This window comes from Brachycentrus maculatus, unplaced genomic scaffold, assembly GCF_059751285.1.
Source record: "Brachycentrus maculatus isolate JH-2025_06_01 unplaced genomic scaffold, ASM5975128v1 h1tg000272l, whole genome shotgun sequence".
Lineage (NCBI taxonomy): Eukaryota > Metazoa > Arthropoda > Insecta > Trichoptera > Brachycentridae > Brachycentrus > Brachycentrus maculatus.
Window position 1 is genome coordinate 934,542 of NW_028281023.1, and position 261,119 is coordinate 1,195,660.

A 261,119-nucleotide genomic window follows, 5' to 3' on the forward strand; every position below is an offset into this window, starting at 1 on the left:
GTTACTTTTACTTTTATATTTATTTCTATTTTAAATATATTTTCATTAAATTTCTCTTAATATCCTAAACTAATAACCTAAGAATCCTAAACTTTTAATGTTATTTCCTATACTTTCACATTGCTGATATATTATTAATGGTATTTTGTTTTAAATATCATTTATACCTCTTATTATATCTTTCCTTATACATGACTTTAATTGTACTTTTAACCTATTCGAGTTTCGTTCGTGTGCTATATGTATGGTAGGTATATATTAAAATTATTATTTAAATTATTTTAAATTTAATATTAAATCATTCCTGATAATGATGCTTAATCGAAACACGTGTTGCAATAGAAATATAAAGTGGTATTTTGCAAGATAAATTTTAATAAATATGTAGGTATATATGTATATTACTACAAAGTGACTGACGAATCCATTGGAGGTTTTTATGAAATATTTTTGTAACTTGTTATGTCTGTGCCTTACGTAACACTGTCCTAAAATGAGTAATTAAAATTACTTATTTTTATTATATTGTTTGTACATTAAATTTATTATTTATGGATGTTATATGTTCATCAAACTTTAATAATGACCGTGCCATTACTGGGAATGCCGGACCGCTTTTGAATCTTTAACATAAAAGATTTCTTTGAAGTATCGATTTCGCAGATAGGACAGGATTTGTGGGGGTATCCAAATACGGATTTCGTATGACTAATATGTTATTGGGAATATCTGGAACGATGTGAAGAGCTCGTTATTCAGTCGTTAAATTCTCCCAACATGGCACTTAACTTGATCGTGTACAGCAATACGAAGGGTGTTCGCTGAACGCTCGCGAGCTGAGCAAACATCGTGAAACATATCCCTCCCCTAAACCTAATAAACACCTTCGTTGGTTCACGTCATACACAAAGTCCTAAAGCCAATAAGAATTTATATGGTGATATAAGCGATTTTTTCAGAATAATTTTGATTGAATATATTTGCATTATGTTGTAACGTAATATAAATAGGTACTAATACAAAAAATATTTAAAAAATATAAATACAAAAAAAGATCCCACAAAGGCATGGCCTGTGTGTGGGTATGTAATATAATTCAGGTCATAGTAAAGGACACTAGCAAGAATACAATAGATATTATGACAAGTAGAACTAGAATAAAAGTGTAAATATAAAATACAAAATACTTGACTAACAAAAAACAAAAATAAAATAAAAATTAAAAAGTAAAAAGTTAAGTTAAAAGTAGAAATAACAAGTATTATTTTTCATTAATTTTAGAAATTTCCAAGTAATTTTAGAAATTTCTTAATTGTTTTCAAAACAAACGATCGGCTTCGCTTTATTACTAAAATATAATTAACCAGGAGCGAGGATCTTGTCTGTGCAGCACTTACCACCGCCCTCTACCTAAAGTCAGAATATTCATATTTGTGCTACCGTTCTGGAGATCCCGGGCTCGATTCCCGGGGCGGGTTAAAAAAATTAACACAAATATTTAATCAATATTACCCTGAACTGGTACCTGAAGCGGAGGGCTGATCACCTTTCCTTCATGTGTTAACGATCAAGATAACACTGCGTTTATATGATGCAGTGCCCTATGAACCATTGGGGTGCGGATAAGGATTTGAAGAAGAAGAATACTTAAAATTAAATAACCTAATAATAATAATAATATTATTAAATAATAATATTCGTTATAATCGTCGGGTATGAGGACATGAATGAATGTGGAAGAGGCTTAGATTGTTTGCAAAGACAGATTGGTGTGGCGATACATTCTCTCTGCCTACCCCAGCGGAAAGCGGTATGATGGTAGGTTAGTTATTTAGTTAATTACATAAACATGAAAAACAATATAATTTAATTTACGTAGGCAAATAAATAAATTTTATTGAAGAAAAAATTATTCACACAAAAATTAAACCTCTAAAAATTCTTCAAAAAAATAATAAAAAAAAACTTTTTTCTAAAACCGAGAAATTCTAAACGTAAGACCAGAATAACGCGAGTTGTTTAATTTTCCTTGTTTAGCTAAGCAGGATATCTTATTGCAGATTTCCATCCTACGTCGTTTACAGTAAGCTAAACCAGGTAATTTACGTTAGCTAAAGTGAATTAAACCGTCATTATGTTTAGTTAAACGTAATGCAATTTATATCCGACTGCTGAAATCCAACTGCAAACTGAGTAGTGTACGGCGAGGCGTGATGGACTAGTTTGGTGTCAAATATTTAATTTAAAATTATAAATACCATAGTGGTATTACCAAGTGAAATTTTAATTTAAAATAGATAGATATTCATTTTTAATTTAAGTTTCACACGGTAAATACCACTGTTTCGTAAGTAAAACGTAAAATAAAAATGGTTAAATAGCAAATAACTTCCGAATCAATTAATGAAAACATATTAATTACCATAAAGTGACTTTCAAACCAATTAATGAAAATAACTTTTCGTTATAATGTTTAAAAAAAACAAAGATTTCAAATTTATGTAGATAGATAGATTATAAAATTGTTAAAATAAGCTAGTATTTTTATTTTATAATCTCCGATCGAAATTCAACGTTCTTCTCTATTCACTCGTAGGTAGGAAGAGCTCGGTTAAGTATGTAGGGGAAGCGGCGTTATGAATGACATTTCCCAAAAGCTGCTAGTTCGCACTGTGCGGCTTTTCATATTCGTGGCCTGCATAAAACATACCGGATTTACTTGACTGAGAAAGGGTTTGGATACGATTCTTTGTGTCGCATTCTTTAATCTGTTTTTATTTTCTCCGCCTTTATTTCCACATACATGAGTGTTTGTTCCTTATCCTCTAAATATATAATATTTTGGAGCAACACTTTTATACGTATTATTATTTAATGTTTATGTATTTTACATAAAAAGTATTGCTTTTTAAAATCAAAATATAACACAAAAATACAAACTGTTTCGAAAGGTCAGAATACAAACATATTCATCTGTTGATTAGAATATCTGCAAATTTCGAAACTAGTTGTGTTTGTATTAATAAACTGAAAAAATGTTCTCATACAAGTGTTTTGTTTTATATTTTTATTATTAATAACAAAAAGGCACACAATTAGCATCGAAAAGTGTAAAAAATGCAGTAATTGTGATTGACAATAAACAGAGTATTTTGGAAAAAAATAATTAAGGATAAATTTTGGGCAAAAATATACATAAAGTGGAAAATTATAATAAAACATAATTTATATGACTGTCAAAAAGTTATTTTTTATTGATTGATTTGGCATAACATTATAGAATATGATAATTTAAATATAAAAATTAAATGATATATTTGAAATCTACTCATCTCCGTTATCCAATTATTAACAGCTCTTTTACACATAGTTTCGTTGTTTGATGATAAAGTCATAAAGATGAACAATGGAAGCAGGTTATGCAACTTTTTTTTTAATTTTAAAAATCAATTAGACGAATCATTATTTGCGCTTACAATCTTTTTTTATATAATTCATCATTATGATAAAATACGGTATTGTAATAAACTATTTCTTTTAGTAAAAAGCTTGACATGAGTGAGTTAAAAGCTTGAAGTGAGTTCCGGGACCTTTTTTGTTTAAAAAAAGCCCTGCGTAAATGTAATATTAACTAATTTAAGTATTCAATATAACATACATACAATATTCTTCCTCTAATCCTTATCTGCACCCAATGGTGCAAAATGACACTGCAGCGTATTGACGCAGTGTCATCTTGATCGTTACTTATACGAAGGCAAGGTGATCACCCCTGCGCTTCGGGGACGAGTCCAGGGGAATATTAAATAAACATTAGAGTGTAAAATCACTAATATTTGTTATCAACCCCGCCTTGGAATCGAACCCGGGACCTCCAGCACGGTAGCTAAACACCTTCCATAACATACCATAACAATATATAGTTCAGATTTTTTCTATGGCATCTGTCTTATACAGCATAATATCTTGCAGGGATTTAAACAAAATATAAGAAATTAAAAACGGCTGATGTAATGTTTCAAATTTCTCATTTTATTTTAAATTTTAAATTTACATGACAGTCATGCTAGTTTATAACTCAATTTGCGTGAATTCCACCGGCTAGAAAATATAGTAATGAAAAACTGATTAATGGAGTCTCAGATAATCTTATAAGCGTTTAAATTCTAAAACGTTTTTTTTTTTAATAATTCAATTTATATACTCTTTTTAGAATTTGGAGTAAGAGCTTTTAGGTTACAGAAAATTGTATTTAAAGTATTTCGAAATTAAACATTTACGGGACGTTTTAATGGAGAAATAAAGAATATATACCTATAATTTTGCGTGCGAATCAAAATTAATGGAAACAAAACTTTTTTGTTGTATTTTCGTGAAAATATTTTGTTTATGACCTCATTTGGGCTCAATCAAAGATTTTACTATTCTTGGCATCTATTATGTAAGGTTTTGGTCTCGAAACCATACCTGAATTATGGCCAAGTGAGCTTTTACACCGTAGTGCAATCAATTTTGGAGAGCCGATTATAACAGATTGCCGATAGAATTTCAATTAGGTTTATATTTTGCGAAATTCTTGACCAGTCTAACACAGTTCATTGTTTTTGTGTGAAAAATTTCAAATATTTTTTTGGATTTGTGGCAGGGGGTTAAATCCTGCTGAAATACTCCATTACCTTTTGACCTTCGTTTTTGAATTTCTGGTAGCATCTTTTCCATTAAAATTGGGTGATACTTCTCGCTATTTATCATCTCAGTCACTGAAAGAAGCAGCCCTGGTCCATAATACGAGGAACACCCCCAAAACATTTTTTTAGATGGTGTTGAAAATACAAAAAAAAGTTTTGTTTCAATTAATCTGTTCGGTACTGTACATCTCGTTTCTCATCTTCATAATGAACTCCCACTTTTTCTAAATTTGTGGAAAATGTCAAATGTATTTTTTTTGTCTCAGGAAATTTAAAAATAGAAAATCAGCCTTTTTTCCGCTTGAAAAATTTCAGCGAATGGAGAAATACTCATATGACATTTGTGAGGTAACTCGAGTTTAATATAGATTTTAAAATGATACAGGATGATTGAAAAGATTCACCTGGTTTCATACAGTCATATTTTATACAAAAACAACCAAAAAATATCCAAAATATTTGGATTTTTAAAAATATTTACGTTGTACATTAGAGTATGAAGATTCGAGACGAATCATATGTGCGAATAAATAAAAAAAAATATGCATTAGCATTTCAATGCTTTGTCAATAACGATAAGTATATATATTCTGTAAAATAAATACAGGGACTGAGTAAAAAAATAACAAGGAATCAATTATTCTTCCAATTTTTTTGAATATCCCTCAAAATAGGCTCTTTCTAAGGCGATACATTTTTTCAATGAATAATCCACAATTTTCGCTGTTATTTACGCTATTCTTTTTCTTGTTATTTTTATTATAACATATACATGATACTATATATATATATATATATATATATATATATATATATATATATATATATATATATATATATATATATACATATATATATATATATATATATATATATATATATATATATATATATATATATATATATATATATATATATATTATATATATATATATATATATATATGTATATATATATATATATATATATATATATATATATATATATATATATATATATATATATATTTATATATATGTATATATATATCATGTATATGTATATATATATGTATATATATATCACCATATATATGTATATATATATCACCGTCAAACTGGATTAAAAATATCATTATTTTTATGATAATAATAGATGATTCATCTCAGGTTGAGACACCTAAATAAAATATTAATTTTATGTTACTTAGCGATTGCCTTAACACACAATTTTCAATATAAATTATTTTAATACTAACAAAAATCTACCTCCTTCCCTAAACTCCCTTTTTCCTTTGCCTTCCTTATTATCAACAATTTGTAATTTGTTTTTTTTTTTATGTTCAAGTACTATCTATCCTCAGTATTGCAAACAGCTATATATATATATGGTATCAAACGTTTTAATCAATATCACTAGTCTGTTTTTGGTTGGTTGTAAGATATTGCTTTTTAGCAATAGCCCTCCAATGTACTTATTTCTTTTCTGTACATGAGGTTTAAATAAACAAATAAAAAATTGAAACAAAAAAGGGTTGTAGTCAGAATAGAAAATTCCATCTCCGGTAAATTTAATTTGCGAGACCCGTAATTTTTCCGTAACGGAAACCAAAGAGGATTGAGCAAAACACAAATTACTTTATCCTCTCCTGTTTTGCAATTAGCTCAGTGGACCAGGATGCAAGTAACAGGTACACTAATGTGGGGAACTGTTCCCATAACTATAAAGTACGTAGATGTAACACAAGTGAGAAGTTGAACAGATAATTGGTTGAGCCATGTTTGCTCTAATATCCCGTACGCCTCCGTCCCCATTAATTTGCTCGCGTTGTTTTAGGGAAGTCTAATTTAGTTTTATAACCATAAAAACACAAAGCCATATTTTAATTGGTTTTCTTTCAAAGCTCAACATTACTTTGTCAAATTTCGATTACAAAAAAAATATAACAAAATTTAGTTACTGTTTTCATTTAAATATCAAAATAATAAGCGAAATTCAAGTTCAAGATTTTTTTTATACATAGATGAAGATAAAATTTTGAATTTAGAAAAATATACGAAGTCTAAGCATTTATAGGGTTTTCCGCTTATCATTGGCTGGTTTGAGTGATTACTTTATATTCTGTGTTATATTCACTACTCTACCCATGATTTAAAATCACTGAAATTTCGGAAGTTATATTTAGGCTTCAATTGATTATTATCTACTACATATTACTTCATCGGTGACATCAATGTTTTCTTTTTTTTGTTAGCAATAATATTTTATTGATATCTCAACAGAGATAAAGGAGATGATGGAAGTCTGGGAATTTTTACAGGGCTTACAACCTGTCATAGACTGATTATAGTGATCACTTTATACACGTGTAGCATTGACCATTTTACACATGATTGACTACCACACTTATCAAATTTCTATTTATGTTTTTCAATTTATACTTTTTTGCACACACTATGTCTTTGACAACATTTTTGGTTAAAATACTCCTACAAATGACTGCAATACTCGTTTTATGTAACCAGTGTAATTGTCACAGATGTAATTATCGTTTTTTCTTTTTTTTACATAATGTATATGGCATACGAACCTTAGAAGCTTGCAAACTCTACCTAAAAGTTTAGATTAAAAATAAATAATAAATATTAACTAAGTTGAAAATAAAAGTTAATTTGGATTATGCATTATTAAAAATATATGTACGAGTACGTCTTTCAAATATCGTATTTATATATCACATTATCATATATATTTTTTAAATTATGACATTACTATTACAGTCAGGAAGTAAAAAGAGGAGGAAGGTATATTCAGATATACAGGTGGGTTTGAATACACATCCATAGGCGAATTTATGTATCTTGTATTTGTGTTACCGGATTTTCAATTCATTCACCTTTCTAGCCCCTATTGACACCACATTACGTGTATATAAATATCACAAAGTTGCATATATGCTTCAATTTAAAATATCCAAATTCTAGAGTAAAGATTCGTCTGAGACATCTATGGGAGAAATTAGAAAGTAAGAATAAATACCTTATACAAAAATTACAAATTTAATAATATTTTTGACGATACTGGAAGCAAGTTGACATTTCTTAGTGGAACTGAATACGGAAACTGAAATACTTATAAAATTATAAGTATTCAGTTTTTTCTGCATACATATTTTTTGTTTAGTTACCGGGTAACAATGAAAACCGATCACTGGTCAAATAAAATACATGTATATGTAGAAAAAACTAAATACTTAGTTCTTATTTTTTATGCGTAATGATGTGTTTGTAACCTTTTTATTGTGGTGTGAAAAATTAATCGTTTAACACATTTGTAGAATGTACTCAATAGCACTACAGTAAAATATCCATTTTCTGACGACGTATCTCTCTCTATTTTCCAATCCAAATATAACCTCGCACTGATTTGTTTACTATTGGGGATTTTATTAAAAGACAGAAAGGGAAGCCGACCTTTGTTCTTAAAAAAAGTACGAAGCTATGTAAGTTTGCTTTGAAAAAAGTCTCTTTGATATTGGTTTCAGGTTTCCCATGTTTATGTATCGATTTTCGAAAACAGCACAAAAATACTTTAAGCCCTTAAAAGGTTTTCCTTTCCAAATAATATAATATTCACGGCATCTTTAAGACTATATTGTATTAGAAGATAAAATAGTATGGTTACAATTTAATATTTCTATTATCAAAATTAAACACATAAGACCACTTTTTGAATCTGTATTTCTCGAAATTAGTCCTTTTTAGTATTTAATAAACTCAAAAAGTGGACGTTTATTTAAAAATCATCATATTAATCCACAAAGTTTATGCCAAACCAATAAAAAATTATAAAATCTGTATTTTTTCAGCACTTTTTAAAAAAATCAGTAAAATTTATTACAAATTGTGCCGTTGTTTAATTATGTCTATACTGCAGTACAGGTACATAAGCTCAGTAAAAGCATGCTAAAGGTATGAAGTGGAACGCAAAAAGGCCTAAAAGCAAATATTTGGGAACTTGCTTTTTGATGATACTTGAGTTTTTGGGAATTTTGATTATAAGGTAGGATGCAAATGAAAATGTTTGCTGACAGTTTTGTTGCAAAACAAAAGTGTTGTTTTGGAATTCAAAAATTTTTTGACTTTTTTATACATACAAATTACGGAATTGTGATTGTAATAATTCTAGTATAATTATATTTGAACGCCCTCATAAATAAACTATCGAACTCAGATACTTAAATTAATTAATTATTTCAATATATTTCTCGATTGTAGCAATATGCGGAGGGTCATTAAATTAATATTGGACAAGTTTTCCAACAAACAAACACAATGTTTATTTAATACATATATTGAGTACCTACATAAATAAACACATTACTACGAAAGAATGGTTGATTTCATCACATGCGTTTTTTCCTCACTACTTCCAGATGTGGATTATTAATTATTATTAAAATTATTTTTATATATTAAGATTGTAGGGGAGAACCACCATGAAGAGAACATTTTTTTATCAAATCGCTGTAAATACAAAATCAATACACTGTTTCAAAAACAAAGTATAAAGTTTTGTAGAGTATTGATTCCTTCTGTAATTCCTAAAGTGAATTTTGAATTCTCCTGTTAGATTTTAGGTTATGGACAATTTTACAAAAAATGGAAAACGTTCACTTCAAGTGATAGTGTACTATGAAGAGAACACTGGTTCCCATGAAGAGAACAAGCACAAACGTTAATCGTAATGTGGAATTATATTTGTCTATCTTTACTTAATATGACAGGTTCCGGAATTGAAATACAATTTAATTAAAATACGACTATATATCAGGAAAATTGAAATATGGAAATTAATAAAAACATGTTACATTGATAAACAAGAATATAAAAATATGCATATGGTTTTAGAAACATGGTTAACACTAATTTTTTTACGATTACCTATATTTCGTTTATATTCGAAATTTTCCCGGCTTTTTGTGCCTGCTTTGATCGTTTAATAACTTTCCAGAATAATGTTGTTGCTATACCTGTCGCGTTAGCTACACTGCGATTGCTTTTCTTTTGTACGATGACGGAATCTATTGCATCTTTGAATTCGTCGTCTGTCTTGCGATTTATTTTCGGCAATGTACGATTGGTTACATTTTATGTGATGGACGTAAGGAACCTGAACATATTGTAAACCAGGCAATCACCATTTATCTCCCTCGAAAGACATCTAGAGGAAGACCAAAAAAATTCAAGGATGCTAACTAACTAACTAACCATCACGCCGCTTCTCCGCAGGGGTAGGCAGAGAGAATAGAGCGCCACACCACTCTGTCCTTGCAAACATTCTTCGCCTCTTCCACGTTCATGCATCTCCTCATACATACCCGCCGATTGTTACGACTCCTAACCTGACCACTTTCAAGTATTTGGCATACCTGATTGTGCCATGTTTTTCTCGGTCTTCCTCTGCTTCTTTTCCCACTAACATTCGCCTCATAAATTTGTTTTACCGTTCTTTCCTCACTCATTCGTTCTACATGTCCAAACCATCACATGTCAACACACCTTTCTTAATTTTATCGATAATGCTTATCTCAGCTTTGCATTCCTTCCCTATTTCACTATTCGCACATCTATCATACATCGTTTTGTCGCACATTCTTCTGAGAGATCACATTTCGACTGCATTCAGTCTACTTTCATCCTTCGTTCTTCTTTCATTCTTCGAAGGATGCTACAGAAAGATAACATGATAAAAGCATGAACTAGGTAACGTTGTATATTATAGAAGAACCTAGAACCTGAGGACGAGGTGAGCTGACCCTAATATATATATATATATATATATATATATATATATATATATATATATATATATATATATATATATATATATATATATATATATATATATATATATATATATATATATATATATATATATATATATATATACATATATATATATATATACATATATATAATAATAATAATAATAACCATATCCGCTCCCTAGGTGGAGCATATGGAGTCCACAAACTGTCTCCAGGCTTTTCTGTCGGCTGCCAGCTCCCTTGCATCCTCCCAAGTCAGATCCGCGTCGTGAAGTTCTGACGAGAACTGCCGACGAATTGTCAGCAGTGGTCGTCCTGGGTGGCGCGAACCTGATGCCTTGTAAAAGAGGCAAGCTTGATTAAGGCTCTCAGGAGGCATGCGGAGTACATGGCCAAGCCAACTGAATCGCCTTTTTTTGACGACAGTTGTGACCAAGATTTGCTGCGTCCTACGCCTTATCTCTTCATTCCTCACAAAGTCAAACCACCGCACGCCTAAGATTCTCCGCAAACACCTGTTCTCAAAGCTTAGTACACGGCTGCTCTGGGCCCTTGTAAGGTGCCATGTTTCACAGCCGTATAAGAGAACAGGAGCAATGCAGGCATTGTATAGGCGGCATTTGGTTTTCACCGAGTATAAATCCGATCTCCAGACAGCCTTCATACTGTTGAGTGCGGACCCAGCGAGTCCTAATCGCACTCCCAGTTCCTTTTGAAGGCTGCCATTTTCAGTCGCGTACACTCCCAAGTACTTGAAACTCTCGACCCTTTGGATGCGCTGGTTACTCAACGTCAAGGGTTGTTGGGCATCTAGGCATGAGCTGTTGCACAACACATGGGTTTTTGCAACATTTATTGTGAGCCCCATGTGCGTAGAGTACCTATTTACCCTGTCGACGATCAATTGAAGACCCTCGACGGAGTCATCAATTAAAACAGCATCATCTGCGTACTCTAGGTCGCAGAGTTTCCGGGAGGGGGAGATGGATATACCTCGGTCAGATGGTAATGACTTTCGAAGAATGAAATCCATGAGGATGATGAAGAGAAACGGTGCAAGGACGCAGCCTTGTCTGACTCCGGTAGAGACCCCAAACCAATCCGTGACAACATCGTCAACTCTCATTCGGCATTCACTATTGAGGTGAAGGGACTTAATTAGCTCCACTAATTTCGCAGGCACCCCGTAAGCTTCCAGTACTTTCCAGAGTGTGGGCCTGTGCGGACTATCAAACGCTTTCTCATAGTCTACAAAACACATCGCCAGAGAACTGTTAAATTCCTGGCTCTGCTGTAGAATGTGGCGAATATTATGGATTTGATCCGCACAGGACCTGCCAGGCAGAAACCCTGCCTGGTTTTCTCTGAGCACCTGCATAATGGGGGCTCGGATTCTCTGCAAGATTACGTGGGCAAGCACCTTCCCAGGTACGCTGAGTAGCGTAATGCCGCGGTAGTTGTCACAGTTGAGTGGATCACCCTTCTTATGTAACACGGTAATCTCCCCATTTACCCAGTCTCTAGGGCATCGCTCTTCTTCCCACACACTGGACATTAATTGGTGTAAAGGGCCAATAATGCCAGTAACGCTGCATTTCAAGAATTCCGGGTGGATACCATCAACACCAGGGGCAGTCCCATTTTTCAATTTCGACACGGCAGCTATAATTTCTGCCTGTGTCGGTGGACCATCAGGTATGGCGACCGCCCGCGGAATGCTTGACGCAGCCTCCGTGGGAATATCGAGGATGATTGGAGGAGGAGGGCGATTCAAGACCCTGTGGAAATGATCACGCCATATTTCCTTTATACGATCCGCGTCAGATTCGGTAACCCCATTTGTGTTTTTCACAGCTCCAGGGGTTACCGAATATATATATATATACATATATATATATATATATATATATATATATATATATATATATATATATATATATATATATATATATATATATATATATATATATATATTTATATATATGTATATATATATATATATATATATATATATATATATATATATATATATATATATATATATATATATATATATATATTTATATATAAATATACATATTTATATATATATATATATATATATATATATATATATATATATATATATATATATATATATATATATATAATATATACATATAGGATGTTCTGTCTTTAGGTTTTTCTATAAAGAAGAAACATATAAAAAGTTTTAGAATTATAATTTGTACTGATTATGCAAACCTTGTATGTATTTTTAGACATGGCTTCATGATCTGAGTTCACACGTTCTCCCTCTATCTCGTGCTTTCACATAAATTGCAATAAGCTTGAGACTTCTGCACGTTCTGAAGGAACTCTTCAATTGTATTACGTCACAAGGTGTACTGTGTACACTACACTACACCAAATGGCTGCCCTCACTCTTCGGATGAAATCTCACGAGATTACCATTGCGCGCCAATCGGCAACGACTTGAAGAGAGATTCAAATGGAATTTACTGCTGCATCTTAGCTTGTTTCTCAAAGATTGGACAAACATAGTTAGCTTGTGAAGGACTTATCCTTTTATCTTTTAAATAGTGGAACCTCTGTGTAACGAATCTCAATATAATTGATATGTATTCATGTATACATTTGGGACGTCCGCTTACCATGACTGAGGTCTACAGTTTGATGAAATATGTAGAAAAACTTTTTTTCATAGGATCTGAAAACGATGTCCACCTCCGTAGTGTAATTATTAGAACGCTCAGCTACCGATCTGATGGTCCTGGGTTCGATTCTCAGGGGGGGGTCTAATAAATATAAGTAATGTTTTCACTCTAATATTAATTCTATATTACCCTGGTACCTGAAGCGGAGGGCTGATCACCTTTCCTTCATGTGTTTAAGATCAAGATAACACTGCGTTTAAATGATGCAGTGCCCTATGCACCATTGGGGTACGGATAAGGGTTTGAAGAAGAAGAAAAACGATCAATTAAAATATTTTTTTCATTTGTTTCAGATTATCGGCACGGCCTAGTATAAGTCAAAAATCTAATTTTTTTGTGAAAATTTCAAATATTTTGGCATATTTTCTCCGCTTTTATTAACCGCAAAGCTGTCTAAGCGATGCGCTCGGAGCCATGCGAAGAAAGCAGGGGGCGCGTGACCATGGAGACGGATCTGCCAGGAAATAGGGACGAAGTGTGGCCGGAAGGAGGAAGTGAAGACGTCCTGGGAAGACTTAGATCGCGGTCAAGAAGAACCGCTTCGAGATTGCCCAGGGTAAGTTTTAAAGCATGGGTGGCCAACCTTTTCAGCTGCCGGGATAAATTTTAGAAATGAGTTTACGTAAAATTTATTTTATTATTCAAAACAAATATGAAATACATTGTTGTTTGTGAAGATATAACAAAAATGAGAATGAAACATATTTATCAGATAAGAGTTAGGCAATAAAAAAAATAATCATAAAAAATAAACAAAATAAAATTAATTTTCGTGGGATGTCTGATTTTGTTTGTCAGAACTAAGTGCATCAATGTTGATAAGGATAGATCTTTTTGCTTCACGCAAACAATTTTTCAAATGCTCATCAATAATTTTTATGTAATAAGTTGGTTATAGCAGCTTGTATTCTTATCAATGTGTATTTAAAAGTCGATCACAAAATTTTGTGATTGTTTTAACACGAATATACCATCGAAGAAATTGTCACGATAGTGAGATACTTCCATATACAAGATACGATACGAGCTACGTACGATGGAAAGTTCTTTTGGTGCTTTTATGTACATTTATAAAAAAATGTGTGCGGGCCACAAGAAGACACTCGGCGGGCCGCAGGCGGCCCGCGGGCCGCGGGTTGGCCTTTGTTTTAAAGCGACATATTTTTCATGAAAAACCTGAAATAAATTTTAAGTTCATTATTTCGTTTACACTTTTGACGTGGTAACATCTTACACCTCAGTACATCATGTGGGTCGTTCGAGTAGTTTAAGCCTGCCTAGTGTTCCTCCTTAGGACTTTGGATTTGGAGTTGGATACGGGGAGAGGGCGTTGGCCTGTCGGTACGGGAGGTCTTCTGTCGGGTTTAGGATCCCCTAGTGGGGGGTGGTACAATCCACAATACATGTGTACACAATATATTTATCTTATATGCCCCACTGACACTGATAAGGACTTTGAAATTATTTGCGTCTTCGCTTGAAAAATACTTGGCTATTAGATTTCAATAAAACCAGTTATTGCATGCGTGTGTCCGATTAAAACCCGGAATGTGGTGGGAGTTATCAGATCTTAGCATATCCATGAGAAGTTTTACTTTTACAGAGTCCGTGTGGCAATAACTCTTCAAATATAAGCAGTTGACAGTTTAAAGCACTCTACAGCTTTGTGGTGTGTTCTTCTTGATAAATTAGGGGCTATTTTTACTTAAGAATTCATTGAAGTTTTGTTCGTAAATTTTAAAGTTAATAAAATTTATAAGCCGTTGTTTTAATTACTTAATCCTTTTGACCCGAAATAGGATTTTTTTCAATCAAATTTCACCCAATTGCGAAAAAGGTTTGCCATCCTTGACCAAGCACAATGTCCTATGGACGACACAGGAGGACAACAACACAATGCAATACCTTGTAAAAAAGACACCTATAATGCAGCACCTTTGATTAAACATTATCATTTAGAAATAATCGTTTCTTTATTTTCAATTCTTTTGCATTTCACAATATAATATAAATACAAGTACAAAAAAATATTATGTATATATACAAAAAAAAGATCCCACAAAGGCATGGCATTTGGGTGGGTAAATTTTATATTTTAGGTTATATTAAAGAGCACTGGCAATAATGCAATAGATATTATCAGAAATAAAATTAGATTTAAAGTAAAAAATAAGTAAGTGTTTTCATATAAACTACAAATATTTCAATAACCGAAAACAAAAAATCAACAAGATGAAAATGAAAAAAGTTAGCATATATGTAATATATGAGTTATACGTTTAAATGGTGATTTTGCAGGCACAGGCGTTCGCCCACGACCCGCTGACCGACTGGTCGTCCCAGAGCGACGAGGCAGCCGGCAGTCAGAGGAAGTACCGCGGCCAGCCGCCCACCGGCGCCGACCGGTGCCGGAAGAGGAAGCAGGTGCTGTCCGCCCGCGAGAGGAACCTGCGCCGGCTCGAGAGCAACGAGAGAGAGAGGATGAGGATGCACAGTCTCAACGACGCGTTCCAGGTAAAGCTTACAGCCAACAGTTCACCTTCTCCTGATGAGTTCTATGTGGTTTCCTCCCAGCAATGAGCAAATGCTGGCAAGTTCCTGATTGACCCACACTAGATTATCCCTCCTGTTCCCAACACAGATTCAAATAAAAACATATTGAATTAGCTAGAAGAAACAAAAATCCACTAAATCATCTATAAAACTTGTACATAATAAGCAAGGTAATATTAAATGCAATTTACATCTTTAAAAAAAAGGTTAAGCCTTGAAATTGCTCATAAGCTCTCAATAAACGTGTTGTTCTTAGGTTGAAGTAATATGACAACTCATACCGGAAGACCATAATATTGATAAATCAACGGGCATAGAAAATTTACATGAATATATTCTTGGTATACTTGATCGACTAATAAAAAAGTTTTGGTTTCTTGTTTTATATAACCTCATAATTTGGCATTTTTGAGAGTTTAGATGGAGTTCATTTTTATTGCACCAATCTGGAAGTCTTTCCAGATTTCTTTCTAATACATTTGTAACTGTCGTTTATGTGACGAATTGTTTTGAAAATCTATTGTTTTGTATTAATTATATTATTTGATAGTGATGATCATTGTGAGCGATGATTTTTTGTGTATTTTTGATTGTACATATTTTTGTTAATATTGTTGAAAGCATTAACCGTAAATAAAATAAAATAAAATATGACATAACGGATGATATTTGAAAAAATGCATTACTGTGGTAAAAAATTATTTGAATGTCATTAAGATGATTTCTAATTTTTGTTCTTCTCAAAATTACTTATTTTTAAGTCCAATCTATTGAGAAATAAAATCGTGTTATTTATTTTTAATGTTACAGTCGCTGCGAGAAGTTATTCCTCACGTAAAAAAGGAGAGGAGGCTTTCCAAAATTGAAACCTTGACCCTCGCAAAGAACTACATCACGGCTCTGACTGACGTCATCCTGGAGATGAGGGTGGACTCGACCAATTGCAAGCAGGCCAAGTGCGAAGTCGAGGACGACCGAGACGGAGGGAAGGTTCCGCCCGACCAGTCCACTCTCGTAACACCAGAGTTCGAGATCGACGAAGGCAGCTTCTACGAAGAGCAAGAATTCAAAATGGCTTTGGACCCATCCAAAATTGTATAAAGAAACCGAGTAAAATCAAATATATATTTTGGTATTATGATTATTGATCACTTTTTAGTATTCAATAATAAAATAGAAGAATGCAATCTTTTTTGTTGTCGGTAAGATTAAAGTCATTTCAATCAATGCGGTGCCTGAGATTAATAATAATTTAATTAAAAACGATCGACTTTAGTTTTGGCAGAAATGACAAAAACGTCATAAATGTATCATATGGTAAGTGTCAGTAAATAAAAATACCAAACGTTAGGTAATTGCGCCCCTGTTTTCTCATTAAAATCATTTATTGTAAATATAAAATTAAGGTAAATTTGTTACGTTAATGATTAAAATCAATTCGGAGAATATGGCCTGCTGACAGTTCTGAACCTGGTACCTTGAACCTTGAAAATTAACAAATTTTAAAGTGCCATTGGGGAAAATCCGTCGGGATTCGTCTCCTTTTTCCATGCAATGTAAACAACTCTAACATCGGCTGTATCACTGTGTCTTTAATAGACTACACATCCTCGGAAAAGATGCGCAGGTGACTGCTTGTATAAGCCTTGACTCTTGCAATCAATCCTTATTCGATATTTTCTGAACTTAGTAAATGTTTATGCCTAACATTATTTTAACCTATATAATAAAAGTTTAATCTATATAATTTATGAAATGTTGTATATTGTCTATACAATTTGTACTTAAGCCTATTCTGTTTTTTGTTGTTATCTCTACATTTTGTAGTAAAATGTTATTTATTTAGACAAATTAAATAAAACCTTCTATAGTTTTGTGAAGGTAATTTGACACATTTTTACGTAGTTCTTATGTAGAGGTAATGTGGCCTTTCATTGTCATCTTGCTATGTTTTATTACCTTACTTTTATTCCTCGTTTACCATCGAATGTTTGAAAAATAAACAATATTTGTTATTCTGAGTTACATTGTAAATACTTAAGTTATTTATGTACGTATTTATTCGTTAAGTTGAATGGTTTTCAAAATATATATATTTTTTTAGTGAAACAAATTTCATATACTTATTTTTTAACAAGTTTTATTATATTATATTTTATTATATTTAAGAATATTATTAATATGATATTTTACACATATGTTTTTAATATTTTGTCACGCAAATATAAGAAACAGTTTTCATTCTAAAAATCTCGATAATAATATTGAAGTATAGAAATGTATATCTCAATTATGTATACTTACAAAATGAAAACCTATTTTATTTTACTTTGTAGTGGAGGAGGTGCAGCAATACCTCGCCTAACAAATTAAATTAATTTCTCAGAGAAACTTTTGATTTGGATTTTCGATTCGCTATACAAATAATAATTTTCGTGCAATATCTTTACCTATGTGGGCGGAGTAAGTAAGCCAAATATTAATGAAATAAGAGTGATTAACATCGAAGTGAAGAATAATTTCATGGAAAAAGAGAAAAATATCGCAATAAAGTTAAATTATATCAAATCGAAGATTAATAATATCAAAATTATGATAATTAACACATAGGTATGCATGGCGAAATAACACAATAATTCATTACCTATTTTATTTTGCGTCTGTTTGCAAGGTTGATCGTTAACTAAGATAGTACTACATTTTTATATTAATTTTGTATATAACCATATAATTTTTTTGAACGATATTTCCAACATTTTTTAGTGTGTCCAAATCATCGTTTTTCTTTCCTCGTAGGAGTTCTTATTACTAGGCGTCTTCCAGTATGTTAAATAATCTGGTTCGGATCTTGCATAAAATAGATGGATCTCTGCTAAATAAAAGCTTTTTCACACCAACTATAGATGGCTCTACTAAACGAAAATTTATAAATAAATATACTTAAATTGGATTCCTACATAATTATATTCTCAAAGAAAACATATTTTATTTACTGACAATAATAAACATTTATAATATTTATTTATGTAAGAATAATCTGTTAAACCTTTTTAGTAGCTTAAAGAAAGGTAAAAAATGAAAGAAGAACTTCACTCAAATATTTTTTTCAATATTACCCTGGACTGGTACCTGAAGCGGAGGGTTGATCACCTTTCGTTCGTGTGTTAACGATCATGATAATACTGCGTTTATATGATGCAATGCCCTATACACCATCGGGTATGGGTGAGGGTTTGAAGAAGATGAAGAAGATAATGAAAGGAGAAGAAAGTTACGAAATGAGCAACACAAAACCATGTGCAACTAAAAAAACTTTTGCACTGACGAGATTCAAAGCAGATATCTTTAGAAGGATCTATATAACTATCACGGTAAAATTCAATTTGACAATGATCAATTACTATCCATGAAAAGTATAATTTTATATAATAGTAGAAATATAAAAGTTAACAAAGATATTTGACATGTGGCTTTTGTTCCAGCTATACAATATTATGTATAATATTAAAATAATCTTTTTCGGTCATAATAATATTTTTACTAGCGTGTGAAACAATTATTTGAATTAGAGAGTTAATATATAAGATAGTATATTAAATAAATATTTATAAAAAATATAATCAAGGCATGTCCATTAGGTAATTAAATTATGTGCGCTTGTATATAAAATATAAAATTAAATTAGATTGCGTGTGATTAAATGTCAATAGAAAGTAGATTTAGTAGATCATAATATAGAAGAAAATCATGATATGCCAAAAAAATATAGATACACAAAAACTAAAAAGTCAACAATTAAAAAACGTGACAAAAACGATTTGATATCGATCGCTTTAGAATTCAAAAATTATGATAGTTATGCTATGTAAAGTATGTAGTTTATAAATAAATGCCAAAGAAGCAGTATTATTCTATTTAATAAGTACAAAATATTTTTCAAATTATTTTGTTTGTGTCAGATTAAGATTGAGTATACATATAAATACATATATATATATATATATATTTTTTTATATATATATATATATATATATATATATATATATATATATATATATATATATATATATATATATATATATATATATATATATATATTATATATATATATATATATATATATATATATATATATATATAAATATATATATATGTATCTATATATATATATATATATATATATATATATATATATATATATATATATATATATATATATATATGTGTATATATATATATATATATATATATATATATATATATATATATATATATATATATATATATATATATATATATATATATATATATATATATACATATATATATATATATATATATATATATATATATATATATATATATATATATATATATTATATATATATTTATATACATATTATATTTGCTGCACAAAAGTAGTATTTTAAAAGTTGTATTTTGTATTTGTATTTTTAATTATTATTTCGCATTACATATATAAAAGTATTTCAAAAGCGTCTTTCTATAAAATGATTCTGATATTTTTTGCTAAAGCAAATGTACATATGTTCATTAATTAATTCGGCAGTCACTTATCCATCAATATCTATCCATTTCTGATTTAAATTTTAGTTAAAAAATACCACTTTAAAAAAAAAATCCATTGTGACCCGGGATGAATTCTGTGTGTTTCGGTATCGATAATGGCGCGGAATGCATCGAAACTCGTGTCGCAATCGATTTAAAGACAAATTACCTAGTAAAGTTAAAATTAAAAAATATATAAATACACTATTAAGTTGGTATTAATAATGTATCAATTAATAACTAAATAAAATTCAATTGTTAAAAAATAGTATACGTAACTGAACTGTGAAATTCATTGTCCATGTGTGTACTTAGAAAATTATAGGAAAAATAAGACGCTTAATAATTCAGAAATTTTAAAGAGGCAGTAAAAATTATTTGATTTTCTGATCTTTTTCAGGAATTAAGAAACTGACGTTCTGTTCATTACTTAGGCTATTTTCACTTAGGAATTTAGGATTTAACATACTCTTCGTATAAAAAATTAAGATTCTACGTAATTGAAAAAAAAAATATTTCTCTTATTTTTTCTCAAATTTAATTAAGTGAAACTATTTTAAACTTTACGCATTTGTATAGTTTCGAAAGTTGGTGATGTTAAAACCAGTGCGTAAAAATTCTCGCAGATTTCCCTGGTTTCAATGAAAATGCGTCAACAGGGTACAAATTTTACGATTCTCTCTCGTGATTACACACATTTGACGACGTCCCAATTACTTCGTTTTTATTGCGATTAAACTATAGATAGTTGAATTCTTTACATGGGAAAAGCACCAGGTCTTTTGATTTTTTTATAACAGTTAATTTGTCAATAATAAGTCAAATAAAAACAGAAATTTGCCTATTCTTTCTCAGGAGACAGAGTGAAATGTATTATACATCAACTAAATTAAACAAGCAGGAAAACTCCCGGATGGTGGTGTGTCGAAAGTCGGATTATATTGTTTTAAAACAACTTACGAAAAGTGTTACTGGTGTATTTAATAAAAATGTGTATTTGCATTGTTTGTATAATGGATATTGACAAATTATTTTTATTGTTATTACTGACAAAAATCAATTATTGTAATTTTTGAATGGCATAACTGTAATGAAAATGTGTATATATTATAAGTAATTTAAACATATACGCAGGGCTCGATTTACGAACGAATTCTATTAGAGGTTGATCATTGTGTGTTTTTGTTGCTTGTGCATCAAATTTCCTAAATTTTAGGTAATTTGATGCACTTTTACCTACATCAAACAAAATTTAATATATTTTTACGTTTTTGACTTAAGTAATAATATTACACGGTATGACCTAGAAAATTTATGTTAATATTTAAAATTATCCTTCAGCGCCAAGTACAATACTGAACATATTGATTGGGTATGAATTTGGTCAAACTGTACTATGTTCCACCTAAGTAAAAAATTGTAATTTTTTCTATCCTTTACAATATTTAGAAAACCAAACGAATAATATTCATGTAATTATATGTGTATAAATATCTTACTATTTATCCTATACAGTACCTGATATAGGATAGGTAGTAAAATATGTGTACGTACAACTTTTATTTTTCCGTATTTTCTTCAAAAAACCATATAATTGTGATAATCGTTTAAGAAAATATTCATATATCGAGAATTGCATGTATATTATTGTAAATCTGGTGGACTGTTAATATATGTATGTCTATTTATTATAGTATTAGGTGTCAATGTGTAGCTATATGTATATTTTTTTTATGAATATTAAAATCTCACAATGAATCGGCCAGAAGTGTAGAATTATGTACATATTGAAACACGAACTGATTGTCTATTAATACCATTTTTAGAACATAAGGTACAAATTTATTTTACTCAAACTAAATGTGTTTTGAGAAATATCATAAAAATCTTATCAATGGTTGCTTTTGTGCCAAATTTAAGTCTTTCTTATAAGAAATTATAACGCTTATCAGTGTTGTACACGTATAATATAAGGAAGAAGGATGGAGAAAATAAAATATTGTCTATGGAGTTTATTTAGTAATAATGATAAATAAAAATAAACCCTCACATTATTATTTGTGTATTTTTTAGATAAACAATCAATTCGAGTAACTTTAAACAATAACAAAGTACATATTTTCTTTGGCAATTTTTGTTTTCCTTATAACTAGTATAAAGGTCTACTCCATAAAAGCTGTAAAGGATTATTTTTATAAAACAAACAGTAAAAAAAGCAACTCTGTTATATCACTTGTCTTCGATCTATCATCGAAACTGAAATTTTCTTAACTGGCATTTCTTGAACGAATAAAAGCATCAAAAAAGTGAAATAAATACTTATTGTTGTAGGAAATTTCACTAAACATAACAAAACTGGGCTGCATTAACATTGATTAGTACATGGGATACAGAGAGACGATAATTAACCGGATAAATGATAGTTTTACTTGGATGACAGTGGGATTCGGGGTAAGGATCGGCTTAACTCTTTTTATAGGTACTTTCGTTATAATATATTAACGCAATTTCTGAATGCGGGTAAAAATATACCTGAAAAAACTCTTTTAGTTACTTTGATGGAAAAACATATAATGGGTGACTGAAGAAATCACTTACATTTGTTTGACACCCTGGGAATCGAACCCGGAACCTCATATGCACGCTGGCCAAATACAATAATCAATAAAGTCATTAATTTTTATTTTTAATGTGGAAATAGCACAGATAAACTTAATTGACATTTCTCACCATGGTTTACAAACTTTCAATGTCATATTTTTTTACACTGCATCAAGAATATAACAACACAGTTCATAGCATATCTGAGATACAAAAAAGTAAAAAAGCTGACATGTCTCGATTATGGTAGTAATTATTTTTAAGGATTATCCATCTCTTTCACCATCAGTCAGCGGTAGAGTTTACATAGTGAATAGTGCAAACTAACTGATCTCGTTTGAGATTACTCTTTGAGAACTCTCCTATGAAAAGATGCCAGATTAATACTCGGTTATATTCTTGAATAAACTCCACAAACTTAGCATAATACTATGTGAATTCAGTGCTGTTATCCCATAGATCCTGATTTCTAGGAAGGATTGTTAATTTTCCATAATTTCTTTATCAAAGTGCCGATTTCGAAAGATAAATTCCATAAAAAATGCAAATGAGATCACAGTATGTATTTAATGCAGAAGGCACAGCTTCTTATAAAAAAAAATAATAATGATTTTAAATCCTCAAACATTCTAACCAGTCTTTAAAAATATGTAGTCATTTGTTACGAATCCTGAAAAAAAATACCAAACAATTTTTATGGCAAATATTTTTGAAAGCATGTATTTAAAAATACACAAATCAAGAAATAGTAAAAGAAAATAATATATTTAACTGATAAGATATATACAAATCAACGGTCCAAGGAAAAACATATTTTTGAGGGAACTGAAACCTTAGTGTAGTCGATTATTAAAATTCGTAAATGAAAATATTGAACTATTCATATTAATAGTGTAAACAAAAATACAATATACAGGGTGTGGCATAAAGATCTACCATATTTCAATGACTAATATTTAAAAATAAAATATCATCACTAATTGATATCAGATCCTAATTATGTATTAAACTTCATCATAACACACATGTTATTTCTGGTAGTGTAGCACCAATGTACAAGCAACTAAGATTCTTAAGGCGTCAAGAGATCTTGGTCCGTTGTGATACACTTGGAATTTCAAAATTGTATTCATGAGAAAACATTCCAGAATGTGAGAATAAGTACCTAAATCTGATGTATACTAGACATCAGCCACTCCGAGATAGTTTTTCTTAAAATCTGTAGCGATTTGCGAGCTATGTGAGCCGTAGTTCCGATCTTTTGCAACCATCTATCAATGCAAATAGTTTCATTCAAGCTTTGGCCCCTACTGCTACCTTCCGAGTAAAGACCACAATAATGACATTGGCAGTATGAATCCCTTTTGTATGGCAATCATAGAATCTTCATTTTTGCTGCACAAACCTTATTGACCGAGAGATTTTAAAAAATGAAAATTGCATGAGATAAGGTCATTAGAGACCACCTCCCGCCCCTACAGTCCATAGAAAGACCAGCTGTAGATCTTTATGCTGCACCTGTATAATTAATTCCACTACTGTTTCATCATTGAAAATATTCTCACAAGGTAAAACAGCTACCACTGAAGTACAAATCACTAGCTAAATAGTATATTTTGTTTTTATATTAATTATTCATTGCATAATATAGAATTGTATAGTGTAAATGTCATTTAAATAAATAAAAAATCTATATTCTTAATCAGAACATGGTACAAGAATTTTGTTAAACTTTTATCTAATTTACTTTACTTGGATTTCAATTGACTGGTGATATTTTGTATAAATGAAAATACAAACTTTTATCAGGAATACAGAAATGTGCAGCGTGCTCGAGATATTTCCAATTAAAAAGAAAATTAGCCAATTATTACTTTGTATGTATTATTAAACATTATATTTCAAATAGGAGAATCCGTACTTGCTTTTCAGTTTTTTTTATTATTTAAAAATGTGTAAATACTACAAGCCAACACATATTTTATGTAACAATTTTACAAACTTTTGCCATTGACGAATAAGTTTCGGAAAAAAAAATATAATGTAGAAAGTAAATAAGATTAAGGAAATATAATAACTATGATATACTCTATTTAAGCTATGAAATATATATTTATGTAATGTAATGTGTGCTTTTGATTTTAAAAAATGTATTATGTAATTAAGTTGATAAAAAATAAAGCATGTTAAGAATAAATTGTTAAATTTTTTATATGCATAATAATTCCCTGGTCCTGACTATGATTCCTAATTATTTTCTTAGTCCTTTATGACTGAATATGAATACCATGAGGGCATTTTTAAGAGGGCACTCTTCCATTTGTTTCATCACCCGTATCTCTCAGTGCTGTCCGATAGCGGAGCTTTTTTTGCAAATTTTATCGGGAGCTACTGGTACGTAAAAAATCTCCCACATCCGTTTTTTCTATCCCAGCTGCTGACAACAACAAACTTCTCCAGATAATCTGCTTCTCTCTTTGCACAGTGACAGAACTATCAGATTATTGATAGCGATCAGAGAATCATCACTTATTTCTTCATCTCCCCGATCTCACTCAAAAATTAAAGCACAATAATTGGTTATAAACGTGTATCTTTAATAGTTTAAAAAAAGATAATAACAGATTTGTACATGTGATACTACTTGAAATCGAATTGTAATAATAAATATTAAATTAATTATTGATCATTTGCAAGGAATGACAAAGGATAGCAGTCTAAGTTCTTCAGGTTCACAACCGCAACAGTATTGGTAGCTGCAAAGGATGGTACGCAGACCAAGCGGACAGTTTGTTCTTCAGAACCTTTAACAAACAAAAAAAAATGTTTTTTATCGTTATTTTTTTAAATATATTGTAGGAAGTGCTCAAATACAATAAAGAAATATTTTGAATAATGGATCATCATATATCGCTCACTCCTTTCAAGAACGTCATAAATCAAAAATCGTCAATTTTCAGTAGTGCATATTTTCGGAATGCCCAAAAAATGTACTATATCCCAGAAAAAGTGGCATATTTTTAACTTAATATTTACCCGCTACAGGGCTGAAAGTGTTGTTTTGCATTTTGAAGAAAAGGTACTGTTTAATTATTTTTTTCAATATACTAAGTATTTTTCAAATGGAGAAAAAACCTTCAGGTTTTACCTAAAGAGATCTGTTGCATTGTAAAAAGTTCAATCAGTGGCTTGATATTTATTTTTAATACATTGTATTATATTTTTAAACTTTAAAAACGATCTCCTGAAAAATCAAGTTTTTTGATTTATGACGTTCTTGAAAGGAGTGAGCGATATGTTTAGATATTATTATACGTGAGCTGTTCAATTAATGTTAAGTTACATGTCTGTATCCCCTTCAAAGTATTCACCTACCCAACACACACACTTATCCCAACGGTGTTGCCACTTTTGGAAACAGTCCTAGAATGCTCTTCTTTAGTGATATCCTTTATCCTCTATCCAGATCTTTCGTCGCATTCGCCTTGTCTCCAATTGTCTCAAATCTTCTTTCTTTCAAAGGCATTTTGAGTTTGGGGAACAAGAAGTCAGAAGGAGTCAGGTGAGTAGAGTGGGTGGAGAAGAACAGTGATCGAGTGTTTGGCCAAAAACTCACGACATCAGTGAGTTTTTCATCAATAAGTCCAGAAACGCACTCTTTTATGTGCCAGTACAGCAAAGTTGAATAAAAGTAAAGAATAATAGTACATAATAAACAGTGAAGAACATAATAAATAGTAAAGTTTGTCCGCCTCAGTAGTGTGTAATGGTCAACATGTTCGGCTACCATACTGGAGGTCCCGGGTTCGATCCCAAGGGGGGTGAAAATAAATATTAGTGATTTTACACCCTAATATTTATTTAATACTGCCCTGGACTGGCCTTGAAGCGCAAGAGCGCCTTCTTTTTCTCACCTTGCCTTCATGTAAGTAACGATCAAGATAACACTGGGTTAATACAATGTAGTGCCCTATGCACCATTGGGTGTTGATAAGGTTTGAAAGAAGAAGATACCTTTGAATAGTTGCGTAGAAAAGCTGTCTGTATTGGCGGAGAAGAACACATGGGGGCAGTTCTCCATGATGAAGGGGTCGGCCCCGTCGGAGGGGGTGCAGGGCAGGGTGTCAGGCGCCGTGGGGGCGAGGTGGCCCCACGTCAGACAGGACTCCAACGCCTCCATGGGGGCGCTCAGAGCGCTGTAGCGGAGAATGTCGGCTGTTGGCTGGCCCGAACTGCCACAGACTATGCGACCTACATCGAAAAAATACATTTATCGTGAACAGTTTACATCGAAAGCTGTCCCACTGCATTCCCAGATCTGATACAGAAGCAGCTAGGCTTCCAGGGAGACCTTATCTTGCGAAGCAATTTTTTTGTAAAAGTTTATATTGAAAGCAGTTTAGGCAAACATTTATCATGAACAGTTTACATTAAAAACATAGAAACACCAGTTTACATTGTGGGACACACAGCATTCCCAGATCTGATACAGAAGCATCTAGGCTTCCTGAGAGACCTTCTCTTGCAAAGCAATTTTTTTGTTTCATGGACTAAGTTATTTATAGAAAATGTGAAACAAACCGTGAACAGTGTACAGTATTTAATTTTATAAAAAAATAAAAATAAATAGATTATTGCCAGAAAATATTAAAAATTTTGCACAACCTCACAATATGTAGTTGCAATATGGGAGCCATTTTTCTTCATGTCAAAATGAACAAATAATATGTAACATATCCATCCTTAAAGAAGATAAGGTGCTTGTCGAAACCAGTTGGAATAATACAATATGTAGTACCAAAAATAAAAGCGGTCAAAAACAAAGTTTGTGTTTTATTCATTTTATTAACTTATTAAAATGTGCCTGTAGGCATCAGGAAAAAAAGAATACTAAACTTTCAGTAATTGTAAAAATACTCACCTCCAATATCACACTCATATGGGTTGGGAACTCCATTAAAAGATTTAAATTCTACAGCCTTAGGAAACATACCTAAAAAAAATACAAAAGATCAATGGAATTAATGATAAAGGGGTCCCAGTACCATTAATAAAAATCATCAATATGTTATCAAAACTGTAATTCATTAACGGCACCAGATATTCATTTAGAGAAGTTTTTGTTTTCTTAACTGCTTTTTCGCTATATACAAAATATGAAGAACACAAGAGCCTACAAATTAGTCAATTCATAAAAGTGCTACTTGAACATTTTTTTGTTAATGATAGGGTTGATCTGGATATGGCCTGGATTTTTTAAAAAATATGCAATGATTTTTAGTATCCGTGTGTCTTAACGCATTGTTGGCGGACGGTTTTTTCATCAAACCTGACCATAATTAGTATACTAATTAGGGTCGTATACTAATCACAAGTAACCAAAAACTCAACTTCAATCTGTATGATATTTTTTAGCATCTTGCGCAGTACCTAAAGTAAACAAATAGAACGCTTATAAGCATCTCCCGCTCTCTACCAACAGTATATTACATATTAAAGACGCTTTGAACCTTTCCTGCAAACAATGTATTAACCCATCCACATAAGATTTTTTTTTTATAAATACGTATACTAATAGCCGTTAATAAATTTGGTTAAAAATAAAAAGAAATAATGCATTACTACAAGTTTTCTATACTGATTTGTGGATATCACACGAAAGAATCTTTATAATATGAACTACCCACAGACGGAAGTGTGGCTTTAAACCGCGGCTGATATGTGATTGTACTATTTTCTTAGCCGCCAAGAAATGATGGCTGGTATGCCGATGGGTTAGTAAGAGAATAATAGTATTTGAAAGCTCACAGTAATGCATTGGATTCTGAGGCAGCATTATGTTTGTGGGGTCAAACTCTCCCGGCATCAAATCCACGTCAATACTGTTGCAAAGTTCACTTAGTATGGTGTCCAATTTCTGTAGGGACTGCAAGGAATCAAACCCTGGACCGCTTATCCCGGTGCTCACGGTATTTATCAATGTGTTCTGATTGGTGGAGTCGGATGGCTGCCCACTTATCGAGTTCCCTGTAGAAAAATAAATAAATTTATTAATAGCAGACAGAAATTCTGAGGTATGGCGTCATAAAGGAATCTACATAACAGTTTTGAAACTCACAAACCAAATATGGCAAATAGGATTATTTATTGATTTAGTATTAATTTTAGAGTCTCAGATATTTTAATCAGACAAAAATAAAGAGTTGTCAAAACATAAGATAAAAAGAGACAAATATATTTGGAGTTCGCTATAAATCCGCCTCCGTAGTGTAGTGGTCAGCAAGCTCGGCTACTGTACTGGAGGGCCCGGGTTTGATTTCCAGGAGGGGGTCAAATAAATAGAAGTGATTTTTCACACTAATATTTATTTAATACATACTACCCTGGACTGGTACCTGAAGCAGAGGGCTGGTCACCCTTCCTTCATATGTTAACAATCAAGAAAACACAGAAACTGATTTGATGATAGTTTAAGTGGCTAGAAATCTTAATTATTCTCATCCGTAAACGAACTTACCAGCAATGATGAGTCTAACAACCTTGGACACTCCCTGACGCTGCTGACAGCCTCCAACCATCCCGGTGATCCAGTCCACAAACAGCTGTATAGGGAGACAATTGTCTTTTATGGAGGAGAGGTTTAACCCCGAAGCAATCACTATAAACCTGCAAAGTATATTTTACATCATTCGGTAATTTTCTTTCTATCAGCCATTACCATTCTATCTTTTGCCTTATTCGTAATACATATCGCTCACTCCTTTCAAGAACGTCATAAATAAAAAAAGCTTGATTTTTCGGGAGAACGTTTTTAAAGTTTAAAAATATAATACAATGTATTAAAAATAAATATCAAGCCACTTATTGAACTTTTTACTATGCAACAGATCTTTTTAGATGTAACTTGAATGTTTCTTCTCCATTTGAAAAATATTTAGGATACATTAAATATTAAGTTAAAAATATGCCACTTTTGCTGGGATAAAGTACATTTTCTGCGCATTCCAACATGCAAAACTGAAAATTGACAATTTTTGATTTATGACGTTCTTGAAAGGAGTGAGCTATATGTCAGTTCAATTCAACAAAACAGTCTTTATTTTCATTAGACGGCTTAATATAAAGAATATAAATCCCTATTAAGTCTGGTGATTTTTCAGGGGATAAACAATTGAATTGATATTTTTTAAAGTTTAAATAACAATAAAAACGATGGAAGGACACATATATAAGACACAGATATGTCTCGAAAGTGGTAGCCTAAAATCTCAATGATTAGTTATTTACTAATAAAACTTAAATTTGATTACTGCATCTTTTTATTAACACACTTAGGCAGCTTGTGCACTATACTTTTACCATCCGGCACTCCGGTTTTGAAAAATAAAAGCGACTATGACAGTTTAGCGTGATCGAATTTACGCGCACTGTGATCACGCACCGATCAAGCACACCGATCCGAAGAAAGATGAACAAAAGCACAAGCCAATCATCCGTTTTATATGCTAACTGAAGTGCCAGACAGTAAAATTCCGTGTAGTGCACAAACGCCCTTAGGACGGGAAAGGTAATTTTACCCATTCGGTCGGTTGTTGCTTAAGAACAGGAAAGGTATTTTTCCCTCTGCACCGGCTTCATTTCAATATCAGAAAAGAACGGATTATTTAATGTTTTTATGAATATTATGTACCAATATCTTTGTTAATGTCTTAACTTTACATATAAACAATAATCGAATCCCATCGCCAGCGTCCCACAGGCGTATAAAACACCCGTTCTTAATGTGTAAATAATCAACCATATCTACTGCAGCTTATTATGAACTCTTACCGGTCATCTGAAAATGGAGTTATAGTTTTTTGTGGAGCGCAGCTCGCCCAACAGACGTCTTTAATTTTAAAAATACCATCCCCTTCCTCGTAACCTACACAGATAATCAAATATCAATAAAATCAATGATAATCAAGAGGCATATACATAATACAGGTTTTTCACTTTGAATTGGACGTTTACAAGTCAAATTGGACATTTAACAAATCAAATTGAACAATTAACAATCAAATAGGAAGTTTGACAAATGGTATGTTTTACAAAATAAATTGGATGTTTAACAAAACAAATTGAATGTTTTACAAAATAAATTGCATCTTCAAAAAAAACAAATATGACACCTTACAAATCAAATGTCGGGTTGTGGTCCCGTGGTTAGTATCGCGGACTCTTGAGTTTTTTCGGTTCGAACCCACTCTACCGCAATTTGATACCTATTTCTAAAAATGAGCCGCTTCGGCTCACAGAGATAGTATGAAATTGAAGTGTTTTTGTAAATAATAAAAACACAAATATTTCCCTTTTTAAAAAAAAAAAGAAAAATAATGGACGTTTAACAAATGAAATTGGATGTTTTATTTTATTTAAAAAAAAAAAATTAATATATTAAATATACTCATGATTCAAAGTAGTATTAAAAATCTTGTCTGAAAATTAAATACACATTGCGCGCACAGTCTATGATAGCGCGCACTGCATTTTGCATTTTGCTTTGCATTCTTTCCTCACCAATACTTTTAGTCTACTCTAATCTTTCTTTTGCCAACTCCATGCTTCACTTCCATGCATTAGGGTTGGTAGTAGGATTCCATAGTGTACTGCGAGTTAAGCTTTTATACAATTTTGTATTTCTTTACAATAGAATAAGGTACATATACATGTATGCATGGACACAGCAACCATGCAGAACAAATAAATTCCATGTTCCAGGATAACATCAGGCAAAAAAAATTCAAATATATATTGCATCAAAACCGTATTAAAAACCACAAAGTGTACATTATGTTATACAAATGTTAAAACTTACTAGTAGTTCCTGGGAGTAGTAGAAAATTATTGATTCAAGCGTTGGCATGAAACATTTAAAAAGTTATATTGTAATTTATAATATATAAATTTTATTATAAATTACATATATTGGTAGATGGTAAATAAATTTATTTGATATTCTTCTTCCAACCCTCATCCGCACCCGATGATGCATAGGGCACTGCATCATATAAACACAGTTTTATCTTGATCGTTTACACATGAAGGAAAGGTGATCAGCCTTCCACTTCAGATACCAGTCCAGGGTAATATTGATGTACTAATTAAAACCTTTGATTGTATCAAATATATGATTGCCAGTAAAACTATTATAAATTCCCAGTTGTACCCATCAGTACAGGATTAGATGTAAACGGAAAGGTATACCAATATACATATCTAGGCTGTTGGTTTAATAACCAGTGGGACTTTTCCCAAGGGATGAAAGGCGGAATAGAAATGGGGAGAAACTGCATGTTCAAAATGCGTGATCTAAGAAATAGAAACTCCAACTCAATGTTTAATTCATAAATCTTACATTTTTGACATCTCAACATAGGTGAAGAAGAATATGGAAGTCTGGGCATTTACAGGGCTTATGACCATCATAGGCTCCGTTAAGTGATCACTTTACACACGTGTAACATTCACCAATTTTACTCATGATTGACAACCCCACTAGTCTGTTCACAGTTATTTTACCTGTTTTTTTTTTTAATTTTTTATACTGCCAAATAAATAATTAAAAAATAATAAAAAAACTAGAGGTAAAATAACTGAACTCGATTGTCAAAAATGTAAAAAATAATTTCCAAGCGGAGAAAATCCAGATATTTGAATAAGTATTTGGACACATTCAAAATGTTGTCACATGTTTTAGTTTTCAAAAATAGACTAAAAGTTCTTACCTAAGACACCACAAACAATACCAGTAACCATTTTATGTACATCAATAATATCCCCCTCCAATCTAATTCTTTGTAATTCATCTTCAAGAATAAGTTTATCTGTATCGTCTACAAAGTTTTTCCTAAAAAAAAATATTAGAAATATTGTATTAATGCTCTTGTCTTGTCTCAACATATGCAGCAAGAGACAAGAGAATGTATTAAAACTGAAAGAAGTCAGTTTTTCCGAATAGCACAGAATACTTTTTTAATTGGGCAAATGTTGTTGACTTTACATAATAGTATTCCATAAAAACTATGGTAAGTAAATAATCATTTACCTTTGAGGCTCTGGAACGATCTGTAACTCTTCCGAAAGCTCTCTCAATATGCTGGGCTTCAAATCCTGGTGTTTGAAAAGAGTACCTATAATAATACACGTATCTTCTTTTTCCTCTTTGAGTTCGAAAATTTTCTTGATAGGATATTTATCACCCCATTTTAACTTCGCTTTTCTCAGCAAACTTTGGCGCATTGTGCCTAACCTTGCCGCGTATATGTGGGCATACTGTTTGGAGAAATCTTTAGATACATTTGAGAAACGGATAGCAAGATTTTTATAGTCGCATACCTCCCTTTCGGGGTCGTTTTCCGTAGAAAATTCATCGAAAGATTCCATATTATTTTCGCCCGATAGTATCATTTTCGTATTCAAATTTTAGACAAATTTAAACCAATACAAATTTATTCAAACCCTGAAGAGAATTACAACTGATAAACATATAAATGAGTGTACATTGAACATGAAATTGAAAAAATCAACAGGCAAAAGTCACAAACTGAAATACTGCTCGCAAATCACAAACGTCAAACGTCAAACGGACAAATGGTGGCGCCAAAATAAAAATTAGTATTGCCATTTTGTAAAGTTATTTAGTAATGTGATTCGGAATGGTACTTGGGTGCAAATAGCTTTTGTGGACCATATGATATTTACAGTCTGTGATATTTACCAATTGTCATGTCTGTGACAATTGGTAATTTTCCGCTCCTTATGTGGACCATACGCAATTTACTAATTGTCATGTCTGTCCCATAGTTCAGACGAGGACTACCGAAGAATTATCAGCAATAGGCCTCCTGGGCACGAGGAGCCTGATGATAGCTTGTAAAAGAGACAAGCTTGATTAAGGCTCTTGGGGAGCAGAGGAGTACATGGCCCAGCCCTAGCCAACAGAATGGCCTTTTCATAGCAACATTCGTTGGTTTATTTCCATGCTCCTCACAAAGTCAAACTACCAAACACCTAAATTTCGTCTTAAATTGCTATTTTCCTAAATGTTTGTCTGTTTTATCTCCTCATCTACCCAGTCCTTTATCAATTTTTTTATTTCCACACATTAGTTACGAAAAAATAAAACAGGCACCACCAAAAATGGATTGATGAAACAAAAAGGGGTTTTACTTTTATTTATTTAAAAGAAATCAATAATATTTTATTATTCCTGAGATTATTAAAAAATATTTTAGGTGAATTATAATTATTGTTAAGTTATTAAGAAACATAAATTAAAATAAGCAATGGATTTTTAAAAAATTAATAATGAAAAGTTGTTTTATCAATAAATAGGCAGTTTGCTAACAATTTCATTAGGGTCGCCTCGGGAACAGGAAAGTATAGAAATCATGGCTCCCTTCACGACAACAATTTTAACAGCGCATCGTTCCAAAAGTAGTTTCCATTTTAGTTGACCTTTTTCGTTGATGTCCATGTTTATAAATTTATTTACCTAGAACAATAAACAAGATAGTGTACAACCATTTTATTTCGCGTTGACATATTCAAATTTGCAGCACTATTTATTAAAAGCAGCTAGAGATCAAATTAGGTAATGGTACTTACATCACATTCCAGAATACTTTCAGCATGTTTTCCGTTCAATCGGCAATTTGTAAGGGTACCGGTGTGATCAGTCAAGTTTACTCTTATATCATAACTCGCTACTACTTTAGGAAATTGGGTACCAACAGCCATTGGGCAATTAATATTTCCACAAATCTTATTCATTCCTTTAATAACTGAAGAGCATTTTTCACTAAAAATAAGTCAAATGGATGGTTTATTTTTTTTCTTTATATGTATTTTTTTGTCTCTAATATTGCATAATCCAATAAGAGAAATAAATATTATTATTACAAATTCTTTTTTGTAAGAACAACATGTAAAATTATATTCAGCGTATCTCAATTTATTATGTATCAGCTTTTTTAGACAGCTTTAGAGTCACAGGATTTCTAATAATACATTAACAACTTCTTGAAATCATATTTTTGGTATTCATATTGTGTTTTAATCAAAAACGTTATTTTTAAATGATACCTACCTTGAAACTAAAAACAGGAAAAATATTCCCAATAAACACACAGTATTGGTTGTATGTGATTTTTGTATACCTATATATCGCTCACTCCTTTGAAGAACGTCATAAATAAAAAATCGACAATTTTCAGTTGTGCATGTTTTCGGAATGCCCAGAAAATATACTATATCCCACCAAAAGAGGTATATTTTTAACTTAATATTTACTCGCTACAGGGCAGAAAATATTGATTAGCATTTTGAAGAAAAGGTATTGTTTAATTATTTTTTTAAATATACTAAATATTTTTCAAATGGAGAAAAAACCTTCAGGTTTTACCTTAAAAGATCTGTTGCACAATAAAAAGTGGCTTGATATTTATTTTTAATACATTGTGTTATATTTTTAAACTTTAAAAACGTTCTCCTGAAAATACAAGTTTTTTTATTTATGACATTCTTGAAAGGAGTGAGCGATATATCAAACGTCTAATATTTAATAAACATTATTACCATTGGTACATAACGGTTTTGCAGCTTCCATCCAAGTCTAGTTGTGTTACCATTGCATAAAGTACAGCAGTAAATTGTTGATGGTCTTCACCAGTTGATCTATCCAATACTTGTTGCACGGTCATTACTGTTCGAATACTTTTCACTGGAAAACAAACAGCGAACTTATAATTTTAAATTGTTGGCTCATGTGGAATTTCCCAATATGTATTCGCAAAATGAATAGTCTGTCTCTGTCTTAAACCATATACAAAAACAACAATTAACTTGAAATAATGTAAGCAAAGTGTGTGTAGTTTTTTTTTTAAAATTATTATTTTGATGTAAAATTTTATTTTACGTTTAAGGGTGTCATACATAACAATGTATAATTTACACAAGCTGGTATGATTACGGTTATGCAATCTTGAGCTCTTTAGCCATTGCTGCCATTCTCTTTTTCCTCTCCCATATTACATTATATTTCTCTTCAATTTCCTTCCCTATGTAGCAATAATCTCTTTTTAATGCCAATAAAACATATTCTACTTGTACGAGTATATCCAAAAGTCTGGAATACAGGACTGATCACTCTGTCATCATGTAATCAAAAATTGATTTTACACTGCATTGATCCTATACGGTTCCCTACACATAACTTGTGTCTGGATAGGGGCAGCTGATAAAATGATAAATAAGTAACATTCAAATTCATTATTCGGATATTTAGTTTATTGCTAGATATTTGCATAATGAATAAAAATAAATCACTTCTAAGAAAAAAATATTTTATGCATATAAATAATAAACTGGTTTTTTCTTGGTGCACAGTGGAAGATTATCTACCAATCAAATGAAGTTGGTTTTTTACTGTATAAGGAAGTGATTTTCTACCATATACCAGTTTTGGAGAAATAAATCAATATTTAAAATGTACCTCGTTAAAAATTCAATAAAAATCATTACAGAGAATGATTAAAACAAAGTATGAGAAAAAATTAAGTAATTTTTAACGTTAACGTTTTTAACCATTAAATAAGTATGATTTTAAAATTCTTACGATCTGGAATGCTAAACGAAAATTGTTCACACATTGTGGGAGGTGGTAAGGGGGCATTTTGAGCAAATTCCCTCAGAGTATCTGCCTCTGGTGTATGAGGGTCTTCCGTGATCACTGTTCGACTGGTAATCTTCCCCACCTGACAGCGGTGAAAATCACTCCATTCCAACTTCACATCAGAGATGAATAATATAGTGTCTCGGGGTTGCCAAGTTGCAGACCTGAAAGTAACTAATTATACTACTTATTTTTTTTAACAAAAATGTTAGTAATACATGTTAATATATCACTCACTCCTTTCGAGAACGTCATAAATCAAAAGTTGTCAATTTTCAGTTGTGCATATTTTCGGAATGCCCAGAAAATGTAGTATATCCCAGCAAAAGAGGCATATTTTTAACTTAATATTTACCCGCTACAGGGCAGAAAGTGTTGTTTCGGCAATTTGAAGAAAAGGCATTGTTTAATTTTTTTTTTTAAATACTAAGTATTTTTCAAATGGAGAAAAAACCTTCAAGTTTTACCTAAAAAGATCTGTTGCACAGTAAAAAGTTCAATAAGTGGCTTGATATTTATTTTTGATACATTGTATTATATTTTTAAACTTTAAAAACGTTCTCCTGAAAAATCAAGTTTTTTGATTTATAACTTTCTTGAAAGGAGTGAGTGATATAACCACTCACCGAGATTTTTATGTCCATCGGTTTCGAGACGTTCCCTTCTCTTCGTCAGTCGTCAGTGCATGTTTGACCTCGGCTCTTAACGCATGTTTGTGCTGCAACCCTTAGTGCATGTTGGTCTTCGGGTCGACCAAAAATCGCATGTGTTAAGCATTTTGTGTAGTTTTAAGTGTGTAAATAGCGCTATGGTAGTGAAGGGCAGAATTGTTTGCATGCTGTAGTAGTGACTGTCCTAACGAAGAGACGGGCACGTCTCGAAACCGGTAGACATAAAAATCTATACTAATATAACTAACATTTTTGTAAAAAAAATAAATAAGTAAAAATGACCAACCACAAAGTAAATGCTTTAAATATTAAAAATATTGAAAATATAATTATATTAGTTCATCTAGGAATAAACCAAATATAACCCAAAAAATTGTATTTTTTTTACATACATGTAAATTTGGAGAAACAAGTCATTACACCAATATTGTTGAATAATCAAATAATTGCCGTATTTAAAATATTCTTTTCCATCAATACTTGAAAGTGGTCAGGTTAGGAGTCGAAACAATCGGCGGCTATGTATGAGGAGATGCATGAACGTGGAAGAGGCTTAGAATGTTTGCAAGGACAGAGTGGTGTGGGCGCTCTATTCTCTCTGCCTACCCCTGCGGAGAAGCGGCGTGATGGTTAGTTAGTTAGTTAGCTATCAATCCTTTTTGATGTCCTATAAGATGCTATACTCTTCTTTTCATTGACCCTATCCACTTTCAAATGGTGCATAAGGCACTGAATTGGATCAACGATACTAATCTTGTATGCACAACTCGTGCAGAGGACACACTGTTGAATTTATTTATTATACCTTTTCATATTTTCAACTTATAAAAGAATGAAGATGAAAGTAACCTTTTAATTGTATCAATATCCCATATCATCAGTCGCAGTGGTTTGGTCGTTGAATGGTCCATAACAGTAACCTCACGGTGTTGGATTTCATCACCTTGAAAATAAATTTATTGCTAAAGGGGAGTATTGGAGTCTGAGTATTTACATAGTTTACGATTTGTTATCGATTAATTCAAGTGATCATTTTGTGTATTATGCAACTTTCACCATTTACCCTAGGTTGATAAGCACATTATTTTAATTTTAAAAAAGATATATATGGAGCAAAAATCAAAACATAATGTCATTCTCAGACTTAACTTCAAAAGCGACATTGATGGCTGAAATTTGTACTTTTTTAGTAAGTAAGCAGAATCTTCATGAATGCATGAGATTTTCACAGAACTATTTCACACACTATGAAACTTCTTTTAATAAATGATCCAGTTAACACTGTGCCAGTCAGGTACGGTGCCCTATGCACCATTGATTAGCCTATAAAGTCAGAAGAAGAAAAAAATACACATACCAACTTTGGTTTTGATTGTTCTTGGAGGTAGTGTAGAACTTACTACAACTAAAAGATCCACTGCGTCTTCTCTAGTGTCTTGAGCTTTTGAAGAAGAAAACATTTTGAATTACAAAACCGGAATATATTTTTTTAAGATTGGCAAACATGCAGATAAAAAAATATGTTACAATTTGTTTCAATATCTTGGAGAGTGAAATATCCTGAAGAAGACTTTGTCGGAACATGTAAAAGATGAAGATATTTGAAGAAATCATCTCCTTCGTGGATATTGATTTCTGACTGTCCTTCATACAAAGTAAGTTGAAATGGTGACGTAACCTGTAACAAATTAAAAAAGGCATTAAAATTTTAGCGCAATTTCTTAAAATTATTTATTAAAATAATAATTCACTTACTTGGGGTTGAAACTGTTCGCTACGCTCTCCTATTTGCCTAATTTTTATTGCAGGGCTCAATACATCTACTAAAAAAGGAAGAAAAAAAATCAAGTAAAATTTCATATAAAACTAAACATCTTAGAAATATTTATTTATTTAGTTGATTGTACACTGGATGTAACCCCTGAGCACTGTATATAAAGATATATTAGATGTGTCAACAGAAACGAAGTATTGTTTTATTTATTATCTAATAAAGCTTGATATGATAAATCCAGAATTTGAGTACAATCAATAAAATAAATATATAATCAACAAGTTAAATATGTTAATTAAAATCATATTTAAACATTACTAGTTTACTAGTAGGTAAAATATGTAAAGTCGAAATAATATTCATCTATGAAAGGAAGAAAAAAGCAATTTTCTTCACAAAGGTCCCAATAGATGGCACTAATATAAGTCAGTTATAATCAAGTTATGAAAATATTTATTAGGATACTTTGTATATACAACATCCAATCATTTTAGAGGAAATCATAGAACATTAACACATAAAAAGTGTTTTTTCTACATTTTGGTTAAGCTGGTACTTTATTTAAAAGTTTAATCATATTATTTCAGAAAGTGGCTATTTTTAAAAAGCTTGTATTCAAATAGTGTTTTTTCTGCTCACCAACATCTCCGACATGAAACATTTCATCGAAAGATATTACAAACTGGGCTGAACCCCAAACTGAAGCATTAATGAAATCAATTTCTGAATCTCTCATAGTAAACGACCATACACCTCTTATTTCATTTTCCTTTTTCTTAGATTTAAACATTCGAGGGCTTGTCTTGGCTATTATTATGCCAATTATAAATGAATTAGTTATATCTATATTAAGAGAATTTAAAGTTAACCGTCGGAGGCCCGCCATTTTAAAATTTGAAAACTTTTAACATTTTCCACCAGATTAGTAAGTTGCCACAGTAAAAAAGTAAATATTTAGAATTCAGAACATATTTATAAAAAAAGTTGTGTAGGTAGGTACTTACTACTGCAGGTGGATAGGGTAAGATCGCCATAGTGAAAATAAATATTAAGAATCAAATATATTCATCGAAAATTGTAGGTACCAATAATATTAAAATCCGTATAAAAATAAATAGGTACCTTACTTACATAATCAATTTCGGTCATGAGAATTTTTCATTCAATTTTAAAATAATGATTAAAAAAAACATAAATTTTTCGCAGAAGCGGAGGGGGAGGGGGAGTTTTACAACATTTGATCTGCTACAATACACAATAACAATAAAAAATAATTATAGACTACATCAATACAGTAATATTCCCCATACACCCATGTAGATATACATGGAGGAACATAGTTACCCACTGTTAATCCATGTTTTCATTTTTATTGATCCAATAATACGTAACTACGGAAACATAATGAATGAAATTAATTTGATGTTATTGGTTTCTGAATAGTTTAAGATACAGCAGGCATTTTTTTTCCAATCACATTTGAATTATGGATTTAACTTTTTCTTACACAAAACGAAGATCAGAATTTGGCAGACAATGTCTGTTTTCTGACAGTGGTACAAGACTAGGCGAATGCATTCTCCCAGATAAGAACATATCAAAGAATTTTGTGTTGAGAAATCCAGTCCATCAGAGTACTCAATACGGAAAATTTTATTCTGATCATGAAGTTAATACTTATCGGTGAGTACAAAGACAAAAAATATCATCAGGCGGAAATGATTTAGAAACTAATATGAAATGAATTTTCAGAGCTGAGTATACGACCAGTGGTATCAATCATGTTGAAGGAGGATGGCCAAAAGATATTAATACGGCAGATCCTGAAGCTACTACAAGATACAAAAGAAAAATTGAAAAAGATGAAAATTACAATCAATGCATTATGCATTTATCACAGGTAATAATTATATATTATATAATAAGGTTAATAATTTGAAAGAAAGTTAATCGGTCCCGCGCTTCAGATATCAGACAAGAATGATATGAAGTGTATATTCAGATGAAAGTAAATATAAAACAAATAAATATTTAATACTAAAATTTTATTTCGGAAGCTCAATTGTACACTATGCAGGTTGATAAAAGAAGACAGGTTTTGTTTATAAAAAATTGCCTTTATACATACCTAGATTACAATGAACTAGAATAAATATAAAAAATCGAATAAAAAAATAATTTTGGATATGGTTGATATGTATAGGAAAAGGATGATTGAAATGATTTCTTTCAGGACATGGAGCATTATATTCTTCAAAACAATGCCATCAATGTTTACCAGACATATTTTACTGAATTAGACCCAGCGCCACCCGTGGAAAGGAGCTCATGCAGAACTATAAATGTGTATCGAGACATGAATGAGAATAAACGTCCCGTCACCTTTTTGAGTTGGTCGGCAGATGGCGGGTCGAGATTGGCAGCTACCCATTGTGATTTGGAATTCCAAAGATCAACCTTTGATCAATGTACACACAGCTACATTTGGGATATAGGTTCAGTTTCAATATTTTTATTAATTTAATTATTGCTTTTACTTTGAAGGACTTTCTGTTCAAGGCTAGAACGAGTAAGGACATTCAACCCCGAGTGTCCTAATCATTGCTGCTATTATTATTTTCTTCTTGTTAATGTTTCTACATCAACTTTGACATATAGCAATAATAATCCTTTGCTCTAATCTATTTCACTTACGTCATCTGTTTCCCTCAAAATATATTTCACTCCTCCCAGATCTGGAGTGCAGTGCTAATCATCACAATCAAGTCAATTTTGGTGCAAATAAGAAGTCTCCCAAATGAAGAATGCAGGAAGAAAACGGAAAATAATATGTGTAGCATTTCAATATATACATATATAATAGTATAATAAAGTATAATTGATCATTTGGTATTATTATTAAAATATTATTCCGACATTTTCAGAGCACTTAATTTAGCTATATTTGCACTTCATTGATTTTTAAAAATGTGTATTATATTTAACAGAGAATCCCAATAAACCGCAGTTAGTCATAAAACCACATGTTCCTTTATGCTGTCTGGAATTTAACCCCAGAGATCCTAATACATTAGTGGGTGGCTTGCTAAGTGGCCAGGTATGATCAAATATTGCAGCTTTGAAAACATAAAATACCCATGTAACATTTTTGGTCATGGTGGAGGCTGATATGGTCACAAAACACATTTTCAAGGCTGTGCCACTGTATTAACCGCCACCACGACTAGTAGAAAACAAAATCAGGTGTTATATGAATTCATTTAATTTTTTGTTAGGTGGCAGCCTTTGATTCCCGTAAAGGATCAAATCCATGTGAAATGAGTCCGATGCACCAGGCTCACAGAGATCCTGTACGAAATGTACTTTATATCAACTCAAAAACTGGAACGGAATTCTTTTCTTCCTCTACAGATGGTCAATGTAAATGGTAAGATTTATTATCATCCCTTTTTTATTTCCTCCCATGCGAAACCAAATGGTGCATAAGACACCACATTAAATTGATGTGGTATTATATATATTTAAAACACTACTTTTAACTGTAGTTTTGTAATTAAAAAAATATATATTTAACAAAATGTTTGTATCTTCAATGTGTTCTCAAATTGTTGGGGACCTGTTAATGTAACTCAAGCTAGTACAAATACAGGTATGCAACCCTGATTTATCGAGCCAATCCTGTTATTCCCCTTTTCCTACCTACTATTTGCCTTCTATTTCTTTTTCCATAAAGGTGTTACGTCCTTCACCTAGAGCTCCTTCACTTAGGTCACCTGTATCCAATCAAATAGTTCCTTCAAAGCTATTAAGCGTCAAAGAATAAACTTTTGTATTAAGTACATAAGTATTTCTTTTAGGTGGGATACAAGAAAACTATCTGAGCCCACTGATACAATGATTATTGATCCCGTGAAAGTTGTCGGGGAAGAACAATCAGTAACTAAAGCCTTGGGAGTTAGTTGTTTAGAATATGAAACTACGATTCCCACAAGGTAATTTTTACACAACATGTGCCACATGTTACACAACATATTATGTAAACATGGTATGCCTTATGTAAATTTACTAATTAGTAGTTATTATGTGAAATGTTGAAAAATAATATTTATCCCTCTTACTCATTCTAAAGCAGAACTAATAATTATGTCTTTTAACTCACCATGTATAATTGACTAAAAAATTTGAAAACTGATTTGTTTGTAGAGAATTAACTATTTTGTCTTGATTGAGTTAAGTGTTTCAAGATAAGTGGCATAATAATTCATTTAATTTGTAGATTTATGTGTGGAACAGAACAAGGTCTGGTCATTGGGGGTAATAGAAAAGGAAAATCACCCATTGAGCGATTACCTGGAAGGGTAAGTAAGACTTTATATACAGTTGTTTGCTTGATGAACAATTTTGAATCTTTCAGAATAAAGAAAAGTGATTACAAAAGAAACAGTGGTGATTTATGTGTTTCATATTTGTTTTACAACCTAAGAGCGCTTGTGCAATATATGGAATTTTACAGCCCGGCAGTCCGGTTTTTAAAAATAAAAGCGACTACGACAGTTTAGCATGATCGAATTTATGCGCATGCGATCACGCACCTACCAAGAGCACCGACCCGAAGAAAGATGAACAAAAGCACAAGCCAATCATCCGTTTTATCACGCTAACTGATGTGCCGGACCGTAAAATTCCATGTAATGTACAAACGCCCTTAGGGTCTCAGCCCCCCCAGAAAGTATATGGTACAAGGATGGTTGTTATTTTGTATTAGTTGCAAGTATAAAAACATTCTTTGTTACACTAGAAATGAAAAAAAAGTTGGATTTTAAAATGTAACAAGGAGATTTAATTTTTATTTTTAGGAGATTGTGATAGTAAAAATTATGAGGAATTTTGCATTATGTGATTGTAATATAAAGTTTTTTTTAAAATTATGTAATCCATACAATCGCTTAAGTTTGATATTAAAATTATTAAAATAAATTTTTAGTACGCAGCACATTTAGGTCCAGTATATGCGCTACAAAGAAACCCCGGCTTTGTCAAGAATTTCCTTACTGTTGGAGACTGGACTGCGCGAATCTGGTCTGAAGATTGCAAAGAGAGTCCTATTGTTTGGACTCACTTTCATCGATCCAAACTCACAGATGGGGCGTGGAGTCCATCTAGGTACAATATCTTAATTTGTTTTTAAATAAATAATGTTTGTTAAAAAAAATCATCTATGGGAAATTATATAATTGTTTTGTTGTCGTTAGATTCTCAATGTTTATGACGACTCGATGGGATGGCTGTTTATGTTGCTGGGATATTTTGAGGAAACAAAATGCACCTGTCATTACGGCACAACTTTGTGATGAACCTCTCACTAAAATAAGGCCACAAGATCAAGTAATATACAATATTTATCTGAGAGTACAATAATTATTTTTTGAAAAATAGAATATGTGTACAACAGTAAGATCAAAAATATTTCAATACTTTCATGATTAATGAGTATAACATAATGATATAAAAAACATTGTTTTTTTCTCCTCATGAGTAGACGAGGGTGTGTAAGGACAAAAACTTGACCTATACAGAACACTTTGGTGAAATAAATATTGACTATATTTAAAAACATACTCATTTATATGTTTAAAAATATTTGTTTACTTTATTTAGACAAAATTCAATATTTTACACAATTAAGAACCAATTTTATTTTGTATATTTTTTAGGGAAGACTGGTTCCATGTGGCAGTCGAAAAGGAGCTGTCTATTTAGTAGAGTTATCTGAGAACTTGGGAATATCTGCTAAGAATGACAAACTTCTCATGACTAATGTAAGCATTTAATTTCGGGTATTCAAAGTTTTAGAGTACATTAAATCACCAATCTTTTAGGCTGATGATGAACAATGTACATAGTGTGATCCGAAGATGTTAATTACAAACATCAACAACCCATATACCTTTACAAAAAAAGGGTTTTTTATGAAAGTGTCTCTAATTTATTATATTAATATAATAATATCTATCTGACTCTTTAGTGTTGAAGTGGAGACTGACTGGAGCATTTTGTCGTAACATAATGTCGTAACATCGCTCGCAGCGAGCATCAGCGAGCATCCGAAACTATGGATGGAGCGCTCGGCTCGGTGTACTGACTGCCTGAATGCTCGCAATGAATGTGTTACGTTACGACAAAATGCTCCGGTCAGTCTCCACCTTTAGTGGTTAACACATTAAGTTAACGTGCCGGGGTTCCTAGCTTTCGACTCCCAGGAGAGCCAAAATAAATATTTGTAATTTTTCACTCTGATGTTTATTAAATGGACTGGAATCTGAAGGGCAGGGTTGATCACTTCATTGAAATATACATATTTGTGCATCTTTTTTGTGTTCTTGTCCATAGCCTTTTAGCTGTTACAGTGGGTAAGGATTTGTGAAACAACAAAATGAATGACATCTATATTTAAACTGTAATTGAGATGTTAAAACTAGTATTTTATATCAGATGTTCGAGCGTGAAAGCAAACGTGAGCGTATCCTAGAGGCTCGAATGCGGGAGATTCGGCTGAAGATGAAGGTACGCGGAGGGCAGAATCCTCAGGCTCCAGGCAGTGGAGATCAGGCAGGCGGCTCTGATCGGGATATCTTGGACGCGGAGACTGAATACCGTCAGATCGTGGACAGCGAGAAGGCGACCCAAACACCCACTGTAGATGATATACCTACAGGTTAACATTAACAACCAGAATGTTTTAGATTAAATGTATTGGCATAAATATTATGGATCAATTGTACATATAATTAATTTTATATTATTTAATAAAATATATATTCCAGTGAATTTTCTTCTTCTTAGTAGTATTCACAAAAAAATCACCAATTTTTTTTTTTTTTTACACAGAACATAAAAGTCTGGGTATTCAAATGGCTTACAATATGGTATAGCTGGCACAGAGATTACTTCAAACACAGTGGAACATTTACCATTCTGCACATTATTGAACATTCATATTGCCCTCAGCCCTCATTGTTGCAATTGCATTTGTATCTTAGTTGAAACGGACAGATAAAAAATTATATACTGGACAGATGAAACTGTCATCTGTTGGGAAATTTATGAAGTAAATAGCTTTCTCCCTCTGACAAAAGGTGAGAATTCTTTCAATTTTATTTTTACCTATAAAAGGACACCAAAAATGTTAATTCAGTTCTACTACTTTTAATAACATCGGATATTACTCAAACAATGTATTTAACCCCTTGAATATTTGTTGGTTCAAAAGAAAATATTTGATTCTGCTACATCCAAACAAAAATGTAAAATAAATAGCATTGTCATATTTTGAAATTCCCTAATTTTTCTCAAAACACTCAGTAATCCGAACAATCCACTCCACGATTTACGTTCGGATGAGAGAGCTAGGATTGTAAATTTTGATAATGAAAAAAAAGTTTTTCTCAGTACCTACTAAAAGGCAATCAAAATTTTAAACCGGGAATTTCAAAACATTTTTATATGGCAGCACTGGCAGGAAAACGTCAATTGAGTTAATGTCAGCCAGTTTTATGCCAGTTCGGTGAGCGAGTTAACGCGGTGTTATTGTGGATAAGTATTAGGAAAAGTAAAAAACATTGTGTGGTGTGGTTATCAAAGTGAGTGCTGTGATCTCAAAAAATGTTAGAAGGGTACGGTCCTGTAACCCAAGCCCTGCTTGGGACATTATTTACCTGGGCAATGACTGCTGCAGGCGCAGGGCTTGTAGTCGTCATCAGAGGAACTAAGGTACTCCTACTCAAATTTAATATATTATATTTAATTTCGTGTTTGTCCTTATTGCGAATGATGTGCACCTTATATTTTCCTTACATTATATAAAGTTTCAAGTGTGGGTTCCTCGAGCGCCCGACGCGGCTGCTGAGGAACCACGCTCCATCATTTATTTAATTTTCTCCGGACATTTACATCTCAAGTCTACAATTTTTTGCTCATCTTTAAATATTGTGATTGGTGTTAACTTGAAATGGTTAAAAGTTATAATTTTACAAAGGTTAGCTGTTAACTGATGAAAGTACATCAAGAATATCATTGCGTCGTTCAATATAGCAATGCGGTCCTAAACGGTGTAGTGTATTTCTAAGAATCTGTGCCGAATGAACACATGTGGCAATCGGGCGTTAAAAAGTGCTTTGTGTTCGTCCCTTAAGGGTACGTTACGACCATAGTGTATTCATCCGAAACCTCTAGCTTCTCGGGAATAAATGACTGCAATAAAAATGTGCAAAGACAATAACGATCCTAGAACATGTGCTTAAACAGTTAAATTGGATGAAATTGAACTACAACCTTAAATACGCCAGTTCCCGTTCGTATTAAAGCGAAAGCGGAAAACCTCAGAGACAAAACAATCATGTCGGATAACGGAAGGGCGGAAAAAGAGGATAAAAGTGAAGTCCCGTTTGAACTGTGCTAGTCTGGAAGTTGGAAGTTGGCCATCCACAATGACGAGGAGCTCAACAAGCTGCCCTCCAGCGTGACGACCATCGCTCAGGAAGGCGTCCTGCCCAACACCTTGGCCATTCTCCAGCCCGTGGGATCAAGAGGAAGGCGTTTTAACTTGTCGGCTCATCTTTTCCCCGCTCCAGACTCGACGGCCTGAGACCGATTGACGACGTTTTAATCTATTTATTTTTTGTACATATATTATTATCATCTTCATCCTATTATTATTATTATTATCCATGTCTTTATAAGCGCCTTTGAGGTAGCATTATATGAAAATGGCGCTATACAAATTATCCAAATTATTATTATTATTATTATTATTATTCGCGCACATAACCTCTCGTGTGAAGTGCTTTTGTATTTTGTTTACGTTTGCAATCCACAGGTTATGTTGATATTAATTTCACTATTATTTTATTTGATTACTCTCAAAATACATCTCAGTTATTGCTCTGTTTTACTGTATGATAATCGTGATAAAATATCGCCTCAATTTTTTTTTATTACAAATAAAAAGAAATTAAAAATCCAAGTATGTATCTACTTGATTATTAAAATATATTTATGTAAATTGCATTAAAACACATATGAGTGAAGATATTTTACCATTAAAAAAATATTTGTATGTTCCTATTTATTATTAAAACTGTTCTAAAGTCATTCTAATACAATAATGTAGATACTCAGCTTTATAAGTATATCCATCCAATTTATAGATACAACCACACCGAGACACCTGTCGCAATTTACTGAAACGGCCGTACATGAAACGATGAATATATTTTTTTCTGTGCATGTTTTATGTATAATTAATACTTGAATTAATCACAGATTGCGAGAAAACTATAAACTCGACAAAAAAGCAATACGTTAAAATAGTAATAAAAATATTAATAAATTTGGACAATGTATATAGCGCCATTTTCATAAAATACTACCTCAAAGGCGCTTCACTGTGAATGAATTGGGGGAAAAAATATGGTGGAAGTAATTGGCAATCAAATGTGTTCTTAGTTTTTTTTCTAAAGATCATTTATCAAGATAATTAGTCGAAAAATTCTTCATTATTAACAAAAGGAACACCAAACACATCCCCATTTTCCTCAATGTTCATACAACTGGAAATGTCTAAGGGTTCAACCCGCAAACAACAATGAAATTTTGTATGGCATTTGTAACTTGCGCAACTTGCAAACTATCAATGACATAATGTACTTTTGTTGAAGTACGACGATAACAAAACTTCACATGTGGATATAACCTCAAATATTCGCCTGATCCACTGTTGGTTTTTGCATACTTTCAGATTGACATTGAGGTCACAGACTTTTCAACGACTAGACAAAATTTGATATATTTTGCATTGATATTTTTCGATCATTCTAATTAATACTAATCAAAGAATAATTTGATTGAATTAAGAATAAATAAAGTATTAATAGATTAAAATCGTGTTTCGTACTGTTGACTGCGACAACGATCTTTGTTGAATACATACATATCTCATAAAATTTAAATACAAAATATTTATGTTAATTCTTTTATCAGTTTTTCTATACTATTTTTCGCACCTTAAAATACTTTTAACTTGCTTCCGATTGATATGCCTTTTTTCTGTATATTTTTCTTCTTAGTTTATATTTAACTACTGTTATTCTGACTATTTTAATTACTTTTTTTGTGTTCCAAGTTGACTTCTTCAACAGTTTCTTGTTTTATATATTTTTTGTTGTCGTATTGTAATAAATATATATTTTTAATTTTAGAGAAAATTGTTGGATGCGTCATTGGGTTTCGCTGCTGGTGTAATGATAGCCGCATCGTACTGGTCACTTCTGTCTCCGGCCATTGAACTAGCGCAAGAGTCGAAGTATTACGGAGAAAATGGAGAATTTGCATATCTTCCCGTTACGGCCGGTTTCCTTCTGGGGGCGGTGTTTGTCTACGGAACTGATGTTTTTCTGGATTACCTCGGCATCAGCTCAACCAACATGATGCTGGGTAAGTTCTTTAAAATTTGGGTTATTTGCAGTGATAGTTCATTAAAACACAAAAGAATTTGCCATCACAGTTCTTTATGATAGAATGTAGTCCTGTATATTTGATGACAATGTTGGCAGTTAGAAAATGTGAGGGATGTAGGAACAAAGGAATTCTACATTTATTTTATTTGATAGTTATCATTACATATAACTTTTGATAGAATGTATGGGCAAATAAGTATGTAAGTATGTAAATATAAAATATTCAAGATTTTACTATATTTTTATTTATTTATTTATTGTAAATTAATTATACTAATCACTCTTCTTTTTCTTCTTACCTCATCCGCGTCTAATAGTGTATAGGGCACTGCATCAAATTGATGCAATGTTAAGTTGATTGTTAATTAAATGATGGTAAGTTAATCAGTTCATATAATTACAGGGTAATGATTAATAGAAATTAGAATGAAAAAACACTTATCTTTATTGTGACTCTCATGGGAATAAAACCTGGGACCATTTAGCATGGTAGCCAAACACGGTAACCACTACACTATGGAGTATAGTATTTGTAAGTAGTGTAATACTTAATTGTAAAAGTGTGTAAAAAAGAATCATATTTTTTGTTACTACCTATACATAAGAAATATGTTTCAGAATAAAATTTTTGATCATCATTATGTTGTAGAGTTGCTATTTTCCGACTGTTTTATATAAAACCTCAAATATCATTTTTTAGTAATTTTTCAAAATTGATTTAAATTTATTGAAATAAAATTTAATTATATGGTTAATTTAAAAGTCTTTTTAGTGTTTTTGTTCAACGATTGAAACATTACATGTTTTTACTGTTCCAAATAATGTACATAGTTCACTGTGACCTTATGGTATATTTGCTCCAAATATAAAAGCTTATATTGTTTCTACATTTATTTACGTTTTTTTGTTTAAATATTTCTTATACAATATTTCTGTAAATATATTTAAATTTATATCCTTGGCTAGTGATTCTCATTCTTGGTAAAATTTCAGTGAGCCGTGAATTTTTCAAAAACATTTTTTACTGTAAAAACAGTTTTGATGCTTATATTTTGGTTTATAAATTTGTGCCACTCCGAGTATTCAATGTCAAAATACATTTTAAAATAGATAATTTAAACTACTTAATATATCAGGTGTACCAAAAAAATGTGTCATATATTTGAATAATTTATTCAATATCACTTTTTTTAAGATAAATTTTACTAGTTCACTCCTTATATAATATTAATACATTATCACTTAAGTCTAAAAATGATTATGATTTATGTTTTAAACTAAACCGGTTTGTTTAAATGGTTAATTGCACAATTTAATTGAAATTAATAAAAGTATATAAAGTAATAATATCTGTGGGCACAACATAACGCTAAGATGGTAAATCCAAAAGGCCAGATGTTAAGGAAAGATTGTTTTTTTAAACTATTGACACACTAAAGATGGAAAAGGTATTTCTACTTATTCGGTCGATTGATGCTTAAGGACGCGAAGTGTATTTTTACCTTCTGCACTGGCCTAATTTCATTCAGAAAAGAAGGAATAATTTAATGTTTTTATATGAATATTGTGTATCAATCTCTTTGTTAAGGTTTAAACTAGTGCTCCGCAACTGGTATGCCGTGGGCACACTAGTGTGCCGAGAGCCAGATACAGGTGTGCCGCAGTCAAATTCAATGTATTTGACATTTTACAATTTTTCATTATGTACATCATCATTTAATACACAATGTCAAAGTATTTCTTACAAAATTGCCTATTTTTCAAAATGTAGTATGTTATAATTTTCATAATTAAATAATTTTTCAATGGTTTCAATTTTACCTATATACTTTAAGCTTTTGGTGTGCCGCGGAAATCTAGGAAGAATTTTGATGTGTCGTAGGTGAGAAAAGGTTGCGGAGCACTGGTCTAAACCATATGTACACAATTATCAAATCCCTTCGCCAGCGGTTCATAGGCGAAAAAAAAACACCCGACCGAAATGTATTAAGAACACGTAAATATACACTTATTGAACAAAATATTATGAACAATAAAAAAATCTTTACAACATTTTGAGTGTTTCCAAATACTTGTTCACAAAATCTGGATTATCTCCAATTACAGGAGTTATTTTCATATTATTTTTTGACATCTCATCAAAGATGAGGAAGAATATGGAAGTCTGAGCATTTACGGGGCTGACCACCGTCATAGGCTGGTTTAAGTGATCACTTTACACACGTGTAACATTCACCAATTCTACCCATTATTGACAACCACACTACTCAAATTCAAATTCAGACTTCCATATTGTTCTTATCTTTGATGAGATGTCAAAAAATAAAAATGAAAATATTTGAAAAAAATGTAAATACTTGTTTCTCCTTTACCTAGTACCTACAAATGCATTCTCAAGTTTTTTATTATCTTTACAAATTAAAATCTTGATATTTGTAAAAAAATTTAAATCCCCTAAAGTTATTCACCGATTGTTTTTAAATTTTGACACAACATTGCATTTGAATTTACGCTAATATGTAATCTTTCTTTCTTTTCTATTTATTCAGACTGAGCCACGGCAACACGTGGCCACGTACATCTAATTATGAATATAAATTGAAAGTTTACTTTTAAAGATAAAATACACTGCACGATTCTGTTAAAATGAAATCTAATTGTAAGGTAAAAACAAGAGCACTTGGCATTTCAAAGCCACCGCAAAGCAAAAAAAAAGGTTGTGCTGTGTATACGGTAGGATGAACACTGTTTAATTTGTAAAAATAATTTTAAACTTCGTGCAATTTGGCCATTGAAATATATTATAATCAAATAAGTGATTTGGGCAATGAACAAAAACGTTGTGGACTTTTCAATAGAATAAACATCGCATGCTTAATTGTAAACTGACCAAACACTATTCTATTTACTTACGATAAATACCATAAATATTATTATTTTCCTCCAAATATCAGAAATTCTTCTTCAAACCTTTATCCGCACCCGATGGTGCATAGGGCACTGCATCATAGCGACGCAGTGTTATCATCGTTAATTGCATGAAGGCAAGGTGATCAGCCCTGCGCTTCTTGTACCAGTCCAGAGTAATTTAAATAAATGTTAGAGTAAAAAGCGCATATATTTTTCTTAACTCCCTGGGAATCGAACTCGGGACCTTCAGCATGTTAGCCAAGCACGCCGACCATTACACCACGAAGGCGGACAATCAGAACTGGTTCTAGATATAAAGAATTCCCTGTATTGGAGATGATAAAATCAATAAAATAATTATAATTTTAAAACACAACTTTCTAGTTTACCCAATACATTGAGATGTAATCTAATACTGATAATTTATTCTGTAAGTATGAATTATTTTGATACTTTGATATGTTGACAAGTAGTCTCGCTCTTATCTTATTGCCAATGACAGCTCTTATGTTTGTTAAAAAATAATAAAATAAAATGAAATATGATTCTTCATGCATCTGGAATTATTTAATATATGTAATTACTATAAAAAAGTCCTGCCTTGCGTACCTATTATATAATTATCCTCGTCAGAGGTTTCTCACCTTTAGAGAATTTATGATATATTTTTATATTTATTTGTATATTTTTGTTGATAGTTATTAAAATATTTATTCATGCTGAAATAATGATTTTCGAAAAACCTTGCAATAATTTTGCACAATTGGCGGCAAAAAAGGTTTAATTAAAAATACTAACTTGAGAAATTTTAATTTACACAATAATAATAATAAAATAATCTTATAAATGCCAAATATGAATCGATGGTTATTTTATTTATGCCTCTTTGCATGGTTTTTAAATTTGAAACTGTAATTTTTTTTAATAATAATTTAATTATGTTCAGTTATTAAGAGGACTTATAGCGATAGCTAAACTGGCAGCATAAAACGGAATCCTCATACCAACCCTGAAGTATGGAAGTAAAATATGGATTTTACTAATTTTACCTGTTTTTTTTTGTCGACTGAGTAAAATATAATTATTTATTTATTATTATATTTCAATGAGTAATATGTGTTACATAGGACATTATTATTATTTTTTTCTTAATAAATTTAATGTAAAGCATATGTTTATTATATTAATTAATGTTGAAAATAGGTTATTTTACTAGTTTTTTCAATTTTATTTTAGCTATGACAAAAACAAACTCCGCATCGAAGAATAAGGTGGACGAAGACTGCATAGAGACCATAGCTAATGACAGGCGGAACTCTAGTACTGCTACGCATCCCATGACGCTGGTTGCCATGGAGAACGCCACCGAGGCGCTGGATAGCTTCAGTGACTGTATCAACAATCAGCACACCACTCCAGGCTTCAGCAGAAGAAGAACCATTTCCACTAACCGACAATCCACCCAAGTCGTTCAGGTTTGTTAACAACTTGCTCTTTATACACTCATTTTTTAAATTAATCAACAAAAACTACAAGCTAACTGTCCCATGACAGTCAAACAAAGACACACTAAAACAATCCTTATATTTACATTTAAAATTTACTTATACAAATCTCAAAAAACTCCCCCCAGCTAAAAAACACACAAATCACCTTAACACACTGCATGAAAACATTCTTAGATCCACAAATAAAAAATACAGAAACCCATCAAAAAAATATACTAAATCAAGACCAACATGCACTAGGGGTTTCAGAACAAACGTGCTTTAACCACCCTACCTTCGGGTTATTTTCAGACATATTTTTTATAAACAAGCAAAAAAATCAAAACGTTTGTTGTCACAAAATATTGTCAGGTATGAAACCTGACAAAAATTTGTCAGTGTATCCGGTACGCATGAAATATTTTGGAACAGATATCTTTTCTCGTGCGCGTAGGTCATACGGGTTAGCGCAGAATGGTGAAGAAAAACCGCACGTATCACGTATGTGTATGGCGGTTAGGAGCCGAGGTCTGACATGCACTAGGGATGTTAGTCACTATTGATGTTATCACTGAGGATCTTATTGGAAAAGAGTAAATAATTTTTTTTGTTAACTGTTTTTTTTAAACTTTTCAGACTTATGAAGACCAGAACTTAAATGCGGCTCGCGCCATGGAGCAGAGACAGTCTCAGTGGAAGCGCATCATGTTGTTAGTTGTCGCCATCACGGTGCATAATATCCCCGAGGGGTTGGCTGTCGGTGTCGGCTTTGCTGCTATCGGCAGCTCTGCGACATCCACTTTCCAAAGTGCCAGGTAAGATTTATATAAAACTTATTGTACTTAATTATCATCGTCACATCAGTGACGATGATTATTAACTGGGTGTTTTGTTTTAGCGCTTGAGCTCTTGTATTATTTTTATTGCTAGATTGATATATTCCTTTCAAATAATATATTAGATCTATTGGATAAATGAATATATCGTACGTTGTATCATTTTTCATAATATCGTACAATAAGTCGGGCGTCTGTTTTGACCTCCGCCGAACCCGGGAGACTGACTCACCAAACCCCAGGGGTTTGATCAAACCTAGGTGAAAAACCACTGGTCTAAAGGATACTACAATATTAGATTATAGCATATGAAATGCTGTATTTTGTTATCATGTTTTTGTTATTAGTAGCGCGTGGTTATGAGGTACGCCCTATCTTATATTATTTATTGTTAAATGATCGAGTGATGGACAGTTATTCAACCAGTTATATCATTTGCTTAGCTCCGCCTTAAACGTGAACATATGTAGTATCATTAATACTATGTTTTGGGTCGGGAATAGAACATGACATATACTCTACATTCATACATCTAAGCTCTCTGCTTACATAGACTTTGGTTCACCACGTTTTACATTCTGATTGATTTGTTATTTTCTTTACCATCCTCATTCTGTTCTCCCAATCACATTTGCCAAATATCTCTCTCGGTCATTCCCTTATCGCCCATTCGCTCCACATGGCCATATTACCCTACTGAAGCTTTCTTAATCTTTTCAACTATCCTTAACTGAGCATTACATTTCTTTTACATTTTCCACACATTTTTCTGTACCACTATGTAATATGTAATAAGAATTATATTTCTGCTTTGATCCTTCTTTTGCCGACTCCACATTTCACTTCCATCTGTCAGTGTTGGAACTAGCGCTCTGCTATAGACTGCCGGTTGGCTTCCATGGCTTACATATTTTTATGTATTGTCAATTTTATAGAAGAGTTCTTTGCGGTGGTATGGACATGTGGAGCGAATGGATAACGACAGAATGACTAAGAAAATATATGTGGCGAATGTGAGAGGGAAAACAGAACGTGGACGACCAAAAAAGACTTGGCACGATCAGATCAATCAGAACCTAAAATCTGGCGGTGTCAAAAGTCTGCGTAATCGGAGGGCATGTATGACTAGATGTATGGATGTGAAGGAGGCGCGGAGTGTATGTCAGAACAGAAGAGTGTGGCGTTCCATCCTCTCTGCCTACCCCTGCGGAGAAACGGCGTGATGGTAGTAGTAGTAGTAGTAGTCAATTTTATAAGAACAATTTCATATTTACATACATGAAATACACTCACAGGAATACAATATCTCAACTATATTGATAGAATTATACTTGTGCTGTTTCTGACTAACACTCTTAAAACAAACATTGATAATTCATAGCGTCTACTTAACTATATGTCAAGTATTTTTCTGCAATAAAGCATGATGTTCATACTGCTTATATCAAATTGACGATATTGATCTTTTTCCATTAAATGTGTTCTATCTAAGTATATCATAATTAAAATCTAATTACACATTACAAACAACACCACCTATCTCATCAAGAAATTTCATGATATATTAATGTATCTCAAATTCTAATCATGATATTTTTTTTACATTTTTTTCTTACTTTTATTGACATTAACTAATCCTAATAATGATATAAAAAATTAGATAATGCCTGTGTAACCTTATCAGCAATTTAATAATTGGATTTTATGTTTTATTTCTTTTTATGTTTTTTTTTTAAATCTAGTTTATAATCTTATGAATCATTTTTCTTAGAAAATAGAAGTTGCCATAGTAGTGATATTTTTTATGTATTTTATTTATTTATTTATTAATTCTTGTTATTTATTTAAAAATTCTTTTTAACATCTAATTCTTCTTCTTCTTCTGCTTGGTATAGGCCTTTTGGCCTGTTTTTAAGAGGGATAAGCCCAGCTGTCGATCCATCTCTTTGGTTGTTTTGTTGTTACCTTGGGGTTGGCCGTACAGTGCAATGTGGGGAAGTCTGGATGGTCCCATTCTCCTCACATGCACCATTGTCTCCTTCGTTGCCTTCCCCACCTAACGACATCTTCGATCTCGCATATTTCCCTTATCCTGTTGTTCCTTATTCTGTCTCGTAGACTCTTGCCAGACATGCTTTTTATTTCATTTTATAAAGTAAATATTTTAATTTATCTCAATATTCATTTGTTTTTTACGAAAACTTTTTTTTATTTATTAAAAATTACGTTTTTTCTCCATCAAATAAAAATGTTTTGTCATAATTCATATTGTGCCATTTTAGTAAAATATATTTTCAAGGATAAAAAAGAATCTGATTACCAAAAGCACATGTACTAAAAGGAGATTTTAATCATTCGAGTTAAATGTAAGATCTTATACAAATGTGACTGATTTTGATGGTACGTTTGATAAAAATGTCTGATAAGAGTGTTGACTATTGACACATCAATTTAAAAAAATGATTTATGATTGTCGTGCACAAGAGACGTGAATAATTGACAAAACCAATAAAAACATGAAGGTTACATTTCATAGTACGCTAAAGCAGAAACCTTGGTATGATTTCATATAGCAAGGTTTATGAAATCATTGATTTAGGACAGCGAATTATTACAAACTTATGTATTGCCAACCAATGTTGTAATGACTTCTCATTGCATGGACAATTCGTATTAAAATACGACAAATCCATTTTCATTATTTTGAGATAATTTTTTTAAAAATATAAGATAATAGTTTTTAAAAATGCAATCAACTGAATATAGAAATATGTTTGTTTTGAATAAAAAAATGAACCATTTTATATTTGGATTTGTCACATTTTTAAAGTAACAACATACATTGGATATTTCTATTTGTATCCAAGAAATTATAAATACCATATTTTTTAAGACATGACTAAAAAAACTCTAAATCTATTACGTCATTCAGATTTCAAAGGATTATCATATGTTTTATATTCCACAAAACTGCATTCATAATTCATTTTCTCCGAAAAATCGATTTGTCAAGGTCACATTCTTGAAAGGAGTGAGCGACAGCTCACTCCTTTCAAGAACGTCATAAATAAAAAAACTTGATTTTTCAGGAGAATGTTTTTAAAGTTTAAAAATATATTACAATGTATTAAAAATAAATATAAAGCCACTTATTGAACTTTTTACTGTGCAACAGATATTTTTAGGTAAAACCTGAAGGTTTTTTCTCCATTTGAAAAATATTTAGTACATTTAAAAAAATAATTAAACAATACCTTTTCTTCAAAATGCAAAAACAACACTTTCTGCACTGTAGCGGGTAAATATTAAGTTAAAAATATACCGCTTTTGCTGGGATATAGTACATTTTCTGGGCATTCCGAAAACACGCACAACTGAAAATGGACGATTTTTGATTTATGACGTTCTTGAAAGGAGTGAGCGATGTATAAAACACAAAATATGTATTGCAATCGCACACCAATTGTTTGGAATATTTCACTTACTGTATTTTAACTTCTAAAGGCAATACTTTGTATTAAAAAAAAGGAAATGTTTGGGTACAACAAAACTAGATTTATCAACTGCGAAATAACAAAAAAAAAGTTGTTATATTTTAAAACATTATGTTTTCCACAATGACTAGACTTTTATGTTGTATTGTTTTGCACCATCTGTTGGTGACTAGCGTACTAAATTTATACGTGAGCTTTTGTTGGTTCAAATCTTTGCTGACACTTGTTTTCCTCTTTCTATCCGACCATAGATGGCAGTAATAGATCTGTTAAATTCTTAAATTCTATCAAAGCATCGAATTTATACCTTTAGTAAGATTTGATTTTGTGTTCTTGATTTAATTTTTTTTATAAAAATATTTAGGATTTTTAAAAAAGAGTGTTCATCTAATACATAAACATATTCATTATTTTAATGATTTTTCTCTCTTTTCCAAATTGTATCACAAGTCAAAATCTAGGAGGTATTTGAAACTTTACTTGGTAGTCATGTACATTAAGGTTGTGTCAATACTTCTTCTTCTTCTTCTTTTTTTATGGCTTTTCACCCTTCTTGGGTGTTATAGCCAGTGTCGAGTTATTCTTTATTTACACTTTTTACATTTGACTTATAAGTGTTAGTATTCCTGTTAGTAGGGTTAGTTTTATTAGTTATGTTAGTTTGTTTAGTGAGTTATTTTAGTAAGTTATCATACACCTTTACAAATTTATACAATTAATTTTAAGATATTTACAAATTATTTTATAAACATGTTTGTTAGGGGAGGTTAGTAAGGTTGAGATGTTGGTGGGAAATGGGACGTTTATGCTGGAGAGGTCTGAAAGGAAGCTTGGGTAGCCGTCATTCAACGGGCACCCAAAGAACATGTGATCTAGATCCTCCTCTTCAAGACGGCATTCACACATGGCAGTATCCCGGACATGTATTCTAAACAAGTGAGCACTGCAACAGCAGTGGCTTAGTCGCATTCTGCATAAGGATGTTGTCTCGAACTTGTGTCAATACTTTATTACATGTTATAAAAGTAAGAAAATACTTAAGCAACATTTTAAATGATAAATAAATAAATTGTTTGTCTTGCGTTGTGCAAACATCAATGACGTGGACGAATAACACGATTTAAACAATATATCGCTCACTCCTTTCAAGAACGTCATAAATCAAAAAACTTGATTTTTCAGGAGAACGTTTTTAAAGTTTAAAAATATAATACAATGTATTAAAAATAAATATCAAGCCACTTATTAAAATTTTTACTGTGCAACAGATCTTTTTTAGGTAAAACTTGAAGGTTATTTCTCCATTTGAAAAATATTTAGTATATTTAAAAAAAATAAATTAAACAGTACATTTTCTTCAAAATACAAAAACAACACTTTCTGCCCTGTAGCGGGTAAATATTAAGTTAAAAATATGCCACTTTTGCTGGGATGTAGTACATTTTCTGGACATTCAGAAAACATGCATAACTAAAAATTGACGATTTTTGATTTATGACGTTCTTGAAAAGAGTGAGCGATATATTACACATAAAATGTAAAAATACATTTCGTCTCTGTTGAGAAATCAAATACAACATGATATATTTTTGGGGCACCTACGGGAATGATTTTACTTCTGTTCCTCAAACAAATCTTATTTCTCTCAATAAAAATCATAATTTTATTTTATTTATTCTGGAATTGTACAGCTTACATATAAAAAAAATGATATAAAACAATAGTTACATTAACAATAATAAACATTACATTACATTGACAAAAACTCGTTACGTTAAAAAAAAAGCCAATTAAACAATTCCACAATTCCAATAATATCTGACTCTCGGCAAAATTCGCTAGTCACTAAAAGTTAACTTAAAGTTGACTTTTCAAAATATTCATAGTTATGTGTTAAAAAAAATTTATAAACAAAATATTTAGCTGTCTTAAAAAAACAGTCTTTTAAATATCGAACAACGTATTGTTAGTGCAAACAAGACAAAAATGAAAAACATTTTTTTTTTTGACATCTCATCAAAGATGAAGAAGAATATGGAAGTCTGGGCATTTACGGGGCTGACGACCGTCATAGGCTGGTTTAAGTGATCACTTTATTCACGTGTAACATTCACCAATTCTACCCATTATTGACAACCACACTACTCAAATTCTTGGAAGTTCTACATATATATATGAACCAATTTAGAAACCTTGTTCTTGAATTACTAGAACTTCACTGGAGACATCTATGGTGAGATGTAAAGAAGCTTTTTTATTAAGCAGAAACTCTTATATTAGTATGTGAGATCCGAATCCTGGATTATATTCACACACATGAGAAACGCCAGAAAATACCATTTTCATTTTTACGCTTATTTAAAAAAATACATATTTTTTTTTAGAGAATATAATGAAAAAATATTTTTATTATTTTTTAAACTATACCTTATTTATTTTGAAAAAAGAAACTTATTTTTTCAAAACAAAAACGGTGTTTTAAGAAGAAAAAAACAATTTTATCAAATGTTACGTATGTTTAAAGAAAATTAGATTGTGGGATATTGATTACTGGGCCTTAATAATAGAATTACCAACTTTAAGGTGTCATAAATAATATATGGAGCAATATGCATAGTTGTTAATTTTTTATAAAAATAAATATAGTTTTTGCATTATGAATCAATGTTTATTTGAATTCTACCATAAATTTGACAAAATTTAATTTGGACGATTCTGGTCCTACACCCCACAGTGCGACACACGTTGCATCGCGCGCTGCAGCGCCTGCTGTAGCCCGCTATGCGGCGCGTAGTCCTGCGTGTAGGCAGGAGTCCTGGGAACTGGCAGGCATTCCTGTCCCCAGATATTTTTTCCCCCAAAATGGACACATCTTTAAGGAATCGTCCCGAGGAATCCGCTCCCCTCGTCTGTCGCGGAATGCAGTTCGAGCGGTGCCAATAAACTGCGAGGAATTTGTTTGTAAACGCACGAAATATTCTCTTGCGCGTACATTTTATGACTTTTCAATTTTTTTTAAATGGGAGTTGTAATTATTATGTACCTTGTTATTACGTACAAGGTTTATAGATCGATTGGTGGATTTTTGTTTCTTCTAGCTAAAAACGTGTTTTATTAGTGTGAGCCAATCAGGAACTTCTCAGCATTTGCTCATTTGATCAATTGGTGAATTTATCTTTCTTCTAGCTTAAAACATGTATTATTTTAATCTGTGTTGGAATAATCTAGTGTGGGCCAATCAGGAACTTGTCAGCATTTGTTCGTTGCTGGGAGAAAACTGCGCGAAACTCCTCAGGAGAATCCGGACTGGTGACTATCGTCAACAGACCTTCTGTTCCACTAGAAGAGGGTTCGGCATTTTGTGTCCTAGCTTAGTTTATGGTACCAATGTCTTTCGCTAGTTTTATTATGTATGATACCACATCTCGTGAGAGTTCCTTATGAACTAACACGGATCAAATGTCGTATATGTCCTCACCCAGGGTCCTGAAATTTGACATACGATCCAGTAATATCTACATTTTATGACTATCGGTGGAAGAAAATACGTTTTGGAAGTGTTTTCAATAGATTTCTCGCACACACATACTCCGATATGTGGCTCTTGTGAGTTTTTACGCATATTTGTGCATTACCGCTAAACGTTTTTACACGCCGCTATATCACTATCTTTGCGATAAAAATAGTTATATTCTGTTTGATATGCTTCTAATTTTACCCTAGATTATGGGACATTCGTTAATTTACGACGGACATAGAATCTATGGGGCAACACATGTAAAGAATGTAGTGACAACTGGCATGTATCATTATTATTTTTTATCTCATCTCTCACATAGTTCTTTTAAATTCAACTCAATTCAATATTGACTATTATTTTTATCGATATTTTATGTTCGTATTTTATATAAAGTTCTCAAAAAACATGTTACACTTATTTAAAAAAAATGTTTTTAGTAAACGTTTTTGGTAAAATGTTAGTTTTTCTTGTCGTACATTTTACGATAGTCCCGTTTTAAGGTTCATTGAGACACATCCCGTGGTCTAAGGTTAAATGCTCTAGGGTGCGTACCCGTATTAAATTATTTATGTTACGATTTAACATAATTTTCAAACACCGTATACGGTAGTACAACTTAGTAAACTCAAAAAATCTGTGTTTGATTTAAAATTAATACGTAAATTAAAATGGAGTTCTACAAATTAAACGCCAAATCAATAAATAAATACCGTATACGGTGTTTGAAAATGGTGCGGAATGCACCGACACGCATGTCATAATAGATTTTAAGAAATAGTGGTATTTACCAAGTAAAACTTAAATTAAAAATGAATATATTTTAATAATTTGACACTCGCTAGAAGACTCTAGAAGGGTGAAAAGCCATTAAAGAAAAGAAGAAGAATGGATAGATTCAGTACAGAGTAACTGCCGAATCAATTAATGAAATTATTAATAGTCATTATTTTCAGATCGTCCTTAATCACATTTAATTCAACGTATATTATAACTGATGTATTTTCTTCTTGTTCATACAATTCCTTAGTGTGTGTGAATAATTAGGTAGTGTTTTGAAACTTTCCACCCGCTAATGAGGCTGGGTTCGCACGCCATCCCGCGGCCGGTAGCGCAAGCACCGCGAGCCGCAACAAGTGGCCCTTCGCGAGTACTCGCCGTGCACGCTCGCCGGCGTGCTCTGTACTCTGCGCACTGTGCGCACATTCCTCGGAGGGATCCCACCGCCGGGTGGAGGTGGGCGAAACAGCTCGAAGGCAGGGCTATCGACTCGATCGGACATTCCACATATTGGCACTCAAAATAAAGCAATAAAAGTATAAGTAGAATAAAATAACAACTATGTGATTGAAAATGACTATGTAATGACAGGCACGTAGTTGGGTAGACGCTTGACTGCAAAACTGGCGTCGCGGGTTCGATTACCGCCAATTGCAAAATGAATTCAATAAATATTTATTTTCAATTGGTCTGGGAAAAAATAGACCAGTCTGATGATTTCGATAACAAGGAAACCGAGTCACTGGTTAAATAAATATCATTTGGAAAAAAACTACATATGTACCTAGTTGTTATTTTATTCTATAATAAAAGTATGGCAGCAAACCGACCACTGTTAGGAGAGTAAGAGTAAGTCGTAAAAAAACAAACAAAAATGGTTTCTTGCTGAACTTTTCCGAAATTATAAATATTTTTGAAGTATAAATTTTAATAGCCTCCCTACGTATAAAAAATAATGAAGATATAAAACTACTGATTGAAAAAAATCCTTATCATTCATCGTTTACTTTGTGTAATATAACTTTGTGTAATATCAAAACTCTTTTTCACGGCTACCGGTTTCGTAATAACGATTCCCTCATCAAGTAGGTCTATAGTTAACCTGATGTTGGAATCGTTATTCCGAAAACCTCTACTTCACGACTGCCGGTTTCGGAATTAAACATTCCCTCATCAGATAGGTCTATAGTCTTACATTGAGACACCTATAATTTTTGTATTGTTTGTATTTTCACTTGATAATGAGAACATCTGTAGTTCTTAAAATTAGTAGTTTTTACATTAATAAACTCAAAAAACGTGGTCTTATACAAATATTTTATTTTTGTCTTTAAATCATATTCCATAAAGTTAATTCCTAATAATTTGTTATTTTTAAATTTCTTTAAAATTTAATTATTGTTGCAATTATTGTTTTTAAAATTACCAAGTCTGTATATAAATATCTAAATATATATTACTGTTGTTAGTGGATTGTGAGTATTAACTTACATGCCCCGTTGACAGTGATAGGGACATTAAAGCGTTAGTGATAAAAAAATATTTTTGACTGCGGAAAACTTTGCTTGATTGATAAAATACTGAAATGAGATTTAAAATAAGAAAAGTTTTAAAAAAATGGATTGGTCCAAATGGTCCAGATTACCGGACCTGGGATGTTGTGGAAGCTTTCAGCGCGCAGTTGGCAACCCTGCTAGTCTGGGAACAATCGCACGCTATAGCGCCCGCGCATTGGAATTCGGCATTTCGATTTAACCACCCGAATGTCTCGGGGAGCGAATAACACTATTTATGTTTAATATAATACCTACGTACTCAGACGGCTAACAATTATTGTACCGCTCGCCCGCGAGGAATGCAATAAACCGAGCAAAATATTTAAATTGTTTATCGATGTCGAAAAAATCGCATTGCATAAATCATGTGAGTCGGTTTAGATTCAAATTTTACTACACTGCTCGGATTGCTAAATGGTCAGCGGTTATTTAACCGTCTTCAAATACCTCGCTACGTAGTAATAATAACAGTAAAATTGATCAATTTATTTTATTTATCGCCTCAAGGGCCCTTTACAATTTAAAAAAATTAATTTTTTATTATAATTTAATATAGTTACATATTTTCATACAATTTCTATACAATTCTTATAATTTTAGTTGCGCTGAGCCTCTCCCAAAAAGTGACTGAGCTCTTTTGCTTAGGAAGGGAACATTGACATTTTTTAGTGTGTCCAAATCCTTGTTTACATATTTGGGCTTCTCCACTTGGGCGTTATTTGAGCAGTGTGGTTGTCGATGATGGGAGAATGGTGAATGTTACTCGTGTGTAGGTATAGTGATCATTTAACCGGCTTATGACAGGTCATAAGCCCCCAGACTTGCATATACTTTTTCATCTGTGTTGAGACGTCAAAATGTAATAAGACCGAGGCAAACTTGGCACGATCAGGTATGTCAAATATTTAAAAGCAGTCGGGTCAGAAATCGAAATGATCGGCGGGTATGTATAAGGAGATGCATGAATGTGGAAGAGGCGAATAATGATTGCGAAGATAGAGTAGTGTAGCATTCTACTATCTCTGCCTAGTTTTGCCAGAAAGCGGCGTTATGGTTAGTTCGTTAGAAATTTCTATACAATTGTAACGTCCTTCGCCCTAATCTAAAGCGAGGTATAGAATCTTCGACCCGGAGTGCAGAAACGGCGAAGGGATTCAGGCTGAGTGAAAGCAACGGAAGTTATGTATGAGGAGATGCGTGAATGTGGACAAATTGAAGAATGTTTGTAAAAACAGAGTAGTGTGGCGTTCTATTATCTCTGCCCTCTCTTGCTGGGAAGCAGCGTGATGGTTAGTTAGTTAGTTAGTATTTCTTATATATGTCAGTTGTAACGTCCTTCGTCCCGATTTCGATACAGAATCTGCTACCCGGAGTGCAGAAAGCGAAGGCGAAGCGATCTAGGCTGAACGAAAGCGATGAAGGTAAGTATGAGAAGAGGCGTGAATGTAGACTAAGAATGTTTGCAAAGACAGAGTAGTGTGGCGTTCTATTCTCTCTGCCTATCCCTTCAGGGAAGCGACGGGATGGTTAGTTAGTATTTCCAATATAGCTGTAACGCCCTTCGTACTGCATCTTCGACCCGGAGTGCAGAAACGGCGAAGCGATCTAGGCTGAACGAAAGCGAAGGATGTTAAGTATGGGAAAAGGCGTGAATGTAGACGAAGAATGTTTGCAAAGACAGAGTAGTGTGGCGTTCTATACTCTCTGGCTACCCCTGGAGTGATCTATACAGTTGTAACGTCTTTCATTGTGATCTCGGTGCAGAAACTGTTACCCGGAGTGCAGAAACGGCGAAGCGATCTAGGCTGAACGAAAGCGAAGGAAGTTTTGCTAGAGAAAGGAATACCTGTGCGGGTTCGGCGTTGGCTCGTCTGTCCGTACCTGTCCGGCCGCCCGTTCCCATACCTCCCCCGGAGCTGGAGCGGGAGGGGGAGGGGAGATGGAATGTGGTCCGGCGACCAGAGCGACCAGAGCCGGAGGTAAGGGCCTAGAAACGAGCCAACCGACCAACATCACTAAAAGTCATCCCTGTCCGTGTGTTGGTACCGATACCAAATAACCCGGGCGTTAGGAGCCGCGCACACGTATCGAACGCACATCCGAAACCTCGGACGCGTTATTTCGGATTTTTAAAAAAATATTTGAGCCACTAACTATCACGTCGCTTCCCCGTAGGGGTAGCTAGAGGGAATAGAACGCCACAGTTCTTTGTCTTTTCTAACATACCCGCCGAATATTTCGACACCTAACCCGACCACTTTCAAGTATTTGACACACCTGTTCATGCAAAGTTTTTCTCGGATTTCCTTTGCTCCCATTTTTAAATTCGCTTCATAAATTTGTTTTGCCGTTCTTTCCTCACTCATTCGTTCCACATGTTCAAACCATCTCCACACACCTTTCTTAACTTTATCGGTAATGCTTATCTCAGCCTAGCATCCTTTCCTTATTTAACCATTCGAACATCCATCATTCATCGTTTTGCCCCACATTCGACTGAGGGTTATTTCGGCTGCATTCAGTCTACTTTCACCCTTCTTCTGCTTCTCTTCCCCATGCTTCACTTCCATACATTAAGTTTGGTACCAGGACTTGATTTTCTACCGCCAGTTTAGCTTTCGCTGTGAGGCTTAGCTGTTTGTTTTCACAACTAATGAAATTTCATACATTTACAAACATCAATTATATGAATGTGTAGGTATGTATGTATTATATCGCTCACTCCTTTCAACAACGTCATATATCAAAAATCGACAATTGTCAGTTGTGCATGTTTTCGGAATGCCCAGAAAATGTACTATTTCCCAGCAAAAGTGGCATATTTTTAACTTTATATTTACGCTCTACAGGACAGAAAGTGTTGTTCTTGCATTTTGAAGAAAAGGTATTGTTTTATTTTTTTAAATATACTAAATATTTTTCAAATGGAGAAAAAATATTCAGGTAGTACCTAAAAAGATCTGCTGCACAGTAAAAAGTTCAATAAGTGGCTTCATATTCATTTTTAATACATTTTATTATATTTTTAAACTTTAAAGACGATCTCCTGAAAAATCAAGTATTTTGATATATGACGTTGTTGAAAGAAGTGAATGATATGTATACATATATATATATATATACACATATATATATATGTAAGTATATTTGTTAATATACATATCGCCCACTCCTTTCAAGAACGTCATAAATCAAAAAAGTAAATTTTTCAGGAGAACGTTTTTAAAGTTTAAAAATATAATATAATGTATTAAAAATAAATAACAAGCCACTTATTGAACTTTTTACTATTCAACAGATCTTTTTAGGTAAACCCTGGTGGTTGTTTTTCTATTTGAAAAATATTTAATATATTTAAAAAAATAATTAAACAATACCTTTTCTTCAAAATGCAAAAACAACACTTTCTGCCCTGTAGAGGGTAAATATTAAGTTAAAAATATTCCGCTTTTGCTGGGATATAGTACATTTTCAGAGCATTCCGAAAACATGCACAACTGAAAATTGACGATTTTCGATTTATGACGTTCTTGAAAGGAGTGAGCGATATATGCGTCTGCGCATTCGTTTTAGAGATCGCATTTCGACTGCATTCGATCTACTTTCATCCTTCTTTTGCCCATGCTTTACTTGCTACCAGGACATGACTCTGTTACTGCCAGTTTATATTTTGCTGTAACAGTTTTAAATTCGGTTATTTTTAATACCTCTAATTAGAAGGCATAATTATTGTGGAAATCCAATTAAAACGTTCATCGGAATAAGTCCGTTTAAATCATATCTCGGTGATATCGTAAAGAAATCTACGGGTCTGTTTAATTTATCGATATTAGCTCGTTAGCATCCTGTAATATTACATTATAACGGGCAGTTAAGCGGGCACTTTGGTAACAGCGATACGTAATGTCCTTATCAATAGCCCATTTGTTTGAGTTATTTTCCGGGCGGGAGATGCAGTATGCAGTGTGCAGTATGCAGTATGCAGTATGCAGTATGCAGACGGCCGAGGAACTGCTCCTATTCAATGAGCCCGGGCGCGTTTGAACTCTGACGCTACAGTAGGCCGCAACACAAACACGAGATCTTCACAGATATCATCTCCCAATTAAAAACGTGTTTCGATGGAATGCTGTCGAATTTTCTAAAGCCGCGTTCACACACTCGCTCAGCGGGCGTGCCCGTTTTATCACTTCGGCGGCACAACAAGGGGGAATGTAGCGTGTTAAAGCACTTATAGACGAACAGGAAAAAAAACAATATTGTATGAATGGGTTTTCGGAGCCGGGTTAGCTACATAGTGCGCGCGCGCTATACGCCGTATTTCTATCCAAAATAATTCATTCTCTTCAAATTTCTTCGTATACATTTTTTTTATACGCAATAAAATTGCTCAATTTATGACGATTATATCGTGATCTTCGTCGTTACGATATTAATTCACATTTTCGTGGGATTTCGAAACTGTATTTTGTTGAATAATTATTTATTTTGTTTATCTGCTACGGAATACATTACGGCCGAGTCATTCATAAAAGTAATCGCCGACATAAATAAATTTCATAACCAGAGAGAATAATTAATTGAACTATCTATCCGAAACGATTAGGAAAAATGAGAAAGTACAATAAAAAGGTTTATACGTTCCCTATTAACGTCCGCCTCCGTGGTGTAATAGTCAGCGTGTATAGCTACCGTGCTGGAGGTCCCGGGTTCGATTCCCAGGGGGGTGAAAATAAATATTAGTGATTTTACACTGAAATATTTATTTAATATTACCCTGGACTGGTTCCTGAAGCGCAAGAGTGATCACCTTGCCTTCGTGTAAGTAATGATCAAGATAACACTGCGTCAATTCGATGCAGTGCCCTATGCACCATTGGGTGCGGATAAGGGTTATAAGTAAGTAATAAGTAAATTAACATCTTAACATAGATGAAGAAAAATAAAGAAGTCTGTGTATTTATAGGGCTTACGACCTGAAATATATTAAAAATATAACTTTGGATAATTTACATAGCGTAATTTTCTTGAAATACTTCCTCAAGCGTCGTTGAGGTAGTATTTTACGAAAATCAAAATAAGGAACTTGAGAAAAATAAGAAAGTCTAGGTATTTGCAGGGCTTACGACCTGTCACATAATATAAATATGATTTCGGATAATTTATATAGCGCCATTTTCGTAAAATACTACCGTAAGTGCGCTTGAGGTTGTATTTTATTTTTTATTATTATATTTTATTTATTATATGTTACTTCTTTAGCTAACTTATATTACTTTTAATACGAACCTTTTTTTACACATAATTTACATCTTATATTAACGACGTATTTTAATCACAATATTTTGAGCGTGTCCAAATCTTTGTTCACAAATCTAAATTTGTTCACTTTGGAGATATTTATATTGACATCTCAACATAGATGAAGAAGAATATGGAAGTCTGGATATTTATTCTATTAATACTAACACTTCCATATTCTTTTTCGTCAATTTTGAGATGTCAATAAAATAACTACTTTTTCTTCTTCTAACCCTTATCTCCGCCCAACGGTGCATAGGGCACTGCATCGTATTGACGCAATGTTATCTTGGTCTTTGCTAACATGCAGGCAAGGTGATCACTCCCGCGCTTCAGGGACTAGTCCAGGGTAATATTTAATAGATATTAGAGTGTAAAATCGCCGATATTTATTTTCACCTCCCCCATGGGAATCGAACCCGCGACCTCGAGCACGGTAGCTAAATACGCTAACCATTACACCACGGAGGCGGACAATAAATAACTCTTTAGTGGACAAACCCAGCTTTGTGAAATAAGATTTGGACACACTCAATATATACCATATATTTTGAATGCAAGTACCTACCTAATTATTGTAGCCTTACCCTTGAGGTATTATTTTACGAAAATGGCGCTATATAAGTTATCCAAATTTATTATTATTATTATTACCGTTTTCGGCTGGGTATAAAATCGTGATCCTAACAGTATTTTTCTACCTATCCGGGGTAACCAACCCCTAACGGGCCGGGTATCCCTTATTACCGTTAGACCGGGGAACCCCCTCGAGTTTAGTTTACCACCCTGACGTCATACGGTGTCATCATGTCTCTTCGGCAATGTTGAATCTCTGCGGATCATGGCCCAGTTACGGCCATGTTCGATTTGTATAAAATTATTTTTAAAAAGATTTCCATGAATCAAATTTTATTATTGAACACTCGTTTTTTATGTTTCAAAGTTCTTTATACTAGAAAAATGTATACATATCGTAGTCCTACAGGAAGAAGTGACCAACTAACGAAATATAAATAGTTCAGGAGGGCCATTCAAGTCACTTTTATTTTGCAAGAAAATAAACATCAATGCAGTTTGTCATTTTTAACAACTCAATATATTATACTTCCAAGTTTAAAATCGCTTCGGGATTTTTTCAGGGTAATATTAAGCTAGTAAGATATCAAATAGTCAATGACCACGTTTTTGTAAACAAATGCACTTGGTCACTTTCTCCTGTACGACTACGATATATGAATATTAGTTTGTTGAAATTCGCATATCTCCTAAAGTTATTCACCGATTGTTTTGAAATTTGGACACAACGATGCATTGGAATACGCTCTTTTTTCTTCTTTCTAACCATATCGAGAGTGTAAACTCACTCATATTTATTTTCACCACCCTGGGAACCCGAATCGACCCGAGACCTCCAGCATGATAGCTTAAATCGTTAACCATCACACCCCAAACATTCTCATCCAACTGAAGAGGAAAACATTCGATGCATGTGTACTCCCAGTGCTCTTAAATGAATTCGAGACATTTACCCTGATAAAACGATATATTAAAGACGTCGATTCTAAGCACAAATCTCTCACTCCTTTCAAGAACGTCATAAATCAAAAATCGTCAATTTTCAGTTGTGCATGTTTTCGGAATGCCCAAAAAATGTACTGTATCCCAGCAAAAGATGCATATTTTTAACTTAATATTTACCCGCTACAGGGCAGAAGGTGTTGTTTTTGCATTTTGAAGAAAAGGTATTGTTTCATTATTTTTTTAAATATACCTACTAAATACTTTTCAAATGGAGAAAAAACCTTCAGGTTTTAGCTAAAAAGATCTGTTGCACAGTAAAAAGTTCAATAAGTGGCTTGATATTTATTTTGCATACATTGTATTATATTTTAAAACTTTAAAAACGTTCTCCTGAAAAATCAAGTTTTTTGATTTATGACGTTCTTGAAAAGAGTGAGCGAAATACATTCTTCTTCTCCGTTTTATTCCTCATTGCTGAGGGTTGTGACCCTTGCTGAAGCAATAAGTTAATAAATTAACAAATAATATAGCAATAAGTCAACAAATAAGTAAATAAATTGGAAATACCTTCGTCGGTCGGAGCGATGAGGGTCTTAGTGTCTGGATGTGGACTTCTTGTGGCAATAGTTACAGCTACAAGCGGTCTCGCGTGCCGTGGGTTGGGTGCCCCTGGCGGGCGCCGTTGGGCGCTAGTGACCGGGCGCGCGGGGCCGTTCAACCGGCCGCGGCCCGCCGTGGAATTCCATTGATAAATTTACTTTATACACACCAAAACTGGGACGGGTCCTCTTCCGCACCCCCTCGCCCGGGCGTCCGAGGTGCGGACTTCCGAAGGATTATCTAATACAAAACGTACTACCAATTGTGCTTAGAACAGACATCTCAACGCGGACGAAGAAAATGGAAGTCTGGGCATTTATAGGCTTGGTGAAGTGATCACTTTATACACGTGTAACATGTCGCTCACTCCTTTCAGCAACGTCATATATAAAAAAAATAGTTGATTTTCATGTTTTCGGAATGCCCAGAAAATGTACTATATTCCAGCAAAAGCGGCATATCTTAAACGTAATATTTACCCACTACAGGGCAGAAAGTGTTGATTTTGCATTTTGAAAAAAAAATATCGTTTAATTTTTTTTAAGTATACTTAATATTTTTCAAATGGAGAAAAAACATTCTGGTTTTACCTAAAAAGATTTGTTGCACAGTAAAAAGTTCAATAAGTGCCTTGATATTTATTTTTAAAACATTTTATTACATTTTTAAACTTTAAAAACGATCTCCTGAAAAATCACTTTTTTTATATATGAAGTTGTTAAAAGGAATGAGCGATGTGTTTGTGTCGGGTTGTGGTCCTGTGGTTAGTGTCGCGGACTCTTAAGTAAGAGTTTTTTGGTTCGAACCCACTCTACCACAATTTGATACCTATTTCTAATAATGAGTCGCTCAGGCTCACAAAAATAGCATGAAATTAAAGTATTTTTGTAAATAGTAAAAACACAAATATTTCTCTTTAAAATTTGTTTTAAAAAAACATTACCAATTCTACCCACGATTGACAATCACACTGCTCAATTTCTTGAAACTTCTTGATAACTGTGTCAAACGCAGTAAGCGCGAGTTCACAATGGTCGTTTATGGTGGGACGAGGAAAGCGTTTATTAAGGTCCGAATCCTGGATTATATTTACATACATGAAAAACGCTTGAAACATGATTTTCGTTTTTTTGCTTATAATTTGACCAGTTAATTTATTTACAACATTTTGAGTGTGTCCAAATACTTGTGCACGAATCTGGGTCATGTTCTATTAGGAGTTATTTTTTTACATTGTTTTTAACATATCAACATAGATGAAGAAGAACATGGGCATTTGATGCTGATTGCTTAAACCAGCTTATTCATCTCAGTAACACTGAAGATAATCATTTAAAAAATATTCCTTATTTTATTAAAAATAACAATAATAATAAATTACACTTAAAAAAATACACTTAAAATAAAGTACAAACAAGTTTTTGTCAAAAATTATATTTCATATTTAGTGTTTATTAAAAGAAAAAGAAGAAGAAGGGATACGCAATAGTGACCCAATGTTCCGATTATAAACATCCATTAAATACTCGGCGGATGCAGTTCACCGGAAGCACGTAAACTCATCTGAATGAGACCGGAAACGATTCGACCTTATTCATGAAATATCGGTGATATTAATACTTACATGATGTATGCTCGTACTTACAGATTTATTGCACAAATGCATGTATGAATGCGTAATGATTCATTTTTAGTAATCCATTAAATGTCAGCATAAACATATCGCTCACTCCTTTCAAAAGCGTCATAAATCAAAAATCGTGAATTTTGAGTTGTGCGTGTTTTCGGAATGCCCAGAAAATGTACTATATACCTGCAAAAGCGGCAGATTTTTAACTTAATATTTGCCCGCTACAGGGCAGAAAATGTTGTTTTTGCATTTTGATGAAAAGGTATTGTTTAATTATTTTTGTAAATATACTAAATATTTTTCAAATAGAGAAAAAAACCTTCAGGTTTTACCTAAAAAGACCTGTTGCACAGTAAAAAGTTCAATAAGTGGCTTGATGTTTATTTTTAATACATTATGATTTCTTTTTGAACTTTAAAAACGTTCTCCTGAAAACTCAAGTTTTTTTTATTTATGACGTTCTTGAAAGGAGTGCGCGATATATTTAGTTATTTAAAAAAGTTGAACAAATGTATAATACCACGTAATGAGTTTTATTTCATTATACACGACTAGTTTAAAAAACTACAGAGGTTTTCATCTACAGGTGAATAGTGAAATAGTGTTTTACTATTCATCTGAAAATGAAAACATCTGTAGTTTTTGAAACTTGTGTGTAATGAAATAAAACTAATTAAGTATGTGGTATTATACATGTGTTTTTTTTTAATAATCAATGTCATTCCTTTAAGTTAAATCCGAATCAATAAATTATATATTTCTAGTAATATCTAAGTTTTCAATTTTGCTCGCAATATTTTGAGTGTGTCCAAATATTTGTACACGAATCTGGGTTTGTCTATTTAGGATTTTTTTAATATTAATATCTTAACATAGATGAAGAAGAACTTGCATGTGAAAGGTGTCTGTCAAAGGAGTAGTGTGTTCGTCATAATGTACATAAAGTTCTCGATTAAACAAACAGATCTTTAGCCCTTTTTACTACCCAGACTTATAATAGTAAATTCAACGATTTAATTGAGTTATACAAAGATGAGTTATAAAATATAGAATCACAAATTCTGTTTTTATGTCTTGGTAATACTCATAGTGAAGCTGCAGACATTTTTACCAACTGCCTATCTGCCTATAAACAAGCGTTACGCAATAGTTTTCTGTCAGCTAGACTATTCATGTAATGTACATCATACCTTCTTGTTATTTTATGTATCTGAATGTTCTTGTCTTTTACTTATAACAACTCTTTATTTTTTAGTAACTTATACTTACAACAATTCTATATTTTTTTGTAACTTATACTTATAACAACTTTATATTTTTAGTAACTTATACACATAACAACTTTATATTTTTAGTAACTTATACTTATAGCAACTCCATATTGTTTTGTAACTTATACTTATAACAATTCTATATTTTTTGTAACTTATACTTATAACAACTTTATATTTTTAGCAACTTATACTTATAACAACTTTATATTTTTAGTAACTTATACTTATAACAACTTTATATTTTTTAGTAACTTATACTTATAGCAATCTTTATTGTTTTGTAACTTATACATATAACAATTCTATATTTTTTTGTAACTTTAATTATTACTTGTAAAAGCTCTCTGGGCGTTTGTGTGAATAAATAAATAAATAAAATGTATTATTTATAATACTCGAATTATTAATTATTTTTTTTTGCATTTTGAACTTTTGTATATAAGTATATGCAATATTTTTAGGTTCCTTTTCATACATATCGGATGCTCAGCCTTCATCGTCTTTCATAATAAAAAAGAAAAAACATCGATGTTTCCTCTCAAGTTGAGGTACCTATAATATTGATATGTTATCAATTTACCGATATCATAGGTATTATGTATAATTCAATATGAATGTTCAATAATGGGCCGAATGGTCTACGTTTAAAAAGTGTGTAAAGTGATCACTGAAGCCAGGCAAATGCCAGGTCGTAAGCTCTGGGATGTTCAGACTTCCATCTATAATTTAAAAAAAAACGATGAATGATTCATCTCAAGTTAAGTTACCTATAATATAAAAACGACACTTATAAAAAACTACCATATTTAAAATCACGAGACAATCAAGATGTCTGGAAGCTCCCGCCAAATTTACAGGTCCGGTATAGAAACTTTTGGTTTCCATTCGGAAAACTTTTTTTAAAAATCTTATACCGGACGGATAAATTTTTCGCGACCAAAGATAATAAGTATAACATGTTTTTTGACACCTCAATATAGATGAAGAAGAATATGTAAGTCTGGGTATTTCCAGGGCTTGCGACCTGTCGTAGACTGGTTAAACAATAAATCTTGTAAATACCCAGACTTCCACATTCTTCTTCATCTATGTTGAGATGTCAAAATAAATAAAAGTAAATATGTGGAAAAACCCCAGATTTGTGAAAAAGTATTAATGTGGACACACTCAAAATGTTGTGAATAAAAATGATCACTAATGCTTTCAAAGTCCCTATCACTGTCAACGGGGCATGTAAGTCAACACTAACTAGTGTGACAATCCACCGCCATGTTCTAATACCCAGAAGCTATATGTTCATTCAAACCCTTAATCCGCACCCCTATGGTGCATAGGGCACTGCATCATATAAACGCAGTGTTATCTTGATCGTTAGCACATGAAGGAAAGGTGATCAGCCCTTCGCTTCAGGTACCAGTCCAGGGTAATATTGAATAAATATTAAATTGAAAGAATCACTTATATTTATTTGATCCCCCTGGGAATGGAACCCGGGACCTCCAGAACGGTAGCCGAACACGCTAACCTACAGAGGAGGCTATAAATATGTACTCACGTATCGTAGTCATACAGGAGAAAGTGACCAAGTGCATTATTTACAAAAACGTGATCATTGACTATTTGGTGTCTTACTAGCTTAATATTTCCCTGAAAAAAATCCCATAGGATTGAAAACTTGGAAGTATAATATATTGACTTAATAACTAACTACATTGATTTTTATTTTCTTGCCAAGCAAAAGTGACTTAAATGGCCCTCCTGAGTATTTTACGTTTTGTTAGTTGGTTGGTTAGTTGGTCAGTTTCTCTTGTACGACTACGGTATATTCATTTGTTGTCATAAAGGGCCTATCGAGCGTTGTGAGTCTGGGTGCTCCGGTAATTATCGACGTGTCGGTAACTGGCCGGGTAATTTGTTGATTTCTCCCCGTCCCGGTGGCAGCGCGGTGAGTAGGGCGCTCGCCTCTCTCCGGGTGGCCGGCCGCGTGCCCTCCCGTTTCCCGACTTTCTCCCCCTCCCCCCCCCCCCGCCCTCGCCCCCGGCCGCCCTTGCCTCCTCCCCTCCACCCCTCCTCCCCTACCCCGCCCCTCGTTTTAGTACCGCTGAGCCAGTTTCGGTCTGCGCCGGCGCATACTTTCCAGTCTGCATATTTCAGGGATTGCCAACTATTTTCTGGTGGGTCTCCTAACTGCGCAAGAACTTTATTCTTGTCCATTATAATCTATTATGTGATTAAGGATTCCCATACGTTTCATTCATCAAAATTGGTCAACGATGAATATGGAAAATATTATTAATATTTAAAGCATTTACCTTGTGGTTAGTCATTTTAATTTTTTTGTACAAATATGTTAATATATATAACCACTCACCGGTGAGTGGTTATATACCAATTTTATTAACATTTTTGTAACAAAAAAAAAGTAAAAATGGAAAATGTCAGCACTGAGATCGCTTACATAGTAATTCGATATGCATATCGTGGTGTGTAAAACTTTCACATAATCTGTCTTTGTCGTGAGCTTTGAGCTTTGATCTTTCCCTTTTCCTCCCTCCCGTCCTTCTTCCAGGTATTTATATTTAATCACAAATGTGAAATTTGGAACTGGAAAGATACACATACATGTTTTGTGTTGCTCGATAATGTTAACGTATTTATGTAACTGTTCTACAAAATTTTCAAAAAAAATATAACTTTTTACAATTTCATACTCGTTTTGGGACAATATTATATGAGGTTACTTACTTTAAACACAACAAGTAACACTCATGCCTTCAACGAGATTTTCGCCTAGAATTTTCACTCATGAATTACACGAAATTAAAGTTACTCACATAAACAAGTTACAGTGCCAGCTCGCTAATCCGAACGCTCCGTAATCCATAACGCGCTATAATCCGAACGATGTTGCAACTTTGATGACAGCGAGCATCTGATGCCAGTTTCAAAAATTCCGTGATAGGAGCCGTGAAAGCTATCAACATACAGAACACTGAGGAATTGATGACGAATGCATGATTTAGCACTTTAACTCAGCAAGGTTCGTTGGTTTAAAAGAACATATTTGTTTTTTTCAAGCTAAAAATGTTGAATTTTTAAATGATTCATTCAGTACTCAAATAAAAATATAAAATAAAGAGCATTTTTCTTAACCAAATTTTCACTTTTTTCAAAATACTCAGTAATCCGAACCACCCACTGCACGATTTACGTTCCGATTAGTGAGCTGGCACTGCATAACTTGGAGTCTAAGTAGGAACATGATAAGTGGTGTTGCATAATCCGTTACTAGATTTCAGAGTCACGTGGAAGTCAGGTAATTGAAACTAAAAGTTAAAAGTTTAAGAAAAAAACAAATAGTTTGAGAGATATACGTAGAACCGAATAATAGAAACTAAAAGACAGAATATAATACAATACTATAAAATTAACTAGACTGAATCGGGCATAAGGTACAATTTAAACTGAAAAAAAGTCTATAAGCAAAAGGTATACAAAACGGAATAAGTTGAGATGATATGTTTTAAAGCATGAAAAATACTATAGATTTTTTTCGTATGTTTGCAAAACGAAAAACTGCAGTAGGAGAAAAAACATTTTGACGACTAATATTCAAAAGTGAAGTTTAAAATATTTTTCTTTAAAGCTGCATATTTATTTGTTTTGGTACCTCGATCAATTTTTTCAGGTCATAGTGTTTTGAAAAGCAGACATCTCTTAGAAAATAGCAGATAGAGGATCATCGTCCGTAGAGGGGATCACTTCGGAGTGATGAGGAAGTGCGGCGGCTCAGACTCGCGTCGCGCCATGTCGGTCCGAGACGCGGCGCGCGGCGTCGCGGGTTGGGCAGCGCTGGGCGGCGCGCGCATTCCGCGTCCGGCCGGGGCCGGCATGCGGTCCAGCGCCCCTCTGCTCCCTTGCTGGTCTCCCGGTCGCCGGCTCCCACCGCGGCCGGTTTCGCGGCTGCGAATTTCACCGACGATGAATTAATTAGGTTGTCAAATACCGTATCGGACGAATAAAAGCGCACCGGCAACGAGGAGCGCTCCGTCTCTTATTACGCCGAAAACGCCGCTCGCATCTGATTATGCGCGAATGCGGAATTCCGATCGATCGGGTTTATATTACTTCGACGCATGTCGCTTCCGCGGTACCAATTTGGACGAATAAAAAATAGTAACGAACGGCAGCCCGTTATTATTCCAGCCGACTATTACGTTACGGGTTACGGTGGGCGGTGTCGCTAGATGTATAACGATCGAGTGTGAATCTCTGGAAACGTTACCGATAGTTACCGTAGCATTAATCCGCGCCGACGCGGTCGAATAAATCATCGGTAAATCCTTCGGACGTAATCGAACGAGGTGAAAAACGTGCCGCGATAAAGAATAAATATAATACACACCTTCCACAGCGCGCGCTGACCGCGGCCGTGCGAGACCGCCTCGGGCGCCACGGGGAGGGGGCGCCAAATTCTCCTCCGTAAGTGGGCGCCCCTTTGTTCCGGCCGCGGCCGCCGATTAGCATACACCGGCTCCGAGCTCCTCTCCATACACACACCGCACCACACCGCACCACACCACACCCAGAGCGCCCTTTAGGACCGCAAATTATGGAGATCGGTCCAAATTCACGTACCTATTTTATCAAAAGACTCCGAACATGTCTTCCCTATTTCGGCGAAAAATCACTCTCATCATTGACGGAACGTTGGAACGGTAAACAATAGAAAATAACGTCGACCCGAACGCTAGAAAGTGGTGTGTAAATTATTCGAGTTGTCGCCTCAAGGCCCGCTCACAAATTCGCTCCGAGATGCCAATTGACTAATTGGTGTTTCGAGATTCCCACGCTCCTTATTTGGTAGAACCTAAGAGCAGGCAAAGCGGGGACTGTCTTCACTGTTTTGTTTATCAAGCGTACTCCTATATGTCGTGTAGTAGAAAAATTGGAAAAACGAAAGACCTGACAAACCCCGTAACACAATGCCGCGCGAAAGAAAAGATATACGAAGAAAAGTATACCTCGCGATATATAGAGCACCGCACAGGATCAACGCGGTGTTACCTTGATCGCTTATCAGGCGAAAGTTAATCAGTCCTGTGCTCTAGACTCTAGGATCTTTCGATAGAAATATAATATATTTTTTTATAATACAGCTAGGAAACGGAAAATTGTAGCAATCCCTAGACCATTCGGAATTGCATACTCAGGCGTAGGTATATTCGTACAAGCGCACTTTAGTTATTCTCCCAAAATTGCGTCGATACGTTCAGAAGTCGTGAAAATATTTGTGTTCATTTGGTACCTTTAGCGCCATTTCCATGCGATTTCTTTGATTGGGTTTGAAGTTAAATTTTGGCAGATAATTTCGGAACAGTAGGTCAATAATTTTATTTATTATAGTTTAACTGAAAACATTTACTTTTGTCTTGCGCAGTTTTTTCGACGTGACATTGTTTTGCGCGGCTTTGTGGATACCAAGAAATGCGATTTTTCGTTAGTTAGGGAGTGTGGCGAGTAGTGGGCAACCCTGCTAGGGGAGCGCTGGTGTTAGTGGAGTCGCTAGTCGGCCGAGCACCTCGGGGCATGTAATTTTGAAGCAACAAGATCGAATTGATGAGTTTTTTAATGAAATTCTGCGAAATGTGGTCCGATTTCAATGTCGTACCACACACACATTATGAATACGAAACGATTATCGTCGGTTTTTACGCCGTGTATTGTATTGCCGAACGTTAGTTCACTTTGGACGGACTGAGCTTTAAAAATATTTTGAGACACCGTACGAATGATGAGGAATGCATCGAAACACGTGTCACAATAGATTTTAAGAAATGTTGGTATTTAACAAGTAAAACCTAAAATATTATGATATGCTGGATTCCCGAGGAATTATTGACAAGATTTTTAATAGATATCTCAATAGATGGCTCTTTGAACTCGGATGTAAAACGTTAATTGTTACATGACAAATGTATTTTTACAAAATCTAAATAATTTGTTTATTCAATCATTTGCGGAATGGTGAATGTTATGTGAACGCATAAGTGAATAATGTTGTGGTTAGCACATTTGGCTGTCAATCAGGAGGGCCCGAGTTCGATTTCCAGGGAGGTTAAATAAATATAAGTTTTAATTTCACTCCAATATTTTTTTAAGAATTCATTTACTTGTCGAATCCGCCGGCAAAAAATTATAATAATAATGGAAAGATGAACTATTCTACTTTCATATCTATTACTATCCTGGGTGGGTACCTGAAGCGCAGGACTAATCACCTTGCTTTCATATAATAAACGATCAAATCATCATTGCATCAATTTGATGTAGTGTCCTATGCACCATTAGACGCGTATCGGTATTAGTATTATTTTCAGGTTGTTATACAATATTTTTATAGGTTTACAGGAGTATCATAGGCGATAAAAATAGTGAAAAACCTTGGTACCATAAACCAAGCTGGGACACAAAATGCCGAACCCTCTTCTAATAGAACGGAAGGCTTTTCAATTTCAATTTATTTATTTTCAATTAACATATACATTACAAACTAAAAAATTTAAAGCGTATACATAAAATACATAAAAAATCTAAAATATGCAAGTACTATTGCTAATGGTGTAGAAGAATCCCGCTTTGGAAAACTCCTTCAGACACATGGAACAGATCAATATCCAATGAGAATTGTTCAACATAGCGGTAGCTCTTCCTATAGGCATAACCATCGGCAAGTTGGTCTTGTGTATAGGAATGTGAAACAATATATGCCGACGCTGTCTTAGGTAACTATCGGGAACATACAGACCAATGTTCCGGATAATTTCAGGATTATCGATCACACCGCGCAACTATCGTTGTTGATGACAGTCAACAGGCCGGCTTCTCCTGAGGAGTTTAACGTGGTTTTCTTCCAGCAATGAGCAAGTTTCTGATTGGCCCACACTAGATATCACTCCTGTTCCCAACACAGTTTAAAATAAAACATTTTTTAACCTTGTACATAATATGCAAGGTAAATAATAAATGCAACCACTAAAAAATAGGGTTACAGAATACAATTCATAACGACTCTAACCGTCTACTTTAACTAGCAGATCTTTCTGGATTGAAATAATCTTATTACTGCATTTTCCCACAACGCGATCCTACTCACTACCGACCATTTACTTAAACACGGAGATGTCGCTCACTCCTTTCAAGAACGTCATAAATAAAAAAAACTTGATATTTCAGGAGAACGTTTTTGAAGTTTAAAAATATAACATAATGTATTAAAAATAAATATCAAGCCACTTATTGAACTTTTTACTGTGCAACAGATCTCTTTAGGTAAAACCTGAAGGTTTTTTCTCCATTTGAAAAATATTTAGTTTATTAAAAAAAAAAACCTTTTCTTCAAAATGCAAAAACAACATTTTCTGCCCTGTAGCGGGTAAATATTAAGTGTAAAATATGCCTCTTTTGCTGGGATATAGTACATTTTGTGGGCATTCCGAAAACATGCACAACTGAAAATTGTCGATTTTTGATTTATGACGTTTTTGAAAGGAGTGAGCGATGTGTAGATTATATTATTTGTACTCGTATCGTGCGAGAGGCTCTTTCGAGATGGGTTTATTTATGTTTGTGTTATGTGGGAGGCATTCTCTTATTTTGCCTTCAGGAACGCGTTGGTCGACGCACCCTATATTAACGCAACATATTTAAATAATTCTGTAAATATCACTTGTTCAAAATCTTAAATCTGCTTAAGGTATTAACCGCTTTGCAAAGCTGCATTCGAGAACACGCGTGTTTTATTTAAAATTTTTTTTTTAACGAAATGGCAGCGCCATCTGTTGGACGTAACAGCAAAACACGCGATAATAAACATTCCCCGCGATGGACAGCGGGCTTCTTGTCGGCTGCTAGCATATTGCATGAGGCATGAACATCTACACCTAGTGGTGGAATTGAACATTTTAGAAATGTGTACTTTCTATTTTATTTATCGTCCATTTTAGCAGATTGATCCACAGCTACGCGTGGTCGATTACGGCTAGTTTATCAATGAAACTAATCATTATGGATTATTTATATTGCGTCATTTTCGTACTACCTTTTTAGCGCTTCGTTGTGATCAAATTGGGGAAAATAATTACATAATGCATTACTTTCATATTATTTTACAATTAATGTTTCTAATTTTGTTCTAGGTATGTCATCTTTTTTTCGTGGATTCAAGAGCAATGGTATGTTTAAAATGTTATAATTACGATTTTTTTTTAATAAGGACGTACTTGCGTTTATATTAACTCTATAGTGACACGTCCGAAGATAACAGTGAAATTCCTGGAACAATTTTATTTTTATTTTTGTGTCGGGTTGTGGTCCCGTGGTTAGTGTCGCAGACTCAGAGTTTCTCGGTCCGAACCCACTCTACCACAACTTGATTCCTATTTCTAATAATGAGCCGCCCAGGCTCACAGAAATAGTTTGAAATTGAAGTACTTTTGTAAATAATAAAAACACAAATATTTTATATCCTTAAAAAAATATAGAAATTATTTTTAACTTTTAGCACGGCTCAATTCCTTAGTTATTTTTTTCTACTAAGCACACTTTCTTAATTGATTTACAAACTACATTTTAAAAAGGGTTCTTACATTAGTTTTATATTGAAGGATTGTAGATCGTGTGTTATTTTTTTATGTATTGAAGGTGTCTTAACGTAAATTAATTACTATTATTATTAGGGTGAATAATTCAATATCCCGTAGAACAAATAAAAGTGTTATAATTTTTTTGTTGTTGTTTAAAATTATTATTTCTTTTGATGATTTTCGCACATGAAATGAAAAATAATCATTGAAATCATCACCGATTTCAAGTTTTTGACTTGTTCCTTTTTTAAGAATATAATGAAAATTTTGTAGTATGTACTAATAATAATAAATAATAAAACCCTTATCCGCACCTCAATGGTGCATAGGGCACTGTGTAATATACCATAAACGCAGTGTTATCTCGATCGTTTACACATGAAGGAAAGGTGATTAGCCCTCCGCTTCAGGTACCAGTCCATGGTAATATTGAATAAATATTACAGTGAAAAAATCATTTATATTTATTTTACCCCCCTTGGGAATCGAACCCGGGACCTCCAGAACGGTAGCCGAGCGTGCTGACCATTACACTACGGAGGCGGATGTAGTATGCACTAACGAAATGTATTTTGTAGTATGTACTAACTAAGTACGTTTACTAACGAAACAATCACTGAAATTCGTATACACATTTTTCTAAAAGTATGTACGGTAAAATACAAATGACTTCATGCTTGTTTTTAGAACTCTTAAACGAATGGGGGATTTTACGTTAAACATTGTATTCAATAATAGTACTTAAAATGGTTTTTTATCACCGTTGCTTCTTGTTGGATGTAACGACTCCTTGTGAACTAGTTGATTAAGACCGTTTTAAAATACTCGTGATCATTTTATTTAACAACCCAAAACGAAAAGGCGACCTCACGATCTCTCGAATCCGATTCATTTTTACTTCGATACATTTGTGCGATTACTCTTTCCGATTTATTCTCCGCAAACAATGTTTCTAATCATTATTGCTCGCCTGGTTTATGGCTCACTGCCGGTGCATAGGGGAGATCCGCGCAAATCGGCTAAACACACCATCGAATTATCCCGTTTTTCCGATCGCACTTCGGAGTTAGGGAAATATGCGAGATCGAAGATGTCGTTGGGTGGAGAAGGCAACGAAGAAGACAATGGTATGCGCATGTGAGGAGAATTGAATCATCCAGACTCCCCCACATTTCACTGCACGGCCAATTCTAAGGTAGACGACTCCCGGGCAGACCTCCAAAGATGTGAATTGTTAGCTGGGAAATGAGACATCGCGCGAGTATAATCCCTCTTAAAAACAGGCCAAATCATGTTTACAAGCAATGTAAAAAATAATCCGGGTTTGGATCTTGCAAACATCCAAATAAAAGGGTCTCTGCTAAATAAAAGCTTTCTCAATCCAACACAGACGGCTGTTGTGAACTCATATGTACTGTGTCATGAGATTGATCGATATATTTAGGAGTTCCAAAAAAAATATTAGTATGATTGTCAATCATGGGTAGAATGTAGAATATTGCACGTTTGTAAAGTAATCACTTAACCAGCATTGATAGGTTATAAGCCCTATAAATACCCAGACTTTCATGTTCATTTTCTTTATCTCTGTTGAGATGTGGTTATTGTTATGTGGTCAAATGGTGGACGATTAAAGATTGCTAGTTTTTTGACTTTGGTTAATTCTAAATATAAGTTACTACTTATGTAGCTCTAAGTGAGGGACTGGGTTCTACGCGAGTTAAACACATTTTTTAAAGCTTTACTCAGTAAAATCGATAGATTCTACCACAAATTGACTGCCAAATCAATTGATGAAAAATGAGACATAAATTTAAAAAGGCTTATGACCTGTCCTCCATATTCTTCTTCATCTATGTTGAGATGTCAAAAAATGCAAAAATGTATAGTTCGGCCATGTTATTCGGATCTCCCCTATATCCCGGTTGAAATGACTCCATCTCTCAGGTGGTCCCGACTTGTAATGAGCTTAAAATAGATTAAGTTTGCGTGATTAGTTCCTGATCATTACCGCCTGGCACCAGTGCCGACTATACTTTCTCTGCTGATGTGCCGACCACATGCTCCGATAAAGTGTGCGATTCCCACACACTGGTCTATGGCATGCACTGCTCTGCAATAATCGCGTGTGAATAACCCCTAAGAAATACATAGTTACTAGTTTTTACCAAATTATAAGTAATACTCGTGTGTGAATAGCCCCTAAGCAGTACATAGTTAATAGTATAAACCGAATTATAAGTTGAAGCAAAGAGTGAATGCTGGGAACGAATGGTACTGAAATCAGTTATAGCAAATAAAAACCTTAGAAAGCTAAACTGTCAGTACACATCGGAGACAAGGTACCAACCTTAATGTGAGGTAGTGAAACATTGGGTAGGCGAAAGAAGATTGAAAGTTGACTGAATGCAGTCGAAATGCGATCTCTTAGACGAATGTGCGGAAAAACGATGTATGATCGATGTTTATTTGTATTGTATATTTCATTTGTATTCTCGCTTATATTTTCTCAAATTTCTTTTAAACATGCTTCTTACTTTACGTTTTTTTCATTTGTTTCATTTAAATATGCTTTTTACCTTATTGTTTTATATTTTGCCATATATTAGTTTTGGTTATTTAAAAAATATATTTTTTGTAACTTTATTATTTGTGTTCCAGTCTTGTTAACCTTAATCCCATGTCCCAAAATGAGAAATAGAAATTACTCATTGGGAATATTATTTACGAATCATGTTTGTAATATGTTTTGAAATAAATAAATATATATAATTAAATAAATAAATAGATGTTCTAATGGTGAAATAAGGAAATAATGCAAGGCTGAGATAAGCATTATCGATACAATTAAGAAAGGTGTGTTTAGATGGTTTGGACGCGTTGAACGAATGAGCGTGGAATTAACTTTAAAACAAATTTATGAGGCGAATGGAGTTTAAAATAGGAGCAGAGGAAGACCAGGGGAAATTTTACGAGATGGCTGCCAACTCGATTAATAAAATTTTAGGATGTTTATTCCAAATATAAATAAATATTACACGATACTTTAGCTGGTGTAATCAAAGTTTTACAATATCATTAAAGGATTGAATTTTGACGCAATCGTACCAAGCGCCAGTAGATTCTCCTAATTACAAGGTAGTATTTATTTTATATTTTTAATAATCTTTTATTTATCATAAATTCCTTACCTGCAAATAAAAAAATATTACAAATTATAAAAATAAAAAAAAAGTATTTTTTGTTATTTTTTTACCGTTTATCTTATTTTCTTATTCTGTCCTTTTAATTTTTAATTATTCGTATTATCGATAGTATCATCCACAACATTCCCAAAGGAATGTCGTAATATTCCCACATTTCAGTATTATTTTATGGCTCTTGTACAGTCTCGTTTTATTTTCTCATTTTTATTAGCGTTTAGCCCGGTAGGTGATGAACACTCTTCGATCACGTCATATGGGGTGTCCATTTTTTGTGTCGGTTTTGGCTCTTTTTGTTTATTCGAAAACATTTTAACGATGTTTTATATTTATTATTATTTTTATTTATTAATGACACTCTGTTGTCATATACAATAATTAGATACAATGGATGATGCCTTTTTGGTCGTAAGAGCTTGGTATTAGGTCGTAAAGAATATTTTTATTAAATGTCCATAATACCAAGGTTTTTTTTTGTTGTTATGTGTATATTTTAAAATAATTTCTACAGTTAAATTCTTGTAAAATCCTATTTATGACTCCTTTAATTAAAACACTCTCCTTGTCATCCATTGCTCGCTATGTATAATACCACTTTTGTAAAGACTTATTCATGACTAGCGGTTTCGGAAAATCATTCCATCTTCAGGTCATTAAAATAAAATTATTACGATTTGACATTTGTATAAAAATATAATTTTGATAGAGAGAAAGAAGACAAATGAATCACAATGGGAATATTTTCAAAAGTCGACTCGACTAAAAAGTTAAATTTAGTTGGTTATTTATTATGGGTAAGTCTTTAATGATTGCTTTACTTATTTGTAATTTGTCTAGATTAACTAAACGAAGACCAGTTTTATTTATAAGTAAAATTTCTATAGGTACCCGTTGATTATCTTAAAATAATGGTCTTCAGATATAAGGTGATTAGCAAATTCTGCAAAATTATTATTATATTATCAAGGCACCTTAGATGTTCTTTCTCTGATATTGAATTTACGCGATGTTTGTCCTATGTAAAAGGCTGGACAATTATAACAATTTAATTTATAAACACCATAATGATTAAATTTTTCTTCTTTATCTTTACAATTAAACAATATTTTATCTATATTATTGTTTGTATAAAAAGCTTATTACCATACCACAGATTTTCAATGCTTTTAATATACAAAATATGTCAATCTGTTATTCAATCGAGGCGAAAATTTATATAAATAATTTGATAATAAATAAATTAAAAATCCTCTTACTCTCGCAGTTTTCGTCTGCTGGTAGAAGAGCGATCTATGCCATCGGTCCCGTAATAGTTTATTCAATCCGAAGTGATCCGAATGTGTGAATCCGAATCCGATAGATTTTACCATCCGAAGTGACTGACGAATCAATCAATGAAATTAGAAATTCGATCACTGATAAGACTTCGACTGACTGTCTGTAGTAATATCCAGGATATTGTTGTGTTAAAAAAATATATGTATATTAAAAAAAATAATCGTTATGTCAAGTATGTATTACCGCTATTATGAAGATGTTAACAAGTGCAAGAATACAAGATTTTTTTACGATTGCAATGGAATGCCATCAATAAGTGATGTAGATAAACTTTTCTTTAAAGATACCATTTTGACGGAGGTTCGGGTTAGGGTCACTTCGGACGGGTGGTCACTGTCGGGCATAGTGGCGCGTGATTAATACTCCCAATCGTTCCTCTCGATACAAATCATTCCCTATTCACGCCTCGCCGCCGCGGGTAATTCGTTTCGAAGGGTGTGTAATAAAAATAAGGCTGAAATGGCGCCCGGCCCCGGCGCCTCCGTATCTTCTCCACACAAATTGGCTCCGTTTCAAGGCTACATCTTCTCGACTCATCAATCGGACACGCGGAGATCATTTCTATAATATATATCTAATGAACTGACTAAGCATCACGCTGCTTCTCACAGGGTAGACGTAGAGAATAGAACGCCACACAAATATGTTTTGCAAACAATATTTGCCTCTTCCACAATTCATGCATCTCCTCATACCTGCCGATTATTTCGACTCCTGACGTCGCCTCTTCCAAGTATTTGGAATATTTGATCATGACAAGTTTTCTTCGGTCTTTATCTGCATATTTTTTAAATGCTCTTTCTTCACTCATTCGATTCACTAATGATCCTTATCTAAGCCTTGCATTCTTTCGTAATATCACCATTCGAACATCCATGATTTTACTTTGAATTCAGATTTGATACGTTTCAATGTCCTTGACACTGCTATTCTAAAGCTATGTTATGTTAGTATGTAACCACATACTGATTTTCTTCCAGTTTCAAATCGTACCCGTTTCTTCGTCAGGACAATTACTGCACCAGGATGCAAACAAGTTGAAAAAGCCGCATCTCGCTCACCCCCGTATATATAGGTTATTATTCTTCCTGGCTCCATTCCAACTTATCGTCTTTGCAGATTGTCGGGATCAGCTCTCCTCGTCCTCAGGTTCGTCAACGTCACCTAGGCCATGCCTTCGAACCTGTTATTTTTCGGTAGCATCCATGAATTTTTTTTTATCTTCCTCTAGATGTCTTTCGAGGAAGATCCATGGCGATTGCCTGGTTCACAATATGATCAGGTTCTCTGCGTCCTATGTTCCCATACCACCTCAATTGTCTTCAACCTTACTATTGATGTCTGTTACACCCTGGCTTCCAGGAGTGCGTGGAAGCTTAGGAATAATGAATTTAGTCAGCCAGATTCAAATAGTACCCGTTTCTTCGTCAGGACAATTACTATGCTATGATGCAAACAAGCCCCATCTTGTTCACCCCTGTATATATTGATTATTATTATGTAAAAATAGTGCAGAACAATGGGTGGCTAGCAGTGGCGTGCACAGATAATTGATAAGGGTAGGCAGTAGAGGTAGGTAGATGGGTAAGCTAGGTACTACTTAGTAAGGTAGGGTAGGTACTGGTTGCGATTTTATATGTCACGCGTGTAGGTAAGGACAGGCACTGCTTTTCTGCCTTTATAAAATGCGCGCCCCTGGTGGCTAGTTAGTACCTTGTTTTTAGTTTTGATGATTTTTTTTGTAACCCGTATTTAATTTCGCAACGGAAACGCAATTTTTGAATACCCGTCCGTATTATTTTGATTTACGATCTAGCTGATTACATATTCCAATCCGCATGTTAAAAAAACGGATCCATCTCTTTGGCCCGGCGCGTTTGTTCCGCGGCGATCCGATACGGGGAGGGCCGCCCTTCCGAGAAGTGTTCCTCCCTAATGGCGCACCTCCCGCTATACTCCTGCGGGCTGCGGTGTGCCTGTGTGCTGTACACACTATACACACACACTGTACAGACACCACACACCGCCGAGAGCCACTAAGGACGTTCACACGAACTTTTGCGATGGTAATGGGATAATGCCACCCGAAATCGAAGCACTACTCTGTACGACGTTTTTTGCTCCTGAAAAGGGCACTTTACTTTGCTGAATATTACTATTATTTTTGTCATTTTTCATTAAATTTTATGTGAAAAAAACCCTTATATGAAGATCGGCAGAAAAATTAAAATATATAAAACTAATGTGGGACATATCATGACATATGGGATCGAATGCAGAGCGGACACCACAGTTACAAAAACCGCGCTAAGAGTTCAAAATGTCAATGACTCTAAGGAGCATATTTGGCTAAAGTCTACGAGATAAAAAATGATCATAGGGAAAAGAGAAATATGCGAGATCGAAGATGTCGTTAGGTGGGAAAGGCAACGAAGAAGACAATGGTATGCGCATGTGAGGAGAATGGAAGCATTCAGACTCCCCCACATTGCACTGCACTGCCAACCCCAAGGTAGATTCCCGGGCAGACCGTCAAAGAGATAAATCGACATCGCAGTAGGCTAATACCTCTTAAAAATAGGCCTACACCAAGAAGGTAAAGGAGACCTCGGAGTAACATGCCAACAAATGTGAAAATACGTACTAGCTTACTGCGCGTATTCACTACTCCATGACTACCGGTTTTGGAATAACCTTTCCATAATCAGGTCAAAAGTAGACTAAAGTAGTGTTTTAAAGTGTTATTTCACGAAATGAACGATGAATGATAAGGAGAGTATTATGATAGATATATTATTAGATTAAAACCAATATACTTAGCTTTTCCACTTTTTTATTTGACCAGCGACCGGGTTTCATCGTTACCGACATCATCAGACTGGTGATGTCGGTAACGACGAAACCCGGTCGCTGGTCAAATAAAAAAGTGGAAAAGCTAAAAATATTGGTTTTAATCTAATAATATATTAAAAATGCAATTCCATCACGAAGTGTCAGTGGATAATATAAATCTCTTATTATGATAGACGTTCGAATGGTGATATAAGGAAAAAAATCATGGCTGAGATTATCATTATCGATAAAATTAAGAAAGGTATGTTAAGATGGTTTGAGTATGTGAATCGAATGAGTGTAAAAAGAATAGTAAAACAAATTTACGAGGCATATGTGATTAGAAAAGAAGTCGCGAAAGACCGAGGAAGACCGAGGAAAACGTTCCCAATGTTTATACACCATCGAACTAAAATGTAGCCAAACGCATCAGAATACTTACAAACACCATTATTTAATAACAATTTGATAACGATCTCGCGTCATCGCGGTGTATCTTCCATCTTGCGTGTAATGAAGAACTCATTCTTATTATTGTAGCGGTGTTTTCTGTGTTCTTTATCCCTACGGATTATCTTTGCGTTATTAATCGCCCAAAGCCGCGAGAGCCGGTGGACAGAGCGCCCGCGACCCGCCCGCGACTCGCCCGTTGGGAGGCTGTGATCTCGCGAGGAATGCGGTCGGGACCGTTGCGGGCTCTGCAGCAGGCAGGGGAGCCCAACCTTGACACGACGGCTTTTCGAGATCGAGGTGCAGTGCAGTGTCTTAACGTATGCCATGCCATACATCATGCACCAGGACCCTAATATCGTGATCGAATCCTTGATTTCTGATAGATTCGACAAAGGGAACATGGCCATAATCGCATCGAAAAAAAAGATGAAAAAACGATTGCTCCATTCAACTTATCGTCTTTGTAGACTATTGACGTCAGCTCTCTTCGTCCTCAGGTTGTAGATCCTTCTATCACGGACAACGTCACCTAAGCTCTAGCTTCGAATCATGTTATCTTTCTGTAGTATCCGTGAATTTTTTGGTCCGTTAGATGCCTTTCGGGGAACATGCCTGGCAATTCATTTGTATAAAATAAAACAAAAACGCTCAGTTTTTATTTCCACTTTTACTTTTTTTGACGACAAGGCCCGGTCACTGGTCAAATAAAAAATTTAAAAAATTGTAGTCCTTTTTGCTAACTAGCAACACTAACAAGACCTTCGAGGCGCTGTTTAGAGCTACCCAAGACGAGGACAATTTCTTTCAAGTGATTGTCGACGCCAGGGGGACCTGAAATAATTCATACAGAAGAAGAAGAACTAACCAACCATCACGCCACCGCAGGTGTAGGCAGAGAGAATAAAACGCCACACCAATCTGTCTTAGCAAGTAATCTTCGCCCCTTCCACATTGGTGCAGCTGTCCATATATACCCGCCGATTATTATTATTATTCGTTTTGTTTTATTACGAAAAATACAGTTACACCAAGTAATGTCATTACAAAACTTACAACTCTTGAGATATCAATAAAAATGTGGCATTTGCGAACAAAAAATCAGACACTCTAAATATTGTTACCACAGCTCAGATATGCGAAATTCCTAATAATGAACGACTGTTCTTAAATTATGAATATGTCTGCTGGGAATTTTGACAATACTAGTTTTAAATATATAGATAAAGAAATATTAAATTTTTATAAAAAAATGTTTGCTAGGCGTTAAAATAGACTATCTTTTTTGCAGAATGCCAATATAGCAGTTTGCGGTTCCTTTATGACCGCGTCTCGTAGTCTGGATATTCAATTATCCCACTATCGAGGTTCATAATAATACATAAAATTTATATCGATATTATCTACATATTCTAATCGTTTCTCTCCTCAATACTTTGTTTCCTCGAAGCCATTTTATCGGATGAACGTACCGTCATTTTTCCCTGCAATTCATAGCAATGAGTTCTGTGTGTGGCAAAAACATATATAAAAAAAAATGTATTGGATGATCTTGGATTTTAAGAAATAGCGGTATTTATATATATATATATATATATATATATATATATATATATATATATATATATATATATATATATATATATATATATATATATATATATATATATATATATATATATATATATATATATATATATATATATATATATATATATATATATATATATATATATATATATATATATATATATATATATATATATATATATATATATATATATATATATATATATATATATATATATATATATATATATATATATATATATATATATATATATATATATATATATATATATATATATATATATATATATATATATATATATATATATATATATATATATATATATATATATATATATATATGTATATATATATATATATATATATGTATATATATAAATATATATATATATATATATATATATATATATATATATATATATATATATATATATATATATATATAAATATATTTACATTTATATATATATATATATATATATATATATATATATATATATATATATATATATATATATATATATATATATATATATATATATATATATATATATAAATATATTTATGTATATATATATATATATATATATATATATATATATATATATATATATATATATATATATATATATATATATATATATATGTATATATATATATAGAACTTCAGTAGTGTGGTTGTCACATCAACCTATGATGGTCGTAAGCCCCGTAAATGCCCAAACTTCCATATTCTTCTTCATCCATGTTGAGATGTCAAAAATAATCATTACTTTAAATCAACCTTAAATCGCCGTTAGTTTTTCAAAAAATCTAACGGCGAGTTAAGGTTGAATAAATTTAAGTATACACAATCAGGAACTTAGGCATATCGTAGTCATACAGGAGAAAGTGACCAAGTGGATTGTTCACAAAATGGTGATCATTGACTATTTGATATCTTACTAGCTTAATATTGCCCTGAAAAAAATCCCAAAGCGATTTTAAACTTAAAGTATAATGTATTGACTTGTTAAAAAAGACGAACTGCATTTTTTTTCTTTATTTTAAATTCTTTTGCTTTACATAACATAAATTCAAATACACAAAAATATTAATAAAATATAAAAATGAATACAAAAAAAGATCCCACAAAGGCATGGCCTGTGTGTGGGTATACAATATAATTTTGTCATAGTAAAGGGTATAATAGTATATAGGTTTAATAAGTAGAACTAGAATAATAGTGTTATTTTCTCATTGATGTTTATTTTCTTGCCAAGCAAAAGTGACTTAAATGGACCTCTTGAACATTTTACGTTTTGTTAGTTGGTCACTTTCTCCTGTACGACTACGATATTGTTGTTATTTTTTTATAGTTTAGTTGTTTAACAGTTTAAATGCATAGTTAAGTAAGTTGGTGGTAAGTAGGTGCTCCAGGAGAGAGGAGAGGACGTGGACGAAGAGCCACATTCTTGCACGCGTCTCTCCTCGTCTCCCCTCTTCACCCCTCTCCTCTCCTCGCCTCCCTCCCTTCTGTCCATCTCTCCTCTCGCAACTTCTACCCCCCTACGGTCTGTCAACTTCCGACACTCATTTTCCTCTTAGCTAGATTCCAAACAAGGAACGCACACTTCGATTGCGGGTGATTCGTTAACCTCTTATTGCAACCCAATGGTGCATAAGGCGTCGCGTTGGAATGATACGACGGAAAATTGATCGTTAATTACATATTATATAGTGCTAAGTACATTATCCCTCTTATTGTCTGCCTCCCTAGTGTAATGGTCAGCACGCTCGGCTACCGTCCTGGAGGTCCCGGGTTCGATTCCCAGGGGGGGTCAAATAAATGTAAGTGATTTTTTCACTCTTATATTTATTCAATATTACCCTGGACTGTTACCTGAAGCGGAGGGCTGATCACCTTTCCTTCGTGTGTTAACGATCAAGATAACACTGTGTTTATATAATGCAGTGCCCTATGCACCATTGGGGTGCGGATAAGGGTTTGAATTGAAAGTACATAATCATTCCTGGGTTCCATATTATCAATATCAAATGAAAATGTAAATGTTAGATGAAAATATAAATCACCGATTGCTTTGAAATTTGGCACTTCATACGTTGTATTCAAATACGCGCGTGTTTTTACATACTTGTGACAAATGCTTTTACCTGCAATAAGTATTTTTTAAACTTTTTTTACCGCAATGACAGCGCCATCTGTTGAATGCAACAGCATAAGACGCAATACTAAACATTACTCATGTCAGACAGTGTGCTTCTTGACAGCTGCTGTCACTTGGAATCTTCAATGTTTTCGATTGCATTGCCGATTTATATGAGCAATGAGATTTTTCATATTTCCATTGCTTCACAAACAATGTGTGATTAAACATATAAAAAAATATACACATGTATATAATGAAATAAATAATATATAATATAAAATAAAACCCTTATCCGCACCCCAACGGTGCATAGGGCACCGCGTCATATAAACGCAGTATTATCTTGATCGTTTACGCATGAAGGAAAGGTGATCAGCCCTCCGCTTCAGGTACCAGTCCAGGGTAATATTGAATAAATATACAGTGCAAAAATCACTAATATTTATTTTACCCCCCTTGGGAATCGAACCCGGGACCTACAGAACGGTAGCCGAGCGTGCTGACCATTACACTACGGAGGCGGATAATACATATATAACATATTTTCTTATATTAAAAGCGTTGATAACTTTGTGGCATGGTAATAAAACACTCTCCTTATCATCCATTGTTTACTTTGTGTTATACCACTTTTTTTTAAAGTGGTGTTACACAAAGTAAACAATGGATGGTAAGGAGAGTGTTTTTAAAATATAACAGTTGTATTGCATGAAGTTGCGAATTATTTGTGGATTAACCGAGGTTGAAGAAAGGTATTAGGTAGTATACGAAGCAATATTCAGAGAGGTTTTCTCTTATATCACTGCTTTTTCACAATAATTAATCAAACTGTTCTTAGTGCTATTTTTATAACGTAATTATCAATTAAAATTATATAACAATAGAAAGATATAACGAAAGTGTTATCCTTATTCGAATGCAGTGAGCACACGTCGGACTATGCGACACAATGTATCCTATTACTAATGACCTCGCTAATAGACGATCGCGTCATCCTCTCGCCACGTGGCCTGCGCCGGACACTGCACAGTATAGCCGCTTGTGCACTACACGGAATTTTACCGTCCGGCAGTCCGGTTTTGAAAAATGAAGGCGACAACGACAATTTAGCGTGATCGAATTTACGCGCAACGTGTTCACGTACCGATCAAGAGCACCGATCCGAAGAAAGATGGACAAAAGCACAAGCCAATCCAAGCCAATCATCCATTTTATATGCTAACTGACGTGCCGGACTGTAAAATTCCGTGTAATATTTTAATGTGAATTTTACTATCCGATTAGCATGAAAAAACGGATGATATGAAAAATCTATAAAACACCAATAAAAAGTACCTGAAAGTATATAAAAATATCCACGTATTTGAGTACAACGTTATTTAGGAGATTTAACATTTTGATTGGCTTGTGCACTTGTTCGCCTTTCTCTGGATCGGTGCGTTCGATCACGGTATGCGTGAACTCGATCATGCTAAACTGTCTTTGTCGCTTTTGATAATAACGGACTGCCGGACGGTGAAATTCCGTGTAGTGCACAAGCGCCCTATAGGCGGCCAGTCACCGGCCGCGTATTCCATTCATCCGCCAGCGGGCGGAAGCGGCAAGTGGCCGCCCAAAAGGGATGCACATAGAGCTCCTGTCACATTTATTCTGACACATTGCTCCGCTGGTAGCTGTCGCCAGATTGAATTAGAGCACTCCTGGGATGGCCGCGACAGCGGTCCGAGATCGGAGACCGACTCCAGACAATAGAACCCTCGAGATTACATGTTCTGTCTGAGGGTACATGTTCTCCACGGCATTATATGGATGTCTGAAATCTAGCTTATGCAACACCACTTATCATGGGCCTACTTAGGCTTCAACTTTATAAGTTTTATAGCCTTTACAACATTTGAGTGTGTCCAAATACTTGTTCACAAAATCTGGATTATCTCCAATTACAGGAGTTATTTTCATATTATTTTTTGACATCTCATCAAAGATGAAGAAGAATATGGAAGTCTGGGCATTTACGGGGCTGACGACCGTCATAGGCTGGTTTAAGTGATCACTTTACACATGTGTAACATTCACCAATTCTACTCATTATTGACAACCACGCTACTCAAATTCTTGGAAGTTCTATATATATGAATCAATTTAGAAACCTTGTTCTTGAATCACTAGAACTTCACTAGAGACATCTATTGGTGAGATGTAAAGAAGCTTTTCATTAAGCAGAAACTCTTATATTAGTATGGTCGCCAGCCCCGTACTTATCTAACCGTATCTTACGTACCGATCTAAATGCCCAGACTTCCATATTCTTCTTCATCTTTGATGAGATGTCAAAAAATAATATGATTTATAGCCTTTATTTGTGAGTGGATTTACTCTTTACTTTTACCTTTTTTACTTTACTCTTTATCTTTAATATTACTATACTTTCATGCAATTGATAAGTGAAAATTATAGGCAAAAGCATTCGTTTTCTCGCTTGAGACAACGTATGGTAGAGTTACACGACCCAGTTTGAGACTGTAAACAAAATTAACTTGCCGTCACGCCGCTTCCCCGCAGGGGTAGGCAAAGAGAATTGAATGCCACACCAATCTGCCAAAAATCTTTGCTAACAATCTTCGCGTCATCTACATTCATGCATACCCTCCGATTATTCCTGACTCCTGACCCGACTACTTCGTAGTATTTAACATCTTGATCACGCCTCCTAGTTTTCCTCGGCCTTCCTCTGCTCCTTTTTACATCTACGTTCGTTCTTTCTTCACTAATTCGATTCACATGCCCAGACCATCTCAACACATCTTTCTTAATTGTATCGATAATGCTTAGCTCAGCCTTGCATTCTTTCCTCATATCAACATTCGAACGCCTATCATACTCTTAGGTCGTTTTGCTGCGAGTTCGTCTGAGAGGCCGAAATGAAGCGTATTTGTATATTTAAACTATTTTTGATTGGAGGTAATTTTTTTTATATTTTTGTACTATTTTTTTCTAAAATCTACGCTCATACAACGTCCAAAAATTTGTAGACTGGGTCGTAATACTTTCTTATAATTTTCGCGGAAGCGGATTATGGCGAAGACAAATTAATTGGCTAAATTCATCAGGAAACACTTCCGCGCATGCGCTGTGAATGCGTAATGGTTGTAGTGACGTCATTCGGCATTTGGAGTGTGCTAACTCGTGTCTTTCCACATTTGGCGAGTCCAGCAGGCGGCTCCAACAGTTTCATTCATGATTACTTCAATTTTTAATAGGCTATTAATTATTCAGACCAAAAAGTATTATAAGGATTGTAAAATATACGAATAATTATTTTGATTCGTCCGCCTCCGTTGAATATCTCGTGGTAAACACGTTTGGCATTTACAAGGCTCAAGTTCGGTTCCCGACAGGTTCAAAATGAAATAGTATTGACATATAATTTATATTTGAAGCACCAAGTTTGTGATTTTCCATTTTATAATTAAAATGTTACTTGGTTTTAAAATCACTATAAATATTTTATTATAACTTAATTATAATGTCTACCGGTTTCAAAGCTAACCGCTTATTTATTGACTAAGACTCTTGAGTATTAATCAGTCTTGATAAAGAAGTGGTAAGCTTCGAAACCGGTAGTTATAATAAAATATTTACAGTGATTTCAAAACAAAGTTACATTTTAATATTGACATATTTTTAGTAATATCTCACGAGTGACACCGAATGTGTCAAATCTTCATGTCTTCATATGTATAAATTACGATCGAAATAAAATGCGTCCAAACGTATGTACATTTTCAATGCCACTTTAGATTAAGTTCGAGAAGTTGAGGAAACGGATATAAAATATTGATTCACTCTTCTTCCTTTTTCAAGACGTCACTGATATATTTTCTGGATAATCGAATATTAAAACCCGGAAAGTATCCTATTTGATACATGTTCTCAGAGGAGAAAAGTACAAGCTACTGTAACTGGTCATCAAGGTTAAGATCGAGGGTCGGAGGTGTCGGAAGAAGGCGGATCTCCTGGTTTCATAATATACACGAGTGGACAGGAGTACGGAGCATCGAGGTGTTGTTTCGGACTGCCCAAAATAAGGACACATTCTCACAAGTAATCGTCAACGTCGAGGGCACCCGACACGACATTGCAGAATAACCTTATTCTATATTTTGGAAAATAAGAAACCTATGATAATAAAATTAATGATAATCCACAACTCATCACTTGCGATATCTTTAATTTAGCGTATGTGAAAAACATACGGTATTTGATAACGATTCACAACATTTTGGGTGCATTGTGAATAAATTGATAGTCAAATTTTAAGCCCCATAAGAAATTAAAATTATGTTTTAAAGCGTTTCCCAGTATGTAATAATAATCCGGGGTTCGGATCTTGCAAACATGCAAATTAAATGTTCTCTTCTAAATAAAAGCTTTCTCAGTCAAAGATGGCCGTTGTGAACTCATATGCACTGTGTCATGAGATTGATAATTTACGAGTTTCGAAAATTTGAAAAGTGTGGTTGTCAATCATAGGTTAAATGGTGAATGCTTCACTTGTGTAAAGTGACAGGTCATAAGCTCTGTATTTACCCAGACTTTTATATTCTTCTTCACCTTTGTTGAGATGCTAAACAAAGTTAAATTTATTTATCTATAGAGTGTTTTGAATTCGATTGTGTTAAATCCTCTATTTCTTCTGAAAGTGTTTTATCTTTTTTGCTGCGGTGAAAATATCTCGTATCCAACATCCACTCGCCCAAATATGAGTGAGTTTGATGTCAATAGTTTGTTGTGTATTACATCGGCGACAATTTCCCGACATTGAACCCATCCCACGTTTTCTGGGTACGAGCATGCGCGAACTACGGTCACGCACACACGCGCATACACCGACACATCGCCGCTTCATTCATTAAATACCGCGTGGTCATTCGACAAGGCATTGCACAATAGAGACGTAACGACGCTCCTTATAAGCCGACGCCCCGCTGCGCCGCGACGGCGACGCCTACAATTCACGAGGGGAGTAGGCGGCACGGCCTACATTCGCCTGTATACATTCGTGTTGCATTATGTATACAATGTTTAACCGTATTTTATTATATCTATTGACTTATGACAGTAACGACTTTTTTATTGTGTTTGTACTGGCATTTCTCGGCGGGACTGCATTTTATAGAAAAAATAAGAACGCACACTCCGAATGCGAGTGATTTGTTAAGCTCTTTTTGCCACCCAATGGTGCATAAGGCATCGCATCAGAATGATCCAAATCTATACTATCTCCAATTATAGGAGTTATTTTTATAATATTTTTTTGACATCTTAACATATATGAAAAAGAATATAAAAGTCATTTACGGGGCGTACGACCGTCATAGGCTGGTTTAAGTGATCACTTTACACACGTGTAATATTCACCAATTCTACCCATGATTGACAACCACACTACTCAAATTCTTGGAAGTTCTGATCCAATTTTGAAACATTTTCACTAGTGACATATTTTGGTGAGACGAGGAAGCTTTTTTTATTGAGCACAAACTCTTATGTTTGTATGTGAGGTCCGAATCCTGGATTATAATCACACACATGAAAAACGTCAGAAAATATCCTTTACATTTTATTATTTTAGCTTTCAATTTGACCAGATAATTTATTAATTAACAACATTTAGAGTGTGTCCAAATACGTGTTCACAAATCTGACTTATCTCCAATTATAGGAGTTATGTATCAATTGGAGATAATCCAGATTGGTGGATAAATAATAAAACAAAATCATAAAACCCTTATCCGCACCCCAATGGTGCATAGGGCACTGCTTCATATAAACGCAGTGTTATCTTGATCTTTTACACACGAAGGAAAGGTGATCAGCCCTCCGCTTCAGGTACCAGTCCAGGGTAATATTGAATAAATATTACAGTGAATAATACACTTATATTTATTCGACCCCCCCTGGGAATCGAACCCGGGACCTCCAGAACGGTAGCAGAGCGTGCTGACCATTACACTACGGAGGCGGACAAAACTGACCCTTTAAAGGTTTTATTCAGTCATACATAACTTACCTACATATATGTTTATATGTATTTGTATTTTTCACCATCTACATTTCGGCTGTCCAAACTGAAAACACAGTAAGGGACATTTTTTGTAGTACGTTTTTCTTGCATTTTTGGACTAAGTAGATTCTACTAGTTCAAAAATGCAAGAAAAACGTACTACAAAAAATGTCCCTTACTGTGTTTTGAATTTGGACAGCCGATTTGTGTCCTGGTACAGTTTATCGTTTTACTTTTCTTCCTATTCGAGATCATGTTAGGAGGCTGTTATAACAGCGTTTACGTTTTATTGCTTTTCTTGGTTAACACTATCATGTGCATGAGAATTCCTATTTAGTAATTAATGTCAACTTTTTTTATTGATGCGCACTCTATATGCGGTATTTATTTATTTTTACTAGTACTCCGGGAAATCTCACTTACTTATCCATATATAAAGATAACATGTAACATGACAGGTAAAAATAATGTTCTTTCAAACAGCTTCTTTACTGCAATGGCAGCGCCATCTGTTTAACTTTATTTTTCATAAATATACTCAAAACTTTACATTGCTCATGGCAGGTAGCGTGCTTCTTGACAGACTGGTACAATATTGTTGACTCATATGCATTATAAAATTAAACACACTAGAAATATACCTTTTTTTTCTTTCTTTTCCACGTAACCAGACTGAGCCACAGCAATGCGTCGCTCAGTCAGGTAATGGAAATGAAAATGGTTGACTTCACGAACACTGCTGTAACTTTTTGAATTCAAATTGAATAATATTTTCATTGCTTCACAAGCATCGTTAAAATCAACAGTTAGAAATGCTTGTTTATTTTTTCTATTTAACCAGATTGAGTCACAGCAACGCGTGGACGTGGGTACAGCTAGTTTTTTTGATGAATAATCAACAAGCGAGAACGAGTGCGGGGAATGCAACTCCGAATACCTTAGCCATTGCAGCTATTTTCCTTTTCCTCTTTACAGTTCGAACTTATCAATTATCTACTTGTCAAATACATTCCACTCCTACATTCAGGGAACCGAAGCGCAAGACTGATCACCTTGCCTTCACTTAATTGACGATCAAGTCATCACGCTATGGAGCGGTGCCTTATACTCTTATCGACACGGCTTATGGCGCATTATCAATTCAAGTCCGTCTTGGAACGATCAAACATATTTAGACAGAAGCAGCGACCATAAATTATATAATAAATAATTATATTATGTTAATATAAAAATTTCTCCGTGGGAAATTTGTGGCGGTGCGTATTCTTTTATCGGTTATGTTCTTGTCGGAATTCGTGGAATCTGTGTTATTGGAGAACGTGCCGAATGGTGAAGAATGCGGTCAAGTAGTGGCTCCGTTCATTCATATTTCATCACACATTCAACAAGCGACTAACCTCACCGGCCACCAACGTATCGCCGCGTGGCGTTGGTGCGATGGCCACCGGCCATTAACGCATCTCGATATGGTGTTGGTGTGTTGGTGTGTTGGCCACCGGCCATTAACGCAACGCGTCATGTAGATGGTATGATGGCCACTGGCCATTAACGCATCGCTTCATGGGGTTGGTGTGATGGCCACTGGCCATTGAAGCATCGCGTCATGGCGTTGGTGTGATGGCCACCGGCCATTAACGAATCGCGTCATGACGTTGGTGTGATGGCCACCGGCCATTAACGCAACGTATCATGTAGATGGTGTGATGGCCACCGGCCTTTAACGCATCGTGTCATGGTGTTGGTGTGATGGTCACCGGCCATTAACGCATCTCGTTATGGTGTTGGTGTTTCGGCCACCGGCCATTAACGCAACGCGTCATGTAAATGGTATGATGGCCACTGGCCATTAACGCATCGCTTCATGGGGTTGGTGTGATGGCCACTGGCCATTAACGCATCGCCTCATGGTGTTGGTGTGATGGTCACCGGCCATTAACGCATCGCGTCATGGTGATGTAAGTAGGTACACATAAAGGGCGCTTATTGGTCCAGCATCCCTAGAAGAACTCAAATGCATACATTGAATTCTGTACTTACAAGAAACGTCTGAAACGTTAGCAAACTGCTTCTTGACATAAAAAAAATAATTACATATTTAAGTGCACAGTGCGTTTGAAGCAGTCAATAAAGTTGGTACGTTATTATGTAGCAAGTGCATTAGGAACATAATGTATGTACAAAATCCTTGTTTTCCACGCTACGGAGTCGAAAGGTTTATTATAATCTCTAGGGGTTTATGGCCCTTTGTCGGCGTTACTTAGTGATCTCTACCTAAATGACGTCAACGATAATATGCCGAGAAAAAATCCAATGTTGTTCTTTCTAAGCCGATTAATATTAATTCAAAAATATTATTAGTGGTTTTATGCACGTTTTATTTAGGTATTAAAATAAAATAAAAATATGCCAAAAAGTTAATGCTTTAATTTTTTTATATGTATTTCTATGAAGGATTATTTTTCCAATTCGTAGTTAAATCACATAAAAACCTTTCAGCGAAAGCTAATCTGGCATTGGCCTATGGAGTTTTTGTTTGAAGCCTTATGTATGGAAGTGAAACATAGAGTTAGTAAACGAAGGACGAAAGTAGACTGAATCCAGTCTAAACGCGTTCTCTCAGACAAGTGTGCGGTAAAAAGATGTATGATGGATATTCGAATGGTGATATAAAGAAAGAAAGCAAGACTCAGATAAGCTTTATCGATAAAATTTAGAAAGGTGTGTTTAAATGGTTTAGGCATGTGAATCGAATGAGTGAAAAAAGGACAGTAAAACAAATTTACGAATCGAATATGGTTGGTAAAAGAAGCAGAAGAAGACCGATTGAAACTCGGTATGATCAAGTATTTCAAATACTTGAAAGCGATCAGTTCAGGAGGCTGAATAATCAGCGGGTATGTATGAGTAGATGCGTGAATGTGGAAGAGGCGAAGACTGTTTGCAAACACAGATTTGTGTGGCGTTGTAATCTCTCTGCCTTCTTCTGGTACTATTACGACTTCAATAATCACTTATTGTAGTTGCAAGTTGCAAGTCGGCGTTCCATTGACGGACCGTAATGACGGCGACTGTGACAAATGACGTCGGTGACGGTGAGTCACGTGGCCGACAATAGCGCTGTTTCCGCAGAAGTTGCGCCCATAATTCCTAGCGGTAGGCGCCATTTGTGCGCTCGGCCGACAGCTCCTACATTCCTCGCGCTCCTGGCATTCCGTCACCGCGACAATAAATATAAAACCGACGACCCGTTCAGCGAAACACGCGTTTTGAAATGCTAAATTATGACACGGCAGTACTTGCATACCAATGATGTAAACGTTATCTATTGAAAATGTAAAATGTCATTTTTATTTTACATTTTCAATCGATCCCAAATTAAAGTTAGTATGCAAAAAATATTCAAGCTATCGTTATGCACAACTTTCAAGAGACAATTATACTTTAGATTATATCGATTTAAAAAAAATATTATATTCATATAAAAATCATTTTGTTGGCTGAGAGAGAACGGTGGGTTATTTTTCTGAGTATATCAAAATGATTATTTAATGAAGATTTATAAATTATAAAATGAAGATTTTAGCATTTTAGTTTTGCTTTAAATATACTAGAATAAGTATTTTTTAGCCAGTAAATAATATTGAATTTAAAATTATGGATTTTTTATTGATAACCAATAATCTTATTGCTCTTCTCATGTTTTTTTTGTATTTGCCCAAAAATCTTATTTAATTTTGAAAAATTGTATATTTGAATTAAAAGTAGGTTAAGAATTAAGTAAAGGTAGTAAAATTTAAAACAATTACATTTTAATTTTTAAAAAAATATTATACGAATACTATTTTTTTTCTTCTAAAACTGTATTGTTATTGTTACACGTGTTTCAGTGAATTCAGCTTCACTGAAACACGTGTAACAATCAAGTACAATATTTGATAATGATACTAAATGCATTGAAACACTTGTCACGATGGATTTTGAGAAATAGTGGTACATATTTACCAAATGAAATTTCAAATTAAAAATCGATTGATATTGCCACAAACTGTCTGCCCAATCATTAATTGTGATAAAAACATCTTTATCCTCTAAACTGAGATGCGTTACATTAGTTTTATGCTGATATTATACTGTTGTTATTAGTTTTTCTTCATTCTTTTAAATCGTAATTTCAAGAATATGTTGTTACTGCATTTTAAGTAATATATTGTAGATCAAATAAAGTGTTTTGTTTGATCGTAATATTATTTTAAACGCATGTCCCCACGCTTCCCGGCACTTACGTTACATCTATGTACATTCTCCGCATTCCTGACATTTTAACACGAACAGACGTGTTAAATTCTGACACATTGTTAGCACATTATAAAATATTAGTCTGCCGACCGACAGGGAATATGTTTCGATTGAAAAACACACGCGTATCACACGAAAACGCCGAGTCGAAACAGCTGTCTCTTTATTTAGATTTCAGCATTCCTCATGCACCTGGCATTCCTACGGCGTTTTATCGTACTTAATCAATATAACGAGATAATCCACGACACGGAAGCATTGTTAAAAAATACTTTCCGGATATTTCGCCGGCATAAAAAAAAATCAAGAACTGTGGTTTTCATTTTCAATATAATTAATATTTAAACCATTTACTTTGTGGTTAGTCGTTTTTATTTTTATATTTATTTTTTTACAAAAATATCAGTAATATTAGTATATAACCAGTGCATGTCTGACCTCGGCAATCCCTGTTAGTTTAATATTTGTTCTGCAATCCTACTGCATGTTGGTCCTTAGGTCGACCAAAATCGCAAGTGATCAAAATTTGTAGTTACAAGTGTGTGAATAACGCCATAGTAGTGACGTGTAGTATTGTTTTATTGCTGTTGTAGTGATTGTCCTGACGAAGAGACGGTACGTCTCAAAACCGGTTGACTGAAAATCTCGATGCGTAGTTAAATACTATTATAACAAACATTTTTGTTAAAAAAAATAATAGAAGTTCCTGTGATTTTTCTTTTACCTAGTAACTTTTCACGTGGGTTAGGGCACCCACGCACGTTCGGGCAGGACCAAAACCAGAGATGACGCGGAGGAGATCGTTTGCGTGATGCAACGCCTCGTGACAGTAAGCTGGCGCCCTAATTCCTGTACATGTCGCTCTATCCGACATGCCCTTGTGGCGTAATCTTTGCCGGAGCGTAATAACCTCTAGGTTGCGTATTGCAATGCGCCGGTACCTACCCGGTAGTACCTACCTATCCGGTGACTAACGCTTCAGGTATGAACGGCGTACCCTGCAATGAGTACAACCTGCAGCTAGTATTCATCTGTTTGGCATAACTCTGTGAAATAACGTGATACTTGTAATATAAAAATAAAATACTTGTAAAAGACCACTTTTGAGTTTAGAAATGTAAATACGACAAGTTTCTAGAACTAAAGATGTTCTCGTAACTAGTGTTTACAATAGTAAACTTGTGTCCAAATTCTAATTCACAAATCTGGATTATGTTCAATTAGGATCTATTTTTTACATTATTTCTGACATCTCAACATAGATGAAGAAGAATATGGAAATCTGAACATTACAGGGCTTACGACCGTCATAGACTGGTTTAAGTGATCACTTTACACACATGTAACATTCACCTATTTCGACCATAATTGACAACCACACTACACAATTGATTTATTTATCTAGTTTCAAGAATTTGAGTAGTGTGGTGGGTAGAATTGGCGAATTTACATGTTTGTAACGTGATCACTTTTTATTTTTATTTAATTGTAGCCAGTATTATTACTCGCGATTAATTAAACTTAAGATTTGAAACACCGTCTCTACTCCTGTATTTTAAAATTTTTCAGGATAAAATCCTTGATTAAGATAACTGGCGTATTTCAGATAAATCATGATGTATCAGCAGAAAAATTATATTGATTTATTTTCAAAGTAATTTACATTAACACTTTCAATATCTTCGCAAATAAAAAAATAATAAATTTTCAATATGACGTACGTGAATTTTGATTTACGGATAAATAGTTTTTGGATTTAATATTAAAATATCATTAATGAGTTACAAAAATAACTATGTTTTAGGTCTCGTAAGGAAGTTAGGATGGGGTGGAATGGTAAAACACTAAATACATCCTTATTTTCATATCATAACGGAAAACCTCTCTTCCTTACACCTGGCGGATTTGTAGGCGCGGAAATCGTTTCGCAATAAGGCGTCTACCGAATCGCGTCGCGGCGCCGTCTACATTTGAAAATAGTGATTTTCCTGTACCTAATGTGACTGTCCATTACGCGTGGGCATAGTAAAAAAGATTAAAATATATCCAGGTTTCCTGTAAAGAAATGTATTCCGGCGGAATTCAACCGGTTTCCGGTCAAACTAAAATAGGTTTTCCCCGGAAAATTAACAAATTAGTAGACGGAAAGGTTTTTTTTCCTTACTTTTATTAACTCGAGAAACGACATCCGTTTTCAATTTGTTAAAACTCTGAAAATGATCTTGAATATGGATTGTATTCTTTCGTAATATCGATATATATATGTATGTACTGTCAAAAACGTCAAGTTAAAAATTGGCTAATCAGAATCGATGCCGTCTTTATTCATGATATTAATCGAGTGATTTAATAAATTAAATAATTATGTTAACAAAATAATTTATTCGATTATCTAGACTAATCGAATACTTCAATGCCGAAAAAAAAAATGGTTTGATGTACTGCCCTATGCACTATTGGATGCGGATAAGGGATAGAAGATGAAAACACGGTATTAAAAGCTTGGCTTTATCACATGCATTATTTTTTTTAATATTGCATGTGATTCAATTAAATTTACACTTCTACCTCATAGAAATGTATACAGTTCGTAATTGTTACTCTAACCCCCCATCTTAGACAAATTATCTACTATAATTGTTTGCATAATAAGACAATAAAAATATCAAATGAAAGCTATTAACTAAAGACAACCTCTTAAACGCTCTTTCTCCATTTATGGCATTTATTAAACAACATGATGGGATTGAAATGTACAGCTGTTTAAAAAAAAATTCCTAATAATGGGTTGGAAAAAAAAACGTTACAAAAATGACGATTATTCTAGAGAAAAAAAGACCTCATTATCCCTGATTACAATCAAGTACCCATGATGATATATCATACATCTGTAATTATCTATCAAGTATCTATGATTATATGTCAAGTGGCTGTGATTATAATCCATAAGTTTAATTTATTCCTATTGTTCTATTGAAAAAAAAGACCTTTTTACGTAATTTGATTTTTGTGATAATATGAAATTATTCAACATGAAATTAACTCGTTGAAGGCTTTAATCAAAACACCGTTTACGTATTGTAATAAAGCTTTTTTACGGGTTGACTGCTTATATAATTAATTTTAAGGCTGGTAATTTAACACCTTTTTTAACTTATTGGAATTTAGATTTCTCTTATTTCATCCAACGTACAGGATGCATGGAATAGATAAATAAATGTGTGGATACTTTTCAGTATAACTGTAATTTTGTTTTTAATTCCGCACTATTTTATATGTGTTCATTTCTTAGAGAATGTTTGGCTCTAAAAGAGGGAATCAGGTCTCCTAGGCAAACAAACATAAGCGCTTTAGGTCAACAGATAAGTATACCGCTCACTCCTTTCAAGAACGTCATAAATAAAAAATCGCCAATTTTCAGTTGTGCATGTTTTCAGAATGCCCAGAAAATGTACTATATTCCAGCAAAAAAGGCATATTTTTAACTTAATATTAACCCGCTACAGGACATAAAATGTTGGTTTTGAATTTTGAAGAAAAGGCATTGTTTAATTATTTTTTTAAATCTACTTAATATTTTTCAAATGGAGGAAAAATCCTCAGGTTTTACCTAAAAAGACCTGTTGCACAGTAAAAAGTTCAATAAGTGGCTTGATATTTATTTTTAATATATTGTGTTATATTTTTAAACTTTAAAAACGTTCTCCTGAAAAATCAAGTTTTTTGATTTATGACGTTCTTGAAAGGAGTGAGCGATATGTGTTTCAGGCCAAAAAGGTTGACATTTTGGGCCAACTATAGAAAATCCCTTGGACCATTTTTAATCGGCCCTTCGGACATCTAACGCTATTTTATTATTTAATTTTCATTTATATTTTTGAAATTTTTAGTTTAGATGTTTTCGATTTTTAAGTTTTTAATGTTTTGGTTTTTGAGTCTATAATTTTTAGTTTTGAATATTGAAAGCATTTACTTTGTGGATCATAATGAAATATTATTTTGAGAAATAAAAAGACTTTGTTTTTTGATCCACTCACATTTTTATTAACAACCAACTAGTTTCGGCAACAACCTGTTGCCCTTTTCAGGGATCATATAATTTTTAGATTTACGAACTTTCATATTTTTATTCAAGTTTTATTTTCGTTTAAATATTTTAGATTTTCTTAGCTCTTAGAGCCTAAAAATAAATAGCCCGCCTCTGTAGTGTAGTTTTTAGGACAAAAGGCTACCGTGCTGGAGGTTCTAGGTTCGATTCTCAGGAGGATTAAAATAAATTTGAGTGTTTGAAAAATTTGACTCTAATATTTATTTAATATTACCCTGGACCTGAAATTCATGACTGATCGCCTTACTTTATGTATTTTACGATAAAGATGAAACTGCTTCTATATTATGCAGTGCCCTATTCTGTCGCAGAAAACTTCCATATATTCTTATTGTTGTACATATTTAGTATGGTCTTTTCTAGGCACCCAGTATGGTGTGTTTTTGTGTCCTCTGCGTTTTTATATCTGTTGTCCCCAGTGGTGTTAAAAGGGGATAATCTGTCACCAATTTGTCGGTCTTTGATAGTGGGAGCGGCTCTTTGAAAGTAATAATCATCGTCATAATTACCATAATGCCGGGTGTCATAAAACTCTGTCTTCTTTATATTACATAAATTATGTACTTCATTCATTATTTGAAAGTTTATTTTTCATGTATTTAAATACACCTCCGGCTCCTTAGTGTTATGGTTAACATGTTCGGCTACAATCCAGGAGGTTTCTTATTCTCTTGAGCGGCAAGGTTAACATATATTAAAAAAAATATATTTTTATTCATTCTTTTCTGAAGTTTCGTAACAACTTTGGATTCGAATAGGCGCGTGTTTTAACATACCTGTGATAGGTAAAATAGTTATGACATCTCAACATAGATGAAGAAGAATATGGAAGTCTAAGCATTTCCAGACCTTATGACTTGTTAAAGGCGGATTAAGTGATAAGTACACACGTGTAACATTCACCTGACACCATGATCTACCTATGATTGACAACCACACTACTCAAATTTTGGAGTAAGTGGAGAAACCCAGATTTGTGAACAAGTACCCATACAACACACTCAAAATGTTGTGCAACACGTTTTTTCATTGTTACTGTTATTTTTTAACAGCTTATTTTTGCCGCAATGGCAGTGGCGTCAGTTGAACGTAACAGCAATAATCGCAATATTAAATATTTCTCATGGCGTGTAGCGTGCTTCTTGTCAGCTGTTAACTGGTTGTTTATCCAAGAGCATTGTAAAATTTAACATATTAGAAATGTGCCCGCCTTCACAGTGTATTGGTCAGTACATTTTACAGATTATAACAATTTTTTTTTAAATTCAGATGAAACAAAAATCCAATCCATGATCTATGAACCCTGTACATAATAAGCAAGGTAAATAATAAATTCAACTCCCATCTAAAAAAAAAACATGAAAATAAGTAAGTAGCGCAGGTTTGGTTATATCACGTGGTTACCTGCGATAAAGGGTGTTTCGGCCGTGGCTAAACCTTTTCGAAGTATAATAGCGGTCGTTTTGTAATTTTAATATCAATGCATAATCTCCAGTAAACGCATATGAACCTGTGTTGTATTCAGCGTAGGAAGTAAACAAACAATCCGCCGGGCCGGGCTTACGACAATGACGAGTCGACGCACTCTGCCTGATGACACCACACGTCACACAATTTTTTTTTTAATTCGCCATTCTTAAAAAAAACACCATCACGCAGCTTCTCGCAGGGGTAGGCAGAGACGATTCAACGCCACACCACACTGTGAGCATCCGTGGCCACATTCGTGCATCTCCTCGTACGTCTTCCAATGGTGCATAGGACACTGCATCCTAGTGGAAGTAGTAAAAAAATATTAGATTATGTATGAAATGTTAAATTAAACACTGATTTTTTGAGTCTACTAAGTTGTATTTTATTGTTAAAAAAACACATAAAAATCAACTTTGTGACAATTGTTTCGCCTAGTTATGGCGTTTTTAAACGAATGTTTGAAAATTCCATAACCAACTAGGCGGAACAATATAATAACTAGGCGAAACTATTGTCACAAAATTGATTTTTATCTGTTTCCTTACAATAAAATATAACTTAGTAGACTCAAACAATCAGTGTTTGATTTAACATTTAATACACAATTTAACGAGTTCTACAAATTAATCGCCAAATTTAAAAACAATATTTTAGATTTATATCAATACTTATTTCACGTATACGGTTTAAAATGTACTTTTATCTAAATAAACAATGTGCCATGGTTACCCTATTCTTAACTAATCGTGCGCGAATGAGTGAGAGAGTGATATATATCACCGTCCTTATTTGGTACAAAGTTGGATGCTGTTTCATTCATGAATGCATCTGAGTAGGGCGAAGGGGTGAGGCGGGGCAGTGTGGTGAAGGGAAATAGCCGTTGGAGGGGGGGAGGGATTCCTTAGAATGCAATTAACGCAGGCACCGTCAAGATTTTCACTTAAAGGACAGTAAAAAATACATTTCCTATTTGTTTTTAATTAACTCTTAATGAATTCTCAGTTTTATGCAGCGTTTCTTTACGCTTTTAGCACTTTTTGTCGACGCTTGGTATTACTTTGTTGCACTCATTAGCAGGGTTGCTTATTATGCTACAATTTCCAAGTATAGTCAATTTTTCAAAGAAATAAAATAATAATAATTTTGGTTAATGTATATAGCGTCATTTTCGTAAAATACTACCTCAAGGGAGGTTATACAGACGTGGATAATGATATGATTTATTTATTTATTTTTGATTCACAAATAATGAAAAACTCATTGATGACATGAACATGAAATAAAATACAAATCAAATACAAATCGATACAAATCGTTCAAATGTTTTTCATCGATTAAATGAGAACACATTAAACTTACAGAAACAAGTAAAAACACAGGTTAAAAATATAAAGAAATAAATGAAATTTGGTCGTAAAAAAAGAGTTATAATAAAAAATAAAAAGTAGGGGAGAGTGCCCACGAGTGGGACAGAGGATGAATGGGACAATCGTCCTCCAGCCCAAACTATTATTACAAAAAAAAATTAAAAATTACCCAACATTAACGCTACGATATTAGACAGATTAATCCTCAAACCTTAGTTCTCGACTGACAGTAAAGCGAGTAAGACGTGTTACAATTTTTTTGCGTCAAAAAGTAAATTATATATTGCAATTTGATTTTGTTTGTACATATAGGTTATGATAAGTGCTGCAATTGATAAATACAATTATTTATGTTGGTTCTCTCAGGATATTATAAAGTATGTTTCATCAAATTTACTTTAAAATAAATGTATCGATTTATCTATTTTTCTAAAAATCACGCATTTCCTTGAATGGGACGCGCGCAGTGATCATGAATGGGACGGTCCCACTTAAGAGAAAATTGCCCCATTCATGGCGAATACTTTTAATTTACATTAAAAATCGTTTGTACTCGTTTGTATTACACGCATTGTAAACATTATATTGTTTTTAGGTTATAATGCCAAAAACACGGCATCGTTCACCAACCATCAATCACCAACGTTCTAATTGAAGCTGCTGTAGAAGAGGTTTTAAATAAAAGCAAAATATTAGGTCGGTTGCAAAGACATATGCAATAGGAAAATCTTCTCTTTATAGACATGTCAAACAAGTAAAGGCTGATAGGAAATAAAAGAGCCTATCAGCGGAAGCTAAACTGGCAGTGCATAACGGAGTCCTGGTTCTAACTCTAATGTATGGAAGTGAAACATGGAGTTGGCAAAATAAGGATGAAAGTAGACTGAATGCAGTCGAAATGCGATCTCTCAGAAGAATGTGCGACAAAACGATGTATGATAGATGTTCGAATAGTGAAATAAGGAAGGAATGCAAAGCTGAGATAAGCATAATCGATAAAATTAAGAAAAATGTGTTGTGATGGTTTGGACATGTAGAACGAATGAGTGAGGATAAAACGGTTAAACAAATTTACTAGGCGAATGTTATTGGAAAAAGGAGCAGAGAAAGACTGAGAAAAACATGGCACGATCAGGTAAGCCAAATAGTTGCAAGTGGTCAGGTTGGAGTCGTAACAATCGGCGGGTATGAGTGAGGAGATGCATGAACGTGGAAGAGGCGAAAAGAATGTTTGCAAAGATAGAGTGGTGTGGCGTTATATTCTTTCTACCTATCCCTGCGGGGAAGCGGCGTGATAGTAAGTTAGTTTTTTTAGTTAGTTAGTTCAGTCTGAAGCGAGAATAAATACTTTCCACGTATTTAAATTCAGCTGGAAGAATATGTTCTACAGTACAGAAATAAATCAGTAAGGGGAAATCAAGTATAATATCTGACACTTCAGAAAAGGACAAGTTTTTGAAAATACAATTATTGAAGAATGGAAAATGAAAACCTATAGATAGACCATAAAATAAGCCTAACGCTAAAAGAGTTTTAAAAAAAACTCAGTTTTCAACAAAATATTTCAATGAGTGATGACAGAGATCAGTTCAGATAAATCAGTTGAAATAGAAGGTGTATCACTGACAAAAATAAAAGGAAAGGAGGATAATAAGTATCACATATGTGAAGGAGAATATCAATATAGTTTTATGCAATGGCTTAAATGTAAATTTTGTGGCCCATGAAAAAAAAAAAAATGTCAAAAATGTTGCAAAAATGTTAAATAAAATTTCTTTTACATGTGTCTACGTATTATACGAAAGTGTCTACAGATGATTTTTGTTTTAAAATAGAATTATTCCATCAATCTAGCATTTTAATTAATGTCCTATTCATGGTAAACTGGTGTCCCTCTCATGGGAGGGTGTTTATGAATGGGACATTTTAGGACATGATTTGAAATCGATTTTTCAGGCAGTTAATTAATTTTTTTAGAAAACAAAGTACGGCATATTTGTAGCTAAAGGATTGAATAAAGAGAAACCACGTTTACTTTTTGTGATTTATTTTACAGAGAAGAACTAGAGAGGCAAAATCAAAAACGTCCCATCCATGGGCACTCTCCCCTAATGAAAAAAAAGTAAAAATTAAAATCGTAATTAGCTAAGCTACAAGATTAATGTGAAAAATTCAAGACTATTGAAATTTGATAATGATTGATAGATTTTTAAAAAAAAACTCGTCAATCGGTCTCAGAGCGTCGAGTAGGCTAAGTCTGAAGGAGGAAAGAGGAATTGACGTACTGCGTCCTCTACTTGGTTTTCTTGGGCTGGAGCATGGCCAAGATGTTTGGCAGGACGCCTACCTGAGGGATGAAAGCAGTGGAGAGCAGCTTGTTGAGCTCCTCTTCATTGCGTATGGCCAACTGCAAATGGCGGGGGGGAGGGATGCTGGTCTTCAATTAAATTAACTTCATAAACGGTGTTTGAAAATGACGCGGAATGCATCAAAACACGTGTCACAATGGATTTGAAGAAATAGTAATATTTACTTGGTAAAACTTAATTAAAAATGAGTATTTTTGGTTGGACAGCCCTGCTGGATGGAATGCAGCGCGACCGGTGCGGCGGATGTTGCGCGCATGCGCCGCCGTGACCCTCCAGCGCATGGCCGCACAATCGGGAGCGAAGGATAATCGGGAATCATACACACCTCCTTCCTTTATACACTAAATAGCTCGCTTCCCGCCGCAACTAAAAAACACTCCACCTTATTGTTTTTTTTCTGTTTTATTTTAAAGAAGGCTAATGATTTTGTGGCTGGCTTTAAGTTCGTGATGTTATCAATGCTGGTAGAGAATATGTCTCTATTTACGTAACGTACCTTAACCCTTGGCACTCCTATGTCGAGTGTGACTCGACATTGTATTTATTACGCCATCTCCGATGTCGACTTTGGCTCGACTTTATTTGGCACTATTTCTAAAATAATATGAATATAAAATAAAATATCAACCATTTATATAGTTTTTTCCACGTAAATTTATGTGGAAAAAAACTATATTGTTGTTATTTCATTCTATTAAATGCAGTTCCACCAAGAAATGGCAGTACAAAACTTAAATTTAATATTAAAAAAATAATACACTCTGCACTGTTCCAATATGCCTAGAACTAATGTAATGTAATTGATTTATAGAATAGCAAAAAATTAAATAAATATGTGTTAAGGATTAATAATGTTTGATAAACTTGAGCATTTTGGATGTAAAATATAGAACCCAAATTATTTATTATTTTTTTATTATCAGTTTAATGATTTCAGGAATAGGTACCCACTTCAAGTAAAATATATTTTTTTAAATAAACATGTATTATAGACGCCTTTTCAATTTTAGTAATAATTTATAAAATTGCTACGAATTAACTATCTTAGAGAATCTTTAGTTCTTTAATTACTTTCCATATATATCTTCTTCCTGGCTTCCTGGCTTTCAACTTATCATATTTGTAGATTGTTGGAGTCAGCTCTCCTCGTCCCAGATTGTAGGTCCTTCTATTATGGACAACGTCACCTAGGCTATGCCTTCAAATTGTGTTATCTTTCTGTAGCATTTATGAATTTTTTGGTCTTCCTTTAGATGTCTTTCGAGGAAGATCCATGGCGATTGCCTGATTCACAGTATGTTTAGGTTTTCTGCATCCTATGAGCCCATACCATCTCAATTGCCTTTTTTCTACCTTACTATTGATGACCGTTACACCCAGGCTACCACGAATGCGTGAACTCTTTAATTTGTCTGTAAGGGACACTCCAGTTGACCATCTAATTCGCATTTCAGGAGTTTCTAGTTGCCTACAATAGTGTTACACATCTTCCAGCATTCAGAGTTATAGAGGAGTGCCGGTCTGATAATTGTTTTGTAGACTTTTCCCTTTAGCGTGGCTGGCATTTTAGGGTCACAAAACTGCTGCACACCCATATTATTTTCCATGTTTATAAATACATATATATTTATATATATATATATATATATATATATATATATATATATATATATATATATATATATATATATATATATATATATATATATATATATATATATAAATATGTATATATATATATATATATATATATATATATATATATATATATGTACGTATGTATGTATTTCATTCAACAGATTAATAACGTTATGTACCTTCAAGTACTCAGCATCTGATTCCCTTGTTAACCTTAAGCAACGTTCCGTGTAGGTTCATGAGATTATCACAGTGTTACCTCGCTTTTAATTTTGAAAGTAAGCGGTCACTATTGATGTGGAAATTCCACAGTGTTTGAGTGGCTTTCTACATATGTATACGAGGCGCTTAGAGCGCATACAAATCACCAGTGGTAGGGTAAATCGCCGAGTAACTAGCCACAGTCAGTGACGTGTGACTTCCAGTCACTGGCCACTGCCAGTAACTTGCTACGTTTATTATCAACACAATAGTAATATTTCTGTCCTTTAAACGTGCACTTATTATTTAAGTTATTACACTATGCTTCATCATTTCTCATGATTTTTTATAGATTTTGGACTATGTTTAATTATAAATACTATCGATGAAATTAAGAAAGGAGTGTTGAGATGTTTGGGATTTGTGGAACGATTGAGTGAGGTAAAATAAAGACTGGTCAGACTGGTGTGTGATGATGTCGGTAACGATAAATCCCGGTCACTGGTCAAATAAAATAGAAGTGGAAAAAAGTATATAGTTTATGTTTTATGATATTGTATTTTTATCTTAAGATTAATGAAAGAGTCAATTTTATTTAAAGTAATATTAAAAGTGGATATGGTCTAAATATTTGATGGAAAATGAGCTCGTAGAATATTATGAAGGAGCCGCAAGAAGCTTGTTGAAGCGACATATATATTGCATTTTATGTACGAAACTTTATTTCGTTTAATGTAGCCTGCATTTCATACGAGTTCATTCGATTTACATTGGTTTGTTCTTGGATGAATGTAGCCTTTTTTTAAAAATACGCTTGCTGTACATAATAACTCGTTGACATTGAACAAAGGCCTCCCTTTTGGACTTCCACAGTTCTCTTGGACGCGACTCTCTTCCAGTGCAGGCCCGTTACTTTCTTTATGTCATCGGACCATCTTGTGTGGGGCCTACCCACACTTCTGCTCCTGTTCTAGGCCTCCAGTCAAGCACTTTTTTCGTCCATCTGTCCTCAGACATACGTGCCACCTGAACTGCCCGGTTCCACTTTAGTTCCGCGATTCTTTGAGCCACATCTGTTCCCTTGGTCTTTTACCTTATCCAAACATTCGTCTTTGAGAGGTTTGTCCTATTTAACGCAGTCCACAGTCTCCTCGGGAGGTTGAACCCTGGAAACTCCTGACTTCCTGATATTGCAGAGTAACCAGTTCGTGGTTTTTTACTTCGTGCTCCTTCCATATGAACTTCCAATAGAACTTAGTAGGTACCTCTTCCATTTTTGAATTGGACAAGATTCTGCTTGTGAACGTTACCACAGGATGTCCCTCGTTTGGTGTGGGTATGTCAAATTTTTGGGAGGGATAGATTTAAATTGGAAACAGAATGTGCAAAAGAGAGTATTCAGTTGACAAAAATTTATGAGGCAATGGGACATAAGGATCTAACGGATTTGGCGGTGTTTTATTTGGAAAATGTGACAAGACGAATAAGACAAGTAAATGAGCTATGTGAGGGATCTCTATTTATGGATTTAAACTTAGTATGCTTTAAATCCTTGTACGTAATAGGCAAGGAAATTTTTCTAAGGTAACTAACAAATATTTTTTTTAAATATATATTTATATATGTATATATATAGCTTAGTATCCTTACATGGATTGTTAATTGTGCAGATGGAATTTCTAGACTAAAGTCCTCTTGTTTGGATGCTGGAAAATGTCCTCGTGCGCAGGAAGCAGTGGTTGGCAAATTCCAACATGGAAAGAATAAGCACAGCTGCTTTTCTATACATTTTCATAGATGTCACTTCTAAACTTGCTATTTTCTCATCTCCGGTGCTGTGCCGATTGCGAATCCTCCGTCGGCAGGCGTCGGCGTTGCGGTCTGGGCACGTGGTCGCCGCAAACATTCGCGATATTTCTTCGCACTAATTTAATCAAATCCTTTTAGTGGTCTGCTCGCTCTGCGGTTTCTCTACAAAAACACAATTTTCGGCTTATTTACAATATGAGAAATCTGACGAAAAAAATGTAAACAGTGTCATTCTTACGTAATTTGTTGTAGATACGACAAAAAACTATTATTTGATCGAATTCTTTGGCACGAGTGCTCTGTGGTTTTTCAGTTTTTTTGCGATTGAAATATATTTTTATTTTATTAAAGTTTTAGTAATGTATTTACCTAATTCACGTATAATATTATACCTGTTTATATTTAAAAAAAAACTTTTTTTTCAGTAAAAATCCTTAATGATTGTACCTACGTTGTTGTCGATAATAATAACCTTGTTTTGCATTTATATATTAACACAAGTATATAAGTTATTTAGAAAATATTTATGTCATAAGTTTTGTGGTTCATTGAATGTTTTTGATGAATGCTTTTTTTCAATATAAAAAAATAACACTTGCTTAAGACCACTTTTATGAGTGTATTTGTGTAAACACAAACAGTTATTGTATTTTCACCTGTTAACGAGAACATCCGTAGATCTCGAAACAAGTAATTTTACATTTAAAAGGTTGTCTTAAACAAGTGTTTTATTTTTATTCCTCAAATCTAATGCTAAATCAATTAAAAACTACTTTATAACATTTTAAAACCACAAATTTGCGTATCTAATACTATGTTTAGAATTTTGTTAATTTTGTTAGTTGAATTTTGTTAAGTTTAGAAAGTTGAACTCATATTTTTTATACAATTTTTATTCTTTTTTATTATATGAGGTTGTGGGTGGGTACCGAGTTTATATTTAACTTTATTTAATATACTTTTTTGGTGACCATTAGTTTTATCGATGATGCTATTGTTATCGATGGCTATGTGTCAAAGTTTTTCCATTAATTTTGGATCGATTGACACCCACTAACTTATTTTATTTCTTTGACCCACTTCCCGCACCCGAATGGTGTATAAGGCACTGCATCGGGTCGATGCAGTATTGACTTGATCGTTTATGATGTAAAGGGAACATGATTAGCCGTTTGCTCTCGATCGGATATATTTTTCGGTAATTTCAAATTGTTAACAAATTAATGTTAAAATGAGAGTTTACAGGTCGCAAAGGGTTTAACTGAAACGTAAATAATAGCGTACGCTACACGCGCATGACCATTATTATATGAGGAAACTAATTATATTGTTTTTTTCTGTTTGTCAGCGATCAACGTAGTAATATTCCGGTCGTAAAAGTGTTACCTAGCAATTTCAAAGAGCCGTTTGCATGAAATCATAACACATTGCAGCGGGGCCCTTTGTTGTTCGTCTCTGGCTGGACTCATTACGCGTCCCTTTACACATGTTCATATGGAAATGGGCGCACGATAGACGCGCTTAATGCGCACTATTTGTGCTTGAATTAAATAATTGATGTTTCCTTAGCACGACCACGTATTCGTGTACACCGTTTTCCTTAAAGCACATTCTGAAACGCCCAAAAATGTTTATTTGACTTGCACCGTAAAAATACGCTCTTTCGTTCGACGCGTTTTAGTATTTATTTATTAACGCCCAGAAGGCTTTTATAATAATGTGCTCATCATAAAGTACGACAGAATAATAAAATATAATGAAATAATAACATTTTAAGTTTTTTACTGACATCTCTTGGTAGAACTGCATTTTATATACGAAAATAACTACAATATTTAGTTTTTTCCACATATATTTTATTTGACCAGCGACCGGGTTTCGTCATCACAGACATCAATCTGATGATGTCGGTAATGACGAAACCCGATCACTGGACAAATAAAATATACGTGGAAAAACTTTATAGTTATTTTATTATAACTATAAAGTCTAAGAGGTCCTTCGACTTTCGGTTACATTATTATATAAATATGAGGCGAATTAACGATCGAGATGAGGTCATGAGGGAAATTTCACCTTATCCAGCCGCCAGTCGATAGGTTATCTCATTATTTCCGTCAGATTCAGGTTCTACTCTCCACGACGGCCATCTCGGGTCGGCGTTCTCTTAACAGTTTACAATTAATTTTTATTTGACATACGCACACCATACCGGCGATTCTAAACCTTTCCCTACCTATTAGTTACCTAGTCAAAACGATTTGTCAAACTTATTAAGGCTGAGATCTCAAACGTACAAATTCAGGACGCGACCGGCCCCGCTAGGGGCCAGATGTGTCTCCGGGCACAATTTTTCTTTCAGAATATGGAATTTGGAATTTATTTTTTTTTAAATATATATTGAAAAAATATTTTCATATTTTCTTCTACACACACTCCTTAACTTTTAATAAAGTCTTTTCTTTTTAAAACCATATATTAATTTCGAAAAAATAAATAAAAATTCAGTCAAAAACGGTGTTTTAAGCAAAAATTTTAATCTTGAATATTATTTGGATTTAAAAAGTAACTAACTAACTAACCATCACGCGCTTCCCCGCAGGGGTAGGCAGAGAAAATAGAGCGCCACACCACTCTGTCCTTGCAAACATTCTTCGCCTCTTCCACGTTCATGCATCTCCTCATACATACCCGCCGATTGTTACGACACAATCGTATTTTAGGCTTTCATATTTTTCCAACTATTTTGTATTTTTAAAAAATGGATCGTTTGAAACAAAAACTTTTATTTATTCATTCGACAGTCACTTAGTGCTAATATCTATCCATTATTAATTTAAGTTTTACTTTGTAACCAACTACCACTATTTGTTACAATCTACTTCGACACGTGTTTCGATACATTTCCCGTCATTTTCAAACAGTTGAAAATGATGCGAAATATGCGTAACAACAGTTTTTAAGATAAGTTATTGAGATTGACGTTAGCAATTTATCGCGTTAAAATTCAGAAAAATGTTGATCGAAAGATTAATATTTTTTTAATTAGGATTTATTTTTAAGTTTTTTTTTTAAATTAATGTTTCATCAAACACATAATTACAAATTAAAAGAATGTGTCCTCACTGAGCATGATATAACCACTTGATGTGATGGAGTGATTTAGTGAAATTATCATCGGATTGTAAAAAATAACAAGCTTTCTCCCCATAAAACTTTTTTTTTTTTAATATGTTATGTCGCGTCAACATTATTACTATAACTACACATATATCTTCGAAAACTTCTTTAAAACCCTTACCTGCACCCGATTGTGCATAGGGCACTGCATCACATAAACGCAGTGTCATCTTGATCGTAACGGCTTGAAGGTAGGATGATCAGCCCTCCGCTTCAGATACCAGTTCAGGGTTTTATTAAATAAATATTAGAGTGAAAAATCATTTATATTTATTTATTTATTTTATTATCCCAGGGGGGGGAACCCCCACCCTGGGAATCGAACCCGGGTTCTCCAGTACGGTAGCCGAGCGTGCTGACCAGTACCTACACTGCGTAGGCAGACAAAAATACACACATATTTTGTACATTAGGCACATTAATACTTACGCCACGTGGAAAAATACATTCTTGTATTTCCGTGTGTATGTTTAGAAGGGATTATTCTTAGCTAATGAAAGTACGATTTAAATTTTGACATCTCAACATAGATGAAGAAGAAAATAGAAGTCTGGGTACTGGTACAGGGCTTATAACCTATCATAGGGTGTTTCAATTTATTCACTTGTGACATTCACCATTCTACCCATGATTGACAACCACACTACTCAAATTTTGGAATTCTTAGATATATTAATCAAGCTCGTGACACAGTAGGTACATATGAGTATGTAGAGGTAGATATTTTAACCCTTTACTTGTGCTGTATAACTAATATCACACGAATCATCAATGAAAATGAATATTGCGGAAACTAGCTGAGTGTCTTCAACTTGCTGCTCTGTTGCATTCTAAGATATTTTAGAAATTCTGTCTTGCACTATTTTCACAGATAGAGGCAATTCACCGGGTCTTTTTAAGTTAAAAGGTTGCTTGAGATAAGGTGAAATCGGAGTTTATGTCCGAAGAAGGTGAAGAACCGCAAATGTCTAGGGAAAGAGCCGCATTCGGCTCGCGAGCCGCTCCTGCCGACCTCTGGTCTATTAGATGTTTACACAAAAAAATAATGCCCCGCATTAGTGACCCGGTTCACGCGCCTGCGTGGCTTTTTAGCCTGTCATTTGGTAGTAATTAATTAGGGGTGTGCGTAAAAAAAGGCAAACGAGGAAGAGAAGAACTGGTTCCGAGGCCTCCGGAACACCTGTAGGATGAAATGCGCCTCGCATCCGGCTTGCAGTCGGCGGCAGGTGGAGCCGCCACGTGCCGCATGCCGCCACTCGCGGGTCAATCTACAATGACCGCCGGTAAACGAGTAGCCCTTCGGAGCACGACGGCTGTCCAAACTCAAAACCCAGTAAGGGACTTTTTTTTGTATTTATGGACTAAGTAGATTCTACTTAGTCCAAAAATGCAAAAAAACGAACTACAAAAAAAAACGTACTACAAAAAATGTCCCTTACTGTGGTTTTAGGTTTGGATAGCCGACGACTCTCACAGCTATTTTAAACCAACCACATATCAGTTTTTTTTATCTTCTTCTTTATTTATTTAAACTTCATGTACAGAAAAGAAATAAGTACATTAGCGGGCTTATTGCTAAAAAGCAATATATTCCAACCAACCCAAAACAGACATTGATATTGGTCAAAACGTTTGATAACATATATAGCTGTTTGCAATCCGAGGGTAGATCGTACTTGAACATTTAAATAAAACATAATTTAGTAGATTCTACTTAGTCTAAATATGCAAAAAAAACGCACTACAAAAAAAATGTCCCTTACTGTATTTTAAGTTTGGATAGCCGACGACTCTCACAGCTATTTTAAACCAACCACATATCAGTTTTTTTATCTTCTTCTTTATTTATTTAAACTTCATGTACAGAAAAGAAATAAGTACATTGGCGGGCTTATTGCTAAAAAGCAATATATTCCAACCAACCCAAAACAGACAAGTGATATTGGTCAAAACGTTTGATAACATATATAGCTGTTTGCAATCAGAGGGTAGATGGTACTTGAACATTTAAATAAAACATAAATTACATATTGATGATAATAAGGAAGGCAAAGGAAAAAGGGAGTTTAGGGAAGGAGGTAGAGGGAAAAACTAAGGGAGGAGGAGGTTTAATGGACAGTTAGGAATCTAATGATAGATAGTAATGTCTCAGACGTTTCTTAAAAGTTATAAGAGAAGGTACATTTTTTCATTCCACAGTCTGGCCGCTTGAGAGAGAAAGAATTACTGAAGAATGATGTATTATGGCCAGGAATGGAAAGTGTTCTTCTTCTTCTAGGTGTAAGCCTTGTGGCCTGTTTTTAATAAGGATTAGCCTCCTGCGATGTCGATTCCCAGCTGCCGATCAATCTCTTTGGTGGTTTGCCCGGGAGTCGTCTGCCTTGGGGTTGGCCGTACAGTGCAATGTGGGGGAGTCTGTATGATTTCATTCTCATCACATGCGCATGCCATTGTCTCCTTCGTTGCCTTCCCCACCTAACGACATCTTCTAATTCATCAACAGTCTTCATTTCTGAAATGTTCATTTCAGAAAAATTATATTTATATATGTGTGGATATATAGAACGAATTTGAGTAGTGTGGTTGTCAATCATGGGTAGAATTGGTGAATGTTACACATGTGTAAAGTGATTACTTAAACAGGCCATAAGCCCCGTAAATGCCCAGACTTCCATATTCTTCTTTGTATATGTCGATGTCGAGTGTAAAGGCAAAGGGGTATATCTGTCTCAGACCAAATTTTACAGGAGAGCAAAAACAAACTTGTGAAATTAAATAACTCATTTGTTTTATGTACTTTTATATGCACATATCTTAATAAAACGAAATAAGTATTGCAACTACAGCTATATCATTTAGCCAGATTATAGAATACACTATTTTAGACATTTTGTGGAATAAACTCAGGAAATGAACAATTTGACAGATTATTACACCACCGATGTATGGTGTGATGTCAAAAAAATGTTTTGTGTTCTAGCATATATTTATTGTAAACAATTATTGACTTCTTCTTTTGTGTACATGTGCCGGTATGTCATCTACGATCACAATAGGATGCACAATATTTGACCGATGAAAGTGACGAGAAGCGCTTGCGATAGTGAGGTTGCTGGGAGGGGCATTACGCTTTACCGACTTGTTTGTTTAACCATACTGCCTCCGTGCACGTGTGCGCATGCGTGTGAACAATTATTCCAAGTATTCTCATACACACGTGACGTGCTTGTGAGATACCTACTCCTATACACTAATGAGAACTTAAGGCTGAATATCTATCTTATTGATTTTATTCGTATCATCTCCACACACCTGTACCTTTTTTTGAATGCCAATTTTTTCCTCAAAGAAAGGAGTGCAAGGAATAGATTAAGAAGATTTCTCTAAGGTGGTATGGACATGTCGAGCGAATGAATAACGACAAAATGACTAAGAAAATATATGTGGCGAATGTGAGCGGGAGAACAGAACGAGGACGGCCAAAAAAGACTTGACACGATCGGATCAATCAGAATCTAACATCTGGTGGTGTCAAAAGTTTGCGTAATCCGATGGCAGCATGTATTACTAGTTGTATGGATGTGAAGGAAATGAGTAGCTTATGTCTGGACAGAAGAGTGTAGCGTTTCATCCTCTCTGCCTACCCCAGGGGAGAAGTATAGTAGGAGAGAAGTATGGTATCGTTATGGTAGTAATAGTAGTAGTATTTTACTTCAATACCATTTTCCTCACATAGGTCTACGCTGATTACGAAAAAAATATACATTACCGTCTTCTCATCTAAGCTAAATATTGTAGTCCATGGGACTCTATGTCTTTAGCTTCAAACAATTGTCACATTACTTATTCCTATGCCGGGATTTGTTGTATGGATGACGTGCTTGTATATTTTGCATGTGTTATTTTCTTCTAGACTTGTATGAATTATTCGAATGTTATAGCTTGTGGTTAGATTTATCGCCCCTTATAAGTAATATTTGTAATTTTATCATATTTTGATTTTGTGAATTATCAAAAGGTTGTGGTACTTTTCCCCTTTTTTGTAAATGGGTGATATTATGTTATATGGCAATATTGTGAGTGTTCTCTACATAATATTTTTTTATCGTAGATAATGATATTATATTTTACAAATATTTCTTTGTGCAATGTATAACGAATAAAATATATATTGATGAAGAAGAAGGTGTGCGTATTTTTGCTTCGTTGTCCGTTGTTGTGTTTTCCAACAGTTTCGGTCGCCGAGGCTAGCTCCGTTGCCTCACAATTTCAGGAATGTCATGTTATTTGTTTACCGTTCTGTTACGTAGTCTAGATCTTACATTCTACCGGCCACCGTGCGAGCGATCTACTTCTCGGCTCGAGGATGTCGTCAATTATAAACGGTGGAATGCGAATTGTCTAATTTGTCTAGTAGGACACACTCGTCACCCTTAATGGTCTCCGAGTCGAGGCTGGAGTGCGGAGTGCGGAGTATAGCTGGCGATCCGGCTGTCGGGATTCGGCTAGGCCGCTAGGCTAATGACCGTCGTGTGCATCGAGAGCCGTTTACACTGGCGAATGTTTAACCGGCGATACAAATTAACCTTTGTATTTCGACGTTACTGGAAATCGGTTTAATAAAGCCCTCATCGCCTAATCACCCTCGAGTTTTAACAAGAGCCGCCGAAACTTGACCTCATACGAGATATCCAGCGACCTGGATATATCGAGACCACTTCATAAAAAATGCCGACGTCTCGAGGCGGTGCACTCCGCAGTCTCTCGGGAGCGAGTGGACTTTTTTTGTACTTTAATCGTCTGGCAGATATGAGTTCACGCGATACGGCTCGCCTTCAAGGCCCAAATAGACGCTATAAATAATTAATTCGGCTGTTCGCTAGCAAGACGATCCACTTCGTAAAAAGAGAAGCGCGTACGTACGGCGAGTCGGCGAATTTCGCGGGTTTTTTCTCTTAAACTATTCGGCTGGTTTGCGTATGAGATTTGGCCGTTTCCGTATGGGGCGGGCTATAGTGACGAAGGCGGAAATAAACGGCAAACGGGAAAAAAATTGCGCGCCAGACAGCGGGGCCCCACTGGGTGCCACGAGAAGAGAGAGAAGGCAGCGCTTATGTCATTACGGCCTTGGGCTTCCTGCGAGTCGCCAGCCGCTACAGGGAAACCACCGCCACCGTCCTCGGATGCCGACTTGCCGACGGAAGAGAGAAGGCTGCCTCGTATCATCGCAGCTTCGGGTTACTGCTTCAGGACATATGCAGTGCCCTTACTCGGTGCCGAAAGAAAATAACGAGCGAACATTCGCTTTCCTGCGAGTTGTTCGTTGTTGCTAGCTGTCAAAGAGATACCTCTGCCCTCGCTGCTTCTTATGGAAAAGATCAGTGATGCCTCGAGTTCCTGCAAGTCCTTGTTGGACTCTTGTTACCTCCTTTGGATTCTTAAGAAATTTTTCGCGTTTAGCCGAATACCTATAGACGATTGCTATACAATTTCGAATAATAATTTGCTTCGTATTTAGTTATACGATTGTTCAATAATAGATCGGCCCGCAAACGTAATTTTTACTCTTTCTTCGTTGAATTTCTTTTTTTTGGTTACTATATTTACTTTTTTAAGACCAAATTCACTATTTTAAGACTCATAAAAAAAGAGGGAGATATTTAGACACTATGCAGAAAGAAGAGTATAGTACTTCGGCTAGTTTATGGGGGGTTTGAAATGGGAAATAATACGTATTATATTTTGAGACTAAGTCGAATGCAAGCGCAGTTAAGGAAGTAGATATATCCAATCTTGAGAGAGCAGTTCCTGCAGCATTAAGTAGCTCTTTAGAGTTGCTGAAGACAAAGTAAAAACTGCTTTGATGATTGCTCACCTTCAGTGTGGTGTGGCACGATTAAAATAAGTATAATATACTAGAAGTATCTATATAACGTAATCTGTAAACTATTCGTCGTTAGTAAGAAAGAATATCATCCGTACGGTCAAAAGCATAAATCTTTCGCTCGCCATCTGAAATTGACCTAAACTGCAGTGATTAATAACATCACTCTCGGGTCATTGATACGGATGTAGGATAAGCCGTTGCATTTGTGGAAAAAAAAACTGGCACCATATGGAAATTCTTGGATGCTTTGCTTCGAAAACAATGGAATATGTGCGTGGCGTGTTTGGTGAACACGGAATGCATTCGTCATAATAAACAAGCCGCCGTGTGTCCAACTTGAGGAAATAGACTATTTGGACGCGCAAACATTAAACCGACCGAAATTAGGACATTCCACACTTTCACATTATCCACTCTTCGGTGCCTTCTTCCGCACTCTTATAGTTGGGGTAGCATGAATAATTATTTATTCCTATTATATAGTCGATATTCTCTGCCCCAGAAATTTGAGGGTTGTTTTCTGAATACCATAACGATGCGAGTAATTAATTATACACCACTTATATCGATTTGGTTCAGCTGCGGTGTTATCTTCATGTCGTAAAAAGATGTTGCTTACCTTAGCTAGGTAGTATTAATAAAATATATCGGTGGTACAAAAAAAATAGTTTATTCGATTTTTTGTTTAGCTATAAACAGAGATAGGTTTTATGAATGGCGATCCGTCGCGGCGAACAGCGTGTTGTTCTCGGCGGCCTTGTTGAGATTTTTTTTTCATCTCTGTTTAATTTTTTAATGCCTCTCGAGGATTCCTAGGTCGAAATTAAAATTAATTTGTCGTTAGCTGAATATGAATATGGCGGAATTAATCGACCATTTTAAGAAATCGACAAATTAAAATAAAACATGCCGTCATGCGACACGGTGTTTATGTTTTTGTTTTTATACACACGCTGAAAGTGTTCTATGGAGAAGAACAAGTTGATTTTGTGCTTTGTTATTGAGTATCAATATTTCTATAGTACGACATTTCCTAATATGAATTCTTTAGTCATATTAAAGTCGTAATTTCATAAAATTTTAGCTTAAAGTAATATTTTCTTGAATAAGAAATTCAGCACATGATCTTTAACTTAAGATTTTGATTTAACCGTACCACAAAAGAGTATTTCCAACTTAATTTCAAAGCCATGGAAAGCTTTTGAAGTAGTGGAATGAGCAATATGTGTGTTCAATAATGGTCAGAATGGCGAACGTTACACAAGTGCATAAAGTGATCACTTAATAATAATAATAATAAAATTGGATAACTTATATAGCGCCATTTTCGTAAAAAAATACCTCAAGGGCGCTTCACGGTGAATGAATTGGGGAAAATATTATGATGGAAATGATTTAGAAAACAAATGTGTTTTTAGTCTTTTTCTAAAGATCATCTCACTCTCACTATTTCTAACCATTGGTGGAAGAGCATTCCACGCCGTCGGTCCTGCAACAGCAAAGGCACGCTCGCCAAATTTAGTGCGTTGCTTGCGAGCTGGTAAGATAACTTTGCCCATTGCAGATGTTGTAGCCGATCGAAGCGTGAGACGTCTATCAACCAATTCATCTGGAATACACAGCTCCTTAAGATACTCTGGAGCCATATTGTGTATTGATTTATACATGAGTAGGCAGAGTTTATACTCAACCCTTTCTGGAAAGCGTAACCAGTGGAGTTTGTGAAGTAGTGGGGTGATGTGACTGAATTTAGAAATTCCAAAAATTAGTCTCGCTGCTGCGTTTAACACTGATTGCAGTCGAGTCATTTTATTGTTTGGTAGACCCGTGTATATACCGTTACAATAATCTACTCTCGATATTACAAACGCATTTATTAATTGACGGGCAGCATCAACTGGCAGATTCTTGCGAATGCTTTTAATTTGCCTTAGCTGATAAAAACATGTACTTGTTGTTTTGCTAATTTGAGTCTCAAGGGAGAGATCAGAATCTAAGAACACGCCGAGCAGTTTGACGGCCGGTGTAGTGGTACTCTTTGGATTGAGTGGTGTCGTGTTATCAATCAAATTCTGTCGTTTAGGTGTGGCTATCCAGAGATGTTCCGTTTTGGACGGGTTTAACGTCAGTCTGTTTTCAGCCATCCATTCTCCTATTCTCTCAATGCACTTATTAATAGAGTCAACAAGTTTATATTTTTCCTCCGGCCTACAATAAAAATAAATTTGAGTGTCATCCGCATAGCAGTGAGACCACAATCCGTGTGACTTTATAATATTTTCTATGTCTTTCGTATATAGAAGGTATAGAAGAGGACCTAGGACTGATCCCTGGGGTACACCAGTAGAGACGGAATGATAAGGGGATTTAACTTTTTGAAAAATGACTGAATATTCACGTTCTCGAAGGTATGAGCAAAACCATGCAAGTGCTTTATCACAGATGCCGTATGTCTTCCTCAAGCGTTCCAGCAGAATATTGTGATCAACCGTGTCGAAAGCAGCACTCATATCCAAAAAGGAAACCAAAACAAGGTCACCAGCATCCACAGCAGTTATTATATCAGACAGTACTCTCACTACGCCTGTCTCTGTAGAGTGGTATCGCCTGTATGCCGATTGCCTCTCTGAAAACAACTTGCTATTTTCAACATACGTTGTCAGTCTATAGGCAACAATTTTCTCTATTATTTTTGATATGACAGGAAGGTTGGAAATTGGGCGGTAGCTTGAAAGGTCCTCGGAGTCCATCTGAGAATTTTTTATTAGTGGTGTAACGTTTGCCTTTTTCATGGCCCTTGGAACAATGCTTTTCTCCAGAGACATGTTTATAAGATCTCTTATAAATGGAGCAATCTCGTTAACACATTCTTTCAAAAGCCATGTAGGTAGTGGGTCCAGTAAACACTGTTTATTGGGCAAAGCATTAATAAGTTTTGTTACCTCACTTATATTTGTGGACTCGAAAATTTTCAGATACTGCAAGGCATTACAGGAAATTGTTGGATTTTTAACCAATGATGTTGCTTTCCGAATATTTTCGATTTTATTTTTGAAAAAAATAGCGAATTCGGAAGCAGTGGCTTGTGTGTTGATTTTAAGTTCACAATCTCCGCGGACAGATTGCAGACTTTGCCACAGGAGTTTCGGAGACGACCTATGTTCTCTAATTCTCGAACACCAATATGCAGATTGTTTTGATTGAATCAAAAATCTATTAGTGGTTTGTGCTTCGAGCCACTTTAAGCGATCTGAAACTAATAGCGTCTTTCTATATTTACGCTCAAAACGCCGTAGTTTTTGTTTTCCATGTCGACATTCCTCGTCAAACCATGCATCTGATTTCCTTTTACGAACGGTTTTCGTGGTTAAAGGCGCATGTTTGTCTATCAAGCTGAAAAGTACACCATTGTACAAATCAGCCAGCTGGTCGACATTCTTGGAACTACGATCAGTATCCAGACCAATTAAGGAGTTCGAGATATCGGTCTTAAATTTATTAATATCTAGTTTCCTCCACGACCGTGATGTGAAGGATCTGTAGATAGGGGTGGGTTTGCCGATATTGATTTCGCCATGTACTAGTTTGTGATCTGACAGTCCGATGTCTGTTACATTGACTGCAATATGTTCATCACATTTGCGTCGTATTATAACATCCAATATACCCCCTGCGTTATGAGTTGAGGTATTTACTTCTTGAAGACAATCAAAATCACTCAGAAGTACATTAAAGCGTTTGGTCGCTGAATCTGTTTCACGGTCGAAACGAATATTTATATCTCCAGTTATAATTAATAATTCTGTGCGAGTAACCGCCCATTCTAACAGGGATTTTATTTCTGAAAAAAAATTAGTAGTCGGTGCCTTAGAGCCGGGCCGATAAATTGTTATAAGAGTAAAATTTTTACTTCCTACTGTTATTCTGCAACAAATGGATTCGAAACTCGAGAAAGCCAGCCAAATTCAGCCAGCAAAATTTCAAGAAAAACCGAGCCTGATTATGAAGCACTTACTAGAAGAGGTCCGAATCAAACAGATGAGACCCGTGGTGTACCTACAGGTGTGGTCAGATGTACTGATGGCGAATACAAACAAGAAAAAATGGTGTACTTACGCGGAACAAATGAATGCGAAAAGAATAATAAATCTTTCATACGAGGTTAACCTGACCACTGTCCCCTCCAATATATTTTAAGTGTTAGGGGAACAGCTGGTAGTCAACGTCACAGGAAATTAATATAGCTTACAATTTGATTTTAAATAACCTTCTAAAATATATAACGTTTAATGATATTATGTATGGTAAAAATCTCAGTATGTCTTGATTTGTAACAGATTTGTAACATTTTTTTGTCATCAGACATGTTATTGCGTTAAACCGTTTTCCTTACAGGGGTATTTGCAAACAAAGAACTCAGTAAGCGACCGGCTGTGCAAGGAAAAAAATACAATTATAAAAAAATTTAATTAATGACACATATATATATATATATATATATATATATATATATATATATATATATATATATATATATGTGTCATTAATTATTTTTGTTTTAAACATTTATTGATAAAAATATTTTTTTCATAGTTTTTTATACTCCTTCCTTGCCTTTAAGTCTTTTTTTAAAAAAAATCAAAACCATATATTTATTTCAAAGAAAAACTTTGTTTTCAAATAGAAAAACGGTGTTTTAAACAATAAATTATTTAATATTTAATTCATGTTACTTGGGTTTAAAGGAAATTATGTTGCGGGCTATCGAATATCCCGCCTTAAATGGGCAATCTTTCAGTAAACTAGTCGAATGAATAACGAGGATTAAATTATGTTCCGCTATTTAAAATACGTTTTTGGTTTTGGTTAATTCATTCCAAATATGTACATAAATAGTGACAAGATTTATTATCCACGATCAGAGGCGGTATCGTAATGCTTGGAATTCGGTAACTCCGCGCCCGTATAGCGCTAGCGGTGGGTATACTGGTCGCCACATAAGAATGCCAAACTAACACTCGAGAAATCATTTGCGTTATATGCAAGCGTGTAAATGTAGAAGTAAAATCACGCGTTTCGATTGGCCGCACGTCTGTTTGTATACAGTGACCATGTCTGATTTTCGAAGTTGGGACAAGGAAGGGCTTTGACTGGACAACCAGTGGAAGATCAGCTATCTCTCCATCGTTTAGGTGGTCTTCCTGGGAGTCTGCTACCTCTTACGGTGCTATCCGCTGCTATCCTCACCACTCGATCCGAACTCTCTCTTCCATCACGATTTATCCAGAAACGTCTTCTTTCTCTTCCCCATCGCACAACATCTTCAACATCGCAGATTTTTCTTATTTCAGAGTTTCCTACTTTGTCGCGAAGTGTTAGGCCTGCATTGGGTCTTATATTAGGTAATACAAATATTGTGAAATGTTATTTTAATATTTTTTGTACTAAACTTTTACACATTGAGATATTCATAATTTATTCATAGTAAAGCTTATAAACTGAAATATTTTGTTTAAATGTTCCTTTGCCCTGAATCTGTACTTATATCATCTGCGTTTTTACATTAAACGCATCTCTCCGACTAAAAATCATACGTCTATTACACTGTTGAATTATTATCCTGGTGCCAATGTTCAAATCAAAACTTAGAGTGAATTATGGTAAAAAATAAATTCTAATATATTTATAAAAATTATCACCACGGTCACCCTATGAGAGATTGGCATTCTTAACTGGCGACAACTCTACCTGGTTAATATAAAATATCGTTTATTACTGCGAGGTATTCAAGGGCTCTCCGTTCGTTTTTCTCTCAACGACGCTAGACGAAACCTGTACCGAGTCTCGGCAAGTGCGTCCGGAGATCGTGCACAAAGTATTCCGCTACTCTCGCATTCCTGCGAGATTGAGATCGAATTTTTGTCCGGTATCTCCCGCATCTGCTCTCGGCTCCGGTTCGGCCGAAATCGGTCCATCAACTTTCAAACGCCTTATCTCGTCCGCGTGACGTGCCAACCGCACAAGGCGATCTCGGCCACCCGAGGGACCATCCTCTACGGAGGGATGAGGAAAGTCAAACCAGCTTATTGCAATAGAGGAATTGGCGTTAAGGCCCCATACTCGTTGAGTCGCAACTAAATATTTTCTATATCCAGCTAACATTTTACGTAATTGATTGTTTTCTATTGCATTCAACAAATATGTTTTTCTTTGAAATAATTAAATGGTTTAGAAAAGAAAAGAGTTATTGAAAGGTAAGGAGTTAAAAATTATAAAAATATATTTTCCATATATATATTCTAAAAAACAAAAAATAATCCAAAACACATTCTTTAAAAAAAACGGACTTGAATCGGAGAAAAGAGCGGTAAAACAAATTCATGTAGTTGGAAAGAAGAGCAGAGGAAGACCGTGAAAAACTTGGCTTGATCCAATATGTCAAATACTTGAAAGCGGTCAGGTTAGGTTAGGAGTCGAAATAATCGGCAGTTGCGTATGGGGAGATGCATGAACTTGGAAGAAGCGAAGAATGTTTGCAAAGACAGAGTGGTGTGGCGTTGTGTTCTTTCTGCCTACCTCTGCGGGGAAGCAGCGTGATGGTTAGTTAGTTAGTTTTTGGACTTGGCGTTAGAAGTTGCATCTCTTTATGTTGTTGCTGATACTGAGAGGTGGCAATGGGCGGGACATACTGCAAGACAAGACCCCACAAGATGACCCCAATTTTTTTAAAGATGTAGACTTTGTGAGAATAAAAGAGGCGTCGGAAGACCCCAAAGAGATGACATAGCCGCTGTGGGGGGTAGGAACTGGCTGCAAGCAGCAACCGACCCACAGTGATTCGCCCAGAACAAGCCAGCAAGACAAAAGTCAATTCAATGAATCGACTTATTGATGATAACATGATAATAACAACCCCCCATTAGTCACAAATCCAGGTAATTATTATGGCAAATATTCCAGAACGATGAGTCATAAGCGGTTGAAATGAAGTGATAAGGTTATTCCTTTTTTGTAAACAATTTAGTTGCTATTTTGCAGTGCTTTCAATAACATCTTACAAGACTTGAAGTGAAGAATATTACTATTGCTGTAATGGATTTTACTTAAGAGGGTATGAATTTTTTTATTTTATTTTAAATTTGGTTCAAATGCACGACAATATGAGTTATGATAGAGTTTGAAAAACTACGTAAAAATTGTAATTTTTTTTTTCGTTTTAAATTTTTGAACGTATGCATCTTTTTGTCCCCAGATATATCCAGGCTAATTTTTTGATATTATGTAGCTACATTCATTAGCTATACAACGATATATAATTTTTATAAGACATATAGTAGCAATTTTCATTTATTTATTTTTTTCAGATCGTGAGTGCTCTCTCTCGAAATTAGAAGTATTTGAAGAATGGCGGAAACATGCGAAAGAAGAACGAAATTTTCGTCTGATGGATTTTATTATTATAAATTTTAGTGTTACGGATATGATTTTTGATTCAAAGAAGCATTTACTGATAAAATTTTAAAGTGTTTCGTCAAAATTCTCTGAAAAGTGGGCTGCAGCTTATATGAAGACGGACCATTTTTTAAACAAAAATAAAAATTGGTTAGAGGGCGTAGATGTAAAATTTAATATAAAAATGCATCATCCCTGCGCTTCTTCATCATCTGGAGGAAGTCAGCCTCAAGTCTAGTACACAGTACGGTGGTTTTTAAAACATTCATTCTTCCAGTCGGGGAGCTCTCGGAAGAATCTCAAGAGGCCCGAAATAAAGATTGTCGTAGATTCCGCGAGCACCATACTAGGAAACTGTCACGTACTTCCACGAATACAGATTTATTGAATATGCTTTTGAAAACATCCGATTCTGTAATTAACTCACTCAGAGAAGTACCTAGAAAGAGAACCGATAAATTACCGTTGGAAGTTCTGAATTTAATCGTCCTGCCTTCAATAGCAGAACATCAGGTGGCAAATAACTTTCATCCATGTAACGATGGTGATTATTTAATATCTGATTCCTCTGATTGTGAGATTGATGATGAGTCGTGATAATGATTATTAGTCTTGTGTATTATTTATTAATGTTATTCTATGTTTATTTCTGTAATCTAAATTATTTCCGTAAAGTATATAGGTACAAAAACAATAACTAAAGGGGGCTTCTGACAGCGACAGTTTAATCGCATTTTATGATAAAAATTGCTATAATTCTACAATAATATAGGGAAATAATTATTTGCCTACCCCAGGTTAAATTTTTTGTTTAATCATTATTTAAGAACTAACGCGATTTTGGTCATAAAATGCCATTGATGTGTGACTATCGGAGGCCCTCACAAGTTGATTGTATAGTATTAAGAGTAAATTTATTTGTATAATTAATGATGTGTTTAATTGTGTATCCGCCTCCGTAGTTTAATGGTCAGCACGCTCGGCTACCGTTCTGGAGGTCCCGGGTTCGATTCCCAGGGGGGTCAAATAAATAAAAGTGATTTTTCACTCGAATATTTATTCCATATTACCCTGGACTGGTACCTGAAGCGGAGGGCTGATCACATTTCCTTCGTGTGTTAACGATCAAGATAACACTGCGTTTGTATGATGCAGTGCCCTATGCACCATTGGGGTGCGGATGAGGGTTTGTATTAATTGTGTATATTATGTATTTTCTTATTATAACAATACTGTTTTTTTTAAATACTTTTTTTTATTTCGTCCTTAAGTTTTTTTAAATTAAAATATTCCCAAAGCTTCAGAATTATCAAACAATGCATAATTATTCGAAAAATCAATGAAATAATATTGATCAATACCAGAACAATCAAATCGTAGAATAAAATGTTTTTGTCCACCTAGCTTGTTCTGGGTGAATCACTGTGCGACCGAAGGAAATGGAAGGATACGGAAGAGGCCTATATCCAGCAGAACAGAAGGCTGCGTCTTACTACTGCTAAAATTGTACACAGACTAAAACCACAAGACAGATCTCTGGTATTTCCCGTCTATTGTGATCATATCTAACCACTTCGTGATATTAAATCTGAATTCTTTATATCGAAACCTCTCAATTTTATCACGATCAGTATAGCAATCATAATAATAAGTGCATTTTCGAAGAAAGGTGAATATTAAGACGATAAAAACAAAGAACATTTTTGTATTTTATTACCAATGCCTTGCAGTGATGTAAAATCTACTCTCTTTTTTTATGTCAAATAGCCAAATAAGGTGTTTTCATTAAAAAAACGGATTTTTTAATAGAAATTTACTAAACTTAAAATAATTAACTTTGTTTTAACCACTTGTTTACTTATACAATTTAACCTACCGAATTAATTAAATAAAAATTTAATCTAACAAAGTTAATTCATTATATAAAGTTTATAAAATGTGCCACAAGTATCTGCGGAAAACATTCAAGAAAATAAATTTACTTACTTACTTCAAAGTATCACTTTGATTTTTCATTAGTAATTATCGCCTTTTTTAATTTTTGACTTGGGGTGGTTTTCGACATTGTGAAAAACGATAAAATAGGGTGTAGGACATGGCAACCCATGGTCACAACTATTGCCAAGAAAAGGCGATTTGGTTGGCTTGGTCATATACTTGCAACCTTTCCAAGAGCCTTAATCAACGCAACGAATCTGGCAGCCGAAATAAAAGCTTGGAGGCAGTTTGTAGACTCCATATGCTCCACATGTGGAGTGAGTATGGATTAAGATAAACATTCCTCCTATTTAAATTGACAGGCGATTTAAACTTTTTTAAAGCTGAAAAAAAAACTATTTCATTTTCACACTCACAAGTTTCTCTGAACAATGTCGATTTGAGCTGCAAATAGTTTCGACCACTCAACGCATCCTTCCGGATACATTATCGTTTTAGTAATTTTTTTATATTTAAGTTCGTACTCAATAAATTGTCTTTCGTATTTAGTTAAATTATATTTTTTCTTTCTCCTCGACCCTTCCAATAAACAGTTGGTTAACGATCGCAATATATTATACTTACAATCTGGCAACATTTTTTAATGAAGATACATCGCGCATTTTTTTATCCTTTGCAAATTCTTCTAGTTTTATGTTGATATGATATGATACATTGCGCGATATTTTGATGAAATAAACTCCATCCCATCGATTTTTTCCTAGCTAACAACCATCACCCCCCTAACTACTCGACGGATCAACAGTAACTATCTAGTTATTGACATATCTCAATTACAAATAAAATACTTTCGGGTCCCATTTTTCATTTCACCTAAAACAAATTAGAAATGATTAATCATTGTCGCGCAGGAACTGCAGTCGTGACATTAAAACGAATCCTTCAGTTATGTGGGCTTAATTCATTTGAAAATTATCAGTTATTTGTGACCAATCGCTATAAATCTGTAAATTGTATTAAATTATTACGATCAATCATTCGTTATTGGTTATAATTAATTTTGACGCAGTAAGCTGTGCAATTCAGAATCCAATACTAGTACGATAGTGAATTACATTTTTTTCAGGTAAATGTATCAAAATTTATATGATTCCACATATAAATTTTTTCATTCAATGTAATGTAATGTTTATTATTGTTAATGTAACTATTGTTTTATATCATTTTTTTATATGTAAGCTGTACAATTCCCGAATAAATAAAATAAAATAAATATATTATTTGGCCAAATAATCGTTTTTTTCTTATAAATTGAAAACAAATTATGCTTTGTTCAGCAATATGGGTAGCCATATTTCAGAACCTATAAGTATTTTAAAAATAAATTGCAATTTTGTAGATAATTCAATGGTCGTCGTTTTTACCATTGATAGTTTTCTCCAGGTCTAATTGCGGGAAAACAAACGTGGCCAGACGCAGAATCAGAATCAGACACCCTAGGGGTGGAAACTTTAGGGACAAGGGAAACTTTAGGAACAAGGGTCCTACGGAATACTAATGCCAACATGATTTTTTATGAAAATTCGTCTAAAATAGCGTAAAGTTTGAACGTTGAATATTCTTTCTTGTCGATAATTTTATAACTAGTACATGTTACATAAATACGGAATGTTATTCCACGTTGTTTTCTTTTCATGGATATTTGAATAAATTAAACAATTCTTTGTGTTAGTAGTTATTGGCACTACAAATGTAAAATCATAATAATATTCTCAAACTGAATGCGGTATTTGAACGTTTGCTATATGTATTAAATCAAATCTTGAATTCACAGGTGTCTAATATGGACTCACTGCATATAGTTATAACTTGAAGTGTTTAATGCCACAGTGACTCATGTCAATTATTTAAGAATATGTAGGCAAACCGTTTGATATGAATCCGCAATGATATATTATCGTAGTGGGCGATAAAAGTCATTAAACGCGGTACATATTAATTGATTTTATCATCAACATATCTGACTGATTTCCTTAGTAGAAAGAGTAGTCGTTCAGGCATCCGAACTTTTACACCATTTATTGAATTCACAAAACCTGTTGAATGTTTAACCTTGTCGCGGAAAGACCATGAAAAAAAAACAGTTAAAGCGAGTAGAAAAGGATTGATATCTTAGTGATACAGATAAGTTCATAATTCTACTGATATTTTTCTTCAATATTTAATATTATTTTTGACATCTCATCAAAGATGAAGAAGAATATGGAACTCTGGGCATTTACGGGGCTGACGACCGTCATAGGCTGTTTAAGTGATCACTTTACACACGTGTAACATTCACCAATTCTACCCATTATTGACAACCACACTACTGTTTTTTTATTTACACAAATATTTCAATTTCATACTATTTCTGTGAGCCTAAGCGGCTCATTATTGTAAATTGGTATCAAATTGTGGTAGAGTGGGTTCGAACCGAGAAACTCTGACTTAAGAGTCCGCGACACTAACCACGGGACCACAACCCGACAATACTGCTCAACATTTTTAGTTTGTCCAAATACTTATTAAAAAAATCTGGATTATCTCCAATTACAGGAGTTATTTTCATATTTTTAATTAATAATTTGAGTAGTGTGGTTGTCAATAATAGGTAGAATTGGTGAATGTTACACGTGTAAAGTGATCACTTAAGCCAGCCTTTGACGGTCATAAGCCCCGTAAATGCCCCTTCCATATTCTTCTTTATCTTCGATGAGATGTCAAACAATAATACTGCTCAACGTGCGCTAAAATGTAGCAAGCGCGGATCGTGCTGGATATCGTGAACGTAAATAAAGTTGGTGAAATCGAGTGATTTGTGGGTTGGGTCGTTGTTTCATTAATCAGCGTGTGTTATATAGACGTTATGTGTGTGTGCAGATTATGGTTGTGACGATATGGCCGGCAGGGGGGCACAAGGCCGGCCGCGGGGGGCGGAGGGGGCTCAGCATCAGCAGTCGCCGAGCAGTCTCTCGAGCTGCGCCCCCCTCCCCCGGGTATGCGAGATGTATGACTCGAGACCCCCTTGTAATTAGGGCTGTACACCAACTCACGCCAATTCAAAATATTATTGTTTTTTGACAACATTTTGAGTGTGTCCAAATACTTGATCACAAATCTGAATTATCTCCAATTATAGGAGTTATTTTTCATATTATCTTTTTGCATTTAAACATAGATGAATAATAATAAAAATAGGATATTTTCTGGCGTTTCTCACGTCTGTGATTATAATCCAGGATTCGGACCTCACATACAAATTAAAGAGTTTCTGCTCAATTAAAAGCTTCTTCATCTCACCAATAGATGTCTCAAGTGAAATTCTAAGTGGTTCAAGTACAACGTTTCGAAAATGGATCATACATATAGAACTTCCAAGAATTTGAGTAGTGTGGTTGTCAATCATGGGTAAATGTTACACGTTTGTAAAATGATCACTAAACAACCATGACGGTCGTAAGCCCCGTAAATGCCCCGTTTATGTTAAACAGTGCCTCATGCACCATTGGGTGCGGATGAGGGTTTGAAGAATGAAATAAGATATTTTCCTCAGTTTTATAATGATTAGAAAAAAATATTTAAATTATTGTGTGTCTTTATAGTAAGCCTTTAGTTAGATATTACAATAGTTTTTTTTTTTATTTCCTTTTTGGTCACACGGATAGGTTAATTTATTTACATATTAAAAGTCAAACTCTTTTACGTTTGTATTTTACAACATATTAAACATTTATATTTATTTTGACCACCTTGGGAATCAAAACTAAGACCTCTAGCATGGTAGCCTAGCACGGCTACCATTATACTACAGAAACGGGCAAGTTATAGCATTTGTTATTTTTCCACAATAATTATCGACTATCATAATTTGGATAACGTATGTGGTACATTTTCATACATCTAATGGTGTTTTACTGAAACCAAGACCTCCAGCATGATAGCCTAGCACGCCTACCATTACACTACAGACACGGACAAGTTATAGCATTTGTTATTTTTCCACAATATTTATCGACTATCATAATTTTGATAACGTATGTGGTACATTTTCATACATCTAATGGTGTTTTACTTCATTTACCATTGATTGATAATTGACATTTATCTTCTATTATTTTTTTTAATAATGATATTTTGATACTGCGCAAAACCGTTAAATTTTCTTTGATTTGCCTGCCGCGCGTAAATTTACGCATAGCGGCAACCCTGATCTGACCGTCTCGGTCGCCTACAGCTTTTGAAAGTCAAATATGAGTTTTTTTCCTCTGTGCTCATGCCGATATCTCCTCCGGGTTGGATGGCTAATTGCCTCACCGCAAACAATGAAGTATCATTATTATTTAATAGAAATCGGACGAACGATCATGGGAAACGGATCGATCCTCCTTCCCGAGCACATGGGCCCTCGCGATAATGGATCCCGAATATTACGTGTGATTATTTTTGCGCGGTTAACCCGAAACAGTTACGGCATGTTCAATGGCATACCGACCGCTCTTTGGGCGCTTGTGCACTACACGGAATTTCACCGTCCGGCAGTCTGGTTTTTTGTCAAATAAAAGCGACTACGACAGTTCAGCGTGATGGAGTTCACGCGCACCGCGATCGTGCATCGATCGAGGGCACCGATCCGAAGAAAGACGGATAAAAGCACAAGCCAATCATCCATTTTTTCATGCTAACCGGACTGCCGGACAGTGAAATTCCGTGTAGTGCACAAGCGCTCTTTGGTGATTAAAAAACGTTTCAAGACCACTGCTACTACAACTACCAGCCGTTTTAGTGCAGGGGTAGGCGTGACTGTTAGGGTCAGCTCTCCTTCCAATCATGTTATCTTTCAGTAGCATCCATGAATTTTTTGGTCTATGACGTTCGCCTTGTTTACAATATGTTCAGGTTCTCTACCTTCCTATGTGCCTATATCACCTCAATTGTATTTCCTCTACCTTACTATTGATATCAGTTACACTCGGGCATCCACGAATACGTGAAATATTTATTTTCACATTTTTTTTTTTTTTTTTTTATTTATTTCTTAAGTTAGCTTATATTAAAACTAATATAAACTATTATATACATTTACATCATCTTTATATATTTACATTTCCTTACAGTAACTTAGACATTTATTTTTAAATTCTTTCAGACACTTTTCATTCTTCATACATTCAGGCATCTCATCATACATTTTTAAACCCTTATACATCAAGCAATTTTGCGACTCAGCTCTTTTCAATAATGGTAGTCACATATGTATTTACCAAAAATTAGGATATCCACATTTACAAATTTTTCGAACAAAATGTGACCTAAGAGACGTTTTCGAATATCTTGAACTGTATACTCGAGTTACATATACATCGAGTTCGATTGAGGCCATCCTCTGTTCCCTTCTGCCGTGGACATACTAAATTCCGTTGAAACTAGAGACGCTAGTTGCAGGAAGCTATCCATCATAAACTAATCATTATCTGAGACTCTACAATTGAGTTGTTACTTTTCAAAACACGCTATCTCCACGTTGAAATAAATAATACAATCAAATCTGGAAATTCGTATTGACCGACTCAATCAGATCAGTGTTTATTTTTCTCAAATACAGCGTGAAGATTTATTTATTTTTTTATTAAATATACTATTTTTGAAATAGGCCTTTACGCTAAGATATACAATATATTATAATATCAACATGTATTTTGATGCGTTTCTATTAACATATTGTTTTACATGTGATCCGATGTTTTAGTGAATACTGCTATTGTGCTGGTCTAATGTTGGAAGCCGGATGTGTAGAATTGCGGTCATGTCGTTGTCACCAATATGTCACCAACATACCCACATTTCTTACGAAATGTTGTTTAAGAAGGGAATACAGAAAGACCGAAGAAAACTTGGCATGAAAAGGTTATATGTCTAATACTTGAAAGCGGTTGGTTGAGGAGTCGAAATAATCGGTGGGAATGTATCAAGAGATGCATGAATGTGGGAGAGTATTTTACCGCCGAATACTAAATTCGCCCAAATGACAAGATTAATCGATTAAATTAAATATTAAATGCAAATTACAATATTTTCGACCAGCTGCGAAAATTCAGCGGTCAATAAATATGTTTTACACTGTTAAAATCTGGTACAATTTTAACAAAAATAAATACTAGGTCTTTTGAATTAAAAGCGAACGAAATTTTATTTCAAATCAATGAATCCATTTACGGCACACATTTTTTTACCCTCTGTATTGTGCTATTTGGGTTATTTGATTTTTGTGTTTAGATGTATACGCTTCTTGTGAAATATATACATATTATAATTAAAACGAATATAGTTTTGCCATATTTCAAATCGTACTTATGTAAAACCCTTACAAAATTTATATGAGTTTATTATTATAACACATTTCTTAAATTCATTTTATCTGAAGAATTAAATTATTATGGTTTTCAACCGTTGTCTTATAGTATAGGTTTTTTCTTTAGCCTTACATTAGTCAAATAAAATAAGCGGGAAAAAAAACTAAATTGTTTTAAGTTAAATGAAATAATATTCTAAATATTTTATTTATTGCTTCGGCATTTACTTTGTGGTACGACATGATGATGTTATTAAAGAAAACAGTTTATTTTAGTGACAACTAGATTCGGAAGCTAAGCTTCCATCTTCAGACCTAAATGTAGTCAAAATGTAAACATTCAGACCTGAAGATGGAAGCTTGGCTTCCGAAACAAGTTGTCACGAAAATAAACTCGATTGGTAAAAAAACAAGTGTTTTCTTTAATAATATTTTAAATCACTTGCTCTAATTAAAGCCTACAAATTCTCACCTCCTAATTATTTATATATTTGTATTTTTATGTAAGAAGACCAAATGAATATTTTTACATTTTTCATGTTTTACTTAATTAATACCACTATTTCTTAAAATCTACTGTGACACGAGTTTCGATGCATTCCGCATAATTTTCAAACACCAATGCATCGAAGCACGTGTCACATTAGATTTCAAGAAATAGTGGTATTAACTAATTAAAACATTAATTAAAAATGGATAGATTTTACCACAAAGTGACTGCCGAATCAATTAATGAAATTAATATTTTTAACGTTAAATATAGTTGATTTTATATGCTTTTCCTCGAATCGCATATCTGCGTACCAATTATTGACGCATTAATCGACGGTCAATATTTTTTCCGCATTCGTATTTGATCATTTCTCAGTTTATGGGCATCATTGATAACGAGATTTATTTGTTTGTAAAATCGCTCATAGATTTATGCATGCAGGTAACAGATTTTATCTTTGTTCTAGATAAACTCGCGAAAACAACTCGTTTTAAGATTTATGTGTTGAAATTTGGATTTTGTGATTTCTCTTTTTGGGAAAATTGTATCATAATTTCTTATAGAAATTGTGGAAAATATGTGAGTATGTAATATGTAAAAGTTTCGGATTCTACATTGGTTAATATTTTTTTATGTACATTTCTATTCCCGTTTTTAAAACAACAATATTTCTTAGGGCTGGAAAGATTGATAATGATGTAGAAAGGACAGTGAATGCTGGGAACAGAGTGAATGGTGCATTAAATTCAGATAGGGATATTGAAAGCTTTTAAGTGTAAATTCACAGTTAAATCGCGATACAATATTGTTTCACATTTTCTATAAATTTCGCAACTTAGTTAACATAAAAAAAATGCTTTGCAAGAGAGGGTCCGTCAGGAAGCCTCGATGCTTCTGTATCAGATCTGGGAATGCGGTGGGACAGCTTTCAATATGTTCTCAGTTGTGAAACATTCCTCGGCGTTCTCCCCACAAAACGTACCGAGTACGTCTCTAAATTGGTAGTTTGACAAGCTCGATGGACGTATTTTGAGCATGACTTTTGTCCATAAAATAGCCTGAGTGTTAGTCATCCTCCACGCGGGAGCCGCAACACCGACTGCCATAAACACCGCACGTTCTGACCCCCGATCGGACAGCCTCGATTGCTTGTCTCGTATTTTAATATCGACTTATCCTCTAAGACTCCTAATCATGCAGGTGAATAGGTGTAACCGTTGCATTTCTGTGTTTGTATTGTGGGAATATAAATATCTCTCTCAGTTATGTTGGGAACTTTTCATTATTTCTTGTCACACGTCGTATTATCTTTTTTTTTATCTTGAAGCGTCGTTAACGTTATTTTTTTATTGATATTTACATTTATATGGTTTCCTTTCATTAAAATTGAATGTGTCGTAATTGATTTTTCTTCCACATGATATGCATATTTACATGCATTTAGCGTTACCATCGCTCAGGGAGGCGTCTTGCCCAACCACGCTCCAGTCCAAGAAAACCGAGAAGAAGTCGCAACAATACGGCGGCTCCACTTCCTCCCCTTAACACTTAGCTTTTATTATCTATCATTACCATTTTCATATCATTATCTATATCTGTATAAGCGCCCTTGAAGTAATATTATACGAAAACGACGCTATATAAATTATCCGAAAATTATTAAAAATTATTACGCTGTTGTACTAATTTGCTTGTTTTTTTTTGTTGTTTTAGAAATCTGGCAATTGGAATTGGTATACAAAATTTCCCCGAAGGCCTGGCTGTGAGCCTTCCTCTCCAGGCGGCTGGATTTTCCGTTTGGAGAAGTCTCTGGTAAATATTTCTTTCACGTAACGTTTATTCCCCATTCGTTTCAAAATGAGACGGGTTTTTTTGCTAACGTTTATCAAACCATCATCATCGGCCTCGTTTGCTTTATTGTTACTACGGAGTTCAGCTGGTGTTACGTTAGGTTTTATGATAATTGTCGATTTGCATTTCCTACGCACATCAGTCGGTGCAGCTAGATTTGAAGTTTTTACCTCGGAACAGTAGTCCTGAGGTACTCGGGAGCTGTCGTCTCGGCCGTGCGAACTCCCCACGGCAATCCCTCCCATGGTTCCCATAAGATGCGAAAAGTTCACAATGAAATTATCCGTATAGTGCATGGGAAAGTCGATTTGACACGATGCACGCAGACTACCTCAGCGCTACATGTTCACACAGGAGATGGCTGTCGGAACAGTTAGATGCCTCATGAGATCCGTTATGCGCCAATTTGACATATGTTTAATTACTATTTCATTGTACCAAGTTTAACAAACATTTATTTATTTAGATAGGCAGTGACAGAGACATTGAAAGCTTTTAAATGTAAGTTCACTGTAAATCGGGATACAAGTTTGTTTCACATTTTCTATAATTTTCGCAACTTGGTTAATACGACAAAACAAAAAATTGCTTTGCAAGAAGGTCTGCCAGGAAGCCTAGATGCTTCCGTATCAGATCCGGGAATGCGGTAGGACAACTTTTGATACCCAGTTGCAAATCGTGACCGTTCTTCTCTTTCATCATGTCTTTTGCTCTTCCCGTGATTGTTGAATTAGACGATATTTTGAATTTTTTTTATCTAAAAATGGCTTTTCAATTACGATATTTTTTGAAACTTAAACAAAAAAATATTTTTCATGTAAATAATAATTCGGTACAGATCTTGCATATATTTAAATAAAAGGGTATCTGCTAAATTAAAGTTTTCTCAAATATTATAATAACATTGTTTTTATTTATTTTTAATTTATGTTTTACTTGGTATAAACCAATATTTCTTAAAATGTATTGTGACACGTATTTCGATGCATTCTGCATCATTTTCAAACACTGTTGTTAACAACATTTTGAGTGTGTCCAAATACTTGTTTATCTGGATTATCTCCAATTATAGGAGTTATCATATTATTCAACAACGAAAAAAGTATGTTAAGCAAAGTATAAGTTTTAAAGTTGTGTCCTTAAGACGTTGAAGAATGAGTTTTTATTTGTGTGAATTTTTTACGAAACAGGTACGGGCAGTTGAGTGGGATGGTGGAGCCCGTGTTTGGGGTGTTGGGGGCCGTAGCAGTCGGGGTGGCGACCCCCGTCCTGCCGTACGCGCTCTCCTTCGCGGCCGGAGCCATGATATACGTCGTGGCTGACGACATCATACCGGAAGCGCATATGGGGTGAGTTATCTCGGTATCCCGAAATATCTTATTGATCTTTGTCTTCCTTGCTCCACCCCAACTTATAGTCATTGTAGACTAGGATCAGCTCTCCTCGTCCTCGGGTTGAAGGTCCTTCTATCATATACAACGTCACCTAGGTCATGCCTTCGAATCATGTTATATTTCTGTAACATCCATGCATTTGTTGGTCTTCCTCTAGATGTCTGATGTCCGAGATGTCCGAGGAAGATCCATGGCGATCGCCTGGTTTACAATATGTCCAGGTTCTCTAGGTCCTATGTGCCCATACCATCTCAATATATACGATATCAGTTACATCATATTGATCATAAACTAGATATAAATATATTGTTTGTATTTACCCTAAAATATCAATTAAAAATAATTCTTATAATTGTCAACAATTTTTACTGACTTGAATTTCTACTAAATTTCGTTAGGCAAGTATTTTCGACCCGTTTAAAATTGTTTTTATTACTTTTTTTGTCACTCTGACTTTTAAATAATTAAATTTCTTACACACGTTGAAATGGAATTTTTAAACACGATTTTTCATGTATTTCTTTTTACAATATCACTCAGCAAACCAATTAAAAATAGATTTTTACTTATTGATAGTTCGGTTAAGTTCACTCTCTGATTTTGTTCACAAACTTTTCACTTAGGAATTTCACGACGAAACCTAGTCACTGGTCAAATGAAATAAAAGTGGAAAAAGCTAACAAATTGTTGTTTTTTTTTATTTTTATTATATGAACGTTAAAAGTTGTAGGCATAATAAATTCACACGTTGCGAAATGATCTAAATAATTTGATTTATCTTAAAAACAACACATTGCAAATTATACATGTGTATGTCGTCAAACGTCCTAGAATGAGTATAAAAGTGTATCGATAAGTTAAAGATTGGGGTAGAATATAGATTGTAGTAAGTTCATGTACACCGTGTTACTGGTCCCACTCTAGCGGAGGCCCGAGCAGTGCCGCGCTTCATTCACTAGAGGCAGTTCCCAATTACCTCTTTAATGAATTCTATTACGTCACTTTCAAGAGCCGTCGGATCCGTTAACCATAAAAAACGACAAATTTGAATGGTATTCCTTTTTGGAAATCATTTACAGTCCCATCAGCCGGCGTAAGGTCGACTGTACGGGACAAGTGATGCGGATGTGCCAGCGAGGAATGCGACTACCTCGGAATGCGACCCACTTTCCTCTGCTTTCTTCCCATAGCCAATAGGAATGCAGCTGAGATAGATGCGATTTTTTTCCTTTTCTCTCGTTCATTCTCTATTTTTTCAACGGCGCGCGGTCGGTGAACGTTCGTGAATCGCTTTTTTGGTTCGAACAGTTTATCAAGTACTCGGCGCCTCGTCTTTTCACCCAGACGTACTCAAAACGAAAAGCAATTTCGACAATGAATTCCGAATTCTACTGGCCATCGTTCGTCCTTACACTTGACAATATTATCACTTATTTCATTACTGATGATTATTTGACAATATACATAACCTTATCCGATGAATCCACTTAATTTATATATATATATATATATATATTATATATATATATATATATATATATATATATATATATATATATATATATATATATATATATATATATATATATATATATATATATATATATATATATATATTTATATATATATGTATGTATATATATATATATATATATATATATATATATATATATATATATATATATATATATATATATATATATATATATATATATATATATATATATCTCCTCTCTTTCTTAAACTTGCTACCTGATTCTACCAATTTATCATTAGAATCCTAGAATACTTTTTTGTCTAATTGTTAATAATTGTTTTTTAGTTTTTTGATAAAATCTATTACATCAGACAATAATATGTATTAACTTTTAAAAACGTCTGAGACATTACTATCTGTCATTAGAATCCTAACTGTCGATCAAACCTCCTCCCTCCTTCCCTAAACTCCCTTCTTCCTTTGCCCTCCTTATTATCGTCTTTTGTTAATTTATGTTTTTTTTTAAATGTCAATTTGTAATTTATGTTTTTTTAAATGTTCAAGTTCTATCTGCCCACTGATTGCAAACGGCTATATATGGTATCAAACGTCTTGATCAATATCACTAGTCCGTCTTTGGTCGGTTGGAAGATATTGCTTTTTAGCAATAAGCCCGCCAATGTACTTTTTATTTTCTGTACATGAAGTTTAAATAAATAAATAAATATATATGTGTGTGTGTGTATAATGCTAATGTTGAAAATGCTGAAAATCTACCAATGCATGTATGGATGTTATTAATGCCAAATTGGTCACTAAACAAAAGCTAAACAATCCAAGGAAAGGGTAAGAAGAAGCCAGAAACTCTGTAGTAGTTAAAATTAGTTTTTAATAATTTTTTTTCTAATAAAAATAGAGGTTGTTATACCGTTTATGAAATGAGGATGATTTTAAAGTAATTTGTATGTTTAACGTAGTAGTGTTTTTTAAAACTATAATTTTTTTGGCAAGTAATGTAAAAAATATTATTAAAATGAAAAACACTATTAGTCATAGAAATCAAATCATTACTGATTTCAAGTATTTTTTTTTGCTTATTAAGGTTTTTTTATGGTCACCTACCAAGAAAAAAATATATTCATGGCATTCAATAAGCCATTATTTTTTATTCTGTCACTAACGCCCATAAATGGGTATTTTTCATTCAATAGCTTAATTCCAAATATCTCAAAAACTATTGAAGTTCGGCTATACATTGTCGTAATAAAATTTCTTGCATTAGCTTACCCCTTCCCTGTCCTGCCAGGAATACATCGAGTTACCAATAACCCTGTATATGGTAGTCGTACAGGAGAAAGTGACCAACTAACGAAATATAAATAGTTCAGGAGGGCCACTTTTGTAAGTCACTTTTGTTTGGCAAGAAAATAAACATCAATGCAGTTTGTCATTTTTAACAAGTCAATATACTATACTTCCAAGTTTAAAATCGCTTTGGGATTTTTTCAGGGCAATATTAAGCTAGTAAGATATCAAATAGTCAGTGATCACTTTTTTGTAAACAAATGCACTTGGTCACTTTCTCCTGTATGACAACGATATCTTCTATGGTATTGATCTTGTTTTATATGGTGTGTTTGTAGTGTTTTGTCGTTAAGCCGTTTAGGTAAACCCTGCACAGGGTTAGGTTGCTTTCTGTCATGATCGCGTTATCGGGTTAAATTATTCCTCATCCAGTGCGCGTTGTCGCGGGCGAGGGGGGTGGGGGGGAGGCACGTGGAAGCACAAAGCAGAGCGCTTGTATCTGATCAATATTGATAGAAGGTTAGCTTGAACTTATTATTTGAGAACAGCATTCTTCTGGTGGAATGTTAGGCAGGCTCACATGTGTTTCTCCGGCGCTCGGATGGTATAATTGTTCCGGGCGGAATGGGCACAGCGGTCGTGCCGGCGGCCGCACGTGTGCGCCAAGGGCCCGACGGCCGCAGACACTTTCGGACTCTTTTCGACTCGAGTGGCGCTCTTTGGAGATAAGCGCAAGAAGAGTTTTTACACTTTTTCAATTCAAGAGTCGCTCATTTCGGTATGCGGAGCTCTCAGTTAATGACTTGATTCGTTTAGTGCTCTTGATATATTATGTTATATGCTCTGATAAATCCATCATGCCTGAAAGTGAACACATGAAGATTGAACGCCACGCTCTTGTCATGACATACACTCCTTGCTTCCTTCACGTCCATACATGCCCTCCAATTACGCAGACTTTTGACGCCACCAAATGTTAGGTTCTCATTGATCTGATCGTGCCAAGTCTTTTTCGGCCGTCTTCGTTCTATTCTCCCGCTCACATTTGCTAAAAATACTCTCTTTGTCACTGGGGCAGTCCCATCTATGTCGGACAAATTATTAATTAATAATAATAATATAATAAAACCCTTATCCGCACCCCAATGGTGCATAGGGCACTGCGTCATATAAACGCAGTGTTATCTTGATCGTTTACACATGAAGGAAAGGTGATCAGCCCTCCGCTTCAGGTACCAGTCCAGGGTAATATTGAATAAATATGACAGTGAAAAAAATCACTTATATTTATTTTACCCCCCTTGGGAATCGAACCCGGGACCTCCAGAACGGTAGCCGAGCGTGCTGACCATTACACTACGGAGGCCTGATTATTAATTAGTGAAGGTAAATAGGCATAAGCTTTAATAAATCAAAATATAATTTTACATTTGACTTCTCTTTATGTAGTACTAAATTGATCACTTTTTAGTTTATTGATGTAAACACGACTAGTTTCGACATCTACAGATTTTCAACTGGTAAAAATACAAACATCAATTTATTTATACAAGTGTTTTATTTTTATATTTAAATCATCATGTTATTGCACAAACTTGATGCCAAATCAATAAAAATACATATATCTTTATAAAAGAGTATCTGGATGACTTCCGTATTGTAATACTTAGTACGTTTAGCTATCGTGTAAGAAGCCCTGTGTTAGATTCCCAAGGCGGAACCGTAAACTGGTACCTGAAGCGCATGATATCACCTTGCTTTCATGTAATAACAACTTTAAAAAAACCTTTGTCATTACGGTGCAGTGCCCCATGCATCATTGAGTGCGGATAAGGATTAGAATAAAAATATATGAAATATGTATTTCGTGTTGTTCGGCCATACCATCCTTGATTGCGCAGCTTATGAGAAACGTATAACTTATAAATACTTGATAAACGTTTGGCGTTAAATATGCTCTTGGTACGGGAAAACATTGTAAGTTTAAAATTTTTGATTTGTGCATGATAAAATAAATATGTATTTGCTAGGCCGAAAAATATATTTGTTTAAAAATACCATGAAGAATTATTTTCCGCCTACCTTTGTGGAGAAATTCCGCGATGGTGAGAAAGTTAGTATTTAAAACCAAATGGAAGGTTTGCGCTTTGAAAATAAGGTCATCCCATTACTAACGATCCTGTGAATCGTATTAACCTGTTTTCTAAAGTTTTTCGTTTGCTATGCTAATTGCCTAGTCGTAGGCGCCATTCTTTTAAAATATCATTTTGAGAAGTCGCTATACACATTTTGTTGCAATCTGGACTAAGTAATGTACATGCTTTTTACAGAATATATTAGGCTTGTAATACTTTTTTTGTATGCGAGCCTTCGAGAAATGCTCAGTAATAATCTGATTAAACTTTTTTTTTTATTTCTACAGTATGTTTTTACTCTATGGTTGTATCATTTTCATGACAATGTGGACAGAGATTTATTATGAATATATTTTACATCAGTTTTTTTTTTTATATAGAGTATATTTTACTATGATCTGAACCGTAATTTTTACAAAACTAGAAAATTTAATACATCGTAGTCAAATATAACTTTTCGAAAAGGTTCATCTACATACGTACATATCAGTCTATTAAGACGATAAGTTGGGATGGAGTAAGGAAGAAGAGAGGGTATTATATATTTACAAGAATCTCTTGAATCGAGGCGGCGTTTCGGTGATTTATGAGGCCCAGTTTCCATAAGCTTTGTACTAAAAATGGTGTAAATTGCACGGCTACGTATGTATTATAAATAACAAAATGTATAGGAATCTAATTGTAACGAACATATTTAACTGCGCAAAATTGCTAAAAGATGTTAAAGGTCACGCAAAATGTCGTATACCTTGTAAGGTTATGATACCTGATACCATCATCTTTTTGTCGTATTCGACAATACCTTCGGCACCCCAACCGCTCTCGGAACACCCTTTGTTCCCTTCAAAATTTGCGTATGAGCAATTCGCGCGATTGTTTGCAAAAACGAGATTTTATTTGGCAACGAGTAACAATAGTTTGCGTAACAATTCCTCGGACATCTGCTCCTCGCTCGTCCCCAAACTGGATGTCTCCAACAAAGGTGTGTCTTATGGGATAACTGGGATAACTATAACTTCTTGTTGAAAGAATGAAAGGGAATCGGAAGCACGGTATTGACCTTATGTATCACACAATATGGCGTAAAAACTATATATCTCTCACTCCTTTCAAGAACGTCAAAAATCAAAAAACTTGATTTTTCAGGAGAACGTTTTTAAAGTTAAAAAATATAACACAATGTATTAAAAATAAATATCAAGCCACTCATTGAACTTTTACTGTGCAACAGATCTTTTTAGGTAAAACCTGAAGGTTTTTTCTCCGTTTGAAAAATATTAAGTATATTTAAAAAAAGAATTAAACGATAAATTTTCCTCAAAATGCAAAAACAAAATTTTCTGCCCTGTAGCGGGTAAATATTAAGTTGACAATATGCCTCTTTTGCTGGGATATAGTACATTTTCTAGGCATTTTGAAAACATGCATAACTGAAAATTGACGATTTTTGATTTATGACGTTCTTATATATATATATATATATATATATATATATATATATATATATATATATATATATATATATATATATATATATATATATATATATATATATATATATATATATATATATATATATATATATATGTATATATATATATATATATATATGTATATATATATATATATATATATATATATATATATATATATATATATATATATATATATATATATATATATATATATATATATATATATATATATATATATATATATATATATATATATATATATATATATATATATATATATATATATATATATATATATATATATATATATATGAGGTACCTAAATTACGTGTAAATAATAATTTATATTTAATGATCTTTAAGCCAAGTAAAAAAATAAAAGTTATTCATTAAGATAAAAACCTATTGTCATTCGTTCGAATAAATGTTCTGCAACAATACAGATTGACTATGCTTTCTTCTATCGTATGTTTCTTTTCTCATATAATTATAATGCTCTTTACGTTCGTTATCTGTATTTTATCAAATACATATATTTCAATCCTGGATCCGAGGATCTAAACTACAATATTGATAGTTTTATCATTTTTTGAAAGTGGACTGAATGCAGTCAAAATGCGATCTCTCAGACAAATGTACGGTAAAACAAAGTTTGATAAATGTTCGAATGGTGAAATAAGGAAAGAATGCAAGGTTGAAAATGCATTTTATTATAAAATTAAGAAAGGTGTGTTAAGACAAATGGAACGTATAATACATGTGGTATGGCCATATGGAACGAATGAGTGAAAAAAAGAATAGTTAAATAAATGTGGCGACTGTAGTTGGAAATGGGAACAGGGAAAGACCGAAGAAAACTTAGCATGTCAAAAACTTCGTCAGGACAAGAGTCTGAATAATCGACGGGTATGTGTGACGGTGATGGATGAATGTGGAAGAGGCGAAAATCGTTTGCAATTACAGAGTGGTGTGAAGTTCTATTTTCTACCTTAAGTTTTTTTTCCATGTTAACATGTAAGAAATAGTGGTATTTACTAAGTAAAACTTAAATAAAAAATGGACAGATTTCACCACAAAGTGACAATTAATGAAATAATTTTAAGTCATCGAAATTTCCATAAATTAATCATTATTCAGGATATGAATCCGAATATAACAGATTTCATTTCATATTTCTGTTAGACGATTTTTAATTACTATACCTATTTACTTCATGTATCATCTACACCCAGCGTCATCTTTTAACTGTTATAATTACATTGCTTCATCATTTACGAGTAACACATGTTTTGAATCACATTCATGATTAGTAATTTACCTTATTAATTTCGACGTATTTACTTAGAATACTATATCAAAATAATTATCATCACTCACCAATCAATTATACTTACTGATTTTTTTTCGGGAATATCTCACAACTATCTTACATGCAAAAATGTAACGACATTTACGAGACTTATAGAAAAAAATAAATTACTCACATTTTAAAAATTATTTAATTTATATTTTAATTTCCATCAGTCAAGAAGTGCTTTCCCATATTGCAAATGTGGACAAAATATAGAGGATGAGAACCATGCTTAATTCCAATGTCCTCTCACAACAGAGAAGGAGTAATTCCTAAATAGCTTAAAACAGGCAAAAATTCAACTCCCCACCCAAGTATCCACCATTCTTTTTGGTTTTTTAAAGTTTTTTCTAGAATTGCAACCATAATCATTATAATGGTAAATCTAAACGCATTTTAACCATGTTTTTTATTTTTTATTTTATTTTGTTTGTTAACAAAAACAAGACTTGATACTGGCAGAAACATCCTTTCACTGGGTGACTGCTGCATCTACTGCAATTGAAGTACTTTCTTTTATAAGAATTCAAATACAGGACTCGATTATTGCTTGTAGGTATATTGGTGCACTGCTCTCAATCATTAAAAAAAACATGCATTAATTATTTATTTAACTAGTTGTTTTTACCAAGTAATTTTTTTTAAATATGTATATATTATCAATCGTGAAAAACGACCAATTAAGGGAAAAATATTGAATAAAAAAATACAATATTCATTTATTATTTTGAGAAATAAAAAGACTTTGTTTTTTTATCCTCTCACATTTTTATTAACAACCAACTAGTTTCGGCAACAACCTGTTGCCCTCTTCAGGGTTTAATTTAAATTAAATTAAAACCTGAAGAGGGCAACAGGCTGTTGCCGAAACTAGTTGGTTGTTAATAAAAATGTTAGTGGATGAAAAAACCAAGTTTTTTTATTTCTCATAATAATATATCAATACGATCCACAAAGTTAATGCTTTCAATATTCAAAACACAATATTTATTTTTCATTCAAAATACATATTTCAAAAATGTGCCTTTTGTTGTTGTTTAGTTTGTTTTTAGAATCTGAAACAAAAACGTAGTAATCACACAAAGAATAGTCAAAATAAAATTGTGTTTAAATTTCCCAATAATCCCATACTTAATCACCAATTAAAAATGTAGCTTACTTTTGTTTTGTGCAGCACCCTGTATTGGGTGCATGACGCGACGGTGCCCATTTGTCGTTTACAAAGCCGGTGTTAAGACGTCGTAAAGTCGGTTCGGTTCCGAGAAAAGCGATGTCGGCTATTCGATACAAAAGACAAATAACAAATTAATAAGCGACTACCGATTAGTACTGCATCTGAGCGTGCATCGACTTTACGGACGCCACAGAGGCAGTTAATACATTAACTGCTAGCTCTCCGTCCTGGACTAGTTTATGGCGAACTGTCGAAGAGAAATCACGGTAATTTCGTCTGTTTAGTGAAGTACTACAAAATCATCCCAATAGATGTCTCTGTGTGTTCCATATTTTAAATTAATAAAAAAAACGGGACATATGTATGATACAGAGGCTCAAAGAATAGCGAGAAATCTCGCTATTTTTCTATGGCCGGCCTGCTAAGCACGGCCAAAAATGCGAGAAATTTCGCTCTTGGCACAAAAGCGGTTAATAATATTGTCCAATTTATAGGGCGCCATATTCGTAAATAATACATTTATTCAAAACCCTTATCCCCACCCGATGGTGCATAGGGCACTTCATCATATAAACGCAGTGTTGTCTTGATCGTTAACACATGAAGGAAAGATAATCAGCCCTCCGCTCCAGGTATCAGTCCAGCAGGCGCATGCATTTCATATAGGCCGAAAAGCTACATGGAATGCATGCCACATACTACAGCTCGGCAGTTCACAAATGTCAAGTATGATTGTCTTACGACCTCATTCGCAAACATTATAATATTTTCCGACAGGGGGATTCATTTTGTGCCACCCTGTAGTTACCGTAAAGAATAATGTTTACTAATCGCGTTTTTTTTTCAAATTGCAGTTATTCTTAAATGTAAGTATGTTTTTAACAAACATGTTCTCCGCCAATACCAGAATGATACGCTTAAATCCATTAATATTAAAAAATAATTAATATTGTTAATTTTGTACACACCTGATGAAAAGGACAACTAATATTACCGTGGACTGCTACCTGAAGCGAAGGGCTGATCACCTTTCCTTCATGTGTTAACGATCAAAATAACACTGCATTTATATGACGCAGTGTCCTATGCACCATTGGAGTGCGGATAAGGGTTTGAAGAAGAATAATAAAAAGGAATATTTAAAAAAAAAAAAAAGCTTCAGAAATTTTAGCATACATGATTTTTTATTAAATCTCAGCACTAAAACGGTTGAGGAAAAAATATAATGTTCTCACAAATTCCCCCAGGAGTAGGTACATGATATAACATTGTTTTGCTGCACGAGCAATCAGATGCACAGGAGTAAAAAATTATTTTATTTTCTTGTTGTGTGAGAGTTTTCCTATTTTTTCTGTGATCATATATCTGCATTATTGGCCATAATAGTAAATCCGTAAAATTAAATTTTTGTTAGATAATACCTTAGCAGAGATCTTTATATCAATGCATGGGAGATTTCTCGCGAATTATTTCAAATACTGAAAAAAAGCCTGAAAATATAATTTGAAATTTTTGTACTTACTCATTTTTAGATCAGTGAAATCCATCACTTATGAACACATTCAAAATATTGTGAATAAATATTTCTTTCTTGGAATATTCATCTGACTGTATGAATGCTGTGAAAGGCATTTAACTTATTGCAATCTTCCAGTTAATGATTCATATGGTAACATTGTTGTGATATTCACTCCGAAGCCGGATGCAAATTTTTCTTAGAAGTTAACTAATCTGATGATGCATTTTATCCTTTGGCCAATTTCAGGTGACGTGTCACATTTCAACGTCACCGTTTAAAATAGTTGTAAGGTTATTGCATCGTGACATGCAATATGTAGATAACTCTGTTCTCTATAGTTTTAACGAAGAAACAAACTTCTTGGTGTAGGCCTTGTGGCCTGTTTTAAAGAGGGATTAGCCTTCTGGGATATCGATTACCAGCTGTCAATCCATCTCTTTGGTGGGCCGCCCAGGAGTCATCTACCTTGCAATGCAATGTGGGGGAGTCTGGCTGGTTCCATTCTCGTCCCAGGCGCATACCGTTGTCTTCTTCGTTGCCTTCCTCGCCTTACGACATCTTCGATTTCGCATATTTCTCGTATCCCGGTGTTCCTTATTCTCTAACTCGTAGACTCTTGCCAGATGTGCTCCTAGGAGTCTTCATTTCTGACACTTTTGACGCGTTTTTTTGTGACTGCGGTGTCCGCTCTGTTTTATATATTTTAATTTTGCTGCCGATCTCGATCAGGGTTTTTCCCATATACTCGTAGAATTTTCTAGGCATTATGGGACGACTGCAGCCTTGTTTGTGACTTGCCCCATCACTTCACACATTTTTTTTTTCACAATTTTTATTCTTAAAAAAATAAACTGATATTTTTTAGTTTTTCAGAAACCATCACTATGGCGCTTAAAATAACCAGTGCAGAAAATAGTTTTGTTTATGCGTAAAATAAATTTGTCCGTCTTCGCAACGTAGTGGTTAGCGCGTTATTCGTAAAATTTACAACCAGCTTGTACCTTAATTTTTTACCAATATTTTACTTCGTGTTTTATATTACCTTCCCTTCATGTGTTAACGATCAAGATTACTTTTGCGTTTATATGATGCAGTGCCCTATGCACCATTGGGTGCTGATAAGGGCTTGAAGATTTGAAGATTTTATATTAAATTCTCAAAAAACGTCTTGTACTTATTTTTTTTATGTATTTAGTAAACGTTTTTCGTAAAATGTGAGTTTTACTTATCGTATATTTTAGGAAGTCCTGAAGAGAAGAAGGTGGACATGGTTGGGACATGTCCTTAGAATGCCACCTGAGGGCATCAACCCCTCATGTCTCTTCTTCCAACCCCGAGGATTCCGGCGCCCCGGAAGGCCGCTGACGACCATTCACCGACTATACTCAGCGGAACTTCGAGACGCCGGACTGACCTGGGAGGAAGCCAAGGAGATGGCGCGTGACAGAGTGACTTGGAGACGACTCGTGTTGGCCATATGCTCCACCTAGGGAGCGAACATGGAAAAAGAAAAAGAAGATATTTTACGATAGTCCCATACAATGAAACAAGACCCGTGGCCTAAGGTTAACCAAAAAAAATGTTTGTTATATTTAGTAATTAAAATCACAAAAACAAAATCTGGCAGGCTTATGTGTTTCTTAAAATCCGACTCACTCACCGGCGGTTTGGTTGAATATTCGCAAGAACCTTTACGCGGATTTATCATCTCTCATACAATGAAACATGACTCGTGGCCTAGGGTTAACCAAAAAAAATCTATGTAATGTTTAGTAATAATTAGAATCACAAAAACAAAATCTGGCAGGCTTATGTGTTTCTTAAAATCCGACTCACTCACCGGCGGTTTGGTTGAATATTCGCAAGAACCTTAACGCGGATTTATCATCTCTCGTTGGTCATGCGTTTGAAAATTCGCCGAACCGCCATGTCGGCGATAATTTTCCGAACTAGTTTAGACATAATATATGACGGGTTCAACGAGCATACTTCAAGCCCGAAACGGAAATGTCATTTAAGAATTTTAATTACCATTAGCGAATGTTTCTAGTGGTCGATCATTCGTTACCTTTTGGATTCCAGGAACGGTTGAATAAACAACATTTTATTATGGTTTAAACGAGATGATTAACTCGCATTTGGACCGGTATTTTAAACACCGTGGCAGTGACTTACCCAACTACTCACTCACAATTCGCTCACTCCTTTCAAGAACGTCATAATTTAAAAAAAAAAAGATTTTTCAGGAGAACGTTTTTAAAGTTTAAAAATATAATACAATGTTTTAAAAATAAATATCAAGCCACTTACTGAACTTTTTACTGTGGAACAGATCTTTTTAGGTAAAACTCAAAGGTTTTTTCTCCATTAGAAAAATATTTTGTGTATTTAAAGAAAATATTAAACGATACCTTTTCTTCAAAATACAAAAACAACACTTTCTGCCCTGTAACGGGTAAATATTCAGTTAGAAATATGCCTCTTTTGCTGGGATATAGTACGTTTTCTGGGCATTTCGAAAACATGCACAACTGAAAATTTAAAAAAAACACTATGGACGCCTTTTCGCCATGTGTAACAACGCCGTGCCATCCTCATAACTTTCTAGAATAAGATTGGCATTCTGTATCATATCGCCTCGTATTTTTAAATTTAATTTCATGTAATTTTAAATTTTTATACATATGGGTATGCTGGCTGTTTATTTTTATCAAAGGATCTATTTTATAATGTTTTATTTAAGGAATAACCCACAAACCCTCTACTTTTAGATGTTTGTCTGCAGGTAGGATAGTAAGGATAGGGAAGTTTAATGTGGAAAATATATCACAAACACCCAGACCAATTGAAAATAAATATTTCTTTAATTTATTTTGCAATTGGCGAGAATCGAACCAGCAACACCTGTTTCACAGTCCAGCGTCTATCTAACTACGCCACGGTGCCTGTCGCCACGTTAGCCGTTTAGTGGGTTATTATTTTAAATATATAAATTGATATAAATATTCAACATTTTAATGCGAGTTTAGCATGTATGTAACGTATAAAGAGTTATTTTTTTGCTTTTTTAATACTCGAAAAACTCTCCTTTATTGGTGTTAGAGCTCATTAGAGAATGACCATAAGGGCACCAGTCTATGGAGCTAGAGACGATTCTCCACCGAGTCCGTACCTCCGGTCGCCGCAAGTCGGCGACAGCGATTATTAATCGCCAATGACTAAATCGTCATTTGAAAAAAGTCGCCCGTAAGTGACGGGCCTAAGGCCTAATACGAGTAGTCTCGCATTATAAAGGTCGCGGAGTTTCTCCGAATCACACGCCGAATTATTCAAATTCCGAAGCAATTGCTAGTTGTTTGTGAGGTACGACCTTGTCGCTTCATGCACTGTCATTCCATTCTGTCCTATAACTGGTGACTAATTACAATTAGCAGGTAATAGTGTCAGTCGCCAAGATTTCGGTATGGCGATGGAATAACTCGTTTTCATCACACTCGATGGGCAAACATTCTCGAGATACATGTTCTAGGAAATTCTGATCTAAAACTTCAAATATTTCTCTCCCATTCACTATTTTTTATCGGTATTTATGCTGTTCACATGTTTTTCCTCATTCAGTATTTTTTTCTTTGTTTTTGTAACACTATACATATTTGGGATATGAGGTAATTGCAAACAGTTATGGAAAAAAGAGTTGCAATATAGCTAGCTCGCTCCGTTTGAAGAAGTTTTGTGTTATGTAAAATATAATGATTATATAATTTTCATAGTCAATAATATTGAATGAAGATTTTTGACACTTGATTCAATTGAATAATCGGTAGAATAGCATATGTCATTATTTAAAAAAAATGTTTGTCAATCAAAATATGACATTATAGGTATCACAACTTGGTATGAAAAAACTATTGTTCCTTTTTATATGAAAGAAGATGGAAGTCTGAGCATTCTAGGGCTTACGACTTGGCACTTGCCTGGCTTAAGCGATCACTTTATACACTTGCGTAACGTTCACAAAAATGGGCAGAATTCGATTCAATTCAAATAAATTCAATTTATTCAATTATTAATATATACATTACAAACAAACATTTAAGGCGTATACATTAAAAAAACAAATTAAAAAGTAAGCAAGAAGACTCTTGTTAAATGTGTAGAAGAATCCCGCTTCGGAAAACTCCTTCGGACACATGGAACAGATCAATATTCAATGTAATATTGTTCAACATAGCGGTAGCTTTTCCTACAGGCATAACCATCGGCAAGTTGGTCCTGTGTATAGAATGGCGAACGTTACACAAGTGTATAAAGTGATCGCTTAAGCCAGCCAAATGCCAGGTTGTAAGCTCTGGGATACTAAGACTTCCACCTTCTTACACATAAATAGAAACGATAGATGTTTCACATCAAGATGAGATACCTTTAATATTGACATCTCATCCATAGGGTGAATAACCCAATGTCCGAGACAATAAATAATATTAATTTTGTTAATAATGTAAGACGTTTTACATATAATATAAATATCACAGCAGATGACGTTCTTCATTATTTATACGTAAATCCCAATTTTTTCATCAAAAATCATCTATTACAATAAATAAATGAATGGTTTACTAGAAATGAGTTACGTTGTAAACAATATTTATAGCGAATACTTAAATTTTATTTTATTTTCATCGCTGTTCAGAAGCTATATAATCAAATGACTATGCAAACCGTTTTCTAGTAGCTTTTTCTAAGATATTGTGTCGTTCGCGCATCTGTCGACGCTTCGAAAAGTTTAAAGATTATTACAAGTAAAAGGCTTTTCGTCTCTCGATGCATACCTTGATGTGCGGTAACCTTTGGAGTATGATCAAGGGTCAAATACCTCTCTCCGTAATGATCTACGCCAATGTTTCCATGAAGCAATGTGATTTTGTGGCAGATTATGCAAGTCGCATTGCGGTCGGACGTGTTGCAATGCAACGCGATGCAATAGACGGAATGGATTAATCTAATGCACACAGGATACCGACACATTCCTGACAGGCTGGCTACGAGAGTATTTAAGTGTGAAGGTGCCGAGTACCCACTGCCAGGGGCGAGCGGTGCCTTTTCATCTGCGTAATCTCTAAAAATGCATTGAAAAAAGGACAAATGAAAATACGAAGACGGATAATATCCTTCTTGTGCCCATTTATTGTACTACGATGACTTAACTACTTCAGGCACACATTTTTATTCGGTTGTTTCAATTGAAAATATATTACAAATAATAAGCTTACATTATACCGGTCGACACGATTTTTTGGATCTGGCTTCTGCATGTGTCTGTTAACACTGTGTTGATGCCATTTTCTAACTTAATAATACACAAGTGCGGACAAGTAAACACTCACTATTATGTCCTTCGCAAATAATATGCAATTTGCCATCGGATTTATCAAGGTGCTACCATCAAATCTATTCAAATATTTAAAACTTTTGAATGTAAATTTATAAAAATTTCAAAAGCTAAAAATTGAAATTTAATTGTTTTTTTTATATCTAGAATCAAAATTTAAGCATTAGAACAGAAACCCAAAAAAACATTTTTTTGATGACTTGTGTTAAAAATTTTCTTATCAAACCATATTGATAATAATATTCATCAAATAATAATATATGTAATATGATTGTTATGTGGTCTATGAATCTGTTTCCTTTGATGTTTTCGACTTGCAGCTGACCATTTTTTGGTAAATTTTCCATATTTCACCGAAAAGTCATTGCTTGTTTCTACCAAGCTTGGATTTTGCTGGTCCATTCTTTTGACATTCATTGTTCGTTTACGTAATTACCTCGTTTTTCTTCCTTACATCACAAGTTACTCCAGTCCTAAATTTGTAACCCGGTCTCTCAATATCTCCCTTATGACAGTTCGTCACCTTCTATGTGCAGGACTACAATTTGACTCTGGTTTTATTTCCATCCGCGAGCTGCAAGTTACAAGTTTTGTACATTTTCGCTTTGGTGTCTATTTTTATGCGTTTGTATTGCCCATGTCATCTCTTTGACATTCTGTAATAACAACGGCTTTGTTAATGTGCGCTTTGATTTCGTTTTGTGGCCTCGACACTCAAACAAGTCGGTCCATTAAGTCAACAGTTGTCCTAAATACAGTCAGTCATATTTTCAACCTTATTATTGTCAATTTCGAAACAAATAGTACTCGTTCTTTCCGGCAGATTTCCATTCTTAAAAAATCGTAGAAAAATTTCATTTTACTCCTGTAGTAGAATTGGATATGAATTATATTTTATTATTTCGTTTACATAAAATATGTAACTGAACTATTAAGTTTTTTATTAATATTTTTAATATTAAAAGCTTTCACTTGGTGGTTAGTTATTTTTTAGTTTTTTTTTTAATATTTATATCAATCTTTATAATGTCAGTATATAAACACTCACCGAGACGTACCCGTTTTTTCGTCAGGAACAGCATGCAAACAATACTACACTTCACTACCATATCACCATTCACACATTTACAACTACACAAAATTTTAATCACATGCGATTTTGGTCGACCCGAGTACCAACATGCACTAGGATTGCAAAGCAACAAGCACTTAGGGTGTTGCTGAGGTGTGACATGCACTAAGGATCTTAGTCAAAATTTGAATAATAAAATAATTTGTCATTTAGGAAAATGCGCCCCTGCAAAGTACCCCTTGTGATCTCGCACAACCTTTCAGCCGACTCGACCCGAATAGCGAGTTATTACCACACATTTCATCATATGCAATATGTTATATCGAATAGGGAGATAGGTACTACAGATTTTATATGCAAAAAACCTTCGTATGCAATAAAACTAAATAAGTACCGCGACTCGTTATTGCTCAAGCGCTACAAACTAATGTTTTATATTAGGCCAATAGTGGATGGATAACATTGAGATGCATAAAATTTGTTCTTACTGATGCATTTATCAACAATATATTTTTTTATTTTTTTACCTGATACTGGATTACTCAACTGGTGGTGCTACAACCAGCCATACATTCAAACGTATCGAAAATCGTACCCACATTTGGAAGGTTCCAAGACTATTGCAGATATGCAGATTTTAAGAATTAATGCAATATGGATGTTTAGTAATCTAAATAATCGGAAATATAATTGGTGAATGTGACGCGTGTGTAAAGTGATCATTTAAACCAGCCTACGATGGTAAATGTCCACACTTCCATATTCCTCTTCATCTACGTTAATATGTCGAAAAAATACAAATAAAAAATAACTCTGATTGGAGATAATCCAGATTAGTGAACAAGTATTTGTACACACTCAAAATGTTATACAATTAGTATGTATGTTAAGCATATCACATTAATTTTATTAAGTTGCCACGCTACGTTTGAAACGCACAACTGATTCAGATAATTCAGCATCAGATGACCGTTTTAGGAAGCTTTCCAAATTCTCCGCGAAACTCTGTTTACATATCGCTCACTCTTTTCAACAACGTCATACATAAAAAATCGTCAATTTTCAATTGTGCATGTTTTTGGAATGCCCAGAAAATGTATTATATCCCAGCAAAAGCGGCATATTTTTAACTAAATATTTACCAGCTACAGGACAGAAAATGTTGTTTTTGCATTTTGAAAAAAATGTATAGTTTCATTATTTTTTTAAAATACTAAATATTTTTTAAATAAAGAAAAAATATTTAGATTTAACCTAAAAAGATCTGTTGCGCAGTAAAAAGTTCAATAAGTGGCTTGATATTTATTTTTAAAACATTTTATTATATTTTTAAACTTTAAAAACGATCTCCTGAAAAATCAAGTTTTCTGATATATGACGTTGTTGAAAGGAGTGAGCGATATAAACACATATATTGGCGGAGAAGGATAGGAAGAGATAATTATATAGGACATAAGTGCTGACGACCGCACATACCATAGTTAAAAATGTGTTTTATTTAAGTTTTAGGCAAGTACCTGACTATTTGAGCTATTTTCGTGGTATATCACTCACTCAGATATAAATCTTACTTATCAACGGTCTCTTTCTGTCAACCGAACTCGCACAAGAGATACAAAAAAATACGTTTTTTTTAAAGAGAAATATTCGTGTTCTTTATTATTAAATACTTCAATTTCATTTATTTATTGATTTGGCGTTTAATTTGTAAAATTCCATTTTAATTTATAAATTAATTGTTAAATCAAACACCGATTTTTTGAGTCTACTAATTTATATTTTATAGTTTAAAAAACACATGAAAATTAATATTGTGACAATTGTTTCGCCTAGTTATGGCATTGGCAAACGAATGTTTGAAACTGCCATAACTAGGTGAAACAATTGTCACAATATTAAGTTTAATGTGTTTTTTTAAACAATAAAATACAACTTAGTAGACTCAAAAAAATCGATGTGATTTCTGTGAGCCTAAGCGGCTCGTTATTACAAATAGGTATCAAATTGTGGTAGAGTGGGTTCGAACCGAGAATTTCTGACTCAAGAGTCCGCGACAGTAACCTCGGGACCACAACCCGACACGATTTAATGCTTTATTTCTCGATAAGTAAGCATCTCTTCGCTTCCCGCAGAGGTAGGCAGAGAAAATAGAACGCCGCTCCAATTTGTATTTGCAAACAATCTACGCAGCTTCCACATTCATGCACCTCCTTATACATACCCGACGATTATTCCGAATCCTGAGCTGACCAATTTTAGTGTTTGAAATACTTTTTTTTAAAGATGGGTGTTGTATTTATCCTTAACTGTTCATATTATGTAAGGTTTAAAGACCATTTAAGATTTTTATTTTTTCTTACTATTTTTTTGTAGCATTTATTTGAAATACTTAATTTTGCCAGGTTTTCCTCGGTCTTCCTCTGCATCCGTTACCAACCAAATTCGGCTTATAAATTTGTTTTACTGTTCTTTCTTCACTCGTTCGTTCCATACGTCCAAAGTATTTCAACACGCCTTCCTTAATTTTATAGATAATGCTTATCTCAGCCTTGCGTTCTTGTTTCACCATTCGAACATATTTAATACATTGTTTAAAGCACATGATTCGATTCGTCTGAGGAATCGATTTTTGAATGCATTCAGTCTACTTCTATTATACATTGTGTAATGTGTGTGATCAATCATGTTTATAATAATTAATGATATCCAAAGTATAATATGTTCACTAAATCCACCCAACGGCACATTTGCAGATATTATTTTTTGCCTGCGTCTTCTGGCGTACGGGTTTACCTTATTTGGAGTTTTCCGACAGTGCCAACATGCTCGTAGCGCAATAGTCGAAAAATTAATAATACGCTAATCTTCTGCAGTACTTAAAATAGACATCCTATCTGAAGATCATGTAATTGGTTGATTAAAATGTGTATCGGATGCCTTTTTATTTATAACTATCTATACCCACCTACACGTTGTTGTGCCTCAGTCTGGTTAAATGGAAAAAAATAAAATAGAAATCACTTTTTTGTTTAATTTCACAGTGCTTGTAAAGCAATGATTTTTTTTTCAAAATATATAAAACAACAATGCAATCGAATACATTGAAAATATTAAGAGATAGCAGCTGTCAAAAAGCACGATGTCCGCCATCAGCAATGGTGAGTATTGTAGAGAATAATGATCTTACAGATACATTGCGCCCATTCTCCTCTCCCTGGGTATTATTGCGCCCATCGGAGGCTAAGAAGTCACTAGTTTAGTATCGACTGCTGACCACCCATCGGCGCTGACCAACTACACTACTGACTGCCCGCTATAGAACTATAGACTCAACTAGTGGTGGCCGACGACAGTATGGAAATAGAACGACTAAATAATATTGTCTGGGAATCTGGCAGTCCGTGGGCCGGACCGGGTGGGCGACGATATTGTGTTATCAATCTTGGAAAAATACACACACTCAATCAACTTATCATTTTTATACTATTTTAATCACATTTTTGCGGAATAATTTTTTTAATGTTTTTCCAAAAAACAATAATAAAAATAAAAGAAAATATATCTTCTTCTTCTTCGTGGATTACAGTTCGTGTAAAGATTGGTTTGTTTCTGTCCCAACTCTATCCACAGCTCGGTTCTTCAACTCGGCTCACTCGCTACAGCGCATGTCGGAGATAATTTGGTCCATATAGGTTAAGCGGGAATATATCGTAGTCATACAGGAGAAAGTGACCAGCGCGTTTTTTACAAAAACGTAATCATTGACTATTTGATATCTTACTAGCTTAATATTGCTCTGGAAAAAAATCCCAAAAGATTTAAATTTGGAAGTATAATATATTGACTTGTTAAAAATGACAAACTGCATTGATGTTTATTTTCTTGCAAAGCAAATGTGACCTAAATGGCCCTGCTGAACATTTTTCGTTTTGTTAGTTGGTCACTTTCTCCTGTACGACTACGATATATCAGTGAAAAATTTACGCAGATACTATCTTTTAAAACGCCTTAAATTTTATCATTATATTTTTTGATACTTTGTTTTCATAAAATTCTTTTTTTTGTATTAAAATATTGAAACCTTGTCTCATTTGTAATAAACCGATTTTCAAATTATATCAAGTAGGTATATGAACTTAGTATTTATCAAAAATAATTAATTTAAAATAAAACGAGTATTTTTTGTAAAATAAAACCTTAATGTGAAATTTAAAAAAATTATAAACAAAAGGAATTATAGCTACCAACGTTATTGAATAGTTTTTAAAACTTGGTTCAAAAAGTTTACAATAATGGATTCTTAATCTACTGTTTGATATTTGACAACTTTTTATTTATACAGATAATTTTTCTTTAAAATCTCATTTGCCATTGGGGAAATTAATATAAAAGTAATCAAACGCTCATTTCAATAAATTATTAACCATAATTACTTTTAATGACACCTTTATATAATACCTACTGGTTAAAAAAGAAGTGGGCTTTAAATGCGCCGATCATTTTGGTGTTTATTTATTTAGCCAATTTTTACAAATGGTGTAAATATTTATTAAAGTATTTATACGTTTTTATCAAGTATACTATAGCAAAAGATTCAGTTTAGCAAAGCAAATATAAACACGATTAAATTTATTGAAACGTTCTAAACATTGAAAAAATATTAAAATACATAGTAATAAAACCATCACGAGCAATAGAAAGTCAATAAAACAATGACTTATTATATTGTTAATAATATTTATATATTTATATTGTTAATGATCATGTTGTATTAATTTAACATGATTATTAACAATATAAATATATTTTTTATTATATTGGACACTGGATTATTCACCTACGAATGAAATGTCAATTTTAAAGCGTTGAATAAATAAATACAAGTTCCAAGAATTAACGCAATATGGATGTTCAATAATGAAATATTTTCTTTTGAAAGTTACGTACTGTGCAAGGAGTTAATAATAATAGGATAATTATTATTCTCATCTAAATGTTGTCCCCATTTGAAACACGTGGCGTAGTACATTTTAATACAGAGGTATTAACAAAAAAAAGAAGTTTAAAAGTTAAAATAATTTAAATAATCTAGCGATTGAGAATACTTTTTTATATACCATATATCATTCAAAAATGAATTGAGCTGGTTTTGATTTCAAACTGTTTGAAGCGATAAATAATCAACACATCATAAAAATTATCGTAGTCTCGATATGTATTTGATATTGCGTAATTATTTTTACCACAGGTGAACTATATTAAGGAGAGGTTTAATCTGGGAACATACCTAATAAATAAGTAAAGGTGTGCCCTCCTTATCACGGACTATTACTCTTGTCTTCAATCGTATAGATGATAATATTTGATATATCACCTAATTTTATTTATTTGCTTAGCAACCTTATGGCTTATTTATCAAACCATTTTAAAACTAACTAAACTAACTAACCATCACGCCGCTTCCCCGCAGGGGTAGGCAGAGAGAATCGAACGCCACATCACTCTGTCTTTGCAAACATTCTTTGCCTCTTCTACATTCATGCATCTCCTCATACATACCCGACGATTATTACGACTCCTGACCCGGCCGCTTTCAAGTATTTGACATACCTGATTGTGCCAAGTTTTCCTCGGTCGTCCTCTGCTTCTTTTTCCTACTACATTCGCTCCATAAATTTGTTTAACCGTTCTTTCTTCGCTCATACGCTCCACATGTCCAAACCATCTCAACACACCTTTCTTAATTTTATCGATAATGCTTATCTCAGCCTTACATTCTTTCCTTATTTCATCATTCGAACATCTATCAAACATCGTTTTGCCACACATTCGTCTGAGGGATCGCATTTCGACTGCATTCAGTCTGCTTTCATCCTTCTTTTGCCAACTCCATGCTTCGCTTCCATACATAAGGGTTGGAACCAGAACTATGAAGGATGAATAATTCGATAATCAAATAGTAAAAACTGATATTTTTTGTAATTTTAAAGTTTTTCATTCATTTTTATAAACGTCGAAAAATATTTCATAACACTTTTAGAAAATACGAGTAAGTGCCTACCCCGCGCTGTTTTACTTATCGAATATCACCAACCCGTATTTGGTACGTAGGCGTAGGCTCAAACGAAAGGTGACACAATGTTAAACCATATCGCGTATAACACCCTTCGAGCAACCCTTAATGCTAAGTCTTAAGTACGTGTATGAGTGAGATACGTTAAATTGATGATCCCCTTAATATTTTCTGCACTTTCGTAAGTATTTATTGTATATTTCAATTCCACGCTATTTTCATTACCTAAAGATATCAAATTGGGGTAGAGTAGGTTCAAACCCAGAACCTCAGACTCAGAGTTTGCGACACTAACCACAGGACCACATTTGGTATTTATTTTGCTCTATCTTAGTGCTTTTTAGTTTATGTTCAGGTTTTATCGTAATTTTTGTATTGAAATTTGAGTAGAATAATGCTTGCTAAACTGAAAATAAAATCGGCTTATTTTTGTAACGTATTTTGGAAAAAAAAATCGAGTGTACTATATACATAAGTTCATTATATAAAAAAATGCTTCAAACCAACGTTAATGCATTGGGTTGCATTAAGCTTTTTTTTAAAACTCCATGTTGATATTGAGTTACACTTATTATATTACAGAAGTTTTTAAAATCGAAACATACTATGTTCAATCAAAAATGAGTTCATCTTTTCAGGAAATGTTTTGAAATAAATCATAACAGCTATCTTTGACGCAATTTGTATTTCAGATAAAGAAATAATTTGAATGTCGTCTTTGAAAATTATTGCTTTGTTGTTTTGTGTTCTAAGGAAGTTGTTTATTAGCAATATTGATAAGAAATATATATTGACATGCCGATGATGGCTCGTCGGATACACATGCGAGTACATCGGTGAAGTTTAGAGTTCACATATTTGGGATTCACTCTACTTGTTATTTTATTTATATCAATATTTTATTCACGTCTTAATATAAACATCAATATTTTATTCAGGTCTATTAATATGGGAATATAAAAGTCGGATTATTTAGAGGGCTTGCGACTGCGTATTATTATTATTTATTTCAACATACACATAAATTACAAATAACTTTTTTTCGCCTTGTAATGGCATTGTAAAACTAATGAAATTATTTTGAAAATGCAATAAACATGCAATAAAGGCGAAACAATTGTCACAAATTTTATTTTTATGTATTTTCAATAATGAAATACGATTTTGTACTTAGACTCTAAAAATCATGTTTTGTTTGATTTTAATATTTAATATAGAAATTAAAATAAAGTCCTACATATAGAAATTAATTATTCATATATATTAAACATCAATAAAGCTTGAACTTCAGGGTTATTTGAACGGATATTGTGACCTATTTATCTATATTTTTCTAGACTGTAGGGTATTTTGTATACCGGTTCCTTTGTATACGGTACAATGAATAGAAGTAAAACAAAAAGCTCTTCACCTGATTGGTGTTTGCGATGTTTTGCCGGGAGAGGTTCGATGTGGTAACCGCAATAATTATAACTAATAATAATAATAAAAGTTTTTAATGAATGAATTCTAGTGCGCAGTTTTCTACACGTGGTCGCTACTTCCGCCGAATGAAATCGTGTATCTTCTTGATAAAAGCTGATAATATTTCAATGTTACGAACTGCGCAAATAATAATGATGTTTTTTTTACGTATTTGTGTTTGCGAAGTGCGTAGTGCGGTTCGCCGCAACTTCCCCATTTCGTATTCAATTTCAGATAAAGATTGCACAGTGCAGGCGCAGGATTCGCGATCGTGCCCGTAGTGACGTGCAACACCGGATGTTTGAGCGCTTATGATCGGTTATAGAAATAGTCGTTTGTGTACTATACTTGATGTTTCATTTTGAAAAAAAAGATGCGAATTTGCGCATTTCGTTTGTTTGATATTCAGTCGATTTGTTAGATTTATGTTGTACTTAATATAAAGGTTGAGATCTCAGTCGATCAAATTCAAAACGCGAACGGCCGCGCTAGAGGTCAGTCGTGCTTCCTTTCCCCATTTTTTCAAAAGAATACGTATTTTGAAATTTAATTAAAATTATTTAAAAAAATATTTTTACTATTTTTCTTAACTCCTTACCTTTCAATAACTTTTATTTTCAAAACATATATTTATAATTTTTCAATTTAAAAACAGTATTCTTACCTGTTTTAGTTCGTTCTTTAAATATAAATTATTTATTTATTTATTACATCATACATATAATTGCAAATTACAAAAATGATGCACCATTACTGGGTTTTTCGTGCCGAAGGCACATTTTACAACACTTGTTCATAAAACTACATGAAAGAAAATTGTTTAAGACGTGAAGTCAAATACGACACGGTCGAATCATACGGTCTTTTTCAGATCTACCCACACCCATTATCCATTTATGAATAGCATCTTATATAAATATTTTTAATGACTTGGAAGCAGGTTGTACGCCTCTATTACATATTAATCAGTGGCGTGCACAGAGAATTAATTAGTGTAGATAGTAAGGTAAGCTAGGTACTACGTACTAGGGTAGGCAGTAAAGGTAGGTAGTAGAAAACCTAGGTACCACGTACTAGGGTTGACTGTATAGGTAGGTAGTAGGGTAAGCTGGTACTACTTAGTAAGTTAAGGTGGCGTTTTTATATGTCCTGTTTAGATAGGCACTGCTTTTCTGCCCATATGGAAGGCACGCCCCTGATAATAATCAAAGTTCTTTTATTTATTTATTCTTTATTTCATTTTACACAAATTAGTAATCGAAAATTTTCAATGATGTGCTTGTATTTATTATTTGCTTTGTTTTGAATGCTATCAGTAGTGCGGCGCTAGCTGTGCTCCAAATTTATGAATGAACATTGAACAACAAACATCACACAGTATGTATTGTACAATGTTGTTGCTCCGTACGAACTATGTGCCCCGCTCGTTCAGAGGTTAGTGCTAACGCACTGATAATGGCAAAATTTGCAATACAAACCGTTTTTAGACTAGAATGATTAGGACTTCCGGTACAGCTCTGTTGCTAGGTTAACGTGTTCATATAAATAGTATCCAACCGCGATTATATAACACACATACCCCTCTCCACGATTTTACACTATGGTTTTAGATAGTCGATATGAATTATTACGTACGCATATATTTGCAAACTGTAGATATTCACAACGTTTTTAATGTGTTCAAAAATATTTGAATGTTTCTTTACTTAGGAATTATTTCACATTTTCAGGCATTTCCCAGTGTGTAAAATATGTAACAAAGATTTTAATTCACCGGTTTCGAGACATAACGTGTCCTTCTTCAAGGCAATAAGTATAACTAGCATGTACATGTACACTCCCTTAAAGCCAAGTCTCTTAGTGCATGCTGGTCCTCGATCTGACTAAAAATGTATGCTCACAACATTTTGAATGTGTCCAAATACTTGTTCACAAATTTAGATTTCTCCACTTTCACATATAAAAAATTGTGAATGAAATAACTAAAATAAATAAGTGTAATTTGGTCACCTTAATCAGCCTATGACAGGTCGCAAGTGTAAATATCTATACTTCCATACTTCTTTTCGTCTATGTTGAGATGCTAAGACTGTAGATATTATTATATCAAAATGAAAATCAGATTCATAGCATAAAAAATAACGTTTTAAAAAATAATTATGTATCGAAATTTTTCCTTCTAGATTGTATGTCTAAAATAGTTGTTTATTGATAATTTTTCTCAAAATATTTAAAATTGAGATATATAATCTAGATTGTATGTTAAAAATTTTATATTTTGGATCAGTTTTCTTAAAAATGTTTTTAAAGGACATTAGTACTCTAGATCTGGTAAGAATGTTAAAAATGACATATTTTTAGTGATTTTTCTTTAAATGTTGAAAATGGACGTATGTACTCTAGATTGTATGTTAAAAATCACATATTTTGGATAATTTTTCTCAAAATGTTTAAAATGGACACATGTACACTAGATTTTATGTTAAAAGTTACATATTTCGGAACATTTTTCTTCAAATGTTTAAAATGAACGTATGTACTCTTGATTGTATGTTGAAAATCCCATATTTTGGATAATTTTTCTCAAAATGTTTAAAATGGACACATCGCTCACTCCTTTCAAGAACGTCATAAATCAAAAAACTTGATTTTTCAGGAGAACGTTTTTAAAGTTTAAAAATATAATACAATGTATTAAAAATAAATATCAAGCCACTTATTGAACTTTTTACTGTGCAACAGATCTTTTCAGGTAAAACCTGAAGGTTTTTTCTTTATTTGAAAAATATTAAGTATATTTAAAAAAATAATTAAACGATACCTTTTCTTCAAAATGCAAAAACAACACTTTCTGCCCTGTAGCGGGTAAATATTAAGTTAAAAATATACCACTTTTGCTGGGATGTAGTACATTTTCTGGGCATTCCGAAAACATGCACAACTGAAAATTGACGATTTTTGATTTATGACGTTCTTGAAAGGAGTGAGCGACATGTACCTACCCTAGATTTTATCTTAAAAATGACATATTTCGGAATATTTTTCTTCAAATGCTTATAATGGACATACGTAGTACAGTACATACGATAAGTACTAACCGTCATGTAACAAGTTACAAAGTCCACCATCAGGGCCGCCGTGCTAGTTATATCTGGTAGACGTATCTCCGCTAAGGATTTGTCGGCACACTATAGTAATATGTTGTATTCATTCACAAGATATATTTTATCAATGTAAATGCGTCACGGGAAATTTATCGTCTTGTACTTGTCAACTGGACAATGTTGCGGTATTATAGCTGGACTTTCATCTACGTTTTGTTTGAAATGTACTTAGTTCCTCGCTAACAACATAATTTCAATATTAATATTATTTTTTAATTAATGTTTTACTTAGTATATACCACTATTTCTTAAAATCTACTGTGACACGTGTTTCGATGCATTCCGCATCATTTTCAAACCGTATGTGAAGCTAATTCTAAATTTTATAGTTGGGTCCTTGGGACGTTGAAGGTTGAATAGGGGGTAGTAGCTGTTTCTTATTTTTAATTTTTTTATTTTTTATTTTTTTATTTCTTATCAGTGGGAACATAGACAAAAGGGGGGAGGCTTTAGTCATTGTCATATTGTTAATTATGGGTTTATTGTTATTTATGTTTTTATGAATTTCTATTGGTACAAAATGTTGCAGTTTATGGCTTTTCGTATTAATTATTCTTAGGATTTCTACGTTAATGTGGTTAAATTTGTAATCATTATCTAATAAATGGTTAGCGAATTCCGAAGAATTTTTATTTCTCAAACATAATTCATGTTCCCTGATTCTTGTTTTGAATTTTCTGGAAGTCATACTAATATACGTCATATATATTAACATTATTTACTGTATCAGACTCGGGATTATTCACCCTACGGATGAGATGTCAATATTATAGGTGTCTCATCTTTATATGAAATATCTATCGTTCGTCTTTATGTGAAAGAAGATGGATGTCTGAGCATCCCAGGGCTTACGACCTGGCATTTGGCTGGCTGAGCGATAAATTTATTCACTTGTGTAATGTTCACCATTCTACCCATTATTGAATATCCATATTATTTATTGATTTGGCACATGTTATTATTCTACCCATTATTGAATGTCCATATTATTTATTGATTTAGCATATCGCTCACTCCTTTCAAGAACGTCATAAATCAAAAATCGTCAATTTTCAGTTGTGCATGTTTTCGGAATGCCCAGAAAATGTACTATATCCCAGCAAAAGAGGCATATTTTTAACCAAATATTTACCCGCTACAGGACAGAAAGTGTTATTTTAGCATTTTTAATAAACGGTATTGTTTAATTATTTTTTTAAATATACTTTATATTTTTCTAATGGAGAAAGAACCTTCAGGTTTTACCTAAAAAAATCTGTTGCACAGTAAAAAGTTCAATAAGCGGCTTGATATTTATTTTTGGTATATTGAATTATATTTTTAAACTTTGAAAACGCTCTCCTGAAAAATCAAGTTTTTTGATTTATGACGTTCTTGAAAGGAGTGAGCGATACGTTATTATTGTACCCATTATTGAATATCCATATTATTATTTTTATTTTTTTCGAAAACGACAATGTTTTCGAAACTAGTCGTGTGTAATGAAATAAAACTTATTAAGTGGTATTGTAAAAGTGTTTAATTTCTTTCAAAAAATTGAATATACATCGCTCACTCCTTTCAAGAACGTCATAAATCAAAAAACTTGATTTTTCAGGAGAACGTTTTTTAAGTTTAAAAATATAACACAATGTATTAAAAATAAATATCAAGCCACTTATTGAACTTTTCACTGTGCAACAGATATTTTTAGGTAGAACCTAAAGGTTTTTTCTCCATTTGAAAAATATTTAGTATATTTAAAAAAAAATAAACAACACCTTTTCTTCAAAATGAAAAAAACAACACTTTCTGCCCTGTAGCGGGTAAATATTAAGTTAAAAATATGCCACTTTTGCTGGGATACAGTACATTTTCTGAGCATTTCGAAAACATGCACAACTGAAAAATGTCGATTTTTTATTTATGACGTTCTTGAAAGGAGTGAGCGACATAGCGTATTAATTCGTGAAACCTGTATATATGCAAAATGTAATGGTTCCGGAACCTTCCACATGTGGGTACGATTTCGTGCGTTTGGATGTATGGCTGATTGTAGTGCCACCACTTGAGAAGTTGGTGAAGTATGTATTTCGGATACTTCATTTATATGAATATATTTTATATTCCTCCTACATTAAATACATTATATTCTTCTTTTATAGGAGGAACGATAGATGTTTCACATCAAGTTGAGACACCTATAACATGATTTCAGTCTAGTTGCGGTTGGAATTTTTCAGTTTATCCAGCGGAAACTAACGATGGTCTTATAATAATCTACCGATGAATAATAAAATTGAAAAATAAACTTAAATGTTTAATCAGGTTCTCCAATTCGTTCGCCAATCTGCATTTTTCTATGAAAAAGGTAGCAATACGATACAATAGTATTGTAATGTATTACAGATTAACGTCCCAAGGGTAGAACTCTCGAAATAAGTTTCACATGCAGTTAGTATTTGATAATGATGTTTGTATGCATCTAAAATATGTTGTATGCATCGAAACACGTGTCAGTATAGATTTTAATAAAATTAATAGTTTTAATCATAAAGAGACTGCTAAATAAATTAAGGAAATACGAATTACTTTGTTATTTATTGACTTGGCGTTTAATTTGTAGAACTCCATTTTAATTTATGTATTAATTTTAAATCAAACACAGATTTTTTGAGTCTACTTAGTTGTATTTTATTAACAAACAACACATGAAACAATTGTCACAATATAATTTTTTATGTGTTTTTTGTTAATAAAATACAACTTAGTAGACTCAAAAAATCAGTGTTTGATTTAAAATTAATACATAAATTACTTTGTTTATTGAAACTAAATAACTTAACTTACCATCACGCCGCTTCTCCGCAGGGGTAGGCAGAGAGAATAGAACGCCACACCACTCTGTCTTTGCAAATATTCTTCGCCTCTTCCACGTTCATGCATCTCTACACCCGCCGATTGTTTCGACTCCTAACCTGGCCACTTTCAAGTATTTGGCATACTTGATCGTCCCAAGTTTTTCTCGGTCTTTCTCTGCTCCTTTATTCAATTACATTCGCCTCATAAATTTGTTTTACCGTTCTTTCCTCACCCATTCGTTCCACATCAAACCATCTCAACACACCTTTCTTAATTTTATCGATAATGCTTGTTTCAGCTTTGCATTCCTTCCTTATTTCACTATTCGAACATCTATCATACATCGTTTTGTCGCTCATTCTTCTGAGAGATTGAATTCTTCTTCTTCATTCATTCTTCAGAGAGATTCCGTTTATTAAATTTTCGTATTTGCTTCTTTGAAAGATACACCACTGATATGACGAACAGCAATAACGTTTATTTTAAAATTAAATTAATTAAAGCAAATTAAAATCTTCTTATCTGTGTATTTTAATCCCGGAATGCGTTGGACCCCGGACCGCTTGTTTACTATTATATTTTTTCTCAATTTTGATTACTTGGAATATGATTCGTTTTTACGTCCAATGTGGAATCATACATAACCAGCGTGCTCTTTTCTTGGTGTGGTCTGTATTACCCTCGGGTCACTAGCGATATTTTTTTACTGATAAGTAATCAGGGTTGTGATAAAACATTTTTATTTATTTCTAATTAAATTTTGAATCAGCATTTTATCAAAATTCTCGTTTTAATATTTATTGAGAAGTTTCATTGATTTGCAGTTTAATTTGAGAAAAAAATCACAAGATTCGATCTAACAGATATTTTCTGAGCTTGACTTATCAAAAATTGAGCTTCTTGAATTTCTTTCTCAATAAAAGTATAAGAACGTATATATATATATATATTTCTAATTGTTTTTAAATAACCATTTTTCGTAATAGGTGTATGAGAATTGTAGTCTCACAACCTGACATTGGCAGTCTCACGTGATAATTTTAAATGCAATGTAACTTTTACCATTCTGCCTATTATTGAACATCCACATATTCAGATTTTTTGGAATATGTCATATCGCTCACTCCTTTCAACAACGTCATAAATCAAAAAACTCGATTTTTCAGGATATCGTTTTCAAAGTTTAAGAATATAATCAAAATAATTATCAAGCCATATTTTACTGTGCAACAGATCTGTTTAGGTAAAACCTGAAGGTTTTTTATCCATTTGAAAATTATTTATTGTATTTAAAAAAAAATTAACAATATATGTTCTTCGAAATGCAAAAACAACACTTTCTGCCCTGTAGCGGGTAAATATTAAGTTTAAAATATGCCGCTTTTGCTGGGATATAGTGCATTTTCTGGGCGTTCCGAAAATATGCACAACTAAAAATTGACGATTTGTGATATATGACGTTGTTGAAAGGAGTGAGCGATATGTTGACAACTTTATGAAGTAAACACAAATAGATTTCCCCTTCTGACCGTAGTCAAATATAAACAGATTTATTTTCACCTATTAAAAGACATTATTTAACCCTATTGTAAGGGGATGTAACAAGATTTAAAACATACCTCAACATAGGTGAAAAAAAATTTTTACACGGTGTATTTTTATACTTACAATAATAATATATATTTTTTGTGTAATCGTAACTCTGACGCTGTAACATTGAAAAAATAAGTCTATTTCTCAGAAAACTTATGATGTTGATATTTTCATTCATGTTTTCAATTCTTGGAATTATCGTCATTCTGATAAAACACGAAAATAAGTTTTATGATGAAATTCAAATCCTCGAACGAACAAGATAATATGAATGAATTCCGTCGTCGATTCATTCTTTCCATTCATTTTATTTTATCAGCCAGGGGTTAGAAATCGAAGGTTAGCAATAATATATTCAATTACAATTTTAATTACAAATATTTTTAAAAATATATGGATGTGTCAGTTTTACAGCGTTTACAAACTGCCATTGGCTATATATACCCTATTTTGATGTATTCAAGATCCGGACGCCGAATTATTTTTACATACTGAAAACTATTTTTACATATTTAAACATTCACGTACGGGAAACGCCCGAAAACATGTTGTAAAAATAACTAGTCAAATTATAAGCTGCATAAAATCGGCGAGCATGTATGAGGAGATGCATGAACGTAGAAGAGGCTAAGAATGTTTGCAAAGACAGTGGTGTAGCGTTCTATTCTCTCTGCCTACCCCTGCGGGGAAGCGGCGTGATGGTTAGTTAGTTAGTTCATAAAATTTAAAATCATATACCCAAAAAGGGTTTTTGCTATACTTAAGCTGTCTCGATACAATATAGATGGCTCTCGTGAACTTATATGTGCAGCGTCATAAGATTAATGATATATGTAGGAGTTCCATAAATGAGTGTTTGTACGTGTATGAATTTTGATTCGCCGCTATCTTAATTAGATTAATTGTTAATCAGTGTTCACTTTTTGGACACAATTTAGTAAATACATACATCATTCGTAACTAAAGAGATATGGTAAGATGTATCGAAATTCTTCGATTCTTACTGTGTGCCGTAACAGCGATTGAACCTAGAAATGAATCCAATTTATTTGAAAGTTTACACTGATAGGTTTTCCACCTCTGTTGATTCGATATATTGTATCTATAGCTGTAAACTGAAGTTAGATATGTCAGGAGGTTATCCGCGGGGTTACTGTCTGATAGCTTCTCCGGCACTAGATCCTGAAATAACATCCACGAGTCACGAGTCCGACCAAAGATGAATACACATATTTTTATTATTTCATATGACTCCATTCATGAACTGTTTGTTGCATAATAGTCATATATTATCCGCAGTCGACACTTGAATTATATCATTTTATGATTATTAAATTACGCGTAAACAAGGCAATACCGATAACGCTGTCGGTAACCTCAATTAATCGTATTTTTAAATCGAACTATTTTTCTTCTTTACATCCTCTTCTTCCTGGCTACATCCCAACCTATCGTCTTTATTAACTGTTGGAGTCAGATCTCCTCGTCCTCAGGTTGTAGGTCCTTCTACCATGGACAACGTCACCAAAGAATCATGCTATCTTTCTGTAGCATCCATGAATATTTTGTTCTTCCTCTAGATGTCTTTCGAGGAAGTTTTAGAGCAAGGGTGGCTAACCCGCATTTTTTCTTTTAAGTGTACATAAAACCACCAAAAGAACATTCCATCGTGCGTAGTTCGTATCATATCCCATACATGGAAGTGTCTCACTATCGTCACAATTTCTTCTATGGTATATTCGTTTTAACAAACAATCAAAACATTTTCCGATCGACTTTTATATACACATTGATAGTATATAAGTATATTAAATCTTAAATGAGAACAAGAATCACTGATGAGCATTTGGAAAACTGTTAGCAACAACATAGTGAAAACCGTGCAGCAACAACATCAATCGTGAACGTATCAACGTTGATACACTTAGTTCTGGCAAACAAAATCAGACGTCTCAATTTTTTTTCTATTGCCTCACTGTTATCTTATTAATATGTTTAATTAACATTTTTGTTATATCTTTTTTTTTAAACAATAATATATTTCATGTTTGCTTTGAAAAATAAAAGAAATTTTGTTTTACTGCCCGGAAAGAAAACTGATTTCTAAAATCTGGCCCGGCTACTGAAAATGTTGGCCACCCATGTTTTAGAGGATTTTTTTACATCTTTGTAAATAAATTATTTCTATAGAACCTACCGAAAATTTCAACGTATTTTTTTATAAAATCAATAAATTTGCTTTAATGTTAATTGTTATATTAAACGGAATGAACGTTTCTAAAACATTTTTTACTAAACGAAATTATAGTATTTTCATAAAAAGCTTTTTCTATATCTACAATTCATACTTGCCATTCCTATTAAGGCTTTTGACAGATCAGTTTCGAGTTATCTCGACTCTTTCTTATACATACTCCCTTATTCTTCCATTTACTCTTACCAAATATAATTTGTAATCGTTATTATGCCATTGCAATTTTTTTTTTTGTATTCAATTGTTTTTTTTGTTACAGAGGCAACTCGAAGCTCGCCACGTGGGGGTGTATCATTGGATTCGTCGTCATGATGTGTCTGGATGTTGGGTTAGGGTAACCTGCTGGCGCCCAACAAGATAAAGGAATATCGATATCCGATTGAATTTCTGACAACTTCATCCCTTGTACCTGTTTAGACCAATCCCCGATCCCAAATATCTCCTATAAGACATTATGTTAGGTAATAGGACGTCCCGCTGAAGACATGAGTTACGAAAATGCAAAATCAGCTTCTTTTGTCATTAAGATATACAGTGAAACCCCTATTTACGTTTTTTAAGGGACTGGAAAAAAACTTAATTGGAAGGAAAATGTAAATGCGGGGTATTGAAAAAATTTATTATTTATTTTGTATGAAAATCATATTGATTACATTTTTCACAAGCAAAACCCTAAATGGAGGGAACGTTTAAATTCGAGGTATTGAATTTTTTTTAAATGTTACTACTTAACGAGTTGAACAAACCAAAAACATAAAAACTACACTTAAACGATGATCGCGAATAATGCCAAAAATAGAAACGTTACAAATCGAGTCAAAAATCGAATGACAGGATATTTTCGACCTAGAAAACTGAGGGGCAAAAACGTAAATGTGGATAATAAATGTACGAAAATACATCGGGACTGAAATAATTACACGCAAATTGCGGGAAAATGTTAAATCCGGGTTTCACTGTAAATGGTTTTCAACATTTCTCCATTATAGCGAGTTTTTATTTTTATTTATGCTTTGTTTAAGTTGATACCATTTTATGAATATTTTCTTTAAAACGTCCAATCGATTCATTACCAGTTCGATAACGTCACGAAATTGATCAACAATTTCGATAATTGGTCATCAAAAAAGTGTATTAAAATAATATCTGCCTTTCATTTATTGCGTATAGATTTCGACTGACGTCTTTTTGCTGACATATTTGCTCGCAAAAAATATTAGGCGGCTTAAATTACTAGTTTTGATGCAGCAAATCAAAGAACGATTATTATGCATATTTAGTAGTTTTTTACCGTTTTTTTTGTTGCATTTGTTTCGCGTTATAAAGATATTTCGAGTTTGAAAACTAGTCTGCTTAAAATTTGAATAAGGAGAAACCTTGATTTTGAAATTGTATCTTATCAGATCTGAAAAATCTTAAATTCTGTACAATAAGTCACTGAAACATAAATCATCAAAACCTTTTTTTGTAAATTCGTAACTTTTCATGGAAAGGACAATACTGTGTGAAATAAAATGTAGTTTTTTAGCCATTTTTACGACCTGTTTTTACAGTTATAAATAGTTATTTTGGCTTAAATCTAGGAATATCAAAATTAATTGTCTAGTATAGTGGGTGAATGGTGCAGAATATGAATGTTTTTTTTTAAAGAAATGTAATTGATTTTGAATTTTAATGACATGTTTGATTCGATTTTAGTATAGTGTAAGCCGGTTATAACGCGGGTTTTTACGTGATATTTTTTTCCACATTGGTTTTATTTTGTAAATTTTTTCATCAATATGTTGTTCGTATAAATAATTGCGTTTGAAATTATTACATTTCAAAATGTTGCTGCTGCTTTATTAATTTTTTTAATGATCACTTTGAAAAGCGCGTTATAACTGGGTTACCGTGCATTAAATCATTGTACTATTGAATAGATTTATTTTTATGGACGAATTATTCACAGTTCATTGAAAAACTATTTTTTTACACGAAATAATCGGTATGTAATATATTTTTGTTTTGTATAGTTATATAAATTTACTTGTTAATTTTCAATATTGTATTCTAGTAAATATTAGGTGAGGTTGTATTATTTATTTTAAAACACGTGTATGAGAGCATGAAATGATATTTAAACATAATTTATTTTAAAATTTCTCTTAATAAATCTGTCCTTTTTCTTGCCAGAAGGATGCTACAACTAGAGTTTTAAAAAAACTTTTATTTGTAAAGTAGCTTTTTCCAGTCATCAACCAGTGTTCGATTTTAGTATTAATTGTTTAAGTAATTAAGATATTTCACATTGTATTCGGACTTTTGACTTAAAATTTTGTTCATTTTTATATACCTTACATTCCAGAAAACTCATCCCTCCAAATTTGATATTAGCAAGTAAAGATTAATAATATTTTTGCGCACAGTTAAAATAAGTTTAATACGTAATTAGAATGATATAAGCACTTTTAAGTATGTAAGTAAATTTATTATTGTACTGTTTATCACTTCTGCTGTGAAATTTGATATTATAACCAAATAGCCACCTTTATTTGGACTATTGAATCATTTTATATTTTATATAAAGGATGTTTATCATTGAGATTTTTTCTTTGCTCCATTTACAATTTTTGGACTTTTTAACTTTTGATCAAAAGAGCTGTCAATGACATAAAAAGATGAGCTATAAATATTTCCTTTAAGCAACCATTATCAATATTTTTTCAAATAATTTAAAATATCAATAACCATATGTACCACTGAAATATAAATAAAATAGATCATTACTGGTTACAAAAAAATATTTGTTTACCTGTAATAAACGAGAAAAATTTTATACATATTTCTCTAAGAAAGGCATTTTTAATGTTAGTATTATTATAAAAATTATGTTTTAGATCCCGTTCGTAATGATCGGTTAGCAAAAGCATTTATTCTCAAACTATGTTCAATGCAAATGTTCCTTAATTTAAACCATTTCTTTCAAAATAATTCTTACCATACTACTTTTTTTACTTCATATCAATTAACCTAAAATCCGGCGTTCATTTTCTTTCCCTTTTTGTATGAGACCATATAATTTGGTTATAATTTAAATGGCATCTAAGTGTATGTTTGTTATTCTTCTTTCTTTTTGTACATAAATATATCCGTTTGATATTTTTGACACATTGTTTTTAGAATGTGCCTAAGGCATTGACTATGACTGCCAATTTTTAATTATTGTTCGTTGACGTATGGCAATAAATACTGTAGGACAGAAATTCTAAAGAAGTTTTCGAGTGATAGTAGTATTGTATTTTTCTAAATTAGTCGCGGGTTTATTCTGACTCACTTCAGGTTAGTGCGAAGAGAGAAATCAACTGGTATTGGAATGGCTGCGATAGAGTAATTAAATGTTTAAGGAGGCATTTAAGGATGCGGTTAAACTAAGGTATTCGATATGACGCTAAGTTGTACTTTCGTTTTTGTCGACTAAGTATTAAGTATCGAGTTATTTTAATGATCTTTAAGAAGCATTATCATCTCAGTCTCTTTTTTCAGCCACACGAAGAATAACATACCTGTTATCTTCTTAAAAAAATATTTGTGATATTAACTAGCTCGTGGTTAACAGTTTTTCATGACTTTATTGTCACAAACTTATTTTTCGAAATTAAATTTGTATTTTTTACGACTTTTCTTTCTCACGAACGTATATTTTGCGCTTTGTGTAAATTTTTCAAACCTGAACAACGACTCACATATATCCTAAAAAAATAACTATATCCTTTTTTTAAATTATTGTTATCCTCTACAATAGAATTATAACCTTATATGGTAAATATTCTCTTCAAATTTGCAGGATTTAAAACACACCGAGAATTTTGTAATCCTTTCAATTGATACTCGTTATTGTCAATACCAAATTTTAATGATCCGTTAATATACATTAATGTGTGACCGGATCCCAATTTCGAGTGAATCTCGTTCACTAATGTTGGCCCGTTTACTGGTTCGTAAACTCATCAATTCACGGATTAATGTATTCACTGATTTTGAGTATAAAAAATAAGGAAAAGTGGGAATTCGTGGAAATTATATCCCTTTTATTATCAACATCCAATGTTGGATAAGGTCTGCATTTCATTGAAGCTGTTTTATCGCTAATAACGCAAGTTGATTGATAAATCCTGCGTCTAGACCAGGGTTTTATCAAAAATATATAAAATCGCGTATATTCAAATTCATCCCTTGGGAATCTAATTCAGATAAGCAGATACGCCAACCACTTTAATGACAGAAACGGACAATGTATAATATTAACCTAATGGTAAAAAAACTGAATAAATCTAAATAGGTCTTTAAATATATCAAATCGCAGTGTTGTACGGGCTGACATAATTTCGTGGATTTTTTTGTTTATTTAAAAAAGAAACGTATCTGATTTAAATGGCATTTTGTTGATATCCAATTCTCACTTTCAATATTTTAAAATTTGCATTCCTAAACCTTAAAGACATATGTACCTTTTTATTATAATGTTGTTCTACGTATCTTTTTCACATTTAAAAAAAATGTTTCACTTATTTTCACAGCACAAAGCCACAAGACGAAATTGTATTCACAATACGCAATATTTATTTAATCGATTTTTAATCAAATTAATATTCACTATTCCGCTAGAAAATTTCAGTAATTGTTATGATGTTACAAGAAAAAACTAGTTGATTTTAAGTAGAAAAAAATAAGATTAGAAAATGCATCTTTTCGCATTTGAAGTGTTATTCCTATCAATATTGTCTTTTCCCTTATTTTGTATGTTTATCTTGTTTCCGTCAAAATAATTCTATGTCTGGTCTATTTTTCTATTGTCTTGTATAAATTCCTAATCACCCCTTTTCGATTTAAATGCGATAATAACGTAGTATTTTCATACATAAGTCTTTAACCATAACCTCGTGATCATCGTAAATAAGATGAACGCAATTTTTTTTATTAACTTTTGCTGTTGAAAGTCTGTGATTTTTCTTTTTCTTTACAATTTAGAAACTTTTGTTTTTTTATACTTTACTGATGCGGGTCGTTCGTGGACAACTAGATCTTAATGATCCGTTCACATACATAAGTTTAGTGACTCGTTCGCAATTATCAGCGAATCATATTCACAAACGCTTACCCATTCACTGACTTACTGATTTACATATTCATCGATCCAAATGATGGATTGATTCACAGATTTTAAGCCAAAAAATAATAAAATCTCTAGGGGGACTTTCTTCGGTTGTCGGTTGTCGGCAATGAGATTTGTGATTAAAAATTTCCCCTTCGATCCATCGGTCAATTTATCCGGTTTAGCAAACGGATCAGTTAGGCGAAATAGTTCCACCGATGCGGGAATGATGGAATCTTACTCACCTAAAACTTTAATAAATTTATATTCAGGGTGATCGAATTCCTGTGCATTTTTCGTTTCTTATTTTCTAATTTGAAATCAATATTATTCAAATTAAAATTGAATTAAATTAAATTAAATCAAAATTAAAGTAATAAAATTCAAATTAAAATTTAAATATAATAATAAAACACTTGTATAAGACCACTTCTTGAGTTCATTAATGTAAACACGACTAGTTTTGAGAACTACAGATATACAGGTACAAACTGGTGAAAAAACAAACTTGTATTTTCACCCGTCAATGAGAACATCTGTAGTTCTCAAAATCAGTCGTATTTCCATTTAAAAAAAACTCAAAAAGTGATATTTTACAAGTGTTTTTATTTTATAACACTCTCCTTATCATTCATCGTTCACTTTGTGTATTAATATTAAATTGCTGGAATGACAATGATTTTAACATCAAATGTTTCATTTTATGCTTAAATCATCGTGTCATTCTACAAAATTTATGTCAATGTCAGTCAAAGTTAGTAAATTATATGAAAAATCTACGTACTAACAACCCTTAGTTTGTTTAAAATCACTCAAATATTCTTTTAATAAAAAAAGCTAGTTGACATTTTCGTGTACATTTTCAAAGCTTTCTCAAATTACTAATTAACTTATTTTATAAGAAAGACAGTTTTAAATGTACATAATTACGAATTACTAATTTTATCTAGTTTTATCTACCAGTAATATCAATTTCAATTATTAAAATATTACGATTCTTAGGTTGAATGAAAAATACATATTTATAATTTCCTTTTTGATGATCGGGTCGCAGTTTTAACATTTTGATATTACGCAAATATTTATGTAACTTTTAACCGATTGTAAATTAAACTTGTTGAAAAAATATGTATAGTTTTTTTTATAAATAAAAGAAAAAAACATTTTTTTTACGATTTCCGTTAAATGTTTTTATATGCCAGTTAAATTTTATATTTTTCTTGGTTTATATTAAACTGGTATTTTTTATGTAGATACATTATATCCATAAGTGCCACGAAAATGTACAATATGTAAGATAGTATCTTTATCTCCAAATTATTATCCTGTAAAATATGAATGAGTTGTAAATTCCTGAATAAATTTTATTTAATTATTTTTTTGTTTTATTATTTTGGCTATATTCCTGTTGACAATAAACTATTTTGAAAATCTTTGCATGTATCTTATACCTACACAGCAGAAAAGCTAGGCAAATTGTATCGTCGTAATCAAGGTGGTCTCCTGAGCAGTGATGAGCTGGTTGTCGCTTTCAAAGAGAGAGTAGGCATAAAGTCACAAAGATGGCAGCTCTTGGTCAGATTTTTTAAAATTACCTTACATCCAATGACTATGAAATCTTGCTACGGTTTATGCAACACCGTTTATCATGGCCCTTCTTAGGATTGAACAATATACGTTTTATAGCCTATACCCAGTGGCGTGCACAGATAATATACTAAGGTAGGTAGTAAGGTAAGCTATAATTTCATGTAATTCATGAGTAAAAATTCTAGACAAAAATACCCGCATTCTCGCTAAAGGCATGATTTTCAACAATTTAAAAATCTAAGTTAGCAATGAAGTTACAATATGATTAGTGTCAGATTTTGCTGATCATCTCAATAAATGCTCAACTGATTTCCACAAGTAATATGTCAAAAACATGTGGAGAGAGGGGGTGTGTTAACATCATTCAACCACAGATTACTAAACTCTTTTATTAGTGACTTTGTTACCAAACATTCGCTAAAAATACGACATAAAAATACAACGGGAACAAATAAGATAATAAAAAACTTTTATTATTTTTGAAGTAATAGTAATATTCTTTGGGTTTAAGAGATCACGTAATAATGAAGAAAAAATGTACACAGGAAGGTACTGTGAAACAGGGGGCGCGGAACGTTGCAAACATATTTTTTTCCAGGAATCGTCATTTTGCCGTCGTAATTTTTACGATAATATAGTATCCTAAGGTTGAAATAGACAGCGCCCTATTTATTTAAATATTAATTTTGCACTGCTACCACTGAGATATACGTCATAGCTACGGAATGTCAGCAACTTAAAGAGTCTCGGAGTGGAACACCTTTTCCACGTAGACCGATATAACGTCATGATGGAAGCCAACTCGGCTGTCCAAATTTAAAACACAGTAAGGGACATTTTTTTGTAGTAGGTTTTTTTGCATTTTTGGACTAAGTAGAATCTACTTACTCCATAAATGCAAAAAAAACCTACTACAAAAAATGTCCCTTACTGTGTTTTAAATTTGGACAGCCGAACTCCTGAAATGTTTCAGAAGAAGAAGAATAAGGAATGCACTGGATGCCCAGGTATTACTCAGGTAAGATTTGTTGTATTATTGACAGACCAAAACCTTAATTTGATGGTCAAACATTTGAAAAAATATAATTATGTCAGTACATATACATATAAAGCCACACACTAAGATTCTAATCCATTAGCATGTGAATGCTCTTTAAGAAAAGTCTCTTAGTGCATGTGGGTTCTCGATCTTACTAAAAATGCATGTTCACATCATTTTCAGTGTATCCAAATACTTGTTCACACATCTGTATTTCCCTACTTTCATATTCAAAATATTGTGAATAAATTAAATGGTCGTAGTTATTTCAAGCATAAAAATTGTAAATCAAATTGGTTTTCAGGAGTTTTCTCGTATGTAAAATAATACAATTTTAAAATTTGCATACAAATAAAGGGTCTCCGCATAATAAAAGCTTTCTTAATACATTCATAGATGGCTGTTGTTAATTAAATCATGGAACGTCACGAGATTGATCATATATGTATGACTCTCAAAATTTGAGTATTGTAGTCAACTATGGGTAGAATGGTGAATGTTACACGTGTGTAAAGTGATCTGGTTAAGAAGCTTTTAATAGATCATAAGCTCTGCAAATACCCAGACTTTTATATTCTTCTTCATCTACGTTTGTTGAGATGCCAAAATGTAAAAAAAATTAACAAGATCAACCTTGCGGATATATGGCGATCTTAACTGATAATGCTACAAAAAAACTTGACGGTCATATTTAGCAAAATCACAGAACTTCATACATAGTTAAGCATATTAGTTAAAGCTTCATACGGCAAGAAGGAAACAAGGGTTCCATGTATTGTGAAAAAATGTTTTTATTAACTACCGCAGCTCAATTAATCAGCCAATGACAGGTCGTAAGCCTTTTAAATACCCAGACTTCCATATTCTTCATCATCTTCGTAGAGATGTCAAAAATGAAAAATTCATTTGATTGATATTTTTCGTAGTTGAAAGTACACAGTCGCATAGTGCCATGCTTGCACTTGAATAGTACTATGCTAGTTTTCGCATAGTCATACACTGATTGTCCTGACGAAGAGACGGACAGACTTGAATCCCGGTTATATGGTTACAAATGTAAAAGATAAGTTGTCTTTTAAATGTATCGAACGTAACCAGAATAGAACACGCACCGATGATAATGTGGTTATCATAAAACCATCTATACAATTAGCAGAAAACATTACATACATAAGTGCGCTGTAGACATTTTAATTAATTTTTAAAACGCGTGCGAATTAGACAATAAAAAAACGAACGACGTAAAGCGACATACAACCGTTAGTCATAAAAAAGAATTCTGAGAAATATGACGCCAAGACAGAATGTATTACAAATTTACAATATTTTCAACCGACACGTGGAGCTATTCGGCAATTTGTCCGTACAAATTAACGTCCGAATTCATAAAATAACACTCCTTATCATGCATCGTTCACTTTCTGTAAAACCACTTAACACCACTTCATGATTACTGGTTTCGTAAAAACCATCCCATCATCAGATCGAATGAAGATTCTACATACGGTATTACACAAAGAAAACGATGAATGATAAGGAGAATGTTATATTACCCTACCACAAAGTTAGCAATACTTTTATTTAATAAATTATATTAATTATTTCTTTATGTTAAGTTTATTATCTTTCCGCCCTTGAGAAAGACAAGGCACTTGGTGAAACCTGACTACTAACTAACTAACCATCACGCCGCTTCCCCTCAGAAGTAGGCAGAGAAAATAGAACGCCGTGTGTGAATGTCAGTGTTTGCAAAAAAAATCGCCTCTTTCGTATCCATGCATTTCCCCATACATACTCGCTCATTATTCCTGATCATGTTATGTTTTCCTTCTAAGTTTGCCCCTTTTTTCAACTACATTCGCCGCCGTTCCTTCCTTAATCATTTGTTCCACATGTCCAAATCATCTCTACTCACCTTTCTTAATTTTATCGATAACGTTTATCTAAGCCTTACATTTCTTCCTTATTTGCTTACTTATATTTACCTTAGTTACTTAGCGAAACCGGTTAAAAAAAAGTACCTAATTTGATTTTTTTTTAATTTAAAAAATGTACCTCAAAAGAGTAAAAATCAATATAATGTATTTGAAAACGTTTATAAATTGTCTTAACTATGTTCGGAAATATTTAAAAAGGTTTTTCAAATCGCTATTTTTATATTGTTATTCAATAATATGAATATTAAGGGTAAGGAATATTAATGCTTACACGGTATTTGAAAATCATGCGGAATTATAGTCATAATAGTTTTTTTTTAAATAGTGGTATTTATCAAGTAAAACATAAATTAAAAATTTATGTTAGGATTTTAAGAATCGCACCGCTTATGGAATTTACCATATAACATCCATCAGTTGTCCCAGCATATTTGTATTCTATACAAAAAAATATCTAAATTATGACGATCGCCGCTCCTGAATTTTGATAGTGACCATTCATTAACAATTTGTCGTACGTTGCGTCCGCGTATCCGTCAATGAGTCGTCTGTTGTACCGACTCAGGTATTCTGGTCACCTCATCGCGGAAAGGTTGCACACTTCTTCGCAGCTAACCATGAAATTCGTACTTAAATATGTACATAACAATACATGAGAAAAATTCCTGAACGCGCACGGATACTCGTATAATAACTTTCTTACCTCCCTTTGTACAAACATTTTACGATAACATAACACACATGTCTTCTTCTTCCTTTCTCCATCCCGACTCGTCTTTGTAGACTGTTAGGGTCTTCTCTCCTTGTTCTTAGGTAGTAGGTCCTACTGTCATGTACAACGTCATCTAGGCCATACGTTCGAATCATGTTATCTTTATGTAGCATCCATAATTTTTTTGGTTTTATTCTAGATGTCTTTCGAGAAAGATCCATGGCGATCGCCTAGTTTACAATATTTTCAGTTTTTTTACGTATTTTGTCGCATATTCGCGACTGCATTCAGTCTTCTTCCTCCTTCTTTTGCCAACTTTATGTTTCACTTCCAAATATTAGAGTTGGTACCAGGAATCATCAAGGATAAGTTTATAAATATACTAGAGTAAGGCAAAATTTTAACGAAATTAGACATGAAAACCAAACATTTAAGTTTTACCATTTTTTTTTTAGTTTATAATGTGATATCAACTATCTACATACATATTATATTATGAAATGCTGGACGATGTATAACACCTACTCTAGGCAGCTAAAAATGCATAACAGGCATGCTGAAATGCGAATGCAAACATGCTTAGCTGGAGTGTCCCTTAGGGATAAAATCATGAGTTCAAGCATTCGTTGAAGCGAAGTGTTCCTGATATCATAGTAATGTGAGGGAAGGAAATTGAGATGGTATAAGCACATGGGACGCAGAGAAACTAATCATATTGTGAGCCAGGTAATCGCCGTACATCTTCCTCGAAAGACATATGGAGGAAGCCCATGGATAGAAAAGAATTCATGGATGCTACAGAAAGATAACATGATTCGAAGGCATGACCTAGGTGACGTTGTCCATGTTAGAAGAACCTACAACCTGAGGACGATTATAACTGACCTTAATAGGCTACAAAGACAATAAGTTGGGATGGAACTAGGAAGAAGCAGTATGTAATATCAGCTAGTAATTATGGAAGTCAAATAAATACAAGTGAGTTTTTCACTGTAATATCTATTCAATATTACCCTGGACTGGTACCTGAAGCGGAGAGCTGATCACCTTTCCTTCATCTGTAAACGATCAAGATAACACTGCGTTTATATGAAGCAGTGCCCTATGCACCATTGGGGTGCGGATAAGGGTTTTATTATTTATTAATTATGGAAGTATTTATAGTAAATAAACTTTCACTTTTATGTCTTTTTGCTTGTCGTATGTTTTGATGGAAATTTTTTATAGTCTTTAAAATTTGCGCTATAAAACAGTTCTTGATTATGAACATTGATTTTTATCAAGGAATTGCATTCGATGGTTATGCATTTTTTTTTTTCATAAAATTTTATTAATAAGGAATTATTTCACATCGCAAATATTTTAATGAAATGCTTTTGATAAGTAATCGCGTCTTTTGAGACATCACCTGCTGAGACTGTGTGAAAATGGACAAATAAAATATTTATATTTATATATATATATATATATATATATATATATATATATATATATATATATATATATTTATTTATATATATTTATATATATAAATATATATATATATATATATATATATATATATATATATATATATATATATATATATATATATATATATATATATATATGTATATATATATATATATATATATATATATATATATATATATATATATATATATATATATATATATATATATATATATATATTATATATATATATATATATATATATATATATATTTATATATATATATATATATATATATATATATATATATATATATATATATATATATATATATATATATATATATATATATATATATATATATATTTATATATATATATATATATATATATATATATATATGTATATATGTATATATATATATATATATATATATATATATATATATATATATATATATATATATATATATATATATATATATATATATATATATATATATATATATATATATATATATATATATATATATATATATATATATAATTATACAACTTCAACAACAACAAAAACAAAATATACCCCATTATATTTAATTCTTTGCAGAAGTTATATTGGTATAATTTTCTGTGCGAGGTGTCGTGTCATAATTATAAACATGAATTTATTGGTTATACTAGACAGACAGACGCCGAAACATAAATAATAATTATTTCATATTAATTTATGTAGAGACACCCAAAATTGAAAATCTTTATGTCATTACTACTGACGTCATCGACATAGGATAAAACACTTGTACGTGTATAACGATATGAAGGGTTAAATCATCCTTTTAAGGTTGCAGCAGCAATTTTCAAAATATAATATTTTACAAATATTATACTTATACTTACTATCATCGTCCTTACGTCATTCATTTTTTCTCTCCCTTTTAACTTCGTACGCTTATCCTGTTCTTAATACTTTCGTTTTACTAGTTTTGAAGAATTTTAGTAACTATTTTTTTTCCTAAAATTTTTCATTGTTTTTATTTTTTTTTCCGAATGGCTCTTATTTATTTGTCAAATACTTTCAATTTTATCATTGCTTCCATCATGCCGCTTTTCTACAGGGGTAGACAGGGTGGTCAGAACACCACACTCGTCTATCGTGACATACACAACCTAGCTTCCTGTACATCCTTGCCGTCTAGTTAGTGGACTTTGATGTGATCAGGTTTCAGGTTGGAATAGATTTTATCATGTCTAGACATTTTTAGCCATCCTGGTTATGTTTCTCCAATTTGATATATCTTATCCATTCTCTCGTTATCCACTCGCTACACCACACTACGACAGAGAGTCTCTCTGAATCTTTTCAGTTATCGCTAAGTAAACCTTGTATTTATTTGTAATACCATCATTTTTGATCATGAAATATAACGATTATCCACACATTCACCAAAAGGATCGCATTTTAACGGCGTTCACTCTCCTTTCATCCTCCTTTTGTAATTCCACGTTTTGTTTCTACGCGTTAGAGCTGATACAAACAGATTTTTTTTAAACGTGCTTTTGTACGAATTAAAATCAAGAATTTCAAATTCTTCGGTCAGGTTAGGAGTCGGAATAATCGGCGGGTATGTAGGTACAATATGAGGAAATGCATGAATATGGAAGAGGCGAAGATTGTTTGCAAAAACAGATTGGTGTGGCGTTCTATTCTCTCTGACTTCCCCTGCGAGGAAATGGTGTGATAGTTAACTTTTTTTAGTTTTACGAAGAAAAAAAATGTTTTATTTTTAAAATTTCAAATGCAATTTCTAATCATTTCGTAATATAAGGCATTCTGTCTCTCACGTGCAGAAGTACGATGTGATATTCCCGACATCGGGGTTTCGAAAAAGGGACGTCATTTCCGTTGATATCCAGTTCCCGCCTTATGATTGCACATGCAGATTCCAAGTGCAGCGGTGCACATCTCTCCCATGTCCCTTATTACTACTTCATTTTATTATTACCGAAGGGCCAAGGAGGAATAAAGAACCATACTTCCGGCGCCCCCCTCCGACCTCTCCCCGCCGCGGGCCCCTCGCCGCGCCACTCTCCCCGCCCCCCGCCACCGCCCCCTGCCACTACCGACGGGTCATTGAACCCCCTCAAAGAAATAATATTGCTCTAAGCAAATATGAACGCACCAAAGCCGGTTCAGCAATCGCTTTTGTCCACAAAGCGACCAGTATTTAGTCAAATGTCCTGGCACATCGTGGAAAGACTCCTCTCCCGCTCTCCCGGCGCGGGACGAGAGGCGTCCGTTGTTACACCGGAACGCGGACTGCCGCTCGTCCTGCCGCCTGCGCCAGCCATCGGAATGCACTCACTCGATATTGTTTATGATTTATTTGTAAAATGCCTTTGAAAAGAGGTCGCAAGCTACATACACACGAGTACATCGCTGGTATTTCAAAAACCATAACGATTTGTTTCAACAATTTCCCCTTTCTCCGATTGTTTTCTGTGTTGTCCGTCTTCGTACTTATTACTTTGTATCACTTAATATAGTTTTTATGTTTCTACACACATATTGTATAATAAGGGACATTAAATCTAGCCGCATTATACATTGTAACATAAAAAATGTACTCCAGAATAACTTTAAAATGTTTAGCACTATTTTACTTAATCTTGCTCTTGCAAAGAAGCTTTTATGGTCCCGAGTATCCCCATTATAAAATATATATATTTAAAAAATATATATTTTATTAAGATAACCTGTGGAGTACCTCAGGGTTCTATTTTCGGACCATTACTTTTCCTCTTATACATTAACGATGTTTTACAGTTTTATGCCAATGACACTGCGATTTTTTATCAAAACTCAAATAGAGCTAGAGAAATGGAATATTACTCATCGGAAATATTATTCATGTGACTGTATGTAATGTGTTTTAAAAATAAATTGAATTAAAAAAAAAATGATTTAATATAAATCTCATCATCAAACACAAATGCTTACACCTTCGCATCATCTCTGGAAGTGAATTTGCCAGTAAGGCGTGTGCTATGATCCTTCTGGCAAGCATGAAAAAAAAAATTTCGGATGTATTTTATCTGTTCTCTGGGGGTCTGAAAATAGTGAATAACACCATGTGTTAAACTAACCATCGTATTATGACACACCACGCTGAAGGTTAACAATCATAATGGCGATTTTTACATTGTCTGCAGCCGTTCTGAACAGCGACTCCGTGCTACAGTAGAACCACTTTCTCAAGGTGTAAAGCCAGGATATATGTCTTCTTCCTATGGTGCACTTACCTTAAATTCTGCCTTGTAATAAACGAATTGAATTTTATAGAATTGTTGTTGGATGAAAGACTGTGTAGTCCATCCAATATACTACTTTATTTGGAACGGCTTGTATGAAGTACCTTAGGAAAAGAACTATGATAAAAGGTCGCGTTCCATCATCGAGAGTTATTATTTGAAGATCCAATGGGAAACCTGTTCCTGTGTCAATAACTACCACGACACAAGCGGGAAAACTTATGATCTGTATGACAATGTGCGGTATGCGGATAATGTGTGCGTTTTCCCAAGTTCCCAGTTGTTAATAATCAACTGGAATGTTAGACAATGTACACAAATAACGATTGTAAGGACCTGTAAAGACATATTAGTTGCGAGAATTTGCGTCAAAGCAGATCCTCAATCACTCAGACTATCGCGGGTCAATAAACATATCCGCGTAGTTTCAGAGTTCTGGCTACCCCAGAAGCATTCCTCGTAATGAGCTGACATCTGTAATCACCTTCATGAGAATATTTTAAGTGGTACTCAATATGCGCGATGCTACATCACAATATTTCTACCTGTCCTCGCTGAATGGGCTTCAGACATATTACACAATCCCGTTACCATTCACATAGACGAGGTATGTTGCGATGAGCATGGGCTAGGTTCGTCGCGGTTACCTTCGCAACATTGTTCGCGAAATGCGAAATCAGATAATATTCTAATCACTTCGAACTACAAGCCTTTAACCCTTAATGACTGTCATTATAAAACATGGAAGACAAAAGAGAAATTATCCTTTATTTTAAGCATATGCACTCGATTATAAAAGTGCACATTTTGTTACTTCTATAGAGCTTTAGTTTCAGGGAAATTTGTTTTTAATACAAATTCCACTCGATAAACACCATTGTTTCTTAGAATCTATTATGACACGCGTTTCTATACATTCCGCATCATTTTTAGACACTGTAAAATGATCAGAACACGTGTCACAATAGATTTTAAGAAGAAGTGGTAATTACCAAGAGAAAAATTTATTTTTAATTTATAGATATTACCACAAAGTGATTCCCAAATCAATTAATGAAATAACAAGGAATTTAATCAGACACGTGTGTGTAGATTTGTGTAGTCCGGAGTCCTGACTTGAAGTCAGAAGTTCTCCCCACTTTTTAAAAAATTCATTCAACATACGAGTATCTGTTTCCAAAATAGTATTTAAAAAAAGATCCTTATAAAAATATGTGAATGCTGTGTTACATTAATCATTTGTGATGATTTTTTGTATTTCAAACTACATGTTAACTTATTTACATTTTGAAATTAATTTATTTTTACACAACTGAAAGCTTTCGTTTCTATCATAAGCTTTGAAATGATATTTCGAGATTGATTACGAATATATTTTAATTTAAGTGAAGTTATATTTCATTATTTTATAAGGTTTTTAATTATTTAATTTTCTTACAACAACTACAACAATTACAAGGTAACATTTCAGACATAACAGATTCCCTGCTAAGCTTTTAAATGAAGCATTCGAGCTTTTTCTTCAATAAAGAATTCTTGTGAAATAGTTTATGAATGAAGTACATAATATAGAGTAAATAATTTACTACTACTACTACTACTACTACTACCATCACGCCGTTTCCCCGCAGGGGTAGGCAGAGAGGATGGAACGCCACACTCTTCTGTCCTGACATACACTCCTAGCCTCCTTCACATCCATACATCTAGTCATACATGCCCTCCGATTACGCAGACTTTTGACACCGCCAGATATTAGGTTCTGATTGATCTGATCGTGCCAAGTCTTTTTCGGTCGTCCACGTTCTCTTTTCCCTCTCACATTCGCCACATATATTTTCTTAGTCATTCTCTCGCTATCCATTCGCTCCACATGTCCATACCACCGAAAAGAGCTCTTTCTAATCTTTTCAATTATTCCTCGTTCAGCCTTACATTCCTTTCTTATATCGTCGTTTTTAATTCAATTTAATATATTAATATTTTTTTTTTTAAATATTTTTATAATTTTATAGATTCGTTTTGTAAACATTCAATAAGTATTCATGTAAATATGATTAAGACACTTTTTGAAATTATTCGTGTTTAATTTACGTTTGCAAACTGTTTCATGTTTTGTTCTTGAATGATAATATATAATTTATGTTTTGTATATTTGTTTTATTAAAAAAAACGTTTCAACCACACTCATACGTCTAACCTTCTCAAAAGTTCCGCATCCTTGTGCAGAAAAGCAAATAGATATTTAGGAATTCCCCATAAATTTTCCAGTCTCTAGCGAATAGTAGGAGCCATGACTCCAATAGGTCATGGGATGGTTTAGGAATGAATCGTGTACAACAAATGGTACAAATAATAGTACGAATGTTTGACGAAAATAAGTGAGGTCGTCACGTATTGAGCGTCCATTGTATTCATCCACATTGTGACATTAGGAATTCCCAGAATTGCTAGGAGAAGTATGTACGGTACCTCTCGCCTTAAGCAATGTCAGTTGACAGAGCCGTACAAGTGGGTCTGTCACTTTGTACTTTGTGACAATAATATAAACTCTTTTTGGACCATATTTATCGCATTCTTTTAGGAACATTTATTCACCCGTGTCAGATTAGTCGCTAAACTGAGCTGATTTAGAATATTTATTTTGTTTTTATGAAGCGAGCATTCATTTAAATATATTTAAAACATGAATGAAAAACCTCACATTAGCATGGCCTGTGCATAGGTTTACAATATTTTATAATACAAACAATGGTATGAATACCAGTAAAATACGTGGAAAAACAAAGGAAAAAAAAGATATATTAAAGAAAATATCTAAAATTCGAAAATATTTTGTTTATTAGGGAAATGAAATAGGAGTGTTTCTGAACGAGTCTCAATTTACTATATGTAGTATTCAGTACTTGATTTCTTCTTTGGCTACATCGATTTTAATTTTGAGGAAACATTTGTGAACGATTTACGAAAATAACTCCTCATATTCAAAAGATTAGTTTTTTTCCTTTCCTTTCATACGTGATCAATGTGGAAAATGAATTTAATAGTTCGTATTTCGATTAAATTCAACTGTTACTTATTAATTGAACACACCATGCTCAAGGTTCTGTAAGATGGACAGGAAAGTCCAAGACAGTTTCGGAGCCTTACTAAGTTAGCACTGAGCAATGCCCATAGATTGGAAGAAACGGAAATGTATGGTGAGCGCTGTAGAAGAAAAGCGAAGACCAGGATATCAGGTAAAAAATAAAAATAACTATAGTAGAATATTTACTATAAAAGTCAATAAAATACTAATAAGAAATACACAATTTTCTCATACAGTTAAATACTCATTTTCCGATTACAGAAAAAAGCTGGCAAATCAAACAAATTCGTTAAATAATGGCTAATTGAAGTAACAACAGCTTATTTTCCCAATTTTCAGGTATATCGAATAGATGCTCTAGGTACATAATAATATATCAGCCATGAGGATATATTATTATGTACCTAGAGCATCTATTCTTAACGGGATGGTACCGCCCCTCAGTGTAGATGCCACCACCCTGTTAGATCTTTAAGGGAGTTCTAAAGGTCCTTGGAGACAATATATTTATATTTCTCCCCCATCTCTCTGTGGGGAAATCCTGGATATTTCCTTACTGCCGTCGACAACAATGTTGAGGAAAGGGGTGCTAGTCGAAAAATTATTGGGAACTGTGTAAAAGAGGATCATTTCTACCATCCATGACGATTTAGGAAAAACAAAACATTAAATGGTTTCAATAAATATCTGCAGTATTAAATCGCTAAGATCTTTAATAGAAACGAAAAAATAATATATATTGTTACGTATGTTAGTACGAATATATAAGCAATCAACGAGATTTAAGCCCACCGATTTTTAAACGTATCCGTCTCTGCGTCAGGACAATCACTATACCAGCATATAACCTACTGACGAAGAGACGGGTATGTCTCGAAATCAGTTGAATAAAATCTTTGCGAGTAGTTATAAACTAATATTTGAAGGGCCCTTGAGGTAATTCACGAAAAATTCGCCATAATAATTATTCAAATTTATTACTATTCACATTAGCAACATTTCGTAAAAATAACTAACCACAAAGTAAATTCTATAAATATTTTTAAAAAGTTAAATTATATATTCGATTTCTTAAAGCCAATGCTGTCCTTCCTAAGAAATCTTCTAATATAATTGATAATTCTGGAAGGTGAAAAAAGGAATTTTCCTGGAATTATTTTAACAGCATAATTTTCTTGCCATTGGTCTGGTAAGGATTTTTCGAGACACGATTTCTTATTGAAACCTACAGAATAGTAAAAATCTATATTTTTAAAATATTGTAATTGTACAATTTTATGAAAATACAGTTATTTAAGGAAATGATTGCAGAGTCGAAGGAAAATATGCGAGGGGGATTTACGCAGACCGGACTCATCTCCTAACCCCTCTCTGCTGCAGTAAGTACAGCCGCGTTGACTGCCGACCGGGTACACAAAAGGAGTAGACATTCCAACACGACCACACAGCGCTGACTCAAAATACCTCCTCACCTCTCCTCTTCTCTTAACAACTGCTTCTTCTACGCCACTCACTGCACATTTCTTTTCGCTAACATCTAATTGTTTTCGTTAAATAATAATCCTTGGTTTCCAACTATTATACTTTACAATGAAAATTTTCACAGAAGCGTTAATCGTGAATTTCTTCGGGATTCTTTTTTTTATGTATGTATCGGAAATTTTTCGTTTACTTAACCCTTCGTTGCATGACTTTTTTCATTTGAAATAATAATAAATATTCTATAGTATCTTACTCTAAACATTAGATGAAAAATAAATAAAAAAGAATGAAAAACTTTTAACAAAGAAAACTCAAGAAAATACTTTTGTATCAAATTTGCAACACCATGCAATGGTTACCCTTATGAGATATTGATATATGTTTTAACACTAACTTTTGGCTATGTAACAAATTTGATACACAATGCAGCGAAGGGTTAATTTTATACGTATATTTGTTTGGCATAACCTCGTGAAATGAATAACATGATGTTTTAAAAAATTAAATAAAACCATTGTATAATACTATTTTTGAGTTTATTAATGTGACTACGTAATTCGAGATCACAGATGTTCTCATCAAATACAAAGATAAAAATACAATTAGTTTGTACAAGTATTTTCACCAGTCGATGAGAACATTTATGATTCTCGAAAGTAGTCGTCTCTGTATTAATAAAGGGAAAAATGGTCTTACACAAGTGTTTTATATTTATATTTACATTTTACATTATAAAATATATAAAGGCTGAGTTAAGCATTATCGATAAAAAAATAAATAAAAGGTGCGTTGAGATGGTTTGGGCATGTGAATCGAATGAGAGCAGAAAGAACAGTAAAACAAATATATGAGTCGAATGTGGTTGGAAGAAGAAGAAGAAGAAGACAGTGGTCAAGTCAGGAGTCAGATCGGCGGGTATGTATGAGAAGATGCGCGAATGCGAAAGAGGTGAAGATTGTTTGCAAAGACAGACTGGTTTTATTCTCTCAGCCTACTTCCACGGAGAAGCGGCGTGATGGTGAGCTAGTTAGTTAGTTAGTTTTACGTTATTCTGGCATACTCGCGCATGCGCTGAGAGGGTCTCCTGAGGGCAGTACAGAGCATGCGCACCGGTTCCAATAACTGTTGATTTTTCTTATCTTCGTGAGGTCCCGCGATAGGCGCCGCCAACATTGTACGCGCTTCCTGCGTCGGTTATCGCTCGGTAATGCTACAATCAGGGTTACCATTATACCATTTAGCGCGTATTCACAATTGCCTTTAAAAATTGACCTTCTAACGAAAAGATTCATTTTTCTTCTTCTTCTACTTCATCATCTTTCCATAGATCCTGGTAATCTGTTTGCAGCACCTGTTACTCTTGATATATCGACTCCCAGCCAACTCTCCACCTTTTCGGAGGTCTGCCTGGTGGTCTACGGCCTTCGAGATTTCCTTGAAGGGAGATATGAGGAAGACATGTCTTCTGACATTCAGTATCGCCTCCGTTATCGCCCCTTCCCCACGATATCTACCATCTTACACGTGCTCCGGAAATCAGTGTTTTTTTACGCGATCTCAGCATGTTTCCAGTTATAGATCTAGAAGTTCTCGTCTCAGAGGGTCGAAGCCGAGATTTTGTTCTAGAAGTATCTGCCCTTGTCTCGATTCCACAAATGACTGGTCAAATGCATATTTTGTATTTTATTTTAACAAAAAGTCGGTTTAAAATAAAAAGGTTAAAAACCGATTTTCTACGTTTCTACTTTCACCCTCTTATTCTACGTTTTCCGGTCGAATTGCCGTCTCTTTAGACCTTTGCGTTAAAAACTCCAAACCTAACCTTTATGCCTTTGTTACGAATGAAGAGATTTTTCACAATAATTCATTTCTGTACTTACCTGTGCAATGTCTCATGTATATATCCGGTGTGTTTTATTCGATTTAAGATTTACACCACTTAATGCATGACTCCGCCTCCGTAGTGTAATGGTCAGCACGCTCGGCTACCGTTCTGGAGGTCCCGGGTTCGATTCCCAGGGGGGGGGTTAAATAAATATAAGTGATTTTTTCACTGTAATATTTATTCAATATTACCCTGGACTGGTACCTGAAACGGAGGGCTGATCACCTTTCCTTCGTGTGTAAACGATCGAGATAACACTGCGTTTATAGCAGTGCCCTATGCACCATTGGGGTGCGGATAAGGGTTTTATTATTATTATTATTAATGCACGACTAAAATATAATCTCTTGAATAATACGTCTATTTTGGACATGAGATCAAACTAATGAAAGAGAATCAGAAGTAAAACATTAGAAGTACCCAGAAGAAGTATTGAACTAGGTTGAGCACTCTTTGGAAAATTCAATCGTGTCCTTAGAACAATGATATTCCTAGAACTAAAAAAAAAAGTGTTTTAAACATGTATCCTCCTTGTACTAATATATGGTCTGAAAATTTACTTTTATCGCTTTAACCGCCAGTACCATTCATAAATCAATCAATCAGACTTACATATTCTTCTTCATCTTTGATGAGATGTAAAAAAATCATATGAAAAATAACTCCTGTAATTGGAGATAATCCTAATAATATAACATGAACAAGTATTTGGACACTCTCAAAATGTTATAAATAAATTAACTGGTCAAATTATAAGCTAAAATAATAAAAAATGAAAATTATATTTTCTGGTGTTTCTCATGTGTGTGATTATAATCCAGGATTCGGACCTCACATTATTAAAAAACGCTTTTCTTCATCTCACCAATAGATGTCTCTAGTGATGTTCTAGTGATTCAAGAATAATGTTTCTAAATTGGTTCATATATCGCTCACTCCTTTCAACAACGTCATAAATCAAAAATCGTCAATTTTCAGTTGTGCATGTTTTCGGAAAGCCCAGAAAATGTACTTTATCCCACCAAAGCTGCATATTTTTAACTTTATATTTACCCACTACAGTGCATAAAGTGTTGTTTCTGCATTTTGAAGAAAACGCATTGTTTAATTATTTTTTTTTAAATACACTAAATATTTTTCAAATGGAGAAAAAACTTTCAGGTTTTACCTAAAAAGATCTGTTGCACAGTAAAATGTTCAATAAGTGGCTTGATATTTATTTTTAATACATTGTATTATTTTTTTAAACTTTAAAAACGTTCTTCTGAAAAATCAAGTTTTTTGATTTATGACGTTCTTGAAAGGAGTGAGCGATATATAGAACTTCTAAGAATTTGAGTAGTGTGGTTGTCAATAATGGGTAGAATTGGTGAATGTTACACGTGTATAAAGTGATCACTTAAACCAGCCTTTGACGGTCGTCAGCCCCGCAATTGCCCAGACTTCCATATTCTTTTTCATCTTTGATGAGATGTCAAAAAATTATATGGAAAATATGATATTAATTTTATGAATGGTTCGTGATAAGACTCATCTACCCAAACCTATTTCGGGGTTATATTGAGAAGTATACATTTCCACTCACCAGTGTACTTAAAAAATCTAAAAAGAGTCCAAAACAGTAGGTACTGTTGTATGATTAATAAGGAGGGTAGCATGTCCTGTACTTGAAGGTACTAGAGGGTGTAAATTATATATTGATAATTTTCACGAGTAAAATTTTGGAGATAATCTTAATTCTTAAGAATATGCCTTAATATAAGTTAATATATATATAACATAATTTAATTCTTAATTCTTAAGAATATGCCTTAATACATGTTACATAATATAACTTAATATAAGTTTTCTCGGAGTCTTTTCTTGCGGTATGGAGCCTATGTCTTTTTGGGAAAACCCTTTTTACGTTCGTATTATTATAAAGACTGCATTGCTTAACTCAAGTAACAATTTTCATAATATTAAAATATTGTAGTTTCATGTTTAATGTATAGAGATTAAAAATAAAGATGGACAAATGTCCGTACATTGTTTAAGATTGCGTAAAAGAAAATTTGTGTAAGTTTTCTTTTACTCAATCATAAAATTTGTACAAGTTAAATTCATACGGTTTTTGAAAATGATGCGGAATGCATCGAAACACGTGTCACAGTAGATTTTATGAAATAGTGGTATTTACTAAGTTTAACTTAAATTTAAAAAAAAGCTTTATGACTCATGACAAGGCTTAATATAATGTTCTGTTATAACACAGTAAGAAGAGTAGGTACGGTACAGAGGCGACATTTGAATTTAGTAGCATTTTATTATCTCGGCTAAATTTTGACTTGTAGCACTAAATGATCGATTAGATTGATGTATGGTACGTATTACATGTTAATATAGCTATACCCATACGGATCCCGCCTTTGACGTTTCTATTGATAAAATAATATTGATTTTTCTTATCTGCGAAGAAGAACTGTTATGTTTGAGATCACCCCATTTCCTGTACACCATATTAAAGGGTCTTATCTTATTATGAAAACGTGTGAAACTTACAAACATTTAGAGATTACAAACCTTTTCGGAGAATAAAATCCACTACGGACATCTTCAGGCTTGTGTTTTATTCGTGTATAGAATACATGAAAATTACAAGGAGGAAAATGAAATATAATAAAACAGCTTAACATATAGTAAAGCTTTTCCACTTATATTTCATTTGACTTTTGACCGGGTTTCTTCGTTTCGAAATTTGATAAAATTAAATAAAAGTGGAAAAAAATGCAGTTTTATTTAACATTTTGAGTGCGTCCAAATACTTGTTCACAAAATCTGGATTATCTCCAAATCAGGAGTTATTTTACAGTTTTAATCAGATTATGTCAGTACAACACTTAAATACATTTTTTTAAATTAATTTCATTGTTAGATTACGCGGTCACTCTGTCATAATATATGTAAGTCTGGGTATTCACAGGGCTTACGACTTGTCATGGGCTGGTTAAGTGATCACTTTACAATAGCCTTCTACAACAGTCTTTTGAAATTGCTTCCATACGGATATTTAAAATAAATAATCATAAATAACAAGCGTTTAGATTTTTTTTGGTAGTTTTATATTAACTAGATCTTCTTCTTAACCCTATCCGCACTTAATAATTACCTTAATCGTTAAATACACGAAGACGAGGGGATCAGCCTTGCACTTCAGGTACCAGTCCAGGGTCATATTAAGTAATATGTATTAACACTGAAAAATCACTAATATATTTATATATATATATTTTTTTTTACCCTCTTGGGAAACCCGGGACCTCCAGCATGGTAGCCTAGCGCGCTAACCACAATTATTATCGTTAATAATTGTAATTATCACAATTACAATTATTAACTATATCAGACAAACAAAAATTATTTAGGCTCAACAATATATGAATTTAACGTCCTTACATTAAATTCAAAACGTTAAAAAATTAAAAACGTTAAAGTCCCCGTTTTTACGCTTATAAAAGGCTACGAGATAATCCTGTGTCGTTTTTGTATAAAATCACTTTAAGTATACTGGATCTCTAAGGTCATTACTCCGTCGATGTTGTGGTTTTCAGTAATGGCTATACAGAACACAAGAAGATTTTCTTCTTCCCTTTTGTTGTGTAATGGGTCAGCGAGGTAAATTGAATAAAGGAATCGCGGTCACATCGTACCGGTTTATCTTTTAAGATGCTGGATGACAGAACAAAAAAAAGGTTGAGGCAAGGCAATTGAGATGGTATAGACCTGAACATATTGTAAGCCAGGTGATCGCCATGGATCTTCCTCGAAAGACGTTTAGAGGAAGACCATGGATAGAGGAGAATTCATGGATGCTAGAGAAAGATAACATGATTTGAAGGCGTGGCGTAGGTGACGATGTCCATGATACAAGGACTTACAACCTGAGGATGAGGAAAACTGACTTCAACAGTCTACAAAGACGAAAAAGCCGCCATTGATCTTCCTCGAAAGACATCTAGAGAAAGACTTTAAAAATTATGGATGCTACAAAAGATAACATGATTCGAAGGCATAACCTAGGTGATGTTGTACATGACAGAAGGACCTACCTGAGGACGAGGAGAGCTGACCCTAATAGTCTATAAAGACGATAAGTTGGGATGGAGCTAGGAAGAAGAAGACTGGATGACAAAACATTTAGGTAACATATTACAAACGGGTCGCTTAGGAGCGTTGTCTCACTGGGTCGGTCGGACACTTGCATTGTATATATTAGTAGTTAAACTTTGGATAGACAGTGTCTAATATGTTTTTTTGACATTTCATTCAAGGGTTATATTAAATAAATATAAGAGTGAAAAAATCACTTAAATTTATTTGAGCCCCCCTTGCGAATCGAATTCTGGACCTCCAGTACGGTAGGCGAGCGTGCTGACCATTACACTACGGAGGCAGACAAATTAAATTTAGTGGTGTCAAAATTCTGCGTAATCGGAGGGCATGTACGACTAGATAAAATTGTGAGAAAAAACACTTATTTTATATTATTTTAATATAAAAAATAACTCCTATTTGGAGATAATCCAGATTTTTTAATAATTATTTGGACACTTAACAAAATGTTGTTCACTTGTTTTATAACACTTAATTATTAATTTTTTTAACGACCAGTTTCGGAAGCTACGTACGGGCTTAAATATATTAACTTTATCAAAACTCGTATATGGAAACATCTGTAGCTTCCGAAATTAGTTTTAAAAAAAATTAACATATGTAATACTCGAGTTGTACAAAACATGTGTTTTTATTTACAATTTAATCATGTCTCACCACAAAATGAATGCCGAAACAAAAAATAAAATACGACTAGATGTGAAAGATGCGAGGAGTGTATGTCAGGACTGAAGAGTGTGGCGTTCCATCCTCTCTGTAACGGCGTGACGGCAGTAGTAGTAGTGCCAAATGCAGCGGATGGCAAAGGTGTGTGCGAGCACACCGACGCAAACCTTCACCGCTTACTACAAACATGAATGAGTTCCCCTTCCATCCGCTATGCACCGCGTTGCACACTGCATGCCACACCATACTACAGGCCGACTTGCATGAATAATGCAGTCCGTTGCTGCACTCCTTCGCGTCACGTCACGACACGGAAACGAATCCAAAACCTTTGATTGCGACGACCGAAAACGTGTTTTTTCAAACCCATACCGCGATACATTAACTCACATAATTAGATTTTTTTAAAACTAAGCAACATCGATAACAACAATATCTGTTAATATTTTTTAAAATATTCTTTAATTTGTCTAGATACACGCATTGATATTACATACCAAAAATTTATATTTCTTGATTATTACCTAACAAAAATAATTTATTAAATAAAATTAAAAAAAACCTAAAAATATATAAATATTTTTACTATTTATGTTCATTCGTTGAAAACAGACAATGTTTTTAAAACAACCTAAAAATATAATAATTTAATTGAACCACGATTTTGTATTAAAATTCATATTGAATAAAATTGATGAAATTAATTTCTAATGTATTTTTTTCTTCATATTTGATGATGTTGTTCATTTGACTCGCTGTGACAATAAACAATTGAAGTGCTATTTGAACATTATGGTACAACGTACTGCATCCAGTATACTTCTGAACCAGTGAAGGCTCTGGGTGAAAAGGATTACCTGCTTAAAGCAAAAGGTAAAAAGATATTAATATTTATTTTTAATAAAATTCATTCAGAATACCGCTCTATCTGTGTCATGAACAGTTATCGTTATATTTATCTTATGATAGCCATATTATTATCGATACTATATCCACTAAATACAAACATAAGATGTCTTCAATGAAATAAAAACATATTTTTGTATAAAATTATATCATGAAAATAATAATGATTTCCTTGTCATCATTGGGTTAATGTTTATGTAAATTTTTTTGTTATTTTAAAAAATAAAACTTTTTGCCGATTGCTCTAATAACGATGGTTAAAATACATGCAAAAACAATTGTTATTTATTAAAAATATTCAAATAACCCAAACTTATTTTTAATCTTACGTTTTATTATAAAAATATTTTAATATTTTCTAATGAGGATATAGTCCTAATATTGTTCTTTTGTTTATTTTATAAACTGGTCAGAGAATAGAATGAGTTAAAGAATATAAGAATTTAAGCGTACAAATTAATTAAGAAAGAATGTCTCATAAAAAATCAAAATAATATTGATATTCACTTCACACGAATCTCGCTAGATGTCGTTTCAATCTATCACGCGAAGAGGCACTTGGATGTGGTGAATATTGCACATGTGTTTAAAGTGATCGATTTACCCAGCCGGTGACATGTTAGCTCTGAAAATGCTCAATGACTTATTCCCTCACTACAAAAATCGATTCGTCTCTTTGAGTCTCAATAATAAACATGTGTATTATATTTACTGTCTATATGAAAAAGATCTATACGTGTCTGTCGTGGTTTTTTCATATAATTATTGAATTATTTGAGTACTTTGTGTAGTTAATAAATAACTAAAAGCTTGCAATGAGTAAATGCTGAATACTTCCTGATTGGCCCACACTAGATTATCCCTCCTGTTCCCAACACAGAATAAAATAAAACAATTTTTTATGTTAGAAGAAACGAAAATCCACTTAATGTTCTTTAAACCTGGTAAACAATTAGCGAGATAAATAAAAAATGCAATTCCCATGTAAAAAACATTAAAAACTAGATTATCTATCAACGCTGAATTAATTCATGACCATGCTGTCTGGATGTATGTAAGATGTGATAAAGAAAAAGAGATTTATGAATGCATTTACAGAGTGAGTTGATCACTCATACAATCGCTCGAAGTGACTTATAACAGCGTTAATAATTTATCACTTAATGTTTAATACCCTACATTAAATGTAATCGGAATTGCATTTTACCGCCCTTATACGGGCCGCTGCGACACCCGCATATATTTACCATCCAGAGGCCCTCAATCTGAGACCCCCCACCCAATCAGCTCCACACAGTTTCGTAACGAACGATCATTGTTTGCGTAAACTCTTTCTTCTTCTTCGTATACCTTCTTTCATCTGAGGCTCTGGACTATAATGCGGTTATCGTGCAGTCTTCATTGCACTTCGTTCGTCTAATTATTAAGGTTTAATTTTAAGATTTAATTTAAAGGGAGAACGCGTTTAAATTTCTTTTAGATATTTTCTTCCTACTTTTACAACAATGAAGAAAATCTTGAAAAAGGAAATAGTTGCTAATTCTATTAAAAACGATTCATTTCTTATAAACGAATGAAAGCTAGAAATGTTATGTATGTATAATATTTCAAAACAAGTAGATGGATATAGGATACAAACTAAAGGAATAGGCAGAAAGCATGAAGTTTTGTATCAACGTTATATGATTTATTATTATTTTATTTAATTAACCAAGTAACCTCTAAAATATATTACTTTTAAATAAAAGGAAAATAAATGTATTTTTAAACGAGCTTTTTTCTCTATGTCCATTAATAGGAAATATAAAAATCTTTAAATACAGACTAAATAAGCAAATATTTTATCTTAGATAAATCCATGTTGGTAATAAGACATTTTTTACTATTTCCCTATTTTATTTCCACACATAAATATATCTATACTAAACTACGAAAAGCTCCGTCTCAAAGCTTTCCTATGGCATTGACCACGTGTTTATATACATTATATGCAATAACTATAAAGCAGATACATAGATATATTTGAATACAATGAAACTCTCGTTATCAGACTAATATTATTTACAAAGCTTTCGAATTATTTGCAGCCGTATTTATTTATTTCATTAAGAAAACAAAAACATAAAAAAACTAGTGAAATATGTAATAGTAGGCGCCGCAGGCCGCGGACCCTAGTTAGAGGATAGCTAGTTAAATGCATTTCCTATTATGGAGTGCATTATCATGACCGAAGGGGGAATGAGTGCACTCACATTAAAATAATAAGAATTCAACAGTTACTCGAATTCGAAACTACTGATAATATTATAAAAATTGGATATGCCACCGAAAGTAACATCTAAATTGAAGTAGTATTGAAAACATACCACAGTAGGGAAATAAAGTATTACACACATTTTATTATTATTTATAATTATGCGCCATGAATTCAGAAGACCGCAAAACGTAATAAAAAATTAAAAACATAGTTTTGGTTTGTTTACATTTATTAGTCTTCCGTATTTTGCTATTTTTTTCTTGCTTTATATGCCCTTTTATCATATTTTCCAATACATTTTACTGCATTTTATATTTGTTGGTACCTAATTGTATAAACGCTGTCTAAATTTGGCACATTACAATTGTGTATTATAAATATTATGCAATTTAATGTACATATTTTTTTTATTTTAAATTAAAATAACGTACAAACTAAATAGTATTCTTTTTGTCCTCAATTTTTACAAATGTTGAGAATAATTGAAACGTAAAATAAAAATATTTCCAATGATAATTTATTCGATCTGATAAAAGCCTATACACGTCGCCTTCCTACGCCAAGCACCGTGATTTATTTATGATGAAAATTCAAAATCTGTTTGTCAAATCCGTTTATTCGCCATTGATTTGGGAGTACTGTCGCACATAATAAAACACTTTTGTCTGGACATTCAATTATTTCAATTTTAACTAAGGGATACATATCTACTCGTCATATTTTAGAGCTAGGCTCTTGTCTTTACAGACACAGTATACTTCTTCTGAGTTCACCTAATGCGAGTTTTGTCACTCTACAAATGTTTGGTTTTGCTACAAACCACTACTATAAAATTTAGTTCAATGCGAACCCTTATCCGCACCCGATGGAAAATCTCTCTTTTCTTGGAAAATCTTTAGAACCTCGACATAATGGTTTAGAATCATCGTACAGGAATGTCATTTCGTATCTAAATAGGCCAAAGTAGTTATACATTTATGCAGAGGAGTGCATTCTTTATAGGCAGAAAAGCAGTGCCTACCCTGGATTACTCGCATTCCATATAGAAACATATTTGTATATATATATATATATATATATATATATATATATATATATATATATATATATATATATATATATATATATATATATATATATATATATATATATATATATATATATATATATATATATATATGAATACTTATATAATATTTTTCAATACCAATTCCGAATGTCTATTTTACAGTGAACACGAATACCGTGTTACGATAGTGTTATTAGTTATTATTGTTGTGATTGTCCTTGTCCCAGTATGTGCAGCGGTGGAGACCTTTGCTTAGAAGGTTTAATTTAAATTTCTAATTTTCCGATACATAATGCATGCGAAGTTAGGTACCTACAAAATACGGGGACAACGTTATTATACACACGAAAATACACGAAAACGCCGTTGTTTCGGCATGTGTCGCAGTAGATGTTTGTAGGAGAATACATAATGTAGTAGGTAGTTGGTATATAAACAAAATAATCACCACACTTTTTGACAAGTTGGTAGGACGAAAACAAATCTATGATAGTATAAGCTAGCTGCGCAACGATTGATTGATTTAAAATTTAATTTGAAAACACCTAAGAAAGAAAATTTTATGAACTGAGTAATCTCAAAGCGTAGGCCATATCGAAATTATAATTATTTAATACAAATCAATGTCGAAGGTAGACGAATAATAGAAAGAAAAAATAATTATTGATTCAAAACTTGATACAGTGATTCCTTTTTATCACAAGATCCTTTTTATCAACAGATTTTGAATTTTTATACCATACATTTTTACATGATTGGATAATGCTAGCATTTTTCTCAAATATTGTGTCGTGCTTCGTTCGCTCTTCTTATCAATATTTCTGCCACCACTACAGGTGCTTTATTAAGGGTAGTGAAGGTATCGAAATTGTAGCGAATCACCGTGAATATATATTTCTTCTTGTTATTTTTTGTGACCCCTGTTGAAATCTGATGAAAAATCAAGGAAAAATTATCCAGAAAAACCTGATTGGTACAGTATCGAGTCAATATGCGTTAACTTATTCAATAATTTCATTAATTGACCGTGGTAAAATCTCTCCATTTTTAATTAATGTTTTACTTAATAAATACCACTATTTCTTTATATCTACTGTGACACGTGTTTCGATGCATTCCGCATTATTTTCATACGCATACGGTGTTTGAAAATGATGCGGAATGCATCGAAACACGTGTCACAGTATATTTTAAGAATAAGTGGTATTTACTAAGTAAAACATTTATTAGAAATGGATTATTCGATAATTACATGAAGGCAAGGTGATTTAGCATTTTTGAATATATAAATGGAATACATTAAATAATTAGCTCAGGGTGAAGGACATTACTGTAATAAAGGAAATAAAAGGTATCGGAATAGTACCTACATAAGAAGGAAGAACAGCTGCATACCCGTATTAACTGATGCTTGTGTAACTTCGTCTTCTTTTAACTCTTATTCACACCAAATAGTGCATATGGCCCTGGTTCGTACCGACGCAGTGTTACATTGCTCATTAATTACTTGAAGACAAGTAAATGGTAAATAAAAATGAACTACATATATAATATGAGCCCCCTAGAAATCGAACCTGGGACCTCCAGCTTATGCCATGGTAGTCAAACGCTACACTATAGAGGTGTTACTTGGATACAGGTAATTTTTTCGAGTCCTTTCGTCTCTCAATAATTTAATAATGCACAAATTTTTTTATTGTGTTCCCTGTTCACAAATCTAGGTTTCTACTCTTAGGAGTTACTGATAGGGTGGTAATAAAATGCTTGTAAATATTCAGACTTCTATAATTTTCTTGTTAAGATGTCAAAATTTTATTAAACTATGTATTAGAAAATACCATATATTATTAACAATTTTTTGATATTTCAGCATAGATGAAGAAGAATATATATGTTGAGATATCAAAAAATAATATGAAAAATAACTCCTATGATTAGAGATAATCTTGATAGGTACGTGAAGTATTTGGATACACTCAAAATGTGATTTTTAACTTGCAATTTTTATTCTTATTATTTTTTAGTTATATTTAAGAAAACGAAATTATTGTAATTCAAATTTATTTCTCCATATACTAGTTAGAGAACAAAACGTGTATGCTCGCGGGTATTATTTAAAGACTCGGCTAAGTATTCTTTTTTAGGATCCTCTATGTATACATATCCAACATATTATTACATACGTATCTTCCGGTTCAAAAGGTAACGGCTGGCAGATGCAAGGGACCAAGGTAAAGTGCAATTTTTAATGAATACTCGTATGGTGGCCAGCGAGCACGTCCGCCAAGTAATTAGCAAACGCCCCTACGTACATACAATTCGGACAAGTGGTCGCTCTTTTGATTAAATTCTTAAATGCTTTTACCAAAACCAAATACCTCGCAATAATTTTTCAAAAATATGTTCATTTTAAATACCCCTTGCACCCCTAGAATATTAAAGTTCTTCGAGGGTTTCGATATTAGTATTTTTTATGGTTAGTTACCATTCGAATTTTGCAGAATTGAACATTAATTATTGAGGGAGTGTATTGCTTCTTCCATCACGCTGTTTCTCTGAATGTGTAGAAAAAGCATGGAACATTTGTCTATCCTGACGTACACTCCTAGCTTCTTCTACATCCATCATAATATGTCATTTGGCTAAAATTAGCACATACCGTCATTTTACAAAATATCGTCTAAAAGGCGCTTTAGATTTTTCTTATTTTTATACGCACACATGTAATCATACGTGACCCCCGATTACGTAGAATTTTAACAATACTTAATTTCTCTCTTTTCTTAAAGTCTCTGATGAATTTGGTCATTTTTTGATTTTAGCGTTTTCTTGTTCAAAAATAATTACCTACCATTGAAAAATATTTTGTCACGTGTTTTGATGCCCTCGTGATGACCATAAATATTATTCTACAATAATGTTAGGCGAATCAAATATGTGCGTGTTAGCATACAATTTAATTATAATTGTGTTTATAATATTTTTTCATCTCGATATCTATGCAATATATCACTTAATAAGTTTGTAGGATGACAAATTACTTATACAGACCTTACCATTTTGCATGTTACCTCACTATATCTTCTTCTTTTACGTCTTCTGGCCTTAGTGGTGAATAAGGGATGGCATACAATTGATGAAGTATTAATTTGGACATTAATAGAATGAATATATTAACCCAATGCACCCATGTGTGCGAGTATACAATGGTCAGCCAAATAATAATTTATTTCATTTTTTAATTCGGCAGTCACATTGTGGTAAAATCTATCCATTTTTAATTAATGTTTATCTAAGTAAATACCACTATTTCTTAAAATCTACAGTGACACGTGTTTCGATGCATTCCGCATCATTTTTAAACACCGTATGATGTACAGTGGATTTTTAAAAATAGTGGTATTTACTAGGTAAAACATTAATTAAAAATGAATAGTTAATTTCTTGTCGTATGACAAAAGATTCCTATCTCATTACTTTATCGTGAATCGATACTCATAAGTAGTCCTGCGTGCGCCTTCTTACATGGTCATATCATGCTAAATGGTGGGTATCCTTAGTTCTATTTAAAAAATAATTACTCTTAAAGGATAGAGCTATTACGTTTCAAGGATCCTATTATAATGTCAGGACACACTATAGCATGTCATTTAATAACGCGGCATTCGGGGTGTCTTTACGTTGTCAATTTGACATGATAATTTTAAATTTCTTCACATTACACACTTTAATAAAATGACATTAAAGTTCATAAAAATAAACGACGCAAACCTACCCTATAATTTATTTAATCGAGTTTAATTGTGGCGCGTTTGAAGGGCTTTTTTCAGATCTGATGTATGTATAATAAAATGTTTACTTTCTTACTTTACAGCTATCAAATTTGGCTTTTTAACACAAAAGTATATAAAAAACTAAAAATTTTAAATGTTAAATAAATAAACAACATTTTTGACCCCAAAGATGAAGAAGAATATGGAAGTCTGGGGTTTTTCAGGGCTTATGATAAAGTCATAGGCTGGTTGAGTGATCACTTTACACACGTGCAACATTAACCATTCTACCCATGATTAACAACCACACTACTCAATTTTGAAAAATTTACATGTGTAGGTATATCATTAATCTCATGACTCACTATCATTAAGATCACTGTAGCCATGTATGGTTAGATTGGGAAAGCTTTTATGGTATTTTGTAGAATGGTGAATGTTGCACGTGTAAAGTGTGAACTGATCACTCAATCAGCCTATGACAGGTCATAAGCCCTGAAAATACCCAGACTTCCATATTCATTTAAAAATAACTCTAAAATTAGAGAAACCTAAATTCGTGAACAAGTATTTGGACTCATCAAAATTTTTGTTAATATATACCTACCTAATGATTTCGTTGATAGACGGTTTTTACTCACTTTATAATATTAAACAACTTTGTTTTAACCTCTTTTTTATTATAAGTACACTTTAACCTACCGGTTTCGACAAGAACCTTGTCATCATCAGGGTTTATTTAATACTAAAACATTAAAAACATGATATACTCATAATTACTTACATTCCCTTACCAAAAACTTCCACACACTCAAATTGAAAAAAGTCTAGAACCTAATATGTATGCCTTTAAAGTAAATTTCATGGCATATTTATTATTTTACGTTAAAATTATTCGAAAGGTTTATCAAAAAACCGTTTTCTGGGTAGCTTTGCCGATTAAGATATTCAATTTGACGCCAAAAAACAGTAAAATTGCTCTAATAAATGTAAATTAACCCCCATTTAACAACTTAAAATTACCAAAATAACCTCGAAGATTACGTATAATAAAAATGCAAGTACATACCCTAAACGCAATTAAGTCCTAGTTCGGAATAGAACTCAAACCGTAAAATAATAATGGGCTCTGCCAAAAAAATAATTGCATGCACCTGCAATTTTTCGTTAGTTATAATATCCTGTGTTGCGAAAAATTGCCCAGAAACTCACTGTAGCTAAACAAGTTTCGAGGAAAAGTTATTATGATAGATAATACAACGTTTAAAGCTATCTTTTTAACGTGTGAGTGAATCGAAATTCTATTGTCTCGTTCCCCTAAATACTTTTATGCGCGTCTTCAATCCTGCGCCTACCGTGAAAAATAAGAATTATGAGAACTTCGGACGTTAAAAATGCATGATTTTTTAAAGTTATATTTATGCGTAATTACAATATTATTCACAAATAACAGTAAAAATATTTATCCAATACTTTTCCTTATTTTTTTAATTTAAGTTTTACTTAGTAAATACCACTATTTCTTAAAGTCTACTGTGACACGTGTTTCGATGTGAAGCTAAGTCCAAACTTTAGAGTTGTGTCTTTGGAACAATAGAAATTCATGAAAACATAAATAATAATTAATCCACAATAAACAATATGACAATGAATCTATTATTTATATTCCTATTAAGAAATCGATTTTCGATTTTAATTAAACTTGTATTGTAACCAGCTATTTTACACACAATATTTTAGTGTTACAATACTCAAAATATTTTAAATGGATTAACCTAGTTAAGAAGAAAAATTAGTTAAATTTGAAATGTTACAAAGGATTTTCTTGAGTCGGAATAAAATTAAATAAATATTTTCAACAGTGTTAATTTGAATGGTCATTCGTTCTCAAAGGGCTCGGTCATGGTACCTAAACATATTTCTATAACGTATTGTAGATCGTCGTGGAGACACCATAAATATAATTAAATTAATTCTACGATAATCGTTTAAATAATGAAAGCAAGAGAAATAACAACATATTCTGGTGTTATAAATTAGTTAATCGTACCGGCGAGTAGAAAGATTACCCCCAAACATATCATAACTACGCCTAAATAGGTGATTTCTCTAATTAAAACGCTGCTCGCTTTACGGTTGGAATGCATTCCCCCCGTATAGTGTCTGGTCCTTTCTTTCTAGAACAGCGATGTACAACAATAGGCCATTTAATTTTAGCTTTTAAATAAAACTTAAACATGATTTTTAACCACTTTCATTTTTGGTACTTTTTTCTAACTTGTATCGATAAGCACCTTGTCATAAGTACTACATTGGAAACAGATAAATATTCATCTTAAGGTGAGAAGGCGGGATAAAAGTCTGGAAAATTGAGTGAGAGGGGATGGAGTCGTGTAGTTTTAATTACATATAAATTATTACTTACCTACCTCGCTTTTTAATTTTTTTTAAATACTTATTTGTGTGTAATATTTTCAGTGTGTCCAAATTTTCTTTGATATGGGAGTACTTATGGGATAAATTTGATATCATGATATTTATAGCTTTGAGTTATTTATATCAGAATTTTTGATAACGAAGATGTAAAATTCGAAGATCAGAAAAGTCGAGATGTGGAAGCCTGTGCTAAAATAATGAACAGATATTTTCAGGCATCTCCAGTATGTAAAATAATTTGGGAAGAATCTTACATATATTTCATGAAAATGTTGCTAGTCTAAAAACTGACTCAGGCCAACCATATTTCGTTAAATAATAATTTGAAGTTGAAAATTTCGTTATAATCTTTGTTTAGCTTTGTGTTATCGATGAAGATATATATTAGAAATTAATGAACAAATAAATAAATAAAACTAAACGCAAATAATTGATTATATATTATTAATTTTTCGTCTTATGAAGTAATTATTTTTACAACCCCTATTTGGTCGAAAAATGAATTTTCTTTATTGATCGTTGCCAGAAAAGGTTGGTCATAGGTGTTTTAGAACGTTGTATCGCACAAAGGACTGTAGTTACAGGAACCGTATGCATGGCTAAACATGGGAGTATTATTGTTGGAAAGCAAACGGGAATACTTCCTAGTAAGTGGAGTATAAGGGCGTCTGAGAGCCGAAAATAATATGCAAATTAGTATTATTTACTGCCAGCAATTATAATTTTCTTACAGGAAATTATGTGACAGCTTTGCATTTAAAACAGAAATGAAAATTTTATAATTATAATAAATCTAATAATTTCTCTTTCATATAAAATATCATGCACCAGAATTTTTTTTTGTAACATTTCGTACGGAAATTTCTCGTTGAAACTGCATTTTATGTAAAAATATATGTGGATTGCATCGAAACACGTATCACATTAGATTTTAATAAATAGTGGTATTTACCAAGTAAAACATAATTTTTTTAATTGAAATACAGTATATCACCACAAAGTGACTGCCCAATCAATTAATGGAAAGTATAATTATTTATTACTGCAATAAATATGTAAAACGATCAATAAACAATATAGATTTTATCAGTTTTCCAAAACCAGAGATGGTAGGCTAAAATACTATACATTTTTGTAATATAAGCTTCAAAGAAACTATCGAAAATTAACTTGTTTTATATTAAGTTGATAAAAACTTACCAAATAATAAAATGCACCACCTTTTTAAGTTTGGTTAGGTTAGATTTTTAATTGAAAATTAACGCCTTTTCATAATGAACATATTACTGTGGAAATTGGATTTTCTTAAATTGTATTAAGGTAGATATTTTTAATATTTCTCGTGTTTAGAAATGATATTATCATCATTATCTTTAATGAATCTTCTGAGATCTCAGTCGTATTTTTTATTCTGTAGATGGTAGAGATCATAATGTAGTAAAATAAAATACTATTTTGAAATTATAGTGAATTTTTTATACATAAGCGAAACATAAGTTTACGTAATTGTTGGCTCAAGAATGATTTAGCCGATTTCGGATTCAAAATTGGTTTTGAAAAATCAAAACTCCATCTTATATTTCACAATTTTATTAAATATATATTTGAATACGGTGACAATAAGTTCGAAATATTTTGAACAAAGTTTGTTTAATGGTCACTCGAAAATCACCCGGTATTTTGCCCCACTCTGCATAATGTGTGTTCATGTTACCCCACATTACTGAATACTGGTCATCCCCCCAACCTGTTGGACAGGTCCGACGTCTTCCCCAACTTGACCCAAATAACAGGGGGCGGTAGAGCTTGACGTCATCAAAAACATTATGCCACGTTCAAAAACATAATTCAACTTTAATGCCTACTCAGCTCATCAACATGTTTATTCTAATATATTCAAAAGAAACATAACATATTAATGAACTTTCTGTACTTATTAAAATATTTAAAATATACATTATTTAAAATTTATAGCCAGATAACTAATGATTTCAATACTGTGAAACACTTTAAAAAAATTCTATTCAAAATACCTACTGATTTAACACTCTCCTTATCATTCATCGTTCACTTTTGGTAATACCACTTTTATAAACACTTATTTGTAACTACCGGTTTCTGAATAATCATTCCATCGTCAGGTCTTTAAAATAAAATTATTACGGTTTGACATTTGTACAAATAAATCATGAAAGAGAGAAAGAAGACAGATGAATTATAATGAGAATTTTTTTAATAGCGGACTCAAAGTTCAATTTAGTAATTTATTACGGCTGTTATAGCTATTTACCTTTTATAACCAAATATTTGGTAACAAAAGGTAGCTGTTAAGTTGCATTTAATTCTCACGTGAAATGCAATTACACAAGAAAAAGTTCGTAAAAACTAAAATGAAATTTTACATTTAATGAGTTAATAGTAACGGTAGCAACAAAAAAAGATTTTAAGCCCCGCATTGAAGTTAACGAGGTAGGTTCGAAAACATTGGAAAAACACCCTTCAGTTTATATTCACAATCAGATAAAATAACCCTGAATTGGTTTGATGGACATTTCGAAGTTTAATTTATGATATTTGTTGATAAATATCTCCCCCGTGGGTCACCCCTATATTAAAATACAATTTTAGGGTCTTATATCTTAATTTCTACTTTGTTTCGGTTCGCTGGTAGCAAAAAGCTCGAAAAATGTTCCACTTAATGATTTCAAGATCGATCGTCAAAATAGCAACTCTTAGAAGGGGTCCTGATGAATAATTCAAATCATTTGAGTGATAGAGATATAATAACTGTTGAAATTTTGAATAGTAAAATTTAAAATAATGTAATGAATATTAATACAATTTTAAATATTTTTTTTAAATATTTACAACAACACGTGTCATACAGAAGTAGAAGAACTTGACTCGTAAGTATAAGAAATTTAAATTTTACTATTAAAAATGTCAACAGTTATTACATTTCTATCACTCAAATAATTTGAAAAATTTTCAGTTACAAAAATTCAAGTTCTTTCAATTTCCCTTAAACGAATCTAAGATTTAATCAATACACATGTTTTTTTGAAACCTAGGAACTAAGTTAAAAACACTTTTTCATTAATTGATTTAGTAAAATTTATCTCTATTGTCTATGTTCGGAGGCTAAACCATCCCTAGTATTGTATATGTTCCCACTGACAAAAAATAAAAAAAATAATTAAATAAATAAAAATAAGAAACAGCTCTCTACATCCTCTTCAACCTTCAACGTCCCAAGGACCCAACTCTAAAATTTAGAATTAGCTTTACATACGGTGTTTGAAAATGATGCGGAATGCATCGAAATACGTGCCACAATAGATTTTAAGAAATAGCAGTATTTAGTAAGTGAAACTTAAATTAAAAATCGAAATAGTTTAATTTACATTCCACGCCATTTTTAAACAGAAATATTTAAAATTGAAATAAAGAATCTCACGGTACCATTTTCCGTTGAACGTTTTCCCCAGTTTCTTATTTTCCCACAGACTCGCGCATTGCGGTGTTCCGTCTGCCCACATTGCGTTTTCGCGCGTTTTTTGTTCGCCTCTGAGTACACAGAACACAGAACACAGACACGTTTATCACACTCGTTCCAGTGTAACGTGACCTTTGACGCTATCTCCACAATTAAAGTAATATTTTTATTTTATTTTACGATACGTAACGGACTATGTACCAACGGGATGACGCGAAAAACTGCAAAGGTTTAATGATTATTTTCGACGAAAAAGCGAATAGTGCCGCCTGAAAATGCCGCACCCAATGGTGCATAGGGCGCTTCATCGAACTGACGCGGTGTTATCTTGATCATTACTTACATGAAGGCAAGGTGATCACACTTGCGCTTCAGGAACCAGTCCAGGGTAATATTCAATAAATATTACAGTGTAAAATATACGAGATATCGTGTATATATTATTTTTAAACAATATAAAATATTCTAAGTAGTTTTAAATTAATTTGTCAATAGCCTTAAACTAGGAGTGATCTGGTAAAATGTTTAAATCAAGTACCTACTTTAAAAATATATTTATTAATCCTCTACTTGTTTACGAGTGATTTTAGCTCTTACAAACAAAATACGTTGATATAACAAAATATATAAAAGTTCTAATCAAGTTCTTAACCCATCGGCATACCAGCCGCCATACTTTGGCGGCTAAGAATATTTTACATTCGCATATCTGCCGCGGTTTAAGCCACACCTCCGTGGGTATGTGTACAAATCAGAAGAAAAAACTTTTAGTAACACATTATTTCTAATTATTTTATACAAATTTATTTACGGCACTTGACCAAAGATGTCCCTGTAAGGATAAAATTATCTTTTTGATTAAAATATTAACTTATTATTAATTTTACATCGCAGGCGAAATGTTTTCCTGAGGTATTTTTTTTAAGTGTTGCTTGTAAATTTATCACATTTCTGATCTAGACACTTAATAAAATACTTGCGCGTAGTTATGTGTACCATATTTATTAGCAAAACAGTAATACCTAGTTATAATTTTATGAAACAGCTTATTTTTATAACTCGGTTGAATTTGAACGCTTCTGACGCTTCAAAAGTATGAGTCACAAGTGAGCATTATGATTTGTTGGACTGATTTATACCACAAAAATTAATCTGCTTAGTGCGTGCTACCTTTTTCTGTATTTAAAGATTATTTCTATGTTTGTTTACGTTTTATCAGGTGTAAAATATTAGCGCGTCATTGTTTGACAAACCATGTCACCTCCCCTCCGGGCAGGGCACTTTTTTTACTTTCGGGGATACATTCAATTAGTATATTTGTATTTATTTATTTATTTGTATGCATATTAAAAAAAAAGATATATATTTGCGGATGGGTTAACGCGAAATCCTGAAAAATGTATAAAACGTAAAAGAATTGAACTTTTAGACGTCATCTTCTCATAAGTTTTTGAAAACTTTATTATAGTATATATAGTCTGTAAGCGAAATTTATTTGAATGAATAAAGTTTCATGACGTTTTTCCTCCTTTTATCTCTCATTCTCATTCTTCCCCTCTCTCCCTGTCTCTCTCTCTCTCTCTCTCTATCTCTCTCTTTGTATACAAATGGTAATAATGTGTAAATGCATACTTAATATATGCATCGAGTCCGTTTGTAGTCCCATGTTTCCTAAATTCAAACACAAATCTCTTAGGTTTGTCTGAATTCAAATATTTTAACACGTCATGTGAACTTTCAAATTTTATTTATTTATTATGATTATTATGAATGGGTTAGCAGAGTTATTTTTATGTATAGAGATTGAATTTCTTAATAATCAATTCAAATCCTTTGTTGGAAAATATACACATACTTCGAAGGTCATACATGTATTCCCATATCATTTTTTGTTGCAAACAGAATACTTGCATTCTGATTCCGAGTTACGTCGTCAGTACTATAATATGTAGTGCTAGATGTTTGATGCAAGGGTGCCCAAAATTTTTTTCGTACGGGAGCTACTTTTCGACTTTTTCGCGTTCGGCTCCTGATATGATTCTTATTGGGATTTTTAAAAAATCTTTACAAACTAAAAACACCAAATGGTCACTAGATTTGTGATGAAAACAAAAATATTGCAGTATTTTTTATTATTATTCTGAATTATATATTTGTGTAATCAATTTTTTGAAATAAAAAAACAGTTTTTTTATTAATTTGCATGCATTGAATTTGAAACGCAACACGTAAAGTATTTATTTCATGTTGCTATACATGCAAACTGGCAATGGCGGAACACGTTACAGGTAAAAAGTGCACATTTCATATCCAATATTTACTTTTTTTTTCAAAATCGCGATAGTTTTCGGAATCGATCAAATTTCGCTTTGCGATCGACCGGTTGGGCATCCTTGGTTCGGTTCGACTAGTACAGAGGTCGGCAACCTCTTGGACCAAAAGATCCAAACGTGAGTAGCAAAAAAGTTTGAAAATTTTTGGTAGGCCAATTTTAAATTTAAAATAATTTAATTAATTTTTTGAATGTTTTAAGGAACCTACAAGTATTCTTTGTAACATATTTTTAAACAGAGCTACTTTTTTGCGCAGATTTAAATATATCATAGATCTATCACTGATCATAGATCAGTACAAAAATTACTTTGATAACGCCCTTTTCTATTAAAATAAACAGTTTTCTTTAGAGTATCTTTGTTATTCAAAAATATTTAAAGGTACCTTTTAACATTCAACTATTTATGCATGTTACTATGAATTTTAATTTATTAAGTAAAGAAGACAAAATAAAACTAAAGTACATACTTAAAAGTTCTAAAAGTTCTTAAAAGTTTCTTTATTTCGAAATTTGAAATGCAGAGGAGGATCTTGATATAACTTACTGATGCAGGCAAGTGGGTATCTGTTGAGGCCGAATATTGTTAGTATTAAGAGAATAAACGTTACAACATAAGGCCTGTGAGATTTCCTTAAATATATTACAAAAAATTATAATTTGATACTATGATGACATGGGTTGAAAATTTTAACAGCAAACTTTTCTTCTACTAACCACAATAATTAAAAAAATAATAATACGTAGGTAAACAATTATACACATACCACCACACATCGAATATAACCAGTGACGCTTGTATTTAAAAATCTACAATCTATCATACACATGTAACAGAAACAGTTTTTGTAACAATTTTTCTTTTCACCGGTATATTTATATATTTGAAGTCCGTAATCTATTGTTTATAGTTTTTACACAATATGAATTATACATAGTTTACTAGTGACTGTTTTGAAGTGAATAAGTAAGGCTGAGCTAAACTTAATTATTTTTACCGCCGCGTAGGATAAATTGTAAAAAAGTAATAATAATAAATTAGATAAAAATTAAAAATTAAAAAAAAAATTGTATATAAGCTTGCTGAATTGCCTCGCAAAATCATCACTGAAGCTTATACGAACTAATGTGAATATTCACAATGCATTTCTTTGGATAAATTCTGTAAGTTTGGTGTGTTACTTGTAGTTTTCAATCTCACGAGGGACTCTAAATTCTCATCAGTTAATTAGTTTCTCTAAATGCTCCTTATACAAAGAGTATCTTTATACAAAGAAAGAGCCACACGAATTGCTTAAAGGGCCACACGTGACTCGCGAGCCACACGTTGCCGACCACAACTAGTCACTAGTTGAAGTATATTCTAAACGGGTTATGAGGGGCCAGGGAGGGTGGTTAGTGCGCACACCGCCGCGCGCACACTCACACACTCGCGCACACACACTCGCGTGGGGGTTCCTATAGCCACCGACATACACACACTCACACACACACACACATATCCACATCACACAGGATCGTCCAATAGGGGGCGACTTCTTATAACTATCCAACTAGAAGGAACCGTCTGGATGTAATTTTGAAACACTATTTTATATGCATAATTTTCATATAAATTATTTGGTAATTGTAACACGCCATTGTAGCGCATAGGTTTCCTATTTATTCGCATGGAAAATTATCAATGCCGACTGAAAATTGAATAACGTCATCATATTTCTGTCTGAAATATTAAATTCCAAGTATTTTTCTTATAATCTTCGCAATAAACCTTTTTATTTAAGATAAATTACGAAATCTAACGAATTTACACTGAAATATGTTAGATATTTATATTTTCATGATCAAAAAAAATATTGGACCATTCTAGACCCAAAAAAATAGAAAAAAACTGATATTTCTAAACAATGAACCTATTTTTTCAGAAATTGCCTCCAATTTTCGCTTTATTTTCGAATATTGTAGGTACGCAATTCTGAGAAAGTGTGCCAGTAAATCGTATTTACTGTAAAAGGAGGAGGAAAGGAAATCTTCAAATATTTTCCAAACAAATCTTTAGAATCTATTATTTTTCTATTTAATAATTATTACATTTTTTAGCTATAAAAAAAATCTAATATGTTGCCAGTTGATATCACATCAATAATTTTAATATATTGTATGGTATGTAGCATATAAATACATTAAAATAAATACCTTATTATTTCGTAGAACTAAATAAAATGCACATACTTAGATACATAAGTTTGTACCTACAAGTGCGAACATGCAACCCTTAGTGGATTGGCTACTGCTGCTGTTATCCTTTTCCTACAACATCAAAAAGGGTAGAAAATAAATGAAAAGTTTAAAATGGAGAAAAACACTTTTGAATTGTTTGTATTCAATCCATATTGATGGAAGACCTCTGTTAGGCAAAATATCGACATTTTCTTCGGGTAGGTAGTTATCAAATGTAAGCTTACACAAGGACATAATAAAATACACGTGAAGCCAATAAACACAAGTACGTTTGGAGTAAGGTCCTTGCAATATTTCTGCTATACCTACTCAAATTGACCAGCTCCCTGACATATCTACATAAAATAGAAAACAACCCAATCAGGGATCCAAAATGAATGAACTGAAAAAATAACCTTTATTTTTTTTATATGCCTATTTAGTATACCCGTATTTTGTTTAATATTTTATATTTGCACAGAGTTAGTTTGGTTTATTTATTTATTTTTTTACTTTTTTATTTGTGTTTCAGTCTTGTTAACCTTAATCCCATGTCCTAAAATAAGTAATGGAAATTACTCATCGGGATTATTATCTATATATGACTTTTATGTCAATAAAACCTATTATCTATGTGAATATGTTTAAAAAAATACAATCATCGCCATTTCGGATGACCTACAACTGCCTCATGTATCATGACCTGCAGCAGCTCCATATGGAACCATAAATATGTAGCAACAAGTGCACAACAGTGTTCCTACATAATATAATATCCTCGAATAATAATTCGTCAGGAAGTGATTCACTGTGTCTAGACCAAAAGGTTATGCATGGTGGAGTCGCAACATATTACTAAGTTTATAACTATGTACCCACCCAAAAAAATCGTATAAAATAAAACACACGAAATATAAAATAAAAGTGTATATTATTTTTCGTATTTCCCGGGAGATTCGTATTTTCAGTCTATAATTTTCTTTTTTAAAATAAAGCAAAAGTTTGACGTTATGTAAAAGTAATAAATTACCTACTGAATATAGACCATAACAATTATTTTCCTCATTTAAATATTACTTTATAAAAGTACCTAGGGTGGAAGGTTGATCACATTTCCATGAGATATTAATGTATGTACATGGTACCTAAATCTGAAGTTTAAAGTAAAACTTTGTTGGATCGACGCTAACGCCTAAAATATCCACCGCGACGCCGATTTTTCGCGTCCTGCATTTAGTCTACAAATAAAAACTAACAATTTTCAATATCGATTTACTTCAAAATAAACGAAAAAGGAAGCAACAACAATGTTTGAAGCACTTATTGACGAAATTTCTAGAGGTAATGTTTTTGTAAAAAAATATTTTTAAAAAAGTAACTTCTTAATTATTTTTTGACATCTCATCAAAGATGAAGAAGAATATGGAAGTCTGGGCATTTGCGGGGCTGACGACCGTCATAGGCTGGTTTAAGTGATCCCGTAAATGCCCAGACTTCCATATTCTTCTTCATCTTTGATGAGATGTCAAAAAATAATATGAAAATAACTCCTGTAATTGGAGATAATCCAGATTTTGTGAACAAGTATTTGGACACACTCAAAATGTTGTAAACTTCTTAATTCATTCCTAATTTACTTTTGTGCCGAAGAATTATTATTTTTTTACTTAAAACGAAGGCTTTAACTAGTTACCCTTATTTAGTTATTTATCCTTCAAAATATGATCATTTTGTGAGCTACAGTTTTCATAAACCGTTTTAATTTTTTATGTATTTGATTAACTGTTTTAATTTTTAAAAGATAATTCATTTAAAGATTTTAAAAATGAATTTATCACAGATATGTCATATTTCATCCCCTTTAAAATATTTTCTACTTGCAGATAATACTTAACAATATTAACATTGTGTTTATTTCTATAAAACAAATAAATTGGGTACATCAATGGCACCAAAAACCATCTTTTCGGCATTTTACCGAGTGCACGTCTGGAATTTACGGTAATAATAATGTCTCAAAAGGTGGTAATTCTGTAACGAAACTGTACCTGGTGAAGCAAGCCACCTTCGTCCTTGGAGAGGATGGAATAAGGTGCTCTTTAGAAAACATTTGTTCAAACACGTTGTTTACATTTGAAAAGTGACATACGATTATGATAAAATTTGAATAAGTAGGTAGGTAGGTATGATAGGCAATGCATCGCTTGGCTTCTACTCGTATATACTTAGTAGAGCATTCATGACAATATTACATTTCTTATGAAAAAGTAAGCTTAAATAGTGAAATCAATGGGTTAATTTAGTTTGAATTTGTAAAATTAGTGTACCAGTTTTTCGAGGCTAAATTTTAAAAAAAAATATGCGAATCATCATTTATACAAACCAACATACGGAAGCATATTTTCACATTTATTTAAAATATTAATTGATTATGTTTTGAATCACTGTGAATAAAGCAGACAAAAATATCAAGTTTTTGTTAACCTCACCTTTCTCTACCAGGATATTTTGGTATATTTAAAAATATTCTTAATTAAATTAAAAATGCGATCGTACAATATTTTATAAACCTATGGGAAACAAAATGACAAAACATATTAAAGATACATAATAATTTGTAAGTGGTTTTTTGAGTATTTTCTTTATGATAACAGCGAACGAAAATGATCCTAAAATTGATTCGAAAAATTTTAAGACTCAAGCGTTTGTATTTATAAGATAATAATTGTTTGGAACAGGTAGATGATTTCATATATTTGGGTAGTATGTTTTCTAGGGATGGAAAGATTGATAATGACATAGAAAGGAGAGTGAATGCTGGGAACAGAGTGAATGGTGCACTAAAATCAGTTTTAGCAAATAAAAATCTATCAGCGGAAGCTAAACTGGCAGTACACAATGGAGTTCTGGTTCCAACCCTTATGTATGGAAGCGAAGCATGGAGTTGGCAAAAGAAGGAGGAAAGCAGACTGAATGCAGTCGAAATGCGATCCCTCAGACGAATGTGTGGCAAAACGATGTTTGATAGATGTTCGAATGATGAAATAAGGAAAAAATGTAAGGCTGAGATAAGCATTATCGATAAAATTAAGAAAGGTGTGTTGAGATGGTTTGGACATGTGGAGCGTATGAGTGAAGAAAGAACGGTTAAACAAATTTATGGAGCGAATGTAGTTGGAAAAAGAAGCAGAGGACGACCGAGGAAAACTTGGCACAATCAGGTATGTCAAATACTTGAAAGCGGCCGGGTCAGGAGTCGTAATAATCGTCGGGTATGTATGAGGAGATGCATGAATGTAGAAGAGGCAAAGAATGTTTGCAAAGACAGAGTGGTGTGGCGTTCGATTCTCTCTGCCTACCCCTGCGGGGAAGCGGCGTGATGGTTAGTTAGTTAGTTAGTTAGTTAATTGTTTGGAAAACTTTATCATATTATGTAGGTACATGCTATTTACAGAATACATTTTTCAATTTGAACACAATTTTAGTTAAATGTTTTTACAAGTTTGATTCTTAAATGTCTTTATTTGTAGGTAAGTTTTAAACTTTCTAGGACAACGCAACAAAATTGCCCATTATCATAGATATTTCATTTATCATCAACTCCTTACCTAAGAATAATATTTTTATAAAAGTTGGTATAAAAATACAATACAATGAAAGATTTTTTTTTTTAGTAATCACCACTATTTATTCTAATGTGTTGTGTCATCAAACACCATATATGAAGCTCAATCTAATTTTAGGGTTGTGTTCTTGGGACGTTCAAGGGTGATGAGGGGGTAGTTTATACGATTTTACGTATCAAATAAACATCTCTATATTTATCTGAAAATAATAATATTTACCAAGTCAAAAATTTTCATTCATCACATTAATATTCAATTATTTTTATCATTCTTGAAAAACTGCATTAAAAGGGGTAATTTTATTCAATTTCAGAGCAATTTCGCATCATAAAACTAACCAAATCATAATGTATACCATGTCAAAATTCTACATTGATCGTTTTGATTTTTAATTGTTTTTATCATTCTTGAAAAGCTGGATTCTACAGGTTAATTTAATTAAAATACGGGATAATTTGGCTAATGTGAAATTGTCCCGCCGGTTGGCTGGAACGCTGGTCACCCGCTAGTGAATGGCCAGAAGCAGGTTGTTGAACTGTGGTTTTACTTTTAGCTATTATACCTAATATAATTATTCAGACAGTGTGACCACGGGTTCAAGCCGTCTGGTGCCCAACGAACCTTAGCATTTCTTCTAATTACAAATTCCACTTTGCTTAGGCGCCCGCGCACTTTCAAATTATACTAATTCTATGTCGAACGCCATTCTTAGACTATGAACATTTATGTACATACACTAATCTCTTATCCCGACACTGCCTGTGATACCAGACACCACCATTATCTAACTATTTACAATAGAATAATGCCTGTATTTTGAAAAACTGTTTAAAATTTCATTTGTTAACTAAATTTCATTTTAAATCTTAGTTTTACTTGGTAATTACCACTTTTTCAGAATACTACCGAAATAGATGTATCCTTATACATGGGCCATACAGTCCGCCTCCGTAGTGTAATGGTGGTTCGATTCCCAGGGGGGTCAAATAAATATAAGTGATTTTTTCACCATAATATTTATTCAATATTACCCTGGTATGGTACCTAAAACGGAAGGCTGATCACCTTTCTTTCATGTGTAAACGATCAAGATAACACTGCGATTATATGATGCAGTACCCTATGCACCATTGGGGTGCGGATAAGGGTTTTCTCTCTATACATGGCCCTGAAATTAGTATTACAAATCGAAATATTTGTCTATTTTAGATACAAATCGTACCTGTACGGTGTTTGAAAATGACGCGGAATGCATTGTAACACGTGTCACAAAATATGTAAATACTTAGTAAATTTTACTAAGTAAAACTAAAATTGAAAATGGATAGATTTTACCATAAAGTGACTTCCGAATCAATAAGATAATGTTGATTTCCCTTTCAAATGTTGATTTCTTCTCGTTAGAATCTTGTTGTCCATATGAATTCACGAGTGTGTCTAAATATTTGTATCATAAGTATTTACCAAGTAATATTTAAATTGAGTAAAAATTAAGATATCACCACAAAGTGACTGCCGAATCAATCGATGAAAAAACATACCCGTTTGTTTGTTTCTCTAGCAAATACATACATAGCATTCTGCTACCAGATTTGTTTTCACCTTAAAGTGTCACTGAACTCATCAGCAGCACCCCCTCTTATGTTAAAAATATCCCCCTCGAACTCGTGAACGTGCTGCAAAGGTGTTGAGGATACACAATGTACAATATACTATGACATTATCCCGGCCCAGATGTGCGGGGAACCTGGATAATCCCCAAAACCGAAATAGCCGGAATTTAGGGGCGACCAATCACATCCTAAACCTAAAAACCGAGCTCATGATACGGGAGACGACGAGAAAGCGATCACATGGTCTTAAAGTTGTAACATAAACCAAGGATCACCTCAGATTTAAGATGCAGCGATCTTAACTGCCACGGTAGCTAAGTCCTAATAAAATGTAACGATATTCTTATCGTAATCCACGCGGTATTTTTGCTATTTGTCCTCACCAAAATGTTACATGTCCAATATTACACAAAAAATCCTGAAAAAAAAATGCAAATCTGTTCTGTTTACTTCATTCTATCAAAATCTTAATAAAAGTTGCGACAAAACGTGACCAATCCTGTGCTAAACCAATATGAAATCATTAAATCGCACCAAAACGTAACAATTTTCCAAGCTAGAATTCCCGATTACTTAAAATCATTTATAATGGAAATGAAACGTTTTGGTGATCGATAATTACACATTTCTCAAATCAAATCAGATCGCCAGTGATAAATGGGTGATTGTGTGTTTGGTTACCATACTGGATGTCCCGGGTTCACATAAAAAATTAAAGAGTTTCTGCTCAATAAAAAGCTTCTTTCATCTCACCAGTAAGAAAATTTAGTTAAAGCTAATAAGTAAAAAATAATTGATGAATATTTGTTTTTAATAAAATATGAATAAACTCAAAGTTATCTTTACAACGTAGTCAAAACGTTTATTTCCGTTTGGAGTCCCAGCTCTGAACGATAATACAAGTGTCCTACTCTGAGGGGTATAAAGAATAAAGCTTAAAGCTTTAAGCTTCGTCACCATTTTTTTTAAATATAACTTTTAAAAGTAAGTCTAGTTATCAACTGATACAATATTTATAAAAAAAAATTAAAAATATAATACTCATCGAGATTTGTCATTTTCCTTTAATTTACTTTTTTGTTTCAAAAAATGCTTAAAATATATTATTTACATGAGTTAAGCATAAAAGAGTGGCTCATTAAGACATAGGTACCTACTTGAAAATCGTGTATTTTTGTATGTACAAGACACTAGTATCTATATAAATTAAAATGTAAATCTTCATTTGTTCAGAATCTTAAATCTCCAAAGGGAATTCAATTATTCACATTTTATTTAAAATTTGAACACTACGTTGCATTTAATATGTGCAAAAAATATTTTTTTCAATGGCAGCGCATCTGTTGAACGTAACAGCAACACACGCAATACTAAACATCATGATGGACTGCGAGCTCGAGAATTGCTGTCACTTGACTTTTTGATTATTTTAGATTGGATTGTTGTTTCATAGATATACAATATTTTCATAATTCGCAAGAATTGTGAAATGATACAGAAACCGATAAGAAATGTGTGCTTTTTTGTTTTCTTTCTTTACATCTTACTCGATTTGAGACACTGCAATACGTAACTGGGTACAGCTTGTGTATAATACATATAACAACAAATATTTTTCTTTAATACATGTTAATTTCGATGCCAAAAATATTTAGATATTCATCAAACTGGCGCCTACTGTTCCCCTCATTTATAAAATGAAGGCGCCAAGTTATTTTTTTAGTAATAATAAGTGTTTTTCGCTCAACGGGCGTCGTTTTTGGCGCCTGAGCGCTATTTTAAGGCGCCTTAAAGTTGCAAAGCAAAGGTTGGTCACCAATTAAACGCTATTACAAGGGAAACAGAATGCCGAGAGACCTTCCTCTATAAATTTACATAATTAGGTTTAAATGGACGGGTCATGAATGTAGGCACGAAATTCTTGGCCAGACCCAAATGTAAACTATACAGCAGTTTGTTTAGATCTGTTCGATTGCGTGGGACTTTCTTTACTACTGTTTCACCACACATTTATTTGTTCTTTTATATTTTTACATTTTCCCGACTTCAACCGTGCGTTTGGAGGTAGATGCTATTGTTTGACGTGTATGTGTTAATACATATATATACATATATATATATATATATATATATATATATATATATATATATATATATATATATATATATATATATATATATATATATATATATATATATATATATATATATATATATATATATATAAATATATATATATATATATATATATATATATATATATATATATATATATATATATATATATATATATATATATATATATATATATATATATATATATATATATATATATATATATATATATATATATATATATATATATATATATATATATATATATATAAATATATATATTTATATATATATATATATATATATATATATATATATATATATATATATATATATATATATATATATATATATATACACATGCACTAGGTGCATAGCTATATTCAAGGAAATAAAATATAAAAAAATTAACGGCTTGTCAAAATTAATACTACATTGGTATGTGATATTGTAGAGACTAAGTATGTATACTAATAGAAAAAAAATAGTTTTTACGAAGTTGGAGTTTGACTTGAGTAAGTATAGTTTTTTTGCCAGTGTTCAACCAATACATAATTATTTTAGCTTTAGGAACAATATTTTTCTTCTCCCAATCTCTATCCATATCCAGTTGTGCATTGGGTACTGCACTAAATCAATGGCCCAGTTGACTTGATCGTTATTTCACGAGATCAAGAGGATTATACTAAAGTGTTACCTGGGGCACAAGGTAATAAAATATTTACCATCGAACCCGCGATCTCACGTTCAGTAGACAAACACGCTAACCGGACAGCACACCATGAAAATTAAGATGCACTTTTATTTAGAAATTCAAAGTTCTGTTCAATACGACATGAAATGTAATTTTTCCTTTATTTTTTGAAAACCCATTCCCCTTATACTTCATACATCCTCCTTTCACTTATTCCCCGAACAACGCCTTTTTTGCACGTAAGATATATCTTAAAGCTACTTGCTTATAATGTATTTACTTATTGGCATATGCTTAGGAGATTTTTAAGACACACCATTTTCAAATCCTCTTTGATCCTTTTTCGTTAAAAAATAATTTATATAATGCAATAAATCTCACAATAATCTAAACAGCGTCGTGCGTGCGTATTTGATATATGATACTCGTCCCTTCTATAATGCCTGAAACAGTTCTATCAGAGCCACGCATTCCGCCTTTTATAACCGATATTTATATAAATGGACCAGCAGCATCTTAAAGCGGCAGGGTAGGTACATAAAAAGAAAGAAAAATGCATTCTTGGTACATTCCTTACACCGGAAAGAGGGAGAGTGCGGTAGATAACGAATAACACATCCATAAACATCTATTTCCGGAACCCCCTGCAGGAGCGAACCTCCCGAGGGCGATATACCTATACAAAAATAGACGGATTACTTACATACAGGGTGATTGTGAACTTTCCAAAGCCCACAATCATCCTGCTTCGCAAACAAATTTTATTAAATTATAATTATAAAAGTATTCATATTCTTCTTTATATTCTGCCACTCCACGATGAAAATTGGCAATCATCATAACAATTTTCACTGTGTCTGCAGCCGCTTCAAATAAGGACTTAGTGATAAAGTGGAGTCGCTTCCCCGAGATGTGAACCCGGGATAAACGTCTTTTTCCCATGCAACGTTTGCTTTGGCGTTATTTTGTCATATATTACGTATAATGTCTTATTTCACTTCCCTTATATAATACCCAAAGTACTGGAGGTTTCTTTTCTCACAGTGTCTATAACTTTTCTCTGTTATCATGCGTCTTAAGACATTTTTATTTTGAACTCTCTGATCGCGTGGTATTTAAGAGTTCGTTTACGGCACCACATTTCGAACGCTTCAATCTTCTTTGCGGTTTCTTGGATGACAGACAGTCCATAGTTGGCTTCTGACACCATAGAGAAGCACTGAAAAGATGTATAAAGATTGTCTTGTTCATATTGAGGTTGAAGTTTGTATTTGGTATAGAAGAGGCCACGTATTTTAAAGCTCTCGCCATTTCTATTATGACTTTGATCTCTCGGGAATGGTTCCATTGGTCATCAAGCCAACAACAGCCAAGACATGTAGATTGAATAATTTAATTACTAAAATATGTCTACCTGCTCACATGTATTTATATGTAGGTATGTAGGAAGATATTCCATTTTATTAGAACCCCACTCAGACTGTTCTTTGTTAATACAAATTACCAAATTTGTGTAGGAAAGCCTAAATGGGCCGACGGTACGCCATTTTTACGCATATCCCACGCGCTTAGAAAATTGATCTGCTCGTTACGTATGTCTGTATTTGTGTCAATAACGGTTACATAATGAATATTAGAAGTATTGACATCGATATTATTGACTTTTTTAGACTCTTGAATAAAAAAAGGTATTTTATTATGTGAGGGTAGTAGCTTCGTTATGAATTATATAATATATATAAACAAATAAGGAATATGAAATGGATTAATCTCTAGTTGCCTAAATAATTTCATCAATTGATTCGGCAGTTACTTTGTGGTTGTGTCTTTTTATTTTTAATTTAAATTTTACTATGTGAATACCACTATCTCTTAAATTCAATTGTGACACGTGTTTCGGTGCATTCCGCATCATACGGTGTTTGAAAATGATATCTACGAAATGCATCGAAACACGTGTCAGAAAAAAAGCATCTGGTAACTTAAGTATCAGAAATCCAGTGAATCTACAGTTATTTTACCTCTTGTTGTAATGTTTTTTTTTTGTAAATATAAATCAGAGGTAAAATAAATATGAACATAAATAAAATAAATGCGTATAAATATGTACCTATAGTATAAATATGTATAGTATAAAGTAAAATAAATATGAACATAAATTGAATAAAATAAAATAAATATGAATATAAATCAATCAGAGGTAAAATAAATATGAACGGACAGTAGTTACACGTAAAAAATACGTTTTTACCTAGACATTTTTAAATAGACACTTTATAAGATTTCTTTAATTGGTTAGGCAGTTACTTAAATTTGATTAAAACTCCAATTAAAAACTTTGTCAGATCTTTAAAAAAGAATATATAATTATGTAAAGTTGGTAGTTGGATACGTTTTACTGCTCAATTGTTACAAGACACGAGTTTGTTGCGAGCATGAAGTATGTAAGTTTCCTGATAAACAAATATTATGAAGGTATTCTGAGAAAAGGGCTATGACCAGTGCCAGTGCCAGGGTAGCAGAGATAAGATAAGGCAGCGAGCGGGAACGGGGCCGCGCGCCTGCGGGCGCCTACGTTCCTGCATTCCACACTTGAGTAAATACTTAAATAAATTGATAAGCGAATGAAATTTAAGGATATTTAACGAATAACTGCCTCACTTTTTAGATTTTGATATTTGATTATTTTAGTTTTAGCTATTTTTACAGATTATATGTAAATTATATTTTTTATATTTTTTTACAAAAAAAAAGTAGCCAATTTTTAACCAATCTAAATAAATTCGTACAATTTATATTTGAAACACTAACTTTGTGATTTTCCATTTTATAATTAAAATGTAACTTGGTTTTAAAATCACTATAAATATTTTATTATAACTTAATTATAATGTCTACCGGTTTGAATATTGTTCAGTAGATTGAGTTTTATTATTAATCAGTCTTGATAAAGAAGCGGTTAGCTTCGAAACCGGTAGACATTATGATTAAGTTATAATAAAATATTTATATTGATTGTAAAACAAAGTTACATTTTAATTATAAATAAATTAAATTTTCAATGTGTCTCAACTTGATATGAAACATGTATCATTCTTCCTTTTTTATGAAAGAACATAGAAATCTGATCTTCAGACTTCCATCTTCTTTCATTAAAAATGGGATAAATGATACACGTTTCATATCAAGTTGAGACACCTATTGATATCTTATCCGTAGGGTGAATAATCCAGTGTACGAAAAAATAAATAGTATGTAGGTATTATTATTGTAAATAAATTCAAATTGAACTTTGTTATAAAAAACTTTATTTTGCTACAAGTTTCGGCAATACATTACTTTCTCTGGGTAACATTGTCTTCATATAATCAATTAACGATTAACTTAACATAATTTCGATCTGATACAGCGTCATATGCACCATTTAACGCAGGAACTCAAAGATATCGTTGCCTACACAATAAAAACTTTCAGTTCACCCCCGTTTTGTTTTATTGTATCAAAACATTAATTATTTCATACTATGCAATATCGTATTTTTATTTATTTTCAAAGAGATGCTTAATTTTATGTAGAACAAAAAAAAACGGGACTAATATAATGTGGAGTAGCTCTAAGTTTTAATCTGAGATGCACGAACGTAGAAGAGGTAAAAAGTCATTGTAAAGATACAATTTTTGGAAGGATCTTTTGATCCATACATTTGGTTAGTTGGTATGTTTCCAATTGACAAGGAATTTTATGAAAAACATTTCGGAAAAGAAGCCGCCTCAGGATTCTGGCCATTTCTGTGATTAAATATCATTTTTACGTTATAAGTGATTAGGTGATCCCGAATACGTATATGCGTGTTAAAACAGCGTGCGAAGAGTCCTTAAAAAAGTTTATTCACACCCCTTACCTAACCTCGTCTAATTTAATTCATCATATTTTCTCTTGCAAATTAAAAACACTTAGGACTCATGTCCCAAATTGCCGAAACTAATGCAATCGAATTCCTTTTGTTTGACGAGATTTTCAAAGACAATGTGCAGAATTTTTGCACTTTCTTTATGCTTTCCTTTATGCAAAAAAATGTCATTTTGATAGTTAGCTTTTGCTATTACACCAGAATTTTTTACTGAATTAAAATAACTTATCGATTGTTATTCGATAGACATATCGATTTGCACTATTCACATATCAAACACTCATAATTTCTTCATGAAAATAAATTATGTACCTACATATACTTACAAAGATAATACCAAAACCTACACATGATAATAACTATATGCATATAGTGACAATTCGTTTTTACAATTTTTAATACTTTAAAAAGTAATTCTAGAATACCTTTATTTGTTTATAGATGTTGAGTTTAATTTGTAGAACTCCATTTTAATTTACCTAAAATCAAACACTGATTTTTTGAGTCTACTAAGTTGTATTTTATTGTTTACCTTTATACATATTTTTTTATATGCGCAAGCAAGCAAGAATATAGGTAGGTATTTAAAAGACTTTTTTTTTAAATCTAAAATAATTATTTTTCATTTTGCGATTTATATTCGGTAATTATTATTTGAATGTAGGTATCTACCTACCTACCAAAAAAGGTACATATTGTATAGGTATGAAAAGGGTATTTTACGTACCAATTTTTTTTAATAACTTATTATCTACAAAAAAAAATACCTGTATTTCATATTTTAACTTATCAAATTAAATAAATTTCTTTATTTTAATGTTACAAAAAATATATTATTTTTATAACATTACCATAACAATAACTTACCTTAAGTTTAGTCCATACATATTTCTATATCCGAATTCAGAATGTCAAAAGGCAGTCTAAATAGGTATTTTATAATTTTTTATGAATTTTTATCATTGATTAAAAATATTAAGTGACATTTCTTTGTATATTTGACTTCTTTTTACATTTTTATAGTGGATTTATTATAAATAATCTATTTTGACGTAGCCGTTTTGAAAAAATATTTTTAGGACCCTTTCTAAGAAACTTAAATATTTTTTGAGGATTGCATATTTTTCCTTGGAGTATTTCCTTTCGAAATTGATTAAAATTATTTACCTGACTTTCATACAAATATTTTAATTCCGAATTCTTTAGTTAAAAATGAGCGAACCGACTGAAATCTGAAGAAAAATGTAGAGTTTTAAATGCTATTAACTCCAATTATGGTGAACTGAATTTGACTTTTTTGATCTGAAATAATAGTGACAACGTTCTAAAATATTATAAAAATTTTAAAGTAATCAAAATTTTATTTTAAATGATGAAAAAAATACAAAAACCTCTGACAAGGACGACCATCGATATCGAAGACCTGTGCGTATTATTTTTTTTCAACAAGTAAATAAAGTTAGATTTTTTTTCTTTTAACACCATTCTATTCGCCAGACTTTTGAGCATGTAATAAAATTTTAAAAATTCGCAAAATCGATGCGGATTTTGTTGAAAAATGTGTTTTTTGCGAGGAGTCGTCGCGAAATATCGAATCGCCAGATTTGCGCAGTCGCTCCGCGGCGGGCGCTGCGTCTGTATGAGGCTGCGCGGGTATTGGTGTATTAGATTACTCGTGGGAGTGTTGGTGCTCGACGTGCGCCGGTGTATGGTGCAGTGTTAAAAACAAGCCAGTGACAGTTCAAATGTGGGCCGCATAAAAAAATATTGTTTTATTAAATAAAAAAGAAAAATTAATAAAAACAATTTTAATTTTTCTTTTACGAAGAGTCATTAAGTATTTCTTATTTTAGGAATAATTTTTATAATATGAAATAAACGTATGGAGTAAATTATTTTCCTTTTTTTAAATAACCTTATGAAATTGTAATGGTAAAGATTTTAACGAACGTAAAATAAAATATTTTGAATGGTGTAAATAATTAAATTGATTGTAAAATTAGTAACATTGAACCCACCTAATATAAATGTCACCCAAATTATTCCATTGAAATAAACAGTCCAACTTAAATTAAACACAATTTTCATTGATATTATAAAGTTTATTTTATATGTCCGGCAAAATTGAGATTAAAAAAATAAAGAAAACAAAATTGTTTAAAAACAATACCATTTTGAAGCAGGTCGATGAGTGTTTTATTTAAAAATAGGAATCAAATTATGCCAAAGTGGGAATCAAACCTTGAATCTCTAACTACGAGTTCGTGATGCTTATCACAGCCTGACTCGATGAAATGTATAGATACTAGATAATAATTCAACAAATAAATATAACAAGTAGTAATTTTTATGCAATTTTATCTGCACAAAAATTAAATATGTTTAACACGCACGACATCAAAATAAATGCTAAATTGTGTATTTACAGGAATTGAAAAATTAGTCCTAATCTTTGCCATATTTACATCATCAAGTTAATTAGTAAAATCAATAGTAACTATTTTATAAGATAAAATATAACTATCAGATATTGTTAAACATTGTTAGCAAATACTCAATTTGAAACTGACAACAAATATGTTTTATAATTATCATATTTTTAAATTTTCCTAAAATTTTATACAAATATAAAAAAAGGTCGAGGATCGCTTCCCAAGTAGGATTTTAGCTCTAGATAGGTAACAGAAGGGCTCTAGAGCCGTTCTGGAACCCCCCTGTGACCAATTTAGAACTAAAATGCCACTCGAGTTTCCATACGATAAATGAGAAATGGAATGTAACAGTCGGCAGACTTTCTACATTTGCGATTACGTAACTGACGTACAATTATTCGTGTAACAGATCGAAATATTTGTAAATTTCCTATCAAATAGATGTCAAGGGCAGCCGTTTGGAACGATAAATTAGGATTCACCGCACTATACACTTAACATAAACAGTTTTAGCTTCATTTCGCGTATAAGGTCAAAATGCAAACTTGACATTGAGACTAGTCAGTTGATAATTAACCAATTTCGGTGGTAATACTATTATACGCGGAAAGAGGTCATATCCACAACACTTTTATAAATATAACGTATGGCCTTACGTAGGTACTGACGATTTACATACGGTGTGCTACCATTTTTCATACCGCAAGGATCGTCGTAGGAACTTTTGGAGAACGATTGAAGAAAATGGGAGAATTACTTCACCAGGGAAGCTGTAACTTTGGTAAAGCGAGTGTTCAAAATTTACTATTCTAACTATACCTAATTCAAGAAACTTGGTATTTATTACACGATACTTTACAATAAAGTAAAAAAGGGAACAAAGAAAAATATAAATTGTATTCGAGCATAATGCGTATTTGTAATAATTGTCGCAATAATATAAATCGATTGTTGTTTTCAGACTCATTATTAAGACGTTGAAATAATTATTAATAATAATTAGGTACATTATCTGGGAGCGAAAAGATCTAAGAACGAGTCCGTCGCTCGCGTGCCTCGCTTGGTGTGCCCGCGCCGCGCGCCGCGCGCCGCTGCCCGCATTCACGCTACGCTACGTGGAAAAAAATTTGAAGGCGAACGAACCAGACAGCATTGAGAGAGATAGAGCGACAGAAGTTATATCGTAAATGGCGCCAACGAGTTAAAGTGTACCTAGAAAGGAGCGCGAGCATCGGCGAGAAGAAGGAAATTGTTGAGAAGTGCCGAGAAACTCCGCGAAATTCTCGCGCGCGGATGGGCGTTTCGGTGTCCCCTCGTTCGGCACTAGCAAATTGTACCACCGAGCAGACGTGTTCTAACCGAAGGTACGATTTGGCGACAGATCTAGTAGCGCGGATCGCGCAATTTCTACGAGGTCTCCGCCAGGCATGCGCGGCAGACTTTGTACGGTCTTCCACCCCTGGGGGCCCCTCGCCCCCCCTCCCCTGCGCGTCCTGAGGCAGCCGGCCCCCTTCCCCGCCGAGCTAAATAAACACGATCGCGACCGAGTCAAATTCTGAATATTACGATTAGGAACAAATTCTAATATTATGTTCGGTTCCTTTCGACGCGTGGGCTCGACACGGCGGAGTGTGTTCGCGATAGCCGATTGCGAATACGCGGAGTACGGGAGGCGTTCGAAGGAGCCGAACCGAAGAAGGCCCTTCCGGACACGAGGGACTCCCGAGCCCTGCAGCGCTACAGCCGAGGAACCTCCGGCCGCGTGCTGGAACGGCCCGTTCTACGCGAACGTTTCAGAAGGTAGAACATTCGAGAATATCGAATGACAAGGTAGATTCTTAATATCAAATCGAACGAAATCAGATATATCTCCCTTTTACCAAACCAGTCTTCCGTACAAATAATGTTCATTCAGTAACATCTAACCTATATTCATGCGAGGGTTAATTAAATAAAACGCACACTCGCGCGAAGTATCGTCGGGTAGGTACTAAATGCGGCAGACAAAGTGAATAAAAAATACACAAAAGATTCGTCTGAAAAAATCGACACTACACGCTACACGAGTTGCGGTAGTGTTGGTTCAGACACGTCTTCATTCAATCACTCGCGAATGTGTCTGTGTGTTGAATGATCTCAATTTAGAGCTGATATCAAATTGTGCAGTCGCCGATTGTTCGCTTTAATTTGGCGATTTTAAGCATTTAGCCATACCTACTCATATTGTGCTCTGTCTAGAGTAAATCAACGAATTTCATACTTATATTTTAGAATACTGAAAACAGGCTGGTAAAATATAACTATAAAATTCGTTAAAAAAACACTAAAAAGTAGGTGATTCTAAACTTTTAAAAACTAAAAAAAAAAAAAATTGTTTTTCATTTATTCATTACTTAACCACATACCTTCGTCATTTATAATGCTGATCTTCATAAGGAAATAGTACCTTTTCAGTGTTAAATCATATTTTCATGAAAGGAAAAAAACCACCCTACATATAAATCGATGGAATACTGAATAATATGTTGTTTTAATATTTTAAAACGTATTTTTCCTTGCACATATACTGTTTGTCCTGATTTTTTTATAGTACCATTACATACCATGTGAGAAATAAGCTTCAGAGTGAGGGAACGAACCCAGGATACAAGTAGAAAAATCGTTGACACCAGCACAGGAGCTCAGCAATAGGTTATAGATAATTGGTATTAAACGAGGAATTAAAGGTGCCTATCTTAAACTACAAAATTCAACCCAAGTAGAAATACAAACAATGCTTCATAAAGAGAAGTCTTCACAAAAATGCTACATATGCTAGACAGATATCCAATAATTAACAAATAAAAATTTTCAAATATGTCGTATACGATATTAATTTAAATCAAAATATTAAAATCTCTCCGTAATCTTCAGAGGGGATCTTTAGATGTAGTTATAAATCCTCATTATTAAAACAGTTGTTTTTTTAAAACTTCATTTTAATTTGTTTTTAATTAAGTAATAAAAATTGCATACCTTGAACTTGCAGAAAATAAAATTTTAGAGAACTTTAGTAATTTTATTTAGTGCGCTTAAGTAAAACAATGTTAAAATTTAACTTTCCCTTTACAGAAAGACAAGAGGAAGAATTTAATTTAAAAATACCCTGTTTTATGTTTAGCAAGTTACAAAATATGATTTTCTATTAGTGTTGATATCGCTGTGTTCAGCTTTGAAGAAAGAAAGTAAGAAAGTTATGAAGTCAAAACGAATTTTTACCCAATTCGATGGGAATGGGGCCCGAGATCCGAAAATCTGGATTCAAATTGTCAATTCCAATTTTAGTTTTTTGAGTCGTAATCTAGAAAAATAACTGATCTTATATATTTTCAACCATCATATTTGTACACATGTGTATGTTACATACATATGTATATTAAAAACGTAAACAATATCAAGGTTCTATTTTCAGAAATAATAACCTTATTTGAATTTGATAAGAATGCCCTTCGACACTCAAGTCCGTCTAATAAAATCCTGTAAATATTCAAATAGGTCCTTTTTCATCAGGTTTTGTACTACTTTTTTTACATCTCAACATAGATGTAGAAGAATATAGAAGTCTGGGCATTTACAGGGCTTACGGCCGTTATAGGCTTGGTTAAGTGATCACTTTACATACGAATAACATTCTACCCAATTTTCATTCTACCGATTTTCTAACCATGATTGTCAACCACACTACTCAAACTTTTAAAGCATCTAGATATATTGATCGAACTCGTAACACAGTATACTCGAGTTCACAATAGACACCTATGGTGGGCTGAGGAAAGCTTTTATTAAGTAGAGACTATTTCCATTGGATGTAAGGTCCGTATCCTGGATTATATTCACATACTCGAGAAACGCATGAAAACATGATTTCGAATTTATTTAAGCTTTTAATTTGATCAGTTAATTTATTTACAAGATTTTGAGTGTGTCTAAATACTTGTTCACAAATCTTGATTATCTCCAATCAGGAGTTACTTTTTACATTTTTTTTTAACATCTTAAGATTGGTAAAAAAAACGAATGTCTGGGTTTACGGCCGTCGTTGGCTTGGTTCAGTGATCACTCTACACACGTGTAACAGTCACCAATTCTACCCATGACTTTTGTACTATATTAAAATACTTATTGATCAATAATTTGTCGGCTTGAGAAATAAATTCTTGGAACTTTAAAACAAAATATGTTATTACGTATTTAAAATTCCTCCACGAAGTGTCGCGTCATGACGTGGCTAAAAATCGAGATTTATATACCAACTTTAAATTTATTAGTTTGAATACAACGCTTTGCATAAGGTGACAATTCGAAGAAATTGACATATATTTACTATGTACGCTTCATCTTGGATGCCGATGATGTCATCTTACCATTATAATCCCTGGGAAATATCTAGAAGAAGAAGCATTATCAACTACAGATGATTTGGTGAAACAATGAAGGTGATGATTTTGGTGAAAAGTTGAAATATTAACACCGAATTACGTTTAAGGCTTTCTTAATACAGTTTTTCTTTTCCAGTCTTACTAGAATACTTTCAATTCTTATTACCAGGCATTTTCGTCAAATATAATCCTATCAAAAATAATATTTTCGGTCCAGTAAATGGTTATTTTCATATTTAGGTGTAATAAAATAACAGCCATATAGTTTTTCCTACATATATTTTATTATTTCAGTTAACCAGTCTGATAATGTTAGTTATGATCATTGGTCAAATGGTCACAATTATGTGAAAAAAAAATTACATTTTTTACAACATTTTGAGTGTGTCCTAATATTTGTTCACAAATTTGTATTACCTCCAATTAAGATTGTTTGCGTTTTTTTTACATCTTAACATAGGTGGAGAAGAAAATGGAAGTCTGGGCATTTACAGGGCTTACAACCGGCATAGGCTTGGTAAAGTGAGAGTAATATTCACCAAATCTACCCATGGTTGACAACTTCTCATGCTTGAAATAAATTGAAAATCATGTTTTCAGGCGTCAAGCGTTACCATAATCCAAAATTTGAGCCTTACATAGAAATGAAAGAGTCTCTGCGTAATAAAAGCTTTCCTAACTCCACCATAGATGGCTTTTTTGCGATCGCGCATACTGTGTTACGAGTTTGATCAATATATCTAGAAGTTTCGAAAATTTTAGTAGAGTTGGTAGTAACCCCTATAAGTGCCCAGACTTTCATGTTCTTCTTCATCTATGTTGAGATGTCAAAAAATAATATATATATATATATATAGTTGTTATTTTATCATATAAAATGCAGTTCCACCAAAAATTATCAGTACAAAACTTGAAAAAGGTTATTTTCACAGTATGTTAAATAGGAAGACTGATATTTTTACATTTTTAAATGTGGAAGTTTATCTAATTAAGCTTTGAATGAAACTTGACCATCTCAATTTGCTTTTATTTATAATAATATACGATTTTAACGTAAATTGCCATTGACAATAAAACAATTTAATTGTTTCGTGAATTGATACGGGGGTCACTTGGTAAAATCTATTAATTTTAATTTTAGTTTTACTAAGTAAATAATATTTCTTAAAATCAAGGACCCAAATCTAAAATTTAGAATTTTCATCAGTTACGGAGTTTGAAAATTATGCGGAATGCATCGAAATACGGGTCACCATAGATTTCAAGAAATAGTGGTATTGACCAAGTAAATATTAAATAAAATAAAAAAAAGAATTGTTATTTACTGACGAAAGGCAAGTATGTATATATGAAGTATGTGACCGTCATTATCATAATTTTTTTGATAGAAGACACAAAACATCATTTAAATTATGAATGTATGGGGACCACATAAGATCGAAGAGGTCATATTTATCTAGTTGCCCTGATAGTGGTGTTATGTATCAAGTTGGGGTACAAAGCTGGGCCGGTAGAAACGCAAATTACCGAAATATTTTCTCTAGACATTTCAAGAAGGTATGAAATAACACAAAATTATTTGAAATAAATTCCGAATCCCATAAATACCAGTTTTGATTGATTAGGTACTCCGTAACCTGAAAAAAAAAGAAACATGCTTTATATATCGCTCACTCCTTTCAAGAACGTCATAAATCAAAAAACTTGATTTTTCAGGAGAACGTTTTTAAAGTTTAAAGATAAAATACAATGTATTAAAAATAAATACCAAGCCACTTATTGGACTTTTTAATGTGCAACAGATCTTTTTAGGTAAAACCTGAAGGTTTTTTCTCCATTTAAAAAATATTAAGGATATTTAAAAAATAATTAAACAATACCTTTTCTTTAAAATGCAAAAACAACATTTTCTGCCCTATAGTAGCTAAATATTAAGTTTAAAATATGCCGCTTTTGCTGGGACTTAGTACATTTTCTGGGCATTCCGAAAACATGCGCAACTGAAAATAGACGATTTTTGATTTATGACGTTCTTGAAAGGAGTGAGCGATATATGTATATATATATATGTATATATATATATATGTATGTATACATATATATATATATATATATATATATATATATATATATATATATATATATATATATATATATATATATATATATATATATATATATATATATATATATATATATATATATATATATATATATACATATATAAAATTGTTTGACGTGTAAATGTTTGACTATAAAATGCCCTGTGCCACCTCTGATACCTACTATGAGAGTTTATCTGCAATTAAAAACCTATAATTACGGACATATAAATTTCATGTTGAAGTATTTGTGACAAAATAAAAACAATATGGCAGTATATATATAGTATATAAATATATTTGTATTGAAGGCATGTTAGAGAGATTTGGAAATGTAAATGTTTGACTATAAAATACCCTGTGCCAGCTCTGATACCTACTATGCGAGTTTATCTCCAAATACAAACTTATAATTACGGACATATACATAAATTACATGTGAAAGTATTTGTGACAAAATAAAAACAATATGACATTCCGTCTTTGACCCGACAAGCTATCAATGAATATTTTCGTTCGCACCAATATGACTATGGTCTAGAAACATCTTGACTTATCTAATATGGACTCTGGTACGCGTGTATAGTTCGATGTTTGTTTTACCAGTTTACTAAGTGAAATACTTAGATCACGCATGCTTTGGTATTAAGGCAAGCCCATTAACAGGTAGTGTTTTCGAAAGTAAACTAACTTTCCTTGTAACAACATGCTAAATACATTCTAAACTGATCATCACAATCCGGGTCCTGTTACAACTAAATAGTTCACGGCTGTTCCAAGGTAATGATAACTTAATATGGTATTCTTATTTCGAGATGAGATCAACAATTGAAACATCTCGAGCTTTCATTTTAACTCATTTTAATACACAGTTACATCATCATATTAATCGATTCCTTATCTAAACAGGCATGTATACGACATTTTTTTTAAAAATTGAGACATTTAGATAAAGAAGAACAAATTTTAATCACTTATCTCGTTGTAAAGCTTTTCATTCGTAATTTTAAAGCTACATGGAATTAATTTCGAATTAAAATGTATAAGTACAAAGTTAAAATAATACGTATGTGAACAATCATGGAATTAATAAATTTATAATTAAGGTTATTCATTAATTTATTATTATTAATTTAGTTAGAAAAACAATGGTTTTTAATTTCTATCAGCCGATTTTAAATGCAAGACATGAAAAAATCAGGAAATATTGACAAACCGCCTAAAAATATGTGATTCTATTCAATTTGTATATGTATCATTCTGTCAAATGTTTTTATTTATTATTTACATTATCTATACACTATATGACTGTTGTTAAAAATGTTTGCAAATATTAATGTTGCTCAATGAAAAAACCTCCCTTAGTTGATATCGAATCGATTATTTAAATTAAATGATAATCAGATCTATTCACAGCCGGATCACTGAAAAAGGAAAGGAAATACATAAGTTTGTAAATTAATTCCAACATAACATTCTCCTCTTCCTCGTGATCAAGTGCCTTGGCTCTTGTGCCAAGTGAACCTTCAAAGGTCCCCCACTGGATCTGATACAAATTATATAATTTTCAGTAAACTAAAAACAAAGTGTGTTTTCAAGATATTTCAAAGGAAAATACTGAACGGTATTGGTCTTTTTTTTAATAACATTTTTAAATTTAAACTACTTTTTGAAATACTTAAATAATTCTAATCATATCTTATTTTTGTTTCAGGTCCAGATTATTTCGACAGGAAGCACGTTCATAAATATCCTGGTAATTATTTTTTTTAATAAGCTTTTTTAGTGTAGTGCTAAAACAAATTTGATTATTTTTTTAAACATTTGAAAACAATTTTCTCTCTTTAAAGCAATATTTTAAGCATTACTTTAACAAATTTTATAAATGACAAAACATTTTCAATCCTGATTTGTTTTATTTTCAAATAATATGTTAATAGTAACAGTAAATGAATCTTGAAAATAGTGAAATATCGCTTAATGAAAAAAAGGTAAAATGAATTAATTTTTATATTTCTCCAAATTTTATTAATGACAGAATATCTTCAGTCGTGAAATATTTTGCATTAATTTGGTACGTGTCAGCGTTTTCTTTGAAATAAAATAACTTAAGCGAAATTTCACTTACAGATAAAAAAAATCTAAATATTCATCGAAAAAAAATATTTACTATACTATGCACTTGAACCTAATAAATTTTTATTTAAATTAATGAAAAAAAAGCTTTAACAGTTTTCTGAAGTAGTTTTCAACTTTGTATTTCTTGAATATTTTATTATTATTTTTCTTGAATATTTTTTAAAATATATTAGAAGTGCTAGGTATTTCCAGCTATAGGAACTTGATTTAGGAATGTGAAGTCACTTTATAGGCTACCCCGTTACATGTATGCTAGGAATGAAGTCAACTATGCGGTTATGGTTTCATTCAACTGTTACAGGGGTGCATCTAGGTTTTTAGGGGCCTGAGGCTTACTCTAATAGGGGTGCAAGTAATAGTTATAAATCTATTTTTAAAATATTAAAATTCTCTAAATAAACATTCTTCAATACTTAGGTATCTGGCTCTATTTTTATTATTTTTTTCAGAGATATATTTTATATTATCTCATTAGCTGTAAGCGATCCGCTGGACTTAATTTTACATTAAAATAATATTCATTATAGAGCCCTGAAACAGCTTTTTTGGCTTTTTATGGATCCGGCACTGTATCCTACCTTCTTTACCGAGAACATCACGATCTTAACAAAGTGAAGTACGAAGTGAGGTACTCGATAAAAGTTATTAATTCGGATTATCAGAACAAACTTTAAATATTTGATATCGGAAATTTAAATGAATGTCTTCATTTGTATTCACTCATTTGTTTGAAAGTTACATATTCAATAAAAAAATCGATTTAGCGGTTGTAATATACATAATTGTTATACCTAATATTATTGAAGATAAAAACATAAAATCAATAAAATCAAATAATTAAAATATTGATAAAGTTAAATACTCTTATTTCTCTTACATTTGAGTTTTTATTCCCATTATTTCTAACAATATTCGATAACCGTAATTGTATTTTACATTTTCGTACTTACAAAATCTAACATGATTATATTTACGTTTCTTCTGGTTGATACATATCATAAATATTTATGAGAGTAATTATGCCAAAATTAGATTCAGTAAAATATAACGCCAGACGCAACAAATATACTAAAAATAAATTAAACAAGGGCAATCATATTAAAGCATTTAAAAAAAATACACACTTAAGAATAATATATATTTTTATATAGCATCTACTTGGTAGGATCAATTATTATCAAACATTATTGTGACACGTGTTTCGATGGACCTAAGATCGTGTTAAAACACGTATCATAATTATTTTAAATATTGATTTAATTACCAAGTTATTTTTAATGTTAATATATATTATGATGTGACTGCCGATTCAATAAATAAAAAGTAATAAATTTAGACGTTTCAATTTAAAAAAAAAAAACAAATGTATTTATGGTATTGTATTGTGAAAATTTAACCGCATAAAAATTTATTTTATAAATGAATTAAAATTAATTCATTTCTCTGTATCGTCTGCCTTTTACACAAAAAAGATGTTAAAATGGTACAATCGCAGTACTGAAACGGCTCGCTTTACGAGTTTTTCAGTGACTCGTCGAAATGGCTCGTGGATATTTCGATAAATATTTCAAAAGATCGGTCTCCTTTTGTGCGGGAGTTAGATTTGTTTGCATGCACAGTTCAGTTTGAGTAAGAAACATAAATGAAAATGGTCTGCTCAGTGGTGAATAGTTTATATAATATGTTGCCTTAGAGAATTCCGTTTCTCAGTTGCTACGGACGGGCCAGACACAGACAGGTACATAACCTATTCGTTGCCATGCCGGTATTCTCAATTTCTAATTGTAAAAAATATATACGTTATGAAGCATAGAATTCCATATTTTTCCCAAACAGATTTCACATAAATTCACACTTAACCACCAATTTAATGTTAGGTACGTAGTATAAACATGTACATGATCTATTTTCTAATCACTTTTAATATCTATAAGTATTACTTTCAAATCAATTTGGTAATCATATAATAAAACAACAGGCATATATGTAGTTTTTTCCACTTAATTTTAGACTTGCAATCGGGTCATTGGTCAAATGAAATAAAAGTGGAAAACACTAAAAAGTTGTCATCTTTTTATATAAAATATAATTCAACCAAGTAATGTCAGTACAAAAATTAAATCTGATAAATTTGCTCGGTATTAAATTATTTTTAAACATACGTTTATGGGCTCCATTTTGATTGCATTTTTCATAAATATTATGATTTTTCTGAATAACTAGGTTATAATAAAAACAGCTAAATTAATGAAACTACAAATGATTTAATATTTTTAAAATAAAATCATTTTTAAACTCATATTTTTACACTACATCTCTTCATAAAATAAGGCTATATTGACATCCCTTGCTGGGCAAGCTACTCAACAAGCATTTTATATTACATTATATTACGGTTATATTTAATTATATTAATTACTTAACCAGCCTATGACAAGTCACAAGTCTTCTCAATAAGTATCCAGACTTCCATATTCTTTTTTTATGCCAACATGTAAAAATGACTCCTAAGTTAAGCGACCCAGACTGGTGAACAAGGATTTGGACAAACCAAAAAAGTCGCGAATAAAAATATAAATTATAATCCGTGACGTGAAAATTTATGTACACATTTTAGCATTGTATTCGTTTTTTAATACTTGTTTATTAAAAAAAAACGATGTACTGTTTTGGTTTTATGTAATATGGATATTTGATTTTTATTTAAATGATGAAATAAGGAGATAATGCAAGGCTGAGATAAGCATTATCGATAAAATTAAGAAAGGTGTGTTGAGATGGTTCGGACATGTGGAACGTATGGGCGAGGAAAGAACGGTTAAACAAATCAAGAGGTGAATGTAGTTAGAAAAAGAAGCAGAGGAAGACCGAGTAAAACTTGGCACAATCAGGTATGTCAAATACTTGAATGTGGTCGGGTCAGGAGTCGTAATAATCGTCGGGTATGTATGAGGAAATGCATGAATGTAGAAGAGGCGAAGAATGTTTGCAAAGACAGAGTGGTGTGGCATTCGATTCTCTCTGCGTACCCCTGAGGGGTAGCGGCGTGATGGTTAGTTGATTTTTATTTTTACAAATTTTTTTCTTTTTTCTTTTTGTTTTTTTTTTCCAGGGCGCGTCCGCCGTGTGTTGGTTAAGGTAAATAGTGGCACTCGCCGTTAGTGAGGGGCTTATACAGGTAGTGTCAGGCCTGCGCACCAGATTACTCTTTATAACATAATTTTATACTTTATATAGTATAGAAACATCATTTTTTGTTAGAGTGCCACCATATTTTCAGTCAAGTGTCACATCGACCACACACACACATTATGTGACGCGTGAGAACTTACGTACATATTATTACTAGTAGGTACCTATCCACATTTCTAGAAATCACACATCTTTGTCGGGATAATTTTTCATATATTTTGGAACGTTCTCAATTGCATTGATTTGGTTTGAGAAAGATGAAATCAAAATACCTACGTAATATATTGGGATCGAACAGTCTATTTTTTATTGTTAACCAAAAATACAATTAAAAAAACCATTAAAACATTTTACAATTCGTAATGTTTATCGCTACCTCAAAAATCATATTGAAAATTTACACAACTGTTTGTTGTCAAATTACCGTATATCGCTCACTCCTTTCAAGAACGTCATGAATCAAAAATCGTCTATTTTCAGTTGTGCATGTCTTCGGAATGCCCAGAAAATGTACTATATCCCAGCAAAAGAGTCATATTTTTAACTTAATATTTACCCGCTACAGGGCAGAATATGTTGTTTTTGCATTTTGAAGAAAATGTATTGTTTAATAATTTTTTTTTTAAATATTAAATATTTTTCAAATGGGGAAAAAACCTTCAGGTTTTACCTAAAAAGATCTGTTGCACAGTAAAAAGTTCAATAAGCGGCTTGATATTTATTTTTAATACACTGTGTTATATATTAAAACATTAAAAACGTTCTCCTGAAAAATCGAGTTTTTTTTATTTAGGACGTTCTTGAAAGGAGTGAGGGATATATTTATTTGTTGGTGACATCTAATAGGGATATATGAATACAAAATAGAAGAGTATATACACTTGTATATTATCAAAATAACCATAAAAGTTAAACGAATTTTTTTAATGTTTTGAATGTTTTGATAGTCATAAATTAAACCCTGAAGAGGGCAACAGGTTGTTGCCGAAACTAGTTGGTTAATAAAAATGTGAGTGGATCAAAACAAAAAGTATTTTTGTTTCTCGGAATTTTTTAATGTTTGCCTAATAAGTGTTGTGCTTTGGAACCCTTTCTTCCGATATCCTTTCTAGGTACCTTCCAGGCCCACCGTAGTCTAAAGTTAAGAGTTACCATTTCTTATTATGTTCATCTTTCTTTTTCCTATTTAAGCCCAATACAAATTTTAAGCGTACCTACATACAAATCTGCTTGTGCTCCTTACTCTGATTTGGCGTTTCTTGATTATTTTGATATTCTTTGTCTTTGTTGAGACATGAGCAAAAATATAAAATTGATACTTAGCACCTGATTTTGGTAACTTGTCAACTTTTAAATAATTTGATTTGGAAATCAGTATAAACGTGAAATGCTTCTAGTAGGTACTTTTTATTTAAACCAAAATATTCAGTTTTTATTGAATATTTATGATTTTTTCCGGGCATTTTTTGGCCTTTTTGTACTTGCTTTTAAAAAAAAATACTATTATCCTAATTTCTCAAGCTTAAACTCCTTCGCAGTATATTAAGACATTTAATTTATTTCACTTAGGTATTGTTGTAATACAAGAACGACCTACCTTAATAATTTTACTTAGATCAATTGCCTGTTTTTAACATCGTATCACATATTTTATATTTTATTTTCAAATATTTTAAAACGGAAAATTAAGTATTGGAATTTAACTTTCGGACTAATAAAGATATTTATCATTAAATCTAATTTAACTTTAAAAATTCGTCATTTTCGTAAAGAGGAGGGCTACTATCTTGACAAGAAAAATGTAATTTGAACAAGAATTGAATTTGTGCTAAACGTTAAACTACGAATTAGAGAAATAAATATTGATAAGATAATTGTGAGCTTTAAACAAACAGCAATGAAAAGTTTTATCTAAATTTTACTGCCGTTTAACCTTTGGTATCCCAGCTGCGTGAAAAATAGCGAAATTCTTTAATTATTTAAAAAAGAAAACTGCTTCAAAAGCGACTAGTAACAGCCTTATTAATTGTTTATTTTTAAGGATTTGTTGAAAGTGATAAACGTTAAAGAAAATGGTGCAGGCATTGGAATTATGGTAAAATAATTATTCATACATAGGAAAAAATATCACAATCCATATTTCAATGATTGTATGAACAATATATGCATTGTCATGCAATCAAAAATAAATATACCTATGAGGGAGCCACAACAAATTTATTTATTAGGGTACGTATAGCTCGTTTTTAATGTTGCATTTCATAACTCGTACCTACCCTTCCTGCATAGATTATATTAAAATATGTATTTCTTAATGCGTATTTTTACAATACTCGGTTTTAAAAATCATTCAACAATTTAAGTGAAACAATATTACTGTTTTTAAATATGAAAAGGGGAAAAATTGAGGAAATTTTTTTTTGTTGAAAATGCATTACACCAATAAAAATTACCTGTGTATTTGATTATTTAATGAAAGCTTATAGAGATGTTTTGATTTTTTAATATCTTTTTATTTAAATACTTACACTAAATATTTTTTTATAAAAAAAAATATAATTGTTCCAACGTTTGGTAATATTTTTATTTCCAATCTTATATTATTCTTCTTCCTTTATAATATATTTAGTTATAGTGTTCACCCCGTGCTTCTTTAAATACGTTACCTATATCCCATTAGAAGTGTTTTATACCACTAATGTCCAAGAGCTTAACTTCACTTAAGATATTTCATTAAAATAACTTATATTTAAAAAATCATTATACCATTGTAACTACTACATTCATTCTTTACCCCATCCCTATCCCTTGTGTTTTAAATTCACACATAAAGGTTAAATCTCAACGTTTTAAACAACTTTAGAAAAGAGGTCATAAAGTTCTATAAAATAATAGAGAAAATTAATATACGTAATATTATAATTAAAACGTAACTTATTTTTAAAAAAAATTAAACATTTGAATAAACCATTATATGATTTTTATTTTCATATAAATATGACTCGTTTCGAAAACTTACAGATGATTTCATCTTCTGGTAAAAATTAAAACTCAATAATACGAAAACATCATTTTGTTTTAATTTTTACCAGGAGATAAAAAGATAGAAACTTATCGTATACGTAAATAAAACTCATTAAGTGGTATATTCAAGTGTTTAATAAAAAAAATTTATCAACAATTCATTTCACAAAGTTAATGCCGAATCAATAAATAAAATGTAACTTTCTTTTAAAATCACTGTAAATATTTTATTATAACTTAATTATAATGTCTAAATCACGAAGTTAGTGCTTCAAATATAAATTATGTGCGGAATATAATTCATTCGTGCAGGGGTTAGTTTTGTTATCGTTTTATAAATTTAGGAATTTAGGGCATCTGATAAAGTATTTCGTGATAAGTTATAACATGTCAAAGGTATTTATTTAATCCACTTTATCTAGTCCTTGTACCTCTGGTACAATAATATAAATATTTTTCATGAGATGTACGGGTATGTTGGATGACCGAAATATCAGAGACGATTAACAGATAATACGCCCTGGTAATATAATATAACTTACTGGATTTTCATTAAATTTATGTAAATAGGAGCCTAATTCTCTGTTTTTGTTAAGAATGATTCACTTTAAGGAGCTAAAAATGAAATATTCTAACTTAAAAAGTACTATCGGACTGTTACCCAGATAAAGAAAAAACATTTTTTTATATGTGTATTCAGAACTTATTTCAAAATCTGAAGTGGGTAAAAATAACCCTTACATTAATTTTTATTTAAAAAAAAATATATACATAAATATATATATATATATATATATATATATATATATATATATATATATATATATATATATATATATATATATATATATATATATATATATATATATATATATATATATATATATATATATATATATATGTATATATATATATGTATATATTTTTTCCATACGAAAAATACTACATTTTTAGGAAATAACCACAAATGACTCTAAAATTGAACTTATAAGTAGAAAGTAATAAATAAAGGAACAGCAGTATAGTAACAAGAAAGGTATATTTTCTTTCTTCTTTATACGTTTTATCATTTTATATATATATTGTTGCAAGTGCCACAATTTAAAATTATGTTTCTTGAAAATAAATAAAAAAACTTTTTCAAAATGTTATTATAATCTGGGAATTTAAAAATAAACATGAAAACAAAAAACATTTTTTGCCATTATAATGATGACTTATAAAATATTATATAACATAATAACTGATTTTCGTCTTCGTAACTTTCGAGAAAATACTTTTATTCATATTAACATTATTCCAAAGACGTACAATATTAGGCCGGTCTTCTTTTAATTAACCAACAACATAAAGATAGTCACATAAATAAATTTTCTTTTCTCTTGAAAAATTTCGCCGTATGTGTTCTTCAACATTGTAAAATCGTATCTTTAACCATCGGAAAATGTAGTTTTGCATTTTTCAGGCACCATATTTTTTATTTTTCTTTCAAAAGGACTTACTGAATTGTAATAGAGTGGGTAAGGTTGTGTATTTTTAACTACATAGCTTTCGTCACAATTAATTTATTTAAATACCGAGTTGTATATTTCTAATTTCATTAATTGATTCGGTATTTGGTGGTTATATCAATGCATTTTTAATTCAAGTTTAATTGGTAAATACCACCATTTAAAAAAATTTATTGTGACACTCATTTCGATGCATTCCGCATCATTTTATAAAATGACGCGGTGTGTCAGTTCAAGAAATAGTGGTGTTTACCATTTTACCAGTTAAACAAAGTTTGAAAATGAAAACTTTTACTCAAAACATGAATAAATTTATTAAACTACAGTACTTGGGAGGGTACTATATTGTTGGTCAAAGTTATGCATAGCGTGTCAAAGAAGTAACCCGAAAGCCCTGGAAATAGGCGTATTTGATTGCTTAATCATGTAGTAATAAATAGGTTTTTTTTTTAACTAAATAATTTATACAAAACGTTTATTTCTCTTATCCACAGTTTTCCGAATTCCATTCGAAGATTTTTGAGGACCACATTACAATCGTCAACCATAATGCTGTTTACAGTGGTGAGTTTTATTTCTTAAATTTTTAATGCCACTAAACTTTCATACAATATATCTATCTATATATCTACATATCTGTAGTACATATAGAATGTAGTCATTTTGGTGATGCAAACGGTCTGGTATTTGATAGCTACTTGCAAGTATATTATTTACTGCGATTATTGAATACTATGACGTGTCTTATGATTAATTGGTACTTACGCTACTCTGCGTCATCATTCGGAATCTGCATACATTAAGACTTGCGTTATTTCATTTGATCTGTTTTCCGAGAAAGTCCTCACAAGTAACCTCCGAAGGATGAATCCTTTATTCTTTGAAAAAACTAAATATTTGTTATATCATTGAAAATAACTTTACTATACTTTAACTTCACATGCGTGTATTGATGATTCACTATGATAACTACCTGCTACTGTTGAGAATTTAAATTAAAAAAATATGTTTTCCCCGAACTGTCTTAAAACATAACTCACTTTAATCTTTAACATTCAGTAAAAAATATAAAATTTCATGGTTTTATTTTTTGATAAAACAATTTATCGATTAAAGTGTATGCGAATTACTCATATGCTTAAGTGTGATTCATATAGTTAATGGAAATTGATATTATATACGAGTAGCTTTTCTTTGAAAAACATTATGGTATTGGATTCCGATTAATGAGTTAAAATAAATTCTGAAAACCTTTCAGCATATTTTTCTTATCGATTTTGAAATATGTAACTAACATTCAGATTTAATTATTCATCGATATTTTTTGCTTAGTAAATACCAGTTTTTCTTAGCATGTATTGTGACATATCGCTCACTCCTTTCAACAACGTCGAAAATTAAAGAAACTTTTTTTTTCAGGAGAACGTTTTTAAAGTTAAAAAATATATGACAATCTATTAAAAATAAATATCAAGCCACTAATTTAAGTTTTTACTGTAAAACCTGAAGATTTTTTCTCCATTTGAATAATATTTAGTACATTAAAAAAAACAATACCTTTTCTTCAAAATGAAAAAACAACCCTTTTTGCCCTGTAGCGGGTAAATATTAAGTTAAAAATATGCATCTTTTGCTGGGATATAGTATATATTTAATTTTTATCAATAACTTGTAAACAAATAGCTTAACGTAAAAAGGGGGTTGAACCAACAGCCTCTGAATCAGAATTTGCGACATTAACTACGGGACCATAATCCGACATTATTAAAGTTACTTAATTTTATTAAAAATAGACATTTTAAAAATACCTTGTTATTAAAGCCATTGAAAATAAACTTTTACATCAGGGGATGAAAATTCAACTATGTACATAGGTAATACGCGCTTTTATTTTTGTTGCGGTGCAATAGAGTAAAAGCACATATTAAGTTTCACAAATACGCGTGGGTTCTATGATGGATATTAATTAAATCAGAGCTTTTTTAATAAAAGGTTTTTAGGAAAACCTGAAATAAAATCAAGAGTTGATGTGATTTTTAAAGATTTTCATTTGTCGTCTTACCATACCATTGTCGTCTTCTTTGCCTTCCCTATCTAACGACATCTTCGATCTCGCATATTCCTCTTATCCTGGTATTCCTTATTCTATCTCGTAGACACTTTCCAGATATGATCCTTAGAGTCTTCATATCTGACACTCTTAGACCTTTTGTTGTTACCGCGGTGTCCGTCTCCATTAAAAAATTATCAATCAGAAGTATAGCACAAATTTATGCCTTTCTTCCCCTTGTTGCCCTGATAAACCATAACATACATTTAAAAATATCATTTAAAAAGTATAAGAGAGTTATTTGGGAAAATGAGCCAAATAATATGCTTTGTGCACTTTACATTATGAGAAAATCAAAATCGAATTTGATGCCTGGTAATAGGTACTCCGTTTAGAAGGCGTTTATGTGAATACCTTTATACATTTCACGTGCGTTTTCAATAAAGGTTACTTTTCTTCTTATCCTGACTAACAAAATAGTTTTAAAATTTACATTTATTCCGTATTCCATCAGGTAAGATTACAAAAATACATTTTGTGTGCATTTCACTTGGTAAATACTACTTTTTCTTCAAATCTATTGTGACACATGTATCGATGCATTCTGCATTGTTTTCAAATACGGTGTTTAAAAATAACGTAAAATGCATTCAAACACGTGTCATAATGGATTTAAAAATATTAATATTTAACAAGTGATATTTAAATAAAAAATGGAAAGACATTACTACAAACTGACTGCCAAATCATTAATTAAAAATACTTTAGGTATTTAGGGGTCGGAGAGGTTAATTTTTGCGTTTTTTTTTGGAATAGATAGTACATTATTGGGTCATTTAAACGCACAATATAAAGAAAGAACCCTAATTTTTTGATGAACGAGAGATGTTACATAAATAAATACACAATTATTTAGAGTTATTATGTTTTTTTGTCGATAAAAATGTAAAAGACATGAATTAAAGTTCCAAATACTATAAAATGGTTCAACAAATGACGTTTTCGATAAAATACAGCTTTTATGGGGCGTTTTAATGGAAATCGGGATGTAGGTACCTATCTTTTTTAGAAAATGGGCGGTGAAAAAATTCATCCATTTATAAAAATCTCTTAAATGACTGTAAAAGACTAATTTGTATTTAATCGTACATTAAAATTTAGATTACTAACACGTTTTTTTTTATAAATTACTGGCAATTTGTATATTCCATTTCTTTTCAGTAAATTTAAGATAGGTACTTCTACTCTCAATATTCACTTATAATTTTTGTTTTTAAGTAGTAAACTGATTATTTTTTTATTTCAGATATGTTTTTTTTGCTATCAAAATCCGTAAAAATTTTATAATCTTATTCTTATTTATCATGTTTATATTTAGTATTGAATAGAAGCACGGCGATAATATTTTCAGTAGAAAAAAATTAAAAAATATTATTTTGCAAGTTGCGAAATCAGTTAGGTATAATATAAATATTCGCTTCCTACGTCAATTTCAGAATAAATAATATTATCAACGTTCGTTTTCATTGGACGTAAAATAATATTATTAATCGAAATGATATTTTGAATTTATTTAAAAAAAATAAACTTAACCTATTTTTATGCTTAATCGCTTAAGGTATTAAAATAGTAATTATAATTTCAATAATTATTTAAAAACAAAATGTAAATATAAAGTTATTTATTTCGCCTGTTTTTTTGCTATCTACATATTACAGGATTTAAAAAAAATATTGTCAATAATCTATAAATATCCTTATATGGTCACATCAAAATAGTTGTAAGCTACGGTTAATTTTTATTTGAAATTTTGCTAAGATTTCGTCGATCTGAATATGCAGAAATATCTGGAAAGATCGATAGAGTCGATCGATCGAAGGGAAAATGCGAGATTTTCCGAACACGTTGCAAGGATGGTGAAAATGGCGTCGGTACCTAATAATAGATCCCAACACGCGCTCGAGTATATGTCTTCAGTATGTGGGGCTATCTATGATTGCGCATGTGACTGAATATGCCAATTTTGCATCTAATAATTCGAGCACACACTGCGCACTTCGTATCCTCGTCAATTCTATTGTGAAAACCGTTCTCGGAGCTTCTCCATCCATCTCCCTCTCTAGCCCGCGACTCCCAGTCACCATCCCCGCCAACCTCAACGTGGCGTTCAATTGATCTTTGTACCTCCTGTACTGCCCTCCTCGCTTTCGTCTTCCTTGGAGAATGTCACCAAACAAAATAGCTTTGGGCAGGCGCGAGTCATCTATATGAATGACATACCCCGCTCATCTGAGCTGAGCCCTCGCTATAGACACCGAGAGAGGACAACAAATCGCTCACTCCAGTTCTGGTTAGACATATAGCCAGCCAATGACCATCATTGATCTGAGATGCCTTTGCTGCTTACGATGTCTTGCAAATACGGTCCAGGTCT

At 32.8% G+C, this 261,119-nt stretch overlaps 4 protein-coding genes across 4 annotated transcripts; 2 read left to right on the forward strand and 2 right to left on the reverse strand.

Moving 5' to 3' along the window:
- Window positions 1-25,513: 25,513 nt before the first annotated feature.
- Window positions 25,514-33,556, reverse strand: PolD2 (DNA polymerase delta subunit 2). The gene is made up of 8 exons (XM_088266609.1): window positions 33,025-33,556; window positions 32,705-32,826; window positions 30,768-30,861; window positions 29,455-29,603; window positions 28,746-28,964; window positions 27,859-27,930; window positions 26,952-27,188; window positions 25,514-25,741 (listed from the first exon to the last, which is right to left on the reverse strand). The coding sequence occupies exons 1-8, from the start codon at window positions 33,384-33,386 to the stop codon at window positions 25,617-25,619; spliced, it is 1,380 nt and encodes a 459-aa protein (XP_088122735.1). The 5' UTR covers window positions 33,387-33,556; the 3' UTR covers window positions 25,514-25,616.
- A 588-nt stretch (window positions 33,557-34,144) lies between these two features.
- Window positions 34,145-39,997, reverse strand: hdm (meiosis specific with OB domains hold'em). The gene is made up of 9 exons (XM_088266631.1): window positions 39,736-39,997; window positions 39,078-39,145; window positions 38,850-39,000; window positions 38,680-38,763; window positions 38,172-38,265; window positions 36,595-36,815; window positions 35,556-35,700; window positions 34,587-34,779; window positions 34,145-34,473 (listed from the first exon to the last, which is right to left on the reverse strand). Exons 1-9 carry the CDS (start codon window positions 39,980-39,982, stop codon window positions 34,303-34,305), a joined length of 1,374 nt encoding a protein of 457 aa, XP_088122757.1. The 5' UTR covers window positions 39,983-39,997; the 3' UTR covers window positions 34,145-34,302.
- Window positions 39,998-40,547: 550 nt separating this feature from the next.
- Dnai2 (dynein, axonemal, intermediate chain 2) lies at window positions 40,548-45,970 on the forward strand. The gene is made up of 11 exons (XM_088266619.1): window positions 40,548-40,779; window positions 40,849-40,996; window positions 41,330-41,591; window positions 42,084-42,193; window positions 42,372-42,523; window positions 42,954-43,088; window positions 43,373-43,454; window positions 44,081-44,259; window positions 44,349-44,481; window positions 44,811-44,915; window positions 45,589-45,970. Exons 1-11 carry the CDS (start codon window positions 40,583-40,585, stop codon window positions 45,814-45,816), a joined length of 1,731 nt encoding a protein of 576 aa, XP_088122745.1. The 5' UTR covers window positions 40,548-40,582; the 3' UTR covers window positions 45,817-45,970.
- Window positions 45,971-46,624: 654 nt separating this feature from the next.
- On the forward strand, window positions 46,625-181,684 carry Zip48C (Zinc/iron regulated transporter-related protein 48C). Its single transcript, XM_088266620.1, has 7 exons — window positions 46,625-46,866; window positions 49,353-49,587; window positions 53,757-53,995; window positions 54,644-54,822; window positions 145,107-145,205; window positions 146,435-146,593; window positions 181,184-181,684. The coding sequence occupies exons 1-7, from the start codon at window positions 46,759-46,761 to the stop codon at window positions 181,260-181,262; spliced, it is 1,098 nt and encodes a 365-aa protein (XP_088122746.1). The 5' UTR covers window positions 46,625-46,758; the 3' UTR covers window positions 181,263-181,684.
- Window positions 181,685-261,119: the final 79,435 nt, after the last annotated feature.

Bases quoted from the DNA above. Each gene is read 5' to 3' on its own strand.
- PolD2 (XM_088266609.1), bottom strand. From the start codon at position 33,386: ATGATACTATCGGGCGAAAATAATATGGAATCTTTCGATGAATTTTCT. The intron at 29,604-30,767 runs GTAAGAGTTCAT...TATACTTTGCAG, and splicing joins ACTCCATTTTCAGATGACCG to GTTTATAGTGATTGCTTCGG. The intron at 25,742-26,951 runs GTATCTTCTTCT...TGTTTGTTAAAG, and splicing joins TTCTACGCAACTATTCAAAG to GTTCTGAAGAACAAACTGTC.
- hdm (XM_088266631.1), bottom strand. From the start codon at position 39,982: ATGGCGGGCCTCCGACGGTTAACTTTAAATTCTCTTAATATAGATATA. The intron at 38,764-38,849 runs GTAACATATTTT...CTTCTTCAAAAG, and splicing joins CCAAGATATTGAAACAAATT to CTCAAGACACTAGAGAAGAC. The intron at 34,474-34,586 runs GTAAGTACCATT...TTATTGTTCTAG, and splicing joins AAAGTATTCTGGAATGTGAT to GTAAATAAATTTATAAACAT.
- Dnai2 (XM_088266619.1), top strand. From the start codon at position 40,583: ATGGATTTAACTTTTTCTTACACAAAACGAAGATCAGAATTTGGCAGA. The intron at 40,780-40,848 runs GTGAGTACAAAG...ATGAATTTTCAG, and splicing joins CATGAAGTTAATACTTATCG to AGCTGAGTATACGACCAGTG. The intron at 44,260-44,348 runs GTACAATATCTT...TGTTGTCGTTAG, and splicing joins GGGGCGTGGAGTCCATCTAG to ATTCTCAATGTTTATGACGA.
- Zip48C (XM_088266620.1), top strand. From the start codon at position 46,759: ATGTTAGAAGGGTACGGTCCTGTAACCCAAGCCCTGCTTGGGACATTA. The intron at 53,996-54,643 runs GTTTGTTAACAA...TAAACTTTTCAG, and splicing joins AATCCACCCAAGTCGTTCAG to ACTTATGAAGACCAGAACTT. The intron at 145,206-146,434 runs GTAAATATTTCT...TTTACGAAACAG, and splicing joins TCCGTTTGGAGAAGTCTCTG to GTACGGGCAGTTGAGTGGGA.